The following is a 229,137-nucleotide window of genomic DNA, read 5'->3' as shown; positions in this document are numbered from 1 at the left end:
AGCCAACTTTATAGTAAGCTGAAATTATGTTTATAAATAACTGATGACAGAACTATTGTAGATCACCTTTGAGCCAAAAATTTGGCCCGGATTTTGGTTATGTCTACTACTATGTGACTCTCATTTGTATTTATACTTGAATTGGCATTATTAACTTCTTTTCACTCATGCCTAGAAAACTTAGAAGTGCCACCAGACCCAAGGGAGGAGTGGTCCTATAAAAGAAACTCCTAGCCTGTCTGAAAACTAGCTACTAGCTCCTTGGCTGTTTTGGCATATTCATCTTTTTTTTTTTTTTTGGAGACGGAGTCTCGCTCTGTCGCCAGGTTGGAGTGGCTCACTGCAACCTCTGCCTCCCGGGTTCAAGTGATTCTCCTACCTCAGCCTCCCAAGTAGCTGAGATTACAGGCATGCGCCACCATGCCCAGCTAATTTTTGTATTTTTAGTAGAAACGGGGTTTCACTGTGTTGGCCAGGATGATCTTGATCTCTTGACCTCGTGATCCACCTGCCTCGGCTTCCCTAAGTGCTGGGGGCATATTCATCTTGATTATAGCTCTTGGTTTTTCATCATATTTGTTATTAGGAATGTTTATGATACTAGAAAATCTTGTCAAATGCAATCTGTTCCCAGTTATCTACTATCAGTCACCTGTTGACTTGCTATAATTATTAACAATGTTTGGATTTGTGGATTATTATTTATGTATGTTACCTGAAGAAAAACAGTATCTGCAGCACATATTTCTTTGTTTTTCTATTTTGAAATGGAGTCTCACTCTGTTGCCCAGGCTTGAGTGCACTGGCACGATCTCGACTCACTGCAACCTTTGCCTCCCGGATTCAAGCAATTCTCCTGTCTCAGCCTCCCTAGTAGCTGGGATCACAGGTGCCTGCCACGATGCCTGGCTAATTGTTTGTGTTTTTCGTAGAGAGGAGGTTTCACCATGTTGGCCAGGATGGTCTCGAACTCCTGACCTCAGGCAATCCGCCCACCTCAGCCTCCCAAAGTGCTAGGCTTACAGGTGTGAGCCACCGCGCCCAGCTTATATATCATTACTTTCTTGGCTAAGAGCTGTAATCTGTGGTTTTTTTTTGTTGTTTGTTTGTTTGTTTTGTAGTAGTAGTTTTCTTGATAGTGATCAAGTAAGCAGAAAGTAGAATTTCAGTCAAGTAACCTGTCTATATTAGCTAAATTATTTTTTGCTTATTACTTAGAGTGCTAGAAGTATGCTGTCATGGCATATGTCCTAGTTTCTCATCAAATGGACCAAAGTCAGTGATTTTATTTGAAGAGGAAAAATTGAAAGTCATTGTAAATTAAGTTGCGAGTTTAGTAACCATATTGTATCACTATTTGATAAATTGAATGCTTTATGTTATTTCATATTTAGAATGTTCAAAATAGTACTGAAGTATTCAAATACATATAACCCTGAGAGATATTGAAGTAAAATAAACATGTATTTAAGGAAGTGTCAACCTTCAATTATATACCCTTTTATCACTGAATTAACAATATTTCTTAAGGTGTGGAGGCAGTTTCAGTATGGTTTTTACTAAGCTAAGTGATAGTTGTCATCTATATGACAGTTGAGAATGTTTTCTGTGTCCATTTGCGACCAAAATTATATGTTGCTTTGTGTGATAAAACCTGGTGGTGGTAGTATCTTTGAACACACTTTTTGAACTTAATTTTGTAGTTAATCTTGTCCTGATGAGTGATTCTAAAACTATTATGACCACTGCTAGAAATGAAGCTGTCTGTGTGTGTGTGTCATCACAATATATACTGACCTTGGAGCTTTCCTAGTGCTCTCAGAGCCAAGAAAATATCCTTTCAACACAAATTTTCTCAGTGTACCTGTAACATCACTTTGAGTTTTAGTTACACCTAGAGTTGGGAAGTCATCAAATTAGTCTTCTGTCCTCAAGTATCTGTAGGTCTGAAGAATTTAGGTAAGTTACTTACCTTAAAAGCATTGCCAATCCTTTATTTGGATGGCTATGAAATATTTTGACATGAGTGTGAATGTCATAAATCCCATTCTTTTTTTTGAGACAGAGTCTTGCTCTGTCGCCCAGGCTGGAGTGCAGTGGTATGATCTTGGCTCACTGCAACCTCTGTCTCCTGGGTTCAAGGGTCTCCTGGGTTCAAGGGATTCTCCTGCCTCAGCCTCCCAAGTAGCTGGGATTACAGGCGCCCACCACCACACCTGGTTAATTTTTGTGTTTTTAGTAGAGACAGGGTTTTGTCATGTTGGCCAGCTGATCTCAAACTCCTGACCTCAGGTGATCCACCTACCTCGGCTTCCCAAAGTGCTGGGATTACAGTCATGAGCCACGGCACCCAATCTCATAAATCCCATTCTTAATTTCACTCTAGGACAGAATTATTTTAGCACCTGTGTTCTTTTAGATTCATTTAACTTACCTAGAAATAGGTACTGTGGTAGTTGTAGAGGTACAGATGTTGAGTTCCCATCCTGGCTTAACATCATTGGGGTTATTAATGCACTTCATAAGCATTTTAGGGATACCTGCTATCTGATACCCCAGCAAACCTGATTATTTCTTGAAGACATTCCCTTCTATGCTTGTGCATTGGTAAGGAGGATTAGGGATGATGCATTTAAAGACAGAGTTTTAGTCTGGGCCTGGTGGCTCATATCTGTAATCCCAGCACTTTGGGTGGCTGAGTTGGGAGGATCATTTGAGGCTAGGAGTTCGAGACCAGTCTGGGCAATGAAGGGAGACTCCCATCTCCACACACACAAAAACAAAAATTAGCCAGGTGTGGTAGTGTGTGCCCATAGTTCCAACTACTTGGGAGGCTGAGGTGCAAGGATCGCTTTAGCCCCAGAGTTTAAGGTTACAAGGACCTATGATCACACTTCTGCACTCCAGCCTGGGTGACAGCAAGACTCTCAAAACCAAACAACAACAACAACGAAATATATACATAGCTCTCTAGGTTTTTATGTTAAATATTAGAGTGCCTAAGAATGTACATGGTTGGCAGAGGATCTTGCAGCTCATGGTGATAAACTTTAATATTTACATAAAAATACTAGATAGCTAGTAGATTCAATATTCTGCTTCTGATAAAGCTATATTTTTGTTTTTGCCTTTTAGTGAATTTCTTTTGGATGCTTAACACAATGTAATATAGTTACAAACCAACTTGCTAATATTTGGAAACCCACTTAAAAGCTATCTTAATTTCCTATGATGTGATTTTTAAGATTTTTAAATTTGGGGCTGAGTTTGTATCTTAATAATTAAGGCTGCATACATTGACAACTACAAAATAATGCCTGGGAAGATGAGTCCTGAGGCTAATTTTATATTTATGTGGATGAGTGTAGAGGGGGAGAATAATTCTGAAATACTTAATCACAGACCTAAAATGTAGATCTATGGGTAATTTTAAATGTTGCCTGTCAAAGCTTAATAGGGACTTGACAACAGGTAGGATGGAAATTATTTCAACACTTAAATATGCTTCCTTTGTGCCGGATGCTGTTCTAAGTCTTTTACAAATATTTACTTGATATTTGTATTTTTTGTGTACTATTTTGATTTCTGCAGCATTATTAGACTTCATACTCTTGTGTGGGAACTGGGTTCAAATGGTTCCAGATGAAAATACAAATAGCCCTGTGATGAGTTTTGTTCTACATCTTATGACAGATACTTCATGAAAGGAAATATGAAAAGGCCACATCTTGCTTTGAAATAAGTGAGATGGAGCCTCTCCCTCTTTTTACTGTTAATGTTCATAGTTTTAAAAATCCTAGAATTTTGCTGCTTTTTAAAATGTCAAGTTGGAAAACAAGAATAAAATAATACCCTTTTCTCAAATGTTTTCTGTACCATTTATTGCATTGTTTACATTTTATGCATCTCATCTCTTTATGAACTCATGATAATAGAGACTAATATTTTTGCATCACTGGAATCTTCTAGGTGTTTAAAATGAGGGACGAGTGAATGAATAAATGGGAGAGTGGTTCAGAGCTTGGAATGGCACTATGAAGATGGTGAAGTGATGTCCCTACCCCCTCAACACACATATAAAAATTATGAATTTATAAACGTTTTCCTCGGTGTCATTTTTCAATGGAGGAAAGAGGGCAAATTCATAGTTCTGGTATTTACATCTGGAATTAGGCTACACAGTCTACAGGAAGCAAGTTAACACAGTAACAGATGCACGTGAATTTCATGCTGGGCAAAGATGAACTATGTGGAAGATGATTTATAAGGAACTTTTATATCTGGACCTGAGGTTAGGAAACTAAAGATTACAAAGCCAGTGCTTTAGTATGGGTTTTCTGGTTTTGTGTTTGTCGTGGGGGCGGGGTGGGGTAGCGGACTTGTACCCTAACAAAGACCCATCCGAGGCTGCGTGTCTGCCCGGGGGCAGCAGGGGGCGGGAGAAGCTTGGCTCTAGACCACGCGTTCCTTGTCACGTGACCTGTCGCTCTCTTTCCCGTGGCGGCCCTGCTTCCGGCAGGGGCATCACCCGGAAGTGGGGGTAGTCGAGGGAGGGAGGGATAAAGGCGGCTGGCCGCGGCGGCTGAGGGTGGGAAAAGAGAAGCAGAGGGAGGAGTTGCTGCTGCCGCCGCCGCAGCCGCGGCTACTGTGACTTCTCCGATTGTGTGAGCTTTGTTGGAGCCTGCGTACGTGGATTTATCGCTGCCACGGTCTGCGTAGCTCCAGAGGTTTAACCATAGGATAAAGAAACCAGGTAAGTCCTACACTGGCTTCCCGTCGTGCTTTCTCCTGAAGGGAGTCTTCTGTGCTGTCAGTTTGTACTAAGAGTGTGTTGAGAAGGTCATGTTAGTCTGGGGCAGTCTCGAAAGTCTCACTTATTCACAATTCAGATATTACTACACTTATGTTTTACCTCTCCTAACGGGATAGAGGAGGGCAAATTAAATCCTGACCTGTGTCACTTTCTTGTACCTTCTTGGAGAGAGTGTCTTGATCATCTGTGGCCTACTTACCCAATTAATTGAGGGTACAAGAAAGTTTGTGTTTGGCATTGGAAGTCACATGGACTGGGGTCTTTGCTTAGTGACACCTCTTTATACTTTGGAAGCTAAGGTTACTAAAATGACCATAATTGATGAAATAATAATTGAAAAATAGATATTTGGCTTCTTGTCTTGCTCTGGGAGCGTAAGGTAAACTGAGAGAACACTCTTGTTTCCACTTAGTTTTGTTCATTGTGCCCCCTTTCCAGTAAAGTTACTCTCCATTGTCCAACCCTGTGGCATCTTATCTTTGACACTTTTCTTCGTTGTAGACGTTGAGATTATCTGAAGCACAAATTCTTACCGTTTCACAATTCAGCGTTTTCCGGGATCTGATCTTTATTGAATCCGAGACTCTTCATCTACAACAGTATGGCTTTGTACTGAGAATATGTGTAGAACATTAATTAGATGATACTGAGGTTATTAAATTTTTTTTTTTTTTTTTTTTTGCCGGGGGAGGTGGCGATACATGAGAAATAAGACAAAGTTCCTGGCCTCAAAAGAGTTTACATACAATAGGCCGGGCGCAGTGGCCCACAGGCCTGTAATACCAACACTTTGGGAGGGTGGATCACTTGAGGTCAGGAGTTCGAGACCAGCCTGGCCATCATGGCAAAACCCTGTCTCTACTAAAAATACAAAAATTAGCTGGGCGTGGTGGCGGGCGCCTGTAATCCCAGCTACTCGGGAGACTGAGGCAGGAGGATCGCTTGAACCTGGAAGGCGGATGTTGCAGTGAGCCGAGATCGCGCCGCTGCACTCCAGCCTGGGCTACAAGAGGAAACTCTGCCTCCAAAAAAGAAGGAAAAAAAAAAAAAAAGAGTTTACATACAATTGAGTCCGAATTGAGTCAGTTGAAATCAGTTATGAAGACAATGGTTTCTAGCAGCCCCACTGACTGAATTACTACGTTTCTTATTGCATCCTTTTTAATGGTTATTTTTGAACTGGCATTTTATTATATTTAACATTTTCTTGTGTCTAAGGTCATGACATGAGAGAGTTTTTGTACTTGAGGGTCTCAATGTAGTAGGAAAGATACACAATTACCTAAACATTTAAAAAATCTCACTAACATTCTGTAGTAGAAACAGGAAGTGTTATGAGAGTGCAGGGAAGGGAGCATGTGAACTGGGCTTTGAAAAATAGATAGGATTTGGTTTTGCAGGAATGGAGGAAAAGGAAGACATCTATCTGGACTGATAGATAGAAGAAATAATGTGAGCAAAGCCGTGGGGGTCTGGAAAGTTGCCCGACATCCAGTAACACATTGTATGTCAATGTCCCTACTTCTATCAGCCAAATCTTCCAAGATGTCACTGATTAAAATTAGAAAAAAATATAGAATACAAAACTAGTCAGCTCACAGACAGATCTAACTGCCCTTCAGCCAACAAAAAAAGCTTAGATAGAGAAAAAAATACACGGACATGACAAAAACAATGTTAATGTATGAGGCTTAACTCTGATGTAAACTCAAATCTAAAAGAGAAAAAATGTAAAACTTGCTAGCTATATTTTAATTCTGATTGAGTGTTGTGCCTTAAATATAATTTGGAATCATTTTTTAAATTGTTGGGAATGAATAACATTTTCTGAAGTGAGCAGCTGTTCCAGGTTTTCCCCAAGGAGTCTCTGCTTTTCCTTTTTTCCTCTAAATTGATTTCTCTCTATTGGTCTTCTTACTTGATAGGAACTGTTCTTTTCGATCATAGCCTTAGAAAGATCTTGATTCCTGTCCTCAAGATAAGGTTAAACACTAATCCCTCCGAAGGATAGGTTAACATCTCTGTTCTCTAAAGCAGAAGATTGATTTTCTTTGAAAAATGCATGCAGAAGCAGTAAAATTTGCTTACAAGAGAGAGAAAAAAAAGAGTGCAAAAATAACCCCAGCTAACACTCTACAACCTTCACTTCTGTGAGGGTGCTAAAGGAAATACATTTTAAAAAATAAATTCCTGTTATAACTCCTTTTATCTATATATATTTAAAAGCTCTTGGCAAACTTTATTAATCAAGACTTTGGACATCCTGATGAGTGAAAATAATCTTCATTTGCCAGTTGGGAAAGTAAATTGCAAGGAGAGATTTTTGTGTGAACTCATACAAGCACTAGCATAGATGAGAATAGTATTTGGGAGTTTTGTCTCAAAATTCCTTCTATTCATCTTTGTTAAAGGGCAGTTCAGGTTTTACAGTGTTTTGTTTTTTAGACAACAGTATTTCTTAGGGTATAGCTCAACATGGGGCTGGGGCAAGAGTGTTGGGGGACTGGGGGACAGACGAGTGATAGGCAATGGCTAGGTAGAGTATTTTAGTTCAGTCTACCATCCCAGCAATCATGTTTTTCCCTCTTAAATCTCAGTCTTTAGGTTGATTTATGTGATATTACTTACTTACTTAACTTGCTGAGATAGTTTGGCAAGAAAAATATCAAAATTCCTTTAGAATGTGTTTCATTAAAGTAAAAGAGTCCTGTGTTTCTGGTTTCCTAAAATGTTCTTACTTTTTGCAGCACTGTTTGCAAATTGAAGTGATTTCCTAATCTTGTGTTCCCAAATGTATAAGATATTGGTAAACTACATCAGTTTTCACAGATACCTCTTTCCTTGAAGGAAATGAGGGTAAAATACCCATTTTGAGCCAGTTATGTGTACTTTGTACCATATTTTTTGTCCGCATTTAGAATTATACAGCTATGTCACAAGGATGAAAAAAGAGTTTTGCTTATTTTTACTATTAAACTCTAGTGTAAAAGTCCAGTTTTTCAGACCTATAATCAGGAGTGCATTTTTAACAATTTACCAGTTGAAATAAATGGGTTATTTCACATTGTAGGGATATTGTTTTAGATTGACCATTAACCTTATTTTATTTTATTTTTATTTTAAAACATTATTGTTATTATTTATCTATGTATTTATTTATTTTTAGAGACAGGGCCTCACTCTGTGGCCCAGGCTAGGGTGCAGTGGTACAATCATATCTCACCACAGCCTTAATCTCCTGGGCTCAAATGATCCTCTGGCCTCTCAAGTAGCTAGAACCACAGGTACGTGCCACCATGCCTAGCTACTTATTAATTAATTAATTAGTTATTATTTTTAAGAGATAGAGTCTTGCTGTGTCACCTAGGCTGGAGTACAGCAGCGCCCTCATAGCTCACTGCAGCCTCGATCTCCCAGGCTCAAGCAATCCTCCTACCTCAGCCTCCTGAGTAGCTGGAACTACAGGTGTGTGCCACCACTCCCAGCTAATTTTTAAATTTTGTGTAGAGACAGCATCATGCTGTGTTGTCCAGGCTGGTCTCAAACTCCTGGCCTCAAGCAATCCTCCTGCTTCAGCCTCCCAAAGTGTTGAGATTACAGGTGTGAGCCACAGAGCTTAGTTGAGATTACATGTGTGAGCCAGACCCTTAGTTGATTTTGTTTGTAAAAAGGTAAGGTGTTCTCTCCATCTGACTTTGGACCAGCCGGAGAACAGAGCAGAGCCTCCTACAGACACCCATTGCGCTGCTGCTGTACACTTCAACAGCTTGCGCAAGGGAACTCACTTGGAGAAATTGTGTAGTTTTAAAATGTATTTTGTATAAAATAACTTGCTCTGCTATAAACCACCATTAAAAACTAGTGTTTTGATTTGGCACTTACATATTTTTGGAGTGAAAATTATCACTAAAGTAACATATGACTCCAACAAAAAATATGGTTTTATTATGTTAAAGAGTACTGTATTGATTTGCCAAAGTTTTGTAACTTAATAAAGATATTAACTTCCTTGGATTTGTACTTTGTGATTTAGTATGTTGTACTGTGGGCGGGTTATGTTAACTGAAAAAATAAAGTCATTACCTGGAAAAAAAGTTAATGTGTTTTGTTTTGTGCCATTGTAATTGCTGCTGATCCTGCATGTGCAATTGATGTCTCAATAAAAGCAGATAGGGAGGGAAGAATATCTGAATTACTTCCCTTCCATACTCCCACTTGAGAGTTTGCAGAGCGCTCACAGTATACTTCTTGGAATTGTGAAGAAAATGGTTTCTGCTTTTTTTGAGTGTGCTACCTGAAGTGTGCTACCTGCCACTCAGGAGGGTAAAGCATTAAAAGAACTTATATTAAGACCTGAGAAACTGTCAACAGAGATACAAGAACAGAGAGAAAAAAGTTAAAAGTGGGAAGCCCTCTAAAGAAAATTATCAGAACTATTTAGGATAAACTTGTAGCTGACCTACAGTGTCATGAGGAGACTTAAGAGTTGATCCTTGAGCTAACAAAAACTTAAGGAGAGCTTAGTTGTTAAAGAATTCCAAGTGTAATATCCTTTGTTGTGGTAGGCATAAAAGAAGATATCTAACTTTTTTGATGATGATAAAATTGTTTGCTCATATACACCATGGAATACTATGCAGCCATCAAAAAGGATGAGTTTGCGTCCTTTGTAGGGACATGGATGCAGCTGGAAACCATCATTCTTAGCAAACTATCACAAGAAGAGAAAACCAAACACCGCATGTTCTCACTCATAGGTGGGAACTGAACAATGAGATCACTTGGACTCGGGAAGGGGAACATCACACACTGGGGCCTATCATGGGGAGGGGGGAGGAGGGAGGGATTGCATTGGGGAGTTATACATGATATAAACGTTATGCACATGTACCCTAGAACTTAAAGTATAATAAAAAAGAAAAAAAGAAAAAAAAAAAAAAAAAAAAAAAAAAAAAAAAAAAAAAAAATTGTTTGCTCTAAGACTTCTTATTAATTATAAATTTATTAAGTTAATATATTTTAATTATAATATAAATTATTAAATATATGTATTAATTGTTAATAGATTATATTATTAAAACAATAATATTATATTAAATTATTTGCATACAGCTAGTTTCTTTTTTCTTTTTTTTGAGACAGGGTCTTGCTCTGTTGCCCAGCCTGGAATTCTACAGTGGCATGATCTCAGCTCACTACAACCTCTGCCTCCTGGGCTCAGGTGATCCTCCTACGCTAGCTCTTGAGTAGCTGGGACTATGGCACGGGCCACCATGCTCTGCTAATTTTTTTATTTTTTATTTTTAGTAGAGACTGTTTCACCATGTTACTTAGGCTGGTCTTGAATTCCTGAACTCAAGCAGTCTGCCTGCCTCACCCTCCCAAAGTACTGGGATTACAGGAGTGACCACTGCTCCAAGCCTACTTTCTTTAAAAAATTTTACACCATTGGCCTGAAGGAAAAGCCAGCTTCATTTTGACCAATACATGCTTTCTTCTATTTTGCTATTAATTCTAAATATTACTTTTTACTTCAGATTTTATCTACAATATCTTGTCATTAATTTCTGATCACACCTGTAAGTGCATTTTTATGTTCTTAGTAATCAGATTGGTGTCATATATCTTCACGTATTGTTCATCTAAACCAAAGTGTTTATTTTGCACATCTGTTTCTGCCTAGGTGATAATAGGATTAATTTTGATCACAAAAATCTTTAAAACCTTCAGATAGTTTTAAAGCCTTAAGTTCTTTGAGTGATGATGGGAAAAAGGATATATATATATATATATATATATATGTATAATTAAGACAGAGTCTCGCTCTGTTGCCCAAGCTGGAGTGCAATGGCACGATCTCGGCTCACTGCAACCTCCGCCTCCCGGGTTCAAGTGATTCTCCCTGCCTCAGCCTCCTGAGTAGCTGGGATTAGAGGCACCTGCCACCACACCCGGCTAATTTTTGTGTTTTTAGTAGAGATGGGTTTTGCCATGTTGGCCAGGCTGGCCTCGAATTCCTGACCTTAGGTGATCTGCCCACCTCTGCCTCCCAAAGTGCTGGGATTACAGGCATGAGCCACCATGCCTGGCTGAAGGATAATTTATTTAGTACAGTACATTATTTGACCTTGAGTGCCAAGGTATGATTAGAATTGCTTAAGAGTTTGTCCACTGTGTTTATTGCAAAAATAAACCACAGATTCCTCTTTCTTTAGGGCAAGTAATAAGTCATGGGATCTTGGCTCTTACTATTTTTTTTGGATGCAAATAAGTGAAGGTGACCAGAATTGTTCCTCTGTCTGGTGTGGAAAATAGATCTGGTACTTTATTGTTTGCATTTTGCTAAGAGTACACATACTCTTTCATAGGGCCAAATTTTATTCCCAGACCTAGCAAGTGGTTAAACTGGGATTTAAATCCAGTCAGTTTTGGCTTCAGAACCTGTGCCCTTACCTAACATAAAGGAACTGTGTTTTTAAAAGTACATAGACATTTGAGCAAAGTAGGTATATTTGAATTAAGTTCCTTGTTTGTCTTAAAATGGGAAATACTCATTATCGTTTAATGTGCGAATGAGCAATTTGATTTTGTGATTAAACGATTAAGATATTGGTAGCTCATAATTTCCTTGGTAATTTAAAACTAATCTCAAAAGTAGGGAACCATAATTTTGTTTTTAGCTAATTATGTTATTTAAAGATATGCTGGGCCAGGCACTGTGGCTCATGCCTGTAATCCCAGTACTTTGAGAGGCCGAGGTGGGTGGATCACTTGAAGTCAGCAGTTCAAGACAAGCCTGGGCAACATGGTGAAACCCCATCTCTCCTACAAATACAAAAATTAACCAGACGTAGTGGTGCGTACCTGTAATCCTAGCTACTAGGGAAGCTGAGGCAGGAGGATCTGTAAAGCCCAGGAGGCGGAGGTTGTAAGGTTGTAGTGAGCTGAGATTGCACCATTGCACTCTAGCCTGGGCAACGGGGAGTGAAACCATGTCTTAAATACTAAAACACCTAATGTTTATTTTTGTTTATTTCTTTATTTTCGAGATGGAGTTTGGCTCTGTCACCTAGGCTGGAGTGCAATGGTGCGATCTCGGCTCACTGCAACCTCCGCCTCCTGGGTTCTAGTGATTCTCTTGTCTCAGTCTCCCAAGTATCGGGGACTACATGTGCACACCACCATGCCTGGTTAGTTTTTGTACTTTTGGTAGAGAAGGGGTTTTGCCATGTTGGTCAGGCTGGTATCGAACTCCTGACTGACCTCAAGTGATCCACCCGCCTCGGCCTCCCAAAGTGCTGGGATTACAGGCTTGAGCTACTGCTCCCGGCCCTGCCACCACGCCCAGCCCAATACTTAATTTCTAAGTTACACCATAGAAAATTGGCCTGCGCGGTGGCTCATGCCTGTAATCCCAGCACTTTGGGAGGCCTAGGTGGGTAGATTGCTTGAACTCAGGAGTTCTAGACCACCTGGGCAACAAGGTGAAACCCCATCTCTACAAAAATTGCAAAAAATAGCCAGGCATGGTGGTGTGCGCCTGTAGTCCCGGCTACTGGGGAGGCTAAAGTAGGGGGATTGCTTGAGCCTGGGAGATTGAGGCTGCAGTGAGCTGAGATCATGCCACTGCACTCCAGCCTGGGCGACAGAGTGAGACCCTGTCTCAAAAAAAAAAAAAAAAGAGCAAGAGAGAGAAAGAAAATGGAAAACTCGGATTGAGAGGGTCCCCCGGTAGCCTATAGTACACCTACATATGCTGACATGGCATATTAAAGCTCATTATGACAGCTGGCAGATCAAATCACTGTGATGTGCTCATCCTGTTTCCCTATCAAGGAAACTCATAACAATCTACTTCTGTAATTAGTGAGCCACAGACTCTAGGCCATCGAGATTTTCCACATTCCTAATTGTCAAATGCTGAACCATACTTGTACTGAATAAGTTGTGATACAGTGTAAGCAAGGGAAAAGGCCTTATGTATGTCTAACCTACTCTGCAAATAGCTGCATTCTTACAGAGTTGTATGTAAATTGAAGTTTTACAAAGCATGTCAGCACTTTGATTAGTACATTTTTATTGTGTGCTTATTGCATATTCAGTGTTTACTGTGAGCTATACAAATAAGTATAAGGCATATGTTCCAGTGTCTAGCAAGAGAAAGAGTTTAATACCAAGCAGAGAGAAATTAGGTACTACTAAACTATGAAACTGATTCCAGGGTATTCGGAATTTAAAAAGAAAGTAGCTAGGAGTATTTGACATGATTTTTCATGAATGAGATGGGACTTCATTTACTTACTCAACAGTGATTTATTGAGTATCTACCATGTTCAATGGTGGTATGATAGTGAACATAGCACATATGGTCCTGCTTTTGTGGAGTTTACAGACTAGTGAAGTAATAGAACTTAAATATGTGCAAGAAAACATTCTAGGTGAGGGGACCAGTTCTAAACAAAGTCATAGAAATAAATGATAAGAGCATGGACTGCATGGCAGTCAGTGAAGGGACTTGCCTGATTGTAGTAGAGATTTTATGTTGGGGAGGAGCATTGCAAGTGATAGATGCAGACCATCTTTTGAATGCTTTGAAGAACTATCTAAGTTTGTCTAAAAGTCCTTTGGATACACTGTTCCGGAGAGAGTTTGGGGCTTTGGGGTCATGCTGCCTTGGTTTGATCTCATCTCCACTCTAATTTGTTTAAGTTTAGAATTTTATAGTAAGTTTTCTCAGTGACCCAACTCTACAGGCAATAAAATGATATTTACAGAGTGGCTGGGGTCGGTAACCCTTGTATCAGTTAAGCAATGTACACATGAAGTGCCAGTAGAAGTCCAAGGAAAGGTTGGGAGAAATAAAAGGAGGTTAGTCAAGGAAAGAGAAATACATTCTGTGATGGTTGGTAGAATGTCATCAGAAACGTCTTCAAGCAAAACAGTACATTTGCCTGTCTTTGTTTCTAGTTGCGTTTAATGGTACTGTGTTTTCCTTGTCTAAATATGAAGAAGAGAAACTACACTGCAGCTATTTGACTTGAGCATCTGAGAGCTACCAATGGTTGGCTTAGGTTATGTTCTACATTTGAAGCATCTGGTCAATTTTAGATTGTCTTCTATATTTGAAGCATCTGGCTAGACCAGTTGTGTCCCAGTTTTGTATTTTACCTAAACTCAACTTGGTCAGAAGCGTATGTAGTAAGTATTGTTTGTAACCTGTGTTAGTACTCTCTTAACATGGCTTAAGGCATGAATGGATTGCCAAATGAATACCTGTTATGACCTGTATTTTTTCTTGTTACCTTTGGATTTAATGTAAGTATAATAATGCTCCAAGAACATTTGACAGTATTGTTCAGGCACTTTTTTTTTTTTTTTTTGAGAGAGAGTCTGGCTTTATTGCCTAGGCTGGAGTGCAGTGACACGATCACAGCTCACCGCAGCCTCGAACTCCTGGGCTCAAGCGATCCTCCTACTTCAGCATTCCAAGTAGATAGGACCACAGGCATGTGCCACCATGCCTGGCTAATTTTTAATTTTTTTTTTTTTTTTGTAGAGACGTGATCTTACTTTGTTGCCCAGGCTGGTCTTAAACTCCTGGGTTCAAGTGATTCTCCTGCCTCAGCCTCCCCAAAGTGCTGGGAGTACACAGGCATGAGCCATCATGCATAGCTGCTTATTCAGGTGCCTTTAAGAAATTTTTTCCACCAGAAAAGTAGAAATGATCATACCAGACTACCTTTGTCTCCTCCCAATCTTTTATTATGGTGATGTCTAACCTTGTTATAAGGAGGAGCTTCTTTTAATCTCAGAGTCATGAGATCAGGGCAGATACTGACAGTGTAGTTCCTGAGAAGTAGTTGCTGGCTGTGCTGTTCTTTCTTTCACACTGGAATCTTAGCTGAGACATGTAGCAGAGAGAAGACATTATGGGGAACCAGCATAGAGCTTTATAGGAGGTGAGGTGTCTAGATCTACCAGTAGATCCCGATTTGCAGGTTTGAGACTCCTACCTTATTTCATCCATGGCTGTTGCGTTATACAAATCTAGTGGGCAGCAGCCACAGTCTGTAAAAGTTATGACATGGACTTACGCAATGTGGCAGCCCTGGAAGCTACCCAAACCACTTCTATCTCTAGTCCTGTATTCCCTTCAATACCTCCTACATCCAGCAGCCATGATAGTCCCAACACGTTTATCATTTGAATATCTTTGCTTCCCACTTTAAGGCTCCCCTTTAATCCAACAGATAAAATTTACATCTTTGTCTGAGGATTTCAAGGAGTTGCATAAATTTTCTTATTCTCTTTAAGTATACTCATCAAGAAAATAATACTTGCCTCGTCTAATTCATAGGGTGTTATCAGTATCAAGTGGAATAATGTATGCAAAAACACTTCATAAATTAAAGAATACTACACAAACATAATATTCTTTTTGAATGTATTATGTTGTGGAAAGAACACTGAATTTGAATCCGATGTCTGGCATCTCAGTTCTTTCTGCTGTTAATGAACTGTGACTTTGGACAAATTAGTTTGTGCTTTGGGGACTTTGTTTCCTTACCTATAAAAGGAAACTAATAATGCCACTCTTATCTACCCAGAAATCTAAGAGCTACTTTTTCCTCACCTCCACATTCAGTCACCAGATTTGTTGTCTAGTTCTTAAAATTTCTTAAATTGGTCCTCTCCTCTCTATCTCCATTCAGTTCCTAATCACTTCCCTTTGGGCAGTAGCCTGTTAAAAAAAATTGTGGTAAAATATGCATAATATAATATTGACCATCTTAACCCTTTTTGTTTTTTGAGATGAAGTCTCACTCTGTCGCCCAGGATGGAGTGCAATGGTGTGATCTCTGCTCACTGCAGCCTCCACCTCCCAGGCTGAAGCAATTCTCCTTTCTCAGCCCCCTGAGTAACTGGGATTACAGGCACATGCCACCCCTGGCTCATTTTTTTTTTTTTTTTTTTTTTTTTGAGATGGAGTCTTGCTCTGTCGCCCAGGCTAGAGTGCAGTGGCACCATCTCGGCTCACTGCAAGCTCTACCTCCCGAGTTCATGCCATTCTCCTGCCACAGCCTCTCGAGTAGCTGAGACTACAGGCGCCCGCCACCACGCCCAGTTATTTTTTTGTATTTTTAGTAGAGACGGGGTTTCACTGTGTTAGCCAGGATGGTCTTGATCTCCTGACCTCGTGATCCGCCTACCTCGGCCTCCCAAAGTGCTGGGATCACAGGCGTGAGCCACCGCGCCTGGCCTAATTTTTGTATTTGTAGTGGAGACGGGATTCCACCATGTTGGCCAGGCTGGTTTCAAACTCCTGACCTCAAATGATCCACCCACCTTGGCCTCCCAAAGTGCTGGGATTACAGGCATGAGCCACTGTGCCCGGCCCCATTTTAACCATTTTTAAAGGTACAAGTCAGTGGCATTGAGCGCATTCTTAATGTTGTACAATCATCACTGTTATGCATTTCTAGATTTTTTTCATCATCCCAAACTGAAACTCTGTACCCATTAAGTAATAGCTTCTCATTCTGCCTTCTCTCACCCCCTGGTAACCTCATTCTACTTTCTGTGTGTATGAATTTACCTATTCTAGGTACTTTTTGAAAAATAATTTCAATATTTATTTTTGATTCAGAAGGTACATGTGCAGGCTTGTTACCTGGGTATATTGCATGATGCTGAGGTAGGGATACAATTGATCCCGGCAACCAGGTACTGAGCAGAGTACACAATAGTTTTTCAACCCTTGCCCCACTCCCTCCCCACCGAGTAGTCCCCAGGATCTATTGTTGCCATCTTTATGTCTATGAGTACCCATTGTTTAGCTACCACTTATAAGGGAGAACTTACGGTATTTGGTTTTCTGTTCTGCATTAGTTTGCTTAGGATAATGGCCTCCAGCTGATTCCACGTTGCTGCAAAGAATGTGATTTTGTTCTTTTTTAATGGCCATAGTATTTCATGGTGTATATGTACAACATTTTCTTTATCCAGTCCATCATCGATGGGCACCTAGGTTGATTCTGTGTCTTTGCTATTGTAAATAGTGCTGCAATAAACATACAAGTGCATGGCTCTTTTTGGTAGGACAATTTACTTTCTTTTGGATATGTATTCAGTAATGGGATTACTGGGTCGAACTGTAGTTCTGTTTTAAGTTCTTTGAGAAATCTCCAAACTGCTTTCCACCATGGCTGAACTAATTTACATTCCCACCAACAGTATATAAGCATTTCTAGGTACTTTTAATAAATGGAATAATACAGTATTTGCCCTTTTATGTCTGGCTTATTTTACCTAGCATAATGTCTCAAAGTTTCATCCATGTTGTAGTATGGGTGAGAATTTCATTCCTTTTTATGGCTGAATAATATTCCATTGTTGGGTAATAACATTTTAACTGGTCCTCCTAACTCCAGGCTTTGCCCTATCAAATTTGTCCTTCATGATCTGACCTTACTTACCTTTACAATCTCCTTGTTGTTACAGTTCATGCCATATGCCTCAGCCATACCAACAGTAGTCCTTAAATATGCCATGCTCTTTGACAACTCTGTAACTTTATTCATGGCTCTTTTTTTTTTTTTGAGGTGGAGTCTCGCTCTGTCGCCCGACTGGAGTGCAGTGGCCAGATCTCAGCTCACTGCAAGCTCCGCCTCCCGGGTTTTACGCCATTCTCCTGCCTCAGCCTCCCGAGTAGCTGGGACTACAGGCGCCCGCCACCTCGCCCGGCTAGTTTTTGTATTTTTAGTAGAGACGGGGTTTCACCGTGTTAGCCAGGATGGTCTCGATCTCCTGACCTCGTGATCCGCCCGTCTCGGCCTCCCAAAGTGCTGGGATTACAGGCTTGAGCCACCGCGCCCGGCCTCATGGCTCTTTTATCTGAAATTTATTTCCATTCTTCTGGAGAACTCCTACTCAATCTTCAAGACCCAGTTTACCTAACAATAGTGGATGGGTTAAATTATGATATGTTCATGTAGTGAACTTCTAGTCAGCCGTTTAAAATTATGGCATATATATCAGTGGTTAAAAGCACAGACTCTGGGCCAGGCTTACTGGGATCAAATTTCAAATCTGTCACTTATTAACTATGTGACCTTGGGAAAGTTCCTTACCCTCTCTGTATCTCAATTTTTTCATCTATAAAACAGGGATAGTAATTGTATCTATCCCATTAGATTGCTGTAAGCATTTAATTACTTAGAAGTATTAGCTAGGCCGGGCGCAGTGCCTCATGCCTGTAATCCCAGCACTTTGGGAGCCCGAGGCGGATGGATCACTTGAGGTCAGTAGTTCAACACCACCCTGGCCAACATGGTGAAACCTTGTCTCTACTAAAATATATATAAAAATTAGCCAGGCTTGGTGGTGGGCACCTGTAATCCTAGCTACTTGGGAGACTGAGGCAGGAGAATCACTTGAATCCAGAAGGCAGAGGGTGTGGTGAGCTGAGATCACGCTACTGCACTCTAGCCTGGGCAACAGAGCTAGATTCTGCCTCAAAAAAATAAAAATAAAAATATTAGCTATTATGTGTTTTCTTTTATTTTTTTTTTTACTTTTTAAATTTTTTGTAGAGACGGGATCTCGCTATGTTGCTCAGGCTGATCTTGAACTCCTGGCCTCAAGGAATCCTCCTGCTTTGGCCTTTCAAAGTGCTGGGATTACAGGCATGAGTCACTGTGCTCGGCTAAAAGTGTTAGCTATTGTTATATATTAATATTTACTGTCATAGAAAAATGTTTATTATATAGCGTTAAATGAAAAGAAACATGCTGTAAAACAGAATAGTATATCATTTTTGTTAAGAATGTGTGTGTTGTTGGGTGTGGTGGCTCATGCCTGTAATCCCAACACTTTGGGAGGACCAGGCAGGAGGGTTACTTAAGGCCGGGAGTTTGAGACCAGCCTGGGCAATATAGGGAGACCTAATCTCTACAAAAAATAAAAAATTAGCTGGGCATGTGGTACATGCCTTGAGTCCCAGCCACTCAGGAGGCTGAGGTGAGAGGATTGCTTGAGCCTAGGAGGTCAAGGCTGCAGTGAGCTATTACTATGCCATTGCACTCCAGCCTGGGCAACAGAGTAAGACACTGTCTCAAAAAAATGTGTGTTTATATGTATACACACATATAATATCCTCCTAGACTTACATACACCCCCCCCCACACACAACCCTCAACATGTTAGTCTTCGTTATTTCTCAGTGATAGACCAAATTGGTTGTTTATTTTTTATATTTGCTCATCTATATTTTCTGTTTTTCTGCATTTGACATTTATTTCTTACATTGGAGAGGGTGAAAAAAGACACAATTAAAGCATCTATTCTGTGAAGGCTTCCCTGATTTCCCTTCTTTCATCCTTTAGGGCACCAGAATACCCTGCATTCCTGACCTCCTTAAAGCCTGTGTTATATTAATTTACCTTTTAATCCCCAACTGGGACTAGTGCAGAGCCTAAAAGTTACATGCACTTAGCCATATTAGTAAGGTGAAAATGGAATTATGTGCAAGCACTTTACACATGTTATTTCATGTACACCACTCAGCAGTCCCATGAGTAAGAGTTATATGTATTTTTCAGATGAGGAAACTGAGCATCAGAAGAGACCAAACAGTTTGCTGAAGGTGTACAACAGTAAGCAACAGAATTTGGATTCAAATCCAAGTCTGTCTGATGCCAAAGGTGGTCTTTTCAATGTATATGAATGACTGAATGATCTAATGAATGTATCTGCTGTCTCAGATGACATAATTTATGAAAGACTTATTGGTAAATAAATATGCTATATGGATATAAAGATATGTTGTTGTTATTTTCTGCTATATTTTCATCTGCACCCTAGATTCTGACAAGGCAAATCAGCTTTTCTTCTCCCCATGCACAATTTTTTCCCTCTATTAGTCTAAATTGGCAATTTTGGCTCTCCATTTGTCTTTTTATACTGCCCATTCTCTTTCCACTCTTTAGGAACCTGACTCATAATTATGATATTAAGCTTTTCAGATGAATCTAGCCACGTCCATCAGATTTACTGTTGTCTGTGCATGTTGAGGAAACTCATTGGAAAGTATCTGGCCAGATATAATTTGTTTCAGTGATGCCAAAGTATGGTAATTCCTAGTTTAATGTGTTTACCTTTTTCTTTTTTTTGAGACAGAGCCTGTTTTCCTTTTTTTCATGTGCTGATATGTCCATATTTAATTTCCTACATTCATACTCATACCGCTTTCAAAAGAAGGTGTTGTCAATGATAAAACATTAGACAGATTTTCTTAATCCAGTCTGTCACAGATGGACATTTGGGTTGATTCCAAGTCTTTGCTATTGTGAATAGTGCCGCAATAAACATACGTGTGCATGTATCTTTGTAGTAGAGTAATTTATAATCCTTTGGGTATATACCCAGTAGTGGGATGGCTGGTCATATGGTACATCTAGTTCTAGATCCTTGAGGAATCGCCATACTGTTTTCCATAATGGTTGAACTAGTTTACAATCCCACCAACAGTGTAAAAGTGTTCCTATTTCTCCACATCCTCTCCAACACCTGTTGTTTCCTGACTTCTTAATGATTGCCATTCTAACTGGTGTGAGATGGTATCTCATTGTGGTTTTGATTTGCATTTCTCTGATGGCCAGTGATGATGAGCATTTTTCATGTGTCTGTTGGCTGTATGGATGTCTTCTTTTGAGAAATGTCTGTTCATATCCTTTCCCCACTTTTTGATGGGGTTGTTTGTTTTTTTCTTGTAAATTTGTTTGAGAAAATGTGGCACATATACACCATGGAATACTATGCAGCCATCAAAAAGGATGAGTTTGCGTCCTTGTAGGGACATGGATGCAGCTGGAAACCATCATTCTTAGCAAACTATCACAAGAAGAGAAAACCAAACACCGCATGTTCTCACTCATAGGTGGGAACTGAACAATGAGATCACATGGTCTCGGGAAGGGGAACATCACACACTGGGGCCTATCATGGGGAGGGGGGAGGAGGGAGGGATTGCATTGGGGAGTTATACATGATATAAACGTCATGCACATGTACCCTAGAACTTAAAGTATAATAAAAAAAAAATAAATAAATAAAATTAAAAAAAAAAAAAACATTAGACAGAAATAGTTTTTAGACATAGGATGTTAATTAATAAGTTCAGCCTATGGTTTATTTAGGTTTATGTTTTTGTGTGTATGTGTACATAGCCTTCATCATTTAAGTTTATGTTTTGTATGTATGTGTGTGCAGCCTTCATCAAAAGAAAAAAGGGGGATAGTCAAGAGGCGTTTTAATAATTTATTTCACAGCTACAACAGAATATACTAAACCAAAATTTATAATTTGATTATAGCTTGACTTCCTACAATTTTTTCAGAATTAAAAATTTGAATCCCCTTTAAAGCCAACTAACTGAAGGGAAGCATCTACTTTGTGAAAATTGCCTATCTAAAATGGGGGGGAAATAACCCCCTTTTAAGTACAGCACGTTTTTTATTCTACCAGAACCAGGTTTCTAAAGATTTCAACCGATTTTTATAGTCTCAGTTTTTTGAGATGACAAAGTTCATCTTAGTGATTTCTAACTAAGAAAGCACAACCACAGAACTGAAGAATGGATTCTGGAAAGGGAAACTTCCTGCAAATTATGATGAATTTATAGAAATAGTAAATATTTAAATTCCATACATAGTAAATATTGTTGTTGATAGTTATTTGTCTTGATTTCTGTTCAACAAGTGTGCATTTGAATTAGCACACGATTTATTTTATTCCTAGCAATTCAGTATGTTTTTCATAGCCATCAATATTTGGGATTCTACTCGCTTATGATTACAAATCACTTGAAACCTGCCAGTTGAAAACTCTCAAGGGTGTGAAATGATATGGGCCTTCTGTGAATTAATTCCCCTTTATCTGTATAAAATACCTGGCTAAACAGTTGTCTTTGACAATTTTAAAGTACTGTTTCCTTTCTTAAAAACTCCTTTCCAGAAGCTGATCTCCCACACATTTCCAGTACATAATTTTTCATCCTTATCTGTCCTGACAGTGATTCAGCTTTGAATAGGAGAGAATGTAACCAGATTTTCACCTTTATTGGCCTAAGTCTTTGTTTATTTTTTGAGACAGAGTCTTGCTCTGTCACCTAGACTGGAGTGCAGTGGCATGATGTCGGCTCACTGCAACTTCCACCTCCCGGGTTCAAGTGATTCTCCTGCTTCAGCCTCCCGAGTAGCTGGGACTACAGGCACGTGCCACCATGCCCAGCTGATTTTTGTATTTTGGGTAGAGACGGGGTTTCACCATGTTGGCCAGGCTGATCTCGAACTCCTGACCTCAGGTGATCCACCCGCCTCGGCCTCCCAAAGTGCTGGAATTACAGGCATGAGCCAACACGCCCAACCAGCCTAAGTCTTTAAAACAGGACTTGAAAGAAATTGAAGGGTTGGGTATGGGTGGGGATGTAGATCTAGACTATATTTCTGGAATGTTTGCTTCCTTCGTGCTGAAAATTGTTCTTTGGACCTTGGTATGAAAAGAGAAAATATATGAAAAATAAGAATGTTATGAAAAGTCTAAGTATTCTGAAAAATACATCAGTATACTACTTTGTAATCATACCATATAAATATTTCAGCTATAAAAATTATGACAAAATAAATTTTCTCCCAATATGTTAACTGCTTTTTTTTTTTTTTTTGAGAGGGAGTCTTGCTCTGTCGCTCAGGCTGGAGTGCAGTGGCCGGATCTCAGCTCATTGCAAGCTCCGCCTCCCGGGTTCACGCCATTCTCCTGCCTCAGCCTCCCGAGTAGCTGGGACTACAGGTGCCCGCCACCTCGCCTGGCTAGATTTTTGTATTTTTTAGTAGAGACGGGGTTTCACCGTGTTAGCCAGGATGATCTCGATCTCCTGACCTTGTGATCCGCCCGTCTCGGCTTCCCAAAGTGCCGTGATTACAGGCTTGAGCCACTGGCGCCCGGCCTGTTAACTACTTTAACAGTTATCGATTATATTCTTTCCTAAGAGGAAAGATAACTTTGCATAATCACCAAGATGGTTTACCAACATACACCACATATGCTGAGTATTACAGTCTTCACCAACATGGGTCAAATGCTAGCGTGAATAGGGTTGGTAGTATAAACCTACCTGGTACCTTTTTGGTTTTGCTGATTAAATGGTGCTAATGAAGCCAGGGTTATAGACTTCATCTCTGTGGGAGTCACTTGTCCTTTGGAGTCATTAGGTATGCCACTAAACTCTACTCCACAGTTTTCCAAATGCAGTTTGTTCATTCAGAAAGGGAGGCTAGTACAGAGTAAAAATAGCTCAGCAAAAAGCCATCATCAGTACCCATGCCCTTATCCTCCTGATGGGGGGAGGAGGGTCTGTAATGTCCAGGCTTACAAACTCACATATACATTTTTATTTTTATTATTATTATTATTATTATTATTATTTTTTTTTTGAGGTGGAGTCTCGCTCTGTCGCCCGGACTGGAGTGCAGTGGCCGGATCTCAGCTCACTGCAAGCTCCGCCTCCCGGGTTTACGCCATTCTCCTGCCTCAGCCTTCCGAGTAGCTGGGACTACAGGTGCCCGCCACCTCGCCCGGCTAGTTTTTTTTTTTTTTTTTTGTATTTTTAGTAGAGACGGGGTTTCACCGTGTTAGCCAGGATGGTCTCGATCTCCTGACCTTGTGATCCGCCCGTCTCGGCTTCCCAAAGTGCCGTGATTACAGGCTTGAGCCACCGCACCCGGCCACATTTTTATTATTAATCAATGGAGGCTGCACTTAGAAATTTATTTCTTTGGACTTCTGCAGTATTCTGCTTATAAAGTGTTTCTGTGGTTCCCTTTTTGCCTTTATCTCCAGACTCTTTTGTCTCAAAACTTTACGGTCTCAGAGAACTAAGAAAAGACTTGGCTCACTATATGCATTTGCAGAAAGTAATAAGGCCTTTTTTTTTTATCTCCATAAAGTGATCTCAACAAATTTCTCTAGAGTGACAAATCCACAGTTTCAGAATTGAAACTAAACTTGGGGTTATTAGACTCTTCTTTTGGGGTTTATTAGACTCTTCTATATTAAGTAGAGCAGTTTTAGGTGAGCCTCTGGGAATCTCATGAAACTGAGCTTCCAGTGTGGCTCATAGTCTTTTGTAATCTATACAATCTATAGTATCTTTTATTGAGTATCATTAAAGAATGAGGTATTTTGCAGAAGTGAATTTCAAAATAACTGAAGTATACCCTTTACATTTTTGTCATTCAGAGATCTTAAAGGGGATCTGATGCATGCATCCTACAAAGGTATCCTTGAAATATGTTAACTTTCCAAATAAAAATACTTTTATTTCTGATTAGAACATTGATAAATGGTCAATGTAAAAACAAAATCCAGTCAATATTTATTATTTATTTATTTGAGACAGAGTCTCATTCTGTTGCCCAGGCAGTGGGGGCAATCTCAGCCCACTGCAACCTCTGCCTCCCAGGTTCAAATGATTCTCCTGCCTCAGCCTCCTGAGTAGCTGGGGCTACAGGTGTCCACCAACGCACGTGGTTAATTTTTGTATTTTTAGTAGAGATGGGGTTTCACCATGTTGGCCAGGCTGGTCTCAATCTCCTGACCTCAAGTCATCCACCCGCCTCGGCCTCCCAAAGTGCTGGGATTATAGGCGTGAGCCACCGCGCCCAGCCCAGTCAATATTTAGATATCTCTCTTTCTGAGATTTATTTTTTCTTACAGCATTTATCACTACTTGACTTTTGCATTTTTTTTTTTTTTTTTTTTTTTTTTGAGACAGAGTCTTGCTCTGTCAACCAGGCTAGAATGCAGTGGTGCAATCTCAGCTCACTACAACCTCCACCTCCCCGGTTCAAGTGATTTTTCTGCCTCAACCGCCCGAGTAGCTGGGATTACAGGTGCACACCACCATACCCAGCTAATTTTTGTGTTTTCAGTAGAGACAGGGTGTCACCATGTTGACCAGGCTGGTCTTGAACTCCTGACCTCAAGTGATCCTCCCGCCTCAGCCTCCCAAAGTTCTGGGATTACAGGCATGAGCCACTGTGCCTGGTTCACTGCTTGATTTTATACATTCCTTTGTTTGTTTATTGTCCATCTCCCTCACAAGAATGTGAGCCCCATGAAAGAAGAGACAGCGCTCCTCTTCACTGCTGTATCACCAGCACGTAGATTAGTACCTGAAACATAATGGGACTTCAATAAATATGTGCTGACTAAATGAAGAAAGTAGAAATCACTCTTAATTCCACCATCCAGGGATCAGCCACTGTTAAGATTCTGGTATAATTTCTTTCTTCTTTTTTTGGGGGGATTTCTTTTTTTTTTCATTATTATACTTTAAGTTCTAGGGTACATGTGCACAACGTGCAGGTTTATTACATATGTATACTTGTGCCATGTTGGTGTGCTGCACCCATCAACTCGTCAGCACCCATCAACTCGTCATTTACATCAGGTATACTCCCAATGCAATCCCTCCCCCCTCCCCCCTCCCCATAATAGGCCCCGGTGTGTGATGTTCCCCTTCCCGAGTCCAACTGATCTCATTATTCAATTCCCACCTATGAGTGAGAACATGCGGTGTTTGGTTTTCTGTTCTTGTGATAGTTTGCTGAGAATGATGGTTTCCAGCTGCATCCATGTCCCTACAAAGGACACAAACTCATCCTTTTTATGGCTGCATAGTATTCCATGGTGTATATGTGCCACATTTTCTTAATCCAGTCTGTCACAGATGGATATTGGGTTGATTCCAAGTCTTTGCTATTGTGAATATTGTTGTAAAAACATATGTGTGCATATGTCTTATAGCAGCATGATTATAATCCTTTGGGTATATACCAGTAATGGGATGGCTGGGTTATATGGTATTTCTAGTTCTAGATCCTTGAGGAATCGCCATACTGTTTTCCACAATGGTTGAACTAGTTTACAATCCCACCAACAGTGTAAAAGTGTTCCTATTTCTCCACATCCTCTCCAGCACCTGTTGTTCCTGACTTGGGAAGAATATGAACAGACATTTCTCAAAAGAAGACATTCATACAGCCAACAGACACATGAAAAAATGCTCGTCATCACTGGCCATCAGAGAAATGCAAATCAAAACAACAATGAGATACCATCTCACACCAGTTAGAATGGCATCATTTTTTTTCTTTTTTGAAGAGCACCCCTATTAACTGATCTGGTATGATTTCTAACAAAAGTATTTTTCTTTTATATACACATTCTCATGTGTATATGTATATTTATACAACATTTTAATAAAAATAGGACTATTGTCAATTGTTTGTAGCCTCTTTTTTCACTTTACTCATCACAGACATGATGTCATTAAGCAAACAACTCTGTGTTTTTAATGGAGATATGATAATGTATTTGACCAATTCCATATTGATGTTTGGTTGGTTCCAGTTTTTCAATCACATAAACAACCTTGTGCTAAGCATCCTTAGCCATACATCTTAGTACAGTTGTCTATACCTTTCCTCCCCTTGAATATATTCTTAGAACTGGAATTTCTTGGTTAAAGGGTATGCATATTTTAAGGCTTTTCTTTGAGACAGGGTCTTACTCTCTCAACCAGACTGGAGTGCAGACGTGCAAACGCGGTTCACTGCAGCCTCAAGTATCCTCCCACCTCAGCCTCATGAGTAGCTGGGACTACCGGTGTGCACCACCACACCCGGCTAATTTTAAAATTTCTTTGTAGAGACAGGGTCTTACTGTATTGCCCAGGCTACCTATTTTAAGACTTTTGATAAATATGCCAACTTGTCTTTTTTGGAAACTCTGTCAGGATTGGTGTTAGTTTATACTACTCTCAGCAGTATATCATAGTTTGTTAACTCAAAACTATTTTGATATTAATGATTTTGGGAAAAAAAAGACTTTCTAGAACACATTAAGTATTTTTAGTGCTTTATTGCTTTTCTAAGCAGAATACCTGTACCTGATTTAATTGTAACACACACACACTCACTCATATATATATGGCCTGACATGTGCTCGACCTGTTACTGCTCACTGTCCTTGAGTTGAGAGTAGTGTTCTTCCTTCTACCACTGCCTCAGGAAAGGGGCACAGAGGTCCTTTCCAGAGCTGAGAATGTCAGTAAGAGATATATGTTCCTTGGCATCTTGACTTCCTAATTGGAATTTATTATATGTTTCTCCACACGAAACAGTGTTATAGCACTATTAATATATAGTCCAGCTGCACTATTGTCTAAACTCCTAAAAGTGGGCTTTTGAACCTAGCTATCATGTATAAAGTTCTTCCTATGAGAAAACATGTTTCATCTTCAACGTTGAGAAACAACTGTTCAAGAAACCCATTTTTAAATTGAAGGTACTCATTCAGTAAGTACATATTGAGGGCTTATTGTATGTGTGAAGATAATGTTCTAGGCCCTCAATGGGTAATTCTTTTCTTGATGATGCGGTGTTAAGGTACCCCTACTCCCTAGTCATCGTTTTGGTCAGATCAGGACAACCAGTTGCAATTGTAACCCAGGGAGAAAATATTACTGGAGTGTGTTGGCTAGGCAGGGGACCACTTACAAGGGTTTCTGCAGAACTTTGGAGGCCAGGATTAAAGGAATAGCTGCTCAGAGGAAGTAGAAGAGAAAAACATATAGGAAATGGTAAGGAAGTGGGAAAGTTGGAAAGATTAATGTGTTTCTTTTAGATTAAGGGGAGAAGAGGGTACTGTTGTCTTCTCAGATGAGTGAGGATGGACATTCAGGCTGACATTCTGCCATCGAAATGCCTTACCTTGCATATACCTTTACAAAACTGCTATTGAAATGCCTTACTTTGCATATACCTTTACAAAACTGACCTGTTATTGTTCTCTTTTTGCTTGAGGACGGTGCCACTGCTGCTGCCGTATACCCAAAGAATTGCTTAAACCCATCCCTTCATTACTTCAACTCTAATGACCATTACTTTTCATTAATTTAGGCTGTATTCTTTTCAGACAACATAAGGTTGGGGAAAAGAGCATACTTTTTGGAATCTCTGACGCCTGAGTTAGAGTCAGATTCTATCATTCATCAACTTATTTGTATTAGGCAAAGGGGCTCTCATTATCTCTTCGAACTTGAATCTTCTCTAGAAGGAGAAAAGTTTTATGTGATTACTAGGATTAAAGTGTTTAAAATGTCTGGAGTATTGATAGGAACTAAATGAATTTTAATTTGTTTCTTTTTTTTTTTTTTTTTTTGAGACAGAGTCTCATTATGTTGCCCAGGCTGGTCTTGAACTTCTGGACTACAAGCAATACCTCCTGCCTTGGCCTCCCAAATTTCTGTGATTACAGGCATGAGCCCACTGTGCTCAGCTAAATCTTAATTTCTTTTATTCTCCTCTCCTCCACCTCATTTTCTACCCACTACCAGAATCATCTTCTATTTTAAAAATCTGCGTCTGAAAGAATAACATTATAAAAGTAGTATATGAGGTTAAACATGGCCACCTGGCCATGTGTTTAGCTCTTGTCCTTCACAAAACTCCATTAATGTGACAGTGAAAAGATTTTAAAAAGGTTACACCTGCAAGGAAAAGAAAACAGGAGAGCTAAATCAGCAGAGAGATGAATTTAATATATTTTTGGAAGATAGGAAGCACATGAAGAGGAGAACCTCCTGCAGAGGATATGAGAAGTGAGCTCTTTAATCTCACATTACCCATGATAGGCTCAGAATTTGAAGGTAAGTTGTTTTTCCTGAAAGGTGAAGAAGAGACCCAGGGCTGAAAATAAGGGAAGTGTTTAAAAACTGCACAGGAAGGGATTGGACCTCTTAGTTTTCTCAGGAGACCTGGAGTATAGTCTCAGTACTAAGTGAATCTGAAAGACTGAGCTCCTGGACAGTGGGGCAGAGTGGAGGATACTAAAGCATTGGGTTGAGAAGAGGGAAATTCAGTGGAAGTCTGCATACTGTGTGGTCAGCCCCTTCCCCACACCTTGCTCCCAAACATAGCAGCAAATATAGCTTGCTTTGCAGATGGGAGATTGGAGAATTATTTTCTTGGAAAATGAATGATCCCAGAGAAAAGAATTCCAGATGGTAACATGATAGGGTTCCGCAATGAAAAAGATAGCTAGCTGCCATTCACTCAATACTGAAATGCATAGTGGTTAAAGGCATGGGCTCTAGAGTTAGACTTTCTGAATTTGAACTCAGACTTAACTACTTACCAGTTATATGACCTTGGGCAAGTTACTTAACCTATTTGTTCCTCAGTGTTCCCATCTTTAGGATGGGGAAAATTATGTTTACCTCAAGGTTGTTGTAAAGGTTAAATGAGTTAACAAAGCACTGCTGATGGTAAGCTCTGGTAAATGTTAGCTGAGGAAGGAGGAAGTACCCAGGGGGACTTCCTTGGTTGTCAGAGGCAGCTCTGGACTTTAGATCATGCCCCATGGTGACCAGCAGCCTTTTCTACTTAGGTAGTACATGGGGTCTGAACTGGGGCTTTGACCCCACAGAAGACACCTTTCCTCAGTCCCTCTCTCTCATTCTTTTTTTTTTTTAATATTTTTTATTTTGTGATAAAAATGTTTTTTATTTGGACATTCAGAAAATAGCAAAAAGAAGAAAACTAGTCTATAATATCAGGGGTTAAATGAATTATTCAAAATGAGAAGGAAAGTATTGCCTTTCCACTCCTTACAAAGTCCAGCATTATCAGATTCACCTTCCAAAGAAAAGGATTGTTAAAAGTATGGAGCAAAGCCATTCCTCTATCTATCTACCCCTTATCTGCCCATCCATTTATCTATCTATTCACATATACAATTTCAAGCAATTTGTTCAACTACATGCATTTGAAAGCAATATTTGGATGTTACTCAAAATGGCTAAATCTTTTTCTCTTAATTCTATATCATTAAAATGTTTCATTACCATATATTCATTAATGTATTCAACAAAATTTAGTGATCACTGTCTATGTGCCTGGTGTTTTCTTAGTGGTGAACAAAACAAAGTTTCTACTCTAGTGAATCATACAATAACAATTATATTATGATGTAATATTCCATCATATAGATGTACCAGGTTTTACTTAACCAATTCCCCAAAGATGGACATTCTAAATTGTTTCAATTTTATCTACTGTTACAAAAAATACTGTAATGAGAATATTTGCATATTTACTTTACATATGCTGCTGTTAGTTTTGTAGAGTAGAATTCTGTTAGTTTTGTAGAGTAGAATCCCAGAAATAGAATTATTAGGTCACATGCAACATTTTAATAGATACTAGTAAATTATTCTCCACAATATTGTACCAATGTTTTAATACAGTATGAATCTGCTCTCCTCTCCCTACTCTTTCCTGCACTTAATGTTATCAATGTTGGTTTCTGGTTTTTTTTTTGTGTGTGTGTGTGTGTGATTTAATCCTTTTAATTTTTAATTAATAATCCATAATTTAGGAGAAAGAGGAAAAATGTTTTATTATTGTTTCACAAATGAATCTCGTTTTGTTTTAGGGTCATATTATGTACAGGTAGGGAAAAAGTTTTTTTTTTTTTGTAGTAAGCGTGTCTTTTTTTTTTTTTTTATTTAAGTCTAGGGTACATGTGCATAACGTGCAGGTTTGTTACATATGTATACTTGTGCCATGTTGGTGTGCTGCACCCATCAACTCGTCAGCACCATCAACTCGTCACTTACATCATGTATAACTCCAATGCAATCCTCCCCCCTACCCCTCCCCGTGATAGCCCCAGTGTGTGATGTTCCCTTTCCCGGCAAGTGATCTCATTGTTCAGTCCCACCTATGAGTGAGAACATGCGGTGTTTGGTTTCTGTTCTTGTGATAGTTTGCTGAGAATGATGGTTTCCAGCTGCATCCATGTCCCTACAAAGGACACAAACTCATCCTTTTTTATGGCTGCATAGTATTCCATGGTGTATATGTGCCACATTTTCTTAATCCAGTCTGTCACAGATGGACATTGGGTTGATTCCAAGTCTTTGCTATGTGAATAGTGCCGCAATAAACATACATGTGCATGTGTCTTTATAGCAGCATGATTATAATCCTTTGGGTATATACCCAGTAATGGGATGCTGGGTCATATGGTACTTCTAGTTCTAGATCCTTGAGGAATCGCCATATGTTTTCCATAATGGTTGAACTAGTTTACCATCCCACCAACAGTGTAAAAGTGTTCCTATTTCTCCACACCTCTCAACACCTGTTGTTTCCTGACTTTTTAATGATTGCCTGTAACTGGTGTGTGAGATGGTATCTCATTGTGTTTTGATTTGCATTTCTCTGATGGCGAGTGATGATGAGCATTTTTTCTTTTTTTTTTTTTTTTTTTGAGATGGAGTCTCGCTCTGCCGCCCAGGCTGGAGTGCAGTGGCGCATCTCAGCTCACTGCAAGCTCCGCCTCCTGGGTTTAGGCCATTCTCCTGCCCGGCCTCCCGAGTAGTAGCTGGGACTACAGGCGCCCGCCACGTCGCCCAGCTAGTTTTTTGTATTTTTTAGTAGAGACGGGGTTTCACGGTGTTAGCCAGGATGTCTCGATCTCCTGACCTCGTGATCCGCCCGTCTCGGCCTCCCAAAGTGCTGGGATTACAGGCTTGAGCCACCGCGCACGGCCGAGCATTTTTTCATGTGTCTGTTGGCTGTATGAATCTCTTCTTTTGAGAATGTCTGTTATATCTTTGCCCACTTTTGATGGGGTTGTTTTTTCTTGTAAATTTGTTGGAGTTCTTTGTAGGTTCTGGATATTAGCCCTTTGTCAGATGAGTAGATTGCAAAAATTTTCTCCATTCTGTAGGTTGCCTGTTCACTCTGATGGTAGTTTCTTTTGCTGTGCAGAAGCTCTTTAGTTTAATTAGATCCCATTTGTCAATTTTGGCTTTTGTTGCCATTGCTTTTGGTGTTTTAGACATGAAGTCCTTGCCCATGCCTATGTCTTGACTGGTATTACCTAGGTTTCTTCTAGGGTTTTTATGGTATTAGGTCTAACATTTAAGTCTCTAATCCATCTTGAATTAATTTTCGTATAAGGAGTAAGGAAAGGATCCAGTTTCAGCTTTCTACTTATGGCTAGCCGATTTTCCCAGCACCATTTATTAAATAGGGAATCCTTTCCCCATTTTTGTTTTATCAAGTTTGTCAAAGATCAGATGGCTGTAGATGTGTAGTATTATTTCTGAGGATTCTGTTCTATTCCATTGGTCTATATCTCTGTTTTGGTACCAGTACCATGCTGTTTTGGTTACTGTAGCCTTGTAGTATAGTTTGAAGTCTGGTAGCATGATGCCTCCAGCTTTGTTCTTTTGGCTTGGGATTGTCTTGGCAATGCGGGCTCTTTTTTGGTTCCATATGAACTTTATTTATTTATTTATTTATTTATTTATTTTTGAGGTGGAGTCTCGCTCTGTCACCCGGACTGGAGTGCAGTGGCCAGATCTCAGCTCACTGCAAGCTCCGCCTCCTGGGTTTACGCCATTCTCCTGCCTCCGCCTCCGGAGTAGCTGGGACTACAGGGCCCGCCACCTCGCCCAGATAGTGTTGTATTTTAGTAGAGACAGGGTTTCACCGTGTTAGCCAGGATGGTCTCGATCTCCTGACCTCGTGATCCGCCCGTCGCGGCCTCCCAAAGTGCTGGGATTACAGGCTTGAGCCACCGCGCCCGGCCCCATATGAACTTTAAAGCAGATTTTTCCAATTCTGTGAAGAAAGTCCTTGGTAGCTTGATGGGGATGGCATTGAATCTATAAATTACCTTGGGCAGTATGGCCATTTTCACAATATTGATTCTTCCTATCCATGAGCATGGTATGTTCTTCCATTTGTTTGTGTCCTCTTTGATTTCATGAGCAGTGGTTTGTAGTTCTCCTTGAAGAGGTCCTTTCCATCCCTTGTAAGTTGGATTCCTAGGTATTTTATTCTCTTTGAAGCAATTGTGAATGGAAGTTCATTCATGATTTGGCTCTCTGTTTGTCTGTTACTGGTGTATAAGAATGCTTGTGATTTTTGCACATTAATTTTGTATCCTGAGACTTTGCTGAAGTTTCTTATCAGCTTAAGAAGAATTTTGGGCTGAGACAATGGGGTTTTCTAAATATACAATCATGTCATCTGCAAACAGGGACAATTTGACTTCTTCTTTTCCTAACTGAATACCCTTGATTTCTTTCTCTTGCCTGATTGCCCTAGCCAGAACTTCCAACACTATGTTGAATAGGAGTGGTGAGAGAGGGCATCCCTGTCTTGTGCCAGTTTTCAAAGGGAATTTTTCCAGTTTTTGCCCATTCAGTATGATATTAGCTGTGGGTTTGTCATAAATAGCTCTTATTATTTTGAGATACGTTCCATCAATACCGAATTTACTGAGTGTTTTTAGCATGAAGGGCTGTTGAATTTTGTCAAAGGCCTTTTCTGCATCTATTAAGATAATCATGTGTTTTTGTCTTTGGTTTCTGTTTATATGCTGGATTACGTTTATTGATTTGCGTATGTTGAACCAGCCTTGCATTCCAGGGATGAAGCCCACTTGATCATGGTGGATAAGCTTTTTGATGTGCTGCTGAATCTGGTTTGCCAGTATTTTATTGAGGATTTTTGCATCAATTTTCATCAGGGATATTGGTCTAAAATTTTCTTTTTTGTGTGTGTCTCTGCCAGGCTTTGGTATCAAGATGATGTTGGCCTCATAAAATGAGTTAGAAGGATTCCCTCTTTTTCTATTCATTTGAATAGTTTCAGAAGGAATGGTACCAGCTCCTCCTTGTACCTCTGGTAGAATTCAGCTGTGATCCATCTGGTCCTGGACTTTTTTTGGTGGGTAGGCTATTAATGATTGCCTCAATTTCAGAGCCTGCTATTGTCTATTCAGGGATTCAATTTCTTCCTGGTTTAGTCTTGGGAGAGTGTAAGTGTCCAGGAAATTATCCATTTCTTCTAGATTTTCTAGTTGATTTGCGTAGAGGTGTTTATAGTATTCTCTGATGGTAGTTTGTATTTCTGTGGGGTCGGTGGTGGTATCCCCTTTATCATTTTTTGTTGCATCTATTTGTTTTTTTTTTTTTTTTTTTTTTTTTTTTTTTGAGACGGAGTCTCGCTCTGTCGCCCAGGCTGGAGTGCAGTGGCCGGCTCTCAGCTCACTGCAAGCTCCGCCTCCCGGGTTCACGCCATTCTCCTGTCTCAGCCTCCCGAGTAGCTGGGACTACAGGCCCCGCCTCGTCGCCCGGCTAGTTTTTTGTATTTTTTAGTAGAGACGGGGTTTCACCGTGTTAGCCAGGATGGTCTCGATCTCCTGACCTCGCGCGATCCGCCCGTCTCGGCCTCCAAAAGTGCTGGGATTACAGGCTTGAGCCACCGCGCCCGGCCTGTTGCATCTATTGATTCTTCTCTCTTTTCTTCTTTATTAGTCTTGCTAGCATTCGGTCAATTTTGGTGATCTTTTCAAAAAACCACCTCCTGGATTCATTGATTTTTTGGAGGGTTTTTTGTGTCTGTATCTCCTTCAGTTCTGCTCTGATCTTAGTTATTTCTTGCCTTCTGCTAGCTTTTGAATGTGTTTGCTCTTCCTTCTCTAGTTCTTTTAATTGTGATGTTAGAGTGTCAATTTAGATCTTCCTGCTTTCTCTTGGGGCATTTAGTGCTATAAATTTCCCTCTACACACTGCTTTAAATGTGTCCCAGAGATTCTGGTATGTTGTATCTCTGTTCTCATTGGTTTCAAAGAACATCTTATTCTGCCTTCATTTTGTTATGTACCCAGTAGTCATTCAGGAGCAGGTTGTTCAGTTCCATGTAGTGAGCGGTTTTGATGAGTTTCTTAGTCCTGAGTTCTAGTTTGATTGCACTGTGGTCTGAGAGACAGTTGTTATAAGTTCTGTTCTTTTACATTGCTGAGGAGTGCTTTACTTCCAATTATGTGGTCAATTTTGGAATAAGTGTGATGTGGTGCTGAGAAGAATGTATATTCTGTTGATTGGGGTGGAGAGTTCTGTAGATGTCTATTAGGTCTGCTTGCTGAAGAGACTAGTTCAATTCCTGGATATCCTTGTTAATTTTCTGTCTTGTTGATCTGTCTAATGTTGACAGTGGAGTGTTGAAGTCTCCCATTATTATTGTATGGGAGTCTAAGTCCCTTCGTAAGTCTCTAAGGACTTGCTTTATGAATCTGGGTGCTCCTGTATTGGGTGCATATATATTTAGGATAGTTAGCTCTTCCTGTTGAATTGATCCCTTTACCATTATGTAATGGCCTTCTTTGTCTCTTTTGATCTTTGATGGTTTAAAGTGTGTTTTATCAGAGACTAGTATTGCAACCCCTTTTTTTGTTCTCCATTTGCTTGGTAGATCTTCCTCCATCCCTTTATTTTGAGCCTATGTATGTCTCTGCATGTGAGATGGGTCTCCTGAATACAGCAGACTGATGGGTCTTGAGTCTTTATCCAGTTTGCCAGTCTGTGTCTTTTAATTGGAGCATTAGTCCATTTACATGTAAGGTTAATATTGTTATGTGTGAACTTGATCCTGTCATTATGATATTAACTGGTTATTTTGCTTGTTAGTTGATGCAGTTTCTTTCTAGCCTCGATGTCTTTACATTTTGGCATGTTTTTGCAATGGCTGGTACCGGTTGTTCCTTTCCATGTTTAGGGCTTCCTTCAGGGTCTCTTGTAAGGCAGGCCTGGTGGTGACAAAATCTCTAAGCATTTCCTTTATGTAAAGTATTTTATTTCTCCTTCACTTATGAAACTTAGTTGGCTGGATATGAAATTCTGGGTTTAAAATCTTTTCCTTAAGAATGTTGAATATTGGCCCCCACTCTCTTCTGGCTTGGAGTGCTTCTGCCGAGAGATCTGCTGTTAGTCTGATGGGCTTCCTTTGTGGGTAACCCGACCTTTCTCTCTGGCTGCCCTTAAGATTTTTTCCTTCATTTCAACTTTGGTGAATCTGGCAATTATGTGTCTTGGAGTTGCTCTTCTGGAGGAGTATCTTTGTGGCGTTCTCTGTATTTCCTGAATTTGAATGTTGGCCTGCCCTACTAGGTTGGGGAAGTTCTCCTGGATGATATCCTGAAGAGTGTTTTCCAACTTGGTTCCATTTTCCCCCTCACTTTCAGGCACCCCAATGAGACGTAGATTTGGTCTTTTTACATAATCCATACTTCTTGCAGGCTTTGTTCATTTCTTTTCTTCTTTTTTCTTTAGACTTCTCTTCTTGCTTCATTTCATTCATTTGATCCTCAATCGCTGATACTCTTTCTTCCAGTTGATCGAGTCGGTTACTGAAGCTTGTGCATTTGTCACGTATTTCTCGTGTCATGGTTTTCATCTCTGTCAGTTCGTTTATGGCCATCTCTGCATTAATTGTTCTGGTTATCAATTCTTCCACTCTTTTTTCAAGATTTTTAGTTTCTTTGTGCTGGGTACGTAATTCCTCCTTTATCTCTGAGAAGTTTGATGGTCTGAAGCCTTCTCTCATCTCGTCAAAGTCATTCTCGTCCAGCTTTGATCCATTGTTGGCGATGAGCTGCGTTCCTCAGTTGAAAATGCAGAAATCACCTGTCTTCTGTGTCGCTCGCGCTGGAAGCTGGAGATTGGAACTGTTCCTATTCGGCCATCTTGCTCTACCCCCCTGGTTTCTGTCTCTCTCATTCTTAACTCTGTCTTTTAGTAACATTCTTAAGACTGTCTCCAACTGGAGCATTGAACTCTTAGTGTTCATTTATTCAATAAATATTTATTAGGTGCCTACTCTGTGCAAGTACTGCTCAAGCTGCTGGAATAACAGCAGTGAACCAGGTCTGTAATAATAGCTACATTTACTGAATGCTTACTGTGTGCTTTACATGTGTTAAGTTGTTGAATTCTCGAAACAACCCTCTGAAACAGATGCTGTTATGATCTCTATTTTACGTATAAGGAAACTGAGGCACAGAGATTAAATAACTTGCCTGGGTCACACAGCTAGCAAGCAGCAGAGATAGGATCAAATCAACAGTCTGGTTCTTGAGTCTGTTTAAAAAAAAAAAATTGTAGAAACAGGGGTCTCGCTGTGTTACCCAGGCTGGACTGGAACTTGAGTCAATGTTTTTAACCATTTTGCCTCCCTATTCTCATGGAGCTTATGTTCTGGAAGTGGGAGACTGACAGTAAATAAGTAAACAAAGGAAATAGAGACCAAGTAGCAATAGGCAGTACCAATTGAGTATCTCTTATCAGAAATGCTTAGGACGGGGAGTGTTTCGAATTTCAGAATTTTTGTAGTTTGGAATATTCGCATATATGTAATGAGGTATCTTGGGGATAGGACTCAGCTTTAAACATGAAATTCATTTATGTTTCATCTATAACTTGTACACATAGCCTGAAGTTAATTTTATTAATATTTTAAATAATTTTGTGCATGAAACAAAGTGTGTACAATATACTATTAGAAAGCAAAGGTGTCACTATCTCAGCCACCCATGTGGACAATCTGTGATCGTCCTAACCATTGTTCCTGACTCTGAATTTATATGCTACTGGTAAGCAATCATTTTCTTGCACTTATTCACATACCTGTAAATTTTAATCAATTAAAAAACATGACATACCATTAATACAGTGAAAAACAAGGTGTTCAGGGTAGCTAAGCAGCACAGTAGCATCACCAGAATTCCTTTTTTAGCTGTTAAACCACAGCAACAAACAACAGCAAGTTTTCAGTCTCTACTTATGATACTGTGTTTTGATTAAAAGATTACTGTATACTATATTTTATGTTTTTAGGTGAAAAGAAACATTAGAAGTAATTGAAGGACCAGAAAGTGGGTCCTCTAGGGATGAGGAGGCATTCTGCTGTATGACTTTTAAAAATGTCTCTTCTAGGCCAGGCGCGATGGCTCATGTCTGTAGTCCCAGCACTTTGGGGGGTTGAGGCAGGAGGATTGCTTGAGCTCAGGAGGTCAAGACCAGCCTGGGCAACACCTCGTCTCTACTAAACATTTAACAAAAAATTAGCTGGGTGTGGTGGCACACACCTGTAGTCCCAGCTACTTGGGATGCTGAGGTGGGAGGATTGATAGAGCCCAGAAATTTGAGGCTGCAGTGAGCTATGATAACACCACTGTACTCCAGCCTGGGCAACAGAGCAAGAACCTGTCTCCAAAAAAACCTAAAGTTTCCTCTAGAGTCTTCTGCCTCATTAACAATGGTTTTTTCTTAGAAGTCTCTCTTTGGTATTTTGGACAGATATGATTTCTTGTTCTGTTATGAATGCATGCAGGTACGTTGCAGCTGAAGGGAGCTGAGAGGGCCTTTTTTTTTCCCCTTAGGATGCTGAATAAACTGTTGTGTGCCTGCATTTTGATTGCCACCCATCACATGAGGTCAGGGGTTGAATTTCTCAACTCGTGGTATCATTTTGTCACTCTAAAAGTTTCAGATTTTGGAGCATTTAAGGTTTTGGATTTTCAAATTAGGAATGCTCAACCTGTCTGATAACATATAAAACAAGGATCGTGATACAGAGGGACTTGCAGAGGGTAGCTTTAGTTGGGGTGGTCAATGTTTATGAGCACCAAGTGAGATAAGTTATAGTTCTTTTTTTTTTTTTTAAATAGCCTTACTCTGTCACACAGACTGGAGTGCAGTGGTGTGATCTCACATCAGCCCCCAGAGTAACTGGGACTGCAGGTGTGCACCACCACACCTGGTTTTTTTTTGTGTGTGTCTTTTGTAGAGATGGCATTTTACCATGTTGCCCAGGCTGGTCTTGAACTACTGCGCTTGAGCAATCCACCTGCGTTGGCCTCCCAAATGCAGAATTACAGGAGTGAGCCACCAGGCTTGGCTGAGTTCTTTAAGAATTAATTACTTAGAGTATTGCTGTCTCTGCAGATTTGCAAAATGCCCTTTCTATGATTTGATTTATAATGCTACCCCCACACATTTTTATTACTAATAAAAAGCAGGAATAGTTCATGTGCACTGGTGTCTGACTGTGTATGAAGGACTATACTAAGCAATTTATATAGAATGTTTCATTTTATGCTCATAGCAATGCTATAACAATTCTTTTCTTTTTCAGTCATGGAAAACTAAAGCTTCAGGAGAAAAGTGACAGGCCCAAGGCTTTAAATTTAGCAAGTGGCAGAGCCAGGATTTGAACAGAGGTAGCCTGATTCCAGAACCACTTCTGTTAAATACTTACCATTTTATCGATGAAGTGATTTGTGCAAGGTAATTCTTTTTATAAAAAATAGCCAACTTTTATAGAGATATAAAATATTCTAAGCATTACTGGGTCTTCACAGTAACAGTGAAGCTTACCTATATTTTGGAGGCTTCAAGATAGGACATAAACAACACATTTTGAGTAAAGAAGCTTCTAGGGTTGTATGGTTTTATCACCCCAAATTAGCAATTTTGTTCATATGAACTAAGATGCATAAGATTATTTAGCCAAAGCCAGAGCCAGGATTTGACACCAGGCTGTTTGACTTAAGATGTACAGCTATTACCCACTCCACTGCAGAGTAAATGATAACATGTAACTTATCTTTGTTGAATGTACTGTGGGAAACCAGTCTAGTGAAATTACATTTTAACAGTCCCCAAGAAATGTTTGTTAATTAATTTTTAGTTTTCTAAGACTTCTAAATTTCTCACAACAAAAGCTGAGTGAAGGCAGTTTTATTTTACAGACTTGGAGATAGTGTAGAGCAGTGGCCCAGAGTGAGAGTTCTTGGGTCAGATTGTCTGGTAGCTTCTGCTAATTTTCACTTCTTGATTTAACTGATCCAAGTATTAATATAACTTTGAACAGGCAACCTTGCCCTCCAAGCCTTAGTTCCCTTAATTGTGAAAGAAGCTAATATAGTATCTTCCTCATAGGATAAGTATGAGGACTAAATGAGACAACCTCTCTACAAAGTGCTAGGCATGATGCCTTTTGACCAGCCATCTCTTATCTTGGAAGTGGACCCCTCATTCATCATTCATGAATCCAAAGTGAAGTTTTGGCTCCATTGCCTTGTTTATCAGTGCCTGAAATATTCTTCTGACAAATAGTGTGCATGAACTTAGAGTATAGACTTCCCTAACATATTTTTATTGCTCAGTGCCAAGTTTTAAAAACTTACGGTAAAATACACATACCATAAAATTTACCATTTAAACCATGTTTAACTATACCGGTTCTATGACATTAAGTATAGCCACATTGTCGTGCAACCATCCCTACCATCCACCTCCAGAACTTTCTTCATCTTCCCAAACTGAAACTCTGTACCCATTAAACAACACTAGTGGCAGTTTTTGCTTATTATTCTTTGTGACTGAGGCTGCTAGTTAGGAGAAATGTTACTCTGTACAAAGAAAGACTTTAAAAGAAATGTGATTAGAAATCTGTATTATCCCAAAAATAATCCATAAATGAAAAAATGGATATACTGGACTTAATTAAAATGAAAGCTTTTGCTCTGTAAAAGAAAATGAAAAGACAAGCCATAAACTAGGAGAAGATATTTAAGTCAAATTTTTGTTTAAGAGATGCAGTCTGTGTTCTTCAGGCTGGACTTGAACTCCTGGCCTCAAGTCATCCTCCTACCTCAGCCTCCTGAATAGCTGGGACTACAGGTATGTGCCACTGTGCCCAGCTGCAAATCACATTTTTGACAAAGATTTGTATCCATAATAAACTTTAAAAACCCTCCAAATGTAACAGTGAGGAGGCCGGGCGCGGTGGCTCAAGCCTGTAATCCCAGCACTTTGGGAGGCCGAGATGGGCGGATCACGAGGTCAGGAGATCGAGACCATCCTGGCTAACACGGTGAAACCCTGTCTCTACTAAAAAATACAAAAAACTAGCCGGGCGAGGTGGCGGGCGCCTGTAGTCCCAGCTACTCGGGAGGCTGAGGCAGGAGAATGGCGTAAACCCGGGAGGCAGAGGTTGCAGTGAGCTGAGATTCGGCCACTGCGCTCCAGCCTGGGCGACACAGCGAGACTCCGTCTCAAAAAAAAAAAAAAAAAAAAAAAAAACAATGAGAAACAACCAAATAACAAAATGGGCAAAAGATGTGAATAGAGACTTCACCTAGAAGATATGAAATAGCAAAAAGGAAATGCAGATTAGGCAGATGAAAATTAAACCAAAATGACAATTATAACAAATGTACCACTCTCTTATGTGATGTTGCTAATGAGGGAGGTTGTACGTATATGGTGGTAGGAGGTATTTGGGAAATCTCTGTACTTTCTGCCCAATTTTGTTGTGATCCTAAACATCATCTGTAAATAAAGTTAAAGTGAGATACCACTGTACACTTATTTTTAGAAGGTCTAGAAAAAACAAAATTGGCAATCCCAATTGTTGGCAGGTATGCAGAGCAACTGGAGCTTTTATACATTGCTGATGGGAATACAAAATGATACAGCCACTTTGGAAAACAGTTTGCCAGCAGTTTCTTATGAAATTAAACCTGTATCTCCAATATGACTCAGCAATCCTACTTCTAGATATCTCTCCAAGAGAAGTGAAAACCTGTGTTTACACAAAAACCTGTATATGAATGTTTATACTAGCATTGTTCAGCATTAGTCACCAAAAATTGGAAACAACCCAATTCTTTCAACTGGTGAAAAAGATGAATAGATTGTTGTATGTTTATACCATGGAATACACTCCTTGATTCATGCAATAACATAGATTAATCTTAAAATGCATTTTGCTAAGTGAAAGAGACCAGATACAAAAGGCTATGTATCATTTCATTTATCCACTATATGAATAATCATTCCATTTATATGAAAATCTGAAAAAGCAAAACTATAGGAGGAAAACAGTGGATGCCAGGGTTGGGGGTAAGGGAAGTATTGGTTATAAAGTAAAGGCATGGCATGAGGGAATTTTGAACGTCATGGGATGGTTCTCTCTCTCTCTCTCTCACACACACACATATACACACACACACACACACACCCCACTACCCCTCTCTCTGTCTCGCCAACTGTCAGCAAATTGATGGGCATGTTGTCAGTGTTAATATTTGGTCTGGTGTACTAATTATCACCCTCCCCCAAAATCTATATTGTCAGCTTGGTAGCATATATAGTACAGTTTCATTAAATAAAATAAATGATGATTTTATTAACTAATATGTCATATGAAAAGTCATAGAAGTGTGTTTTTTAGTTTAAAAATATGGGTATGGATATACATACACACATTTATTTATCGTAAACTTCTTACTTCACTGGAATTTGCTGGGTATACCAGATAAACTTTTTCCACTGCTTGAGCTTTCAGTAGACTGCTGTGCAAGTTAATGATAAATTTCGTGAGCATAACACCTACTTAAGTTTCTCAGACTCTGTTACAGAAAAACATTTATCTTGCGGTTCAGGCAGCCTGGGATGGAAGGTAAATGCTTTCTTTTTATAAGTATCCTGAAATTTCAAGTGTAATAGGGAACAAGATATTAACATACATTTTCAAAACGCCTCATTCAGTCTAGTTCCTTTTTTTTCCTTACAAACTTAAATCTCTTCATAACCATCAGATGCCATACCACCCTTGTGAAACAGCCTGCTAGAACTAGACATGTCTTGGGATTCTTAGAGGACTGGGCTAACCAAAGTGGGATTTGAACTTGTTTGAGGAGTAAACATGGGTAGTGAGCTGAACCTCTTAATTCCTAGAATTTATGGGTTAACACTACAAGGGTTGTTACCTTGATTATTCCTGTAAATAATTAAGGCATGTTTATTGTAGAAAACTTCACAATGCACAGCAGAGATTATAAGAGTACTACCAGAATTATTACTCCTAAGGTAACTGTTAATTTAGTCTTACAAATTTTGCTATGTAGGTATATACATGTGTGTCTGTCCATGTCTCCTTTTAAAAACAACCCAAAAAAAACTCATTTTAATATTCAATATATTATTGATTGTCTTTGTATGTCAGAAAATTTAAATATAATAGTTGTGTATTCTACTGAATATTTGGAATATTATTTATTTTACCAATTCCCATTTTATTAGTCTTTTAACTTATATCCACTTGTTTTGGCTGGGTGTGGTGGCTCACACCTGTAATCCTAGCACTTTAGGAGGCCGAGACAAGTGGACCATTTGAGTCCAGGAGGTCGAGACCAGCCTGGCCAACATGGCAAAACCCCGTCTCTACTAAAAATACAGAGAATTAGCCGGGTGTGGTGGTGTGCGCTTGTAATCCCAGCTACTCAGGAGGCTGAGGCATGTGAATTGCTTGAACTTAGGAGGCGGAAGTTGCAGTGAACTGAGATTGCACCACTGCACTCCAGCCTGGGTGACAGAGCAAGACACTGTCTCAAAAAAAAAAATTACATATATCCACTTATTTTTGCTCTGATGAATATTGCTATATTATTATCTTTGAGTATCTCTCCATTATCCCTCCATTTATTCCTGAAAGCAGTATGGCGAGGTCAGAGAGTGGCACTTTTTTTTTTTTTTTTTGAGAGTCTCCCTCTGTGGCCCAGGCTGGAGTGCAGTGGCGCGATCTCGGCGCACTGGAAGCTCCGCCTCCCAGGTTCATGCCATTCTCCTGCCTCAGCCTCCTGAGTAGCTGGGACTATAGGCGCCTGCCACCATGCCTGGCTAATTTTTTGTATTTTTTACTGGAGACGGGATATCACCGTGTTAGCCAGGATGGTCTCAATCTCCTGACCTCGTGATCCGCCCGCCTCAGTCTTCCAAAGTGCTGGGATTACAGGCGTGAGCCATGGTGCCTGGTTGGCACTTTTTTAAAACTTATTTTTTATTATCAAAGTAGTACATATGTTCATAGTAATGAGAAGACACAAGGTGCAAAAAGGTATAAGGTTAACAGTAAAATGCTCTGACTTAACAGTTCCCCTCTTAGAGGAACTGTAAAATAAACAGATGTAATTTACGTTAATTTATACATTCTGTAGAAAATTCATGTGTGTTAGATGATATATTGTTTTTGTGAAACTCCACTCTAATTACAGAGTTTACTAGGTTGAGTTATATAGAGAGGTATTAGAGAATTTAATAAGTTGGCAGTTAAATATATCAAAATTATGCAGTTACACAATTATATCACATATACACCAACAATAATCATCTAGAAAATATAATGAAAAAAGCTCTTATTCATATATATCTTCTTATTAAGCTTATTCTTTAGTTTTCTTTTTGTTGTTTTTTTGGGGGGACCCCAAAATACTAAAGAATAACTTAAGAAATGTAGTAAGATTCAATATTGTAAAAAGAGGTTAACTATTTAAGTTAGTCTATAAATTAAGAGATTTTGATGGAGGGAGGATCTGACACAATGATGTTAAGGTTCATATGAAAGAGTAAATATTTGAAAACACACAGACAAATTCTGAAAAAGAAGGATGACAAGGGGGATGTGCCTTATTAGACAAAAAAATGCATTAAAATGTACAACAGTTTTAAAAGTTAACATTGTACCTAATATATTGTACACTTAAAGATGTGTTAAGAGGGTAACTCTCATGGTAAGTGTTTTTTACTCCAATAAATAAAATTTTAAAGAATGTCTTCATTCCCGCCCCCCAACCAAAAGTACTGGCACCAAAATAGAATAACAGATCAAGGGAAGAAAACATCCTGAAAGAGACCCCTAAATAAAAATTTAGGGTACTGTATATTTAATAGTGGTAGCTTTTCAGGTAGATGAGAAGAGTGGCTTACTTAACAAATGGCATTGGGACAATCAGTTAATGATTTTGAAGAAAAAAATGTTAGTTTCTTATGTTATATACTTAACTGAAATAAATTCTAGATGAGTTAAGGATTTAAATGTAAAGTACAAAAGGTACTAGAAGAGAATATAAATTGAGGTAAGAAAGGCCTTCCAAAGCCTGACACCAAAGGCATGGTACTTAAAAATTTAAAAACTCCACAAACAGATAAAAGATAAACAAGAAACTTAAAAATACTAACAATATATGACAGGTAAATGATGAATATCTTTAATATGCAAAGATCTCTTACCTATCTGTAACAAAAAAGGTAAACAAAAGAAAAATGCACGATGGAAGTAAACAGGCAGTTCACAAATGAAGAATACAAATGGTCAAAAAAATCTCACAAAGTTATTGGAGATAAAAAACAGATGATCATTTTTCACATAACAGATTGACAAAGCTTAAAAGAATTTTCATAGTACCTGATAAAAGTGTGGCTAGACACTCTCCTATACTGCTAGTGTAAGTGTGAAATGATATCTTTCCAGAGGGTGATTTACAGTATGTATCACAAGCCTTAAGAAGTACTATTTATATTAGAACATGTGGAAAAATAAAAAATAAATAAGTACTATTTATATATGTCGTTAGTGGGTGTATAAATTGATACAGTTCTTCTGGAGGGCAATTTAGAACTATTTATCAAAGTTTAGAATGTACATGCCTTTGTCCTAGCAATTACACTTCCAGGAATTTTATCTAAAAGATATGCTCATGAAGATGTATATACAAGGATATTCATTGAAGCAGGGTTTATGATAGCACAGAACTGAAAACAACCTAAAGTTAATCAAAAAGGAACTATTAAATAAAATATAGCATATCCACACAATGGAATAATACAACCATTTTGTAAAATGGTAGGTCTATCTATTTCTTTGGGGATAATTCAGTTTTATTTTTTATTGTGGAGGTCTGTATGTCCTTAAAATTTTTTTTTCTTTTTAATAATTAGAGATGAGAGCTCACTATATTGCCCAAGCTGGTCTTGAACTCCTGGCCTCAAGTGATCCTTGGCCTCTCAACGTGCTGCGATTACAGGCATGAGTCACTGCACCTTGCAGGAGGTCTATATGTCTTGATACAAGATGTAAAAGATATGTTAAATGGAAAATGCAAGGTGCAAAATAGTACATATAGTATGATCCCATGTGTGTAAAGAAGAAAAAATAGGGAAGATGGGCATTACAGAGGCTTTAAAATGCACTGGGAATAATAAAGTTTTCATTTTTATCTTTAGAGTATAATTCGTGAGTGAATTATTTTCAATTTTTTTCCCAGTTGACTTAAAAGCTCTGTTGATTGTGGATCTGAGAACTAACATCACATGCTATAAAATCCAAATAGAAAATATCTTTAATTATTAGACAATGTAAAGCTTATGAGAATATAAGAATAAAATTACTGCATTCCTTTGCTTATTAATTAAGTATATCACACAACAGAATTTATTTCTATGGGAACAATGTTAACTCATGGCCCCAATGGAAATGATATGCCAGGGTAGAGATTCAGATCTTTGAGCCTTTGGTAGGTTTTTCTCAGAAAAAGAAAGACATTCTCGCAGGTTTACTATTTTTAGGCAGATCGAGATGACCATGATGTCTTAGTTATCCAGGCAGTCTGACCTCTAAAGTTATTTTGCCCAATGCAGATTGATTGGTATTTGTTATTGAAATGAGTCTAAAAAAGAATATTTTCTCAACTCCAAGTCATCATATTATCTTCTAATATCAAAATCTTCATTTAACATACTAACTTCTGTAATTACTCATCCATGGGGTTTTAATGTAACTTACCCATGTCTTGTTCCTAATTTGATAAATTTTCTGTATTACTAGTTTTGGAGTAGAAGATTTAATTCAAATGTTACCAAATTCCTTTGTCCCAAATCTATCCCCAAAGTCAGAACAGAACATGCTGTTTTCCTCAACCAGTTTAGGAACTCCTTTTTTTGTATGAGGGTTGGGGGTTGGGGGGGACAGTGTCTCGCTCTGTTACCCAGGCTGGAGTGCAGTGGGGTGAGCATGGCTCACTGCAGCCTTGACCTGGTCCCAAGTGATCCTCCTTTCTCAACCTCCTGTGTAGCTGGGACCACAGTCACGTGCCACCATGCCTGGCTAATTTTTGTTATTTTATTGTAGAGACGGGGGTCTCATTTTGTTGCCCACGCTGGTCTTGAACACCTGTGCTCAAGCAGTTCTCTCACATTAGCCTCCCAAAGTGTTGGGATTACAGGTATGAGCCACCGCATCCAGCCCTCTTTCTCTGAGAATATTATTTTCTTTTCACAAATGGATTTTTCTAGGCTTTTGTTTTTTGTTTATTATTTATTTTTTGAGACATAGTCTTGCTCTGTCACCCAGGCTGGAGAGCAGTGGCATGATCTTAGCTCACTGCAAACACCGCCTCCCAGTTTCAAGCGATTCTCGATTCTTATGCCTCAGTCTCCTGAGTAGCTGGGATTACAGGCAAGCACCACCATACCCAGCAACTTTGTGTATTTTTAGTAGCAATGGGGTTTCACCACGGCCAGGCTGGTCTCGAACTCCTGACCTCAGGTGATCCACCTGCCTTGGGGCCTCCCAAAGTGCTGGGATTACAGGCATGAGTCACTGTGCCCTGCCTTCTAAGCTTTTAAACTAATTGTAGTGAGACTTGTTGGTGCTGCTTTTTAAAAATTATCCTTTTGTGATTGAAGAAAACTCTGTTTTTCTTTTTGATTCTCTTACAAATTTAAGATTAAATAATCTTACAAATTTGAAAATTAAAGAATCACATTCTGCTAATTATTTTAGTGCCCAGCACTAAATAATTCCTTTTTTGGTATGTTTTCCATCAGCCTTCTCTTACTGTTGTTTTCTTCACTTCCTTAATTGCAGTTTCCTCTTTGTTATCTTTAACCTTTGCCCATTTCTGCTTTTAAAACAGGAACTCTATATGACCTGCTTACTCTTGGGTTTGGGAAAAAGCTATCTACAAATGTCCAAAGCTATAGAAGACAATAAATGCATCCAATTCAGGCAAAGAAAATGTTTGGCTAATTTCTGCATTTTCTTTATTATTTTCCTGAATAGTAAAGTAATACATGCAAAAAATAAGAAATTAAAAAATAAATAATACATGCTTGTTTTAATGAAACTGAAGTAATATAGAATTACATAAAAAAGAGAGTCACTCCCTCAAGGGTAATCACTATTAATAGCTTGTATTCTTCTAGACCCTTTACTTGTCACAGATATGCTTCCATGTCAGTATATGCAGATTTAGCTTGCTGTTCTTAACTGCTGTATAGTATTCTATAGTATGAATGCACCATAATTTATTTATCTATTTCCTAATTGATAGGCATTTAGAGAGTCTCCAAATTTTAACTATTTTAGATATGCTTACACCTATAAATTTATACATCTGTGTAAGTATTTTTGTAGCTAGATTCTTTTAAGTAAAATTGCGGAGTCAAGTTATGTACACGTCATATGTTGATGAGTATTGCAAAATTGCAAAATTGCCTTTCAAAAAAGGCCATAGTGATTTACACTTCATTAACAGTAAGATAAAATATTTTTCTATACCCTTGACCATCCTTAATAGATAGATACGTAAGTCTTCTAAATTTTTGCCAACATCATAAGAAAAAAACACGATGTCATTGTTTTAGTTTGTATTTAAATTTCTCAAATTTGTGCTTTTAACTAGTTTAGTTGAAATCTTTTCACAGCTACATAATATGTCAAATAAAAAAAGTTGTAAATTAGATCGTATGCTATAAATAAGAAAAAAGTGTACACAGAAGAAAGTGTGTAATTGTTTACCCCTCTTTTTCTGCATATGTTGAAATAAAGTAACATAGTATATGAACTGATCATCTTTTCAGGTGCCTATAAAGAACTCCCAACTGGTAGACTTTAGCATCTGTTGGGATGATAGGCCAAGTGATATTTTTAATTTAAAATTTTTTTAGAGACAGGATCTCTATAGCTCAGGCTGGAGTGCAGTGACATGATCATAGCTCACCGTAACCTCGAACTCCTGGGCTCAGGTGATCCTTCTACAGCCTCTGGAGTAGTTGGGACTACAGGTGCACTACCATGCTCAGCTAATTTTTTTTGAAAAGTTTATTTAAAGACGGGACCTTTCTATGTTGCCCAGGCTGATCTTGAACGCCAGTCCTCAAGTGATCCTCCTGTGCCCGGTCCCAAGTGGCTCTTTTCTACCCTGCTGTCTCACTTGTTATCTGGCTGAACAGGCTCAAGTCTGCCAGTGAGAGTGACTTAGTTTTGTGGACAGTTTTGTCATTCCTCAGTATGGTATGTATGTATGTATGTATGTATGTGTGTATGTATGTATGTATTTATGACAGAGTCTCTTGTTGCCTAGGCTGGAGTGCACTGGCACAATCTTGGTTCACTGCAACCTCCGCCTCCCAGGTTCAAGCAATTCTCTTGCCTCAGCCTCTCAAGTAGCTGGGATTACAGGCGCCTGCCACCACACCCAGCTAATTTTTGTATTTTTAATTGAAATGGGGTTTCACCATGTTGGCCAGGCTGGTCTTGAAGTTCTGACCTCAGGTGATCTACCTGCCTCAGCCTCCCAAAGTGCTGGGACTACAGGCATAAGCCACCACATCCGGCCAAGGATGTTATGTAATGTTTTGTTGAGACAAGATCTGACTCTGTCGCCCAGGCTGGAGTGCAGTGGTGCCATTTTGGCTCACTGCAACCACTGCCTGCCTGGCTCAGGTGATCCTCCCACCTTAGCCTTCTGAATAGCTGGGACCACAGTCATACACTACCCTCCCAAGTAACTTTTTTATGTTTTTTGTAGAGGCGGTGTTTCGCCATGTTGCCCCAGTTGGTCTCAAATTCCCGGACTCAAGCGATCCGCCCACTTTGGCCTCCCAAAGTGCTGGGTTTACAGGTGTGAGCCACCACGCCTGGCCTGACAATTATCTTTGACTTTATAAATCCTTCTTATATTTTAGATAACTGATGTAGCTCACTACTATTTAACGTTTATCTGCCTTGATAACTCTTTATGTTGTGTTTATAGGCCAGAGTCCCTGTAGACATATGTACTAATTGACCAGAATTACACAATAAAATTGCAGAGCTACATAGTAGCAGAATTATAATTTGCCAGATTATTTTAATAGGTCAATACTGAAAGGATAATATTATTTGCTGACTTTTATTAAGACCTCTATTAAGATTCTATAGTGTTATATTTCTAAGGTTACAAGTTTTTTCAAGAATAAAAATATATATTTAATTATGAGGTTTACTGTTCATCCAAAGGTGTGATGTAAAATAAATTTACAGGTGTGATAAGATGGATTGAGTTACAATTTTTTAACCTCAGGATCTTTGATGGCTAGCTCCCAGCCCTAAGGTCATCTTATGTGTTCATATGCAGTAATGCTTTTTTCATTAGATTTTGCATTTCAATCACAGACATATTTGTCAAAAAAGATGAGGTAGGCTGGACACCATGACTCACACCTGTAATCCCAGCACTTTGGGAGACTGAAGTGGGAGGATTGCTTGAGTCCAGGAATTTGATGCCAGCCTGGGCAACATAGTGAGACCCCATCTCTACAAAAAAATTCAAAACTTAGCAAGGTGTGGTAGCACATATCTGTAATCTCAGCTACTCAGGAGGCTGAGGCAGGAGAATCGCTTGAACCCGGGAGGCGGAGATTGCAGTGAGCCAAGATTGCGCCACGGAACTCCAGCCTGGGCGACAGGGCGAGACTCTGTCTCAAAAAAAACAACAACAAAAAAACCCATTTCCTTTTTTATATCCACTCTAAAAATAAGCATATGATGAGCTAAGAACATCCACTAATGACCAGTTGTTACATCCTTTTATCTTGATGCCTTTGAACTCATTCCAAGTTATTGTGCTAACCTATTAAGCTGATTGTTCATGGAATAGAAATCAAAGCCAAGTATTTCACATTTTAAGTATATATTGCAACCAGTTCTTGCCAGAAAATCAGAAGAGAGGGGATATAAAGAAAATTATAAGAATACATTATAAATGAAATAAATAACAAGGAGATGACGTATCTTTCCATTTATTCATGAAATGAAATATATCTTTCCATTTATTCATAGTTAATTTTGATTCTTCAATTCTTCATTGAAATTTCTGAAATAAAAAATAAGTGTATTACCACTTTACATCCACTAGGATGGCTATTACTAAAAAAAAAAAAAAAAACAAAAACAAAAACCTCAGAAAATATCAAGTATTGGCAAGAAACTGGAACTCTTGTGCATTGTTGATGAAATGTAAAGTGGTTCAGTCATGGTGGAAAACAGTATGGTGGTTCCTAAAAATATTAAATAAAGAATTACCACATGATCTAGCAACTCCACTTCCAGAGGTATACCCAAAACAGTAAACAATTTGAAGTAGGGATTTCAACAGATACTTGTATACCAGTGTTCATTGCAGCATTGTTCATAGTAGCCCAAAGGTGGTAGCAGCCCAAATGTCCATCAACAGATGCATGAATAAACACAATGCAGTATGAATATATATATATGATATAACAGAACATTAGCTTTAAAAAGGAATGAAATTCTGATACATGATACTACATGGGTGAACTCTGAATGTGTTATGCTAAATGAAATAAGCCAGCCACAATAGGACAAATATTGTATGAGTTTACTTACGTGGAGTACCTAGGGTAGTTAAAATCATAGAGATATAAAGTAGTACCATGGTTACCAGGGTCTGAGGGGGAGGGAGAATAGGGAGTTATTTTTTAATAGGTACAGAGTTTGAATTTGGGAAGATGAAAAAGTTCTGAAGATAGATGGTGGCGATGGTTGCACAACAATGTGTATATACTTAATTCCACTAAATTTTACATATAAAAATGGTTAAAATGGTAAATTTTATGTTATGTGTTTTACCACATTTTTTTTTTTTTTGAGACAGAGTCTTGCTCTTGTAGCCCAGGCTGGAGGGCAATGCCATGATCTCGGCTCACTGCAACCTCTGCCTCCCGGGTTCAAGTGATTCTCCTGCTTCAGCCTCCTGAGTAGCTGGGATTACAGGCGCCTATCACAACAGGCTGATTTTTGTATTTTTAGTAGAGACAGGGTTTCGCCATGTTGGCCAGGTTGGTCTTGAACTCCTGACCTCGTGATCTGCCTGCCTCGGCCTCCCAAAATGCTGGGATTACAGGCATGAGCTACCATGCCCGGCCAATTTTTTTTTTTTTTTTTGGAGACAGAGTTTTGCTGTTATTGCCCAAGCTGGAGTGCAATGGTGCGATCTCGGCTCACTGCAACCTCTGTCTCCTATGTTCAAGTGATTCTCCTGCCTCAGCCTCCCAAGTAGCTGGGATAACAGGTATGCGCCACCATGCCTGGCTAATTTTTTGTATTTTTAGTAGAAACGGGGTTTTACTGTGTTAGCTAGGCTGGTTTGGAACTCCTGACCTCAGGTGATCACCCGCCTCAGCCTCCCTGAGTGCTGGGATTACAGGTGTGAGCCACTGCCCGGCCATTTTACCACAATTTAAAAAATGTTATTTATTTATTTAAGAATTTATTTATTAAGATGGAGTCTCACTCTGTCACCCAGGCTGGAGTGCAGTGGCACGATCTCGACTCACTGCAAGCTCCACCCCCCAGGTTCATGCCATTCTCCTGCCTTAGCCTCCTGAATAGCTGGGACTATAGGTGCCCACCACCATGCCCAGCTAATTTTTTTGTATTTTTAGTAGAGACAAGGTTTCACCATGTTAGCCAGGATGGTCTCAATCTCCTGACCTTGTGATCCGCCCGCCTCGGCCTCCCAAAATGCTGGGATAACAGGTGTGAGCCACTGTGCCTGGCTAAAAAATCTTTTAAAAAAAGTGTCTGCCTTTCTCAGAAAATAGTCATTTTGCTATAGCCCATACTATTTTGAGAGAAAAGACAAATGTTGTATAAAACTGTGTGTGAGGAAAATCATCTCTGACTTCTACTGAGTATTCTGAACTTAAAGAATACAACTTAAAGGATAGCAGCAAAACCTATTGGACATATCCATTCATAATAAGACATTGCAGCCATGACTTTATAGGGCAAACACGGGAAAATTCAATGATGGGAAGAACAAAGTGGAAGTCGGTAATTTTTCTTCTTTGTTCTGTGATACGGTCCAGACTCTTTCCTCACAGACAACGGAAACATGATAGAAACTCTCTACCATGGTTGGTCAGTTGAAGAAGGGAATCATAAAAATTATGTAAATATAGCCTAGTCATTTCTTTTGAAGCCTAAAACATATGTTCATTTATTCTCCAATATTTATTTTATGCTTATTTTTATTTTTTTGGAGATGGAGTCTTGCTTTGTTGCCCAGGCTGGAGTGCAGTGGCATGATCTTGTCTCACTGCAACCTCTGCCTCCCTGGTTCAAGCAATTCTTCTGCCTTAGCGTCCCGAGTAGCTGGGACCACAGACGCACGCCACCACACCCAGCTAATTGTTTGTATTTTAATAGAGACAGGGTTTCACCGTGTTGCCCAGACTGGCCTCGAACTCCTGAGCTCAGGCAGTCTGCCACCTTGGCCTCTCGAAGTGCTAGGATTACAGGCGTGATCCACTGTGCCCGGCCTTATTCTCCAATATTTATATGTAGGGCCACAACCTTTTCTATGCGTATGGGTCCTTTGGAATTCTTCCTCTCCTTCCTTGTATAAACCACACACATATTGCTTCATTCCAGATTTCTGTCTTCTAGTTTGACTTTATTAAAATAGAGAACAAATTTAAGAGATGAGAATTATTTTAGGTTTTTATTATTACCCCCCAATCTTTTAAAGTTGCTTCATGTACAGGTATTTTAGCAGTAATTTTGCTACTCACCTTATTGAACATTCCTAATGCATTCAACTTTGTTTTCATAGAAAGAACAACTCTCCTTTATGCTGTTATTTAATCAGTGTACATAATATTTAATTAAATCACTTGGCCATGAGAAGTTCAGTGGACATAAACAGCTTGAGGGCAAACACAGCTGAATCTCTATATGCCAACAATTCTACTGGTGGGAACAAGAAGTATGCATCTAAGTGCTAAGCATGCTGTGGGCATCTCAATATTTTAGTGATAGAAAAGAGACCATCAGTTAACCCATTGGAGATTGGTTAAGATAACTTTTTGCAGAGTGTAAAATATGCTTTTTCTTAATGTATCCTAACATTTTTCTTGTCTGAAAATGGAGATCTACATCATTGTTTTCAATGGCCACATGGTATTTATTATACATGCATTAGGCTGGGTTCTTACTTGAACACAACATAAAGCAGTTCTGACTCGCTTAACCTGAAATGGAATTTATTGGTTAGGCTATTTGGATTGCTTATAGAGACAACAGAAGTCAATCAGAGTCAACCAGGCTTGGAAAATAGGTAGGAACACAATGAGACTAAAACAGGCCAAGGACATGCCCCGAGAAGTCTAGTGAGGACCTCTTCACTGGCACTGGCTTTCTCAGGACTTTTGCCAGTACCACTGCTGGCATCTTGACTGTGTTCCTACCTGTGCTGAGAATTATCTCTATCTGTCCTTGTGTATTCATGTCACTTTCTCATGATTCAAAATCCTGGGCAGAAGTGTCTGACTAGCCAAGTCTAGAATCATTTAGCAGCATCTCAGCTTCAAGGGGACAGGGAAAAGGAATATCTGTCTCCTCCCTTCTCCCTTCCTCCCACAACACACACACTTCGGCTTTAATAATGGGAGTCAGGATTGTACTGTTTATTTCTAAGACGCTTGCGGTGGGGGCATTTTCTTGACATGGGATGTGTGTTTGAATGCTGGGTAGCCAAAAATATGGCAACTGTTATACTGTGATGCACTAGAGTTTAATTAATATCCTATTGTAAAAACTTTAGATCGTTTCCAGTTTTGTTGTGTTTTAAGCCACATAGTAATGGACATGTGAGCAATCTACTAGGGGGAATAAGGTATCTTAGCTGTTTTAATTATTATTTTAATTGTAATTTTAACTGTTTTAATTTAGATTTTAAAAGTTATTAGTGAGGTGGAGTAACTTCATGTGTATTGGCATTTTGGTTTTCTTATTTTGTCAGTTGTCTGGCATATATATTTTTGAGATATAACTTAACATACCATAAATTCATTACTTAAAAAATGTCGTACGGGCGCAGTGGCTCATGCGTGTAATCCCAGCATTTTGGGAGGCTGAGGCTGGTGGATCACGAGGTCGGGAGATTGAGACCATCCTGGACAACATGGTGAAACCTCGTCTCTACTAAAAATACAAAAATTAGCCCGGTGTGGAGGCGCACGCTATAATCCCAGCTACTTGGGAGGCCGAGGCAGGAGAATCACTTGAACCTGAGAGGCAGAGGTTGCAGTGAGCCAAGATCACGCCACTGCACTCCAGCCTGGTGACAGAGCGAGACTCTGTCTCAAAAAAGAAAAAAATAAAAAAAAATTTTTTTAAATGTCAAATTCAGTCATTTCTAGTATGTTCACAGACTTGTGCAACTATCATCACTATCTAATTACAGAATATTGTTATTACTCCAAAAAGAAACTCCATGTATATTTTTTTTCGATAGGTCCACTTTTATTCAATCTATTTCTTTAAAGCTAATATTAAGGTTTCAGGAAGTTACTCTGCAGGTGGTATTAGGTATGTATAAGGCTTCTCTGATTAACCTTTGGCTTTTTTAAATTATACTTTTAAATTCTAGGGTACATGTGCACAACGTGCAGGTTTGTTACATATGTATACTTGTGCCATGTTGGTGTGCTGCACCCATTAACTCATCATTTACATTAGGTATATCTCCTAATGCTATCCCTCCCCACTCCCCTGACCCCACAACAGGCCCCAGTGTGTGATGTTCCCCTTCCTGTGTCCAAGTATTCTCATTGTTCAATTTCCATCTATGAGTGAGAACATGCGGTATTTGGTTTTTTGTCCTTGTGATAGTTTGCTGAGAATGATGGTTTCCAGCTTCATCCATGTCCCTACAAAGAACATGAACTCATCCTTTTTTTATGGCATGGTGTATATGTGCCACATTTTCTTAATCCAGTCTATCATTGATGGACATTTGGGTTGGTTCCAAATCTTTGCTATCGTGAATAGTGCCGCAATAAACATACGTGTGCATGTGTCTTTATAGTAGTATGATTTATAATCCTTTGGGTATATACCCAGTAATGGGATGGCTGGGTCAAATAGTATTTGTAGTTCTAGATCCTTGAGGAATCGCCACACTGTCTTCCACAATGGTTGAACTAGTTTACAATCCCACCAACAGTGTAAAAGTGTTCCTATTTCTCCACATCCTCTCCAGCACCTGTTGTTTCCTGAGTTTTTAATGATCACCATGCTAAGTGGTGTGAGTATCTCATTGTGGTTTGCATTTCTCTGATGGCCAGTGATGAGCATTTTTTCATGTGTCTGTTGGCTGCATAAATGTCTTCTTTTGAGAAGTGTCTGTTCATAACCTTTGCCCACTTTTTGATTGGGTTGTTTTTTTCTTGTAAATTTGTTTGAGTTCTTTGTAGGTTCTGGATATTAGCCCTTGTCACATGAGTAGATTGCAGAAATTTTCTCCCATTCTGTAGGTTGCCTGTTCACTCTGATGGTAGTTTCTTTTGCTGTACAGAAGCTCTTTAGTTTAATGAGATCCCATTTGTCAATTTTGGCTTTTGTTGCCATTGCTTTTGGTGTTTTAGACATGCCCATGCCTATGTCGTGAATGGTATTGCCTAGGTTTTCTTCTAGGGTTTTTATGGTTTTAGGTCTAACATGAAAGTCTTTAATCCATGTTGAATTAATTTTTGTATAAGATGTAAGGAAGGGATCCAGTTTCAGGTTTCTACTTATGGCTAGCCAGTTTTCCCAGCACTGTTTATTAAATAGGGAATCCTTTCCCCATTTCTTGTTTTTATCAAGTTTGTCAAAGATCAGATGGTTGTAGATGTGTGGTATTATTTCTGAGGGCTCTGTTCTGTTCCATTGGTCTATATCTCTGTTTTGGTACCAGTACCATGCCGTTTGGTTACTGTAGCCTGTAGTATAGTTTGAAGTCAGGTAGCATGATGCCTCCAGCTTTGTTCTTTTGGCTTAGGATTGTCTTGGCAATGCGGGCTCTTTTTGGTTCCATATGAACTTTCAAGCAGATTTTTCCAATTCTGTGAAGAAAGTCCTGGTAGCTTGATGGGATGGCATTGATCTATAAATTACCTTGGGCAGTATGGCCATTTTCACAATATTGATTCTTCCTATCCATGAGCATGGTATGTTCTTCCATTTGTTTGTGTCCTCTTTGATTTCACTGAACATGGTTTGTATTGTTCTTGAAGAGGTCCTTCACATCCTTTGTAAGTTGGATTCCTAGGTATTTTATCTCTTTGAAACAATTGTGAATGGAGTTCACTCATGATTTGCCTCTCTGTTTGTCTGTGTATTTGGTGTGTATGAATGCTTGTGATTTTTGCACATTGATTTTGTATCCTGAGACTTTGCTGAAGTTTCTTATCAGCTTAAGGAGATTTTGGGCTGAGATGATGGGGTTTTCTAAATATACAATCATGTCATCTGCAAACAGGGACAATTTACTTCCTCTTTTCCTAATTGAATACCCTTTATTTCTTTCTCTTGCCTGATTGCCCTGGCCAGAATTCCAACACTATGTTGAATAGGAGTGGTGAGAGAGGGCATCCCTGTCTTGTGCCAGTTTTCAAGGGAATGCTTCCAGTTTGCCCATTCAGTATGATATTAGCTGTGGGTTTGTCATAAATAGCTCTTATTATTTTGAGATACATCCCATCAATACCTAATTATTGAGAGTTTTTAGCATAAAGGGCTGTTGAATTTTGTCAAAGACTTTTTCTTCATCTATTGAGATATCATGTGGTTTTTGTCTTTGGTTCTGTTTATATGCTGGATTACGTTTATTGATTTGCGTATGTTGAACCAGCCTTGCATTCCAGGGATGAAGCCCACTTGATCATGGTGGATAAGCTTTTTGATGTGCTGCTGATTTGTTTTGTCAGTATTTTATTGAGGATTTTTGCATCGATGTTCATCAGGATATTGGTCTAAAATTCTCTTTTTTGTTGTATCTCTGCCAGGCTTTGGTATCAGGATGATGTTGGCCTCATAAATGAGTTAGGGAGGATTCCCTCTTTTTCTATTGATTGGAATAGTTTCAGAAGGAATGGTACCAGCTCCTCCTTGTACCTCTGGTAGAATTCGGCTGTGAATCCGTCTGGTCCTGGACTTTTTTTGGTGGTAGGCTATTAATGATTGCCTCAATTTCAGAGCCTGTTATTGGTTTATTCAGGAATTCAACTTCTTCCTGGTTTAGTCCTTGCGATAGTTTTCCAGTTTTGTGTGTGTGTCCAGGAATTTATTGATTTCTTCTGGACTTTCTAGTTTATTTGCGTAGATGTGTTTATAGTAGTCTCTGATGGTAGTTTGTATTTCTGTGGGATCGGTGGTGATAGCCCCTTTATCATTTTTTATTGCGTCCATTTGATTCTTCTCTCTTTATATGTTTTCGCAGTTTGTTTCATGGTGGTTTTGCCTCACAAAATTTTAAAATTTCATTTTATTACATTTTAATCTCTTTTCCTTTACAGTTTCTGCTTGGCTTGCTTAGAAATGCTTTCCCTACCCCATGTTTTGTTGTTGTTACGTAATATTTATTTTTATATTTTTCTAGTATTTTTTACTTTTTATTTTTACATCTTGTTCTTTAACTTGAAATTAATTTAAAGATTGTAAGATGGGTTCTAAAAATGTTCACAATTATTAAATGTTTAGCGTATTATCGCAGCACCACTTACTGATTTCCTCAGTGATTTGAATTGCTGCCCTTGTTATATACAGAATTCTTATATACACACATATGTATGTTTCTGGAACTTTCTGTTCTGTTGCAAGGATCTTTCTGTTCTGACAGCAGCACAAGACCTTTTTTTTTTTTTTGAGATAGAGTCTCGCTCTGTTACCCAGGAGTGCAGTGGCACAATCTCAGCTCACTGTACCCTCTGCCTCCCAGGTTCAAGTGATTCTCCTACCTCAGCCTTCCAAGTAGCTTGGACTACAGGCATGCACCACCATGCCCAGCTAATTTTTGTATTTTTTAGGTAGAGACGGGTTTCGCTATGTTGGCCAGGCTGGTTTCAAACTCCTGACCTCAGGTGATCCGCCCGCCTTGGCCTCCCCAAGTGCTGGGATTATAGGCGTGAGCCTGGCCAATACTTTTTTTTTAATAGACTATTTTTTAGAGTAATTTTAGGTCCACAGCAAAATTGAGCAGAAGGTACGGTATGTAGGCTTTTCAGATTGGCTTCTTTCACTTAGTAATGCACATTTACGTTTTCTCCATGTTTTTTAATGGATTGATAGCTCATCTTTAATGTGTGTGCTGAATAATATTTGATTGCCTTGCTGCACTACAGTTTATTTATCCATTCACCTACTAAAGGGTATCTTGGTGGCTTCCAAGTGTCAGCAATTTTGAATAAAGTTGCTATAAACATCTGTGTGCAGTTTTGGTGTAGACATAAGTTTTCAACTCTTTTGGGCAAATACCAAGCAGTGCAATTGCTGGATTGTATGGTAAATTATATTTAGTTCTGTAAGTAACTGCCCAACTGTCTTCCAAAGTGGCTGTGCTGTTTTGCATTTCCACTAGCATTAAATGAGCATTCCTAATGCTCCACATCCTCTTCAGCGTTTGGTGTTGTCAGCATTCTGGATTTTGGCCATTCTACTAATAATAGATATGTAGTAGTGTCTCATCATTGTTTTAATTTTCATTTCCCTGATGACGTATGATGTGGGGCGTCTTTTCATATGCTTGTATATTATCTGTATATCTTCTTTGGTGAATTGTCTTTTAAGGTCCTTAGCCCATAACATCAGGTTGTTTTCTTAGCACAAGACTTTTTAATAATTAAAACTTTTAAAGACTCTTTAATGTCTGGTTGGGTAATTAGCATTTAGCATCATTATTTTTTAGTAATGACTTTTATAAAATTAATGGTATACTCGAAATATTTGGCCAAACTGAGTTGTCCTTTTCAGCCTCACCAAACTTTTATTGTTTTCTTGTAGTTTACTCTTAACAAGTTATGACAGATATAAAATAAGTGTTTTTTCTTTTTCCTTTTTCTTTTTTCTGATAGTCTCACTCTGTTGCCCAGGCTGGAGTGCAGTGGCATGATCTTGGCTCACTGCCACGTCTGCCTACTGGGCTCAAGCGATCCTCCCACCTCAGCCTCCTGAGTAGCTGGGACTACAGGGGTGCACCACTGTGCTCAGCTAATTTTTGTATTTTTTGTGGAGACACGGTTTCACTATGTTTCCCAGGCTGGTCTCAAACTCCTGGGCTCAAGCACTCCACCCACCACAACCTCCTAAAATGCTTGGATTACAGGCATGAGCCACCATGTCTAGCCTGTTTTTTCAACTTATTCTACCTAAGTGGTTAAATACTGGCAGTTATTTTAGTTTTCATAGGCATTTAATATTTTGCATTTGTTGGTTTTGGCACTATTTTGTCTTAGAAGTAAAATCGTAAGATGGATGTTTCCCTATGAATAAAGCAATAACATTACAGGCAGTTCTTGATTTAGACATAGATTGTGTCTGACAAGTTGAATCAGGTGATTTAAAAATAAATTGTCTTTTCTTTTTAATATTTTTACATTCGGAGGTACCTGTGCTTGTTTGTTACATGGGTATTACATGTGTAATCAGGTGATTATTTTGATGAGGGAGAAGAGGCATTCCAATCACCAAATAGCCTTCAGAGACTCTAAGATTCCTGCACCAAGACCATATTTAACACATAACATTGTTGAAAAGCAGCTGACTCATTTGTAATTTCAAAGAGTTGAATTCTACTTCCCCATTCCTTCCTGAGATAATGATAGCTGCCTTGCAAGAAAAGTTCCGCACACACTAAAAACATGTTTCTACCTTTTGTCTGTTATTGACATGGCAGCACTTGCTTAGCACCTGTTGGAAAGGCACATAGATACTTGAGGTATATTTCTCACTTTTGGGGAACCTGTTTCTACCTGTGTTTATTGCAGGGTATTGGTATTTTTCAAGCATTCTCTCCACGCCACTCTCACCTTTGGCTGGTTTTACTTTATAACTTTTGCAAACCTTGCCCTGTTAAGTTAATCCTTTTGAGGTTATTGTTAGCTTTGGACTCCAGTCTGAATTGGCTGTATGAACATAGATAAGTTTCAACGTTAGCTTCCTTAATTTTAAAAGATTATGATTCTATTTACATAGCAGGATTGTTGTGAGATGCATGCAGTGCTATAGAAATCTGAGGTATCTATATTGTTATCATAGGACAACTTATTTGTAGAGATGCTATGACTAGTCTAGGAGTCACAAAAATGGCCAGTGAAGTACATTGCCTTTTAATTTGAATGTTCTGTTCTTTTTTGACCTTATTAATGTGTGTAAGTATTGCTACCTAATCTTTTAGGAATGGTCAAATGAAAAAAACTGTTATTTATTTTATTTTATTTTTCCCGAGATGGAGTCTCACTCTGTTGCCCAGGCTGGGGTGCAGTGGCATGATTTTGGCTCACTGCAACCTCTGCCTCCCGGGTTCAAGCAATTCTTCTGCCTCACTCTCCGAGTAGCTGGGATTACAGGCATGTGCCACCACGCCTGGCTAATTTTTGTATTTTTAGTAGAGACAGGGTTTCACCATATTGGCCAGGCTGGTCTCGAACTCCTGACGTCGTGATCTGCCCTCTTTGGCCTCCCAAAGTGCTGGAATTACAGGCGTGAGCAACTGTGCCTGGCAAGAACTGTTATTTTTTAATATATACCTGCCTACTTCAGCTGTTTCATCTGGATTCTTAGTCCTTTGTTTATATAATACTGGTTGGTTGATGAAAGAAATTAGACACTCAGTATTTGGAAACAGGTTAAGTAATAAGATTAATTTTCATTTTAAAGGTTTATACAATTTAAAAGAAAAGGATACATTATATAAAATAATAGAGAAGCTAATGCTTTCCCCTTTTGTTTTCATTTTAGAGGTGGTAGTGATTTTAAATAAAAGTGAATGGGTAGGAAAAAAATTAATTATCTGGAAATATTCTATAGATACCTTGAAGGCAACTAGTAGAATGTTATTTGCATAGCTAGAAATCTTCTATTTATTTAATAAAATAGGCATGTTTTTATAGCCTTGGTATAATAAAACGGGTTATTTGGGCTTTTTATATATGTGAATTTATCATTGGTCTTACTTATTGAATTATTTCAGTTTCAGTAACTTTTCTCTTAATTTCTGCATACTTCCTATTTTTTTTCTTTTTCATTTCCCATTAAAATGAGAAAATGAGCTGGCTTTATGAGATGAAATAATTTAGGCCTACAATGAGTATAGGTAGTATTATAACATACCTGTATATTCACTACCCAGCCTAAGAAGTTAAACATTGGACATATAGTTGCATTTCCCCTTTGTGCTCCTCTCAAGTCTCTCCTCTCCTCTTTCTCCCCTCAGTCTATTGAATTTGGAGTTTATCATGTCTGTGCACATTTTTGTATTTTTACTATTTTATATTTTCACAACTATATATGTATGCATACAAAAACAACGTATAACATTGTTTTATGTTTTTAAACCTTTGTATCCTTTTTTTGGACATAACATCAACATTTTATTTTATTTTTTTTCATAAACATTGTTTTATTTTGTCTTGCATATTTTAAAATGTATTAGATGGTGTCAAACTATCACTTTGTCATTTGCGTTTTTCTTAGAACATTGTTTTCTTAGAACAATGTTTCTTAGAACATTTTTCTTAGAACATTGTTTTCTTAGAACATGCATTTATGTATCAACATATATTGATACATAAAAATACTTCTAGTTCATTTGTTTTTAAAATTATTTTTATGGCACATTATAATTATTCATATTTATGGGGGACAATTTGATGTTTTGATACATCTACATGTTGTACAAAGATCAAATCAGGGTATTTAGTATATCTATCACCTTATATATTTATCAGTGCTTTGTGATGAGAACATTCAAAAGCCTCTCATCTAGCTATTTTGTAATGTATAATACCTTAATGTTAACCATCCTCAACCTACTGTGCAATAAAAACACAGAACTTATTCTTTCTATCTAAATGTGACCTTGTACCCATTTACCAACCTCTTTCCATCCTTCCCTCCCCATCCTTCCCTCTGGTAACCACTGTTCTACACTATGACATCAATCTTTTTTTTTTTCTTTTTTGAAATTCCACATGAGCAAGATCATGTGGTATTTGTCTTTTTGTGTTTGGCTTATTTCACTTAACATGATGTCTTCCAGGTCCATCCATGTTGTGACAGATGGCAGAATTTTATTCTTTTTTATGGCTGAATAATATTCCATGTATATATATACATCACATTTTGTTTATCCATTTATCCATTGTTGGACATGGATTGATTCCATATTTTGGCTATTGTAAATACTGCTGCAATAAACATGGAAGTGCAGATAATCTCTTCACCATAACAATTTCATTTCCTTTGAATAAATACCCAGTAGTGGGATTGCTGGATCATATGGTAGTTCAATTTTCAATTTTTTGAGGAATCACCATACTGTTTCCCCTAGTGGCCATACTAATTTACAATCCCACCAACTGTGTATAAGCGTTCCCTTTTCTCCATATCGTCACCACCCCTCTTTTCTTTTGTTATTTTGATAGTAACCATTCTAACTGGAGTGAGTTGGTATCTCCTTGTGGTTTTCATTTGCATTTTCCTGGTGATCAGTGGTATGGATTGGATCTGTGTCCTGGCCAAATCTCATGTTGAAATGTAATCCCCAGTGTTTGAGGTGGAGCCCAGTGGGAAGGGTTTGGAACATGGGGGCATATCCCTCATGAATGGCTTTGCATTATCCCCTTGGTGATAAGTGAGTTCACATGGGTTGTTTAAAAGTGTGTGGCACCTCCCATTCTCTCTCTCTTGCTCCCACATCACCTTCCACCATGAACAAAAGCTCCTTGAGGCTTCACTGGAAGCTGAGCAAATGCTGACACCATGCTTGTACAGCCTGCAGAACTGTGTGTCAATTAAACCTCTTTTCTTTATCAATTACCCAGTCTCAGTTATTTCTTAGTTTTCTTTCCTTTTTTTTTTTTTTCTTAACGGACACAGGGTCTTGTTCTTTCACCTAGGCTGGAGTGCAGTGGCCCAGTCACAGCTCACTACAGCCTTGACCTCCTGGGCTTACGTGATCCTCCCACCTCAGCCCCCAGGTAGCTGGGAATACAGGTGTATGCCACTACACCTGGCTAACTTTTGTATTTTTTGTAGAGACTGAGTTTTGTCATGTTGCCCAGGCTTGTCTCAAACTCCAGCGCTCAAGCATTCTGCCTGCTTTGGCATTCCAAAGTGGTAGGATTACAGGTGTGAGCCACTGCCCCTGGCCAGGTATTTCTTTATAGCAATACAAGAGCAGCCTAACACAATTAGTGATGTTGAGTGTTTTTTCATGTGCTTATTGGGTATTTGTATGTCTTCTTTTGAGAAATGTCTATTAAGGTCTTTTGGTCATTTTTTAGTTGGGTTATTTTGCGTTTAAGTTCTTTATATATTCTGGATATTAACCCCTTGATAAATGTATAGTTTGTAAATATTTTCTCCCATTCTGTAGATTGTCTCTTTACTTTGTTAATTGTTTCCTTTGCTGTGCAAAAGCTTTTCAGTTTTATGTAATCCCATTTGTCTACTTTTGATTTGTTGTCTGTGCTTTTGAGGTCCATTCAAAACTTCCTTGCTAAGCCCAGTGCTGTAAAGCATTTCCTCTATGTTTTCTTCTAGTAGTTTCATAGTTTCAGATTTTATATTTAAGCATTGAATCCATTTTGAGTAGATTTTTGTATGTGGTGAGAGGTAGGGGTCTAGTCTCATTCTTCTGCATGTGGCTGTTCAATTTTCTCAGCACCACTTATTGAAGAGAGCAGTGGTGTTTGATATGGTTTGAATGTTTGTCCTTTCCAAATCTCATGTTGAAATGTGATTCCCATTGTTGGAGGTGGGACTTGTGAGAGGCAATTGGATCATGGGGGAAAATCCTTCATGACTGGTTTGGTTGGCACCATCTCCTTGGTGATAAGCAAGATATTGTGTGCTTTTTTTTTTTTTTTTTCCCCATCTCTTACAGGAAGGAGAAATCTGGTTGTTTAAAAGATTCTGGGACCTCCCCCTGGTCTCTCTTGCTCATTCTCTTGCCATGTGACATGCTGGCATACCTTCGCCTTCTGTCATAATTGTAAGCTTCCTGAGGCCCTCACAAGAAGCAAATGCCAGCATCATGCTTCTGTATAGCCTGTACAACCATGAGCCCAAATAAAATTTCTTTTCTTTATAAATTGCCCAGTCTCAGGTATTTCCTTATAGTGATGCAAAAATGGACTAACAGTGTTCTTAGCACCTTTTTTTGAAAATCAGATGGCTGTAGGTGCATGTATTTATTTTTGGGCTCTATTCTGTTCCATTTTGTATGTGCCTGTTTTTATACCAGTACTATGCTGCTTTGATTACTATAGCCTTGCAACATATTTTCAAGTCAAGTAGTGTGATGCCTCTAGCCTTGTTCTTTTTGCTTCAGATTGCTTTGGCTATTTGGGGACTTTTGTCATTCCATATGAATTTTAGGATAGTTTTTTCCTATGTGAAGACTGTCATTGATATTTTTATAGGGATTGCATTAAATCTGTAGATTACTTTGGGTAGTATGGCCATTTTAACAATATTAATTCTTCCAATCCATGAACGTGGGATAGCTTTTCATTTGTTTGTGTCGTCTTCAATTTCTTTCATCGATGTTTTTTAGTGGTTTTTTTTTTTTTTTTTTTTTTTTTTTGGAGACAGAGTCTCACTGTGTCACCCAGGCTGGAATGCAATGGCATGATGTCAGCTCACTGCAATCTCTGCCTCCAGGGTTCAAGTGATTCTCCTGCCTCAGCCTCCCAAATAACTAGGATTACAGGCATGCACCATCACGCCCAGCTAATTTTGTATTTTTAGTAGAGACAGGGTTTCTCCATGTTGGCCAGGCTGGTCTCGAACTCCTGACCTCAGGTGATCTGCTCACCTCAGCCTCCCAAGATGCTGGGATTACAGGCGTGAGCCACTGCACCCAGCCAGTGTTTTATAGCTTTTAGTGTAGAGATATTTTGCCTCCTTGGTTAAGTTTATTCCTAAGTATCTTTTTTTTTTATAGCAATTATAAACGGAATTTTTTTTTTCAGGTGGTTTGCTATTAGCATATAGAAACACTGCTGATTTTAATAAGTTAATTTTGTATCTGTGACTTTACCAAATTTATTTTTTTATTTGATTATTATTTTCTTTTCTTTCTTTCTTTTTTTTTTTTTTGAGACAGAGTCTCGCTGTGTCACCCAGGCTGGAGTGCAGTGGCGTGATCTCGGCTCACTGCAAGCTCCGCCTCCCAGGTTCACACCATTCTCCTGCCTCGGCCTCCTGAGTAGCTGGGACTACAGGCGCCCGCCACCATGCCCAGCTGATTTTTTGTATTTTTAGTAGAGACGGGGTTTCACCGTGTCCTAGGATGGTCTCCATCTCCTGACCTCGTGATCCGCCCACCTCGGCCTCCCAAAGTACTGGAATTAACAGGTGTGAGCCACTGCACCCGGCCCCAAATTTATTTTTTAGTTCTGTTTTTCAGTAGATTTTTTAGAGTTTTCTGTATATAAGATCATGCCACCTGCAAACAGGGACAATTTGACTTTCTTCTGAAACTTTTTTTTCTAAACTATGTTTATGGGATTTATCCTTGTTGCTACTTGTAGCTCTCCTTCAAGCTTTCTCATTCTCAGTGCTATAGACATTTGGGGCCAGATAATCTTTGTTGTGAGGGGCTTTCTTGTCCATTACAGGATGATTGGCAGTATCCATGGCCTCTATGCACTAGATGCCGGTAGTACTCCCTTACTGCACTCTGAGTTGTGACAACCAAAAGTGTCTCCAGACATTTTGAAATGTCCTGTTGGTGGTGACATCACCCCTTTTCTCAGTGGGAATCACAACTCTAGTTCATTCATTTTAACTTCTATATCATGTTTCATTATAAATATACCACAACCAGTTTTTTCATTTCCTTGTTGGTGGACATCTAGATTATTTCCAAAGTTTTATCTATTAGCAACATTGTTGCAGTGAGCATTTTTGTTCTTGTTTCCTTGTGCACATGTGTGAGACTCTATCTAGGGTACTATGCTTAGGAGAGAAAATGTTGAGTTTTAGTATATGCATATTTTCAACTGTACCAGCTATCACGAGGCAGTTTCCATAATTGTACTAATTTATACTCTAACCAGTGGAACAAGAGAGATCCCATTTCTCCATATCCTCACCAACACTTGGTATTGTCAGATTTTGAGATTTTTATCTACCTGATGGAGGTGCATTATATTCATTGTGGTGTTAATTTGAATTTCCTTGATTACCACAAGGATCACAAATTGTGCAGATAGAGTTGTATCCAAAAAAGAATTAAGGCTGGGCGTGGTGGCTCATGCCTGTAATCTCAGCACTTTGGGAGGCCGAGGCGGGTGGACCACTTGAGGTCAGGAGTTCAAGATCAGCTTGGCCAACATGGTGAAACCCCATCTCTAGTAAAAATACAAAAATTACCCGGACCTGGTGGCATGTGCTTTTAGTCCCAGCTACTCAGGAGGCTGAGGCAGGAGAATCACTTGAACCTGGGACGTGGAGGTTGCAGTGAGCTGAGACTGTGCCACTGCACTCCAGCCTGGGTGACAGAACAAGACTCTGTATCAAGGAACAAAAACAAAAACAACAGCAAAAAAAAAAAAAAATTAAATCTTACTGCATGATTATTGAGAATACAGGAGCCTTTCCCAAATTATAAGTGCTGATTGTTTTAGGGGAATTTTAGAATGATGTTTGTGCTTCTGTGACCAGCTTTAAGAAGTGGTTTTGAACAATCAGACTTCATATATGCCATGTTTTGTACTCAATTTCTGTAGTTTCTGTTTCCAAACCAGAGATGATCATCTAGTCATAATATTGTACTTCCTCTTAGAAAATGATATTACTAATGGTGATTACCATCTCTGCTTAGAGAATGGATCAAAACATATTAATAACTTGAAGTTATTTCCCTCAGTGTTGTTGGATGCTTTTGTTCTCAGAGTCACTCATCACTAATAGCTGGATGCCAATTTTGTCTCTTTGATACTGTGGTTTCCCAGAAGCCTGCATTTTTTTTCCATACCATATGAAACTGTTTATGATCTTACTCTGTTTTCCGAGTCATTTTGCTGAATGCAATGGGATGTTACAAAAGATATTCCTGGTTTTGTACCTATGTTTAAGACATTTAAAATGAAAAAGATGGACATAAAATATATAACAAAGTCAATTAGAGTTGTGTGTATATGTAATAAAGTAGTGAGAGTGAGATGGAATTCCTCTGAGGTTTCACATGTAAAGTCCAATTTAAGTAGAGTTACGAAAAAACCAATGCAGGTGAATTACGAAAGCAGAAATAAATATGTGTTCAGAGTTGATATGACTTAAGAGGTAGTGGGAAAAGTGGCTTCATTAATATAATTTTTGTTTGTGCTCACACATTGTGGATTCCTCAATACTTACTTCCTGGGTGAATGATCCGGTGCCTCTCTGCCTGACTCATCTCTCTCAGTTTCTCAGTAAAAGCCTGAGAGTTAGTCCAGTGCTTTGGTCTGAGACATACCCCATGATAAAACTGTATTTCAATCTTACATTCCTAAACAGGTAAACTAGCCTTCACCTACCAAAGATATTGTATTCTAAAAGTTTGTTGCCAATTCTGTTTGTTGAATTTGATGTTTTCCCATAAAACGATCTAGTCAACTCTGGTAATCTTGCTAGATCAGCCCTCACAAGCCCCATTTGACCCATAAGATACAGGAGCAAGTTTGAGTTCTGTGTTCTGGAGGTAGACAGTCAAAGCTATAAGAAGAATAAGGAAGAGTTTCCTTTTTTAGGCTCAGGACTATCCTTAGATAAAATTTTGATAGGATCTATTTGTTTTAGACATTCTTCTACTTCCATTTTTATACCCTTGTACTGCTTCCCACTGACCTTCTCCCAGGTCCCTAATACCTTCACGCTTGCCTTAAGTACTCCATCTTGGACTCACCACCTGAACTCATCCTATTTGTCCTTTGCTCCCAAACCTGCTTTTCCTGTCCTATCTGGGCTTTTGTTCTCCTGTAGTAACTGACCTTATGTAAGTATTAAGAGGGATACTTCCAACTATCATCCCCCTGATTATCAAAAAAGAGTTTATATTTTAAAAAGAAGATACAATGGATATTAAGACAACTGACCTTCAAAAAGTCACTTCATGGGGGAAAAGAGATATGGAAGGAGCTATTCTAGATTAAGTGAGGCAAAAGAGACATAAAAGCAAATGCAGTGTGTGAACCTTGTGAGGGTCCTGAATAGTAAAATTGGGCTTCTTCCGACTTGAAAACTTATACACAAAAGGCACTATCAAGAGAATGGAGGATTTGGGTACAAGCGGTTGAAAGATGGTTTGGATGCTCTGTCAGATTCTGCCGTCCCAGTGAGGCTGGAAAATAGGGTTTGGAGGCAGGAACATAAGGCTGATTCACACTTCAGCTATGACAGGAAATATCCTCCCATAGAGCATAGGCCAAGTAAATGACTTTGTAACTTTACTTCATCCTCTCCTTTTACATAGAGTGTACTCCAAGTAGAGGGTATTTAAACTCACAAAAACTCTTTAAGAGGGCCTTTTGAGCCCCTGTGCTCAGGCCTGCTCCCATACTGTGGAGTGTACTTTCATTTTCAATAAATCCCTTCATTCCTTCCTTGCTTCGTTTGTGCGTTTTGTCCAATTCTTTGTTTAAGACGCCAAGAACCTGGACACCCTCCACCGTTAACACCAGCCCTTCCCTGTGGCTGACCCTGAGGTGTTACAAGTTTCTTCACAACCCTGCTTCCTCTCTCTTCTCCCTCATTTTCAGACCCCTCTTCAGCATCTTCCCTGGGAATTGCTGTGAGTTTAGGTCGGCTCGTTTTGAGCAGGAGCAGCAGCTGAACAGTAGGCCTGCTGGAGGAAGTGGGGCTGCAGATCGGAGACACAGCATTTTTGTTAACCAAACTTCTTGAAGCCCTGTCTACAGTGTCAGCTAAAGTGGAAGAGCTTGCCATCAAATGTCCAGAAAATGCACATTTCCTTAAAGCATGATGGGACCTCTTGGAAGAACGCTGTGATTCTTGGAAACCTGACAATTGATTTGGCATACTTAGCTGTTTGATAGTGACTGTGTAATAATTTATACTTCCTCATATATGATCATTTCACATGTGCCACATATATAGGATAATATCTAGCAGTTCTCTATATCTTCAGAATGAAATTTTTCTTGGTTTTCTTGACCTTTGTAAAAGCAGAATACTGATTCTATTTTTGATGTTGATCAGTACTTGTTTATTCTTACACTTTCTGCCCTTCAAACTTTCATAGAATCCTTTACAAAATTTAATTTTATCAGTGGATGGTTAATATTAATTGTGCCACAGTGCTACCAGTAGCAAACTAAGTGAACCATTATTTCTTGTGCAGTAACAGGCCGAGCATGGCAGAGTTAGAAGTTGAGCTTCATCTTATGGACCAAGGGAGGTAACTTTAAGGTTGCCAATGGTAGTTCCAGCTCCATTAGGCTAAGTTCTCTAGAGCAAATGATTGTCTTACTTCGATATCCCCAGCACCTAAAACAGTGTCACACAGCATTCACTAAATGTTTATTGAAAAGAAGAGTTGACTAACATAAAAAAAGCTATTTTTTCTTCCTGTATTTAGTAGGAAGACTATAGTTGTTTCTCTAAAAAAAAGAAAATGTTATCTTTTTCACAGAGATTTTAACTTTGATGATAGCTTTTAAAAATGTGATAAATGCTTTTATCCTCCTATGATTATTTTTAAAAGTCTTTTTTTTTTTTTTTTTTTTTTTGAGACAGGGTCTCATTCCGTCTCCCAGGCTGGAGTGCAGTGGTGCTATCTTGGCTCACTGCAATCTCCGCCTCCTGTGTTCAAATGATTCTCCTGCCTCAGCCTCCCCAGTAGCTGGGATTACAGGCATGTGCCACCATACCCGGCTAATTTTTTGTATTTTTAGTAGAGACAGGGTTTCACCATGTTGACCAGGCTGGTCTCGAACTCCTGACCTCAAGTGATCCATCCACCTCGGGCTCCCAAAGTGCTGGGATTACAGGCATGAGCCACTGCACCCAGCGCAGGAAGTCTTTATTTCAGAAAATGAAAGACTGTCTAGAAAGAATGAATTTTTTTCCTATTTATTTCTATGGTTACTGCTTTTACACTTAATATTTTTTGTTTTTGGTATTTTTATATGTTTGATTGCTGTCTTTAAAGTGCCTTATCAGATTTATGGCTCTGTACTATGACTTTTGGAGCTTTACAAGTTATTTACGTAATTCTAACTAAGTTACTTTGTTTCCAATATGTCAAATTTAAATAACATGATTGTTTTTATATTATTTGACCTTAGTGACAATGTTCTATTTTGTTTGTTCTGTATCTTATGTCGCTTTTTGGTAGTTTGTATTATGTGTCAATGATCAAGCCATCTAATTCTGTACCATATATGACTTCTGGATATCTTTGATATGACATCTTAATTCTTTGTAGATATGGTGATGCGTACAGAATGATATTCTGAAGCTCCACAATGGTGCAATGAAAGGCTGCAGATGGATGGGTAAAGAATAGTTTCGTTTAGCATATTAGGTCTGGTTCTGAACTTTTTTTTTTATACTTTAAGTTCTGGGGTACATGTACAGAACATGCAGTTTTGTTACATAGGTATACACGTGCCATGGTGGTTTGCTGTACCCATCAACCCATCACCTACATTAGGTATTTCTCCCAATGTTATCCCTCGCCTAACCCCCACCCCCTGACAGTCCCCAGTGTATGATACTTCCCTCCCTATGTCCATATGTTCTCATTGTTCAAATCCCACTTATGAGTGAGAACATGCAGTGTTTGGTTTTCTGTTCATGTGATAGTTTGCTGAGAATGATGGTTTCCAGCTTCATCCATGTCCCTGCAAAGGACATGAACTCATCCTTTTTTATGGCTACATAGTATTCCATGGTGTATATGTACCACATTTTCTTTATCCAGTCTGTTATTGATGGACATTTGGGTTGGTTCCAAGTCTTTGCTATTGTGAACAGTGCCACAATAAACAGACATGTGCATGTGTCTTTATAGTAGAATGATTTATAATTCTTTGGGTATATATCCAGTAATGGAATTGCTTCTAGTTCTAGATCCTTGAGGAATCACCACACTGTCTTCCACAATGGTTGAACTAATTTACACTCCAACCAACAGTGTAAAAGCACTGGACTTTTTTTTTTTTAAGTTAAAGATCGCACATAGGGTGTGATATCTGTACCAAAGATATGCTTATTTCAGTATTAGGAAAAATATTTTTCTTACATGTCCTGAAAATTGCAATTTTAAAAATGTACAAAATAAATTTTTATTAAAAGCAAATTTTATTTCCAAAAAGAAAAAAAGAATGAAAGACAACGAACCGGATAGAAGAAACTATTTGAAAGTCTTATATCTGATAAGGGATTAATATCCAAGAATATAAAGAACTCTTACAACTCAACAAGAGCAACAAAACAACCTTGTTAAAAATTGGGTAGAGTGCTTGAATAGACGTTTCTTCAAAGATATACAAATACCCAGTAAGCACCTGAAAAGATGCTTGACATCATTAGTAATCAGAGAAATGTGAATCAAAACCATAATGAGATACTGCTTCACACCTGCTAGGATGGGTAGAATAAAAAAGATAATAGGTATTGGAGGTGGAACAATTGGGGCCCTCATATACTGCTGATGGGAGAATAAATGGTACAGTCGCTTTGGAAAACAGTCTGGCAGATCCTCAAACAGTTAAACATAGAGTTATATGACCCAGCAAGTCTACTCTTAGGTATTACCAAAGAGAAATGAAAACACAAAAGTTTGTACATTAATGTTTATAGCAGCATTATTCATAATAGCCAAAAGACGGAAACAACCCAAATGTTCATCAACTGACAAATAGATAAAATATGGTATATCTATGCAGTGGAATATTATTCAGCCATAAAAAGGAATGATGTAGTGATATGTACTGTAACATGGATGAACACTGAAAACATGCTACATGAAAGAAGTCAGTCATGAAAGACCACATATTACATGATTCCATTCATATGAAATGTCCAGAAGAGGAAAATCTATACAAACAAAGTAGAATAGTGGTTGCCTAGGACAGAAGGCTTAGGAGGTGATGACTGATAGCCAAGGGGTATGTGTTATTGTTGTTATTGTTGTTTTTAGGTGAAAAACATGTTCTGAAATTGCCTGTGGTGATGGTTGCACATGTCTGTGAATATACTAACAACTATTGAATTCTACACTTTAAATGTGTGAATTATGTAATATATGAACTACATCTCAAGAATGTTTTAAAACTGATGTTGGGAAAACAGGACATCCACATGTAAAACAATATATGTTAGATCCTTACCATACACCATGTACAACAATTAACTCAAAATGGATTAAAGACCTAAATATGAGAGCCAAAACTACAAAAACTCTTAGAAGAAAACATAGCAGTAAATGTTCAGAACTTTGAATGTGGCAGTGGTTTCTTAGATATGACACAAAAAACACAAAATAAAAAAGATAAATTGGGCTTCACAAATTAAAAGCTTTTGTGATTCAATGGACACCATCAAGAAAGTGAAAAGAATGGAATACTGATACATTTTACACATCAATGTACCTTGAAAATGTTATGCTAAGTGAAAGCATCCAGACACACAAGGGCACATATTGAATGAATCCATTTATTTGAAGTGACCGTATAGGCAAATCCATAGAGATAGGAAATAAATTAGTGTTTGCCAGGGGCTGTGAGTAGAGAGGAATGGGGAGTGTTGCTTGCTAATGGGCATGGGATTTCTTTTTGGAGTGATGAAAATGTTCTGCAACTACATAGTCATTAAGGTTGCATATCCTTGTGAATGTACTAAAAAGTATGAACTGGATGTCTTAAAAGGCTGAATTTTTTTTGTTTCTTCTAAAAAAAAACCAGGATAGATGTGCAGAATGTGCAGGTTTGTTACATAGGTTTATGTGTGCTACGGTGGTTTGCTGCATCTATTGACCCGTCCTTTAAGTTTCCTCCCCTCAACCCCCAACCCCCAACAGGCCCAGTGTGTGATATTCCCCTCCCTGTGTCCATCCATGCGTTCTCATTGTTCGACTCCCACTTATGAGCAAGAACATGCGGCATTTGGTTTTCTGTTCCTGTGTTAGTCTGCTGAGGATGATGGTTTCCAGCTTCATTCATATCTCTGCAAAGGACATGATCTCATTCCTTTTTATGGCTGCATAGTATTCCATGGTGTATATGTACCACATTTTCTTTATCCAGTCTATCATTGATAGCCATTTGGTTTGGTTCCAAGTCTTTTTCTATTGTAAATAGTGCTGCAATAAACATACGTGTGAATGTGTCTTTATAGTAGAATGATTTATATTCCTCTGGGTATATACCCAGTAATGGGATTGCTGGGTCAAATGGTATTTCTGGTTCTAGATCCTCGAGGAATCACCGTACTGTCTTCCACAGTAGTTGAACTAATTCAGGTTCCCACCAACAGTGTAAAAGCATTTCTATTTCTCCACAGCCTCGCCAGCATCTATTGTTTCCTGACTTTTTAATAATTGCCACTCTGGTGTGAGATGGTATCTCATTGTGGTTTTGATTTGCATTTCTCTGATGATCTGTGATGTTGAGCTTTGTTTCATATGTTTGTTGGCTGCATAAATGTCTTCTTTTGAGAAATGTCTATTCATATCCTTTGCCCACTTTTTGATGTTTTTTTTTTTGTTGTTGTTGTTTAAGTTCCTTGTAGATTCTGGATATTAGACCTTTGTCAGATGGGTAGATTGCAAAATTTTTTCTCCCATTCTGTAGGTTAAAAGGCTGAATTTTAGAGCATGTGAATTATATCCCAATTTAAAAAAGAATGCATATGTCTTAGTTCAGGCTTCTATAACATAATACCATAGACTGGGTGGTCTAATTGTTCAAAGCTCCATAGAAACTAGTTGGAGAAGTTACAAGAGTCCAAAATCATCTTGCTTTGTTAGTAGCAGCGGGCATGGTTCAGCATTTTCTGTTAAAGTTTCTCTGAGCTCACCAAAACTAAAATGATGTAGTAATACTTTTTATACCATTTGAAGTAAAAGGTACAAAAGGTTATACACTGAAAATTCTTTTTCCCACCCTTATTCCCTAACAACTCATTTCCTCTCACCAGAGGAACCACTGTTTCCATGGTATATATTAGATTGATTTATATGAAATTGCCAGTGTTTGACTATGATGATTTTATGTGGTTCAGCCTAATATCAGTGAAAAAACAGTCCTATCTTAATGGAATTTTTATTCTAGTGGGAAGTGTATTACTTAATTATTGCAGTGTAACAGATAACCCCAAAATTTAGTGGCTTAAAGCAACAAACATTTATTATCTGACATTTCCTATGACTCAGTAATTTGGGAGCAGCTTAGATGGGTGGTTCTGGCTCAGGGTGTCTCATGAAGTTGTAGTCAATATGGTGTCTGGGGATGCAGTAGTTTAAAGGCTTAACTTGGGTCTGAAGGAGCAGTTTCCAAGGTGGTTCACTTACCTGGCTATTGGCAGGAGGCCTTAGGTCTTTGCTGGTTTTTGACATGAGGCCTCAGTTCCTTGCCATATGAACCTCTCCATAAGGCTGCTTGTATGTCTTCATGCATGATAGGTGGCTTCCCCCAGATTTCATGATTCAGGAGAGAGGACAACAAGGAAAACACAATGCTTTTTTCTCCTCTTGCAATGTTTTTTATGACCTAGTTTTGGAAGCTACACCTTGTCACTTCTACCTTAGTCTATTCATTAGAAACAAGTCATTAGGCCGGGTGTGGTGGCTCACGCCTGTAATCTCAGCACTTTGGGAGGGTGAGGCAGGTGGATCACTTGAGGTCAGGCATTTGAGACCAGCCTGGTCAACATGGTGAAGCCTTATCTCTACTTAAATACAAAAAATTAGCTGGATGTGGTGGCATGCGCCTGTAATCCCAGCTACTGGGGAGGCTGATGATGCAGGAGAATCGCTTCAATCCGGGAAGTGGAAGTTGCAGTGAGCTATCATGCCACAGCACACCAGCCTGTGAGACAGAATGAGACCCTGTCTCAAAACAAAACAAAACAAGACAAAAAAACCCAAAACAACGACAACAAAAACCAAGAAACAAGTCATTAAGTTCAGGCACACTGAAGGGGAAAGGATTAAATTCCACCTCTTGAAGGAAGGAGTAGCAAAGAATTTGTGGGCATATTTTAAAACCACCACAGGAAGGCAGACAATAAGGAATAAACAGAATAAATCAGCAAATTATGGAGTATGTTAGCAGGTGGTAAGTTCTATGAAAGCAACAGAAAAAGCAGAGGTAAGAGGAATCAGAGTATATTTGTGTGGAAGGGATGTAGGTTGCAGTTTTAAATAGGATGGTCAGCATAGTCCTCATTAAGGTTAGATTCGAACAAAGACTTGCAGACAAAGAAGTTAGCCAAGCAGTTATCTGGAAGAAGAAAGTCCCAAAGCAAGAGAATAGCTAAAACGAAGGCCTTGAGTTAGGAGTCATCCTTGCATGAGTAACAGCCAGGAGGCCAGTATGACTGGCACAGAGAAGGGTTTGGTGAGTGGTAGAAGAGGAGGCCAGGTAAATTCGAGGGGGACAGGCATGGGAAATCATGTGGGACGTTGCTGGCTGTTGTAAGGATTTGGGGCATTTTTGGTTAGTTCTTAATTTCTACTTACAAACGTTAAATGAGATTATGTATGGGAAACTTTAGTAATCAGGAAAGCACTCTATGAAAGCTAGTTACTTGTATTAAAGTATTGAAATTTTTATTTTTAGTTAGCATAGCCATAGAAACAACTGTCCTTTACTTCATCAAAGGTAATGAGAATTTTTTTTCTAAGCAAGAAGAATGCTTACCATATTTTATTACTAGCACATTTTAATTTTTTAAACATGACACTTGAGCATATATAAAATATAGCATATTTTTAATTGGGGAGGTGGGGGAAAAGTTAAGGAAAGATTATTTGCATGGCTGAAATTAATGAGTTTATTGTTTCTAACAGGAATGTAAAGAGGAAATCAAAATGGATCCAAGTATGGGTGTGAATTCTGTTACCATTTCTGTTGAGGGTATGACTTGCAATTCCTGTGTTTGGACCATTGAGCAGCAGATTGGAAAAGTGAATGGTGTGCATCACATTAAGGTAAGTTACGCTTTGGAAACTGAAGTCAAATGCCATTGAAGAGAATTCTACTAGAAATTACTTCTAACACTGAGTTAGAAGCAGACACACTGACACATTTGGCAATAAAATCTATTGTTTTTCTTATCTTGAAGCTAAATAAGTTTTCTTTGACCCATTAATTCCTCTTATGAAGAAAAAAGATATATTTTCAATTTAAGAACATCTGAACATGGAATCTTGATATTGTGGTTGTATATTTACAGATTTATATTCTAAGTATATGAGTATTTATATACTGCTTATTACTCTGAATCTCATACTGAACTAAAATATATGTTCTCAGACAATGGGTTGGGGTTTTCTTTTTCTTTTATAACATGGTGATTATTTTGCAATTAAAAATTGAAGAGAAAATGTCTAGAGAATTGCTAGTATACTTTGGTTTTTATTTTTTATTTATTTATTTATTTTTTTGAGACGGAGTCTTGCTCTGTTGCCCAGGCTGGAGTGCAGTGGCCGGATCTCAGCTCACTGCAAGCCCCGCCTCCTGGGTTCGGGCCATTCTCCTGCCTCAGCCTCCTGAGTAGCTGGGACTACAGGCGCTCGCCACCTCGCCCGGCTAGTTTTTTTGTATTTTTAGTAGAGACGGGGTTTCACTGTTAGCCAGGATGGTCTCGATCTCCTGACCTCGTGATCCGCCCGTCTCGGCCTCCCAAAGTGCTGGGATTACAGGCTTGAGCCACCGCGCCCGGCCTTTAATTTTTTTTTTTTTTAGACAGAGTCTTGCTCTGTCACCCAGGCTGGAGTGCAGTAGCAAAATCACAGCTCACTGTAGCCTAGATTTCCCAGGCTCAAGCAATCCTCCCATCTCAGCCTCCCAAGTACCTAGGACCACAGGCGTGCACCACCATGCCAGCTAATTTTATTTTTTAAGGTGGAGTTTTGCTCTTGTTGCCGAGGCTGGAGTGCAATGGCGCGATCTCAGCTCAGCACAACCTCCGCCTCCTGGGTTCAAGCAATTCTCCTGCCTCAGCCTTCCGAGTAGCTGGGATTACAGGTATGTGCCACCACGCCCAGCTAATTTTGTATTTTTAGTAGAGACAGGGTTTCTCCATGTTGGTCAGGCTGGTCTCGAACTCCCGACCTCAGGTCATTCGCCCGCCTCAGCCTCCCAAACTGCTGGGATTACAGCGTGAGCCACTGCACCCGGCTGCATGCCAGCTAATTTTTAAATTTATTTTTTGTAGCGATGGGGATCTCACTGGGTTGCCCAGGCTGATCTCAAACTCCTGGACTCAAGTGATCCTCCCACCTGGGCCTCCCAGAGTGTGGGGATTACAGGTGTAAGCCACCATGCCCAGCCAAAATTATTAGTACACGTTGTATGATATGCCTAAGAAAGACTCTATTATTGGTTTTTCTGTTTGTTTTTTTCAGACTCTTGGACTTTAAGTTGAAGACGCTATTATTGTTTAACATTCCTTGAACATCAACAACATTCTAGATACACTGTGGTTAAAGATGTAGTTCAGGTTATAAAAAAAGCCTTCTGAATACTGCATGAAGTACCTGTGGTTATCATAAGAAACTTCATGCATATATGGCAGGGATTGGAAAATGATGATCTGCAGGTCAAACTCAGTTTGCCAACTGCTTTCATATGGCTTATAAGCTAAGAATGCCTTTTACATTTTTACATGGTTGAAAAAAAAACTAAAAAAAAATTTAGGAACTTTTGAAAAGCATGTGAAATTCAAATTTTTGTGTCTATAAGTAAAATTTTAGTAATGTGAAGTTTTATTAGAACACAGCCACACTCATTCATTTACGTATTGTGTACAGCCCTTTTTTTCACTACAACAGAGTTGAGTAGTTGTGACAGAGCCCATATGTGGTGTCCTCATTGGTAAGTGATATACTGCCAAATGATTTACCACAGTAGAAATACCATTTTGTCTTCCCACCAGCAATGTTTGTGTTTCACTTTGAAAGTGTTCCATTTTCTCCACATTCTCTCCAACAATTTGTATTGTCAGTCTTTTAAATTATAGACATTCTAATGGGTATGTAATATTATGTCACTAATTCTCATTTCCTTAATGGCTAATGATGTTGAGCATCTTTTCGTGTGCTTATTAGGCATTTGTATACCTTCTTTGGTGAAATGTATGTTAAACCCTTTGGCCAAATTTTTAGTTTGGTTTTTTTGTTTTCTTGTTACTGAATTTTGATTATATATTCTGAATATAAGTCTTCTGTCAGATATGTGTTCTACAAATACATTTTTCCAGTCTGTGGCTTGTCTTTTCAGTCTCTTAAAAAGTGTCTTTTGCAGAGCAGAAGTTTTTATTTTTGATGAATTCCAGTTTATCCACCTTTTTTCCTTTTATGCCTTATGCTTTAGTATATCTAAGAAATCATGGCCTAACTCAAGGTCACAAAGATTTTTCTCCTATGTCTTTTTCTAAAGACTTTATGATTTTAGGTTTAACGTTTAGGTCTATGATCCATTTTGAATTAACTTGTATACATTGTTAGATACTGGTTGAAGTTAATTTTTTTTCAGATATGGATATCCATTTTTCCCAGCATCATTTGTTAAAAAGTCTGTTCTCTCTCCATTGAATTGCCTTTGAACCTTTTTTGAAAATCAATTGACCATATATTTATTGGTTTATTTCTTTCTGCGCTATTCTGTTCAATTGATCTGTATGTCTGTCCTTTGGCCAATACCACACAGTTTTGGTTATTGTAGCTTTATAATAAGTATTAAAATCAGATACTGTGATTCCTTAACTCTTTCTTCTTTTCAAAATTGTTTTGGTTAGTCTAGGCCCTTTTCCTTTCCATATAAATTTTAGAATCTTATATGGATTCTAAATCTTATATAAATTTTAGAATCTTATATGGATTCTAAAGTTTATAAGTTTCTACAAAAATATCTGCTGGGATTTTCATTGAGATTGTGTTTATTCTACAGATCCATTTGGACAGAAGTAACATCTTAACAATATTGAGTTTTCCAATCCATGCACATAGTATATGTCTATTTATGTTGGTATTCTTTAATTTCTTTTATCAGCAATCTATAGTTTTCAGCATGCAGTTTCTGTACATATTTTGTTAGATTTATTTTTAAGTACTTTATGTTTTTGAATATTGTTATACATGGTACTGTTTTTAAATTTTAAATTTAAGTTTAATTTCAGTTGTTCATTATGAGGTTTTTGTATGTTGACTTTGTATCCTGGAACCTAGCTAAACTGACTTATCAAACCTATTAGCTTTTTTTGTAGATTTCTTGGGATTTTCTATGTAATTATGTCATCAAGGTATATAATAGTTTTTTGTTGTTGTTGTTTGTTTGTTTGTTTTAAGATAGAGTCTCACTCTGTGACCCAGGCTGGAGTACAGTGACACCATGTTGCCTCACTGCAACCTCCACCTCCTGGGTTCAAGTGATTCTCATGCCTCAGCCACCCAAGTAGCTGGGATTACAGGCACATGCCACCACACCGGGCTAATTTTTGTATTTTTAGTAGAGTTGGGGTTTCGCCGTGTTGGCCAGGGTGGTCTTGAACTCCTGGCCTTGAGTGATCCGTCCACCTCGGCCTCTTAAAGTGCTGTGATTGCAGGTGTGAGCCACCGCGCCAGGCCACATAGTTTTATTTCTTCCTTTGTAGTCTGTATATCTTTTATTTTTTCCCTTGTATTATCAAACCTTCATTACAATTTTGATTAGGAGTGGTGAGAGTGAATGATGGTGGGGGGAAACATTCAGTCATTTACTGTTAGCATTGTGTTAGTTGTAGAGTTTTGTAGATGCTATTTGTCAGATTAATGAAGTTATTTCTATTACTAGTTTCCTGAGGGTTTTTTTTAAACATCATGAATGGATGTTGAATTTTGTCAAGTGCTTTTTCTGCGTATAGAGATGATCATATGATTTTTCTCCTTTAGTCTGTTAAGATGGTGAATTACACTGATTGATTTTCAAATGTTGAACCAGCCATGCATTCCCAGGATAAGCCTCACTTGGTCAAAGAAGACTTACTTTTCATTAAAAATTTCAAACATACACAAAGGTGGAGAAACTATTAATAGTACAAGAATCTACTCTATACCCATCACCTAGAAAAATCCTTGCTATTTATTTGCATGCCATTCTTACCAGTTGAAGTTAATAATGTGTTTTGCTGAAGGTCCTAAGAGTTGGTCCAGGCCTTCCTGCCTCTTGTATTCTGTTAAGGTAGATGTCTCTGACTAGTGGATTGGAACTTCGTAGTGTATCTCCATACCAGTTGCCATTTCTAAGCCTTTTGGCCACCCCCTGCCACCACCCCTACCCGCCCCTTTCCCTTGTCACTCTTCGCAATTCTCAGCCCTAATTGTATTATATATAATTTCAGTACTCTTTCCCATGCTTTATTTAGTTTGTTTTTGAACATATTTTTTTCCTATTTCTCTCCAACTTGTATCCCAGGATCCAAAGAATTAACAATATCTCATGCCAAAATCTTGAGGATTCCTACTGTATTGACAATAACATACAGAAGCTTTTGCTTAAATATTATGCTTTTTTTTTTTTTTTTTTTTAAGACAGAGTCTCACTCTGTCGCCCACGCTGGAGTGCAGTGGCACCATCTCAGCTCACTGTAACCTCTGGCTCCTGGGTTCAAGCGATTCTTGTGCCTCAGCCTCCCAAGTAGCTGGGACTACAGGTGCACGTCACCATTCCTGGGTAATTTTTTGTATTTTTAGTAGAAATGGGGTTTCACCATGTTGGCCAGGCTGGCCTGGAACTCCTGACCTCAGGTGATCCTCCCGCCTCGACCTCCCACAGTGTTGGGATTACAGGCATGAGCCACCATACCCAGCCTGAATTGCTTACTCTTAAACATGTTTATTTTTACTGCCGGGCCTTAATGAGTTAGTATTGGATGTGTCATTTTAGCTGAGTTGTATTCTCATTTGTGTAATATACTTATCATTTTAATGTTATTTTATCATTAAAACAACTTTATATTGGTGGTAATTCTATTTGCTGGAGGTTCCCTGTAATTTTGCTTTTATGCAATGTTCATTACAGTAATGGCAGGAAGTTAATGCCCCTTTGGAATTTGATCAGCTTGCATCAATACCAGAATGGTTTTCCTATGACTAGTTGAGATTCACGTGCAATACATTTTTTTGACATACTACCAGGAGCAGATGTTAACATTATAATGAAAACTTTGCCCAACTGGACATCAGATTTAGCACAAAATTCAAAATTAGGGACATGATGGATTCTTTCTAATTATCAGAAGCTCATTATATTTTTAAGGGCATGAATGATTACATTGGAACTAGAATATTTTGTGTCTCCAGATCAGATACTTGTGACAGCTCTACTTTTTAACTATTCTTGATCTAAACAATTTTTACCATTTATTTTTCAGATATTTCAAAATGGTTTTGGCTCTTTAGTGAAATACAGAATTTATACTTTATCTCTGCAGTATTCTTATCTAAAATTCTGATTTCTCATAAGATCTTGAGTAGATTGGTTTCAGTTTGCCTTGTTTTTATTACCCAAAATTGGCTAATTAGCCCATCATTACTCTCTATGAAGTCTGATACATTTCCTTAATTCAAGAATCCTATGAAGTGTGGTGTTAATATGTGGACAATTCTCTTCCTAATCTGAAACTGTAGGTGATTTTTTCCATGTCTAAGTTTTATATTCATCTTGGCCAGAGAGTAAACTTTGGATCCATATTACTATTTGTGTGAGAGAAAATGCAGTATTTCTCATTTCTTGACTCTACACTCTGATTAGCTAAGACTATGTTGATAGCTGTGACTAGAAAAGTTTTATTTGCATAGTACGTATTCCTTCTCCTAAGTTTTCTGTACTGTTGACATCCATGTGAATACTTAGATATGAACTTTCCATTTCACATGCTCCAAAGGTAGAGTTTTTTTGTTTTGTTTTGTTTTTTTGTTTTGTATTCACCATCTACCGTGGCATAACTCCAGTCTTAGAGGCTCCCACATTGCTTCTTCCCGGCAACTTCCCCAAACAGGGATACAGTTGCCTTTAATGATCTTTGGGGAAAGAGCCAAGTTGGAAAAGCTGAGAGATGACAGGTAATTATTTTATGTATTTATCTTCAAAATATTCAAATTTATATAAAAATATTTTCCCCTAATCATATCTATGCAAAAGTTAAAGGCATATTTTGCAGTTTGTTGATTAGGAAGGAGAATAGCAAAAGTAGCTCTGCAACCTCAGTGCTAACGCTTTAAAAACGAGTTGCTTAATTTCAGTGAGTAATAAGTATGACACATGCATCTGATTTATCCTCAAATGAAACTAATTAAACCTCCTCCGCTTGATCTAAGATGGGGCTGGTGTTGAGGGCCAGAACAGAAGCTGAACCTTACTAATTATATAGTAATGTCTGCTAATTGCAGTAAAGCTGTTTTAACCATTTGGAAACTAGTTCATGTAATTTTTGCCAAGTGACTTAGTACTTATTGTCTGCTGACAGCTAAAGTATTTTCCAAAACCCTCAACTCTCTGTCTAGTAAACTATTGTAGGTGAATATTTGTCTCTGCCAACATATCCATGCATAACTATAAAACTAGATTCTGCTTTGATATTTGCAAATACATTCTTGCTTCCCAAAACAGCCTGTTTGCATCACAGTCATATATAAGATAACTATTTCCACTGCATCTTCCCAAAGTTCACCACTGCTTAATAAGGTCTGTTTAAGGTCAAACAAATGCAATTGAATTTTGATTACATTGAAAATGAAGAATAGCAGGAATATAATATGAAAACACTTTGTGTGTCAACAGTGATTTATACAAATCCCAGTGACAGATACTCAAGACTACTTTCCAGGGCACATTCATAATCTCATTGCTAAAAATAAAAGAAAATACACTTATTCTGCCTTTTTCAGTTCTGCCTCTCCTCTTTCAGTCAAAAGTCCTTATGTTAGTAACCTTTATTCTTTTTTTTTTCTTTTTTTAAAAAATATTTTACTAAGTGTGAAGTCTTCTAGGGCCAGAGACAGATTTTCTGTGAAGTTAATGAAGCTTAAGTTTCAGAGCTCCTCATTTGCATTGACCTTCTAAGACTCTAGAAGGAGTATCAGCAGTGTGTTTACCTGGTCATGTGTTTTTGTACAATTTGAAAAAGTAAAAAAAATTTAACCACAACCCTTCAAGACCATTGTCCATTTCTACTTCAATGACTCTTCTGTTAGACCTCCCCTTTGTGTTAGCGTGATATTGGAGTGGCCATGAGCATTTTGGGGATGTGACTAAGGGGAGGTTGAGTTGGGGATATGTTTAGTTCGGGGTTAGTAGGCTATTTGACTATATAGGTGATTCTTTGTCACTTCTGTGTATAGTGGAGTTTTTGCAAGGAATTCTGATATAGGGATGGCTTCTTGGAACACCCCTACTACTCATGGTGCCAACTCACTAAGCATCATGACATGAAGGTGTGGGGCTCAGTGTAAAACTGGTAAATGAATGTTACCAGTTCAAAGAATATGTAAGATTAGTCACTTCACAAGTAAATTTGAAATGCCCTGAAATCTTACAGCTCATATATGAAAGAAACTCAATAGTTTTCTCAAATTTGACAGCAACCCTAAAAATTTATCAGTGCCTAGTTGTTATGTTGAAAGGAACATTTCTAAACTATCATTAATTTTAAAAAAATTTATCTAGAGAAAAGACTTAACTATTTTTATTTTCTTTATATACAAATGATTTTATAAAGTCGTCAAATGAAGCACTAAAGAATATACAGCCAAAAACATACGAAAAGAAAGTATCAGAGAGGTATATCAGGCATTATTAATAAAATGTTTTTGTTATGGATTTTTATGATATTTGTTAGCTTTAAAAACTTATAATTCGTGATTTAATTTAATTTTTTTTTTATTGTGAGACAGAGTCTTGCTCTGTCGTCTGGACTGGAATGCGATGGTGCGATCTCGGCTCACTGCAACCTTCGCCCTCCTGGGTTCAAGCAATTCTCCTGTCTCAGCCTCCCGAGTAGCTGGCATTACAGGCACGCAGCACCATGCCCGGCTAATTTTTGTATTTTTAGTAGAGACGGGGTTTCATCATGTTGGCCAGGCTAGTCTCAAACTCAGATGATCCGCCCCCCTCCGATTCCGGAGTGCTGGGGTTACAGGTGTGAACCACTGCACCCGGCCATATAACTTATGATTTTTGTTATGCGCTTGGAATATTTCTTTGGTACAATTTTGTTGTTTATGGTTTTGTATTCTTTTTTTTAAGAAGGCCCTTCAAATTGTTTAAGTTTCAGACACCACAAAGTATGAATTCCTCTCTTTCTAGACATCATATAGAAAATTGTCTTTGCCCAAACATAATTTATAGTCAGAATGTAGTTCAACATGATCATACATAAATATTGATTACTTTTTAAAGAATGTTAAAGCTTAAAATTTCTGCAAATAATTAATGGGAACTAGGCTTAATACCTGGGTGAGAGAATAATCTGTACAACAAACCTCTATGATACAAGTTTACCTATATCACAAACCTGCACATGTACCCCTGAACTTAAAATAAAAGTTAAAAAAGAAATGTACACAAAAGATAATATTTCTATATCATAACTTCTAGGATTATAATTAAGCCTGAGGTGCAGTTCATTTAGAAACCAGATTTGGAGAGAAGAGTGTTTCAGCTAAGTCAAGGAGCTCTTGGTAGTGCTTGGAATGAAGTAATACAATTGTGATATTAAATTGAGTAAGTTGTTTTATTGGAAAATGCAACAGCAGAACAGATTAGAACTTTAATTAACAGAATTCAAAGAGAGTGAATATCAGGAAATCTCTAATTTTGGAATAAATAGAATATGACTGTTTGCCTTTGCAACTTTAGAATTTAAATACATTTTGGAAATTGTGTCCTAAGTTATACAGTACATAAATGTAATCTTCTTGTTTGTCCTGCCAGTGTTAAGACTGTAGACTTTAAAGGGATTAACCTGAAGTTTAATTTAATCACCCCGGTAGTCTGTTCAAAGGAAAAGTAAAATAGGCAGATAATGTAAAGATCTTTCTCTGGGGTTGTTTGGCTTTTTGAAAGTAGAAATGTAAAAACAAATTTAATAAGATATAAGTACTGAATGATTCCAAAGGTTAATGCCTTATTAACAAATTAGTTTGTCCCTGAAACTTACAATGCTAACTTTTTAAGTGCTTTTCCCCTTTGATTAGATAAAGGCGATAGCCCATTCCCTTAATATAGACTACCCTTTAGAAAAATGACCACATCACAGATCACGAGGTCAGTAGTTCGAGACCAGCCTGACCAACATGTTGAAACCCGTCTCTACTTAAAATACAAAACTTTAGCCGGGCGTGATGTCGTGTGCCTGTAATCCCAGCTACTCAGGAGGCCAAGGCAGGGTAATCACTGGAACCCTGGAGGCAGAGGTTGCAGTGAGCTGAGATCATGCCACTACACTCCAGCCTGGGTGACAGAGCAAGACTCCAACTCAATAAATAAATAAATAAATAAATAAAAAAAAATAAAAATGACCACATAAATGCTAGCAGTTACTAAATTCCTCCTTTGGATCAATAAATACATTCGTTACTCCCCTTACAATTAATTGGTGTTTTTATTATTGAAAAAGTAACACATATACAGAGTAAAATTCCTCTCCCAAGGAAAACTAGTTGTCCTATGTATATGTATCCTTCCAGAAAGACTATTAATATAAAACTGTTTTTTTTAAATTTTTTGAGATGGAGTCTCTCGCTCTTGTTGCCCAGGCTGGAGTGCAGTGGTGCGATCTCGGCTCACTGCAACCTTCGCCACCCAGGTTCAAGTGATTGTCCTGCCTCAGCCTCCTGAGTAGCTGGGATTACAGGTGCCTGCCACCATGCCTGGCTAATTTTTGTACTTTTAGTAGAGACGGGTTTTGCCATGTTGACCAGGCTGGTCTCGAACTCCTGACCTCAGGTGATCCGCCTGCCTCAGCCTCCCAACGTGCTGGGATTACAGGCGTGAACCACCGTGCCTGGCCAAAACTGTTTACATGTACATAAGTATATATACTTGATGTGTGTGTGACCACTTTTTCTAAAAACGGAAGCATACTATGCACATCATTCTGCACCTTGCTTTTTTTTAAATTAGCAAATATATCTTAGATATTGTTCCACATCAATATATAGAGACCCATCTAATATTTTTTCTTTCTATGTGGGACTGTTTTTTTGGCTTCTTAGCTTTTTCTATGGCAAATGACAGTGCATTGAATATTCTGTTTCTCAAACTGGTGCTCTGTCACCAATACTATATTAGAGTAACATAGGCATTTTTATTATTATAAATTAGTAGGTAATAATCATTATCTATGAAGATGTAGAATCAGCTTCAAAGAGGATTAGGTTTCTGATTTAGTTGAACTCTATTCTGAGGATCAGAGGAAGGTCAAATCCAAGATAAAAAAATCAGCAGTGAAGGAATGGTGTAAAGAGGGACTTTCACTATTTCTTTTGTATATTTTTGTATTTATATTTTTATAGCAAACAATCATACATTTGTTATATAATTTTTGAAGCAAAGTGAAAATACATTAGAAATGGCCAGGCATAGTGGTTCATGCTGTAATCCCAGTATTTTGGGAGGCCAACGTGGGAGGATTGCTTGAGAACAGGAGTTTGAGAACAGCCTAGGCAACATAGCAAGACCCTGTCTTTTAAAAAGAGAGAGAGAGGGGGGAGAGAGAGAGAGAGAGAGAGAATGAGAATATATTAGAAATGAGAATTCTGACAAAGTACTCAGTTTAAAGATAGTTTAGTTCGTGAAAAGCAATGTTACAACGTAATAAAAACTAACAGAATCTGCATCTTTTTCATCTTAAAATATTTGATTTTTGAAGTTTTAGATTGATTTTGAACTATTATTTAGTTTTTAAGAATTGTCTTTTTCTAGTTTATGGCCGGCGCGGTGGCTCAAACCTGTAATCCCAGCACTTTGGGAGGCCGAGACGGGTGGATCACGAGGTCAGGAGTTCGAGACCATCCTGGCTAATACGGTGAAACCCCGTCTCTACTAAAAAATACAAAAAGCTAGCCAGGTGAGGTGGCTGGTGCCTGTAGTCCCAGCTACTCGGGAGGCTGAGGCAGGAGAATGGCGTAAACCCGGGAGGCGGAGCTTGCAGTGAGCTGAGATCCGCCACTGCACTCCAGCCCGGGCGACAGAGCGAGACTCCGTCTCAAAAAAAAAAAAAAAAATTGTCTTTTTCTAGTTTATAATCTGATTTAAAAGTTTTAAAGTGGTAACCTTTATTTAGGTTACTCAAATAGGATAAATGTTCATGGAGCTTGATGGCTTCCTCTTATGATATTTTAATTTTCAATATTCTATATTGAAATATCAGATAGAGTGTTGCCCTGTTAATGTAAACACATTATATTTTTCAACAAACCATAATGTAATTTGTATTGAGACTGTATGTATTATAAATGAGGATCGTTTTGTTTATTATAAATAGTTTTTAGTTGATTCAAAAGTATATTATGGGTGGTGAATCAAACATATTAGAAATTCAGGATAATTGATTAATCATCTCACTTTTCTGATTTCAGTCTCCACATCTATAAAATAACAATCCTTTCAAGCTGTGAAAAATCTCTTATTACCTTTATGTTGAGTTGTTATATGAAAGTGTAAGAAAGTAAGCTTTAAACTATCTGAAGACTCCCACACTGAGCAGCATGCTAACCTGAATTTATTATGATCATGTATAAATTGATTCCTGGGGGATTAAAAGGAATTTCAATGTGCTAAAACTTGAGCTAAGTTATTTTCCCATAGTGACTTTTAAAAATGTGGAAATATTAGAATGTTCTGATTGTCAGTTCTGTTAAAAATTCGAATATGTGGCCGGGCGCGGTGGCTCAAGCCTGTAATCCCAGCACTTTGGGAGGCCGAGACGGGCGGATCACGAGGTCAGGAGATCGAGACCATCCTGGCTAACACGGTGAAACCCTGTCTCTACTAAAAAGTACAAAAAACTAGCCGGCGAGGTGGCGGGCGCCTGTAGTCCCAGCTACTCGGAGGCTGAGGCAGGAGAATGGCATAATCCGGGAGGCGGAGCTTGCAGTGAGCTGAGAACTGGCCACTGCACTCCAGCCCGGGCGACAGAGCGAGACTCCGTCTCAAAAAAAAAAAAAAAAAACTCAAATATGTTTTAAAACCATTTCAAATTTAAACTAGCATGGGACAATATGTGAAATGTGAGGGGAAAAAATAACTAAAATTTGGTTCAAACACTAGAAATATTGTATACTTTTCAGATTATTTATAAGCCATACATTGCTCAAATCATAGGCATAGAATTTTAGTTTTCCAAGGAAATTGTAGATGTAAAGAGTGTAGATTTTGGAGTTACATACACCTGCATTTGAATCCTAGCTCTTTCATTTTCTTGTTGGGTTCCTTGGGCAATTTATTCAATTTCCTGGCCTTCATATAGGAACCCGGATCACCTTTGTCTTAGTCTGTTTCCAGGCACCTATACGAAAATACCATAAAGTGGGTGGCTTATAAACAAGAGAAATGTATTTCTCACAATTCCGGAAGCTGGGAAGTCTAAAATCAAGGCGCTGGCAAATTTGGGATCTGGTGAGGATTGACTTCCTGGTTCATGTATGGCACACCTTCTCCCTGTGTCCTCACATGGTGGAAGGGACAGGGTAGCTCTCTCGGACCTCTTTTATTAGGGCACAAATCCCAATCTTGAGGGCTCTGTCTTCATTATCTAATCACCTCCCAGAGGCCCCCCCACCAATATTATCACCTTGGGAATTCGGATTTCAACATATGAATTTCTGAGGGACACTTTCAGATTATAGCACCTTTCCTTATCAAATAAGAAAGAATACAGAAGAGAAAACATATACTGATGACAACCTAAGAAGTGGTAGTAACATAGTTTTTTAGTTTTTATAGAAAGTTATAACTGAAAAGATTATTTTATCTAGTCTCAGGAAACTGAAGCCCTCAGAGGTAGGGTGATTTGTTTAAGGTTCTAGCTTTCATATTGCCTAAGAATAGATGCAGTCTTTGTGGGTTTATGCAAATTATACAGAAATCATATGCAAATAAAGTATACTGTGCCTGAATTTCATGTTTGACATTTCAAGAGACACAGAACACCACAAAGATTAAAATAAAGGATCTTTACAATCCCTGTGACAGTCAGCACTCCACACCACCATTAATACTAAGAAGGCCACACGGCACGTTTGGTATATTTTACTTTTTTCTCTCCCACTACTGCCTTCATCAAAATACAGTGAATAGTCCTCCATCTTCAGTCTTTCCTATAAGCTATATTTATAATTTGTAGGCTGTTACATTTATTTTCAGAGGAACTTTTTTTTTTTTTTTTCCTGAGACAGAGTTTCACTCTCTTGCCCAGGCTGGAGTGCAGTGGCGCGACCTCCGCCTCCGGGTTCAAGCGATTCTTGTGCCTCAGCCTCTTGAGTAGCTGGGATTACAGGCGCCTACCACCATGCCCAGATAATTTCTGTATTTTTAGTAGAGATGGGGTTTCATCATGTTGGCCAGGCTGGTCTTGAACTCCTGGTCTCAAGTGATCCACCCACCTCGGCCTCCCAAAGTGCTGGGATTACAGGCATGAGTCACCACTCTGGCCCAGAGGAACTATTGATATAATGGAAAAATAGTTCCTCTGAAAATAAAAATAACAGCCTTGGTTCCTAAAAAAGATTATGAGAAAAAGACAAGCTGTTGAAATATTGGAGCAATGTGGGGAATGAGGAAGGTGGGATAGGGCAGGGAAGGGAGGTTATTTTTGGAGCAGGGGTTGGGGTTAGAGGACATATGAAAGGAGAGCAGCACAGACCCAGAATCAACTGCCACCAGCACTTTCCAGCTGTATGGAGTTTGCCTGGTTTTTGCTCACCATTGTATCTCTAGCAGCTAGGATACTGCCGGGCACATAATGGGCATTCAGTAAATATTTGTTGAATACGTAAGTACCTCTTTTTTTTTTTTTTTTTTGAGACGAAGTCTTGCTTTGCCGCCAAGCCTGCAGTGCAGTGGCGCAATCTTGGCTCACTGCAACCTCCGCCTCCGGGTTCAAGTGATTCTCCTGGCCCAGCCTCCCGAGTAGCTGGATTACAGGCATGCGCCACCATGCCCAGCTAATTTTTGTATTTTTGGTAGAGACGGGTTTCCCTGCGTTGGCCAGGCTGGCCTCAAACTGTGACCTCAAGTGATCCACCCGCCTCAGCCTTCCAAAGTGCTGGGATTACAGGTGTGAGCCACCGCATCTGGCCTATAAGTACCATTTTGACTTTCTGCCCAAAGATTTAGCACCCAGAGCTGTACTATGAATTTGTTTCCTTTGAGACTTTAGGTTTGAAAAGTCTCTTTGCTATCTAACATTCAGAGGAAAAGTTGAGTGCTGTTAACCCTGAAGATGGATACTTTTGTTTGTGCTGAGTGTGGTCAGTTTTTAAAACAGAAATAGAGTTTACTAAAGGAAGTGTTTTCTCATCTGCAGCGTGCAAATTGCATAGGGTACTATGACTTCTCTTTTGTATAGAATTTTATGCATAGTTTTCTTATGCCTTTTATAAATAAAAGATAGCTAAAGCAGTTAGAAAGTATAGCAAACCATCCAGTGACAAAGTGATTTTTTTTTTTTTTTTTTTTGAGACAGAGTCACACTCTGTCACCCAGGCTGGAGTGCAGTGACACGATTTTGGCTCACTGCAGCCTTGACCTTCGGGCTCAGGCAATCCTCCCACCTCAGCCCCTTGCGTAGCTAGGACTACAGGAGTGTGCCACCATGCCTGGGTAATTTTTGTACTTTTTGTAGAGACAGGGTTCCACCATGTTGCCCAGACTGGTCTGGAATTCCTGAGCTCAAGCTATCTGCCCAACTACCTTGGCATCCCAAAGTGCTAGGATTACAGGCGTGTGCCACCCGGCCTGACGAAGTGATTTTTGCTTTTAAAATGAGAACAATTCTGACTGGCTATGTTGGTAAATTGATATTTTTGGGGGGCAGGTGGGTACCGGGGACCAGGTCTTGTTTAAGATGTACCAGATACAACGTATTTGAAGGGCAAGAATCCTTTACCTTGGTACTTTATCAGAAAAAGTACAGTAGTACCTAGAGCAATACTACCCAAGAATGGTCTGTGATGATGGAAATACTGTGTATCTGCCCTGTCTGGTAGGGCTAACCACATTGGCCAATGAGCACTTGAAATTTGGCTAGTGCAACTGAGGAACTGAATTTTTAATCTTATTTAATATTTTTTTTGTTTAAAAAATAATCATCTAGTAAAATAGACTTTTTTGGGTATATAGTTCTATGAAAATTTTTTTTTTAGTTTTGTGAATTTTAACACATGTATAGATTTGTTTAACACCAATACAATCAGGACATAGTGCAGCCCTGTTACCCCTAAAAAACTCCCTCTTGCTACCATTTTCCCTACCTCTAACCCCTGGAAACCACTGTTCTGTTCTCCATCTTCCCCTTTAGTCGGAAAGTTTAAATTATTTACAGTCATTTTCTTAATTCTAAAATCACCTCAGGGGAGTGAAATTAAAGTTTAAAAGAGGCCCTCTAAAAACACAAGGACACAAAAGCCTTCATTTGATGGTGGCTACTGTTAGATTGCATCTCTTTCAGTAGTATATGTCTCGACTATACATGGTTTGACTATTCTGCGTTTTTTTTCATGGAAAATGTTATATAGTATAATCCAAAACCAAATATAAATTATTTCTCCACTTCTGTTTTGGATCATTTATGCTAGTGATTTCCTCCATCCCTAAGAACCAACTAGCCAAGTAGAATTATCAGAGTCTTAGAAACTTTCCATGCCATGGGTACATTTCACATTTTCACCCAAATACACAGTCATCAATTATCAAGCTAAAGGAAGAAATAAAAATATGTTCATTAAAATAAGTGAAAGATTTAACTAACTATTGTAGACAATTTTAAGAGAGATTTTCTATGCTGAATTACTTATATCTTTGAGTTTTTATTTTATAGAGCAAAGCTTTTCACTAGAAATTAATAACACCCATATTTAACTGCTTTTTGAATATTAATATCCTACTGCCATCTCAAAAATCAATAAGTCCAGCACTGAATTTATCATCTCTCCTTTCCCTCCACTTTAACTTCTTAATTTCTTCCTGATTTCCTCCTCTCTTTCTGATATCAGTTAATGACACCACCATCTACCTATCCACTGGCCCAAGCCAGATACCTTTAAGTCATTCAAGTCACCTCCTTTACCCTATACATCTTGTTAGGAGCCCTACCCTCCTAAATGTATCTTGGAGCTGCCTCTCTTCTCTTTGTCCCCAATATTCATGTCTTAATTCAGACCCTCTATTGCACTACTGTTGCAGTAGCCTCCTAGCTGATAGTCCTCCCTCCTGTATCACTCCACCCTACTCCACTATCATCTTCCACACTGCCTCCAGAATGATTGTTCTCTAAAATGAAAATCTAATCACATAATTCTCTGCTTAACTTTTCCATGGCTTTCTATTACCTATAGGATAAATCACAACCATAATTGGCATATAGAACCCCATAATAGAGCAGTTGCTGAATTCTCAAGCCTCTTATCTTTCTCTACTTTTTTGTTTCCATTCGTCTGAAATTCCCTGCCTCATATATCCTTGCTGATTCCTGTTTGTCCTTTAACACTCAGGTATTATCTCTCCTAAGAAGACTTTTCTGATCCCTATTCCCAGGGATGAATGGGTATCCCTTTTCTGTATTCTCTGTCCTATTGTTCCTATGACATGTTCAGCTTTGTATCCTGAGAATCCCAGTTCCTGACACACATAATAAGTGCTCAATAAATAGTAGTTGCTCAGTGTTTAATTTTATAAATTCACTGCTGTTACAAAGAACTTTCCTATCTATTTACTCATATGATCCTTATAATAGCCCTGGAAGATAATAGGGCATATTTTCTCATTTTTCAGATGGTAGAACTAATAAGGGTGGTTAGCTAATAAGTGGAGAATTGATGCTGGAATTTAAATGTTTTGACTCCCAACCCGGTATTTGTGTGTGTGTCTGTGTGTGTGTGTGTGTGTGTATGTATCTTCACCATGAATCTTTGTAAGATGTCAGCCAAAGAGATGCAATCATGACAGTAGTTAAATTATATGCAGTAACTAAGCTTTAAGAATATAATCATTGTTTTATCATCTAATTGGGCAAAACAATAAAGATGTTCTTATTTTGAACAAAATTAATAGTATGCTTTAGTGACTTAGGGGGATATAGGAGTATATGCTATAAAATCCTATGAATACTGCCTTCACTCATAAACTGGCATGTTTATACTTTTTCTTGCCAACAAAGTTATCCTAATTGAACATTATTTTTATTTTTTTAAATTGATATATAATAGTTATACATATTTTTAGGAAATTGAACATTTTAAAATATTAAACTTCATATTACCTTTTGTTTTTCTGTAGCTGATTCTGTTTCATGTATAACCTTTTCAGTTGGTAGAGTGTGAAGTGTTGGAGTAATTTATGAAAGGAGGTGGAAGGAAAGAATAGTTTGTACTCTGTTGTGAAATTCTAGAATGTGTTTGTCAATATACATCTTTCAAATGCCTGATAGGTACCATAGTCACATATGTCTGCATATATAACTTTACCATTCTTGTAGGTACACAAGACATTTTATGTTTCTTTCTAACAAGAAGAGTAAAAATGAAAACTAATAGGGAAACTCCATTAGATTGAGTTGTCTCACTCTTCTTGAATGTGGTGTGATGATTGATATTTTAAATCCTATGTGGTAGAATTTAATTAAACTAACTTTTGGAATTTCCTTCCAAAAGGTATCACTGGAAGAAAAAAAATGCAACTATTATTTATGACCCTGAACTACAGACTCCAAAGACCCTACAGGAAGCTATTGATGACATGGGCTTTGATGCTGTTCTCCATAATCCTGACCCTCTCCCTGTTTTAACTGACACCTTGTTTCTGACTGTTACGGCTTCACTGGCTTTGCCATGGGACCATATCCAAAGCACATTGCTCAAGACTAAGGGTGTGACACACATTAAAATTTACCCTCAGCAAAGAGCTGTAGCAGTGACAATAATCCCTTCTATAGTGAATGCCAATCAGATAAAAGAGCTAGTTCCTGATCTCAGTTTAGATACTGGAACACTGGAGAAAAAGTCAGGAGCTTGTGAAGATCATAGTATGGCTCAAGCTGGTGAAGTCATGCTGAAGATGAAAGTGGAAGGGATGACCTGCCATTCATGTACTAGCACCATTGAAGGAAAAATTGGGAAACTGCAAGGTGTTCAGCGAATTAAAGGTAATGTGTCTGGTGTTGTTTGATTGTTTTGTAAGACTTAGGTGTCTGTTTTGATCTTTTAACTTTTTCCTTTCTTCTTAAGCATGAGTTTTGAATCCATGGGACTAGAGTGCTTGCTGTATCATTGAGGTACAGCATATTCCCAGGATTAATGTCAGGAAAGTAATGATTATAATTAAAGATTACGTAAACCTTGAACTGAAGAAAAGGCAGCTGGTTGGCAATTCATGGAATTCAGGGTTCTTAACACAACATGACTAGCGTACTCTTTACCTCTAATATATTTTACCCAGGCATGGAGAAACTTGGAGACCATAGCTACAGTGGTCCTATCTCTTACTTGTTTCTAGTCTATGCCAGTAACATTTTCTGAAAAGAAAAAAAAATTAAGAAAAGATGATGACAAGAATGAGAAAGAAACAATTATTTGTGGTTATTTAGAAAACAGGATGTTTTCTGAAGTAGCCCAGGAATAACTAAATTAATATGTTTCTTTTTATTAACTAGTCTCCCTGGACAATCAAGAAGCTACCATTGTTTATCAACCTCATCTTATCTCAGTAGAGGAAATGAAAAAGCAGATTGAAGCTATGGGCTTTCCAGCATTTGTCAAAAAGCAGCCCAAGTACCTCAAATTGGGAGCTATTGATGTAGAACGTCTAAAGAACACACCAGTTAAATCCTCAGAAGGTTCACAGCAAAGGAGCCCATCATATACCAATAATTCAACAGCCACTTTCATCATTGATGGCATGCATTGTAAATCATGTGTGTCAAATATTGAAAGTACTTTATCTGCACTCCAATATGTAAGCAGCATCGTAGTTTCTTTAGAGAATAGGTCTGCCATTGTGAAGTATAATGCAAGCTCAGTCACTCCAGAATCCCTGAGAAAAGCAATAGAGGCTGTATCACCAGGGCAATATAGAGTTAGTATCGCAAATGAAGTTGAGAGTACCTCAAACTCTCCCTCCAGCTCATCTCTTCGGAAGATTCATTTGAATGTAGTTAGCCAGCCTCTGACACAAGAAACTGTGATAAACATTGATGGCATGACTTGTAATTCCTGTGTGCAGTCTATTGAGGGTGTCATATCAAAAAAGCCAGGTGTAAAATCCATACGAGTCTCCCTTGCAAATAGCAATGGGACTGTTGAGTATGATCCTTTACTAACCTCTCCAGAAACCTTGAGAGGAGCAATAGAAGACATGGATTTGATGCTACCTTGTCAGGTAATTATCATTTTTTCTTTGATTACCCTAATGTTCTTTTACTTCCATTTTGCTGCTGCTTTAGGCATTTATCAATGAGAAATGATTCTTAGGCACTGTAATTCCACTTTTGCAAATAAGTCCTATGGAGGTAGCCAACAGTGTATACAAAGATGCATAAAGATGTTTGTATAATTGCTTATGATATTTAAAAACTGGAAACAATAAATAACTCATGGTACAACTATAAATAACTCATGATGACATGCTATGAAGTCATAAAACATTATGGCATTAAAGATAATTAATGCCACAGGAAGCTGTCTGAGATATTTTGTCAAATGAAACAAAAAAAGCTGAAAAGCTATATATACACTGTGATCAATATTTTATAAAGAAATGTATCTGAATTTATACCGTGTATATATTGTTTATGTATATGAATAAGATTCCTGGTAGGACATGAACCAAAATTTTAACAGTGATTATCTTTGGGTGGTAGGATAAATGTGATTTTTGTTTCCATTGTGCTTTCCTGGGTTTATAATTGTTTTTACAATAAGAATGTATGTATGTAGCTATGTAGTTATATAATGGGGGAAACCAGTGCTCTTTTAAAAACAAAAGTAATTGAAATAAGTAATAGGATTTTTTTTTTTTTTTTTTTTTGAGACTGAGTCTCGCTCTGTCGCCCAGGCTGGAGTGCAGTGGCCGGATCTCAGCTCACTGCAACCTCCGCCTCCCGGGTTTACGCCATTCTCCTGCCTCAGCCTCCCGAGTAGCTGGGACTACAGGCGCCCGCCACCTCGCCCGGCTAGTTTTTTTGTATTTTTTAGTAGAGACGGGGTTTCACTGTGTTAGCCAAGATGGTCTCGATCTCCTGACCTCGTGATTCGCCCGTCTCGACCTCCCAAAGTGCTGGGATTACAGGCTTGAGCCACTGCGCCCGACCCAGTAATAGGATTTTAACTATAATTTTATATTTAGGCATTCAAATTAAACTGACTCCAGAGCTGTCACAAAGTTTTCGTATTTCCTGACAGCTCTTACCTTTGAATTGAAACAAAGCTGTGTATTCAGTGGAATTTAATTATGTGAAATTGTTCTTTTGAACCAGAATTAAACCTGGCCTTGAATTAAACTGGAAAATGCCCAAGTGAAAATTTTTGCTTGAAATAACAATTGAAAAGTTTTACAACCAATTTCTAGACAATATAATTAATCTTTGCTATCCTGATTAGAATGAAAGATATCAAATAGTAATATTCCCTTTTTAGACTCACTGAAGCTGAGTAAAAAATTTTACTAAACACATGTCTAAATTGTTATGGTAGATTAATGTCAGTGCGAGAGGACTCAGAGATATATTATTATTAATTTTTAGTTCTTAACTTTTGTATTGATGACAAATGGTAGAAATTATAACATTCTCACTTTTTAAATTATACTTTAAGTTCTAGGGTACATGTGCACGGTGTACAGGTTTGTTACATATGTATACATGTGCCATGTTGGTGTGCTGCACCCATTAACTCATCATTTACATTAGGTATATCTCCTAATGCTATCCCTCCCCCCTCCCCGCACCCCATGACAGGCCCCAGTGTGTGATGTTGCCCTTCCTGTGTCCAAGTGTTCTCATTGTTCAATTCCCACCTATGAGTGAAAATTCTCACTTTTAAAAATTGACACATAGTTCACGTACCATAAAATTTGCCCATTTAAGGTACACAACCCAGTGGTTGTTAGTATACTTACAGAGTTTTCCAGCCATCATCACTATATAATTTTAGAACTTTTTTATCACTCCCAAAAGAAATTACATGCCCATTAGCAGTCATTGCCCATTTCTTCTTCCCCTCCCCAAGCTCCTGATAACAACTGTTCTACTTTCTGTCTCTGAATTTGACTGTTCTAGGTACCTCATTTAAGTGGAATCATACAACATTTGTCCTTTTTTGCCTGGATTCTTTTATTCAGCATAATGTTTTCAAGGTCCATCCATGTTGTAGTATGTATTAGAACATCATTCATTTTTATTGCTGAATATTATTCCGTTGTATGGATATATCACATTTTTGTTTCTTCATTCACCAGTTGATGAGAATTTGGATTGTCTCCACTCTCTTGCCTGTTATGTATAATACTGCTATGAACAATTTGAGTTCAAATTTTTGTATGAACATATGTTTTTATTTCTCCTGGGTATATACCTAGGAGTGGAATTGCTGGGTCATATGGCAACTAAACTTTTTGAGGGACTGCCAGGCTGTTTTTCAAAGTAGCTGTGCCATTTTACATTATCATCTGAAATTCTCAGAATCTGGCCAGGTACGATGGCTCACACCTGTAATCCTAGCACTTTTGGAGGCTGAGGCAGGCAGACTACTTGAGCGCAGAAGTTTGAGACCAGCCTGCGTAACATGATGAAACCCCGTCCCTACAAAAATACAAAAATCAGCTGGGCATGGTGACACACACCTATAGTACCAGCTACTAAGGAGGCTAAGGTGGGAGGATCGCTTAAGCCTGGAAGTCAAGGCTGCAGTGAGCCGTGATCATGTCACTGTACTCTACCTGGTGACAGAACAAGACCCTGTCTTTAAAAAAAAAATAGATTTTAGATTAGAATCTAATCTAAAAAATAGATTCTTTTTTTTGTTTTTTGTTTTGTTTTGTTTTTGAGATGGAATCTTGTTCTGTCGCCCAGGCTAGAGTGCAGTGGCATGATCTCGGCTCACTGCAACCTCCGCCTCCCAGGTTCAAACAATTCTCCTGCCTCAGCCTCCTGAGTAGCTGGGATTACAGGTGCCTGACACCACGCCTGGCTAATTTTTGTATTTTTAGTGGAGATGGGGTTTCACCATCTTAGTCAGGCTGGTCTCGAACTCCTGACCTCGTGATCCACCGGCCTTTGCCTCCCAAAGTGTTGGGATTACAGGCATGAGCCACCATGCCTGGCCTTTAGATTCTTTTGCTCTAAAAATGAGATACATAGTTCTCTATTAGAAAATTCATACAGAACACTAAAATGTTAAAGAAACTCTAGTACCAAAAGCCTGAACAAAGTATGGGAAATCCATAATTGCGAAAGGAAATAATTATGAAACCAGAAGAAAAATTTAAGTTGGAAATAAGTGCAGTTATATCAGGGAGCCATAAAAATAACTAAAATTAGCTTCAGCAATTTTCGTTTTACCTATCACCACTTAATTTTTTTTTTCTTCTTTTTGAGACAGAGTCTGCTCTGTCACCCAGGCTGAAGTGCAATGGCGCGATCTTGGCTCACTACAACCTCTGCACCCCAAATTCAAGTGATTCTCCTGCCTCAGTCTCCCAAGTAGCTGGGGTTACAGGTGCGCGCCACCATGCCCAGCTGATTTTTTTGTATTTTTAGTAGAGACAGGGTTTCACCGTGTTGGTAAGGCTAGTCTCAAACTCCTGACCTCTGGTGATCTGCCTGCCTTGGCCTCCCAGAGTGCTGGGATTACAGGCGTGAGCCACCATGTCCGGCCCACTTACATTTTTTTAAATTTTTGAAAATGACAGTGTTTGAAATTATATTGATTCACATTTCACTACTTCATAATGTTGGATTATTTCTCAGAGCTTCTATTAAATTAAAATACTTTGATATGCATAAGGGATTATGTTGTCATTAATGAACACCACATAAATTAGTTTATATCAGTATCACCAAAACAAGTTACTTACATTGTAATATTCCTATGCCTCTGACATATAGGAACCCAAATATAATCATCTTATATCACATGGTATAAAACCGAAATATTTTTCATGTTCACATATGGTATCTGTCATTACAGTAAGCAAGGGCATCATAAACTTTCAGATGGGACTCAAAAACAGAATTTTTTCTATTCAGTTGAGTTTATATTTTTGCAGCTTACATTTTTACAAATGTGGTTCACAGGCCAGCAGCACCTGGGACCTTGTTAGAAATCAGACTCTGGCCCACTGCAGACCCAGTAAATCAAATTCTACCTTTTAATTTTAATGAGCTCTCCAGGTAATCCATTTGCACATTAAAATTTGAGAACACTGATACATATAATGTGATGCATTGACCTTTAAATCTCTAAGTTAAATCTATATTAACTTTGTTTACATAAACAAGTCCAGAAATTTGACTGAAGGCAATAATAATGTCAGTCATAACAACATTTCAATCAACAGTGGACCACATAGACGATGGTGGTCCCATAAGATTATAATGGAGCATATGTAGAAACCTCATATAAGGCATTTAATATTGGCATGGCAGATCAAGCAGGAGAGATGATATTCATTAATGGTGTTGGGACATTTGGTGTTCCATCTGAAAAAAATATATAAATACAAAGAGCATCTAGCTTTGTGTAAGTACACTTTGTGATGTTCACACAATGATGAAATTGCCTAAAGCATTTTTCAGAACATATTCCCATCATTTAAGTGACTCATGACTGTATAATATTAATATTATAATTTAAAATAGCTTTTTTTTTTTTTTGTAGGAGAAAAGGCATATAAATTGTTTGATCATAGTTTTACATGACATGGGAGCCTTCAGAATGAAGACCCAAAGATACAGGAGAAACTGCCCATTTCTGTGCTTAGATTTAACACAATATGGATAGCTAAAATAGCTAGCATTTTATTATTATTATTATTAGAGACAGAGTTGACACTCTGTCACCCAGGCTGGAGTGCAACGGCGCGATCTCGGCTCACTGCAACCTCTGCCTCCCAAGTTCAAGCAATTCTCCTGCATCAGCCTCCCGAGTTGCTGGGATTACAGGTGCATGCCACCATGCCCTATTTTTGTATTTTTAGTAGAGACGGGGTTTCGCCATTTTGGCCAGGCTGGTCTTGAACTCCTGACCTCAGGTGATCCACCTGCCTTGGCCTTCCAAAATGCTGGGATTACAGGTGTGAGCCACCACGCCCAGCCAAAATAGCTAGCATTTTATGAGGGTTTATATAACAGATGTGAGCAGAGTAAAAGCAACTTTTTAATTACCTTAGGTGATCAAACTAGTAAATGGAATTCAGGAGTATTTGATCATTCTCTGGTACCATGTATAGCATCTACCTACTCCTTAGGAACTATGACTGCAGCATGTTCACTAACTTTTTTTTTTTTTTGAGACACCAATCTTGCTCTGTTGTCCAGGCTGGAGTACAGTGGCACGATCATGGCTCACTGCAGCCTTGACTTTGGGACTTAAGCTATCTTCCCACCTAAGCCTCTTGAGTAGCTGGGACTATAGGCATGTACCACCACACCCGACTAACTTTTTTGTATTTTTTGTAGAAATGGAGTCTCACTTTGTTGCCTAGGCTGTTCTCAAACTCCTGGGCTCAAGCAGTCCACCCACCTTGGCCTCCCAAAGTGCTGGGATTACAGGTTTGAGCCACCATGCCTGCCCTCAGTAACTTTTATCAATGTCTTTTACCTCAACCTACTATTGTTAAGGGCCCCGGGAATCAATTATTCAACAAATGATTACCAGGAGCCAGTTATATGCCCTACATCTGTTAGGGCTTATAACATACATACTAATGGCCATGATGGGTAGGTAAAAAACCTTGGCATAGTGAATGTCATCATAAAATAATTGATAGAGCTTAACTACAGTGACCCATATTATCGGGACAAAAGGTTGATATGAAATGATTGCATTCTGTGATTCTGCTAGAGATTAGAGTTTAAGATTTCACCAGAATTGTAACTACCCATTTTTTAACTGTGTCAGTGCTGATCCAGGTCTCACAGTCTACCTCTGCAACCCATTCTCAGACAGGATTGACACATTTTACCTTTGTATCATACTAGTCCTAGGTGAGCTATAAATCTTAAAAGAGGTACTGAGAGGCCAGACGCAGTGGCTCACACCTGTAATCCCACAACTTTGGGAGGCCGAGGCGAGTGGATCACCTGAGGTCAGGAGTTCAAGACCAGCCTGGCCAACATGGTGAAACCCCGTCTCTACTACAAATGCGAAAATTAGCTGGGTGTGGTGGTGGGCACCTGTAATCCCAGCTACTTGGGAGGGAGGCTGAGGCAGGAGAAACACTTGAACCTGGGAGGCGGAGGTTGCAGTGAGCCGAGATTGCGCCACTGCACTGCAGCTGGGTGACAAGAGCAAGATTCCATCTCAAAAAAAAAAAAAAAAGAGAGAGATAGAAAAGTGGGAGATGCCTTTTATCCTGACGATCTATATCATCATTTCCTTAAAGTAAAAAGGCATAATATATGAAGTAATCACTAACCAATTAAAGCAATCTAAATACTTGATTAAATTCCTTCCTTTTTGTGCCTTTTTATTTTTGTTTGTTTGTTTGTTTTGAGAAGGAGTCTTGCTCTGTCACGCAGGCTGGAGTGCAGTGGCACAATCTTGGCTCACTGCAACCTCTGCCTCCTGGGTTCAAGCGATTCTCCTGCCTCAGCCTCCCAAGCAGTTGGGATTACAGGCTCACGCCACCATGCTCGGCTAATTTTTGTATTTTTTTAGTAGAGACAGGGTTTCACCATGTTAGCCTGGCTGGTCTCGAATTCCTGACCTTGTGATCCACCTGCCTTGGCCTCCTGAAGTGCTGGGATTACAGGCGTGAGCCACCACACCCAGCTGTGACTTTTTATTTTTAACTAATTTCAAGCTTACAAAAAACTTCAAGAAGTAGTGGAGAATTCCTGTTTACCAATTTCATGCAGGTTCCACAGTTAATATTTTACATCGCTTATCATTCTCTCTTAATAGACAGATATACATTTATATATATATATATACACACACACATACATACATTTTTTTTCTGAACTATTTGAGAGTAAGCTGCAGACATGATGTTTATAATTATTTTAAAGCCATTTTTAGATTATTTATTTATTCTTCACATTACACCAGAGGCTGAACTTCACATCAGTTTTGAGTATCAGATTGGAAATCCTTTCTTGAAATATTTGGAATAGTTTGTAATTGTTGCCTCAAGTGCAGGAAAATCAGCTTTCCTTTGAATTTATTTAAAAGTTTAAGTAGTGTTATTACAGCCTGTAGAAAAATTAATTTAAAAAAACCAGGCATTTTATTCATTGTGACCTTTTAACACCCTTGTTGTCTCTGTGGAGGATGGAGAAGCCTTTGCTTTTTTGCTTGCCACACTCACAGAGCTAAAGGATACAATTTTATGGATCTTTGTTTAGAGGTCATGCTAAGGTAGCTAAAAGGGACTACCTCTATGACTTATTTTAATATAATACTGTACTTCCAGAGTGTGAAAATTGCAGATGGTATTCCAGGTTACCTCTGGTACCTAAAATAATGAAATTGCTCTGGAACAACAGGTAAAGTGATGGACAGAATAAACATTTTTTTCATTGTCCAAGTTCATAATTAAGTCTCAATAGTAATTATGAGAGAATGAAGGAACCTTCTGGTTGGATTAAAATAATGGTTCAAAACCAAAGCAATTTCTTTTTGGCTACTGAGCCTCCTTTTTGTATGTTTGTATTTCTTTGTTTTTTTGTATTTCTTTGGTTTTTTGAAAAACATAACAGCAGTACTATTTGGTAAATTTCACAGTCTATGTTCTAAATAATGTTCTCACAATCTGAATCAGTATCTTTCTAAAGTGATTCAATTAAGACCAGAGATGGGCTAATTAAGGAACACTGTACTGTTCAAAGTGTCCTTTGCTGGAATCATCCAAAATCCAAACCTCAGTGTCATGCGGTGTTCCCATGTGATAGACTTGTACACGTACCCCCGAATCTAAAATAAAAGTTGAAATTATCTTTTTTAAGTGTCCTTTGCTATACTCAGACCTAGGCTGGCAGCACTGCCATCACCTCAGAGCTTGGTGGAAATGGAGAATCTCAGACCCCACCTTAAATGTACTGAGCCAGAACCTGCATTTTAACAAGCTCCCCAGGTGATTGTATATGCATTCAGATTTAAGAGGCATTAATATACTTATTTGAGAAGTCTACATTATTCTGTAGGGAAATGGTCAGGCTTTTGTTAAAGTTTCTTCCAAACACGCTCATCTTCAACATCCTGCAAACCAAGTCTTCTGTGCAGGGGTTCCTTTGTGTCCTAGCTAAATAGACATGAGCTGGTGTTTTGTCTAAGGACAGAATGAACAAATTAGATAGGCTAGTGGAAATTTGCTCTTTTCTTCCTTTTCTCCATGGGGGAGGAGAAAATCTTTGGCTTTTTTTTTTTTTTTTCAAGTGCAGGGATGTATTAGAATAATTTCTCCTTTCTTGGAGGTAATTAGTACTGCAGTGGATAAACTAAAACAAAATAGCAGAATTTCGGAGACTTCAGGGGAGCTTCTGGGATGATATGAACTTCTACAGTCCATAAATATTCTCCAAATACTCCATTGTGCAAAATAGACTTTTTGCTGACTTATTCCTTGCCTCCTCTTCCACTGTCCACAGACATTTTAAAATTTTAAAATATTATATATGTATGTTAAAAATTCAAAAATATAGAAGTATAGATAGAGGAAATTTATTCATCTGTCTGTCATTCTATTCCTGCCATTGTTAATAGTTTGGTATGTAACCCCTCAGCTTTCCTTATGCATGTTCTCATCTATGCATACACTAAAAATTTTAAAAAACATATTAGCACACTGCAATGCTGTTTTTGCAAATTGCTTTTTGTTCCACTTAATATATTGTGAATTGCTTTGATGCCAGTATGCCAGTCATCAACATGATGGTAAAATTTCATTATAAAAATAAGAACTATCCATTAACAAACTACTCTCTGTGATTGGGAGTGGAGATAATGGCTAGAAGAAAAAAAGTTTTGTTTATTCAGGTAGCTCAGATTTTCCTGGGAATTGGGATGGGAAGTATTGACATAGGAAGTCACTGCAGAGAAAAGTGTAGAGATAACTTAATGCTAATGGATAGTAGGAACTTGCTGGTTTTAAAAGAATAGATTGTCAGTGCCTGGAGGTATGGATTGTGAGCGAGGCAATGATGCAGTTGAATGATCAATACTGCAAATGAAAAGAATCTTTCCCTTTCCACAGACACGAATGAGCCGTTGGTAGTAATAGCTCAGCCTTCATCGGAAATGCCACTTTTGACTTCAACTAATGATTTTATACTAAAGGGATGACACCAGTTCAAGACAAGGAGGAAGCAAAGACTTCATCTAAGTGTTACATACAGGTCACTGGCATGACTTGTGCTTCCTGTGTAGCAAACATTGAACGGAATTTAAGACGGGAAGAAGGTGAGACACTCTTGAAGCTTGTTATTTTATGTGCTAGTTTGGGACCTCCATCTTTTTTGTTCTCTTACATGTTTTGTAACTATGTTTATGATTCTTGATATAAGGCCTCATAAAAATTTTCATTTTCAGTAATGTGTGGGACAACCCTGATGTCCTGGAAGCCAGTTTTTGTTAGTGTTTTGTTCCCTTAGATAAAGTTCCTCTCTTGTTTACCTCATGGTCACATTTGTATATCTATGAAATTCGTAAAAAAAATGGCAGAAAGAAATACAGGAGATTACTATATTTTATAGATTATGGTTGTGTTGGATTTAAAGGAACATAATTTTTTTTTTTTTTTTTTTTGAGACTGAGTCTTGCTGTGTCGCCCAGGCTGGAGTGGAGTGGCGCGATCTCAACTCACTGCAACCTCTGCCTCCTGGGTTTAAGTGATCCTTCTGCCTCAGCCTCCCGAGTAGATGGGACTGCAGGCACGTACCACCATGCCTGGCTAATTTTTGTATTTTCAGTAGAGACGGGATTTCACCATGTCGACCAGGCTGATCTCAAACTCCTGACCTCAGGTGATCCACCCACCTCGGCCTCCCAAAGTGCTGGGATTACAGGCGTGAGCCACCACACCCGGCCCATAAATTTTCTTCTAAAGCTATGCCTAAAACTGACAACTAGAATATTTAAGAGTTTCATTATTACTATACCCAGACCAAGCACCAGACCAAAAACAAGTTTGTTTAGAATTACATTGTTCTCTTTGCTTGTGGTAAAAATGTTCACAAGTTACTTAATATTGTATACAAGTGTTAATTTTAGGCTACAAATCTTAGAAAATGTATACCACAGTTTTTTAAATTCAGTCACATTCAGATGTTTTAGCTTATTAATTTGCACTCATATTTATAGACTTCCCAGTATAGCACAGTAGATTTGTTAACCATAAAGATATGTGATGATGGCCAGGCATGTGATGATGGCCAGGCACGGTGACTCACACCTGTAATCCCAGCACTTTGGGAGGCCGAGGTGGGCAGATCGCCTGAGGTCAGGAATTCAAGACCAGCCTGGCCAACATGGTGAAACCCCATCTCTACTAAAAATGCAAAAATTAACCAGGTGTAGTGCCGCATGCCTGGAGTCCCAGCTACTCGGGAGGCTGAGGCAGGAGAATCGCTTGAACCTGAGAGGCAGAAGTTGCAGTGAGCTGAGAGTGTGCCAGCTACTGCACTCCAGCCTGTGCGACTGGTCAAGACTTCATCTCAAAAAAAAAAAAAGAAAGAAAAAAAAGATATGTGATGAGTTTTCATGAGATCAAAGTCACAGATTTGGTACTTTGGCTGCCGTAGCCCTAGGTGTCTTAATGATACATATGGTTAATCAAGAGCTAAATAAAGAAGTATGGACTAGTATAAGCTTATCCCCACCATTAAGAACATTACTCAAAATGTATATAGTAATCACCTCACATCATATATTAATATTAAGGGCAGAAGATTGTTATAACAAAATGTATGGTATACAGAGCCATCTTCAGTTCAATATTACCTTGTCTGCATTCTATGATTTCTGCTTCAGTTTAGCCTCCATTCTTTCTAACTGGAATGCACTCAAGGCTAAAGCTTCTATTATTCTTTTTTAGATTAATTTAAAAAGAAAGGAGGGAGGTTGCCAAGCAAATGAAAGCAAAAGAAGCATTCAAGGTTTCTATTAATTTAAGAACCAACTATTTTGGGGCAATTCAGAAATAACCTTCTTCATGAGACAAGCAATGCCTATGCCAGTTACAATTTTTTTAAAAGTCTGTTAAGCTGATTCTTCTAATTACTTCCATATTATCCCTTTTACAACCTCTTAGCCCAGTTAGAAATAACTTTAGCCTAGGTGGAGTCACTACATTCACTTCTTTTTTTACTAAGTAGCATTGGTCTTCTCTCAATTTAGTCTGCAATATACACACATATATATATTTATAATATATGTTATATATATATATAAATGTATATTAATATAATATATAAATATATGAAATATATATGTAATTTATATTTTGAGACAAGTCTCACTCTGTTGCCCAGGCTGGAGTGCAATGGGACCATCTCAGCTCACTGCAACCTCTGCCTCCTGGGTTCAAGCGATTTTCCTGCCTTAGCCTCCCTAGTAGCTGGGACTACAGGTGTGTGCCACCATGCCTGGCTAATTTTTGTATTTTTAGTAGAGTCAGAGTTTCACCATGTTGGCCAGGCTGGTCTTGAACTCCTGACCTCGATCCACCCACCTGGGCCTCCCAAAGTGCTAGGATTACAGGCATGAGCCACCGTACCTGGCACTGCATTATATTTTAAAAAATGAATAGAAAGAGTTCTTATGATCGTTTGAAGAGTTTTTTTAAACTATCTGCAATTTACATAAGTATTGAACTTATGTTTTCGGCATTTGAAAAATCAAATTTTCCCTTCTATTTCTGTTTGCCCATAGATTACATTCAGCTGAAGCAAAAAGATTTTTTCCTACTTTCTCTATACCTTTCCCATATTACTGACACTTCCCCATGAACTGATCACCTGAATTGTTTGATACCAACAAAGCCCAAAATGTAAGCACTTTATATAGAAAAATTAGATTATATTAGGTATTTTGTTTTCTTTTCTTTACAGTGTATACGTTTATCTATTTTTTTAATTTTTAATTTTTCTGAGTATATAGTAGGTGTGTATATTTATAGGGTACATGAGATGTTTTGATACAGACATGCAATGCATAATAATCACATCATAGAAAATGGGGTATCCATCCCTTCAAGCATTTATCCTTTGTGTTATAAACAATTCAGTTATACTCTGTTACTTTTAAATGTACAATTAAATTATGATTGACTATAGTCACACTGTTGTGCTATCAAATACTAGGTCCTATTCATTCTTTTTCTTTGTACCCATTAACCATCCCCACTTCCCCTTACACCCCCCACTATTCTGTTTACTTATTTAAAGCTATTAAATTAATATTTAATCATTTTTTCTTTTTTATCAAACCTCAGTCTTGACCTATGGACTGTTGACACCATTCCCTGCAGGTAGCCATCAAATGCCACAGATTCCTAGAAAGAGCTTCTATTTTTGCTATGTAGAATTAATTTTCTTCTGGCAATGACAGCAATAGCTGGCCTAGAAAAGTGGAATGGTTGTTAAAAAAAGGTTTGCACTAGTGAACAGCATGACTGCCATAAAATGAACTCCTTTTTTTGGTTAACAAGTTGCGTGGGACTTTTTTTCTAGGAATAAGAGCTTTTTAGATTACTGTGTGTCAGACACTAAAACCTGATAATTTAAATAAATGACTATTATTTTATAGTATTATAATGTGTATGTTGATATATTTTTGGATTCTTTGCTGCAATTATGATTTCATAAGTGCATGAACTCCTTTCTCTATTTTTTTTTTTTTTTTTTTTTTTTGAGACAGGATCCTACTCCATCACACATAGTGCATTGCAGTGGTATGAACACTGCTTACTGCAGCCTCGACCTCCCAGGCTCAAGTGATCTTCCCACCTCAGCTTCCTGAGTAGCTGAGACCACAGGCATGCACCACCATGCCCAGCTAATTTTTGTATTTTTTTTTGTAGAGACAGGATTTTGCCATATTGCCCAGGCTGGTGTCGAACTCCTGGACTCAAGCGATCCGCCCTTCTCGGCCCCCCAAAGTTCTGGGATTGCAGGCATGAGCGGTCATGCCCAGCCGAGTCCCTTTCTCTAGTACTCTGTCTTATTAATTTCTAAAAATGCTTTATATGTACAAGATACAGTCTCAAGCAATTGCAATTCATAGGCCTTATTGGATCCAAGTCAGACAAAAAGCTGTTAACTAGTAAACAGTTATAAGACATTGTAAAAATGTGAATACTGCCTGGATATTGATGATATGAAGAATTATTTTAGGTGTGAAAATGGTATTTTGGTTTTTAAAAAAGAGTGTATTTTTTAGAGGTACATATTTAAATATTTACACATGAAATGATGTGATGTCTGGGACTTGCTTCAGCATAATCTGGGTAGAGGGCAGTGAGTGGTGGGTGTAGGAATGTATGAAATAAGATTAGCCAAGTATTATGAAGCAAGGTGATAGGTACATCAAGTTTATTATGTTCTTATACACACACACACACACACACACACACATAGTTGAAAATTTCCATAATAAAAAGTTTAAGAAAAATGAGGCTATCTTTTGGAATAGTTCTAATTGCTTGGGGTCAAGATTGGTATAAAAGTTAAATAATAAATTTCTCCAGGTTCACTTTAATCCTTTCATACTTAAGAGAAATCCTTTCATATTTGAGAATACTAAAAGGTAATTATAACATTACTCTTTTTAAAAAGAATGTTACCTGTATTGTTTTTCTTATCAATGCTCTTAGGAATATATTCTATACTTGTGGCCCTGATGGCTGGCAAGGCAGAAGTAAGATATAATCCTACTGTTATACAACCCCCAATGATAGCAGAGTTCATCCGAGAGCTTGGATTTGGAGCCACTGTGATAGAAAATGCTGATGAAGGAGATGGTGTTTTGGAACTTGTTGTAAGTAAGAATTTTTGTGTGATTAATAAAATTTCCAGAAAAAAACTTGGTAAGGTTCAGAGAAGAGTTGTGAAGATAATTAAAAGTGGGGAAAATAAGATATGATTAAAATTAAGGAAACTGGAAAATGGAAGGATAAGGTATGATTTAATGGTACTCTTCAAGCATGGAATGTAAAAAGATAATTGTCATATCTCTATTAACCAAAAAAGAATTGGGTTTGAATGAATAAATGAAAATTAACTTTTAAAATACAGTATGATTCCTATCTAGTAGCATGTAATTGAATAAATTCCAGATGCATTAAAGACTCAAATTTTATAAAGTCTTAAAACCCGGTGTAAAGCATATTGATTTAAAGTGATCACTTTCTCCAACCCAGCAAATCAGCTGCTAGTGTTCTTTCCTGTGGAAATATGATCATATATGGCTGGGCAGGGTGGCTCACACCTGTAATCCCAGCACTTTGGGAGGCTGAGGTGGGTGGATTACTTGAGGTCAGGAGTTCGAGACCAGCCCAGTCAACATGGTGAAACCCCATCTCTATGAAAAATACAAAAATTAGCCAGGTGTGATGGTGTGCTCCTGTAGTCCCAGCTACTCTGGAGGCTGAGGCATGAGAATCACTTAAACCCAGGTGGCGGAGGTTGCAGTGAGCTGAGATCACACCACTGCACTCCAGCTTGGGTGACAGAATGAGACTTTGTTTTTTTTAAAAAAGGAATATGAACATTCATAAGATTATATTTATTATATAATTTTAAGAGCAAAAATTAGAACCAATCTATATTAAATGTCCTTAATAGGGAATGTTTAAATAAATTATGTATAGACATATTGTAGAATACAATACATATGTTAAAAGAATAAAATAAATCAATTTTTTTTTTTTTTTTTTTTTTTTTTTTGAGACGGAGTCTTGCGTCGCCCGGGCTGGAGTGCAGTGGCCGGATCTCAGCTCACTGCAAGCTCTGCCTCCCGGGTTCACGCCATTCTCCTGCCTCAGCCTCCGGAGTAGCTGGGACTACAGGCGCCCGCCACCTCGCCCGGCTAGTTTTTTGTATTTTTAGTAGAGACGGGGTTTCATCGTGTTAGCCAGGATGGTCTCGATCTCCTGACCTCCTGATCCACCCGTCTCGGCCTCCCAAAGTGCTGGGATTACAGGCTTGAGCCACCGCGCCCGGCCTAAAATAAATCAATATTAACTGACAAGTAAAGATTTCTAGGACATATTATTTACTTAAGCAAAACAAGTTGCAGTGTAATACTTGTGGCATAATCCCATTTAATAAAAAATGCAAAACTACATGTATATGTGCTTATATATGTATATAAACACCTAGAGAAAGGACTAGTGTATACACATGATTAACAGTGTTTATCTCAGGAAGAGAGTGGGATTGAGGGAGAAGAGCAAAGAGAAACTTGCATCGTTTCAACACTGAAAATTTTATGGCTAGAATGTATTTAAGTTTATTTGTATAATTAAAAAAATTAACCTTGTACCAAAATAAGTTCCAGTTTAAGCAAAAATTTGGATGTAGGCTGGGTGTGATGGCTCATGCCTGTAATCTCAGCATTTTGGGAGGCCGAGGTGGGAGGATCACTTGAGCCCAGGAGTTCACGACCAGCCTAGGCAACAGGTAAAACCCCACCTCTACAAAAAGTAAAACTTTAGGCCAGTTGTGGTGGCTCACGCCTGTAATCCCAGCACTTTGGGAGGCCGAGATGGGTAGATCACCTGAGGTCAGGAGTTCAAGACCAGCCTGACCAACATGGTGAAACCCCGTCTCTACTAAAAATACAAAAATTAGCTGGGTGTGGTGGCACGCGCCTGTAATCTCAGCTATTCGGGAGGCTGAGGTGTGAGAATTGTTTGAACCTGGGAGGTGGAAGTTGCACTGAGCCAAGACTGTGCCACTGCACTCCAGCCTGGGCGACACAGTGAGATTCTATCTCAAAAAATAAGAATAAAAAATTAAGTAAAAATTTAGCGAGGTGTGGTGTCATGTACCTGTAGTCCCAGCTACTCGGGAAGCTGAGGTGGGAGGATTGCTTGAGCCTGGGAGGTTGAGGCTGCAGTGAGCTGTGTTCATGCCACTGCACTCCAGCCTAGGGGACGGAGCAAGACCTTGCCCGCCTCCCAAAATTGAATGTAAATAATGAAATCATGAAATTACTAGAAGAAATATTTGGAGCATTTTTTTTCAATATTATGAAACTTTCAGACATACAGGAAAGTCAGAAGAATTGTACAGTAGATACCCTATATACACCAGCTAGATTCTACAATTAATATTTTACTGTATTTGCTTTATCATACATCAATCCATCAATTCATCACTGAAATACTTTTAGACTCACAAGGAAGTACAAAAATAGTACAGAAAATTTCCATGTAGCCTTAATCTAGCTTTTCCCAATGATAACATCTAATTCATTTATAAAACAATATTGGAGGCCGGGCGCAGTGGCTCATGCCTGTAATCCCAGCACTTTGGGAGGCCGAGGTGGGTGGATCACCTGAGGTCAGGAGTTCAAGACTAGCCTGGCCAACATGGTGAAATCCTGTCTCTACTAAAAATACAAAAAATTAGCTAGGCATGGTGACATGCGCCTGTAATCCCAGATACTCAGGAAACTGAGGCAGGAGAATTGCTTGAACCTGGGAGGCAGAGGTTGCAGTGGGCCAAGATCATGCCATTGCACTCCAACCTGGGCAACAACAGTGAAACTCCTTCTCACAAAAAAAAAAAAAGAAAGAAAGAAAAAAAAAGAAAAAAAAATATTGGAGTAGGAAGCGTTTTTCTAAAATACGATACAAAACCGATAAAAGAAAAGATTAATAGATTGATGAATTCAGATACCTAAACATTTCTTCTTGGGAGGAAAGCACTGAATGGAAAGTCAAAAGGCAATTAAAATAATTGTATTCATATCATAGATGAAGGTTAATTTTCTTCATATATGAAGAACTTCTATACATCAATAAGACAAACGTCATCAACCCAAAATTTCTTTTTGATGATAAAGGATATGAACTGACAGTTCACAGAAAAGCAAAAACGATACCTCTTAAACATGAAAAGATGTTCAACTTCATTGGTAATGAGTAAAGCAAATTAAATGGCACTGAAGTACCATTTTCACTTATTGGGTTGGTAAAGTTAACAATTTTAACACTGTGTTTTTGATCTCTCATGTATTGCTGGTGGAGTGTACATTGATACAAGCTGCCAACAGAGGAATTTGGCAATATCTGTCAAAGGTGAAATTGCACATAGCCTTTGCCTCACAAGTTCCACTTGTAGAAATTTATCCAACAGACATGTTTGCATATGTATGAAATGATATGTATGCAAAGATGTTCATTATGGTATTGTTTACAATAGCAAAAGATAGGGAAAAACTAAATTTCAGTCATTAGGGACTAAATACATTATGATACATCCATATCATGGGATACTGAGTAGCTATTAAAAAGAATGAAAAAGAATGAGTGGGCTTTTATATGTTTTTAAGGATTGAAAATAATAGCTTTTTTGAAATACCATAAAACTCACCTTTTTAAAGTGTATAATCCAGTGCATTTTAGTATATTCACAGACTTGTGCAACTATCACCACTATCTGATTTCAAAACATTTCCATCCCCATGAAAATAAAACTCATTAGTAGTCATTCTTTAGTCCTAATCTCTTACCTGTACTGGTTCTACTCTCTCTACTCTAGGCAACCACTAATCTACTTTGTATTTGTATAGATTTGCCTATTCTGGACATTTCATATAAATGGCATAATATAATATGTGGTCCTTTGTAACCGACTTCTTTTATTTACCATAGTGTATTCATGGTTGATCCATGTTCTAGCATGTATCATTACTGCATTCCTTTGTATTACCAAATAATATTCTGGTGTATGAATATACTACATTTTGTTGATTTATTCGTCAGTTTATGGACAATTGGATTGTTTCCGCTTTATGAATATTGCTGCTATTGTAAGTAATGCTGCTATGAACATTCATGTACAAGTTTTTGTGTGAACTTATGTTTTTAATTCCCTTGGGGATATACCTAGAAGTGGAATTACTAAGTCATCTAGTAACTCTATATTTAGCCTTTTAAAGGACTGCCAGACTTTTTCTAAAGCAGCTGTATCATTTCATATCCCCACCAACATTGTATTGATATTCCAGTTGTTCCATATGCATGTCAACACTTGCTATTACGTTTTTATTATAGCCATCCCAGTGGAAGTGATCTCATTTTGGTTTTGATTTGCATTTCCCTGATGACTAATGATGTTGAGTATCTCTTCTTGTGCTTATTAGTCTTTCATAAATGTTCTTTGGAGAAACAATTCGAATTTTTGCCTTTTTTCTTTTTTTTTTTGAGACGGAGTCTCTCTCTGTCGCCCAGGCTGGAGTGCAATGGCGCGATCTCGGCTCACTGCAAGCTCCGCCTCCCAGGTTCACGCCGTTCTCCTGCCTCAGCCTCCCGAGTAGCTGGGACTACAGACGCCTGCCACCACGCCCGGCTAATTTTTTTGTATTTTTAGTAGAGACGGGGGTTTCACCATGCTGCCAGGATGGTCTCGATCTCCTGACCTTATGATCCACCCGCCTCAGCCTCCCAAAGTGCTGGGATTACTGGCATGAGCCACCGCTCCTGACCATTTTTGCTCATTTTTAATTGGATTGTTTGTCTTTTTATTACTGAGTTGTAAGAATATATATTCTAGATACAAGTCCCTTATCTGATATATGATTTTCAAATATTTTCTCCCATTCTGGTATTGCCTCTTTACTTCCTTGGTGGTGGTGTTTAGAGCACAGAAGTTTTCTGGGTACAGCGTAGGTGTATGTGCATGTATTTATGAGGTATATGAGATGTTTTGATACACGCATGCAATGAGTAACAAACACATATAAAGTGGGGTATCCATCCCCTCAAGCATTTATCCTTTGTGTTACAGATAATCCATTTATACTCTTTTAGTTATTTTTAAATGTATGATTAAGTTATTATTGACTATATTCATCCTGTTGTGCTATGAAATACTATGTCTTATTCATTCTATTTTTTGTACTCCATCTTGTTTTCTTGAATAAATGCTTTCTAAATTGCTGCAAACTTGTTTGATTTCCAGATTTCTGGAAAAAGATGGTTCTTACAATTTCTGCCCATTTTCTCATGGCTTTTACAGAGAGAATTTTAGAGGTCTTACTGCACCATTTGCACTGATATCCCTTCAGCAGATATACTTGAATAAATCCTTCTTAATTTGTGGTATGCCCTTTGGTCAATTTCCAGAGTATTTCAATGGTTGTTTTTTGATACTTTTGTCAGTTTTATCATTGCTTTTTGAGGAAAGGATTTGCTGAGCTCCTCACACAGTCATTCTAGAAGTCATGCCCATCCATCTTAGAATTTAATGCCCAGCTAAACTATAACCCCACTCAAGATATAGGGAAAAATACATTTTTTAGACATAAAAAGTCAAAACACTTTTGCCATCCATTAACTTCACTAAAAGTTATACTAGTGGTTATATACTTTAGCAGGATGAAAAAAAAAAATCCAGAGGGAAGCAAGACTTTGGATACAAGAAACAATAATAAATGTCAAATCCTCTATCACTGAGTAGTAGTGACAGGAATTGGGAGACTTTTAATGAGATCCTCTTCTATCTGGGACCATATATTTGTTTGATGTGGTATAAAAATGATACCCTAATGATCAAATCTAAAGCATACTAGTAGTGCAATTAAGATCTTGTGTGGCAATCCCATGAGTCCTTTTGTGAAAAGTGGTAACTCGGGTCGGGCACAGTGGATCACTTGAGGTCAGGAGTTCGAGACCAGCCTGGCCAACATGGTGAAACCATGTCTCTTCAAAAAGACAAAAAAATTAGCCGGGCATGGTAAAACATGCCTGTAACCCCAGCTACTTAAGAGGCTGAGGCAGGAGATCACTTGAACCTGGGAGGCGGAGGTTGCAGTGAGCCGAGATTGCGCTGCTGTATTCCAGCCTGGGTGACAGAGCAGGAGACTCTGTCTGAGAAAAAAAAAAAAAGATAACTCATGTTTAATGGTGAATTTGTTCCTGAAGAACAAATGCTTTGTCTTTAACAGGTGAGAGGAATGACGTGTGCCTCCTGTGTACATAAAATAGAGTCGAGTCTCACAAATCACAGAGGGATCCTGTACTGCTCTGTGGCCTTGGCAACCAACAAAGCACATATTAAATATGACCCAGAAATTATTGGTCCCAGAGATATTATCCATACAATTGAAGTAAGTGCCAAGAATTTATGTTTCTGTGTTCTTACCTATTTAATCAGCATTCCCGTGAATCATTTCTGGTTTGCATCAGATAGAGGCAATGAAAAAAAAAATCTAACTCCTTTGAATACTTCAAACAAGATCTGTCTCAAATTTAATGTAAATGTGCCTGCATTTTTTTTTTTTTTTGGTCTTTTTCAGGAAAAGTTAGGCAAAGGTACATTTACACTATTAATCAGGAGCAAACAAGTTAGAACCACAAAACACTCAAAATATTTAGAAATGAAAATAAAGTATAATTTGTTATAAATAAGATTCATAGTAGTTACTAAGAAAGTGAAGAATCCTGTTTGATGGCTTTTTGTTTGTTAGGTCAAAACAAAAGACCTATTTTTAAGTTAAAGTAAGAAATTTAAAAGATCAAACCCAGCTGGACATGGTGGCTCACGCCTATAATCTCAGCATTTTGGGAGGCCTAGATGGCAGAATCACTTGAGGCCAGGAGTTCAAGAGCATCCTGGGCAACATAGCGAGACCCTGTCTCTGCAACAAAAATGAAAATAATTAGCCAGGCGTGGCGCCACGCACCCATAGTGTTAGTCACACGAGAAGCAGAGGTAGGAGGATTGCTTAAGCCTAGGAGTTCAAGGTTACCGTGAGAGAGACCCTGTCTCTAAAACAAACAACACAACCCTTTCTTTGTGACAGATTCATTGTGTGTTCTTCAATAAATCTTAAGTGGTAATACATGTGAATGTATTTTAAAAGTTTCAGTATGCTATAGAATTGGTGTTCAAGTGATTTAAAGCATCTTAATAGTTCAATTAAGATCCTATTAGTATAGATGACATTACCATTACCATTTTTGTGAAACTAGTGTTACTGAGTACCTACTATGTGCCGGTTACCAAGACTGCAAAGCTTCAACCCTTAATTGCCACAGCAATGTGGTCATATTCATTTTGGAGGTGAGGAAACCCAGATTAAGAGAAGTTAAGTTACTTACCAGAGTCACATAGCTAGTAACTGTCATAACTGGGATTTGAGCCTAATTACTGACTCCAAAGCTCACGCTTGTTCTATTCACTGTGCACTGCCAACAAATGTAAAATGGCAGCATTTCCCCTAGCAGTTGTAAATATAATGTGTATTACTATCTATGGTCAGATAAGTCTTGCTTAGGGGTAGTTTCCTTTTTATACTTTGTTTTATTGGGGAAAATGATTTTTGTTCATGTTCTTTTTCTGATAAAACAAGAATAAATACTGCATATGCAAGGCCTTGAATAATCTATTTAGTATGGTGCTAGCTTTTTTTTTTTTTTTTTTCTGAGACAGAGTCTCACTCTGTTGCCCGGGCTGGAGTGCAGTAGCGCGATCTCAGCTCACTGCAACCTCTGCCTCCTGGGTTCAAGTAATTCTCCTGCCTCAGCTTCCTGAGTAGCTGGGATTACAGGCGCCTGCCCCCTATACCCAGCTAATTTTTTGTATTTTTAGTAGAGACGAGTGCTCTTGAACTCCTGACCTTGTGATTTGCCTGCCTCGGCCTCCCAAAGTGCTGGGATTACAGGTATGAGCCACCGTGCCCGGCCTGGTGCTAGCTTTTATGGCCTATTAATGAGAACCTCTACTGAGGACAGTTGTACTTGAGTTAAACTGTTATATATAGGATAGATATTAACTAGAATTAAGGAAATATTCACTTCTTTGATGAAAGTTTGGAAATAAAGGCAATCAAGAGCAGGAAGCACATCTTCATCTTTGTATTCCCCAGAGTGACTTGCCCTCAGTAATTGAGCTGTTCTTAATGACAATACCATGGCTTAGAATTTCTGTACACAATGTATGTTCAGTGAAATAATTTTTTTCTCATGAATTTCCTTAGAGCTTAGGTTTTGAAGCTTCTTTGGTCAAGAAGGATCGGTCAGCAAGTCACCTAGATCATAAACGAGAAATAAGACAGTAAGTACTTTTAGAGTGTCAGTTAAAAACAGATTTTGACTCCTTATTACAAGTTTAACATCCTTTTTGCATGTCAGTTTTTATAATACCATCCTTATACTGGATGAAATGTTCACAATGTGTGTCTCTCTATAGTACATAGAATCTTTACCTATTAGCTATTTATGACCATTATTTTTCTTTTTTTATTTTTTCCATATAAGATGGAGACGGTCTTTTGTTGTGAGTCTGTTTTTTTGTATTCCTGTAATGGGGCTGATGATATATATGATGGTTATGGACCACCACTTTGCAACTCTTCACCATAGTCAAAACATGAGTAAAGAAGAAATGATCAACCTTCATTCTTCTATGTTCCTGGAGCGCCAGATTCTTCCAGGATTGTCCATTATGAATTTGCTGTCCTTTTTATTGTGTGTACCTGTACAGGCAAGTGAATTGTTAGCAAATATATTTGTTAATAATGAAAAATAAGCAAAATTTGGCAGGCAAGGTTTTATTTTCAACTACAAAACTGATGTTAGCCAGAAGTCTGATCATTTTATGCCATATACTTTACAAAAATAATCTTCAACTGAGTACTTATTTAAGTAGATAATAGACACCATTTAACCCCTAAGAAAGAGGTCAAGTTTTTTGGATTTGGTATTTATATCTACTACTGTATATAATGTTGTTTTATTTTTAAATTTTTATTTATCTTTTTTTTTTTTTTTTAGAGATGGGGTTTTGCTCTGTCACCCAGGCTGGAATGCAGTGGTACAAGCACAGCTCACTGCAGTCTTCAACTCCAGGGCTCAAGCAGTCCTTCTGCCTCAGCCTTCTGAGTAGCTGGGACTTACAGCCGCTAGCCACTGCACCCAGCTCAATGACTTTATTTTTGTTATTTCTTCCTGGCACTTCAGTTCATTACTTTCTGTATGTTTTAAACTCTTTTTTCAAGATAAAATTTTACTGAGGAATAGAATACTTCTATCAAATAAATATTTTCCTTTATCTGATCCTTATAAAAGGCAATAATGATTTTAAAAACATCTTAGTTTCTCTGTTTTAATGAAATAAGCTTTCCAGTTATATTTACCAACAGAAACAGCCAACAGATTTCATAGCTTGTGATACACCACTTAGTTTGAGTTTTGGAAAGATGGGTGAGTTTTATACAAAAAAATCCTTGAAGAAAATGTAATTCCTTTCCTAGTTCCTGTTTTTGCTGGCCTCAGAAAGAAAAATCTGCTTGGTGTGATGGTTCATGCCTGTAATCCCAGCTACTTGGGAGGCTGAGGCAGGAGGGTTGCTTGAGGCCAGGAGTTTGAGATCAGCCTGGGCAACATAGCAAGACCGTCTCTAAAAAAAAAAAAAAAAAAAAAGGAAGAAGCATCTGATTTTCCTTGTATTATGGAATATCCATTGGATCGTAGATGATAGCCCCCACAGACTTATGCAGCAATTTGAATACCTCCCTCTGCATGTACATCTATTGAAATACAAACATGATTGTTTTGGCTTAATCTCCTTTTAGTGTTTATGGGTTAGCTAAAAGCCAAAGAAAGTGACTATTGATACTTTTAAGTTATTGAAATATATATGAATTTTTAAAAATTCATTGATTATCATTCCTATATTGCAGTTTTTCGGAGGCTGGTACTTCTACATTCAGGCTTATAAAGCACTGAAGCATAAGACAGCAAATATGGACGTACTGATTGTGCTGGCAACCACCATTGCATTTGCCTACTCTTTGGTTATTCTTCTAGTTGCAATGTATGAAAGAGCCAAAGTGAACCCTATTACTTTCTTTGACACACCCCCTATGCTGTTTGTGTTTATTGCACTAGGCCGATGGCTGGAGCATATAGCAAAGGTAAAGTAAGAAAGGGTGACATTTGTTAAAATGTTGGGTGGATAAATGACCATAGTATTTTTTAGGCCAATCATTGGAAATACATGTTTTTATGTAGTTACCATTTACTGAAAGACATATTTTCATTTTGGCAATATTTTAAGTTAAATATCCATTTAGAAGATTTACCAAATATGGAATTAATACTGTAGATTGTACAGTATGTCTGTTTATTTTAAGAGAGACAAATGAGAAATACTTATCACTTGTTTACTACATCACATTATTAATTGAAAATTGACATGACCACATGGTTTAAAATAATGATAGAAAAAATTCACCCATATTCCCTTGCTATAATGTAAATCATTTTCTAATTCCATTCTACATACCTTTCTATTTAACAGAATTGCAAATGTAGTATTCATGCTACTTTGTACCCTTAACACTGTAAAGTTTTTCCCCATTTTTGCAGTCTAGATAATTATCTAATATTTCTGACTAAGTCTGTCATGTCAGTTTGCTTTAATTTACTAAACCATTCAGGTATTTTTCACCATTAGATTGTTTCTAATTTTTTATTTTTAGATAATCCTGCATTGAACATATTCATGTCTAATAGTCATTTCCATTGAGCTAATATCTTGGAAGACATTACAGTGGATGTGATTACTGGGTTAAAGGGCATAACTATTTCTCTGGTTCATGCTACAAGTTGTAACAGTTTTTGCCAGCAGGGGTACGTCAGTGAAGTATTTTTACTACAACTTCACCAGCATTGCATCCCCCCCAAATTCTTGCTAAGTTAATAGACATTAAATGGTATTACAGGGTTACTTTAGTTTGTGTTTCTTCCATTAATGGTGGGGATAAACATTTTTTCATCATTGGATGTTTATATTTCCTTTTGAATGATTTGCCTGTATATGTCCTTTGCCTGTATGTTTATTGGGTTCCTCATGTTTTTCTTATTAATTTATATAATTTCTTCATAAATAATCCCTAATAATACTTTTAAAAATATTTTGTGTATTTTTAGGCTGGGCGTGGTGGCTCATGCCTGTAATCCCAGCACTTTGGGAAGCTGAGGTGGGCGGATCACAAGGTCAGGAGTTTGAGACCAGCCTGGCCAACATGGTGAACCCCATCTCTACTAAAAATACAAAAATTAGCCAGGCATATAATCCCAGCTACTCGGGAGGCTGAGGCAGGAGAATTGCTTGAACTCAGGAGGCAGAGGTTGCGGTGAGCCGAGATCACGCTACTGTACTGCATCCTGGGTAACAGAGTGAGACTCTATCTCAAAAAAATAAATAAATAAAAAATAAAATATTTTGTGTACTTTATCTTTTTGAAGTGAAACATTTTCTAGTGAAACATTTTGAAGTAAAACATTCAAACATTTTGAAGTGAAACATTTTCATATTAATTTTTGAACAAATTAATATTCCTAAAGCTGTCTTTTGGGTAAATGCTAAAGATTGTATTTTTATTTTAGTTAAGACCTGAACTTTTTCTTCCTTAGCATTTTCAATGTGTTTGTTTTAATTTATAGGGCAAAACATCGGAGGCTCTTGCAAAGCTAATTTCACTACAAGCTACAGAAGCAACTATTGTAACTCTTGATTCTGATAATATCCTCCTCAGGTATTTATCTTCCCTCTTCCCTCTTCTCTTTTTTTAACTTCTTAAGAAAAATTTCAGATATACACAGAAGTAGAAAAAGGACTATCATGAATTCACATAATCTGTCTCCCAGATATAAAAATTATCCCATTTTGCCATGCTTCATCTATCCATTTTATCTTTCTTTCTTGTTGCAGTAGTATTAAACCAAATGTCAGTCATATTGTTTTACTGCTAAATATTCTGTATTATCTCTAAAAAGGATATATTCTGATATAACTATACTACCATATTATACCTAACAAAATGAACATTAATTCCTTAATGTCACCTAAGACCCAATTAGTATTCATGTTTCTCCTGTTGTCTCCAAAATGTTTTAAGTCTCTTTGCCTGAACTAGAATTCAAACAAGATCCATGCATCATTGCATTTGACTATCATATGACTTATGTTCTTTTAATCTAAAACAGCACCTCCCTTCTTTCTTCTCATTCTCCTTCCTTCCCTCCTCCCCCCAAAACAATTAACTTGTTGAAGAAATAGCCATCAGTTGTTCTGTAGAATATCCCACAATCTGAATTTATCTCTTTGCTTCCTTTTGGTTTCATTTAACTTGTTTTATAACTCCTGTGTTACTTGTAAATTGGAAGATAAAGCTAAAGACTTGATTAGATTTCAATCTTTTGTATTTCTCATTTTTATACTCATAAAGTTGTTTAGGCAAAGTTACATAATACATAAAGTTTTAGTTAAATGAAACCCATTACATTATTTTTTAAAACTTTCAGTTTTTAATTTAATGACTGTTCAAAAAAATATTTAGAGTGCCTACTTTGTGCTAGCTACTGTGCTGTTCATAACAGTAAGCAAGACTGACATACTAGTTCCTAGCTTAAATGTTGGTTCTAGCTTCCATTGGTGGTAATTATGGAGCCACAAGCTTGACGTGAACTAAAGAGCTTGCATGGAGAGGTCAGGGTAGGAAGCATATTATAATGGTGCTTTTTATGTTAACTTATATCCAGTGAAGAACAAGTGGATGTGGAACTTGTACAACGTGGAGATATCATTAAAGTAGTTCCAGGAGGCAAATTTCCAGTGGATGGTCGTGTTATTGAAGGACATTCTATGGTAGATGAGTCCCTCATCACAGGTATGTTCTTTCAAAGGATCATGACCAAAATGTTAAGAAGAATATACATGAAAGATGAAGCACTTTTTGTAGAAGCTATGAGTACATAAATTATGAACAAAGAAAATAAGTTCTTTTAAGACTGTATTAAATCAGTTTCCTCAGATTTACTTTGTGGCTTTAGTTATGCTATTAGTCCATTTTCACATTGCTATGAAGAAATACCTGAAACTGGGTAATTTATAAAACAAAGAGGTTTAATTGACTCACAGTTCCATATGTCTGGGGAGGCCTCAGGAAACTTGTAATCATGGTGGAAGAGAAGGGGAAGCAAGGACCTTCTTCACAAGGCAGCAGGAGAGAGAAGTGCTAACAGGGGAAATGCCAGATGCTTATAAAACCATAAGGTTTCATGAGAACTCACTATCATGAGAACAACATAGGGGAAACCGCCCCCGTGATTCAATCACCTCCCCTCCTCGACATGTGGGGATTACAATTTGAGATGAGATTTGGGTGGGGACACAGAGCCAAACCATATCATCCCACCCTTGACCCATCCCAAATGTCATGTCTTTTCACATTTCAAAACCAATCATGCCTTCCCAACAGTCCCCTAAAGTCTTATTTCAGTATTAACTCAAAAGTCCACAATCTAAACTCTCATCTGAGACAAGTCAAGTCCCTTCCACCTATGAGACTGTAAAATCAAAAACTATTTCCTTCCAAGATACAATGTGGGTACAGGCATTGGATAAATGCTCTCATTCCAAATGGGAGAAATTGGCCAAAACAAAGGGGCTACAGGCCCCATGCAAGTCTAAAATCCATTGGGGCAGTCATTAAATCTTAAAGCTCCAAAATGATCTCCTTTGACTTCATGTCTCACATCCAGGTCATGCTGATGCAAGAAGTAGGCTCCCAAGGTCTTGGTCGGATCCACCCCTGTGGTTTTGCAGGGTACAGCCCCCCCCAAAATGGCTGCTTTCACAGGCTGGTGTTGAGTGTCTGTGGCTTTTCCAGCTGCACAGTACAAGCTGTTGGTGAATCTCTACCATTCTTGGTCTGGAGAATAGTGGCCCTCTTCTCACAGCTCCACTAGGCAGTGCTGCATTGGGGACTCTGTGTAGGGGCTCCAAACTCATATTTCCCTTCTGTACTGCCCTAGCAGAGGTTTTCCATGATGGCTCCTCCCCTGCAGTAGACTTCTGCCTGGACATCCAGGCATTTCCATACATCCTCTGAAATCTAGGCAGAGGTTCCCAAACTTCAGTTCTTTACTTCTGTGCACCTGCAGGCCCAACACCACGTGGAAGCTGCCAAGGCTTGGGGCTTGCACTCTCTGAAGCAATGGCCTGAGTTGTACCTTGACCCCTTTTAGCCCTGACTGGAGCTGAAGCTGCTGGGATGCAGGATACCATGTCACTGAGGCTGCACAGAGCATCAGAGGCCCAGGTTCCCAGCCCACAAAATCATTTTTTCTCCTAGGCCTCAGGGCCTGTGATGGGAGGGGCTGCTGCCAAAATCTCTGAGACGTCCTGGAGATGTTTTTCCCATTGTCTTGGTGATTAACATTTGGCTCCTCGTTACTTATGCAAATTTCTGTAGCCAGCTTGAATTTCTCGCCAGAAAATGGATTTTTCTTTTTTTTTTTTTTAATTTCTTTTTTTATTCTACTTTAAGTTCTAGGGTACATGTGCATAACGTGCAGGTTTGTTACATATGTATACTTGTGCCATGTTGGTGTGCTGCACCCATCAACTCATCAGCACCCATCAATTCGTCATTTATATCAGGTATAACTCCCTATGCAATCCCTCCCCCCTCCCCCCCCATGATAGGCCCCGATGTGTGATGTTCCCCTTCCCGAGTCCAAGTGATGTCATTGTTCAGTTCCCACCTATGAGTGAGAACATGTGGTGTTTGGTTTTCTCTTCTTGTGATAGTTTGCTGAGAATGATGGTTCCAGCTGCATCCATGTCCCTACAAAGGACGCAAACTCATCCTTTTTTATGGCTGCATAATATTCCATGGTGTATATGTGCCACATTTTCTTAATCCAGTCTGTCACAGATGGACATTTGGGTTGATTCCAAGTCTTTGCTATTGTGAATAGTGCCGCAATAAACATACGTGTGCATGTGTCTTTATAGCAGCATGATTTATAATCCTTTGGGTATATACCCAGTATTGGGATGGCTGGGTCATATGGTACATCCAGTTCTAGATCCTTGAGGAATCGCCATACTGTTTTCCATAATGGTTGAACTAGTTTACAATCCCACCACAGTGTAAAAGTGTTCCTATTTCTCCACATCCTCTCCAACACCTGTTGTTTCCTGACTTTTTAATGATTGCCATTCTAACTGTGTGAGATGGTATCTCATGGTGGTTTTGATTTGCATTTCTCTGATGGCCAGTGATGATGAGCATTTTTTCATGTGTCTGTTGGCTGTATGAATGTCTTCTTTTGAGAAATGTCTGTTCATTTCCTTTGCCCCTTTTGATGGGGTTGTTTTTTTCTTGTAAATTTGTTTGAGTTCTTTGTAGATTCTGGATATTAGCCCTTTGTCAGATGAGTAGATTGCAAAAATTTTCTCCCATTCTGTAGGTTGCCTGTTCATTCTGATGGTAGTTTCTTTTGCTGTGCAGAAGCTCTTTAGTTTAATTACATCCCATTTGTCAATTTTGGCTTTTGCTGCCATTGCTTTTGGTGTTTTAGACATGAAGTCCTTGCCCATGCCTATGTCCTGAATGATACTACCTAGGTTTTCTTCTAGGGTTTTTATGGTATTAGATCTAACATTTAAGTCTCTGATCCATCTTGAATTAATTTTCGTATAAGGAGTAAGGAAAGGATCCAGTTTCAGCTTTCTACTTATGGCTAGCCAATTTTCCCAGCACCATTTTTAAATAGGGAATCCTTTCCCCATTTCTTGTTTCTCTCCGGTTTGTCAAAGATCAGATGGCTGTAGATGTGTGGTATTATTTCTGAGGACTCTGTTCTGTTCCATTGGTCTATATCTCTGTTTTGGTACCAGTACCATGCTATTTTGGTTACTGTAGCCTTGTAGTATAGTTTGAAGTCAGGTAGCGTGCTGCCTCCTGCTTTGTTCTTATGACTTAGGATTGTCTTGGCAATGCGGGCTCTTTTTGGTTCCATATGAACTTTAAAGCAGTTTTTTCCAATTCTGTGAAGAAACTCATTGTAGCTTGATGGGGATGACATTGAATCTATAAATACCTTGGGCAGTATGGCCATTTTCACGATATTGATTCTTCCTATCCATGAGCATGGTATGTTCTTCCATTTGTTAGTGTCCTCTTTTCTTTCACTGAGCAGTGGTTTGTAGTTCTCCTGGAAGAGGTCCTTGACATCCCTTGTAAGTTGGATTCCTAGGTATTTTATTCTCTTTGAAGCAATTGTGAATGGAAGTTCATTCCTGATTTGGCTCTCTGTTTGTCTGTTACTGGTGTATATGAATGCTTGTGATTTTTGCACATTAATTTTGTCTCCTGAGACTTTGCTGAAGTTTCTTATCAGCTTAAGGAGATTTTGGGCTGAGACAATGGGGTTTCTAAATATACAATCATGTCATCTGCAAACAGGGACAATTTGACTTCTTCTTTTCCTAACTGGATACCCTTGATTTCTTTCTCTTGCCTGATTGCCCTAGCCAGAACTTCCAACACTATGTTGAATAGGAGTGGTGAGAGAGGGCATCCCTGTCTTGTGCCAGTTTTCAAAGAGAATTTTTCCAGTTTTTGCCCATTGAGTATGATATTGGCTGTGGGTTTGTCATAAATAGCTCTTATTATTTTGAGGTACGTTCCATCAATACCGAATTTATTGAGCGTTTTTAGCATGAAGGGCTGTTGAATTTTGTCAAAAGCCTTTTCTGCATCTATTGAGATAATCATGTGGTTCTTGTCTTTGGTTCTGTTTATGCTGGATTACGTTTATTGATTTGCGAATGTTGAACCAGCCTTGCATCCCAGGGATGAAGCCCACTTGATCATGGTGGATAAGCTTTTTGATGTGCTGCTGTATCCGGTTTGCCAGTATTTTATTGAGGATTTTGCATCGATGTTCCAGAGATATTGGTCTAAAATTCTCTTTTTTTGTTGTGTCTCTGCCAGGCTTTGGTATCAGGATGATGTTGGCCTCATAAAATGAGTTAGGGAGGATTCCCTCTTTTTCTATTGATTGGAATAGTTTCCGAAGGAATGGTACCAGCTCCTCCTGGTACCTCTGGTAGAATTCAGCTGTGAATCCATCTGGTCCTGGACTTTTTTTGGTTGGTAGGCTATTAATTATTGCCTCAATTTCAGAGCCTGCTATTGGTCTATTCAGGGATTCAACTTCTTCCTGGTTTAGTCTTGGAAGAGTGTAAGTGTCCAGAAATTATCCATTTCTTCTAGATTTTCTAGTTGATTTGCGTAGAGGCATTTATAGTATTCTCTGATGGTTGGTTGTATTTCTGTGGGGTCGGTGGTGATATCCCCTTTATCATTTTTTATTGCGTCTATTTGATTCTTCTGTCTTTTCTTCTTTATTAGTCTTGCTAGCGGTCTGTCAATTTTGTTGACCTTTTCAAAAAACCACTCCTGGATTCATTGATTTTTGGAGGGTTTTTTGTGTCCTATCTCCTTCAGTTCTGCTCTGATCTTAGTTATTTCTTGCCTTCTGCTAGCTTTTGAATGTGTTTGCTCTTGCTTCTCCAGTTCTTTTAATTGTGATGTTAGAGTGTCAATTTTAGATCTTTCCAGCTTTCTCTTGTGGGCATTTAGTGCTATAAATTTCCCTCTACACACTGCTTTAAATGTGTCCCAGAGATTCTGGTATGTTGTATCTTTGTTCTCATTGGTTTCAAAGAACATTTTTATTTCTGCCTTCATTTCGTTATGTACCCAGTAGTCATTCAGGAGCAGGTTGTTCAGTTTCCATGTAGTTGAGCGGTTTTGATTGAGTTTCTTAGTCCTGAGTTCTAGTTTGATTGCACTGTGGTCTGAGAGACAGTTTTTTATAATTTCTGTTCCTTTACATTTGCTGAGGAGTGCTTTACTTCCAATTATGTGGTCAATTTTGGAATAAGTGTGATGTGGTGCTGAGAAGAATGTATATTCTGTTCATTGGGGTGGAGAGTTCTGTAGATGTCTATTAGGTCCACTTGTTGCAGAGATGAGTTCAATTCCTGGATATCCTGTTAACTTTCTGTCTCGTTGATCTGTCTAATGTTGACAGTGGAGTGTGAAGTCTCCCATTATTATTGTATGGGAGTCTAAGTCTCTCTTGTAAGTCTCTAAGGACTTGCTTTATGAATTTGGGTGCTCCTGTATTGGGTGCATATATATTTAGGATAGTTAGCTCTTCCTGTTGAATTGATCCTTTTACCATTATGTAATGTCCTTCTTTGTCTCTTTTGATCTTTGATGGTTTAAAGTTTATTTATCAGAGACTAGGATTGCAACCCCTGCTTTTTTTTGTTCTCCATTTGCTTGGTAGATCTTCCTCCATCCCTTTATTTTGAGCCTATGTATGTCTCTGCATGTGAGATGGGTCTCCTGAATACAGCAGACTGATGGGTCTTGACTCTTTATCCAGTTTGCCAGTCTGTGTCTTTTAATTGGAGCATTTAGTCCATTACATTTAAGGTTAATATTGTTATGTGTGAACTTGATCCTGCCATTATGATATTAACTGGTTATTTTGCTCGTTATCTGATGCAGTTTCTTCCTAGCCTCGATGGTCTTTACATTTTGGCATGTTTTTGCAATGGCTGGTACCGGTTGTTCCTTTCCATGTTTAGGGCTTCCTTCAGGGTCTCTTGTAAGGCAGCCTGGTGGTGACAAAATCTCTAAGCATTTGCTTATCTGTAAAGGATTTTATTTCTCCTTCACTTATGAAACTTAGTTTGGCTGGATATGAAATTCTGGGTTTAAAATTCTTTTCTTTAAGAATTTGAGGGCCGGCGCGGTGGCTCAAGCCTGTAATCCCAGCACTTTGGGAGGCCGAGACGGGCGGATCACGAGGTCAGGAGATCGAGACCATCCTTGCTAACACGATGAAACCCCTTCTCTACTAAAATACAAAAAAACTAGCCGGGCGAGGTGGCGCGCCTGTAGTCCAGCTACTCGGAGGCTGAGGCAGGAGAATGGCATGAACCCGGGAGGCGGAGCTTGCAGTGAGCTGAGATTTGGCCACTGCACTCCAGCCTGGGTGACAGAGCGAGACTCCGTCTCAAAAAAAAAAAAAAAAAAAAAGAATGTTGAATATTGGCCCCCACTCTCTTCTGGCTGTAGAGTTTCTGCCGAGAGGTCTGCTGTTAGTCTGATGGCTTCCCTTTGGAGTAACCCAACCTTTCTCTCTGGCTGCCCTTAAGATTTTTTCCTTCATTTCAACTTTGGTGAATCTGGCAATTATGTGTCTTGGTTTGCTCTTCTCGAGGAGTATCTTTGTGGTGTTCTCTGTATTTCCTGAATTTGAATGTTGGCCTGCCCTACTAGGTTGGGGAAGTTCTCCTGGATGATATCCTGAAGAGTGTTTTCCAACTTGGTTCCATTTTCCCCCTCACTTTCAGGCACCCCAATCAGAGTAGATTTGGTCTTTTTACATAATCCCATACTTCTTGCAGGCTTTGTTCATTTCGTTTTCTTCTTTTTTCTTTTGGTTTCTCTTCTCGCTTCATTTCATTCATTTGATCCTCATCGCTGATACTCTTTCTTCCAGTTGATCGAGTCGGTTACTGAAGCTTGTGGATTTGTCACGTATTTCTCGTGTCATGGTTTTCATCTCTGTCATTTCATTTATGACCTTCTCTGCATTAATTATTCTAGCTATCAATTCTTCCACTCTTTTTTTTAGATTTTTAGTTTCTTTGCGCTGGGTACGTAATTCCTCCTTTAGCTCTGAGAAGTTTGATGGACTGAAGCCTTCTTCTCTCATCTTGTCAAAGTCATTCTCTGACCAGCTTTGGTCCGTTGCTGGTGATGAGCTGTGGTCCTTTGCAGGGGGAGATGCGCTCTTATTTTTTGAATTTCCAGCTTTTCTGCCCTGCTTCTTCCCCATCTTTGTGGTTTTATCTGCCTCTGGTCTTTGATGATGGTGACGTACTGATGGGTTTTTGGTATAGGTGTTCTTCCTGTTTGATAGTTTTCATTCTAATAGTCAGGACCCATGTAGGTCTGTTGGAGATTGCTTGAGGTCCACTCCAGACCCTGTTTGCTTGGGTATCAGCAGCAGAGGTTGCAGAAGATAGAATATTGCTGAATAGCGAGTGTACCTGTCTGATTCTTCCTTTGGAAGCTTCCTCTCAGGGGTGTACTCCACCCTGTGAGGTGTGGGGTGTCAGACTGCCCCTAGAGGGACGTCTCCCAGTTAGGCTACTCAGGGGTCAGGGACCCACTTGAGCAGGCAGGCTGTCCGTTCTCAGATCTCAACCTCTGAGTTGGGAGATCCACTGCTCTCTTCAAAGCTGTCAGACAGAGTCGTTTGCGTCTGCATAGGCCTCTGCTGCTTCCCCTTTTGTTGTTTAGCTGTACCCTGTCCCCAGAGGTGGAGTCTACAGAGACAGGCAGGTTTCCTTGAGCTGCTGTGAGCTCCACCCAGTTTGAGCTTCCCAGCAGCTTTGTTTACCTACTTAAGCCTCAGCAATGGCGGGCGCCCCTCCCCCAGCCTCGCTGCTGCCTTGCAGTTAAATCGCAGACTACTGTGCTAGCAATGAGGGAGGCTCCATGAGCGTGGGACCCTCCGGCCAGGTGTGGGTATAATCTCCTGGTGTGCCCGTTTGCTTAAAGCGCAGTATTGGGGTGGGAATTACCCCATTTGCCAGGTGTTGTGTGTCTCAGTTCCCCTGGCTAGGAAAAGGGATTCCCTTCCCCCTTGTGCTTCCCAGGTGAGGCAATGCCTCACCCTGCTTCACCTCTCGCTGGTCGGGCTGCAGGAGCTGACCAGCACCGATTGTCTGGCACTTCCTCGTGAGATGACCGCAGTACCTCAGTTGAAAGTGCAGAAATCACCGGTCTTCTGTGTCGCTCGCGCTGGGAGTTGGAGACTGGAGCTGTTCCTATTTGGCCATCTTGCTCCGCCCCGGATTTTTCTTTTCTATTACATTGTCAGGCTGCGAATTTTCGAAGCCTTTATGCTCTGCTTCCCTTTTAAATGTAAGTTCCAGTTTCAAACCATCTCTTTGTGAACACATAAAACTGAATGCTTTCAGAATAATGCAGGTCACGTCTTGAATGCTTTGCTGCTTAAAAAATTTCTTCTGCCAGATATCATAAATCATCTCTCTCAAGTTCACTATTCCACAGATCTCTAGGGTGGGGGCAAAATGCCACCCATCTCTTTTCTAAAGCATAGCATGAGGGACCTTTACTCCAGTTCTCAATAAGTTCCTCATCTCCGTCTGAGACCACCTCAGCCTGAATTTCATTGTTCACATGACTATCAGCATTTTGATCAAAACCATTCAACAAGTTTGGCTAGGTGTAGTGGCTCATGCCTGTAATCCCAGCACTTTTGGGAGGCCGAGACTGGTGGATCACTTAAGGTCAGGAGTTTGAGACCAGCCTGACTAACATGGTGAAACCTCTTCTCTACTGAAAATATAAAATTAGCTAGGTTTGGTGGAGCATGCCTGTAATCCCAGCTACTTGGGAGGATGAGGCAGAAGTATCACTTGAACTCAAGAAGCAGGGGTGGCAGTGAGCCGAGATTGCACCATTGCACTCCAGCCTGGGCAAGAAGTGCGAAACTCTGTTACAGAAACAAACAAACAAACAAAAGCCAAAGCCATTCACCAAATTTCTATGAAGTTCCAAACTTTCCCACATTTTCCTGTCTTTTTCTGAGCCCTCCGAACTGTTCCAGCCTCTGCCCATTACCCAGTTCCAAAGTCGCTTCCACATTTTTAAGTATCTTTATAGCAGTGCCCTACTCCCCGTGGTAACAACTTACTCCATTTACTACATTCGTCGGTTTTCACACTGCTCTAAAGAAATATCCAACACTGGGGCCGGGCGCGGTGGCTCAAGCCTGTAATTCCAGCACTTTGGGAGGCCGAGACGGGCGGATCACGAGGTCAGGAGATCGAGACCATCCTGGCTAACACGGTGAAACCCCGTCTCTACTAAAAATACAAAAACTAGCCGGGCGAGGTGGCGGGCGCCTGTAGTCCCAGCTACTCGGGAGGCTGAGCAGGAGAATGGCATAAACCCGGGAGGCGGAGCTTGCAGTGAGCTGAGATCCGGCCACTGCACTCCAGTCCGGGCGACAGAGCGAGACTCCGCCTCAAAAAAAAAAAAAAAAAAAAAAAAAGAAATATCCAACACTGGGCAATTTATGAAGGAAGGAAGTTTAATTGATTCACAGTTCTGCATGACTGGGAAGGCCTCAGGAAACTTAAAATCTTGGCAGAAGGTGAAAGGGGCAACGACCTTCTTCATAAGGCAACAGAGAGAAGTGCCAGCAGGGGAAATGCCAGACACTTACAAAACCATTAGATCTCATGAAAACTCACTCATCACAAGAATAGCATGGGGGAAATGGGCCCCCCATGACTCAATCATCTCCCTCCCTTGACATGTGGGGATTTCAATTAGAGATGAAACTTGGGTGGGGACACAGAGCCAAACCATATCAGCTATTGAAGGCTTTTATCACTGGAGATTATTAGCTACTATAATGCATAACCAAAGGAAGTTGTCTCAGTTTCTTGTAGACTTGATGGACTTTGGCAGATTTTCCTAGGCAAATACCTAGTCTGTCTTTTTTCTGTAAAGACTGGTCTAATCTGAGCTATGATATGAGTCCAGGTTTTCTGCATCAGGGTCTACTCTAAGGGAATAAGCCTGGCATAGTTTTAGAAATCTTAGGTAAAATCTAAAGCAGAACCAAAATGATACCTTTCCCATCTCAACTCTCTGATAGTCCTAGAAGAAACTCAGTTTATGAACCATGTGGAAGTGATGTAGGACTGTGTGTTTCTTCCTTTGTTTTATTTTATTTTATTTTTGAGACAAGGTCTTACCCTGTCACCCAAGCTGGAGTGCAGTGGCACAATCTCGACTCATGGTATCCTCTGCCTCCTGGGCTCAAACAATCCTCCCACCTCAGCCTCCCGTGTACCTGGGACTACAGGTGCATGCCACCATGCCTGACTAACTTTTGTATTTTTTTGTACAGATGGGGTTTTGCCATGTTGCCCAGGCTGGTCTTGAACTGCTGAGGTCAAGCCGTCTGTCTTCCTCAGCCTCCCAAAGTGCTGGGATTACAGGCATGAGCCACTGTGCCCTACGAGACTGTGCTTCTCAATAGGGGTGCTATTGCCAGTTTGGATGGGGCAATTCTTAGTTCTGGGGGACTCTCTTACACACTGTAGTACAATTCAGTGTCCCTGACCCTGGCACTGGCACACTAAATCAAAGTAGTAGCACCCCCTTCCCCATCCCGTGCAGTCATTATTACAAACAAAAACTCCCTCCCACATTTCTAAATGTTCCTTGAGAACAGGTTAAGAACTGATGTTCTAGGACTGGGGTGAAACTAAAAGTATCTGCCAACAAGAACTACCATACAGGCTTTTCCCGTTCAAGGTTTATATTCCTGGCTTTAGCCTAGAATTGATACAAGGAAAAGGGGAAAGCAACTTTTACCTAGGCATTTGTTCAGATTCTATTTTATATCTAGATATTTTTGGCAAGTAACAAATAATGATATGTTTCATGATAGTGATCATTTATGCTCCTTAAATGTATCTCTACTCTCCATACAGGGGAGGCAATGCCTGTGGCTAAGAAACCTGGCAGCACAGTGATTGCTGGTTCCATTAACCAGAATGGGTCACTGCTTATCCGTGCAACTCATGTTGGAGCAGACACAACCCTTTCTCAAATTGTCAAACTTGTGGAAGAGGCACAAACATCAAAGGTAACTTAACTCCCTAGGAGAAACAAACTATTTTCTTTAAAGCCTTCTCAGTATAAATCTTCACCTAGTTTTTACGTTTTCTGATAAAAATTTTAGTTGCATTAATATGGAGTTTGTTTGTTTTTGCTTTGAGACAGGGTCTCACTCTGTTGCCCAGGCTGGAGTGCAGTGGCACCATCATGGCTCACTGCACTTGACCTCCTAAGTTCAAGCAAGCCTTCTGCCTCAGCCTCCCAAGTAGCTGGGGCTGTGTGTGGGCACATGCCCCCACACCCAGCTAATTTAAGAAAAAATTTTTATACAAACAGGGTCTCCCTAAGTTGCCCAGGATGGTGTCAAACTCCTGGACTCAAGCTATCATCCTGCCTTAGTCTCTCAAAGTGTTGGGATTACAGGTGTGAGCCACCACACCTGGCCATTAACATGAAGTTTGTTAAAATATTTCTATTTGTGCTAACTACTAAATATACTCTGCATTCAGTATCAGAAAAGACTTTGATATGCTGCTTATTATTATTGTTGTTATTTTTAATTCTAGGCTCCTATCCAGCAGTTTGCAGACAAACTCAGTGGCTATTTTGTTCCTTTTATTGTTTTTGTTTCCATTGCTACCCTCTTGGTATGGATTGTAATTGGATTTCTGAATTTTGAAATTGTGGAAACCTACTTTCCTGTAAGTGACTTGTAATAACTCTTTACTATATGCAGAACAATTTGTGAGTCTTTTGCATTAGTAATTCAGTGGAAATAACTTTAATAATCACCAGGACCTTTAAAGGTTTGGAGTGGGAGGGTGATAAGAATAATATTTGCATTTTTGTAAATATAAAAAATTTCCTTTTGGAGAAAAATTTTTATTATGACTTGTGTTTTTCAAAAGCAAATACCAAACTTTTACATGTTATGCTTAGTCTCATTTCTGACATGGTTTTGCTTTCACAAAGGACTATAGATATATTGAGGAAAACCTCAGGATTTCAGCTCCATCATTTACTGTCAATGTGATCTTAGACTACTTAATTACTCTCTGAGCTTCAGTTTCCTCAACTATAAAGTGAGGTTTTAATAATACCCATTTTGTGTAACTTAAGATTGTTGTGAAGGTTAAATAAGATAATATATTAGAAATAATTTATAATTTATTAAATGCTTTACAAATATAGGATATTATTAGTGTCTGCTCATCTAGTTCTCTGATGCTCTCTATGGTGTTGTAAAGTGGTAAAGTAGTAGAACTGGACTGTGCCTCAAATTAGATATATAAACTTTAAGTCATGTAACTTTTACTATCCTCAGTTCTCTTATCTGTAAAATAGGGAAAATAATACCTAAGATACAGGATTGCAATTAGTATAGGTGAAAGCATCTAACATATTGACAGATGCAGGTGACAGCCAAGGGTCCCCCAGTGAAACCCCTGAAGGTTGAAAACCTTTAAGCCTAAAACATCCTGAAGGTTGAAAAACCAGACTGCTGGTCCCAGATGAAGCCTGCCCTAACTCCCAACGCCCCACTGATTCTTTCTAAATAATGTCCACCTACGCACTGGGAGGATGGGGTGGGGCCCCGGGAAGTTCACCCCGTTTGTATAGGGGAGGAGTCTGGCCTGTCCTGTTCCTGGGTAGTACCTGGGGTTCAGTCGGTGAGGTGGAGAGCCTGTTAACAGGACTCAATCTCATTTTGCCGAGTTGTTTTTCCTTTTTCCGTTTTGGCCAACAAATTCCCTTCCCCCTCACCCTTCAAAGTGTCTGCAAACCTAATCTTTCCTTGCCGTGTGACAAGCATCTGTTCTTTTTCTACAACAACATGTGTACATCTATGAAGTTTATGGAAGCATAAGCCTAGAAATCTATGAAAGCCCCTTCCAGCTGTGTTTCTATATCGATCTGTAACTCTTGGATGAATATTGAAGTATTTGAGAACTTAATAAGAACCTAACACTGTAAAACTACTACTGATAAGAGCTGCAGTGAGCCATGATTGCACTACTGTACTACAGCCTGGGCAACAGAGCAAGACTCCTACTCACAGTAAATAAAGTCTTAGTTTGTTGTGTTTATTTATTTTATTTTTTATTCAGGAGGTACATGTGCAGGTTTGTTTGTTTGTTTGTTTGTTATTTATTGAGACAGTCTTGCTCTGTCACCCAGGCTGGAGTGCAGTGTCACGATCTCGGCTCACTGCAACTTCCACCTCCCAGGTTTAAATGATTCTCATACCTCAGCCTCCTGAGTAGCTGGGATTACGGGCTTATGCCACCATGCCCGGCTAATTTTTGTATTTTTAGTAGAGATGGGGTTTCGCCATGTTGGTCAGGCTGATCTCAAATTCCTGACCTCAGGTGATCCACCTGCCTCGGCCTCCCAGAGTGCTGGGATAACAGGCGTGATCCACCGTGCCCGGCCCATGGGTATATTGTTTATTACATGGGTATATTGGGTGATGCTGGGGTTTAGGCTTATGGTGACCCCATATCCCAAACAGTGAACATAGTACTCAATAAGTAGTTTTTCATCCCTTGCCCCCCTCCCTTCTTCTCACCTTTTGGAGGCCCCACTGCTCATTGATTCCATCTTTATGTCCATGTGTAGCCATTGTTTAGCTCTCGCTTGTAAGTGAGAACATGTAGTATTTGATTTTCTGTTCCTACATTAAGTCACTTAGGATAATGGCCTCCAGCTTCACCCATGCTATGCAAAGGACATGATTTCATTCTTTTTTTATGGCTGCATAGTATTCCATGGTGTATATGTACCACGTTTCCTTTATCCAGTCCATCAATGATGGGCACCTGGGTGACTCCAAGTCTTTGTTATTGTGAAGACTGCTGTGATAAACACACATGTGCAGTTGTCTTTTTGATAAAACAATTTAAAATAAATAAAGGAAAATCCTTTGAGTAGATATCCAGTAGTGGGATTGCTGGGTTGAATGGTAGTTCTATTTTAAGTTCTTGGAGAAATCTCCAGACTGTTTTCCATAGAGGTTGAACTGATTTACATTCCCACCAACAGTATATAAGTATTCCCTTTTCTCTGCATCATTGCCAATGTCTGTTATTTTTTGACTTTTTAATTATAGCCATTCTGACTGGTGTGAGGGGGTATTTCATTGTGGTTTTAATTTGCATTTCCCTGATGATTAGTGATGTTGAGTAGTTTTTCATGTGTTTTTTGATAACTTGTATGTCTTCTTTTGAGAAGTGTCTATTTATGCCCTTTGCCCACTTTTAAATAGGGTTGTTTTATCCTTATTGATTTGTTTAAGTTTCATATAGAGCCTAGATATTAGTCCTTTGTTGGATGCATACTTAGGAAATATTTTCTCCCATTCTGTACGTTCTGTTTATTCTGTTGATTGTTTCTTTTGTTGTGTAGAAGCTCTTTAGTTTAATTAAATCTCCTTTATTAATTTTTGTTTTTGTTGCAATTGCTTTTGAGGTCTTAGTCATAAATTCTTTCCCTAGGATAATGTCCAGAAGAGTTTTTCCTAGGTTTTCTTGGGGTTTTTATAGTTTGAGTTTTTACATTTAAGTCTTCAATCTATCCTTAGTTAATTTTTATGTATGGTGAGAGATATGAGTACAGTTTCATTCTTCTGCACATGGCTAGGTAGTTTTCCCAGCACCATATGTTGAATAGGGTGTCCTTTCCCCATAGTTTGTTTTTGTCAACTTTGTTGAAGATCAGTTGGTTTGTAGGTGTGTGGCTTTATTTCTGGGCTCTCTATTTTGTTCAATTGATTTACGTGTCTATTTTTGTATCAATACCATGCTGTTTGATACTATAGCCTTGTAGTATAATTTGAAGTCAGGTAATGTGATGCCTCTAGTTTTATTCTTTTGCTTAGGATTGCTTTGGCTATTTAGGTTCTTTTTCCATATGAAATTTAGGATTGCTTTTTAAATTCTGTGACAGAAGACAGTAGTAGTTTTATAGGAACTGTGTTCAATCTATAGATTGCTTTGGACAGTATGGTGGTTAGGGTTAGACATGGAGAGAAGATCATCTCCTGCCAAACCCTTCCCCCACACCTACAGTGCTACAGATGCAGCAGTGGTACTTCCCACCAGAAGCCAGCTAATGCACACTTGGACAAAGCATATTTCATGCTTTGCATGGTGGCTCCAGCCCTACTGCAAGTGAGTCACATGCTGCTTGGGCTTTATCCAAGGGCAAGGCTCAACTTCTTCTCCCGACAGAGTGGCACTGTCCCAGCAAGGAGGGACAGACAAATCACTGAGTTGCCTGCTTTGGTCTGTGGGAAAAGACTAACCCAAACCCATTTTAGTGGTAGCTATCGGAGGGGCATACTCATGGGAACCAAAGGACAAAGTCCTTATGAAATGAAGGTCAGGAGCCCTGCAACAAGGGCACAAAAGAGAAGCTGATCATGTTCTTGCCAGCGCAGGATCAGGAATGGGAGTGCACCCTAATGTAATCTCTTCCCACCATCCCTGCATCAGGGCAGGTACTTCCACCTGACACCAACCTACCTGCTGTCTCTTACTTACTCTTGAGTGCCATCTACTGGTCTGTATCCTGAACTGCATCATAAAATTTAAAATCTGCTAACAGAAAGGCTTAGTTCTAGCCCTTAAGATAAGTCCACAGGGACCTCTGCACCCTAAACCCTACAGGAGATTGTCAGCTCTAATGGCTAATACCTCACTACAAAAAGCAGCATCTGAGAAAGCTACAGCATAGAAGCTATCCACAACCAAGGAACCTGTACAGCACCTTGGCCCCCTAAAAGCACCAAAAACAAAGCTAAATGATCATACACAACATGCACCACAGTAAAGCACCCAAAGGAAAAAAAAGAAGGAAAGAAAAAGTCCCATGGAAATGATAGCAAATTCAAAAATAGGAAGCAAAAGTTCCCTTGGATGAGAAAGAATTAGTGCAAGAACTCCAGCAGTACAAAAAGTGTTTTGACAACGCCAAAGGATTGTAATAGCTTTCTAGCAATGGCTCCTAAGCAGACTGAAATGTCTGGAATGACAGATAAGTAATTTAAAATATGGATTGCAAGGAAACCTCAATGAGATTCAAATGAAAGTGAAATCCAGTATATAGAAACCAGAAAAACAATTCAGGATAGCAAGATGAGGTAGCCATATTAAGAAAAAAAAAAAAAAAAAAATGGAACTGCTGGAACTGAAAAATTCACTAAAGGAATTTCAAATCCAGAGAACTCCTGCAAAACATTATAGAATATGACCATCCCCAAGGCACACAGGCATTAGAATATTCAAAGTCAATGCAAAAGAAAAAAATCTTAAAGGCAGCTACAGAAAAGGGCCAAATTACCTACAGAGCAAAACCCATCAGGCTAACCACAGACTTCTCAGTGGAAATGTTACAAAGCTGGAAGTGATTGGAAGCCTATTTTTAGTTTCCCTAAAGAAAAAAAAAATTGACAACCAGGAATTTCATATACTGCCAAATTAAGCTTCATACATGGAGTAGAAACAAAGTCTTCCCCCAGACAAGCAAACAGTAAGGAAATTCATCACCACCGGACCAGAGCTATAAGAAATGTTCAGAGGAGTTCTGAACATGGAAACAAAATAATGTTACTTGCTACCACAAAAACATGTATAAATACAAAGCTCACAGACCCTATAAAGCAATTACACAATTGAGACTACAAAGAAACTAGCAAGCACCACCATGAGGAACAAAACCTCATATATCAATATTAAACTTGAATGTAAATGGCCTAAATACTCCACTTAAAAGACATAGATAGAGTGGCAAATTAGAATAAAAAAACAAGATCCATCCTTTTGCTGTCATCAAGAGACCCATCTCACAGGTAATAACTCATGGGCTCAAGGTGAAGGGATGGAGAAAGATCTGTCATGCAAATGGAAAACAAAGAGCAGGGGTTGCTATTCTTGTGTTAGATAAAACAGAGTTTAAACCAACAATAGTTTTTAAAAAGGCAAAGAAGGGCACTACAAAATGATAAAGGTCTCAATTCAACAAGAAGATTTAACTATCTTAAATACATATGCACCCAACATTGGAGCATCTAGATTTATAAAACAAATACTGCTAGACCTACAAAAAGAGTTAGACTGCCATACAATAATAGTGGAGGACTTCAGTACCCCCCTGACAGCACTAGAGAGATCATCAAGGACAAAAATTAGCAAAGAAATTCTGCACTTATATTGGATTCTCAGCCAAGTGGACCTAATAGATATCTACAGAATACTCCACTCAATAATCACAGAATATACATTCTTCTTATATGAACATGGAACATTCCCTAACATTGACCATAGGCTTGGTCATAAAGCAAGTCTTAATAAATTAAAAAACAACTAGATCAGATCAGGCATCTTCCTACACTACAGTGGAATAAAATTAGAAATCAATACCAAGAGGAACTCTAAAAGCCACGCAAGTACAGGGAGACTAAACAACCAACTCCTGAATAAATTTTGGGTAAACAATGAAGGTAATGCATTTCTCCCAGCTGTGGTGGCTCATGCCTGTAATCCCAGCACTTTGGGAGGCCAAGACAGGTAGATCACCTGAGGTCGGGAGTTAAAGACCAGCCTGGCCAACATGGTGAAACCCTGTCTCTACTAAAAATACAAAAATTAGCTGGGCATGGTGGCGCATGCCTGTAATCCCAGCTACTTGGGAGGCTGAGGCAGGAGAATCACTTGAACCCAGGAGGTGGAGGTTTCACTGAGCCTAGATTGCGCCATTGCACTGCAGCCTGGGCAACAAGAGCAAAACTCCGTCTCGAAAAAAAAAAAAAAATTATCTCTATTCCTGATGACATGATCTATACCTAGAAAACCATAAAGATTTCTCCAAAAGACTCCCAGACCAGATAAACTACTTCAGTAAAGTTTCAGGATATAAAATCAACATACAAAAATTATTAACATTTCTATACACCAACAGTGTCCAACTTGAGAACCAAATCAAGAACTCAATCCCATTTACAATAGTCACACACAGAACATACCTAGGAATACATTTAACCAAGGAGGTGAAAGATCTCTACAAAGAGAACCATAAAAAACTGATGAGAGAAACTGAAGAGGACACAAACAAATGGAAAAACATTCCATGCCCATGGATTGGAAGCATTAATATTATTAAAACTACCATACTGTCCAAAGCAATCTATAGATTCAACACAATTCCTATAAAACTAATGTCCTCTGTCACAGAATTTAAAAAGCAATCCTAAAATTAATATGGAAAAAGAATCTAAATAGCTGAAGCAATCCTAAGCAAAAAGAATAAAACTAGAGGCATCACATTACCTGACTTCAAATTATACTAAAAGGCTATAGTAATCAAAACAGCATGGTACTGATACAAAAATAGACATGTAAATCAATTGAACAAAATAGAGAACCCAGAAATAAAGCCACACACCTACAACCAACTGATCTTCAACAAAGTTGACAAAAACAAACAATGGGGAAAGGACACCCTATTCAATATATGGTATTATTATATGAGATTACAGACATGAGCCCCCATGTCCAGCCCATTACTGTAATATTAAAAAGTTCTTTAAATGATTCATGTCTGTTTAGTACACACTGAACAAAAGGATTGTCGAGAAGTTTTTTTTGTTTTTTTTTTTTTTTTTGAGACAGGGTCTCACTCTGTTGCCCCAGCAGTAATGCAGTGGTGCAGTCATGGCTCACTGCAGCCTCAAACTTCTGGGCTTAAGTGATTCTCTTACCTTAGCCTCCTGAGTAGCTGCAACTAGAGGCATGCACCACAATCCCTGGCTAATGTTTTGTGTGTTTTTTTTTTTTTGAGATCGAGTTTTGCTCTTGACGCCCAGGCTGGAGTGCAGTGGCATGATCTCGGCTCACTGCAACCGCTGCCTTCCAGGTTCAAGCAATTCTTGTGCCTCAGCCTCCCAAGTAGCTGGGATTACAGGCATGTGTCACCATGCCCAGCTAATTTTTGCATTTTTAATAGAGATGAGGTTTCACCATGTTGGCCAGGAAGGTCTTGAATTCCTGACCTCAGGTGATCCACCCGCCTTGGCCTCCCAAAGTGCTGGGATTACAGGCGTGAGCCACCATGCCCGGCCATGCCTGACTAAAAAAAAATTTTTTTTGTAGAGATGAGGTCTTACCATGTTGCCCAGGATGATCTCAAACTCCTGGCCTCAAATGATCCTCCTGCCTTAGCCTCCAAAAGCACTGGGATTACAGATATGAGCCAGTGCACAGGCCGGCAAGTAGCTTGGAATGTGTTTCCTTCAGGAATTTTTCTCATGAGTTCAGGATGTCTTAGATTTCTTCTAAAACTACCAATTATATTTTTCCCACATGAGCAAACACTGAACATCACTAAGAGTTTAATTAGCAGATATAGTTGGTTTACATTGTTATGTCCAAAAGGATTTTGTTGAAATATGACTAAGGTCCCTTTGCATGCCATGTGATTCTTTTTCATTGTCTTTCAAGAATAGTGTGAAAGGCAGATTTATGATTTTACTATACAGAGATTGAGACTTCTGTTTATTCAGTATCAAATTTTTTGAAAATTATGTTTCACATTTGCAGCTATTTCTGAAGATCTCTAATAAAAACATTCATTTTCAATATGGAGCCCTTATATTCAGTCCATAGTTTGTAATTCTAGAATCTCAGTATGTCCTAATTTCTTATGTTCATAAAAGAAAGAAAGTTTTCTTACCTGTAACTAAAAAATATATGTAGGTAGCTAGGTAGGATATGTCACTTTTTAAATTGTGGTTTTATTTAAATAGTGTTAAGTTTTGTTTCGTTTGTTTTGTACAGCTCTAAATTAATAACGAAAATTTATGCCTTTCTTCTAAAGGGCTACAATAGAAGTATCTCCCGAACAGAAACGATAATACGATTTGCTTTCCAAGCCTCTATCACAGTTCTGTGTATTGCATGTCCCTGTTCACTGGGACTGGCCACTCCAACTGCTGTGATGGTGGGTACAGGAGTAGGTGCTCAAAATGGCATATTAATAAAAGGTGGAGAGCCATTGGAGATGGCTCATAAGGTAAGACAGTCCCCAGAACTAAAACTCGTCCCACCAAATTATCAGTATCACCCCTGTTGAGAAACATATACTCCTAAATTATTTCTCTGTGGTCCATGAGCTGAGTTGCTTCTAGGACTATCCAGAGATTTGAGGCAGGAAAGTGTTATTTTGGTTCTGCTCCAGATTGGCCTTAGTTACCTAAGATCCCTAAAACTACTCCAGGCCTATTCTATTAGAGCAGACCCTAATATGGAAAACCTGGACTCCTATCCTAGCTCAGACTAGACTAGTCTTTATGGCAGAAAGACAGAATAGGTATTTGCCCAGGAAAATTTGCCAAACTCTAGCAGCCTTCTTATTTGTGTGTGACTTGTTTTCTTTACTGGGACCTTCAATTACAGTGCCGTTTCTTTGCCTTTGCTGCCACCAGCCAACAGTTTGCAGCTATGACTTTAGGAATATAATCCTATCTCTGATCTCATATTATGCTTTCCATAATCATCTCAAGGCTACATGACTTCAACTAAAACCGTGTTTCTACTAGTATGTTCTTATTTTGAGGATGTAAGCTATATACATAAGTATGTAGTAAACATAGAACATATCGTAGAACAAATCTGGAAACTCACCTAGCCAGAGAATACAGGCTAGTAATTTTTATAGACATTTAAAAATTTGATATAATTTCAAAATTAAAAGTTGCAAGACTAGCCTGGTGCAGTGGCTCATGCCTGTAATCCCAGCACTTTGGGAGGCTGAGGCAGGCGGATCACGAGGTCTGACCAGCCTGACCAACATGGTGAAACCCCATCTCTACTAAAAATACAAAAATTAGCTGGGCAAGGTAGCGTGCCTGTAATCCCAACTACTCAGGAGACTGAGGCAGGAGAATTGCTTGAACCCAGGAGGCGGGGGTTGCAGTGAGCCGAGATAGCTGTTTTTTCCCCTGTCCAGAATCATACTTGTTGGTTTTTTTTTCTTTCTTTCTTTCTTTCTTTCTTTTTTTTTTTTTTTTTTTTTTTTTTTGAGATGAAGTCTCGCTCTGTGGCCCAGGCTGGAGTGCAGTGGTGCGATCTCGGCTTACTGCAACCTCCACCCACCAAGTTCCAACGATTCTCCTGCCTCAGCCTCCTGAGTAGCTGGGATTACAGGCATACACCACCATGCCCAGCTAACTTTTTATTATTGGTAGAGATGGGGTTTCACCATGTTGGCCAGGCTGGTCTCGATCTCCTGACCTCAGGTGATCCGTCCACCTCGGCCTCTGAAAGTGCTGGTATTATAGGCTTGAACCACTGCACCTGGCCATTTACCTTTATTCTTATGATCATTTCCCTACTGCCTAGATTTTCCCATCAGATCTATAATTCATTAGTATTGAAAGCCTTTTCTTTTTTACTTTGAGGCACCAGAGGGGTCTCTTAATTACCTGTTAACGGTCAACCCTTAAAAATTAGCTCTGGTTGTTTAACATATATTCACAGTCATTCAGTATGAACAAACAGTTCAACATTGGCAGAGGAGAGCTATTATGTGTAACTAAGAGTATTTCTTCTTTTATTTTCCCAAAGACCATCAGTTTTTTAAGTCAAATTAAGTCAAAGGTCAGTTTACTAAGAAACTAAATAGTCATCTGTTTGTCAAAACAGACCTTTTTGTTATTTCTGGAAAGGTGATGTGGAGGATCATCAAGTCATTGTATCTTAATTTTCTTACAGGTAAAGGTAGTGGTATTTGATAAGACTGGAACCATTACTCATGGAACCCCAGTAGTGAATCAAGTAAAGCTTCTAACGGAAAGTAACAGAATATCACACCATAAAATCTTGGCCATTGTGGGAACTGCTGAAAGTAACAGTGAACACCCTCTAGGAGCAGCCATAACCAAATACTGCAGACAGGTACATTTTTTCCTCTTGTTTATTAATGTAGTCATCTCCTGTAGGAATTCCCTGGATCAAATCCACACTGGTGTTTGATTTGCATATATAGTTGGTATGAAACTAAAAAGACTTGTATTTTCTCATTTAATTGTATGTAACTCATTTCTTCATACAGATAATTATACAGATGAAAACAAATGAACTATAATCCTATCACACAGATAACTCCTGTTGACAAAAAAAATTAAAATAGAAGTTATACATATTTGTGGTAGGACAATTCAGATAGTTCAGAGAATTACATATTGAAAATTGTAAACCTCATTCCCTGCCCCCTTCCATAATTCCTTTCTCCAAAGTTTAACAACTGTTAACCTATTAAGTCTTTTAAAATGACAGCTTTATTGAAATATAATTCATGTACTATAAAGTTCACATTTTTTAAGTGTACAATTCAATAATTTTAGTATAGTCATAAAGGTGTGCATCTGTTAACAGTTTTTAATGCATATAGCCACATATATGTATTTATCATATTTTAAACTTTATACAGAAAGGTCATACAATGATCAATCTTTGTTACCTTGCTTTTTTATTTTATTAAGTGAATTTTCCTATCAGGAAATGCAGATCTGCCTTATTGTTTTTAATGGCTATATTGTACTCTATAATGTGATTGTTTGGTTTTTTTGGCTTTTACAGTATACACTCAACATCCTTATTAGTTTTTGCAAGTCTGTCTCTGCATTAAATGCCTATCAATGCAATTGCTAAGTCAAAGGATGTATGCAGTTAAATTTTGATGAATCTTACCAATACCCATATGATGAGGATTACCAATACCCATGAGGGGTTATACCAATTTATACCTGCACCAAAAGTTATGAGTGCTCATTTCCCCACATTCTTACCGACACTTTATTTTTATTTTCTCAATGTACTGGGTGAAAAACTATTTACTTGATGGTTTGCTTTGCATTTCCTTAATTATGAATAAGGTTGAGCATCTTTTTATATATTTATTGGCCATTTGAATTTCTTTTCCTCTAACCTGTTTGTATCCATGACCTATTTTTCCACAGAATTGTCTTTTTCTTATTCATTTGCATGAGTTCTTTATGAATTGTCTCACACTAATTTTACACTTAAAATGTGGCAGTTTCTACCATTGGTGTTGCCATTTATTTATTTGTTCTTTCCCTTTTACCTATTACCTGTTACTGACCTGGCTTCCTTACACCAAAATCAAACAGCAGAGAGGATGAAGCTATAAAGAGCTAGGAAACAATGAGAGCCCCCAGAACTTTTCGGCTTACTAAAGACGTAGACTAGAGAGCAGATGGAGAGTCTCTGGTAACTAAAGGCCATATACTTTGTTACCCTTTGTTGCCCTGTATTGAATAGAAAACCTGACTTGACTATAGAATTAAAATTTTAATTTGTAATATCTACTGGAAAGAGCAGAGAATACTGATAAGCTTTCCATGTTTCTATAAATTTTAGAGAGTGGGATTAAACAAGGAATTTTTTTTTTTTTTTTTTTTTTTGAGACAGAGTCTCTCTCTGTCACCCAGGCTGGAGTGCAATAGCGCAATCTCGGCTCATTGCAACTTCCACCTCCTGGGTTCAAGCGATTCTCCCACCTCAGCCTCCCTAGTAGCTGAGATTACAGGTGTGCACCACCACACCTGGCTAATTTTTTTTGTACTTTTAGTAGAGACAGGGTTTCACCATGTTGGCCAGCCTGGTCCCAAACTCTTGACCTCAGGTAATCTGCCCACCTTGGCTTCCTAGCCGGTTTCTTCGGCTGGAATTACAGGTGTGAGCCACTGCGCCTGGCCAAAACACAGATTTTGAGGCACTTCTGTAACTTTGAATATTATGTTTGATGCTCTATTCCTTTGTCCTTATCAAAATCCACTGTCAAGTAGGCAATAAGTGACAATTTTATTTTAAACATTTAGAATTAACTTGGTGTTATCTTTTATTGTCCTAATAAATGACCTTGCATTATCAGAACAGTAGAGGAAATCCTTTTGTTTCTGTTTGTTAGGAACTGGACACTGAAACTTGGGTACCTGCATAGATTTCCAGGTTGTGCCAGGCTGTGGTATTAGCTGTAAAGTCACCAATATTGAAGGCTTGCTACATAGAATAACTGGAATATAGAGGACAATAATATTAAAAATGCATCCCTGGTTCAAATTGATGCCAGTAATGAACAGTCATCAACTTCGTCTTCCATGATTATTGATGCCCAGATCTCAAGTAAGCTAATTTTCTTTGTAGTACCAATTATGGGGCAATTATGAACATATGGCTAACTTTGTAATGCTGAACTGTTATAGAAGAAACAAAAATTGGCATCATAATTTCATGTCCTCAAGTCAATTTTACCCTATGCCTTCTGATCATTCAAATTAGTCAAGAACATTCCCAACTGTGGTCATTAACACCACCATAGGGTGATGAGGTCTAGCCTTAGCTAGCCTTAGCCTTTTCTCACTACAACTACTCCAAACCTTTCTATCTTTCACAAGATTCTGTGACCCTCTCCTTTGTCCCCTCTGCAAATTATCTTATTTTTTATATAGAAAATTATGGTTCTTGGTCATGTGTTCTTTTTTTTTTTTTTTTTTTTTTTTTTGAGACGGAGTCTGGCTCTGTCTCCCAGGCTGGAGTACAGTGGCCGGATCTCAGCTCACTGCAAGCTCCGCCTCCCGGGTTTACGCCATTCTCCTGCCTCAGCCTCCCAAGTAGCTGGACTACAGGCGCCCGCCACCTCGCCCGGCTAGTTTTTTGTATCTTTTAGTAGAGACGGGGTTTCACCGTGTTAGCCAGGATGGTCTCGATCTCCTGACCTTGTGATCCGCCCGTCTCGGCCTCCCAAAGTGCTGGGATTACAGGCTTGAGCCACCGCGCCCGGCCGGTCATGTGTTCTTACGTATTTTTGCCCAGAATTATTCCTTTTTTCAGAGAAAGCAGTATCCTTCATCTTGCCTAATGAATCCCTTCATCTAGATCCCACCCTCTCTTGATTCATCAGGGAGCTCCCTCTTTCTGTTAGGTCTCCTTGCTTTTTCATTTTTCATCTCTTTCTGTTTTAGTTTCTTCTCCTAAACATATAAATATTTCTTCCATCAAAATCACTATATTCCCATCTAGATTTTGTCCTTTCCCATCTATATTCCCATATAGATTCTGTCTTTTTCTTTTATATCAAATTTCTAGAAAGGGTAATCTAGGTTTGTTGAATTCACTTACTCCACAGTCAGCTCAGTTCATTGCAGTCTGGCTTCTCCCCCATCCATACTACTGAATCCATTCTTTCTAAGTTAACTGATGACTGTTGACCTCAGTGCTCTCTCCAGTGGTCACTTTTCAGTCCTCATCCTGCACGACCTCATTAAGATATTTGACAATGTTGACCATTCCTTCCTTCCTAAGGGATGATTCCTGCTTTGTTTAGATTTTCCTCTCACCTCCCTGGCTGTTCCTTTTTTTTTTTTTTTTCCGAAAAGGGGTCTTGCTCTGTCACCCAGGCTGGAGTGCAGTGGTGCGATCTCAGCTCACTGCAACCTCTGCCTCCTGGGTTCAAGCAGTTCTCCTGCTTCAGCCCCCAAGAAGCTAGGATTACAAGTGCGTGCCGCCACGCCTGGCTAATTTTTTGTATTTTTAGTAGAGATGGGGTTTCACCATGTTAGCCAGGCTGGTCTCAAACTCCTGACCTCAAGTGATCCACCCACCTCAGCCTCTCAAAGTGCTAGGATTACAGGTGTAAGCCACTGCACCCCTGGCTGTTCCTTTTAATTATCCTTTGGTTCTTCATTTCTCTTGCTTTCAAATGTAGAATATGTCGTCAGGGTTTTGTTCTTTGTCTTTTTCTCATTTTATAATACATACTTTCTCTGTACAATCTTATTCATGCTCATCACTTATTCTACCACCCACAGACTTCCACTATCACTCCAAAATCCATATCTTTAGCCAAGTCCTGTTTCCTTGGCTCCATGCTGATCTATCTATCTGCCCCCAAAACATGATCTACCCAACTAAGTGTTCCAATACCTCCCTCCCCATTCGTGCCTGAGTGATTTTGCTAGCATGCAAATCTAGTCATATCACTTTCTGATCATACCTTTTATTACAGTGGTTTATAAGCTGTTTTTGAGCCATAGACCTTTGGAGGAATATGATGAAAGCTATGGGCCCACCCCTCAGAAAATTTTTGTTTCAAGAGATGCACATGTATCCTGAAACCCATCCACGGGTCTCTGTTAAGGATCCCAGCTTGAATGGTTCTCTCTTTCCTACTGGACAAAGTCCAGTCTCTCTGTACTTTGTTTAAGATCTGTTCCCCATGATATGTCTCCTGCCTCCCTACATCACTCATCTTGTCTTTTTCCACTACTGCATATGTACTTCATGTTCCATCCCTACCTAACTACTTACAGTTCTTCCTTACGGTATGTCATTTCCTGCTTATTAGATCATTTCATTTACCATTTTCTCTGTGTAATGTTCTTGTTCACAAATGGAATCTACCTCGTGAACTTATGCTTATCTTTCAAGACCCAGTTTATGTCTCTCTCTTCAGTGACACCTTCATTGACTGACATGTATTGGCAGACATATTTGCTCTTCTTCCTGAATCATAACTGTACTTAATCTCTGTTATTGTATTAGGACAGTGTATGATAATTATTTATTTACCTGCCTATTTCTACTAGTCTGTGACTTCTTTATTATTTGTCTATGAACTTCTAGTATCAAGCACACTGACAAATAGGAAATTCATTTGACAGCTTTTATTGAGCACCTACTGTGTGTCATGCACTGTTCAAGGCACTAAAGAATCAGCAGTAAACAAGATAAACTAAGTTCTTATTTCATGGAGCTTACATTCTTGGTGGAAGAACACAAGAGAGTAAGCAAATAAATAAGAAAATATAATAAGTCCTATGGAGATAGTGCTATGGAGATAGTGCTATGGAGAAAAATTAAGTGGGGCAAGGGGTATAGGGGTGCTGGGAGTAGTGGTTCTGCTTCATATAGAGTGATCAGGGTAGGCCTCACTGAGAAGGTAGTGTTTGAACGAAGATCTGAGGGGATGAGAGAAAAAGCTATGTGGATTTCTGTGGCAAGAACATTCCAGGCAGGAGAAATAGTAAGTACCAAAGCCTTTAGTCAGGAGTGTGCTTGACTTGTTTGAGGAATAGAAAGGAGAACACTGTGACAAGTGCAGAGTAAATGGGTGGGCAAGGGGTATAAGACAAGGTCATAGAGGTGGTTTGGGACTAGATATGTAAGGACAAAACCAATCTGACAGTTTTGAGTAGAAGAAGGACAAAATCAATCTGACTTAACATTTTAAAAGTAAACCAGGTGCAGTGACTCATGCCTGTAATCCTGGCACTTTGGGAGGCTGAGGCGGGTGGATCACTTGAGGTCAGGAGTTCGAGACCAACCTGGCCAACATGGTGAAACCCCATGTCTACTAAAAATATAAAAATTAGTCAGGCATGGTAGCAGGCACCTGTAATCCCAGCTACTCAGGAGGCTGAGGCAGGAGAGAATCTTGTGGGGATGGGGGGCAAGGGCAGAAGCAGGGAGATGAGTTGGTGGACGTTGTCATAATCGAGGTGAAACATAATGGTAGCTTGGACCAGTATAGTAGAGGTTGTAAGAAATGGTAGAATTCTAGATGTGTCTTAAAAGGAGAGCCACAGATTTTTCTCATGGGTTGGATATATATGGTGTATGAGAGAAACAGGAGTCAGGAATTACGCCAAGGTTTGTGGCCTAAGCAGAAGGATGGAGTTATCATTTAAATAAGATGGGGGATCCCATAGGAGGGACAGTATTGGGAAAAAGATCTGGAGTTCAGTTTTGTACATGTTAAGTTTGAGTACCTATTAGAGATATCCCAAGTGGAGATACCATATAAATGGAAATACCAAGTAAGTAGTTGGCTACATAAGTTTGGAGTTCCAGGAAACAGACTGGATCAGAGAGATAGATTTGGGAGTCCTCTGCTTAGGTGTCTAGGAAAATAGCCACTAACTACATGTGACTCTTTAAATTAGTTAATTTACATTTAATTTAATTTAAAATTCATATTTCAGTCATACTAGCCCCATTTCAGTGCTCAATAGCCACATCTCTGTGTTGGTGGCTATTGTATTAAACATAGCAGATACAGAACATTTCTAATATCACAGAAAGTTCTCTTGGACTGCAGTGGTGTAGATGGTATTTAAAGCCATGAGACTGGATTAGAACCCCAAGGTGTGAGAGTAGATAAAGGGAAAGAGTTAAGTACTGAATCCTGCAGCACTATAAATTAAGAAGTTAGTGAGATGAGGAGGGATGGGCAAAGAAGGCCAAGAAGTGGCCAATGAGGAGGTAACCCCTAAGAATGTAGTATCCTAGAAGCCAAATGAAGAAAGTATTTCCAGGAGGGAGTGAACAGCTGTGTTAAATTCTGCTAATAGGACAAGTAAGATGAAGACTGAGAATTAAAGTAAAGATCACTGGCTGTAATAATTCACTGGAGTACTTGAGTCAAAAGCATAAAGCTTTTGACTACCCCAATAAATGGAGTAGATTCACAAGAGAATGGGAAGATATTTATTGGAGACAGCCAATAGAGATACTTTTGGGAAGTTTTGCTATGTACAGAAGCAGATAAATGTGGTAGCTACAGAGGTGGGTGAGATCAAGAGAGGTTTTTTTGTTTGTTTGTTTGTTTTCTTGTTTTTTTAAAGATAGGACAGTGTACAGCAGAGAAAAGTTGTGTAGGAGTGGACAGGGAGAATTGTTGGAGAGGTGTTCTAGAATAGGCAAAGGAGGTGGGTGTCTAGTGCACAAGTAGAAAGGTTGGCCTTAAATTAGGAGCAGAATCAGTTTATAATAACAGAAGGGAAGCTAGACACACAGACACAGGAGGCACAGGTAGTTGAGTGAATGTGTCAATGAGAGCTGTGGAAGTTCTTTTCTGATTGCTTCTATTTTCTTTCTGAAGTAGAAAACAGAGTCATCATCTGGTATTAGGATGGGGCAGGAGAAGTTGGAGATTTGAAGGGAGATGAGAAGGTATGAAATAGCCATCTAGAAGAAATGGAGAATGAATGGACTAGGGAAATATAGTCAAGTTGCCAGATAGCACTAAGGGCCCACTTAAAGAAAATGAGATGTCAGCATGATTATACATGTTCATCTAGCCACATTCAGCTCCTGGTGCACAGTATTTTTAAATTTGATTGAATTGTTGTGGAAGGTCGAAGGGAAAGCCTCACCAGAAAGTAATATTTGAACTGGCTCTTGAAGAATGTGATGGAGTTTGCTGTCTGGAGAGGAGGGATAAGGACATTTCAGATGAAGGCAGCAATGTGTGCAAAGGCCCAGAGACATGGAAGAGCAGAGTATGTTCTCAGAAAATTTGAACATCACTGTTGGAGGCTGTGTTCAAGGAACAATACAATGTAGTGACTGTGCAAGATTAGACAGGAAGAACTTGCTTCATGGGTTTTTATAAAGATTAATTGAACTTACTAAATGTTATTTCTGTGTCTACTTTCAGATGCTCTTAATGCTCAACAGTATAAAGTCCTCATTGGGAACCGGGAGTGGATGATTAGAAATGGTCTTGTCATTAATAACGATGTAGATGATTTCATGACTGAACATGAGAAAAAAGGTCGGACTGCTGTATTAGTAGCAGTTGATGGTAAGGTTTTCCATAAGTATGCTATAACTCAATGTTATGATTTGTTATTGTTTTATTAATTTATATATTTTCGAGAGACCTCTGAACTATGAGGTTATTCAAAAGCGTCTTGAATGCAAAGTGAAAATGTCAACAATACATGATTATTACTGATTAATTTAAAATTATCTCGCATTTACCTGCCTTTGTTACTTTCTTCCCTAGCCTATATTTTAAATAAAGGCAATCAAGGATTTTTTAAAACCTAAAAATAACAACAGTAAAATAATAGCAAAGTAAAATAATATTCATAATCCCATCATCCTAATACAATGTCAGGTTTTTTGTTTGTTTGTTTCTTTGGTTTGGTTTGTTTGTTTGTTTTTGAGACGGAGTTTCGCTCTTGTTGCCCAGGCTGGATTGCAATAGTGCGATCTCGGCTCACTGCAACCTCCACCTCCTGGGTTCAAGTGATTCTCCTGCCTCAGCCTCCTGAGTAGCTGGGATTACAGGCGCATGCCGCCATGCCCTGCTAATTGTTTGTATTTTTAGTGGACACGGGGTTTCACCATGTTAGCCAGGCTGGTCTTGAACTCCTGACCTCAGGTGATCCGCCCACCTTGGCCTCCCAAAGTGCTGGGATTACAGGCGTGAGCCACCACGCCCGGCACACAATGTCAGTTTTAATTTTGTATATTCCATTCCTAGTTGTCTTGAAATGTGTATGTGTCCAACATGGCACATGTATACATATGTAACAAACTTGCACGTTGTGCACATGTACCCTAGAACTTAAAGTATAATAATAATAATAACAAATAAAATTTTAAAAAAAGAAAGAAATGTGTGTGTGTTTGCAGAATTACAGTATTAGTATATATACCATTTTTTATTGGCTAGATTTTATTATAAGTAAATTTTACCTCAATAAAGTTAAAATCACTTGTACACATACAATTTTATTATGCTTTATTTTACTTAATGCTTTCTAATGTTGCTATATAATTTTACTGTAACACTACATAATTTATCAATCTTACACACTATAATCATTCCCCTCTTGTTGGAAATTTAGACTATTCCTTCACTATTGTAAGGGACGCTACAATAAATATCTTTGAGGTTGTATGTGCTTTATTTTGTTCAATTATTTCTTAGGGTAAATTTCTATTTGAGATTAATTCCACTCAATGTTTATGTTCCTAAGTATGAAGGATGGCCTTTTTAGGTCTGGGAAGAAGAGAATACCATTTTACTTTTGTAATAGAATAAAATAATAAATTTATGGTAATATTTTCCCACTATAAAGTACCCATTTTGTCTCTCTCTGCCCACCCTTTACCTTAAAAAGAAAAAAAGTATTAGTCTTCAGTTTCATTTGCCTTTACATTAGATAAAGTGTTTGAGGCTATTGGCAAATACCTTTCTAAGGAACAAAAAGGGTCTTCTAATATCCAGTAAGGTCTCTCTTTATATTTTCCTATGATTACTTTATTAGTAACCCCTACCTCACTCTGAAATTTTCATAACCAAATGTGGAGACTTGTTACAGAGTTTGTAGTATTGTAGTATAAATCTGTGTGGGCTCAGAGATATTTTAAGTTAAGCCATGCCCCCCTGAACAACTTTACTTAAGAAAATTCATTTCATTCTGAAATTTCAAGTCAAAATGTTATTCTGCTTTCACCATATTCCAAGTTCTCTTATTTTGTGCTGCCCCTGTATTAGATGAGCTATGTGGCTTGATAGCCATTGCAGACACAGTGAAGCCGGAAGCAGAACTGGCTGTCCATATTCTGAAATCTATGGGCTTAGAAGTAGTTCTGATGACTGGAGACAACAGTAAAACAGCTAGATCTATTGCTTCTCAGGTAATTGATAGGGGTATGTGATAACTTCTAATTATTGATATACATTTTATGTCTTGCCTTCAAATGCTAAGAAATTTACATTACCTACTATTTTCATTATCACTGAGTTGTCCTATCTAGTTCCTTCAAGAAAATTTACCATGCTTTGCTGGAAGGACTTTGGGCTTTGTGTGTTGCTGTTATAAGTAAAAAGGTATTTGCTTAGTTCGTGGGATGCTTGCGTGACACTGTACATCAGTTTCTGTTGATGCGTCCTTTGAAATGTTGCTCATATTCTTTACCAGTGCTGCCAACCTAAGCTGGGCTCTCCTGATCTCATGGCTGAAACACGGCAATAGCTCCACACACATCCTTCTCTAGTCCATCCTAAACACTACCAATGGAACTATTTTCCTAATGCGCCACTTTGACATACCATTTTTCTGCTTCTGACTCCCACATTTGCCTTACCTCTAAAATTTTTCAATCTTTTTAACTTTGGAATGCCCTCTCCACTCTTCTAATAAATAATGCAAGTAATCTTTTAATACATTCTTTTTTTTTTTTCTTGAGACAGAGTTTCACTCTCGTTGCCCAGGCTAAAGTGCAATGGCATAATCTCGGCTCACCGCAACCTCTGCCTCCTGGGTTCAAGCGATTCTCTTGCCTCAGCCTCTCGAGTAGCTAGGATTACATGCATGTACCACCATGCCTGGCTAATTTTGTATTTTTAGTAGAGACAGTGTTTCTCCATGTTGGTCAAGCTGGTCGTGAACTTCCGACCTCAGGTGATCTGCCTTCTTGGCCTCCCAAAGTGTGGGGATTATAGGTGTGAGCCACCACACCCATCCTATTAACACCTTCTTATGTAAAAATACAGAAGGATATAAAGTAAAAATGTTGTCCTCTTTTCCCCATGCTCCCCGTCCAGTCCTACTGCCCCCCACACTGCCACTTTTTCATATGCATATCTGTGCATCTACAGAGTACATCTACAGTATAATTCTGGTCTTTTCAACATCAGTTAGATCATTTTGAACAGATTATTCAGTAGTTTTCTTTTTTTATATAACAATATACTTTGGAGCTTCATCCATATCTGAACATAAAAAGTTATTTTGGCTGGGTGCGTTGGTTCACACCTGTAATCCCAGCACTTTGGGAGGCTGAAGCCGGCAGATACATGAGGTCGGGAGTTTGAGACCAGCCTGGCCAACATGGTAGGACCTTGTCTCTACTAAAAATACAAAAATTAGGTGGGTGTGGTGGCACATGCCTGTAATCCCAGCTACTCAGGAGGCTGAGGCAGGAGAATCGCTTGAACTCAGGAGGCGGAGGTTGCAGTCAGCTGAGATCGCACCATTGCACTTTAGCCTGGGTGACAGAGCAAGACTCTCTCTCAAAAAAAAAAAAAAAAAGTTACTTTATTCTTTCTATACTGAATTCCATGGTATAGATGTATCATAATTTAGTTAACCATTTCCCTAATGATGGACATTTCGGTGGTTTTGAAAATTTTCTTTTTGCAAACAAGGCAATAATGGACATCTTTGGACATGTATCTTTCTGTACATGTACAAGTTTGTCCAAAATAGAGTTAGACGTGGAATTGCTAGACCAAATGATGCTCACATTTTGATAGATGCTGCCAGATGCCCTCCAAAAAGAGTCACCATTTACACACCAGCCACCGGTGTATAAAAGAGCTCATTTATCCACATCCTTGCTATCACTAGATATTATCAGTCTTTTAAAATGTGGACATCTTGTGGGTGAAAACTGATGGCTTGTTATTGCTCAGTTATGTTTCAGGTACTCATTATTATTTTTTGAAATGAATTTGAGTTTATTTTTATCACATAGGTTGGCATTACTAAGGTGTTTGCTGAAGTTCTACCTTCTCACAAGGTTGCTAAAGTGAAGCAACTTCAAGAGGAGGGGAAACGGGTAGCAATGGTGGGAGATGGAATCAATGACTCCCCAGCTCTGGCAATGGCTAATGTGGGAATTGCCATTGGCACAGGCACAGATGTAGCCATTGAAGCAGCTGATGTGGTTTTGATAAGGGTAAGTGCCATTGCTTGACCTTTGAAGAGTATGAGACTGCCCTTCATGGTCAATGATAGTGTCATAAAGTATATTGAGCACAACAATTCTGTCTTAAGTTCCATGCTATCGGCCATTAAGAGTTTGAGAATATGAGTGGGATTATGGGAAGTCATGCTAATTTACCCCCTGACTTTCTCAACAGTGCTAATAAGCAAGTGAAAATTATAGGTTTCTAAAGTGAAGAAGATTTAAGAGGATTGGAATAAAATGATCTTCAACAAATAGTTGCTGAGATTATTTTAAGTAGATTTAATCCTTGTACCAGCATACACCCCTAAAAGTGTTTTTAGAACCTGAGGAAATTTTTTGAAAAACACCTTCGGAAGCTGAGTCCAAGTTTTAGCATTATCTGAGATTTGTAGTTAATTCACATATTACCCTAAGGTAGACATAATCTTCAATATATACAATATCAAATGTAAAAGTTACTGGTTAAGTTAGAGTCTCTTACTAATATCACAAATATTTCTGTTCCCAGAATGATCTTCTGGATGTAGTGGCAAGTATTGACTTATCAAGAAAGACAGTCAAGAGGATTCGGATAAATTTTGTCTTTGCTCTAATTTATAATCTGGTTGGAATTCCCATAGCTGCTGGTATGTGACTCTTAACTAGTATTGCTTTTTCCACTAAAGTCATTAGAGACTAACATATTGGAAGCCTGTCTTCTTACTATTAGTTTGAGCTTAGTTTTTTTTTTTTATTTTTTTTTTTATTTATTTATTTATTTATTATTATTTTTTTATTTTTTATTATACTTAAGTTATAGGGTACATGTGCATGACGTTTATATCATGTATAACTCCCCAATGCAATCCCTCCCTCCTCCCCCCTCCCCATGATAGGCCCCAGTGTGTGATGTTCCCCTTCCCGAGTCCAAGTGATCTCATTGTTCAGTTCCACCTATGAGTGAGAACATGCGATGTTTGGTTTTCTCTTCTTGTGATAGTTGCTAAGAATGATGGATTCCAGCTGCATCCATGTCCCTACAAAGGACGCAAACTCATCCTTTTTGATGGCTGCATAGTATTCCATGGTGTATATGTGCCACATTTTCTTAATCCAGTCTGTCACAGATGGACATTTGGGTTGATTCCAAGTCTTTGCTATTGTGAATAGTGCCGCAATAAACATACGTGTGCATGTGTCTTTGTAGTAGAGTAATTTATAATCCTTTGGGTATATACCCAGTAGTGGGATGGCTGGGTCATATGGTACATCTAGTTCTAGATCCTTGAGGAATCGCCATACTGTTTTCCATAATGGTTGAACTAGTTTACAATCCCACCAACAGTGTAAAAGTGTTTCTATTTCTCCACATCCTCTCCAACACCTGTTGTTTCCTGACTTCTAATGATTGCCATTCTAACTGGTGTGAGATGGTATCTCATTGTGTTTTAATTTGCATTTCTCTGATGGCGAGTGATGATGAGCATTTTTTCATGTGTCTGTTGGCTGTATGGATGTCTTCTTTTGAGAAATGTCTGTTCATATCCTTTCCCCACTTTTTGATGGGGTGTTTGTTTTTTCTTGTATATTTGTTTGAGTTCTTTGTAGATCTGGATATTAGCCCTTTGTCAGATGAGTAGGTTGCAAAAATTTTCTCCCATTCTGTAGGTTGCCTGTTCACTCTGATGGTAGTTTCTTTTGCTGTGCAAAAGCTCTTTAGTTTAATTAGATCCCATGTGTCAATTTTGCTTTTGCTGCCGTTGCTTTTGGTGTTTTAGACATGAAGTCCTTGCCCATGCCTATGTCCTGAATGGTACTACCTAGATTTTCTTCTAGGGTTTTTATGGTATTAGGTCTAACATTTAAGTCTCTGATCCATCTTGAATTATTTTCGTATAAGGGGTAAGGAAAGGATCCAGTTTCAGCTTTCTACTTATGGCTAGCCAATTTTCCCAGCACCATTTATTAAATAGGAATCCTTTCCCATTTCTTGTTTTTGTCAGGTTTGTCAAAGATCAGATGGCTGTAGATGTGTGGTATTATTTCTGAGGACTCTGTTCTGTTCCATTGGTCTATATCTCTGTTGTGGTACCAGTACCATGCGTTTGGTTACTGTAGCCTTGTAGTATAGTTTGAAGTCAGGTAGCGTGACGCCTCCAGCTTTGTCCTTTTGACTTAGGATTGTCTTGGCAATGCGGGCTCTTTTGGTTCCATATGAACTTTAAGCCATTTTTCCAATTCTGTGAAGAAAGTCATTGGTAGCTTGATGGGGATGGCATTGAATCTATAAATAACCTGGGCAGTATGGCCATTTTCACGATATTGATTCTCCTATCCATGAGCATGGTATGTTCTTCCATTTGTTTGTGTCCTCTTTGATTTCACTGAGCAGTGGTTTGTAGTTCTCCTTGAAGAGGTCCTTTACATCCCTGTAAGCTGGATTCCTAGGTATTTTATTCTCTTTGAAGCAATTGTGAATGGAAGTTCATTCCTGATTTGGCTCTCTGCTTGTCTGTTACTGGTGTATAAGAATGCTTGTGATTTTTGCACATTAATTTTGTATCCTGAGACTTGCTGAAGTTGCTTATCAGCTGAAGGAGATTTTGGGCTGAGACAATGGGGTTTTCTAAATATACAATCATGTCATCTGCAAACAGGGACAATTTGACTTCTTCTTTTCCTAACTGGATACCCTTGATTTCTTTCTCTTGCCTGATTGCCCTAGCCAGAACTTCCAACACGATGTTGAATAGGAGTGGTGAGAGAGGGCATCCCTGTCTTGTGCCAGTTTTCAAAGGGAATTTTCCACTTTTTGCCCATTCAGTATGATATTAGCTGTGGGTTTGTCATAAATAGCTCTTATTATTTTGAGGTACGTTCCAGCAATACCGAATTTATTGAGCGTTTTTAGCATAAAGGGCTGTTGAATTTTGTCAAAGCCTTTTCTGCATCTATTGAGATAATCATGTGGTTCTTGTCTTTGGTTCTGTTTATGCTGGATTACGTTTATTGATTGCGAATGTTGAACCAGCCTTGCATCCCAGGGATGAAGCCCACTTGATCATGGTGGATAAGCTTTTTGATGTGCTGCTGAATCCGGTTTGCCAGTATTTTATTGAGAATTTTTGCATCGATGTTCATCAGGGATATTGGCCTAAAATTCTTTTTTTTGTTGTGTCTCTGCCAGGCTTTGGTATCAGATGATGTTGGCCTCATAAAAAGAGTTAGGGAGGATTCCTCTTTTTCTATTGATTGAAATAGTTTCAGAAGGAATGGTACCAGCTCCTCCTTGTACCTCTGGTAGAATTCAGCTGTGAATCCATCTGGTCCTGGACTTTTTTTGGTGGGTAGGCTATTAATTGTTGCCTCAATTTCAGAGCTGCTATTGGTCTATTCAGGGATTCAACTTCTTCCTGGTTTAGTCTTGGGAGAGTGTAAGTGTCCAGGAAATTATCCATTTCTTCTAGATTTTCTAGTGATTTGTGTAGAGGCATATAGTATTCTCTGATGGTTGTTTGTATTCTGTGGGGTCGGTGGTGATATCCCCTTTATCATTTTTTATTGCGGACTATTTGATTCCTCTCTCTTTTCTTCTTTATTAGTCTTGCTAGCGGTCTGTCAATTTTGTTGATCTTTTCAAAAAACCAACTCCTGGATTCATTGATTTTTTGGAGGGTTTTTTGTGTCTCTATCTCCTTCAGTTCTGCTCTGATCTTAGTTATTTCTTGCCTTCTGCTAGCTTTTGAATGTGTTTGCTCTTGCCTCTCTAGTTCTTTTAATTGTGATGTTAGAGTGTCCATTTTAGATCTCTCCTGCTTTCTCTTGTGGGCATTTAGTGCTATAAATTTCCCTCTACACACTGCTTTAAATGTGTCCCAGAGATTCTGGTATGTTGTATCTTTGTTCTCATTGGTTTCAAAGAACATCTTTATTTCTGCTTTCATTTCGTTATGTACCCAGTAGTCATTCAGGAGCAGGGTGTTCAGTTTCCATGTAGTTGAGCGGTTTTGATTGAGTTTCTTAGTCCTGAGTTCTAGTTTGATTGCACTGTGGTCTGAGAGACAGTTTGTTATAATTTCTGTTCTTGTACATTTGCTGAGGAGTGCTTTACTTCCAATTATGTGGTCAATTTTGGAATAAGTGCGATGTGGTGCTGAGAAGAATGTATATTCTGTGATTTGGGGTGGAGAGTTCTATAGATGTCTATTAGGTCCGCTTGGTGCAGAGATGAGTTCAATTCCTGGATATCCTTGTTAACTTTCTGTCTCGTTGATCTGTCTAATGTTGACAGTGGAGTGTTGAAGTCTCCCATTATTATTGTATGGGAGTCTAAGTCTCTTTGTAGGTCTCTAAGGACTTGCTTTATGAATCTGGGTGCTCCTGTATTGGGTGCATAGATATTTAGGAGAGTTAGCTCTTCCTGTTGAATTGATCCCTTTACCATTATGTAATGGCCTTCTTTGTCTTTTTGATCTTTGATGGTTTAAAGTCTGTTTTATCAGAGACTAGGATTGCAACCCCTGCTTTTTTTTGTTCTCCATTTGCTTGGTAGATCTTCTCCATCCCTTTATTTTGAGCCTATGTATGTCTCTGCATGTGAGATGGGTCTCCTGAATACAGCAGAATGATGGGTCTTGACTCTTTATCCAGTTTGCCAGTCTGTGTCTTTTAACTGGAGCATTTAGTCCATTGACATTTAAGGTTAATATTGTTATGTGTGAACTTGATCCTGTCATTATGATATTAACTGGTTATTTTGCTCGTTAGTTGATGCAATTTCTTCCTAGCCTCGATGTTCTTTACATTTTGGCATTTTTGCAATGGCTGGTACGGTTGTTCCTTTCCATGTTAAGGGCTTCCTTCAGGGTCTCTTGTAAGGCAGGCCTGGTGGTGACAAAATCTCTAAGCATTTGCTTATCTGTAAAGGATTTTATTTCTCCTTCACTGATGAAGCTTAGTTTGCTGGATATGAAATTCTGGGTTGAAAATTTTTCTTTAAGAACCTTGAATATTGGCCCCCACTCTCTTCTGGCTTGTAGAGTTTCTGCCGAGAGGTCTGCTGTTAGTCTGATGGGCTTCCCTTGTGGGTAACCCGACCTTTCTCTGGCTGCCCTTAAGATTTTTCTTCATTTCAACTTTGGTGAATCTGGCAATTATGTGTCTTGGAGTTGCTCTTCTGGAGGAGTATCTTTGTGGCGTTCTCCGTATTTCCTGAATTTGAATGTGGCCTGCCCTACTAGGTTGGGGAAGTTCTCCTGGATGATATCCTGAAGAGTGTTTTCCAACTTGGTTCCATTTTCCCCCTCACTTTCAGGCACCCCAATCAGACGTAGATTTGGTCTTTTTACATAATCCCATACTTCTTGCAGGCTTTGTTCATTTCTTTTTCTTCTTTTTTCTTTTGTTTCTCTTCTCGCTTCATTTCATTCATTTGATCCTCAATCGCTGATACTCTTTCTTCCATTTGATCGAGTCGGTTACTGAAGCTTGTGCATTTGTCACGTATTTCTCGTGTCATGGTTTTCATCTCTGTAATTTCGTTTATGATCTTCTCTGCATTAATTAGTCTAGCTGTCAATTCTTCCACTTTTTTTCAAGATTTTTAGTTTCTTTGCGCTGGGTACGTAATTCCTCCTTTAGCTCTGAGAAGTTTGATGGACTGAAGCTTCTTCTCTCATCTCGTCAAAGTCATTCTCTGACCAGCTTTGATCCGTTGCTGGCGATGGGCTGCGCTCCTTTGCAGGGGGAGATGTGCTCTTATTTTTTGAATTTCCAGCTTTTCTGCCCTGCTTCTTCCCCATCTTGTGGTTTTATCTGTCTCTGGTCTTTGATGATGGTGACGTACTGAGGGGTTTGGTAGAGATGTCCTTCCTGTTTGATAGTTTTCCGTCTGACAGTCAGAAGGACTGTCTGTTGGTCTGTTGGAGATTGTTTGAGGTCCACTCCAGACCCTGTTTTCCTGGGTGTCAGCAGCAGAGGTTGCCGAAGATAGAATATTGCTGAACAGCGAGTGTACCTGTCTGATTCTTTCTTTGGTAGTTCCTCTCAGGGGTGACTCCACCCTGTGAGGTGTGGGGTGTCAGACTGCCCCTAGTGGGGGATGTCTCCCAGCTAGGCTACTCAGGGGTCAGGGACCCACCTGAGCAGGCAGTCTGTCCGTTCTCAGATCTCAACCTCTGCGTTAGGAGATCCACAGCTCTCCCCAAAGCTGTCAGACAGAGTCATTCGCGTCTGCAACGCCCCGCTCTTTCCCCTAATGGACTGCAGCTGTGCGCTGTCCGCAGAGGTAGAGTCTACAGAGACAGGCAGGCTTCCTTGAGCTGCTGTGAGCTCCACCCAGTTCGAGCTTCCCAGCGGCTTTGTTTACCTACTTAAGCCTCAGCAATGGCGGGTGCCCCTCCCCCAGCCTCGCTGCTGCTGGGTATAGATCGCGGCAGACGGCTGTGTTAGCAGTGAGGGAGGCTCCGTGGGCGTGGGACCTCCCAGCCAGGTATGGGAAATATTCTCCTGGTGTGCCTGTTTCCTTAAAGCGCAGTATTGGGGTGGGAGTTACCCGATTTTCCAGGTTTTGTGTGTCTCAGTTCCCCTGGCTAGGAAAACAGATTTCCTTCCCCCTTGCGCTTCCAGGTGAGGCGATGCCTCGCCCTGCTTCAGCTCAGGCTGGTCAGGCTGCAGCAGCTGACCAGCACCGATTGTCCGGCACTCCCTAGAGAGATGACCCCAGTACCTCAGTTGAAAATGCAGAAATCACCGGTCTTCTGTGTCGCTCGCGCTGGGAGTTGGAGACTGGAGCTGTTCCTATTCGGCCATCTTGCTCCGCCCCCTTGAGCTTAGTTTTTGTTTCTAGCCTACTGGTATGGTGAGAGGTAATGTTAAAATCAATCATTTTAATTTTCAGTAATGTTTCTTATAGCTTAAGAATATATAAGCATTTATTTTTTTTTTTTCCCTCCAAGTTTGTTTTTTTTTTTTTTTTTTGAGACAGAGTCTCACTCTGCTGCCCAGGCTGGAGTGCAGTGGTACAATCTCGGCTCACTGCAACCTCCACCTCCTGGGTTCAAGCAGTTCTCCTGCCTCAGCCTCCTGAGTAACTGGGACTATAGGTGCCCGCCACAATACCCTACTAATTTTTGTATTTTTAGTATAGACGGGGTTTCACTATGTTGGCCAGGCTGGTCTCCAACTCCTGACCTCAGGTAATCCACCTGCCTCAGCCTCCCGAAGTGTTGGGATTACAGGTGTGAGCCACCGCTCCCAGCCTTCAACTTTGTATTTTGAAAAACTTCAAACTTCATACCTGTAATCCCAGCACTTTGGAGGCCGAGATGGGTGGATCACCTGAGGTTGGGAGTTCGAGACCAGCTGACCAACATGGAGAAACCCCATTTCTACTAAAAATACAAAATTAGCCAGGCATGGTGGCACATGTGTGTTATCTCAGCTACTTGGAAGGCTGAGGCAGTAGAATCGCTTGAACCCAGGAGGCGGAGGTTGTGGTGAGCCAAGATTGTGCCATTGCACTTCAGCCTGGGCAGCAAGAGCGAAACTCTGTCTCAAAAAAAAAAAAAATTCAAACCTTCGAAAACATTGAAAAAAATGGTACAATGAAAATCTGTATGCCTTTCGCCTAAACTCACCAACTGATAGTATTTTGCCACATTGCTTCATCTCTTTCTCCACATATTTGCACAGAGATATGTATTTGTTTGCTTATTAATTAATTTTTTTCTAAACAGATTTACCTTAATCTGACTACCCAAACACAAACACTGTTAGCAAGATTAATTCATGGAGCAAATGATTTTTAAAGAATTATACAAGTATATTTTCCTCTAGTCTTTTTTTTATTCTGCATCAGTTTTTGTCTTGTTACATAGTGGTGATTGTAGCACACAGAGAATTTTCTGCTCTTCATGTAATATTCTATTATAGTCAGGTGGTATTTTTTTGGTTGAGAGACCAGATGAGAGAGAGAGAGTGGAGTTAGTAATGATGACATAAAAGAAATAATTATCGTTTTCTTCTTGTTCTCTCTGGTTTGAGGGCCAAGGAAAGACATGAAATGACATGAGAACAATTACAAAACTGTTTATCAGCAAGGACACACAAATACTGAGAGAACAAAGAGCAAAAGAGCAGTCTAAGTCCAGTAAGATTAATTCATGGAGCAAGTAATTTTTAAATAATTATACAAGTAATACATGATCACCATAGAAAAAGTAGAAAAATATAGAGAAGCACATTAAAAGTTAAAAGTATAAGTCTATTTCATCCTCATGATATGAGCAAACATTCTTATGTCTGTCAAAACCAAGTGTGGATGAGTTTGTAGAACATGAACTCCCATACGCTATTGGTTGGATTATGAATCACTACAACCACTTTGGAGAACAACTGAGGAGTATCCACGTAAAGTTGAAGATGTGCCCATGTTATGACCCAGTAGTTTCACCCCTAGGTATACACCTTACAGAAACTCTTAGACATGGGCACGTGGAGACATGTACAAGAATGTTAACTGCAACACTCTATTAGTGAAAAAACGGCAACAACAAAAATCTCCACCACCAAGAGGATACATGCTGAAGAAATATCAAATAAAGAAATGATTTGTATATATGTTAGAAACACATTGATAATCTGTTTAGTATTATCTACTCTAACTAATCTATACTTGTTTCTTAGGAGTTTTTATGCCCATTGGTTTGGTTTTGCAGCCCTGGATGGGATCTGCGGCAATGGCTGCTTCATCTGTTTCTGTAGTACTTTCTTCTCTCTTCCTTAAACTGTAAGTATGATAGCTTGCTCACATTTGTATTTTGTATTCCTTTTATCATCCAGTCATTCTTGGTAGGTTTTATTCTTGTATTGATCAATGATAAGCCCAAACCATTCTTAATGAGAATTATTATTAGCGGCCAGGCATGGTGGCTCACACCTGTAATCCCAGCATTTTGGGAGGCCGAGGTGGGCAGATCACCTGAGGTCAGTAATTTGAGACCAGCCTGGCCAATATGGTGAAACCCTGTCTCTACTAAAAATACAAAAATTAGCTGGGCATGGTGTGGTGGTGGACGCCTGTAATCCCAGCGACTCGGGAGGCTGAGGCAGGAGAATCACTTGAACCTGAGAGGTGGAGGTGGAGGTTGCAGTGAGCTGAGATTGTGCCACTTGCACTCCAGCATAGGCAACAGAGCGAGATTCTGTCTCAAAAAAAATACATTATTATTAGGTAACAGTAATAATTAGCTATGTAATTGTTACCTCATGTACTTTATGCATAGCAACCACAAGCACTGAGTGGGATAAAATATAGTACACTAACTCTGATAAGTAGGATTTCTGATGATGTGACTCCACACAATTCATTTCAACTATTTTCCTACCAGTGATCAATTGTATACATTTCATACCAAAACCAAGTGTGGATGAGCAAATCTTTCTTTTGTGCATGTAGCAAGCGTCTCATTTACTTTTGGTTATTTCAAACTAACGTAATTTTGCATGTGTCCAGTTACAGGAAACCAACTTATGAGAATTATGAACTGCCTGCCCGGAGCCAGATAGCACAGAAGAGTCCTTCAGAAATCAGCGTTCATGTTGGAATAGATGATACTTCAAGGAATTCTCCTAAACTGGGTTTGCTGGACCGGATTGTTAATTATAGCAGAGCCTCTATAAACTCACTACTGTCTGATAAACGCTCCCTAAACAGCGTTGTTACCAGTGAACCTGACAAGCACTCACTCCTGGTGGGAGACTTCAGGGAAGATGATGACACTGCATTATAAAAGGCCATGGAGAGTGCTGCCAGTTTAACTTGTCATGCACTGACACAGCATTCATGATGTTACCTTCACTTTTCAAATATTGTAGAAGGATTTTATGTTGGTCTCATGCTCTTATTTAGGGATTCTATTTGAGTTGAGTTTATCTATTGGCAAAAATATCTTTTTCAAGGTATCAGCTCTGAACCTAGCTTTATTTAAACTTGAATTTCCAGTATATTTTTGTTTTCACTAACAACCGATAAGGTAGAGCAGTGAGGTTTATAAGCCCTACAATTAGAGATTGCTGAACTGCTGCTAAAGTAATATATTTTTTTATTTGACCAAAAAAAAAAAAATGGCCCAAGAAGATGATAATGAAAAATTTGAAGGTTTGAGAGCATGAAGATATTCATGCTTTTGAATTCAAGATATTGAAGATACTCTCCAGCCTGTATCCCTGCCCCATTGGGGAGTAATGACTTTTAAAGCACTGTGTATAAAACATCTAGTTTTAGAAGGAAACAGTTGAAGCTGTTTAAAAATAGATGTGCCTTATTTATTGCAGGCTTTCTTTCCCCCATTCTCCCCGCATCCTTGTCCTTGCAGTTGCTTTTTTAGATGCTCCAGTATGTCTTCTTTTGTTATTTTCTTTCGAGCTAACCAAGTTTAGGTAGTTTTTCATTGATTAAAAATAACTGACAACTGTTCTAATATTTTGCTCCTTTTTAAATGTTGTGGCTCAAAAGACCTAAAGATCTGTAGGGTTCCCTGCTTCCCATCTTTCCACTGTTGTAAAAAGTATATCAAATTATTCCTTCAAGTTTCCTAGCTCTGTGCTCAGTTTCAGTTCACTCCTGCCGAGTTGGGCTCTAAGTTGTTCTTCATGTAGTCTGTTGATCTCAGTCTGGAAACTTAACATTATGAGCCTCTTCTGCTCAAAAAATTTTCAAAGATTAACACTATTATACATATACAGGTCGTATAAAATTACCTGGATTCACTAAATTTGTTTGTTGTTGTTGTTGTTTTTGAGACGGAGTCTCGTTCTGTCGCCCAGGCTGGAGTGCAGTGGCACCATCTTGGCTTACTGCAACCTCTGCCTACCAGATTCAAGGAATTCTCCCTGCCTTGGCCTCCCAAGTAGCTGGGATTACAGGCACCTACTACCACACCTGGCTAATTTTCATATTTTTTAGTAGACGGGGTTTCGCCACGTTGGCTAGGCTGGTCTTAAACTCCTGACCTCAGGTGATCCGCCCACCTTGGCCTCCCAAAGTGCTGGGATTACAGGCGTGAGCCACCATGCCCAGCCTAAATTTGTATTTTTGAATGGAGTATAATCACTTTGCTAGTATATATAATTTAATAGATTTTATTTATCTTTTAGTGTTTCAGATAACCTCTCAAACATACTTTAAAATAATGCTATTACACAAAGGTGCATTTGCCAAAAATACAGTAAAATCATGATACAGAAACTAAAATTTCCCTAGGTTATGATGCTTTTTAGCTAAATATATACTTTTCTCTAGTTTAAAAATTTGAGCTTGCCTAGTTGGTGTGGTTGGCAAATTTAGGAGCTTGTTCCCATTGCCAAATGGATTTAGAAATTCCCTTTAGAATTAGCCTGGTAGCTAATACATGGTCAGAGATCTGGTACTTGTAAGACTATTTAAATTATTTGTTAGTTGTAAGATGAATTTCATATGCAGAATATGTCAATGAAGAGGACTCATAAGTAAATTCCTAACATTTTGTTCCCATTACCATAAGCAAAGCTGCTGCTAACCCAACATCTGGCACATAGGTTTTGTACTCCGTAAATGTTAGTTCTTTTCTCCCCTTGAGGTCAGTAATAAATACAAAAAATCATTTTTCTAGAGCAGACTCTTAAAATCAGGTGGGGGTAGGGGATGGAGTTCTTCCTTTCCTACCCCTTTTCTCTTTTATCCTTTCATATATACACATGCAAAGTTTACAACCTTATTCCATGCTGTCTTTCAGATTTAGAAAAGATCTAATTTCTGTCTCAGCTGTCTAAAAGAGAGAACTGAAGCTTTTGATGAAGGTGCTATTAATCTAGAAAGACAAACCCATTTCACTGAAATATCAATGAGTTTGTATATCTAGGCCCTTTTTTTAGACCAATGCCTATACCATCCTCCATGCTTTCAGTTTGAGTTTTATTATTTATTATTTTAATTCAAGTGACCCATCTTGTAACTCAACTTGTTTCTTCTAGAAGACACAGCTGATAGGCAAATGTTGAAAAAAGAAGCATCCCATCCTGGCTAACACACTGAAACCCCATCTCTACTAAAAAATACAAAAAACTAGCCGGGCGAGGTGGCGGGCGCCTGTGGTCCCAGCTACTCAGGAGCTGAGGCAGGAGAATGGCATAAACCCAGGAGGCGGAGCTTGCAGTGAGCTGAGATCCGGCCACTGCACTCCAGCCTGGGCGACACAGCGAGACTCCGTCTCAAAAAAAAAAAAAGAAGCATCCCTCCTTCTCCCTCCCACCAACCTCAAGCAGTTGAACACAGCCAGTTACTCTTCCATTATGTGTACCTTTGAGTCATCCTCTTGGTCTTGTATTCATATTGTGGGACAGTGGGAATAGCAGCTTATAGTATTGAAATAATCAAATAGATAATTTCAGCTCTTACAACAAGAATAGAAAACATGCTATTTAAAAAGGGTCCTGCTTTAAGTAATATGTAGCCACCTTTAAATCCTCTACCACAAGTCTTTTTTGCAATCTTGAACTTTCATTAACTTCAAAGAGAAGCTGTATTTACAGGAGAAAGAGCTGATTATGGAGGGAATAAAAAATACTGCTTTCAGTTAGTAGCTAGCTTTAAGTCAGGAGTTACTAATGAGAAATTTTATAAATGTGTTTGTGTATATTCACATACATATATATATACACACACATATATATGTACATACACATACATACATATTACCATACTGAGGGGAAATGGATTTATATTTGAATTTGAATATTTGAATTTCTCTATTTGTATTTCATTTATCATTCTTCTGTATCACTCAGCAACCATGCCCTTAGTCTGAAGATAACAAGGATACTTTAATATCCAGTGCTGGTTCAGACTCACCTATGGGGCACCTTAAACTTAAATATCCAAAGATGCCTTTTGAATTTCAAAGATTAAAACACAACTAGAGTAGTAGTATTGTAGTCTCAAGATGTATGGTGTGTCATTTGTGAAACTAGCAATGTAATTTTTCCTAGTTTAGTATCAACATTTTAGAATGTCAAATTTGATGCCTTGTGAACAAGTAATTTTATATTGTGCTTTACTTTTTAAAAAGTATTCTTTATTCATATGTATAGAATGCCCAAAATAGCACTGTAGACAAGATGTTTCCAAAACTTTAAGTGCGCATATCTTTTATGTATACAGCTTAAAATCAAAAATGTATGTTAAGAGAATTTTTTCTATTACTTATGGATCATGCTTTAAAATGACTTTCCTTGATATTTATTTTACTCCATTTTGTTTTTTTCTCTGGGTGAGGCATCTGGTTACTGGTTATTTTAAAAAGAATAAAGACATTCCTGGAATCACTCCTTTTGGGTTTTTGTTTGTTTTGTTTCTTTTCTACATTTTTAAGTATTATTTTACAAATAGAAAAAATACTGATTCTTGCCAAATTATTACCTATTTTTACACTAACTTTCTGCAGTCCCTCCATCTGGTATGAGTAACCAGATAGAGCACAAAGCACGAGTTCTTGTTCTTCAGTTAAAAGAGCTTCTTTCACAGTGTTGATAACAAATGCCTTTTGTAGCCAAAACCAGGCGTCTCAACCTTATGTTTTTAGTTAAAGAAATGTTTAGCTAAACGTTGTTAAACATTGATTGTTTGGTGCCCAAAACAGCAGTGGACGATGTTGTGCAATATCCATCTACTGTAGTTAAGATATTCAGTAGTTTGTTTTTCATAAGCATGTAATTGATCATATTTCTGCCAAGGATGTGCCTTCAACTTTATAATTATAGTGTTATAAAATTTTTTTGTCTGTCTCTTTTGTTAAATCATCCAACCCCCTCTATCAGCAGTTCTGAACTACCTTTGTTATGTTTTTAGATTTTTTTTCAACTGTTCATCTATGATGGGAGTGGATTATAGGCATCACTACACTTTTGGTAAGGATGGGAGGAAAGAAATCTATTTTCCTTCGGACTCCGCTACACCTGCCATATCATTCAGTGAGGATGAGAAATAAAGGAAGGAATATTATTGTCCTCCTTTCCTTTGTAGTCTCATACATTCTTGATAGAATGTCTACTCCAAATGAGCTAAACAGAGAAAAGAGATTTTCTCGCCATTGGGGAGCCCTATACAGAGTGTTTGAAGTTCCCACCTAAGATACATTCCCATACCCAAACACTCCTTTTTGAGTTAAGGAAAGCATTGTAAACTTACTTGTGAGGAAAAACTAATTTTCATTTCCCCCAGAATCCTTGGGGTTACTCAGGGTGAGGAGATAAGATGGGAAATGGCAATATAAGAGTAAAATCCCCAAGGCATCCACTCAGCTTGCCAGCCTCCCTTTCTTATTGGTATCCTGACCTCAGAGAAGGATGTGCAATGATGGCTACCTCCCAGGTGAGCCTTCAAAACCTTCCAGATTAACAAAACAAAACAAAAACCTTTCTGTTTGAGAATTCTTGCTAGGTTAAGGCATCAAAGTCCCTGCTCAAATTAAAAAGAAATAGAGCTGCCTCTTTCACAAATTTGACTAGGGCCAGCCAGCCCTACTCGTTTAACAGCTTCACCTTCCTAGGTGCGACCCCTGGTTGTACAAATGACATGAGATATAAAAGACAAGGCTTTTGAAGATGAGGTTTAAGTGAAGTTGCTAGTATAAAGAGGGTCTTGTGCAGTTTAAGAAATCTGAAAACATCTGTACGGTCAGTCACCCTCTGGAAAGTTTGAAATAGGTTGAGTAGTCTTTGGCATACTGTAACTATTGCCCTCAATGGCCCCAAGCTTTTCATTGTCATCGTCTTCTCTGCCCACTAAGGCCTGCCTGTAAACTGAAGTGCTGCCAATACTTCAAAATTATTTGCTTCACCTCACCCAATCAAAACTCCAATTTCTTTTTTAAAAAATCTTAATTGGGCCGGGCATGGTGGCTTACGCCTGTAATCCCAGCACTTTGGGAGGCTGAGGCAGGCGGATCATGAGGTCAGGAGATCGAGACCATCCTGGCTAACACGGTGAAACCCTGTCTCTACTAAAAATACAAAAAATTAGGCAGGCATGGTGGCGGGTGCCTGTAGTCCCAGCTGCTTGGGAGGCTGAGGCAGGAGAATGGCATGAACCTGGGAGGTGGAGCATGCAGTGAGCCAAGATCGTGCCACTGCACTCCAGCCTGGGCAACAGAGCAAGACTCCGTCTCAAAAAAAAAAGAAAAAAATCTTAATTGTACATATTATGGGATACAATTCAGTGTTTTGATACATGTATACATTGCATAATGATCAAATCAGGGCAGTTAGCATATCCATCACCTCATGCATTTATTATTTCTTTGTGGTGAAAGCATTCAAAAGTCTCTCTTCTAGCTATTTTGTAATATACAATTACCTTACTGTTAACCATAGTCACCCTACTGTGCAATAGAACACCAGAACTTGTTCCTCCTTTCTAATTGTAACTTTGTACCTGTTGACCAGCCTCTCTCCATCATCCCCTCTCTTCACCCCTACCCAGCCTCTGGTAACCACTGTTTTACTCTCTGCTTCTATGAGATCAACTTTTTTTTAGATTCTGCAAATGAGTGAGATCATGTAGTATTTGTCTTTCTATGTCTGGCTTATTTCACTTAATGATATCCTCCAGGATTATCCATCTTGTCTCAAATGACAGGATGTCATTCTTTTTATTGCTGAATAGTATTCCATTGTGTAGATATACCACATTTTCTTCAACCATTCATCTGTTATCAGGCATTTAGGTTGATTTCAAGTCTTGGCTGTTGTGAATAGTGCTGCAGTAAACATGGAAGTGCAGATATCTGTGATGTACTGATTTTGTTTCCTTTGGAAATACACCCACTAGTGGGGCTTCTGGATCATATGGTAGTTCTATTTTTAATTTTTTCAGGGACATCCATACTGTTTTCTGTAGTGGCTGTATTATATTCCCACCAGCAATGCGTAAGCATTTCCCTTTTTTGCCACATCCTTGCCAACACTTATTTTTTTAATAATAGCCATTCTAAATTAACAGTGAAGAGACAATCTACATAGTGGGAGAAAGTATTTGCAAACTATACATCTAACAAGGGGTTAATATTCAGAATATATAAGGAAATTCAAAAAACCCTATTAAAAATGGGCAAAAGATGTTAACAGACATTTCTCAAAAGAAAACATACAAATGGCCAACAGGTATATGAAAAAATGCTCAACATCACTAATCATCAGGAAAATACAAATCAAAATCATAATGAGATACCATCTCATTCCAGTTAGGATGACTATTATCAAAACTCCAATTTCTTCATTGAAGTTAATAATCACCGAGTATAGGAGAAAAACTGAGATTAACTCAATACATCCTAAAGTGCCATTGACCTTTGGATCTTGCCAGAGGTATTTGCAATAATTTGAAAAGAGTGCTTTTGAACCCAAATGACTTCATGATTATTGACATGAAAAACATCAGGCCATATGGAAGAAGTTATTTGAAGGCGAGTAGACCCCATTATCAGCACTCCTACACTCTTCTTACTTTTTACAGCCATTGCCTTCCACTTTTGAATCCACAGTTTCTTTAAAACCACCACATCCCCATGGATGGAAAGAGCACTGATTTTGGAATCCATCACACCTCTTTGCAAGATACCAACTCTGCTACTTACCAGCTGGATAACTGACTATGTTAGTTTCTTATTGCTATTGTAACAAATTACAACAAACGTAGTGTGTTAAAACCAACTTATTATCTTACAGTTTTGAAGGTTAAAAGTCTGAAATGGGCTGAGATGGGAGGATTGCTTGTGGCCAGGAGTTCAAGACCAGCCTGGAAAACATAGTGAGACTCTCTCTATAAAAAATTTAAAAAATTAGCTGCATGTGGTAGTGCATACTGTGTTCCTAGCAACTTGGGAGGCTGAGGTGGGAGAATCACTTGAGCCCAGAAGTTCAGGACTGCAGGAAGCTATGATTGTACCACTATACCACTGCACTCCAGCCTGGGTGGCAGAGCAAGACACTATCTCTGAAAAAGAAAAGGAAAAAAAAAAGTGTATTAGTCCATTATTGCATTGCTATAAAGAACTGCCTGAAACTGGGTAATTTGTACAGAAAAGAGGTTTAATTGACTCACAGTTCTGCAAGCTGTACTGGAAGCATGGCTGGGGAGGCCTCAGGAAACTTACAATCATGACGGAAGGCAAAGAGGAAGCAGGCACATCTTACATGGCATAAGCAGGTGAAAGAGAGTGAAAGGGGAGGTGCTACACACTTTTAAACAACCAGATCTCATGAGAACACACTATCATGAAAACAGCAAGGGGGAAGTCTGTCCCCATGATCCAATCACCTCCTCCATCATTGGAGATTACAATTCATATGTGAGATTTGGGTGGGGACACAATCCAAACCATATCATTCCACCTTTGCCCCCTCCCAAATCTCATGTTCTTCTCAGGTTGCAAAATATAATCATCCCTTCTCCATAGTCTCCCAAAATCTGAATTCATTTCAACATTAACTCAAAAGTCTACAGTCCAAAGTCTCATCGGAGATGAGTCAAGTCCCTTCCACCTATGAGCCTGTAAAATCAAAACCAAGTTAGTTACTTCCAAGATACAGCTGGGGTACAGGCATTGAGTAAATACATCTCTTCCAAAGGGAGAAATTGGCCAAAACAAAGAGGCTACAAGCACCATGCAATCCAAAACTCAGCAGGCCAGTCATTAAATCTTAAAGCTCCAAAATAATCTCCTTTGAGTCCATGTCTCACATCCAGGCAACACTGATGCAAGTGGGATCCCAAGGCCTTGGTATCTCTGCCCCTGTGGCTCTTTAGGGAACAGTCCAAAAAGCTGCTTTCACAGGCTGGCATTGAGTGCCTGCAGCTTTTCGAGCTACACAGTGCAAGCTATCAGAGAATCTACCATTCTGGGGTCTGAGGATGGTGACCTTCTTCTCATAGTTCCACTAGGCAGTGCCCCAGTGGGGACTTTATGTGTGGGCTCCAACCCCACATTTCCCCTTTGCACTGCCCTAGTAGAGGTTCTCCATGAGAGTTCCACCCCTGCAGCAGACTTCTGCCTGGACATCCAGGCATTTCCATACATCCTCTGAAATCTAGGCAGAGGCTGCCAAGCCTCAACTCTTTCCCACTATGCATCTGCAAGCCTAACACCACATAGAAGCGACCAAGGCTTGAGGCTTGTACCCTCTGAAACAACAGCCTGAGCTGCACCTTGGCACCTTTTAGCTATGGCTGGAGCTAGAATGACCACAATGCAGGGTGTCATGTCCTGAGGCTGCACAGTGCAGTGAGGTCCTGGGCCTGGCTCACAAGACCATTTTTCCCCTCCTAGGCATCCAGGTCTGTGAGGGGAGGGGCTGCTGCAAAGGTCTCTGAAAATGTCTTCAAGGCATTTTCCCCATTGTCTTGGATATTGACTTTCAGCTTCTCCTTACTTATGCAAATTTCTGCAGGTAGCTTGAATTCCTCCCCAGAAAATGGGTTTTTCTTTTCTACCACATGGTCAGGCTGCAAATTTTCCAAACTTTTATGCTCTGCTTTCTTTTTAAATATGTTCCAGTTTCAGATTATCTCTTTGGTCATGCATATGACCATATGCTGTCAGAAGGAGCCAGGCCAAATTAATATGGTTTGGCTGTGTCCCCACCCAAATCTCATCTTCAATTATAATCCCGTCAAAATCCCCACATGTCATGGGAGGGACCAGGTGGGAGGTAACTGAATCATGGGGTAGTTCCCCCATGCTGTTCTCATGATAGTGAGTGAGTTCTCATGAGATCTGATGGTTTTATAAATGTTTGGCATTTTCTCTGCTGGCACTCATTCTTTTTCCTGCTGCCTTGTGAAGAGGTGTCTCCCACCATGATTGTAAGTTTCCTGAGGCCTCCCTAGCCATGTGAAACTGTGAATCAATTAAATCTCTTTTCTTTATAAATTACTCAGTCTCAGGTATTTATTCATAGCAGCATGAGGATGGACTAATACAGGCATCTTGAACATTTTGCTGCTTAGAAATTTCTTCTGCCAGACACCCTAAATCATCATTTTCAAGGTCAAAGTTCCACAGATTCCTAGAACAGGGACACAATGTCACCAGTCTCTTTGCTAAAGCATAGCAGGAGTGACCTTTGTTCCAGTCCCCAATAAGTTCCTCTTCTCCATCTGAGACCAACTCAGCCTGAACTTCATTGTCCATATCACTGTCAGCAGTTTGGTCACAACAATTTAACAAGTCTCTAGGAAGTTCCAAACTTTCCCTCATCATTCTGTCTTCTTCTGAGCCCTCCAAACTGTTCCAACCTCTGGCCATTACCCAGCTCCAAAGCCACTTCCACATTTTCAGGTATCTTTATAGCAATGCCCCACTCCTGGGTACCAATTTTTTGTATTAGTCCATTCTCACATTGCTATAAAGAACTACCTGAGACTGGGTAATTTGTAAAGAAGAGAGGTTTAATTGACTCATGGTTCCACAGGCTGTACAGGAAACATGGTTGGGGAAGCCTCAGGAAACTTACAATTATGGTGGAAGGTGAAGAGAAAGCAAGCATGTCTTACATGGTGGGAGCATGAGAAAGAGAGTAAAGAGGGAGGCGCTACACACTTTTAAACAACCACATCTCATTAGAACTCACTTTCACGAGAACGGCAAGGGGAAGGTTCGTTCCTATGATCCAATCACCTCTCACCAGGTTCCTCCTCCAACACTGGGGATTACAATTTGGACGTGAGATTTGGGTGGGGACACAAATCCAAAGCATATCAGAAAGCAAAAGAGCCTTACTTCTGATATGGAGAAAGTTTGAATATTTCAGTTGTCTGGATAAAAGATCAAACTAGCCACAACAACCCCTTAAGGCAAAGCCTAATCCACAGCAAGACCCTAACTCACTTCAGTTCCATAAAGGCTGAGAGAGGTAAGGAATCTGCAGAAAAAAAATTGAAAGCTATCCAAGGTTGATTCATGAGGTCTGAGGAAATAAGTCATCTCTATAACATAAAAGTGCAAGGTGAGGCAGCAAGTGCTGATGAAGAAGCTGCAGTAAGTTATCCAGAAGATGATGAAAGTGAATACACTAAACAACAGGTTTTCAATGTACACAAAATGGCCTTCTATTGGAAGAAGATGCCATCTAGGACTTTCATAGCTAGAGAGGAGAAGTCAATCCCTGGCTTTAAAGCTTTAAAAAGAGAGTCTTACTCAATTGTTGGGTGATAAAATGTAGCTGGTGACTTTATTTTTATTTTATTTTATTTTATTTTATTTTTTTTTTTTGAGACGGAGTCTCGCTGTGTCACCCAGGCTGGAGTGCTGTGGCCGGATCTCAGCTCACTACAAGCTCCGCCTCCCGGGTTCACGCCGTTCTCCTGCCTCAGCCTCCCGGGTAGCTGGGACTACAGGCGCCGCCACCTCGCCTGGCTAGTTTTTTGTAGTTTTTAGTAGAGACGAGGGTCCACCGTGTTAACCAGGATGGTCTCGATCTCCTGACCTCGTGATCCGCCCATCTCAGCCTCCCAAAGTGCTGGGATTACAGGCTTGAGCCACCGTGCCCGGCCAGCTGGTGACTTTAAACTGAAGCCAATGCTCGTTTATCATTCTGAAATCCTAGGGTTCTTAAGAATTATGCTAAATCTACTCTGTGCTCTATCAATAGAATTACAAAGGCTGGATGACAGCACATCTGTTTATAGCATGGTTTACTGAATATTTTAAGCCCACTGTTCAGACCTGCTGCTCAGAAAAATAGATTCCTTTCAAAATATTATTGTTTCTTGACAATGCATGTAGCCACGTAAGAGCTCTGACAGAGAAGTACAAGGAGGTTAATGGATTGGTGTGAAATGCAATATACAACAGAAAGTATTTCGTTCTACTAGCTTTCACACATGTAAACAACACCATAATGAGTATACAAAACAGTTCTATCACCCCAAAAAAACTCCCTGATGTTATCCCTCTGTCACACCCCTCCTTTATATGTAACCTCTGGTAATCACTGATCTGTTTTCTGGCCTTATAGTTTTATCATTTCAAGAATGTCATATAAATAGAATCATACAGTGTATGTAATGTTTTGAGGCTAACTTATTTAACTCAGCATAATGCTCTTGACATCCATTAAATTTGTTATGCCTATTAATGGCTCTTTCCTTTTTACTGCTGAGTGTTAATTCATTGAATAGATTTCCATCATTTGTTTAGCCATTCGCTCATTGAAGGACATTTGGCTTGTTTCCAGTTTTTGGCAATTATGATTAGAACCCCTATAAACATTTGGGAACAGGTTTTTTTCTGAAGATAAGTTTTCATTTTTCTAGGGATGTGGTTCTTCACTGGGGACTATTTTGCCCCCACCAAGGGATGTTTGACAATATCTGGAGACTTGGGGTAGGGGAAGTGCTACTGGCATCTAGTGGATAGAGGCTAGAGCTGCTGCTAAACATTCTACAATGTATGGGTCTGTGCATTAGTCTGTTCTTACAGTGCTATAAGGAAATATCTGAGACTGGGTAATTTATAAAGGAAAGAGGTTTTTTTTTTGTTTTTTGTTTTTTTTTTTGAGACAGAGTCTCACTCTGTCAACCAGGCTGGAGTGCAGGGGCATTGGCTCACTGCAAGCTCCACCTCCCGGGTTCATGCCATTCTCCTGCCTCAGCCTCCCGAGTAGCTGCGACTACAGGTGCCCACCACCACGCCCGGCTAATGTTTTGTATTTTTAGTAGAGACAAGATTTCACTGTGTTAGCCAGGATGGTCTCGATCTCCTGACCTCATGATCCACCCACCTCGGCCTCCCAAAGTGCTGGGATTACAGGCCTGAGCCACCATGCCCAGCGGAAAGAGGTTTAATTGACTCACAGTTCAGCACGGCTGGGGAGGCCTCAGGAAACTTACAATCATGGTAGAAGGCGAAGGGAAGCAGGTACATCTTACATGGCAGAAGGCAAAGGGGAAGCAAGACACCTTCTTCACAAGGTGAAGGAAAGTAGGTAGGAAGGAAAAGGACCACAGGAGGAACTACCTAGTACTTATAAAATCATCAGATCTTGTGAGAACTCACTATCATGAGAACAGCATGGGGGTGTGAACCCTGAAAATTTGAGACAGGTCTCAGTTAATTTAGAAAGTTTATTTTGCCAAGGTTGAGGACGCACCTGTGACACAGCCTCAGGAAGTCCCGATGACATGTGCCCAAGGTGGTCAGGAACAGCTTGGTTTTATACATTTAGGGAGAAAAGAGACATCAATCAATTTACGTAAGAAGTACATTGGTTCTGTCTGGAAAGGCGGGACAACTTGAAGCAAAGGCAGGAGGACTGGAAGAGGGGAGGGAGCTTCCAGGTGACAGGTAGGTGATACACAAATGGTTACATTCTTTTGAGTTTCTGATTAGCCTTTCCAAAGGAGGCAAATCAGAGATATACATCTATCTCAGTGAGCAGAGGAATGACTTCGAATAGAATGGAGGCAAGTTTCCCCTAAGCATTTTCTAGCTTGAGTTTTCCTTAGTGATCCTGGGGGCCCAAGATATTTTTCTTTCACAGGGGAAACCGCCCCATGATTCAGTTACCTCCAGCTGGTCTCTCCCTTGCCACGCAGGGATTATAGGGACTATGGGGACTACAATTCAAGATAAGATTTTGGGTGGGGACACAGCCAAACCTTATCAGTCTGCCTCCCACAACAATGAATTAGCCGGCCTGAGATGTCAGCGGTGCCAAGATTGAGAACCCTGGGTAAATACCAAGGAGTACAATTGCTAGATCACATGGAAAGCATATGTTTATAAGAAACAGCCAAATTGTTTTTCAGGGTGGCGTACCATTTTACATTTCCACCAGTGCTATAGAAGAGTTCTAGTTGCTTCACATCTTTACCAGCAGACTAAGACGTTTTAAATAGATGTGTAGGAGTATCTTATTTGTGCCACTTTTTAAGAGTAAGGAAACATTCCCAGAAGCCCAAGAATAATCCACCTGGTGTCTTATTGGTCAGAATCACATCACATACCTATTCCTAAACAATCACGAGCAAGGAGAATGGAATTATTATTCACCATCTAGAGGACATGCTGTCTGGGGCTTCCTATCTACTTTCTTTAGGCCTTCCCTTTATTTTCTCATGAAACAAAATTAAAAACTACTACCTACAAGAAATCCCATACCTTGACCCTGGTCTTGAAAGACCACGCAGTGACACCTTCATTGTCAGTGGATTCAATAGGGGAGAAGTAAAGAAGAGGCCATTTCCCACACCCATTTCTGTTTCCAGGAAGAGTTATTGCAGTACCATAAACAAATCAATCCTCAATCTGCCATTTTCCCTTCTTCTTCCTCCCTCCAGGTATTTCTCCAGTAGGGCAGACTGGGAAATTAGATGGCCTCATCTGAGACCCAGGAGAGGGCAGAGGGAGTTGTGTACTGATTTAAGAAAAGTATCTGACAAAAATAGAATTTCTTTTATTATTTTAGGGAGATAAAACAGTGCATACAAATAAATGTTTCTTCTTTGTGGCATCAGACTTCATTGGTTTATAGGCTGTGCTTGGTTGGAAGAATGTGCAATTCTGAGAGTGTCCAGTTCAGCATTCTGGTATATTCACCTACAAAAAACAGCACTTACTAGCACTTGAAGTTATTTCATAAATTACTTACAAAATGAGCTAAAGTATGGCTTTCACTTTACCTTTCTTGGTAACTTAATTGGGAGAACTAAGCACAAATGGTTTCTGGAAGGAAATTCATATAGAAGCCGTCTCTGAGTAGCAAAGAAGGAGAGGATATCTTACTGGTAAGCTTCTAAAGACCTTTTTATGAAGGAAAATCTGATAGGAAGTAGTATTTCCAGAAAAATTAATGAAAAGACAGTTTTAGGAGTGGTATCACTTAGTGTGACTGTTTTTTTTTTCTTTTAAATTTTTGTGGTTTTCTAAATTGTCTCAGCCAAAACAAGTAATTTTTTTTTAAGGCCTAGGCCTCAAAGCATATCCAGAGTGTTCAGAAAAGCTGGCAGTGCCATGAGCAAGAGAGATCCAGGATCCCAAAGAGAAGAAGGCAGTAGCCTAACCCACCAGCAGACAGTACATTGGATCAACAGAAGCCACAGTGGAGCTTGGACGAATGGGGCTTGCCGTAACAGCTCTGCTCCTCACTGGCTGGGTGGCCTTGAGCCACTTAATCATTCCATGCCTCAATTTCTTCATCTAAAAACTGAGACAATGATAATATTTACCACATAGAGTTGCTTGTTACCTGGGTAATGCATATAAAGCACTTATTACAATGTCTGGCACATGATATATGTGCTATAATTTTCACTATTAGCTATTATAATTATTCGAAAACAAGAGAGGATACATAGTATCAGCAAGAGTGTTAAAAGCTAAAAGAGAGTCCCCCTCCCACCCCTAATGAGGACACTGCCACAATCTCATGGATCCTGGTAGAGAATGTCTCCTCATCCACAAAAAAAGACCTTGTCTGGGGGTAGCTCACCTCCTCTCCATTATGAAGTTATTGCAGAATGTATGATTCCATCTTTATCTCTTTCTTTGAACTACATCTTTACTAAAACCTTGTGGTTCTAGTGCTTAAAAGTAGGCTGGGCACAGTGGTTCACACCTGTTATCCCAGCACTTTGGGAGGCTGAGACGGGTGGATCACCTGAGGTTAGGTGTTCGAGACCAGCCTGGCCTACATGGTGAAACCCCATCTCTACAAAAAATACAAAAATTAGCTGGGCATGGTGGTGAGTGCCTGTAATCCCAGCTACCTGGGAGGCTGAGGCAGGAGAATCACTTGAACCTGGGAGGCAGAGGTTGCAGTGAGCCGAGATGGTGCCGTTGCACTCCAGCCTGGGTAAAAAGAGCAAAACTCTCAAAAGCAAAAACAAAAACAAAACAAAGCAAACAAACAAAAAACCAGGCCAGGTGCAGTGGCTCACGCCTGTAATCTCAGCACTTTGGGAGGCCGAGACGAACAGATCACCTGAGGTCAGGAGTTCAAGACCAGCCTGGTCAACATGGTGAAACTCTGTCTCTACTTAAAAATAAAATAAATAATAGCTGGGTGTGGTGGTCAGTACCTGTAATGCCAGCTACTTGGGAGGCTGAGGCAGGAGAATCACTTGAACCCGGGAGGCGGGGGTTGCAGTGAGCCAAGATTGTGCCACTGCACTCCAGCCTGGGAGACAGAGTGAGACTCTGTCTAAAAAAAAACAAAAAAATGTGAGGAGCACTGGGCTATCAAAGGGAGGTGCATCCCCAAATTTCTGGAGTGTGACATGCCTGGTAGAAGGCAATTTTGGTCCCTGATACACTAGAGATATGTGAAGGTTAAACTACCAAGACCTGGCTAGAAATTTCTCAGTTCTGCCAAGGGCTGGCCTCGAAACTGGGTTTTTGTGTGTTTCTTCTTCCCTCTGCCTAGTAGTTGTCTCAAATCAGTTGTTGATTGCATGGCAGTTTAAGGATTCAGTCTCCTCGCAAGCTTCTCTTGGGGATCATTTTAGGGAAAAAACAAATTCTGTACCCTAAACCAAACTAAATGCAGGACAAAATGGAAAATCTCTTCAGATAGGCAGCCAAGTTTGTGGTAGAATTAAAGGGTCAGAGGGGAAGGAAGTAGGGTGAGACAGCCTGGTCACAAGACTTGAACACAGTTGGAACCTAGAGGTAAAAGCAGTACACTGGTTTCAGGAAGGAAAGAGAGGAAGACAGGCCTCTCTCTACCAGTCAACTGTGCAATTCTAGTCACATTTGCTGGAACTGCTCCCAAAACAGGGCCTGAACCAGCTGAGCAACCCCAAGAGCTTCCAGGGAGCAAGAAATGTGGAGCAATCTGTAATGGGCAGAAGGTGAAATCTCATTAGAAACCTGTTTACTTTTGTGACACATGACAAGCAGGATTTTGACACTTGTGAAGAAGCTCCCTAGAGCCCGGAGAAAAAGATGAATTCTGAAAAGGAAGAGAATGCCTCTTGCTTTTGGCCACATGTCCTAAGAGGTGTCTGAAGAGATATGTGAACAATCATCTCGATTGCTGATTGATATGTGAGAGCAACCATCATAAGGTTTTAAAGATTCCCAAGAGAAGGTCTTTATTTTAGAAAAAATCTGACCACAGAAGGAGGAACAACAGGAATGTGTACCAAGTGTACTGTATTAGTCAGGGTTCCCTAGAGGGACAGAACTAATAGGATATATATATGATATATATGATTGATATATATATGATATATATGATATATATGATATATATGATATATATATATGAGTTTATTAACTTACATGATCACAAGCTCTCACAATAGGCTGTCTGGAAGCTTGAGGAGGAAGGAGAGCCAGTCTTAGTCTCAAAACCGAAGAACCTGGAGTCCGATGTTTGAGGGCAGGAAGCATCAAACACAGGAGAAAGATGTAGGCTGGGACACTAGACCAGTCTCGACTTTTCACATTTCTCTGCCTGCTTTGTATTCGCTGGCAGCTGATTAGATTGTGTCCACCAGATTAAGGGTGGGTCTGCCTTCCACAGCCCACTGATTCAAATGTTAATGTGCTTTGGCAGCACCCTCACAGACACACCCAGGATCGATACTTTGCCTCCTTCAATCCAATCAAGTTGACACTTAGTAGTAATCATCACATGTACCAAGAGCTTCTCACAGGTATGTTGTTTTCCTTCACTCTTGATTTCATCCCAGCAATATACAGGGCATTATGGGAAGAAGTCCTTGGTTTCTCAGAATGGTACCAAGAAATAGATAGCATTGCTAGAGACTGAGGGATCAAGAAAAATAATTTTTCTTCAAAGTAACTCACTTCAGAAATTCCACCATAGACACTGGCATTACATAGAGGCAGACAAGCATTTATTTTAATATTGCCCAATAAGCCTCTGATCCCTGATGCTTATACCTTTCTGCCCATACCCAGCAGCTTAAGCAGTTAAGAGTTTGAGATTCCCACATACATCCCAAGATGGGTGTTGCCATAACTACTGTGTAAAATCTGCTATGCAAGTTATTATAATGCTTTAAAAATGTAATTCCATATTCAGTCTAATAAACTCTCTAAGACAGCATATACAAGTTTAGGGTTAATTTTCATTTTGACCACTGCAGTGGTTCTTGATTGAGTTTCACCACACTTCAGATGTGCCAGGAGCAGGCAGTTAGAAGGAGCGGGTAGAATTCTAGACAGAACTCTGGGCTCATATTACCCACCATCTATGCAGTAGCCTTTGGGGAACAGGCATCAAGGTCTGTTTTGTACCACCTCTGCTGAGGTGCTAAGAGCACTGGATTTGAGGTCAGGAGGCTTGGATTTGAATTTCAGTCATACATACCCTCTTGGTAACTGGGTTCTTGTCAAGTGTCCGGGAAGAATCAGGTCACACAGACTTGAAGGATAGTGAATATGAAGACTTTATTAAGTGGTGGAAGTGGCCCTCAGCAGAAGGGGAGCTGAAAGGGGGATAGTGCAGGAAGAAGGCCAGGCTTTAGGAAAGTCATTTGTCCACAGACTACAACTGCTAAAAGAGCATTATTTATACACACATCTTCTGGGGCTCCAGAGGTCACGGGCAACTGCTAGACACTGTCACAAGTTGGTACAGGATTTGTTCCTGCCAGCACTCGACCTGGCTCCTGCACACACTCACCTGCATGCTCCCCCTCCCTCTAGGGGTTTGAGTTCAATTTGAGCAAAATGAGTCCCCGCTACCTATACCCTTGCAAGTATCTCGAGGGAGTCAGGGAACTCTCCCGTCCTCCAGTCTCACTACTTCTCTGGGTCTCCTTTTCTCTTCTGTAAAACTTCATGGAAAATCATATGACAAGACTGAAAATTGTCAATGCTAAGCAATTCTGAAGTGCTTTTTCTGGGCACCAAGTTCCATAGATCTCTTAGACTAGAGTATATACCCTGGGTCACCTCCTCCCTCATTTCCTCCATTCCCACACTAATGCTCAAATAGTAGCACTGTCAAAAAACTGCCAAGGGTAGAAATGGAAGCATCCATTCCTTCCACTTCCACAGAGAAAGTCTAGAATATTTTTTTAAAACTAAGCTATTTACACTTTATAGCAAGCTTTTTTTTGAGACAGAGTCTTGCTCTGTTGCCCAGGCTGGAGTGCAGTGGCACAATTTCAGCTCACTGCAACCTCCGCCTCCCGGGTTCAAGCAGTTCTCCTGCCTCAGCCTCTCAGGTAGCTGGGATTACAGGCACCCACCACCATGCCAGGCTATTTTTTTTGTATTTTTAGTAGAAATGGGGTTTTGCCATGTTAGCCAGGTTGGTCTCGAACTCCTGACCTCAGGTGATCCACCCACCTCTGCCTCCCAAAGTGCTGGGATTACAGGCATGAGCCTCTGTGCCCGACCTATAATGAGCTTTTGACTGAGACTCTTAGAGTGCTTTTTCACAGATGGTATAGGGTGTTATTTGAAGGAATGTCACACTCCTCATGAGAGTAAGTCATGAGTTCCATATGAGTCATGGCTTTTTTTTTTTTTTAAACTCTCACTATGACTTCATTCCACATTTTGAGCTTTCCACAGACCCTTATTCTCTGCCCCTATCTACAAGTTCAGCAATGCCTTTGAAGGATGCTGGCAAAAGTAATGGGGTCATCAGCCTTGGAAAGAAACTCAGAAGTTCTTGTGAGGTATGATAAACCTTGTAAGTGTGACAAGATTAGGTTTCTGATCTCAGAATTAAGTTTATCTCCTGCTGGAAAAGTGTTTACTTTGGCTGCTGATACATCTGTGCATTCTGTATTATGTAGGCTCCAGTGAAAGAGTGAGGTCAAAGACTGCTATTCCCTGATGGGCCAGCCCTCCTCTTCAGAAGCCAGTTGTGAAGGTTTCACTGTTGAAGGGAAAATTCAGCTTGAGGAGTGTATATGTGTGTGTGTCCCTCTGCTTAAGCTGTGGTGACCTTGGGAGGGTTGTGAGCTGATTATTTTCTGTAGTGATACACAAGGTAGAGACTGACTTGATAACTGAGGTTTGGGGTTAGTTCTAACATCCTCAGCAACGATTTGGTGCAGGGGCAAACTGAGGAGGAGGCCATGGGAATTCTTAGAAATCAAGGCTGGGCCAGGCACGGTGGCTCATGCCTGCTATCCTAGCACTCTGGGAGGCCAAGGCAGGCAGATCACTTGAGGCCAGGAGTTCGAGACCAGCCTGGCCAACACAGTGAAAAACTGTCTCTACTAAAAAATATTACTTTTAATGGCAAAAGCCGCAATTACTTTTGCACCAACCTAATACAAAAATTAGCTAGGCATGGTGGCACATGCCTGTAATCCCAGCTACTAGCTGAGGCATGAGACTTGCTTGAACCTGGGAAATGGAGGTTTCAGTGAACCAAGATCATGCCATGGCACTCCAGCCTGGGCAACAGAGTAAGACTCTGTCTAAAACAGAAAGGAAAAGAAAAGAAAAGAAAAGAAAACAAGAAAAAAGAAAAGAAACGAAAAAAGAAATCGAGGCCAAACTCTGATAGGTTATGCCAGTCGTTTGCAGAGTGTGGTCTCTGGAACCAGTAACATCAACATCACCTGGGAAATTGATGAAAATTCAAGTTCTTGGGCTGCTCTCCAGACACGTGAAGCTACAACTGCTATGGTGGGGCCCAGCAATTCACAGTTTAACATGCCTTCCAGGTGATTCTGATTCATGCTATTGTTTGAGAACTACTGGGTTAAGAGCTTTAGTTCTCAACCTGGGCTGCATACCCAAGTTGTTTGTTTTAAAGTAGAAATTCTGGGAGGGGGCCCAGTATCCCCAGATAACTCTGATGTTCGGGCAGGATTGAGAACCACAAACACATTCTCTCCTTAGGGACAAGTTACTTGGGATTATGGGAAGTTTTTGTCATGAACCTTCCATCTCCTTCTTGGGATTGTAGGTTGGAGTTTTAGGATTATATGGCGTTTCCTGGCCCAGGGCCTGTCTCTGTGATGGAATTGAGGCCTAGCTAGAGAGTGATGGTTGTGCTTCTTGTTAGAGAAGTCAGGGTCTGTCTGACTATTGGTCCCCCATCTCTTTCCTCCCTTAACAATCTAGGCTGGGCGCAGTGGCTCACGCCTACAATCCCAGCACTTTGGGGGGCTGAGGTGGGCAGATCAAGAGGTCAGGAGTTCAAGACCAGCCTGACCAAAATGGTGAAACTCTGTCTCTGTTAAAAATAGAAAAATTAGCCAGGCGTGGTGGCGCATGCCTATAATCCCAGCTACTCGGGAGGATGGGGCAGGATAATCATTTGAAACTGGGAGGTGGAGGTTGGAGTGAGCCAGGATCATGCCACTGCACTCCAGCCAGGGTGACAGAGTGAGACAAAAAAAAAAAAATCTAGAAAAGGCCAGGCACGGTGGCTCATGCCTGTAATTCCAGCACTTTGGGAGGCCAAGGCAGGTGGATTGCTTGAGGTCAGGAGTTCAAGACCAGCCTGGTCAACGTGGTGAAACTCCATCTCTAGAGCAAACACATTCAAAAGCTAGCAGAAGGCAAGAAATAACGAAGATCAGAGCAGAACTGAAGGAGATACAGACACAAAAAACCCTCCAAAAAATCAATGAATCCAGGAGTTGATTTTTTGAAAAGATCAACAAAATTGACAGACCGCTAGCAAGACTAATAAAGAAGAAAAGAGAGAGGAATCAAATAGACGCAATAAAAATGATAAAGGGGATATCACCACGGACCCCACAGAAATACAAACTACCATCAGAGAATACTATAAACACCTCTATGCAAATCAACTAGAAAATGTAGAAGAAATGGATAATTTCCTGACACTTACACTCTCCCAAGACTCAACCAGGAAGAAGATGAATCCCTGAATAGACCAATAGCAGGCTCTGAAATTGAGGCAATAATTAATAGCCTACCCACCAAAAAAGTCCAGGATCAGATGGATTCACAGCTGAATTCTACCAGAGGTCAAGGAGGAGCTGGTACCATTCCTTCTGAAACTATTCCAATCAATAGAAAAAGAGGGAATCCTCCCTAACCATTTTTATGAGGCCAATCATCCTGATACCAAAGCCTGGCAGAGACACAACAAAAAAGAGAATTTAGACCAATATCCCTGATGAACATCGATGCAAAAATCCTCAATAAATACTGGCAAACCGGATTCAGCAGCACATCAAAAGCTTATCCACCATGATCAAGTGGGCTTCATCCCTGGGATGCAAGGCTGGTTCAACATTCGCAAATCAATAAACGTAATCCAGCATATAAACAGAACCAAAGACAAGACCACATGATTATCTCAATAGATGCAGAAAAGGCTTTTGACAAATTCAACAGCCCTTCATGCTAAAAAACGCTCAATAAATTCGGTATTGATGGAACCTACCTCAAAATAATAAGAGCTATTTTGACAAACCCACAGCTAATATCACAGTGAATGGGCAAAAACTGGAAAATTCCCTTTGAAAACTGGCACAAGACAGGGATGCCCTCTCTCCACCACTCCTATTCAACATAGTGTTGGAAGTTCTGGCTAGGGCAATCAGGCAAGAGAAAGAATCAAGGTATTCAGTTAGGAAAGAAGAAGTCAAATTGTCCCTGTTTGCAGATGACAGATGTATATTTAGATATTTAGAAACCCCTTGTCTCAGCCCAAAATCTCCTTAAGCTGATAAGCAACTTCAGCAAAGTCTCAGGATACAAAATTAATGTGCAAAAATCACAAGCATTCTTATACACCATACCCAGTAACAGACAAGCAGAGCCAAATCAGGAATGAACTTCCATACACAATTGCTTCAAAGAGAATAAAATACCTAGGAATCCAACTTACAAGGATGGAAAGGATCTCTTCAAGGAGAACTACAAACCACTGCTCAGTGAAATCAAAGAGGACACAAACAAATGGAAGAACATACCATGCTCATGGATAGAAGAATCAATATCGTGAAAATGGCCATACTGCCCAAGGTTATTTATAGATTCAATGCCATCCCCATCCAGCTACCAATGACTTTCTTCACAGAATTGGAAAAAACGGCTTTAAAGTTCATATGGAACCAAAAAAGAGCCCGCATTGCCAAGACAATCCTAAGTCAAAAGGACAAAGCTGGAGGCGTCACTACCTGACTTCAAACTAACTACAAGGCTACAGTAACCAAAACAGCATGGTACTGGTACCACAACGAGATATAGACCCATGGAACAGAACAGAGTCCTCAGAAATAATACCACACATCTACAGCCATCTGATCTTTGACAAACCGGAGAGAAACAAGAAATGGGGAAAGGATTCCCTATTTAATAAATGGTGCTGGGAAATTGGCTAGCCATAAGTAGAAAGCTGAAACTGGATCCTTTCCTTACTCGTTATACGAAGATTAATTCAAGATGGATTAGAGACTTAAATGTTAGACCGAATACCATAAAAACCCTAGAAGAAAACTAGGTAATGCCATTCAGGACATAGGCATGGGCAAGGACTTCATGTCTAAAACACCAAAAGCAACGGCAGCAAAAAGCCAAAATTGACAAATGGGATCTAATTAAACTAAAGAGCTTCTGCACAGCAAAAGAAACTACCATCAGAGTGAACAGCAACCTACAGAATGGAGAAAATTTTTGCAATCTACTCATCTGACAAGGGCTAATATCCAGAATCTACAAAGAACTCAACAAATATACAAAAAAAACAAACAACCCCATCAAAAAGTGGGGAAAGGATATGAACAGACATTTCTCAAAAGAAGACATCCATACAGCCAACAGACACATGAAAAAATGCTCATCATCACTCGCCATCAGAGAAATGCAAATCAAAACCACAATGAGATACCATCTCACACCAGTTACAATGGCAATCATTAAAAAGTCAGGAAACAACAGGTGTTGGAGAGAATGTGGAGAAGTAGGAACACTTTTCACTGTTGGTGGGATTGTAACTAGTTCAACCATTATGAAAACAGTATGGCGATTCCCAAGGATCTAGAACTAGATGTCCATATGACCCACCAGCCCATCCCAATACTGGGTATATACCCAAGGATTATAATTATTCTACTACAAAGACACATGCACACGTATGTTTATGCGGCACTATTCACAATAGCAAAGACTTGGAATCAACCCAAATGTCCATCTGTGACAGACTGGATTAAGAAATGTGGCACATATACACCATGGAATACTATGCAGCCATAAAAAGGATGAGTTTGCATCCTTTGTAGGGACATGGATGCAGCTGGAAACATCATTCTTAGCAAACTATCACAAGAAGAAAACCAAACACCGCATGTTCTCACTCATAGGTTGGAACTGAACAATGATGAAACTTGGACTCGGGAAGGGGAACATCACACACTGGGTCTATCATGGGAGGGGGGAGGAGGGAGGGATTGCATTGCGGAGTTATACATGATATAAATGATGACTTGATGGGTGCTGACGAGTGATGGGTGCAGCACACCAACATGGCACAAGTATACATATGTAACAAACCTACACGTTATGACATGTACCCTAGAACTTAAAGTATAATAAGAAAAAAAAAAAAACAAATGAGATAACTGAGGTCATAAGCCATTAGAGAGAATTTTTAAATTATTTTTTATTTAGAAACTTAGCCCAATATAATCAAGATGATACATAACTTAATTTTAAAAGAAACCCTCAACAAAATTCATACTTTTAATTACACTGTAGATGATTTCAAGATTATCATAAGGCATTTTTAAATAAAAGTGTAATCATTAGCCTTTAGTCTTTAATATAAAATAAATTAATTTCTGACTGAAAGCCAAAAAAAAAAAAAAAGAAGGCAAGCGCAGTGGCTCATGCCTGCTATCCCAGCACTTTGGGAGGCTGAGGCAGGCAGATTTGACTTGAGGTCAGGAGTTCAAGACTAGCCTGACCAACATGGTGAAACCCTGTCTCTACTAAAAATACAAAAAGTACCAGGCGTGGTGGCACACACCTGTAATCCAGCTACTAGGAGGCTGAGGCATGAGAATCGCCTGAACCCCGAAGGTGGAGGTTGCAGTGAGCCCATATCACGCCACTGCACTCCAGCCTGGGAGACGAGTAAGACTCCCAAAAAAAATAGAATGAAAAGGGGGAAGGGTAGTTTGTATTTCTGTGGGATTGGTGGTGATATCCCCTTTATCATTTTTATCATCTATTTGATTCTTCTCTCTTTTCCTCTTTATTAGTCTTGCTAGCGGTCTATCAATTTTGTTGATCTTTTCAAAAACCAACTCCTGGATTCATTGATTTTTTGAAGGGTTTTTTTTGTGTCTTTATCTCCTTCAGTTCTGCTCTGATCTTAGTTATTTCTTGCCTTCTGATAGCTTTTGAATGTGTTTGCTCTTGCTTCTCTAGTTCTTTTCGTTGTGATGTTAGGGTGTAAATTTTAGATCTTTCCTGTTTTCTCTTGTGGGCATTTAGTGCTATGATTTTCCCTCTATACATTGCTTTAAATGTGTCCCAGAGATTCTGGTATGTTGTATCTTGTTCTCATTGGTTTCAAGGAACATCTTATTTCTGCCTTCATTTTGTTATGTACCCAGTAGTTACAGGAGCAGGGTGGTCATTTTCCATGTAGTTGATTGGGTTTAACTGATTTTTTAATACTGAGTTCTAGTTTGATTACAGTTTGTTATAATTTCTGTTCTTTTACATTGCTGAGGTGTGCTTACTTGCAACTATGTGGTCAATTTGGAATAAGTGCAATGTGTTGCTGAGAAGAATGTATATTCTGTTGATTTGGGGTGGAGAGTTCTGTAGATATCTATTAGGTCCACTTGGTGCAGAGCTGAGCTCAATTCCTGGATATCCTTGTTAACTTTCTGTCTCATTGATCTGTCTATTGTTGACAGTGGGATGTTAAAGTCTCCCATTATAATTGTGTGGGAGTCTAAGTCTCTTTGTAGGTCCCTACGGACTTGCTTTATGAATCTGGGTGCTCCTCTATTGGGTTCATATATATTTAGGATACTTATCTCTTCTTGTTGAATTGATCCCTTTACCATTATGTAATGACCTTTTTTGTCTCTTCTGATCTTTGATGGTTTAAAGTCTGTTTTATGAGAGACTAGGATTGCAGCCCCTGCTTTTTTTTTGTTTTCCATCTGCTTGGTAGATATTCCTCCATCCTTTTATTTTGATCCTATGTGTGTCTCTGCATGTGAGATGGGTCTCTTGAATACAGCAGACTGATGGGTCTTGAATCTTTATCCCATTTGCCCATCTGTGTCTTTTAATTGGAGCATTTAGCCCATTTACCATTAAGGTTAATATTGTTATGTGTGAATTGATCCCGTCATTATGATATTAGCTGGTTATTTCGCTCATTAGTTGATGCAGTTTCTTCCTAGCATCGATGGTCTTTACAATTTGGTATGTTTTTGCAGTGACTGGTACTGGCTGTTCCTTTCCATATTTAGTGCTTCCTTCAGGAGCTCGTGTAAGGCAGGCCTGGTGGTGAAAAAATCTCTCAGCATTTGCTTGTCTGTAAAGGATTATTTCTCCTTCATTATGAAGCTTAGTTTGGCTGGATATGAAATTCTGGGTTGAAAATTTTTCTTTAAGAATGTTGAATATTGCCCCCGCCCCCACCCCCACACGCCACGTCTTCTGTCTTATAGAGTTTCTGCTGAGAGATCCGCTGTAGTCTGATGGGCTTCCCTTTGTGGGTAACCTGACCTTTCTCTCTGGCTGCCCTTAATACTTTTTCCTGCATTTCAACTTTGGTGAATCTGACAATTTTGTGTCTTGGAGTTGCTCTTCTTGAGGAGTATCTTTGTGGCTTCTCCATTTTTCCTGAATTTGAATGTTGGCCTGCCTTGCTAGGTTCGGGAAAGTTCTCCTGGATAATATCCTGAAGAGTGTTTTCCAGCTTGGTTCCTTCTCCCATCACTTTCAGGTACACCAATCAGATGTAGATTTGGTCTTTTCACTTAGTCCCATATTTCTTGGAGGCTTGTTCATTTCTTTTTACTCTTTTTCTCTAAACTTCTCTTCTCACTTCATTTCATTCATTTGATCTTCAATCACTGATACCTTTCTTCCACTGATCAAATCAGCTACTGAAGCTTGTACATGCGTCAAGTAGTTCTCGTGCCATGGTTTTCAGCTCCATCAAGTCATTTAAGGTCTCCTCTATACTGTTTATTCTAGTTAGCCATTCGTCTAATCTTTTTTCAAGGTTTTTAGCTTCTTTGCAATGGGTTCAAACATCCTCCTTTAGCTCAGAGAAGTTTGTTATTACCGATTTTCTGAAGCCTTCTTCTCTCAACTCATCAAAGTTATTGCCCGTCCAGCTTTGTTCCATTGCTGGCGAGGAGCTGTATTCTTTGTAGGAGAAGAGGTGCTCTGATTTTTAGAATTTTCAGCTTTTCTGCTCGGTTTCTCTCCATCTTTGTGGTTTTATTACCTTTGGTCCTTGATGATGGTGATGTACAGATGGGGTTTTGGTGTGGATGTCCTTTCTGTTTGTTAGTTTTCCTTCTAACAGTCAGGACCCTCAGCTGCAGGTCTGTTGGAGTTTGCTGGTGGTCCACTCCAAACCCTGTTTGTCTTGGTATCACCAGTGGAGGCTGCAGAACAGCAAATATTGCAGAACGGCAAACGTTGCTGCCTGATCCTTCCTCTGGAAGCTTCGTCTCGGAGGGGCACCCAGCCATATGAGTTGTCAGTTGGCCCCTACTGGGAGTTGTCTCCCAGTTAGGCTACTCGGGGGTCAGGGACCGACTTGAGGAGGCAGTCTGTCTGTTCTCAGATCTCAAACTCCATGCTGGAAGAACCACTACTCCCTTTGAAGCTGTCAGACAGGGATGTTTAAGTCTGCAGAAGTTTCTGCTATGCCCTGCCCCCAGAGGTGGAGTCTACAGAGGCAGGCAGGCCTCCTTGAGTTGTGGTGGCCTCCACCCAGTTCCAGCTTCTGGTCCGCTGTGTTTACCTACTCAGCCTCAGCAATCGTGGATGCCCCTCCCCCAACCTGGCTTTCACCTTGCAGTTCGATCTCGGCCTGCTGTGCTAGCAGTGAGTGAGGCTCTGTGGGCATGGGACCCTCTGAGCCAGGTGCGAGATATAATCTCCTGGTGTGCCATTTGCTAAGACCATCGGAAAAGCACAGTATTAGGGTGGGAGTGTCCCGATTTTCCAGGTACTGTCTGTCATGGTTTCCCTTGGCTAGGAAAGGGAATTCCCTGATCCCTTGCACTTCCTGGGTGAGGCAGTGCCCCGCTCTGCTTTGGCTCACACTCCGTGGGCTGCACCCACTGTCTGACAAGCCCCAGTGAGATGAACCGAGTACCTCAGTTGGAAGCGCAGAAATCACCCGTCTTCTGCGCTGCTCATGCTGGGAGCTGTAGACTGGAGCTGTTCCTATTCGGCCACCTTGGAACCTCCTCTGACATGTTGATTCTTTGAAGAGAAATTTAGAACTCATATCTAACATTGAATTCAGCTTCCTCTTAGCCATATTTGTTGTATCCTCTCCAACTTGAAAAATGTTGGTTGTTGTTTTAATTGGAAGCTTCATATAAAATATAATTGAGTCATCTGTATTTCTCTTTGTTATCTCTTAGCCTTATATCCAGAGTGACCAGATATTATCACCAGCTTAGTTAATATCTGTTATTTTTGGTTTACCCCTGTGAAAGGAAATTAAATTTTGGGACCCCAAACTCATTTAGCCAAAGAGAAAAGTCAAGCTGGGAACTGGGTCACACAAACCTGCCTTCCCCTTTTTGGTTCCTAAATAAGATGGCTGCAGGATGAAAAGCTACCTACCTCCCCAATATTTTGCCCACAAGGAAATTCCTGATGAGCTGTTAAAACTTTACCATGGGCAATGCAAATATCTTAACTGATTGTTCGCCTATCCCATTTTGTTTGTGTTATGTAAAATGCAGATTCCCCACATTTTTCCTCTGCCCCTTTTATTTATGTGAAAACTGTGTGCTTCTCAATATCCCGCCCTTTCCCCTTTAAATTTGGAGCCCTCAAAATCATCTTCAGAGAAAGGCATAGACCTGTCTCTGGGGCATATCTGTAACTTTAGCAAATAAATCTCCTAAAATGATTGAGACTTGTCTCATCATTTTCCTCAACTGACACCCCTTTCACTATTGGAAGTATCCTGTTGTGGTTGATAAATTATGTATGGTCATCCTTCTTATGTCACCTTCCTTCTTTTTGTTCAGAAGACAACTTAAGAAGTCCTTCCTGTTGTCACCAGTATGTCTTATGAGGCTCAGTTGCATTAATGACACTCTATGTATAGTCGGGGGACATTTTTACATTTGTCCTAGGTTATGTATGCTACAATTTCTCTGCACTTCTAGAAAAGCCAAATAAATGGTGATAGGTTAAAATTGCAGAGAGTAAAGTCTGGAAGATCAGGACTGAGAGAAACCACTAAACACTTCCATAAACCACCAAGAAGAGCATTGTGAACTTTCCTTCTCTGGAGACCTTGATAAGAAGGCTTGTTACCAGAAAGGGGCCCCGATCCAGACCCCAAGTGAGGATTCTTGGATCTTTCACAGAAAGAATTTGAGGTGAATTCATATAGTAAAGTGAAAGCAAGTTTATTAGGAAAGTAAACGAATAAAGAATGACTACTCCATCTGTCCTTTTGGAATGAAGAAATATTTCCCCAGATCAAGGAGAGAAATGGGTACTGATTGCAGCCCATGGCAACAGCCTTTGGGGTATTGTTGAGCATCTGGAGGGTCTCTCTGAAGAGACTGTCATGAAGCTGAACCTGCTGACTGGTATTCCCATTGTCTATGAATTGGACAAGAACTTGAAGTTCATCAAGCCCATGCAGTTCCTGGGGGATGAAGAGACTGCGTAAAGCCATGGAAACGGTGACTGTCCAGCACAAGGCCAAGAAGTGAAGGCCAGTGGGCAGATTACTATCCCAAGGAGCACCCTCCCTGCCTATCACATTCTTCTGCACCACCTCCCTCCTGCACATGTCACACTGACCACATCTGTAGGCATCTTAAGTTGTGGCTGTAGATGGGGACCAGTGGCTCCCATTTTCATTTTAGCCATTTTGTCTCCTGCACCCACTCTCTTCATACAATCTAGTGAGAATAGCACTTCTAGTGCATGGGTTCTCAGTCCAAGCTGAGGAAAAGCTCTCCTTGCCCAAGAGAGTTCAAAGGTAATGACTTGGGGTTTTGCTAGTGCTTTATTCACTACAGACTTGGGGGAGGATCCATGTTAAGCCATGACCAGTGAGGAGAAATAAGAGAGCCTGTCTATCCCCAGGAGCCAGTCCTGTGCTTTTCTGTAGTCAAGCCACTGCCTGGGAGCTCCAGTCATCCCAGTAGAAGAGAATGTAACCTGCAAGGGGATGTGAAAAACAACTGTTTCCTCCCTGACCCCAGAGGAGCTGGCTCTAGGGTCATCTGAGATCAATCCTGAATTTAGTTTATGTGTTACATTTACAAAAAAAAAAAAAAAAAAAAGTATATATAAATAATACAAAACAGAATCCTTCTGGGGTTTCTTGTGGCCGTTGAAATAGTCCCACATGTGATCATCAGAAAATAAGCCATTCTGGCCAGGCGTGGTGGCTCACGCATGTAATCCCAGTACTTTAGGAGGCCGAGGTGGTTGGATCACCTGAGGTCAAGAGATCGAGACCAGCCTGGCCAACATGGTAAAACCCTGTCTCTACTAAAAATACAAAAATTAGCCAGGTGTGGTGGCGGGCGCCTGTAGTCCCAACTACTTGGGAGGCTGAGTCAGGAGAATCACTTGTACCCAGGAGCGGGAGGTTGCAGTGAGCCAAGATCACACCACTGCATTCCAGCCTGGGCGACAGAGTGAGACTCTGTGTCAAGAAAAAAAAAAAGGAACCAGAAAATAAGCCATTCCTCACACCAATATGGGATAAGGTCCTTGACCTCTAAGGGGTAGGAGTGCCTCCTGCTGTGGGTTTTAGAACCCCTACACCACATTGTTTTGTGGCAGTAAGATGCCTCTTGATCATGTCCAAGTGTGTCTTTCACAGACTTATTTTTAAATCACACTCTAGTTGCTTGGCCCTGCTATATGGGCACAGTGTTCATTTGTGCACAACTGTACTAAATCTTTTTTCCAGATCAGTATATAAAGAAGTGACGTGCAATTAAAAAAATAAAAATAAAAGAATGGCTACTCCATAGGCAGAGCAGTCCCAAGGATTGTTGGTTGGGTGTTAAAATTTTGTTGTGGTTGTTTGGCTACTTTTATGGTTATTTCTTGGTTATATGCTAAACAAGGAGTGGATTATTATTCATGAGTTTTCCAGGAAAGGGGTGGGCAATTCCCAGAACTGAGGGTTCCTCCCCTTTTTAGACCATGTAGCATAACTTGCTGACATTGCCATGGCATTTCTAAACTGTCTTGGCGTTGGTGGGAGTGTCTTTTAGCATGATAATACATTATAATTAGCATATAATGAACACTGAGGACCACCAGAGGTGGTCTTCATCGCCATCTTGGTTTTGGTGAGATTTGGCCGGCTTCTTTACTGCATGCCGTTTTATCAGCAGGGTCTTTGTGACCTGTATCTTGTGCTGACCTCCTATCTTATCCTGTGACTAAGAGTGCCTTAACCTCCTGGGAATGCAGTCCAGTAGGTCTCAGTCTTATTTTACCCAGTCCCTATTCAAGATGAAATTGCTCTGGTTCTAACACCTCTGACAGGCTCAGCATTCTTCTGCTTTGATTTATTAGGTATAGTCTTGTTTCAAGTTCTTGATGACCTTTGGAATTCCCTCCCAGGTCTGGGATTCTCTAACTACTTTTTAAGGCTCTATTAACAAATAAAGTTCAGTTGGCTGTATCAGTAGATGATCCCAGGATGGATTAAGCCATAGGGCAAGAAAATCTTGACCTCTATTAGGAAAGGTGCAAATGAATGGCAGTCAGTCTAGGCAGTTCTTAGTGGAAATTTCAGGATTCATCTTTCTCAAGCTGGGTTTTCTAACTGCATCCATAGAAGCCAAGGGCAATGGTAGCCTATGTCAGAATACTGCCTGAGCCCCACATCCACTCCTCACTTTTCCACCTCAAGGCAGCTGAGTTGGGCACAGTGGCTCATGCCTGTAATCCTTGCACTTTGGGAGGCTGAAGCAGGAGGATCACTTGAGGCCAGGAGTTCAAGACCAGCTATGGTAACACAGGGAGACAGCTTCTCTACAAAAAATTTAAAAAATTAGCTGGGTCCAGGGGGACACACCTGCAGTCCCAGCTACTTGAGAGGCTGAGGCAAGAGGATGTTTTAAGCCCAGGAGTTCAGGGCTGCAGTGAGTCATGATCATGGCACTGCACCAGCCTGGGTGACAGAATGAACCTCTGTCTCAAAAAAATGAAAGAAAAGAAAAGCAGTTGGCCTACCTTCTGGTATGGGAAAGACTAGACTGCCCAAAGCCCCATCTACTTCAAAGACTCCCTAGCGATTGGAACCACATAAGCCACAATTTTCTAGACCGGCTTCTTACACAACCTTTTATTTATGGTCAAATCTTTCTGGTCTGGTGAATTACAGCTCCCCTCTCCAATCCCTACCCCAACTACCCTTACTTTCAACCCTACCCAACAACAGTTTCTGTTTCATAAGTAAAACTATGCCTCAGTGAACTGCACAGTAACTTTCAGTTGTCCTATTGGGTTTTGCTAAAAAGGCCCAGGAATTTGGACATGGTTCTAGCCCCCGCAGCAGGGTTGAGGATCTCTGCATCCCTCTCAGCAACACAGAACAGTTTTCCCCCTGCCCCTCCCCAGCTGGCTTCATGGTCCCTCAGTTCAGTTCTGCTTTTCTCTAGGAGCACAGAAAATTCCAGCATTCTTAGCAAACTATCACAAGAAGAGAAAACCAAACACCGCATGTTCTCACTCATAGGTGGGAACTGAACAATGAGATCACTTGGACTCGGGAAGGGGAACATCACACACTGGGCCTATCATGGGGAGGGGGGAGGAGGGAGGGATTGCATTGGGGAGTTATACATGATATAAACGTCATGCACATGTACCCTAGAACTTAAAGTATAATAAAAAAAAAAAAAAAAAAAAAAACATCCCAGGAGATGTGTGGACTGACCAGAAGCCTGGTGGCTCAGTGCTCAACTAAAAGCTTTTGGCCTGGTTAACTGGGCCGGATGATTGGCCATCAGTTGAATTCCAGGTTACAAATGAGGAAACTGAGGCTGAGACAAGTATATAACTTGAACACATCTGATAAGTAACAGAGCTGGGATTTAAAGCCAAGTTTGGCTAACTTCAAAGCTGAGCCCTGGCCGAACGCAGTGGCTCATGCCTGTAATCCCAGCACTTTGAGGGGCCAACATGTGCGGATCACTTGAGGTCAGGAGTTTGAGAATAGCCTGACCAACATTGTGAAACCTTGTCTCTACTAAAAATACAAAAATTAGCCGGGTGTTGTGGAGGCGCCTGTAATCCCAGCTGTTTGGGAGGCTGAGGCATGAGAATCACTTGAACCTGGGAGGCAGAGGTTGCAGTGAGTGGAGATTGCGCCACTGCACTCCAGCCTGGGTGACAGAGCAAGACCCTTCTCAAAACAAAACAAAACACAACACAAAACAAAAGAACAACAAAGCTAAACCCTACTTTAGGTCAGGTCAGCCCAAGGACTTCCCACCTCTTTTCCTTACTTTCCAGGAGTGATGAGTACTCCCCACTGGATGAGTTTCAGATGAGTTTCAGAAAACACAAAGGCTCCAAATTTCTTAGGGTCTAGGCAATATGGAATGTGCAGTTCCTCCTGCTGAGAGATGCAATGGGAAAAACTTGCATTAGACCTGTGCAAACTGCTAAATGTTACGTCCCTTTGTGGTCCAGTCTTGGCACAGAGTTAACACAGAAAAGCCACTTCCCATAGCCTTTTCTTAAAGAACATTTTCTGTAGATTTTCTTAAAGGGGGAGTGCAGTAATTTACATAGCATGTCAAACAGTAAAGTTTGAAAAAATTCCTCTTCTCTTATCCATGCCCTTAAAGTCTCCACAGTCACAGGTTCAAATCTGTCTCTTCCCTCCCACCCCCACCACCCATTCTCATACCCTTTCTTTCTTCACTCCATGCTGCTCACTCCACTTCTTCCTTTTCAGAACACCTAAAAACCTGGGCTCTTTGCCTTCAGGCTTCCAGGACACATAAAACCTCCCAGGATGTCTAATCTGGTCTCTTGCTCTGGCTGTTTTTCTCCTGTAGGGAGAACTCCCCTCCCTGAATTTTGGTGAATAATAGTTTCCTTCTTGTTACACCTGTATAACCTAGAAATGATTACTAAGTTATGCACATCCTGAAAAATTGATGTTATCAATGAACATGATGTCTTTTTTCTTCTTTTTTTTTTTTAGACAGAATTTCACTCTGCCCCCCAGACTGGAGTGCAATGGCATGATTGGCTCACTGCAAGTTCTGCCTCCTGGGTTCAAGTGATTCTCCTGCTTCAGCCTCTCAAATAGCTGGTATTGCAGGCACCTGCCACCATGCCAAGGAAATTTTTGAATTTTTAGTAGAGACGCAGTTTTACCATGTTGGCCAGGCTGGTTTCGAGCTCCTGACCTCAAGCGATCCACCTGCCTCAGCCTCCCAAAGTGCTGGCATTACAGGCATGAGCCACTATGCCCAGCCTGATGTCTTGATCATTTCAGAACAAACTTAAAACACCTAGGCTTATACTTTCATGGTTTTCTTGTATTTGGGATACTTTAGAAACCTCAATTCCTGCTTACCAAGAATCGGCATTTATTGAGCACCTACAAAATGCTGAGCCCTGTGCTAGGCAATTTCACCAATGTTATCTCATTTAGTGCTTCCAAAACTGAGGTTTTAAGGGGTTAAATCACTCATGCAATGACACAGAGCAAGGATTCAAATATGATTTTGAAGCCTCATTTTCCCCTACTCTATCAAATTACCTTTTTATAGGTAAAGTGAGGTACAAACAATAATAGTAATAGATACTTTGTGCCTAAAATATCTAAAGATGCTTCCTAGTTCTACTTTTTGTAATTATTAAACATGTTATTTTTGCCACTGAACTAAAAACACAATTTGGTTGTAGCTAAGTCTTGTGTTCTGTATCAGACATAAACTGAAAAGTTAGTAATAGTTTTTATCATAAATGTTTGACTAATCCACAAATATACTGTCTTTTTAATACAAAAAAAGTCCTGAAGTATTTCATTTTGGAAGAAGTTTTCTAAGCTTTTGGTCAACATTGATTTGCTGAGAATAGTATTAGAATCAATATTAAATATACAAAATCATGTGTCAAGGATATTGTTAAGGGAGAACTATACTTTGCTTCATTTTATTGTGTGTGTGTGTGTGTGTGTGTGTGTGTGTGTATGTGTTTTTTTTTTTTTTCTTTTGAGATGGAGTCTCGCTCTGTAACCCAGGCTGGTTGCAGTGGCATGATTTCGGCTCACTGCAACCTCTGCCTCCTGGGTTCAAGCAATTCTCCTGCCTCAGCCTCCCAAGTAGCTAGGATTACAGGTGCCCACTACCACACCCAGCTAATTTTTCTATTTTTTAGTAGAGACAGGGTTTCACCATGTTGGCCAGGCTGGTTTTGAACTCTTGACTTCGGGTGATCTGCCTGTCTTGGCCTCCCAAATTGCTGGGATTACAGGCATGAGCCACCGTGCCTGGCCTCATTTTATGGTTTTATCCTAAAGGAATCTGTGTATCCAGACTGGTTTGTAGAATAACCATTCATCTAGCAAAATAACATAATTTCTAGTGGATTTTTATTGCCTTTTCTATCTGTTGTGGACTAGAGCTTACTTGAGCAACTTAGTGGAAGGTAAGAGCATCTTGAATCAGAAAACTTGCTTTATTCTCATGGCTTTCTTTCAACAAGTCACTTCACCTCCCATGAAGTTCATGGCACATAGTAAGTGTTTGATATTTTCATGATTGTATGCTTAAAGCCAGTTTATCATTTGTGCAAAAAATGTAATCTTCTAAATTTATTGTGCCTGTACACACTTCTTGGTTGATACCTCTATTTCCTTGTCCCTCTTTTGTGTTCTGGTCAAACTCAACTATACCCTTACTTTAAAAATTAGAAGTAAGAGAGAATTTTGCTGACTTTATATATACCAAAACCTATAGCAAATAACATAAATTAGTGAAAAACCTATAGATGTCATCCTATTAACTAGAAGATATCCTCATCACCACTAAGGTTTTACATATTATTATATTAATTATTAATAATATTGGAGGTTGTGACAATATTATAAAACCAATAAAAAAGAAAGGCATAGATAATTTAAGAATTGAAAAAGATAAAACTTCCATTACTTGAAGATAGTGTAATCATTAACAAATGAAGCCTAATGGAATGAACACTCAAATTCTGAAAACCAATGAAAGAGTTCAGAAAGATTGATTAACAAGAAAAACAAAAATTCAAACCTTCTGATACCCTTGCAGTGCCAAGCTTGAAAAAAAAATTGAAATAAGATATCCCTCAAAATAGCAACAGGATCTAAAAGGCTTCAGGAAACAACCTAACGCAGAAAGCATGGGATTTTACAGAGCATATTTTAGTGCTCTTTAAATATATCATATCCATGTTTAGGGTTATTTGACATAGTCAATCTGTGTACCAATCCACTGCACATTAATTTGCAAATTCAATGCAATTCCAAACAAAATTCCAACTGGACTTTGAGGAAAAGTTGGTAGATTTACTTACATTTATATTGAAAATTTTTTCTTTTCTTTTCTTTTTTTTGTTTTTTCCCAGATAGGTTCTTACTCTGTTGTTCAGGCTGGAGTGCAATGGTACAATAACAGCTTACTGCAGCCTTGAGCTTCTGGGCTCAGGTGATCCTCCCACCTCAGCCTCCAGAATAGCTAGGAGTACAGGCATGTGTCACCATGCCTGGTTAATTTTTAAATATTTTGTATAGACAAAGTCTCCCTTTAAATTTTTGTATAGATGAAGACCAGCCCAGACTGGTCTTGAACTCTTGGGCTTAAGCAATCTTCCTACCTCAGCCTCCCAAAGTGCTGGGATTACAGGAATGAGCCACCATGCTTGGCTGGAAAATTTTTCATGAATAGTTAATCATGATGCAAACTAACGTGAGAAAGAAAAGCAAAGAGAAAGAATTCACCCTATTAGATTTTAAGCTATACTTTAAAGGTATAGTAATAAAAAGACATGGTACCCTTGTAGGAACTGATAAGAAAAAAAAGGAACAGAAAGAAAGCTCAGCAAGATATCCATATAGAAGCCTCCACTGATCATCCTCACCACAGAAACACCAAATTTAACCACTATCTACATGAAGAAAGCATCTTTATAAGAACCAAAAATCAGGTGAGTGATCAGAGTAGCTGATTTTAACTTCATATCACTCAAAGAGGCACTAAAGAGGGTAGGAAACACAGTCTTGAATTGCTGACACCACCCCTTTTTCATCCCCAGGAAGCAGCCACATAGCGCAAAGAAGCTATGCACCTAGGGGTGGGTGAGTGCACTGACTGTGAGACTTTGTACTGGAACTCAGTGCTGCCCTGTCACAGTGGAAAGTAATACTAGGCAGAACTCGCCAATACCCACAGAGAGAGCATTTAGACCAGCTCTATCCAGAGGGGAATTGTCAGTCCCAGTGATCAGAACTCGAGTTATGGCAAGTCTTGCTATAGAGTGCTAAAGGGCTCTGGGTTTCTAAAGAAACGTGAAAGGCAGTCAAGGCCACAAGGATTGCAACTTCTAGGCAATTCCTAGTGCTGTGCTGGGCTCACAGCCAGTGAACATAGGGGGCATGCAAGGAGCTAGTGCAACTAAGGGAGTGTTTGTGTTACCCTTTCCCCAACCCTAGGCAGTGCAACTTGCAGCTCCAAAAAAGACTTCTTCCTTCCACCTGAGGAAAGGAGAGGGAAGAGTAAAGAGGACTTTGTCTTGCAACTTGGATACCAGTTCAGCCACAGTAGAATAGGGCACTGGGCAGAGTCCTGAAGCCCCATTCTAGGCCCTACCTCCCAGATAAAATTTCTAGACATACCTTGCACTAGAAGTGTACCCAATGCCTTAAAAAGAAGGAACAGTCCTGGCAGGATTCATCATCTGCTGACTAAAGAGCCCCTGACTAAAGGGCCCTGAGGAGTCAGCAACAGTAACCAGATAGTACATGCCGTGGGCCTTTGGGGAGACTAGATATCCATATGTAGAAGAATGAAACTAGACCCCTATTTCTCATCATACACAAATGTCAAATCAAAATGGATTAAACATTTAAATCTAAGATTTCAAACTGTGAAACTACTATAGAAAACATTGGGAAAACTCTCCATGACATTGGACTGGGCTAAGATTTCCTGACTAATACCCCACAAACACAGGCAACTAAAGCAAAAATGGACAAATGGGATACCATCAAGTTAAAAATCTACTGCACAGCAAAGGAAACAATCAACAAAGTGAAGAGACAACCCATAGAATGGGACAAAATATTTGCAAACTACCCAATAGACAAGGGATTAACAAACAGAATATATAAGGAGCTCAAACAACTCTATAGGAAAAAATCTAATAATCTAATTATAAAAACGGGCAAAAGATTTGAACAGACATTTCTCAAAATAAGACGTATAAAGGCTGGGCATGGTGGCTCATGCCTGGAATCTTAGCACTTTGGGAGACTCAGATGGGTGGATCCCTTGAGATCAGGAGTTTGAGACCAGCCTGGGAAACATGGCAAAACTCTTATCTCTACAAAAAATGCAAAAATTAGGCTGGGCACGGTGGCTCATGCCTGTAATCCCAGCACTTTGGGAGGCCAAGGAGGGCGGATCATAAGGTCAGGAGTTCAAGACCAGCCTGACAAATACGGTGAAACTCTGTCTCTACTGAAAATACAAAAATTAGCTGGGCGGGGTGGCACGTGCCTGTAGTCCCAGCTACTCGGGAGGCTGAGGTAGGAGAATTGCTTGAATACAGGGGTCGGAGGTTGCAGTGAGCTGAGATCATGCCACTGCACTCCAGCATGGGCGACAGAGCAAGATTCCATCTCAAACAAAAACAGAAACAAAAAACAGGCTGGGCGTGGTGGCTCACTCCTGTAATGCCAGCACTTTGGGAGGCTGAGGCAGGTGGATCACAAGGTCAGGAGTTCAAGACCAACCTGGCCAACATGGTAAAATCCCCTCTCTACTAAAAATACAAAAATTAGTCGAGCATGATGGTGCGTGTCTGTGGTCCCAGCTACTCAGGAGACTGAGGCAGGAGAATCACTTGAACCTAGGAGGTGGAGGTTGCAGTGAGCCAAGATCGTGCCATTGCACTCCAGCCTGGGTAACAGAGTGAGACTCTGTCTCAAAAAACAAAAAATAAAACTAAAAGAAAAACAAACAAAAGAAAATACAAAAATTAGTCAGGCTTGGTGGTGCATGCCTATAGTCCCAGCTACTCAGGAGGCTGAGGTGGGAGGATCACTTGAGACTGGGAAGTGGAGGTTAGAGTGAGCCGAGATTGCGCTGGCACTACACTCCAGCCTGATGCAAGAGAGCAAGACTCTGTCTCAAAAAAATAGATAAATAAATAAATAAAATAGCAAACATGTATAGGAAAAGGTGCCCAACATCATTGATTATCAGAGAAATGCAAATTGAAACTACATTGGGATATTACCGTACCCCAGTTAAAATGCCTTTTTTTTTTTTTTTTGGAGACTGAGTCTTGCTCTAATGCCCAGGCTGGAGTGCAGGGGCATGATCTTGGCTCACTGCAACCTCCACCTCCTGGGTACAAGCGATTCTCATGCCTCAGCCTCTTGAGTAGCTGGGATTACAGGCGCCTGCCACCATGCCTGGCTAATTTTTGTATTTTTAATAGAGATGGGGTTTCACCACGTTGGCCAGGCTGGTCTCGAACCCTGACCTTAAGTGATCCGCCCTCCTTGGCCTCCCAAAGTGCTGGGATTACAGGTGTGAACCACCGCGCCCATCCTAAAATGGCTTTTATCCAAAAGACAGGCAATAACAAATGCTGACGAGGATGTGGAGAAAAGGGAACCCTCATACACTGTTGGTGGGAATGTAAATTAGTAGAATCACTATGGAGAACAGTTTGGATGTTTCTCAAATACTAAAAACGGAGCTACCATATGATCCCGCAATCCCACTGCTGGGTATATACTCAAAAGAAAGGAAATCAGTATATTAAAGAGATATCTGCAGTCTCATGTTTGTAGCAGCACTATTCTCAATAGCCAAGATTTGGAAGCAACGTAAGTCTTCATCAACAGATTAATGGAAAAAGAAAATGTGGTATATATGCACAATAGAGTCTTTTTCGGTCATAAAAAAGAATGAGATCCTGTCATTTGTAACAACATGGATGGAATTGGTGGTCATTATCTTAAGTAAAATAAGCCAGGCACAGAAACACAAACATTACGTGTTCTCACTTATCTGTGGGATCTAAAAATAAAAACTATTGAACCCATAGAGATAGAGAGTAGAATGGTGGTTACTAGAGGCTGGGAAATGTGGTGGGGAGGTGATGGGGAGGCGGGGATGGTTAATGGGTACAAAAAATACAATAAATAAGACCTACTATTTCGTAGCAGAACAAGATGACTATAGTCAATAATAACTTAATCATACTTTTTTTTTTTTTTTTTTGAGACAGAGTCTCGCTCTGTCGCCCAGGCTGGAGTGCAATGGCTTTATCTCAGCTCACTGCAACATCCGCCTCCTGGGTTCAAAAGATTCTCCCGCCTCAGCCTCCCAAGTAGCTGGGATTACAGGCACCCACCATCAAACCTGGCTAATTTTTGTATTTTTGTAGAGGCAGGGTTTCACCATGTTGGCCAGGCTGGTCTCGAACTCCTAACCTCAGGCGATCCGCCTGCCTTGGCCTCCCAAAATGCTGGGATTACAGGTGTGAGCCACCGTGCCCGGCCAATCATACATTTAAAAATAACTAAAAGTGTATAATTGGATTGTTTGTAACACAAAGAATAAATGCTTGAGGTGATGCATATACCCCATTTACCCTAATGTAATTATTATACATTATATGCCTGTATCAAAATATTTCATGTATCCCACACATACATACATTTATGTGCCCCCCAAATTAAAAAAATGCATTGAAGTATATATGATAATTTGATATATCATAAAGATATGCCTCAAAGCATTGGAACAGCAATAGATTTTTTTAGTTTGTAGTGAGCTAATTCACTAATGGGAAAGTACAGCTGGATCCTTACCTTATACTACTATATGGAAAAACTGAATTTAGGAAAATTAGACATAAGTGGGGAAGGCAAAGCCAAGTGTACAGTATCCATGTAATCTAAGGAGGCAAAATATTTTAAACAGGAGTTCAAAAGAAAAACCCTAAAACCAAAAAAAGATGACTTTTTACCTTATCATGATTAAAATTTTCTGGTCAACAAAGGACATCATTGACAATATTAAATGATAGATGACAGAAGATATTTAAAACAGTAAAACCAACAAGGGATCAATATCAGAATGTGCATGAATGCCTAAAATCATTTTTTTAAAACTCCAAAATCCAATAGAAAAATAAAGAAAAGATACAAATAAGCAGGCTGGGTGTTGTGGCTCATGCCTTTAATCCTAGCACTTTAGGAGAATGAGGCAGGTGGATCACCTGAGGTCAGGAGTTCGAGACCAGCCTTGCCAACATAATGAAACCCTGTCTCTACTAAAGACTCAAAAATTAGCCAGGCATGGCAGTGCACACCTGTAATCTTAGCTACTTGGGAAGCTGAGGCTGAAGAATTGCTTGAACCCGGGAGATGGAAGTTGTAGTGAGCCAAGATCGTACCACTGTACTCCAGCCTGGGCAACAGAGTGAGACTCCGTCTCAATAAATGAATAAATAAATAAGCAGGTCACTGAAAGAAAAGTCCAAGTGACTATCAAATATATGGAAAGATTCTTAAGATCACAAACATTCAGATATCACATCAGGACCTCACCAGCCAAACTGTCTTGTCTCAAGTTGTATTAAATTGTCTCCGTGTCCCCTCATCCCTCTGCCTGCAATGTTTCTTCTGATACCTCCCCTTTTCCTTCCTCCTCTTCCTGCTTCCCATTCTTCCCTTGGTTCAGCATAGGCAAAATGGTTAACCCTCCCTCCCTTCTCCACTTTCTTGGATCACCAGCTTCATGTCATCATGTCATGTTTCCTTCTCTTTTCTTTTGTATGTGTTTGTTCTTTCTCTCTCTCTCTCCCTCTCTCTCTCATTTTAGTTTCTCTCAAGCTTCCAAAATGGTGCTTACTGCTTCAAGGAAAGAATGAAGGAAGGAAAAGGGAGGGAAAGAGGGGAAGGGAAGGCAAAGGAGAAACATCTGTGAAAAAAAACAGCCTGACAGTCCAGCTGTTTGCAAACTCATAACACATTCTCTAGTTATATGTCAGAAGAGGAGGATCAAAAAGAAAAAGGGGAAGAAGAAGAAAAAAAATGAGATAAATAGTGATTGTCGCTATTTATAAGAAGTGATTGTTCATAAAAGACAACGAGATATCACTTTAATACCACCAGTATCACAAAAAGTATTAAAGTGGATAATACCAAGTTACCGATGTTGTAAGCAGATGGGCCATCTGGTGCACTACACTTGAGAGTCTTAATATTACAGACTTCAGGAAGTGGCTTACATTACTTATAAAAGATTTTCAAGGTCATGTTTTGTGACTGTATTCAGTGTAATACTGCCCTGATTATAAATGTACCTATCCCAGAAATTCCCATTTCTTAGGGTGTACTTTGTTAAAGCAAATTAAAATGGAGACCAGGCCCGAAAAATCCTTGAGAAGACAAAACCAGTTAAGCCTCATATGTGACCTAAGTCTTGCTTAAATTGCAAACACAAGTGAAACTTAAGTTGGGTCATTGCTGATAAATGCTTATGTTAGACTAAAATAAAACTTAACATCAGCCAATCATAAGCAGCCAACTAACATATGATTATGTGACTAGGAACTTTCCAACAAGGTATCTTAAAAAAGGCAATTCTGAGGCCGGGTGCGGTGGCTCAAGCCTGTAATCCCAGCACTTTGGGAGGCCGAGACGGGCGGATCACGAGGTCAGGAGATCGAGACCATCCTGGCTAACATGGTGAAACCCCGTCTCTACTAAAAAATATAAAAAAACTAGCCGGGCGAGGTGGGCGTCTGTAGTCCCAGCTACTTGGGAGGCTGAGGCAGGAGAATGGCATAAACCCGGGAGGCGGAGCTTGCGATGAGCTGAGATCCGGCCACTGCACTCCAGCCTGGGTGACAGAGCGAGACTCCGTCTCCAAAAAAAAAAAAAAAAAAAAAAAAAAAAAAGGCAATTCTGTAATTGCCAGCAAATCAAATAATTATTTATTTTGCTGCTGCATTTTCCCAATACATTTTGTCATCAGAACACCAAACCTTTTTCAGTTTAATGTTCCTTAACTCATGAATGCTTCCTGCTCAAATAAACTCTTTAACATTTTATCGTGCCTCAGATTTTTATTTTACAACATATACATATATATTGCCAGTTTCTGTAGTGGATATTTGTCCTGTGATTCCAAGAATTACAAACAGTGCTGGAAAGTATATTCTATATCTTTGTGTGCATATAAAAATATATACAAAGGAAAGAACCCCAGTCAACTATACTGCTTCTCTCTTTTCTCTGTGGCCACCAGTGCTCTTAATACAAGTGCTAGAAGAGCCACACAAAGACGGTGTACTGGTGTTGGCCTACAGTTAAGAGAAAAAAAGAGAAGAACCTTTTAGTGATCTTCACAGTGTACTAGGCACAAGCTGGGCACTTTAAGTTGTCTTTTTTGAATCATCACAATGTTATGAGGGAGTAGGTATTATTATTATCCCATTATATGGATAAGGAAACAGGTTCCGAGAGTTTAAATAATTTGTGAAAGGACACTGAATTGGAGCTCAGGTCTGTCTGAGCTGGAGATTCTTTTCACTACATCGCCACAAGTGACTGTGGGAATAGGTTGAACCCAGGAGGCAAGGCTGGAGAAAACTTGAGCAGCACACATTGGCAAGTAGATTGACAGATTTAAGTTGATTGTAGCTGTATATTTTTAGGTTTACTGTGAATGTAATATACTGATAGTAGGTATAGTTGTCTCACGTATATAAATGCAAATTGTGGTGAAATGAGTGGCTTTAAATCAAGGACTCTTGTATTTATTCACATTAAGGTAGAGGTGGCCCGTAAACCTTGATTTTTTTTTTGTTCCTATCATGGATGATTATCTTTTGACTAGACTGAGATTCATAGACCCTCCACTCCACAGGCCTCTCCAGTGGTGAAGAGAGAGTTGTTTTATTGTGCAGAGGTGAGAGGAGGGTTTGGGAACTTGTTAATTCTCCTAAATTAAATTAGGTATGCAATTGCCTTCTCTGTGTCCATGTGGTGACAATTTTGGCTGTAGGAGAAAGAATAGTAGTCCTTGCTAATACACATAGAGTGCTTTGGAGATGAATTTATTTTGGAAGTTAACTTTAGGCAAAGCTCTTTAGTTTCCTTGAAAAAGTTATGAAATATTTGTTAGGAGACAGAAATGTAAACTAAACAACTTCCTCTTTTCTTTGCGGCAAAGTCAAAATTGAAAGGCCATTTCTTCAAACGTGAGCATCATACATGCAAAGAGATTTTTTTTCTTAGAGTAACTCTAAGGCCTGGGACTAACAAGATGGGTTTAAAGAGTCTCCTGCCTCTTCAACAGCTCTGGCTCATTTTAATTGAGCTTTCTCTGCTGCCTTTGGCAGAGACATATGGGTTCAGTAAACGCACACAGTGTCAATTGGACATCATGTGTTCTGCATTTGGAAGAAGATTGCCAACTTGACAGATGTGGTTAGTGACATCCCTGGATATGCTACTCACCTCAATCGGACACAGAACCAAATTCAGATCCTTCTTCCCATAGCTTCGCTAATTTGTTTGCTCTGGTGGACTTGCAACTGGAGTGGAATTTCATTTGGAAGATTGGTGAGGGAGGATTTTGGGGACTTGAAAACCTGGCCCTTTTGAATTTAGTAGAAAATAAGATTCAAAGTGTGAACAACTTCTTTGAGGGCCTGTCCAACTTGGAAACCCTGCTCCTGAGAGCCACAATGAAATTACCCATATTCGCAATACTGCTTTTGTCCCTCTTATCAAATTGAAACATTTAAGCCTATCTCAAAACATTATTGCCAACTTTTCCAATATTCTTGAAGCAGTCCAGCATCTTCCATGCCTGGAATACCTTGATCTTACTAGTAACAGCATCATTTCCTTGAACAACAACTCCAGGTTATTACTCTCTCTGACCCATCTGAGCCTGCAGGGGAACAAGCTAATGGAGTTAAATTCTCTACTCTGTCATTGCCTAATCTGACTACTCTGGATGTTTCTCAGGATAGCTATCAACTCAACCAGAATGTGTATCTGGAAACTCTGTCCCAACTTAGGAGTTTGAATCTGAGTGGAACATTGGTAAAATTAGAGATGTTTCCAGCCAAACACCTGCAAAATCTAAGGGAAATGGATCTCAGTAACAGGAAGCTTAGAGGGGGTCACTTAAACTTGAACACAGTGTGTAACCTCCTCAGAAACTTACCCACATTAGAAGCTTTGGTTTTTTTGAAAAAATGCCGCTGATACAAGTAGAATAAAGCACCTTGACAACTGCACTAGGCTTTTGTCCCTTGACCTGAGTCAAAGCAGTAGTCTGGTTCACCTCAATGACAGTGAGAGTGATGCTGTGCCCAGTTACACATCGTAATTTTCTTATGGTATTTCTCAAAAGAATAATAACAATAGTATAGCTTTACATATGTGTAGTTTATTACTGTTTTCTTTTTCTTTCTTTTTTTTTTTGAGATGGAGTCTCACTCCAGCCCAGGCTGGAGTGCAGTGGCTCAATCTCGGCTCACTGCAACCTCTGCCCCCTGGGTTCAAGCGATTCTCCTGCCTCAGCCTCCCGAGTAGCTGGGATTACAGGCGCCTGCCACTGCGACTGGCTAATTTTTGTATTTTTAGTAGAGACAGGGTTTCACCATCTTGGCCAGGCTGGTCCTGAACTCCTGACCTCATGATCCACTTGTCTCAGCCTCCCATAGTGCTGAGAATCCAGGCATGAGCCACGGCACCTGGCCTATTACTGTTTTCAAAGCACTTTCATATCTACAATTTCATTTGATTCCTCTATGATGGATAACCCATTAAACTAAAGCACTCTGGTCATTCTACCAATAAATATGAAGTTAGTTCAATACTATATTGCTTTTTCTTAAAGGACACTTAAAAATCCAAGAATAGCATATAGGTACAGTGAAACTGAATAAAAAATAGGCATAAGATACAAAAGTTACAAGATAGAAAAAAATATAGTGAGGATATTTCTAATCATGAAAATATACAACATTCGTAGACTCAGATATTCATAATTAGGTAGATTTAATTATTGCTTCTAAAATAATGTTCATTGTAATTGTTAAGGTAAAAAAAACCACAGGCTCTGGAAGTTACATATGTGTTCATTTAAAACAGTAAGCAGGGAGACAGAGCAAGATGGCTGAATAGAAGCCTCTTTTCATCTTCCCCAGAGAAACAGCAAATTAAACAGCTATCTATACACACACACAAAATGACCTTCATAAAAAGCAAAAATCAAGTGAGCAATCACAGTGCTTGATTTTAACTTTATATCAGTGAAAGAAACACTGAAGAGGGTAGGAAAGACAGTTGTGAATTGCTGGTGCCACTCCTTCCTTATCTTCAGAGAGCAGTCATGTGGTGCAGAGAGTGAATTTGTGCAGTTGCAGGAGGGGAGAAAGAGGTCAGTGATTGTGGGACTTTGCATTCGAACCCAGTGCTGCCTGTCACAGCAAAAAGTAACACTGGGCAGAACTCAGCTGATGCCCACAAAAGGATCATTTAGATCATCGCTACCCACTGGGCAATTGTCCATCCCAGTGGTTGGAACTTGAGTTCTGGCAAGACTTGCCACAGACAGCTAAAGTGCTCTGAGGCACTGATATGGTTTAGCTGTGTTCCCACTCAAATCTCACCTGAATCATAGCTCCCATAATTCTCACGTGTTGTAGGAGAGACCCAGTGGGAGATAATTGAATCATGGGGTCTGTTTCCCCCATGAACACCGTTCTCATGGTAGTAAGTCTCACGATATCTGATGATTTTATAAGAGGAAACCCCTTTTGCTTGATTCTCGTTTTCTCTTTGCCTGACACCATGTAAGACGTGCCTTTGCCTTTCACCATGATTGTGAGGCCTCCCCAGCCATGTGAAACTGTGAGTCCATTAATCCTTTTTCTTTATAAATTACAGAGTCTCAGGTATGTCTTTATCAGCAGGGTGAAACAGACTAATATACTACATTGGTACCTGTAGAGAGGGGCACTGTTGTAAAGATACCCAAAAATGTGGAAGTGACTTTGGAACTGGGTAAAAGGCAGAGTCTGGAATAGTTTGGAGGGCTCAGAAAAATACATGAAAATATGGGAAAGTTTGGAACTTCCTAGAGACTTATCGAATAGTTTTTACCATAATGCTGATAATGATATGGACAATGAAATCCAGGTTGAGGTGGTCTCAGATGGAGATGAGGAACTTGTTGGGAACTGGAGAAAAGGTGGCTCTTGCTATGTTTTAACAAAGAGACTGGTGGCATTTTGCCCCTGCCCTAGAGATTTGGAACTTTGAACTTGAGGAAGATGATTTAGGGTAACCAGCAGAAGAAAGTTCTAAGCAGCAAAGCATTCAAGAGGTGACTTGGGTGCGGTTAAAAACATTTCATTTTAAAAGGGAAACAGCATAAAAGTTCAGAAAATTTGAAGCCTGATGATGCAATAGAAAATAAAAACCCATTTTCTGAGGAGAAATTCAAGCTGGCTGCAGAAATTTACATACATAACATGGAGCCAAATGTTAATTGCTAAGACAATTGGAAAAATGTCTCCAGGGCATGTCAGAGACTTTTGCGGCAGCCCCTCCCATCACAGGCCCAGAGGCCTATGAGGAAAAAATGGTTTTGTGGTCTGGGCCCAGGACTCTCCTGCTGTGTGCAGCCTAGGGACTTGGTGCCCTGCATCCCAGCTGCTATAGCCATGGCTAAAACAGGCCAAGGTACAGCTCAGGCCATGGCTTCAGAGCATGCAAGCCCTAAGCCTTAGCAGCTTCCACATGGTGTTGAGCCTGCAGGTACACAGAAGTCAAGAACTGTGGTTTGGGAACCTCCACCTAGATTTCAGAGGATGTGTGGAAATGCCTGGATGTCCAGGCAGATGTTTGCTGCAGCATCGGGGGTCTCATGGAGAACCTCTGCTAGGGCAGTGCAGAAGGAAAATGTGGGGTCAGAGCCCCCATAGAGAGTCCCCACTGGGGCACTGCCTAGTGGAGCTGTGAGAAGAGGGCCACCATCCTTCAGACGCCAGAATGGTAGATCCACCAACAGCTTGCACTGTGAGCCTGGAAAAACCACAGACACTAAACACCAGCCTGTGAAAGCAGCTGGGAGGGAGGCTATACTCTCCAAAGCCACAAGGGCAGAGCTGCCCAAGACCACAGGAACCCACCTCTTGCATCAGTGTGACCTGGATATGAGAATATGAGACATGGAGTCAAAGAAGATCATTTTGGAGCTTTAGGATTTGACTGCTCCACTGGATTTTAGGCTTGCATGTGGCCTTCAGCCCCTTTGTTTTGGCCAATTTCTCCCATTTGGAATGGGTGTATTTATCTAATGCCCATAGCCCCATTGTATCTAGGAAGTAATTACTTACTTTTTATTTTACAGGCTCATAGGTGGAAGGGACTTGCCTTGTCTCAGATAAGACTTTGGACTGTGGACTTTTGAGTTAATGCTGAAATGAGTTAAGACTTTGGGAACTGTTGGGAAGGCATGATTGGTTTTGAAATATGAGGACATGAGATTTGAGAGGGGCTAGGGGTGGAATGATATGGTTTGGCTGTGTCCCCACCAAAATCTCATCTTGAATTGTAGCTCCCATAATTCCCACATGTTGTGGGAGGGACCTAGTGGGAGATAATTGAATCATGGGGGCAGTTTCCCCCAAACTGTGTTAGTGGTAGAGAATAAGTCTCACAAGATCTGATGGTTTTATAAGGGGAAACCCCTTTCACTTGATTCTCATTCTCTCTTTGCCTGCCACCATGTAAGACATGCCTTTTGCCTTCTGTCATGATCGTGAGGCCTCCCCAGACACGTGGAACTATGAGTCCATTAAACCTATTTTTCTTTATAAATTATCTAGTCTCAGGTATGTCTTTATCAGCAGTGTGAAAATGGACTAATAGAGGCCCTAAAAAAACTTGAAAGGCAGTCTAGGCCACAAGGAATGCAACTTCTAGGCAAGTCCTAGTGCTGCTCTGGGCTCAGAGCCAGTGGACTTGGGGGGCACATGGGCACACCAGCCAGTGCAACCAAGGGAGTACATGTGCTACCCCCTCCCAACTCTAGGTAGTGAAGCTCACAGCTCCAAAAGAGACTCATTCCTTCCACTTGAGGGGAGGAGAGGGAAGAGTAAAGAGAATATTGTCTTGTAACTTGGATAGCAGCTCAGCCACAGTAGGATAGGCCACTGCACAGAGTCCTGAGGTCCAAATTTCAGACCCTAGTTCCCAGATGACATTTCTAGACATACCCTAGGCCAAAATCAAATCCCCCGATTTGAACGGAAGGACCCAGTTCTGGAAGGATTCATTACCTGCTGACTAAAGAGAACCTGGGCCCTGGATAATCAGCAGTGGTAGCCAAGTAATACATTCTGTGAACCTTAGGTGAGACTCTGAGATGTGCTGGTCTCAGGCATGACCCAAGCACATCTCCAGCTGTTGTGGCTATGGGGAGAGACTCCTGCTTGAGAAAAGTAGAGGAAAGAGTCAATGGGACTTTGTCTTGCAGCTTAGGACCAGCTCAGTCACAACGGGGTAGAGCAATAAGTAGGTGCTTGGGGCCCTGATTGTAGGGCTTGGTTCCTGGATGACATTTCTGGACCTGCCCTGGAACAGAGGGGAGCCCACTTTCTTGAAGGGTGAGTCCTGGGCCTGGCAGCATTCCCCATAAGCTGACTGAAGAGCCCTTGCACCTTAACTAAACATTGGTGATAGCCTGGCAGTGTTCCCCACTGGTCTGTGGTGGTGGTGGCCATGGGGAGAGAGTCCTCTGCTTATGGAGCAGGGAGGAAAAAGTGGGAAGGGCTTTGCTTTGTTGCTTGTGTGCCAGCTCAGCCACAGTAGAATAGAGCATTAGGTAGATACCTAAGGCTTCCAACTCAAGGCTCTGTCTCCCAAATGGCACCTCTAGACCTGTCTAGGACTAGGGAGAACTTGCTGCCCTGGAGGGAAGAGCACATTACCACCTGCTGATTATAGAGCCCTAGGTCTTTGAGCGAACATAGGCAGTAGCTGGGTAGTGGTTATAGTGGGTTTTGGGTGAGACCCAGTGCTGTTCTTGCTTTAGGTCTAACCCAGCACAGTCCCAGTGGGGGTCACAGGAGTGCTTGTGACACACATCCCCCCAGCTCCAGGCAGCTCAGCAGAAAGAGAGAGAGAGAGTCCCCATTTGTTTAGAAGAAAGTAAGGGAAGAGAACAAGAGTCTCTGCCTGGTGATTCAGGGAATTCTTGTGGTTCTTTTTTGAGATGGAGTCTCACTCTGTTGCCAGGCTACAGTGCATCTCAGCTCACTGAAACCTCTGCCCCCTAGATTCAAGTGATTCTCCTGTCTTAGCCTCCCAAGTAGCTGGGACCACAAGCGCACACCACCACACCCAGCTAATTTTTGTATTTTTAGTAGAGACGGGGTTTCGCCATGTTGGCCAGGATGGTCTCGATCTCTTGACCTCGTGATCCACCCGCCTTGGGTTCCCAAAGTGCTAGAATTACAGGTGTGAGCCACCATGCCTGGCCTTCTTCTTGTTCTTATCCAAGAATACCAATGTGGTACCTCTATGAGTCTGCAAGAGTCACAGGATTACTGGGCTTGGAGTGCATCCTAATGCAAATATGGCTGCAGTGATTAAAAACAAACAAACAAACAAACAAACAAAAAAACTTAGATCACAACGCCCAAGTTCCTTCAAATGCCTGGAAAGCCTTCCCAAGATGGAGGGGTACACACAAGCCCAGACACCAAAGACTACAATAAATACCTAATTCTTCAATGCTCGGACACCCCAGAACATCTGCAAGCATTGAGACCATCCAGAAAAGCATGACCTCAGCAAATGAACTAAATAAGTCACCAGGGACCAATCCTGGAGAGACAGAGATATGTGACATTTCAGACAGAGAACTCAAAATTTTGAGGTTTTGTCTGTTTTGAGGAAATCCAACAACATTCAAGATAAAACAGAAGAAATTCAGAATACTGTCAGATAGGAGTTCCAGTGGTGCAATCAGTTAGCACACAGTACTTACACATAATATTATCAGATAAATTTAACAAAGAGATTGAAATGAAAAGAATCAAGCAGAAATTCTGGAGTTGAAAAATGCAATTGACATATTGACTTATGTATCAGTCTCTTAATAGCAGAACTGATCAAGCAGAAGAAGGTATTAGTGAGACTGAAGACAAGCTATGTGAAAATACAGTCAGAGGAGGGGCCGGGCACAGTGGCTCACACACCTATAATCCGAGCACTTTGGGAGGCTGAGGCAGGTGGATCACCTAAGGTCAGGAGTTCGAGACCAGCCTGACCAACATGGTGAAACCTCATCTCTATTAAAAATACAAAAATTAGCCGAGCGTGATGGTGCACACCTGTAATCCCAGCTACTCGGGAGGCTGAGGCAGGAGAATTGCTTAAACCCAGGAGGCAGAAGTTGCAGTGAGCCGAGACTGCGCCATTGCACTCCAGCCTGGGCAACAAGAATGAAACTCTGTCTCAAATAAAATAAAATAAAATAAAATAACAAGAAAGAAAATACAGTCAGCGGAGGCAAATGAAAAAAAGAATAAAAAAGAATGGGACAGGTGTGGTGGCTCATGCCTATAATCCCAGCACTTTGGGAGGCCAAGGTGGGTGGATCATCTGAGGTCATGAGTTCGAGACCAGCCTGGCCAACATGGCAAAACCCAGTCTCTACCAAAAAATACAAAAATTAGCTGGACGTGGTGGCACACACCTGTAATCCCAGCTACTTGGGAGGCTGAGACACGAGAATCACTTGAACACCAGAGGTTGCAGTGAGCTGAGATCAGGCCACTGCACTCCAGCCTGGGCAACAGAGCGAGACTCTGTCTAAAAAAAAAAAGAGTAAAGCATGCCTACAAGATCTAGAAAATAGCCTCAAAAGGGCAAATCTAAGAGTTGTTGGCCTTAAAGAGGAGGGAGAGAGAGAGAGAGATAAGGTAGAGAGTCCATGCTAATAGAGAACTTCCCAAACCTAGAGAAAGATATCAGTATTTAAGTACTGGAAGGTTATAGAACATGAAGCAGACTGAACCCAAAAATGACCACCTGAAGACATATAATAATCAAAGCCCTAAAGATCAAGGATAAAGAAAGAATCCTAAAAGCAGCAAGAGAAAAGAAACAAGTAACATGCAATGAAACTCCAATGCATCTGGCAACAGACTTTTTGGTGGAAAATTTATAGGCCAGGAGAGAGTGGCATGACATATTTAAAGTGCTGAAGGAAAAAAAAAAATTACCCTAGAATAGTATTAGGTTGGTGCAAAAGTAATTGCAGTTTTTGCAATTACTTTTAATGGCAAAAACCTCAATTACTTTTGCACCAAGCTAAATATATCTGGTGAAAATATCTTTCAAACATGAACGATAAACACTTTCCCAGACAAACAAAAGCTGAGGGATTTCATCAACACCAAACCTGTTCTACAAAAAATACTCAAGGGAGTTCAACACAATAAAAGCCATAAACAACAGACTCACAGCAAGTATCATATTGAATGGGGAAACACTGAAAGCCTTTCCTCTAAGACTGGGAACATGACAGGGTTGCCCATTTCCACCACTGTCATTCAACATAGTACTGGAAATGCTAGCTAGGGAAATCAGACAAGAGAAAGAAATAAAGAGCATCCAAATTGGAAAGGAAGAAGTCAAATTATCCTTGTTTACAGATGATCTAATCTTATATTTGGAAAAACCTAAAGACTCCATCAAAAAACTATTAGAACTAATAAATACAGTAAAGTTGCAGGATACAAAATTAATATAGAAAAATCAGTAGCATTTCTGTATGCCAACAGCAAACAATCTGAAAAAAATGAACAAAGTAATCTCACTTATAATAGCTACAAATAAAATAAAATACCTAGGAATTAACTTATCCAAAAAAGTAGAAGATTTCTACAATGAAAACTATAAAACACTGATGAAAGAAATGGAAGAGAACACCAAAAAATGGAAAGATACTCCATTTTCATGGATTGTAAGAATCACTATTTTTAAAATGTCCATACTACACAAAGCAATCTACAGATTCAATGCAATCCCTATCAAAATATCAGTGACATTATTCACAGAAATAGAAAAACCTATCCTAAAATTTATAGAGAACCACAAAAGATCCAGAATAGACAAAGCTATCCTAAGCAAAAAGAACAAAACTGGAGGAATCACACTGCCTGACTTCAAATTGTACTACAGAGCAATAGTAACCAAAATGGTATGGTACTGGCATAAAAACAGACATATAGATCAGTGGAAGAGAATACAGAACCTAGAGATAAATTGTTACATCTACCATGACCTTGTTTTTGACACAGGTGCCAAAAACATACATTGGGGATAGGACAATCTCTTCAATAAATGATGCTGGGAAAGCTGGATATCCATACGCAAAAGAATGAAACGAGGCACCACTCTCTTGCCATATACAAAAATTATATCAAAATGGACTAAAGGTCTTAAATCTAAGACCTCAAACTATGAAACTACTACAAGAAAACATTGGGGGAACTCTCTAGGCATTGGACTGGGCTAAGACTTCTTGATAGATACTCTACAAGCACAAGCATCCAAAGCAAAAATGGACAAGTGGGATCACATCAAGTTAAAAAGCTTCTGCACAATAAAGGAAACAATCAACAAAGTGAACAGACAACACAGGATGGGAGAAAATGTTTGCAAACTGCCTATCTGACAAGAGATTAATAACCAGAATATATAAGGAGCTCAACCAACGCTATAGGAAAAATTCTAATAATCCAATTAAAACTGGGCAAAAGATTTGAATTGACATTTCTCAAAAGAAGACATACAAATGGCAAACAGATATAGGAAAAGGTGCTCAACATCACTGATCATCAGAGAAAAGCAAATCAAAACTACAATGAGATACCATCTCACCCCAGTTATGATGGCATTTATCCAAAAGATAGGCAATAACAAATACTGGAAAGGATGTGGAGAAAAGGGAACCATCAAATACGGTGGGAATGTAAATTAGTAAAATCACTGTGGGGAATAGTTGGGAGGTTCCTCAAAAAACTAAATGTAGATCTACCATATGATCCAGCAGTCCCATTGCTGGGTATAAACCCAAAAGAAAGGAAATCAGTATATCAAAGCAATATCTGCATTCCCATCTTTATTGCATCACTGTTTACAATGGCCAAGATTTGGGAGCAACCTAAAAGTTCATCAACAGATGAATGGATAAATAAAATGTGATACATACACACAATGGAGGACTTTTCATCCATAAAGGAGAATGAGATCCTGTCATTTGCAACAACATGGATGGAACTGGAAGTCATTACGTTAAGTAAAATAGGCCAGGCACAGAAAAACAAACATTGCATATTCTCACTTACTTGTGGGAGCTAAAAATTAAAATAATTGAAGTAATGGAGATAGAGAGTAAAAGAATGTATCCTTCACAACTGGGAAGGGTAGTTGCTGGATCGGGGAGGGGGGAATGTTAATGGGTACAAAAAATAGAAAGAATGAATAACACTTAATATTTGCTAGCAAAACAGGGTAACTTTAGCAAAAAATAACCCAGGCAGGGTGCGGCGGGTCACACCTGTAATACCAGCACTTTGAGAGGCCAAGGTGGGCGGATCACCTGTCAGGAGTTCGAGACCAGCCTGGCCAACATGATGAAACCCTGTCTCTACTAAGAATACAAAAAATTAGCCGGGCATGGTGGCGTGTCCTGTAATCCCAGCTACTTGGGAGGCTGAGGCAGAATCACTTGAATCCGGGAGGCAGAGGTTGCAGTGAGCTGAGATTGCACCACTGCACTCCAACCTGGGCAACAAGAGCAAAACTCCGTCTCAAAAATAAATTGCAGGGGTGGCCTGCCCCTCCACACCTGTGGGCATTTCTCCTCAGGTGGAAGGAGAGACTTGAGAAAAGAAATGAGACACAGAGACAAAGTATAGAGAAAGAAAAAGTGGGCCCAGGGGACCCGCGCTCAGCGTACAGAGGACCCGCGCCGGCACTGGTCTCTGAGTTCCCTCAGTATTTATTGATAATTATCTTTACTATCTCGGAGAGGGGTAAGTGGCAGGACAATAGGGTCGTAGCAGGGAGAAGATCAGCAGAAAGACATATGAATAAAGATCTCCGTGACACGTATAAGTTTAAGGAAAAGTGCTGTGCCTTGATGTGCATATGCAAACATCTCCATAAACATTTTCAGTGCATAAAGAGCAGCATTGCCGCTAGCACGTCCCACCTCCAGCCCTAAGGCGGTTTTCTCCTATCTCAGTAAATAGAACTTACAATTCGGTTTTACACCGAGACTTTCCATTGCCCAGGGACTGGCAGGAGACAGATGCCTTTTATAAATCTCAACTGCCAAGAGGGCTTCTTTCCTCTTACACTAATCCTCCTCAACACAGACCCTTTACGGGTATTGGGTTGGGGAACAATCAGGTCTTTCCCTTCCCACGAGGCCATATTTCAGACTATCACATGGGAAGAAACCTTGGACAATACCTAGCTTTCCTAGGCAGAGGTCCCTGCGGCTTTCCGCAGTGTTTGTGTCCCTGGGTACTTGAGATTAAGAGAATGGTGATGACTTTTAACACGCATACTGCCTTCAGGCATTTGTTTAACAAAGTACATCCTGCACAGCCCCAAATCCATTAAACCTTGAGTCACCACAGCACACGTCTCTGCAAAGACAGGGTTGGGGGTAGGGTTACAGATTAACAGCATCTCAAGGCAGAAGAATTCTTCTTAGTACAGAACAAAATGGAGTCTCTTATGTCTACTTCTTTCTACATAGACACAGTAACAGTCTGATCTCTCTTTTCCCCACAATAAATAAATAAATAAATAAATAAATAAATAAATAAAAATAAGATGAAATAACCTAACTGAGCTGCATGTAGTGGCTCACGCCTGTAATCCTAGCACTTTGGGAGGCTGAGGTAAGTGGATCATCTGAGGTCAGGAGTTCAAGACCAGCCTGGCCAACATAGTGAAACCCTATCTCTACTAAAAATGCAAAAAAAAATTAGCTGGATGTGGTGGCATGCGCTTGTAATCCCAACTACTTGGGAGGCTGAGGCAGGAGAATCCTTTGAACCCGGGAGTCAGAGGTTGACGTGAGCTGAGACCACACCACTGCCCTCTAGCCTGGGTGACAGAGTGAGACTGTTTCAACAAACAAACAAACAAAAAACCTAATTATACATTTTAAAAATAACTAAAAGCATATAATTGGATTGTTTGTGTAACACAAAGGATACCCTATACCCCATTTACTCTGATGCGATTATCATGTATTGTCTGTCAGTATCAAAATATCTCATGTAACCCATAAATATACACATCTACTATGTACCCACAAAAATGTAAAAAACGGTCTACTCTGGACACATTGCCTATAGGTTAGCCCTGCTCTGCAAGGAACAGTAATTTTTTAAAAATGCAACCATTGAGGAAAATGTGGCTTCCTCACTAATCCTGCCTTGTGGATCCAGGAGAGAACTTGTTTGTGGACTTCTAGTACTGATTGTTTTGTTTTCTCTAAGACCACCAGAGCTGGCGCAAAGGAACCAGCGACTAGGCAAGGGTAGGAGCAAAACTGCAAGTTTATTTTGGTCACCTAGCTTCAGGGGAAGAAGGTGGGTAAGGAGAGGTCTGTTGGCCTCCGGCAAATGAGGCCCACAGAGTTCTCCGTGCTGCCCTCGGACGGAGTTCCGACAGTCCCGACCGCAGTGGGGAAGCTGGGAAGTCCGCGCGTGGCACTCGTCCGGAGCGGCTTTTCTGGGAGTGGGAGGGCGATAGGCGGGGCACGGGCGTGTCCGGGGGCGTTCCGCAGGTGCGACCAGGTAAATCTTGGTCTCTTCAGATTGACATCACCTGGCGCATGCCCAGTTGGTCTGCACCTTCCCGGGCGTCGGCTGCATTTTCGTGCGCGCGGGAAAAGTTGGGGGGATGAAGAACCCGGAAGTGCGCCATCTTGCCTCCGTTCCTCCAAACACTGATTCCTGGTTTCTTTTTCTGAGTTTTCTCTCAAACATAAAAGAGCATACTTAATATTATGCATTATACACAAGTAAATTTATTTATGCGTGTGTGTGTCTATAAAGTATTGGGTAGATCTTTTGAATAATCTCTTTGAAAATGCAGAATTATAACCACTTGCAATGAACTGTGCTAACAAGATGAAGAAATGCTCATAATCCAATTTTCAAAATTTTTATTTTATTGTTTAGAGCTACATACCATAAAATTTACCATTTTAACCATTTTAAATGGTCATTATGTTCAGTGGCATAAGCATGTTAACATTTTGTGCAACTGTCACCACCGTCCATTTCTGTAACCAGGCATCTTAACTTCAAAATGCATTTTAAAACTTTTTTTCCCTTTCTTTTGAGTTTCAAGATGTAACCTTGAAGCAAACTGGAGAAGTCTTTTGCCATAGCCTTAAAATAGACTCCATGTCTCTCCCTTTCTCACTGTATATACTCCCTTCACATTTCTCTAACCATGTGCTAGTATCTAATTATGTGGCTACTTAGAAGTCCCAGGGGCTAATCTTGAGACAGACAGAACATGCCTGCAGATCTAGCTGAAAATTCCTGAGATTACCGCAAGGCTGACTAGTCAACAACCCGTCCATTGTTTAGCTGATGCTAGTTCATGCTCTAAGTGGACTGAGACCCAAGATAGCCACCAGAACAAGACACATAGACATTGTGTTCAGCACAATTCTTGCATGCCTTTCATATCAAATTTTCCCTTTTTAAGCTCTTGCCTTCTCCCCAAAATTTGAAGTGATTGCTTTGAATGGAAATCCAGCCACTCCCCTATTACCAGTTTTGGCTAATAAAGTCACTTATTTTCCTAACAGACCTTGCTCTTGTTATTTTATTTATTTATTTATTCATTTATTTATTTTTGAGAGACATAGTCTTGCTCTGTCGCCCAGGCTGCAGTGCAGTGACACAATCTATCTCGGCTCACTGCAACCTCCACCTCCTGGGCTCAAGCGATTCTCCTGCTTCAGCTTCCCGAGTAGCTGGGACTACAGGCTTGTGCCACCACGCCCAGTTAACTTTTCTAATTTTTCGTAGAGATGGGGTTTCACTATATCTTGGTCAGGCTGGTCTCCAACTCCTGACCTCAGGTGATCCACCCGCCTCAGTCTCCCAAAGTGCTGGGATTGCAGGCATGAACCACCGTGCCCAGCCCTTGCTCTTGTTATGATTGGACTCTGCAAGCAGCAAGCAACTGGACCTGTGTTCGGTTACATTTCCAGAACTTTTTATCGTCCCTAAACTGAAATCGAAACTCTGTACTCATTAAACGATAATTCCTCCTTCCCCCAACCTCTGGTAACCACTGCTCTGCATTCTGTCTCTATGAATTTGATGACTCTATGTACCTCATATAAGCCGAGTCATACGCTATTTGTCCTTTTGTATATGGCTTATTTCAGTTAGCATAATAAATTCAAGGATCATTATTTATTTTTAATATGAAAAAAGAAAAATAAGATCTATGTGTACTACCATGAAAATCTCTCTAACACATATTGAGTGAAAAAAAGCAAAACCATGTGTATATTATCCTGTAATTTTGTGAAAAACCAAGAGGGACTTGGAAGGTATGGAGTAAGAGGAAGACTTATTTTCATTGCTTATCCTTTTGTATGATTTGAATTTTAGTCAACCTATCTATGTATGTATGTGTTTTCCATTGTTTTTTCAATGCCCATATTCTTTGACCTAGTATTTTGAATGCAGGAATTTATAGTAAGGAAGTAACTGGACAAATACTTAAGATAGGACTATTTCTTGAAGCATTAATGGTGAAAACTTGGAAACTGTAATTATGGTTAGCCACAGCACACTGATAAAATAAGTTATATGTCCATATAATGGAATGTGATAGAGGCTTCATAAATGACAGTATTAAATTATATATTTATTGAAATGGAAAGATATCACAGTATATTGTAAACTAAAAAAGCAGGTCACAAAATGGTATGTCAAGCATTTTTTCACTTTCATATACATGCATTTATATGTCTGTATGTGAAGGAGCATAGCTATAAGGATATGTACCAGAATTATTTATTTATTTATTTATTTTGAGATGGAGTCTCGCTCTCCTGCCCAGGCTGGAGTGCAGCGATGAGATCTCGGCTCACTGCAACTTCCACCTCCCGGGTTTAAGTGATTCTCCTGCCTCAGCCTCCTGAGTAAGCTGAGATTATAGGGGTGTGCCACCATGCCTGGCTAATTTTTGTATTTTTAGTAGAGACGAGGTTTCACCATGTTGGTCAGGCTGGTCTTGAACTCCTGACCTCGTGATCTGCCCACCTTGGCCTCCCAAAGTGTTGGGATTACAGGCATGAGCTGTGCCCAGCCCAGAATTTCAACAGAGATGATCATTGAATGGTGAAACTTTGGGTGGTTAAAAATTTTTCTGTTAATATACCTGTATTTTCTAATTTTCCCTCAATCTGTATTATTTGTGTGTATGGTGTGTGTGTGTGTGTATTTTAAATTTAATATATATAAAATTTAATTAATTTTTATGCAAAATTTTGTATAAGAATTTGTATAATTTTATTTAATATATAAAATATTTATATTATATATTAGATATTAGATATATTTGTTTAAACCCTTAGCACTGGAAATACACCAATATATTAGTAATAGTGGGTGTCTTTGTGAGGTGGAACTGGGGGACAATTCTTCATTTTACTTTTTGTGTCTTCTAAATGTGCTATAATGAATATCTATATTTTATTTATTTATTTTTTGGAGACAGAGTCTTTGTCTGTCTGCCAGGCTGGAGTGCAGTGGTGTGATCATGGCTCACTGCATTCTTGACCTCCTGGGCTCAAACAATCCTTCCACCTCAGCCTCCTGAGTAGCTGGGACTACAGGCACATGCCACCATACCCGGCTAATTTTAAAATTTTTTTGTAGAGATGGTGTCTCCCTATGTTGCCCAGGCTGGTCTTGAACTTCTTACCTCAAACAATCCTCTCACCTCAGCCTCCCAAAGTGTTGGGATTACAGGCGTGAGCCATTGTGCCCAGTCTTATTTTATATTATAAAAGGGATGATTGGAAAGTGATGTTAGGGACCATCTTATTTTGTTATCATTTATGATTATGTTTTCTTTCTTTCTTTTTTTGAGACTGTGTCTTACTCTGTAGCCAGGCTAGAGTGCAGTGGCACGATGTCGGGTTACTGCAACCTCTGCCTCCCAGGTTCAAGCAATTCTCCTGCCTCAGCCTCCTGAGCAGCTGGGATTACAGGCACCTGCCACCACGCCCGGCTAATTTTTGTATTTTTAGTAGAAACGGGGTTTCACCATGTTGGCCAGGATGGTCTCGGTCTCCTGACCTCGTGATCCGCCCACCTCAGCCTCCCAAAGTGCTAGGATTACAGGCCTGAGCCAGGGCGCCCGGCAAATTATTTTTTCTTTAATGATCTCTCAGCAGAATCAGGGACCAGTTTTCACTTTTTACTTTATTTACTTCCATATCATTTGAATTTGTGGCAGCAAGCATGTATTATTTTGTAATGAAAAACTAACATTAAAAATGTATTTCAGGCCGGGCACGGTGGCTCAAGCCTGTAATCCTAGCACTTTGGGAGGCCAAGGCGGGTGGGTTATGAGGTCAGGAGTTAGAGACCAGCCTGGCCAATATAGTGAAACCCCCGTCTCTACTAAAAACACAAAAATTAGCTGGGCGTGGTGGCTCACCTGTAATCTCAGCTGCCGGGAGGGTGAGGCAGGAGAATCACTTGAACCTTGGAGGCGGAGGTTACAGTGAGCTAAGATTGTGCCACTGCATTCCAGACTGGGTGACAGAGTGAGACTCCATCTCAAAAAGAAAAGTATTTCAGAAAAACTCCTGTTTTTAAATAAAAGATAAATCAACCACATAAAAACTTACACACAAATGTTTGTTTATAGCTGCTTCACCCATAATTGCCAAAATTGGGAGCAACCATAATGTCCTTCAATAGATGAATGGATAAACTGTGATACATCCAGATAATATAATATTTATTTATTCAATGATAAAAAGAAATGTGCTCTCAAGCCACAAAGAGATGTGAAGGAATCTTAAACATGTATTGCTAAGTGAAATAAGCTAATCTTAAAATGATACATACTGTATGCTATGGTTTGAATGTGTGTTAAAATTTCACATGTTGAAACCTTAATCCCCAAATTCATATTTTGATGGTATTTGGTGGTGGAGCCTTGGGAGGTAATTAGGATTAGATAAAGTCATTAGTGTGGGACTGGTGGCTTTATAAGAAAAGGAAGAAAGACCTGAGCTAGCATGCTCTTGCCCTCTTGCCAAGTGATGCTTTCTGCTGTGTTATGATGCAGTAAGAAGACCCTCATGAGATGTGGCCCCTTGACCTTAGACTTCCCAGCCTCCAGAACTTTAAGAAATAGATTCCTTTTCTTTATAAATTACCCAGTCTCAGGCATTCAGCTATAGTAACAGAAAACAAACTAAAACACTGTATGATTCCAAGTGTATGACATTCTGGTAATAAAGCAAATCTATGGAGACAGTAAAAGGATCAGTTGTTGCCAGGGGTTAGGGAACAGGGAGGGAGAGAAGAGCAGGTGGAGCACGGAGATTTTTAGGGCAGTGAAAATATTATTTATGATTCTGTAATGGTGGATATGTCATTGTACATCTGTCAAACCCACAGAACATACAACACAAAGAGTGAACCCTAATGTAAACTATATACTTAGTTAATAATAATAATGTGTCCAATATAGATTCATCACTTGTAATAAATGTACCACACTAATGCAAGATGTTAATAGCAGGGGAATCTATGTATATGTGAGGGAGTGGGTAAAGGGGGATGTCTATGGGAACTTTCTGTACTTACTGCTCAATTTTTCTATAAAGCTAAAATTGTTCTAAAAATGAAGTCTATTAATTTTTTTAAAAAGGTAAATTATCACAAATGAAGAAAATCATGGAGAAGTTCCTAAGTGGCAGAGTTGACCCTCTCTTCAAGCTCTGTGAAGCTGCAGATTCGAGGCCCACATCCAGTGCCCTTGACAGGCATCTCCTGTCAGCTGTGGTGTGCAGTGTCCTGTGCAATTCAACAGACAGTCTTCCTTTGATTTCCACAGGTTTTGCACTCAGGCAAGGAAATGTATCAGAATAAGCAAAAGTGATAGAGTTAACCATGCACTTCCTGATATTAAACAAGAACAAATATGTGAATAAATAATTGTGATATTAACATTTTTATATAAGCAGACTGCTGTGGGCCTATGTCTGGATGGGAATGTGAAGAGGAAATAAAGGGAGATGGTAGAAAGTTAGGAAGCATTGATGGGAAAGGGAGAATTTCAGAGGTAAAATGAGGAATGAATGTACCTCGTAATATTGTTGAATAACTAGATAATACATGTATTATGGGCTGAATTATGTCTCTTCAAAATTCATATGATGAAGCTGTAACCCCCAGTATCTCAGAATGTGACTGTATATGGAGATAGGGCCTTTAAAGAAGTAATCAAGTTAATATGAGGCTGTAAGGGTGGGCCTTAATTCAATCTGACTGGCGTTCTTATCAGAAGAGAACATTTGCACAAACAAAGAGACACCAGGGATGTGTGTGCACAGAGGAAAGACCATATGAGGGCACAGTGAGAAGGCAACCACCTGCAAACCAAGGAGAGAGGCCTGGGAATAAAATCAACCTTGTC

The 229,137-nt window shown here is 39.6% G+C and overlaps 1 protein-coding gene and 1 pseudogene across 1 annotated transcript; both read left to right on the top strand.

The window, feature by feature from the left end:
• The first annotated feature begins 4,550 nt into the window (after window positions 1–4,550).
• Window positions 4,551–167,025, top strand: ATP7A (ATPase copper transporting alpha). The gene is given in 28 exon segments (XM_033202080.1): window positions 4,551–4,753; window positions 38,932–39,083; window positions 76,994–77,134; window positions 95,057–95,547; window positions 96,055–96,753; window positions 96,756–96,779; window positions 105,813–105,878; window positions 105,881–106,018; window positions 110,430–110,593; window positions 116,732–116,893; window positions 118,766–118,842; window positions 119,046–119,271; window positions 120,470–120,703; window positions 122,238–122,329; window positions 123,336–123,463; window positions 134,218–134,372; window positions 134,911–135,045; window positions 143,216–143,410; window positions 145,111–145,293; window positions 147,329–147,344; window positions 147,347–147,424; window positions 147,427–147,543; window positions 152,858–153,004; window positions 154,712–154,854; window positions 156,697–156,900; window positions 157,421–157,538; window positions 165,577–165,679; window positions 166,406–167,025. Coding segments are annotated over 26 exon segments (4,392 nt in total). The 5' UTR covers window positions 4,551–4,753; window positions 38,932–39,083; window positions 76,994–77,114; the 3' UTR covers window positions 166,683–167,025.
• Window positions 22,287–69,988, top strand: LOC117077725 (annotated as a pseudogene).
• Window positions 167,026–229,137: the final 62,112 nt, after the last annotated feature.

This window comes from Trachypithecus francoisi, unplaced genomic scaffold, assembly GCF_009764315.1.
Source record: "Trachypithecus francoisi isolate TF-2019V2 unplaced genomic scaffold, Tfra_2.0 Lachesis_group6, whole genome shotgun sequence".
NCBI lineage: Eukaryota > Metazoa > Chordata > Mammalia > Primates > Cercopithecidae > Trachypithecus > Trachypithecus francoisi.
The sequence above is the reverse complement of the archived record's forward strand: the minus strand, read 5'-3'. Positions and strand labels throughout refer to the sequence as shown.